Raw genomic sequence first — 279,224 nt, 5'->3', positions numbered from 1 at the left:
CTCACTCTATAGTCCCGGCAGGCCTTGTACTTTTCTATCCTCCTGCCTCAGCCTTCAGAGAAGCTAGAATTATAGGCCTGAGCCACTAGACCTAATCAACACTGTTAACGTCACTTACGCATCAGGCTCCTACCTTCAAGGTGGGTACATCTTTCTTTCTCCTGTCAAATCACTGTAATGATTGACAGGATCTGGACTGACCTAGGAAACACACCTCTAGGTGTGCCTGTGAGGGATTCACTAGAGCAGTTAACTGGTGTGCAAGGCCGGTCTTAACTGCTGGACTCAAAAAGAGAAAGAGAGCTGAGCACCACTGTGGGGTCCACCCGCTTCCTGTCTGAGGACACTGCGTGACCAGCTGCCTCCAGCTACTGCCTCCATGCCTTCTCAGTCCCTAGGATATAAACCTTCTTTCCTTACTTTGCTTTGGTTGGGCTGTTTATTATTATAACACAGACGCCATAACCAATAAATACAGTAACCTTTGTTAAAAAAAGTCAACCTACGTGAAACAAAACAAAAACAACAACAAAAAAACCCAACCTAAAACCAACCTGTGTAAACTTGAATAAATAGATAAACCTGTGTAAACTAGAATAAATAGATAAACCTGTGTAAACTTGAATAAATAGATAAACCTGTGTAAACTAGAATAAATTTTATGCCCACCAAGAAAACCCTGGAAAGGTAGGTGACTCTGAGAAACCAGATCTCTCTCTTGCATGTGGACTTCTGATTGAGGGATTCTGGTTAAAAGGTGAAATGTGGTGTCTGCAGATAATTTATTTTTCTTTGAATGTGAAGTCTAGTTTGATGGTTATTAACTCGTGCCTGGATAGTATATAGTTTATAAAGTTTAAGCCCCTGAGGGTAGTTTGTTTGCTGATTTTTGTTGTTGTTGTTGTTGTTGTTGTTGTTTGTTTGGTTGGTTGGTTTTGGTTTTTCAAGACAGGGTTTCTCAGTAGCTAGGGAGCCAGTCTTGGAACTTGCTCTGTAGACCAGACTGGCCTTGAACTCACAGAGAGAGATCCGCCTGCCTCTGCCTCCCCAGTGCTGGGATTAAAGGCACGGGCCACCACTGTCTGGCTGACTGATTCATTTTTAACATTCTTTATTGACTATTTCTAAGTCTCCTCTTTGGCCCTTTCCTACTTCCTGGTTAGTCCTGGTTTCAAAAGACCTTGGCAAACCCAAACCTTAATACTCAGCCCAGAGAGGCTTCTTTGAGAAAATAAGATCCATACTCCTCTTACTAACACAGGGCTCCTAGCTAAGAGCCAGGGGAGGTAGGTTAATTCAAACCAGCTTTCCCTAGAGTCCATTCTAGAAAGGGTTCCTACAGAAGAGTAATAAATCCAAGTGAAGAAGGCCCGGCGATGGTGGTGCATACCTTTAATCCCAGCACCTGGGAGGCAGAGGCAGGTGAATCCCTGTGAGTTCAAGGCCAGCCTGGTTTACAAGAGCTAGTTCCAGGACAGGTAGGGCTGTTACACAGGGAAACCCTGTCTCGAAAAAATTCTTTGACCTTGTCAGAAAGCAGGGGCCCTCTTCAACTCTATCCCCTGTGCCCTTTCCTATAGTCAACTCCTACCTACTTCCTGCAGGCCCATCCTGAAGTGTTTTCTCACAACAGCCTCATGCCTGACTGGCTTGTGTCTTTCTAGGCCTTTCTCCCAGCATTATTTGTGCTCATGAGTAAAAGCTTGTGTGTGTGTGTGTGTGTGTGTGTGTGTGTGTGTGTGTGTGAGAGAGAGAGAGAGAGAGATTGTATGTGTCATGTGTGTGTGGTATGTTTAGTGTGTGTGCATGTGTGTCTGTGCATGTGTGTCTGTGCATGTGTGTATGTGTGTGTATGTGTGGTATGTATGTGTACATGTGGAGGTCAGAAAATAACCTCAGGTGTCTTTCCTCAAGCGCTGTTGTCTTAGTTACTGTCTACTGCGATGATGAAACATCGTGACCAAAGCAACTTATAAAAGACAACATTAAATCGGGAGCTTGATTACAGTTTAGTCCATGATCATTATGGCAGGGAACAGGGAAGGTAGGCATGGCACTGGAACAGTAGCTGAGAGCTTATATTCTAAACCAAAGACGGGAGGCAGTGAGAAACATCAAAGACCATTCCAAGGGTCACACTTCCTCCAATAATACCTGCTAATCCTTCCTAGATCAGCCACCAACTAGGAATCAAACATTCAATACACATGAGCCCATAGATGCCCACCAACTAGGAATCAAACATTCAATACACATGAGCCCGTAGAGGCTGTTTACATTTAAATCACCACAGCTGCTACTTGTTTGTTGTTTTTGTTTTTTGTTTTTTTTGTTTGTTTGTTTTTTTGTTTTTTTGTTTTTTTTTTTTTTTTTTTGCTTAAGGTAAATTTCCCAACAAGCCTGGAACTCATCAAATAGGCTACAAATGTTGGTCAGCAAGTTCCAAGGAGATTTGTCTATTCCTGTGTCTTCAGTGGAGATTACAAACATTTACCATATTTTCTTTTCTTTTCTTTCTTTTAATGGAGTCTCAGGGAGTCTCAGTATGTAGACCAGGCTGACCTTGAACTCATAGAAATCCACCTGCCTCTGTTTCCCAAGAGCTGGGATTAGTTTTAAAAATGAATTTATTATTATGTGGGGTGGGGGTACACATGTGGAAGCCAGAGAACAGCTTTGTGAAATCCTTGCATAAAGAGATCAATCTCAGGGGACCAAATTTATCCTGGTTGTTGACCTATTTTTTCATTTTTATTCTTTTTCTATTTATTAATAATTTATTTACTCATTGGCCTTTTAAAAATTATTTTTATGTGTATGGGTGTTTTCCTTACACATATGTCTGTGTACCGTGTGCATGCCTGGTGCCCATGAAGACAAGAGAACGTGACTGGATTCCCCGGGATTGGAGTTACACAGATGTCAGCCTCCATGTCAGTGCTGAACCCAGGACCTCTGGAAGATCAGCTAGTGCTCTTAGCCACTGAGCCAGCTGTCCAGCCCTCTTTCTTTCTTTCCTTCTTTCCTTCCTTCCTGCCTCCTTCCCTCTCTTTTCCTGTCTCCCTCCCTTTCTCCCTCCCTCTCTCCCTCCCTCTCACTTCCTTGCTCCCTCCCTCCCTTGCTGCCTCTCTCCCTCTTCCTTTTTTGCTTCCTCCCTCCTCTCCTCCTTTCTTCCTTTTCCTCCCCTCTTTCCTCCCCGTTCCTTCCTAGCCTAGGTCTGGGCTGGAGCTCAGGTCTTGTGGTTAGAAGGCAAGCACTTTTCCTACTGGGCTACCTCTTCAGCGTTCTTCCTCCCTCGGCTGTCCTCTTTAAAGCTCTGACTGAAGCCCCAATGCCTTCAAAGGGTGGCTCTCCCATCATTTCTCCTGCCGTTGGTGTATTTTGCCAGCCTATTTCCCATCATCATTCACTCCAGCGTCAGTGACCGGAGGTACCAGCCAAGTAGGCGCACTGGCTGACCCCTAAATGTCTCTCATGTGCCACTCTCCATACTTAGGCTCCTACCATTCTGTCCCCTTTGCCCTTGTGCCTTTTCGTCCCATTCTCGATTACTGACTTCTGAGCCACTGTCAAAACTCAGCTCAGTCGCTGGTTTCATTGGGAAAGATCTGTACAGTGTCTCTTCTACTAAGAACACCAAATGTGTGACTCCCAGCCTGAGAAACTTTCCACTATATACCATCAAGTCCCAAGAGCATCTCTGTGTTCTGGAGCAGAAATTAGTGCACCAAAGTCCTTGTTGTCCAATGATGGCCCATAAGCTCTTATATGTGAATGCTTTTGTCACCAGGGAGTGGAACTCTTTGAGAAGGTTAGAAGGATTAGGGTATGTGACCTTGTGGAAGGAAATATGTTTCTGGGGTGAGATCTTAGGTTACTGCTCCAGGGTCATGCCTGCCGCGTGCTCCCCACCATGATGATAATGGATTAACCCTCTGAAATTGTAAGTAAGCTCCTGTAGGGCCCACAGATCTACCCGTCCTCCTGGGGGTCATATTGAGGAGAGCTTGCAGTTTCTGGCTAAAATCCAGTTTGTTCCTGTGCTTCCTCTGCCCCCACTGGTGGTTAGCTTAAGGGTTTTGTTTACTCTTGAGCCTGGTAATTTCCCACCTGCCTGGGGGATTTCCATTGTGCAGCAGCTAGGTATATAAGTTTTTTTTTCTAAGCTTGAATAAACGGCATTCGGCATTCTCTTCTCATGAATGACCTATGTCTCTTGTGTGTTCCTTTAATCTCCAGGCCCTTGCCCGGCTCGCCACCGGTACAGTAGTGCGAATTGTACCGTAGAAGAGTAACGCAGGCGTTACAAGCTCCAGTTAAATGCTTTCTTCTGTAGGGGTTGCCTTGGTCATGGTGTCTCCTCACAGAAACAGAACAGTGACTAAGACAGCGAGTGAGTCTGGCTCAAAAAATAATGTGATCAATGGCTGAGGAGAGAGCTTGACACTGACCTCTGCCCTTTATGTGGGTTTCAGGCATTGAACTGGAGTCTTTAAGCTTGCCTAGCAATTGCTTTACCCACTTCACCATTCACTGGCCCCCTTTTTAGAAGAAGCAAACAAACTCCCTTCAACAGCATTTTCCTAGTTTAAGCATCTTGACTACAGTGTGATGTGGTGATTCGTGCTTTGCAATCCCAGTATTCAGGAGGTTGAGGTAGAAGAATGTCCATGAGTTTGCCTACAGAACAAAACTCTTGCCTCAAAAATTAATTAATTAAATAAATAAAATGGACCTGAAAAGATAGCTCAGCAGTGAAAAGAATCTTTCGCTCTTCCAGAGGACCAAGGCTCAGTTCCCAGTACCCACATGATGGCCTACAACCTCCCATAGACCAGGGAATCTGACACCCTCTTCTGACCTCTGTGGGCAGTAGGACACGTGAGCAAAACACTGAGGCATAAAATGAAAATAATCTAAAACAATTTTTTTAAAGAGAAGCTGCAGAGACGGCTCAGTGGTTAAGAGTACAGGCTGCTCTTCCAAAGGACGGGGATTTGATTCCAGCACCCACACGGTCACACTCTGTAACTCCAGTTCCAGGGGAAACCAATGGGTTATTTCTGGCCTCTGAAAGCACCAGGCACAGACACATACATGCATGCACCCACACACATAACAAAATAAAAATATCATCAGTGAAGCTTGAATCTTCACCTTAGTTAGGGTTGGTTGGTTGGTTGGTTGGTTGGTTTTTCAAGACAGAGTTTCTCTATAGCATCACAGCCTGTCCTGAAACTAGCTCTTATAGACCAGGCTGGCCTCAGCCTCAAACTCACAGAGATCCACCTGCCTCTGTCTCCAGAGTGCTGGGATTAAAGGTGTGTGCCACCACTGCCTGCCTAACTCTTAGGGGTTTTATTGCTGTGATAAAAGCAAGTGACCAAAAGCAAGTTGGGAGGAAAGGGTTTATTTGACTTCTTCCATATCATTGTTCATCATTAAAAGAAGTCAGGACAAGAACTCAAACAGGGCAGGAACCTGGAGGCAGGAGCTGATGCAGAGGCTATGTAGGTGTGGTACTTATTGGCTTGCTCAGCCTGCTTTCTTATAGAACTCAGGACCACCAGCCCAGCGGTAGCTCCACCTACAGTGGTCTGTGCCCTCCCACATCAATCCCCAATTAAGAAAATGTCCTATAGACTTTCCAGCCTACAGCCCAATCTAATGGAAGTAATTTCTCAGCTGAGGTTGGTTCCCTCCTCTCAGAGAACGGTGTCAAGTTGACATAAAACTATCCACCACAATTCCCATCTCAATTTTAGGGGAAAATCCAACAAATGTCTTTGAAAAGAGACATTAAATACAGCAGTAAATAGTGGGCAAATGATCTGAACAGTCAGCTCACAGCCAAATACGCGCATAGCTTAAACCACATTTGACTGTAATTGTACTCAAGTACACGCGTATCATGAAGGTAATGGAAACTTTAAAACCGCTTTATTCCTAGGGGTGAAGCAAGACTCTAGGGTCACACACTATGCCCGCTGATGGTGAAACTGCGACACACAGTTGTGGCTGACCTTGAAGAATCACCACGGCTTTTTGGAGGTCGGTTTAGCAATATGTCTCAGGAGCCAATAAGCGTCTCACTCTCTCACCCAGTTAGATCTATTCCTGAGCAAGTTTCTCTTGCAAAACTTCAGAAAGAGAAACCATCAACATTACTCATTATAGGATTTTCTTTACTTACCTTTTAGTTCTTTTTTTTTTTGTAGACAGGGACTGTGTTAGTTACTTGTGACAAAAGCAACTTAAAAGGAAAGGTTTATTTTTGACTTGACAATTTCAGGGTATAGTCTGTCATTATAGGAAGTAAAGGCATCTGGAGGCAGCTGGTTACATTGTGTCCATGGGGATGGGGCGGCACTTGGCTGGACGGATGACCCAGCAGTCCAGAGCACTGGCTTCTCTTCCAGAGGAATCAGGTTCTAGTCACAGCACCCACAGGGTGGCTCACTATCATCTGTAACTCCAGTCCCAGGAGATCTGATGCCCTCTTCTAGCCTCCTTGGGCACTGTGCACATGTGATGACTATGCCCACATGTACATACGAAATAAAAATAAATTTGTGAAATAAATAGTTTTTAAAAAGAAGAAGCAGAGAGTGGTGAGCACTCCTGTTCAACCAGCAGTCTCCATTTTATATAGTCTAAGATCCCAGTCTGGCTTACATAGCAAGTTCCAGGCCAGATAGAGCCACACAGTGAAACTGTCCAAAAAGAAAGTCCAAAGCCTGAAGCCTCTCGAGGGACACAGTGTACTATGGCTGGGAAGGCACAGCAGTAGGTGGTACCGTGTTGTTGGGAACAGGCTGCAGCTGACTTCACCCACCAGTAGTCAAGAAACAGAAAGAGGTGGATGCTAATGATTGACCTGCGCTTTCCCTCCCTCTGATCTCATCTGAGCCCCATCCACGGGACGGTGTCACTCACATTCATGGGTGGGTCCCTCCTGGGTCTTAAGAGCAAAGATACAGAAGTGAATGATAGTCAGATGCTATTGGGGAAGTAAAGGGCAGAGCCCAAACCCTCACATGTGTATCATAGTAAGAGGCATGGACTCTGTCCTGGGGGGGGGGGTAATGGGACATCATCGGACAGATCATGTGTTTTACTTACAAATTCATTGTTTTGCCTAATGAATTCTGGCCAAACGATTTGCCCTGTGAGGTTATTGGGGGATAGTTTCTCTGGGATTGCCCTATAATAAGACCTGGGAATGCAGTCTGGGAACTGTTCAAATTGCATTGATCTCAACTGTCTCTTGTATTTGCTCACCCTGTGGAACCCAGGCTTCGCTCTGTCTGCCAAGTCCACAGGTCAAGGGCTTAGGATGCTATGCAAACAGCAATAAAACTTAACTAAGCAGATGAGTTCCAGGTCTTTTATTTAAATGATTTTATTTATTCATTATATATAGTGCTCTGCCTGCATGTATGCCTACATGCCAGAAGAGGGCACCACTTCCCCCTATAGCTGGTTACAAGCCACTATGTGGTGGCTGGGAATTGAACTCAGGATCTCTGGAAGAATAGTCATTGCTTTTAAACTTTAAGCCCTCTCTCCAGCCTGATTCTCAAGTCTTGATTCTCCCTAGAGTAGCTAAGTTTAAGACATCAAAGGTAGTGAACTGAGTTAGCTTGGTGACACTAGTCTGAGAAATAATTTAGGTCCGGGCTAGCCCTGGACCTCGACAGTACTTGTAACCCCCTACGGCTGCAATAATTTCTTCATTCTCCAGCCTCCCACCCCACCCCTATAAAGGTTTGCAGCCAGATATGTCCCCTGGAAGACCCCTTAATTTCACTCAGGAGCTGCTGATGTACACAATAATAAACACAGCCTGTTGACGTCAGACTCTTGTCTCTTTCTGCCTTCTGTCTCTCTACTCTACCTCAGAAATCCAACAGCTGGGATCCCATTATAAACACCCAAATCTTAAAAGAAAGCTTGAACACCTGTGTAATTCCATCACCCCCTTGGGAGGCCAAGGTAGAAGGATTGTAAGCTCAAGGTGTCATTGGGCTAGAGAGAGAGTTCAAAGACAGCTAACTTAGTAAGTGCTGTCTCAAAATAAAAAGTTTTTTTAAAAAAAAGGCAGGGGGTGACTGGGAATACAATTCAGTGATAGGATACTTGCTCACCCATTTGAGAAGCCCTAGGTTCAATTCTCAGTACCACAGAAAGAAAAAAAAACAACAACAACAACAAGGAACCAAGCAAAGCCATTGATTAAAGCAGAAGGACTGTGGGAAGACAGAAGGGACGTAGTAATTTATTGTATTGACCCAAATCCTTTTACCGTTGTCAAATTCACTTCATGGCAATGTGCTGACATTAGTTTTCCTTACAAATTTTGAATTCATTGTGAGACTCAGACATGAAACAAACAAAAGACTAGGTTTCAAAGGTACTTACAAATTGTCAGGTGCCTCTGCAGTAACCCCACCTACTCCCACCCCAGGGTCCACTCTCCTACCCTTCCACTTCTCTGTATTCCTGTGTTATAGTATTGACAAGACTGCAATTGACTAGGAGCGTGGATCCCTTAAACAGAGGTAACTATATGTTCTATTTCCTGCCCTGGACAGTACAGTCAAGGAAAGAGTCAGGGCTCAGATATACTTTTTTCTTTTGAGACTCGGGGTCTCACTATGTAGCCCAGGCTGGCATGGAAATTCCTATCCTCCTAGTGAAGCTTCCTAGATGCCAGGATACTAGATGTGTACCACCATGTCCAGCAGGACCCAGATTTAAATCCATACATTAGCCTAGCATGGTGGTGTGTGCCTGTAATTTCAACACGTAGGAGACAGATGCAGGCAAGCCTGGGCTACGTGGTGGGATCCTGTCTCAAAAGCAATTAGTCAATCCAGCCATCTATAGTTGTGGTCCTGTGTACCTTCTCTGAGACCATGTCTTCATCTACTACTAGGGAAGTATCACCAGACGCTACAGAATGATGGGGAGCTTATGTTCAGTTGATATAAAGTATCTGACATGGTCCTGGACACCAGGTTTGCACACAGTATTCCTTCTCCTTCTAAGTAGCATCCTGACTTCCTCAGGGCCTGTCCTGAACATCTGGAATGGCTAGGGCATACGGCATAAAGAATGAAATCAGAGCCTTGATTCCCCGCTTGCTAGCTGGGTGACATTGGGCCAGTTGTTTTGCCTCTAGCTTCCAGTCTGTCATCCAGGATTTGTATCCCTTGGCCTTCCTCACAGTGTCTTAGCTCAAAAGAGAAGGCTTCAATTAAGGCAATGGAAAGAGCAATTAACAGGGATCTTAAAAGGGAGCTGCCAACTCAGGTTGGCTTCCTGCACTTCCTGTGAGGGTTTGCTGAGGATCTGGCTTTTCTACCTAGAATGTGTGGTATTCAAATGAGCAGCATGTTAGCATTTACACAAGCATGTCCCAGAACAGGATCTGAACACACAGACGTCTGGTTTGTTCCTTGTTGTGATCTGGCTGCCCTCCCTCCCCCTGACCGACAGCAGAGCTTTCTTGTACTCTGTAATTGACAAGGATATTTGTGTTCTTTCTGTCTGGTGCCACAGAAGCGGTCCAGCTGCATAAAGGTGTAAAAGGCTTTAGCTCCGGGCAAAATAAAGGTTGCTGCTCTTCCTCTAGAAAGAAGCCTCCCTGTCTCAATCTCGGCACCCCACCCCCTCCAGTCTCGGCATCCAGGCTGCATTGGCGTGGCAGTTCCTGGGCACTCTAAGACAGGAATAGCATTTGTAATAATAAGTCTAGTTTGGTAAGGGCTTTTATTTCCCCAGCTCTAACATCTGAGAAAGGGACAGGCAGAAGGTCTTTAAAGCACCTGTCTGCTTCCCAGCTTCTGGTTCCCTGAACCTCGGAGGACAGACCCTACTTCTTTTCCACAGTCAAGGCTCTGGCTGCATGTGTCTACACTGAGTGGAAGAGATGGCAGCCTCTGAAGACTGCTCCATAGTTTCGTGGGCTGCTTACTAACTTCCTGCCCATCCCGAGGTTACTGATTGCAATGCTTCCAGGAACTTGGAATTCCTGCAGTGGGGTCTGTCTGTTCAGGTGACCTCTGCTGTGATCCCTGGGGGCTGATAGATTAAAGCCCCAGTTAGTTACGGAAAACCACAAAAAGTACGAGTGCCACCTGAGGAGTCTGGACTGCTCTCCTAACAAGCCGCAGCCTGAGCGAGCACAGGTCTAGGTGTGGTCAAGGGGCCACTAGGAACTTGGCACATGCCCACAACTTACACCACCCAGCCTGACTAAATCAGATACTCTGGAGTACCACTTCCTTTGTGATTTAGAACTGAGAACCTAAGAAGCAAGGCTCCTCTTGAAGCCCCTCCCTGTCTTGAGTTCCATCTTGATACTCAGGGAATGTGAAGGGTTTTTGTAAACTATCTGGAGTTGCAGTGCAACAGAAGGAAGTCCCCAAGTAGGGGAGGAAGGTCTTGAGTCTGTCGTCATCATCTTCTTCTTCTTCTTCTTCTTCTTCTTCTTCTTCTTCTTCTTCTTCTTCTTCTTCTTCTTCTGCTTCTGCTTCTGCTTCTGCTTCTGCTTCTGCTTCTGCTTCTGCTTCTGCTGCTTCTTCTTCTTCTTCTTCTTCTTCTTCTTCTTCTTCTTCTTCTTCTTCTTCTTCTTCTCCTCTTCCTCCTCCTCCTCCTCCTCCTCCTTCTTGTTTTTGTTTGTTTGTTTGTTTGTTTTGTTTTTTGAGACAGGATTTCCCTGTGTAACAGTTCTAGCTGTCTTGGAACTAGCTTTTGTAGACCAGGCTGGCCTCGAACTCACAGGGATTCACCTGCCTCTGCCTCCCAAGTGCTGGAATTAAAGGTGTGCGCCACCACCGCCTGGCCTAGAGTCTTCTTTTCCACTGCTTCAAAGCTGTCTTTTCTTTTCCTTTTTAACATTTTTTTTCCACATCACATTATTTCATGTATCTGAGCATTCACGAGCATAGGTGTAGGACGGGGCGCGTGGGCCGAGATGAGTATGTAGAGAGCAGAGAGTAACTTGGCAGAGCAGGTTCTCTCTTCTGTCATGAGGATCTCAGGGAAGCAACTCAGGTCCTCAGGCTTGTCAGCAAGCTGCATCTGCTCCACTGTCTCTCTGGCCCTGCTTTTGTTCTTTGATGCAGGGTTTTGTTATGTAAACCAGGCTCATTTTGGCCTTGCGGCAATCCTCCTGCCTCTGCTTTCTGAGTACTAGGATTATAAATATGTGCCACTATGCCTCACTTACTTGATTTCTGGGGTTATTTTTGTTTTGTTTTATTTTTGTTTTTTGAGATAAGAGCTCTTTATAATACTCAGATTGGCCCGGAAATTGCTAGGTAACCCAGGTTATCTTGAACTGAACTGTATCATCCCGCCTCAGCTTCTGAGAGCTGAACACAGATAGGAAATGTCAGGGTCCAAGCTCGACAGGTTCATATGTTCCAGGGTAGGAGCATGTGAGTTAGAAATGTTAAATTCATTCTAGTCACAAAAACAAGAAAATGTTACCGTGACGTGTGAGATGAGTCGTTTCCCTTTTCTGCAGTCTAATTGTATTGCTGTTTTTAACTTTCACGGTAAGTTCAAAGTGTCCCAGTCTCTGAACAGCAGCAAAAGCTTCTATGGTATTCCTCCTCATCTCTGAAGAGGGGCTTCAGTCACTCTTTGTCTCCATCATGGTGTTCCATTGCTTTAACAAATCTCTTTTCCCCAGAGGGGAATTTCTGAGGTCTCAGGTCCTTTATTTCAACAGCCGATTGAACACCATAATAGCAAAGATAAGTTCTGTGCCTCAAGATATAGTATGGATAAACTGGCAAATATTCAGTCAGTGTTCTTGGACTGGCTCCAAAGTAAATAGGACTCACTAAGGTCTGGAAGTTTAAGCAGTAGATCCCCCAAGGAGCTGGGAATCACCAACCACCACCATGATCTTCCTTCCTTTCTCAGTCTACAGCATGGTGACATTAGAGGGACAGGAACACAGACTCTTCTGTGCTGTCACCAGCGGCTACAATGTCATCAGGGCTGGCATCCTTCTGCTGCATACACTGGACCAGTCATTCGGGAAAACATCATGCCTCATTCTCCTCCTGTGAAAAAACGAACATGACCTTAACCCATATTAAAACAGGGCCAGGTCCTTTCCATAATCCAGTGCAAGGGTTTTTCCATTTTGCTTTAGCAAAGGTCACTCTGGTGCCATCATGCCAAACTCTGTCCACGACAGATTGCTCATGGGTTTCCACGTTCAAGAAGTTTAGAGTAAACTTGGTTTAAGGCATTCTGTGACAACTGAGGGTATAATCCCCTCATTTTTATCTTTTGAAGTTGTGTTTTTAAGGAGCCATGAGGCACGCTCCACAATTTCTTGTCCTTGAGGATTATAAGGAATGCCTGTTTTTATTTTATTATTATTATTTTTTAGATTTATTTATTTATTATGTGTACAGTATTCTCAGTATTCTGTCTGCATGTATACCTGCAGGAACATTGATCACATTAGGTTCCCTACAAAAATATTGCTTAGATTCCATCCAGCTATTTTGCAATTTCTGAAAATCAAAGTTTGTAAACTATCTTTCTAACCCGAGTTCCAAAGCTCACTAGCTGACAGGTAGTGATTTCTCATTTGCCTTTTTACAGATCTTCGTCGGGGAAGGGCAGAACTTTACAGAACTCTTTGCAGCTGTGCCCTACTGGGACCTGGGACCTGGAGGCTCTGGTCCCTCACTGCCTTCTGTGTCTGGGGGTGTTGGGTACCCATCTTTTCTAGAGACAAGCTCCTCCCACTCCCAATCTCCCCCCCTTCTGCTGATGCAAGCGGATCTCCCACCTCCTCTCCAGTTCCCTCTCTTCTGCTCTGTCTCTGTCTGCCCCTCACCCTTTTCCTCCCTCCCCTTCTCCCCAGCTCTCTCTGCATGGACTTTCTGTCTGTCTCTCACCCGCTGCGGTCTCCCAAGGGGAGCCGCGGAGGCCTGGCCCACCACTGCCCCACGTGGGACCACTGCCCCTCATGGCACCAGCCTTGGGTCCCACCTCTTTTTGAATGATAAGGAGGGGGGGTGTCTGCAGGTCACGCCCCACAGACCAGGACAGGTGGCATATTTTAGCTGTAGCTTAGGTTCCCAGGTACCCGCCATTTCAATGGCTCTGAGACCACTGTGTCCACAGCTAAGCTAGCTGGGAACGCAGGCGGGTAGAGCCATGCTGTTTTTATTACTCCTATTTTCCTATTTTAAATCTTGTAATCAAAAATTTAGGAGAATTCCTGCTAAAAGCTATTGAACTAGCTGTACAGGCTCCTTGGATTCAGGGCAATGTAGCCTCTGGCCATTCCCTGCTGGCTCTGGGAGATGGCTGCAGAGTGTGGGCAGCCACCTTCGCTGCAGCCACAGGCCTGGACTTCTGGGAGGGGCACTGCTTTCCCTTCCCCAAGTCCAGGAGCAGACCTAAGTTTAAACTATTTGCAAATTCTAAACATCATCTCTGCTTCTGTTTCTGCTCCATCTCAGCTCCTCCGGCTATCAAAATACGTCCAAGCAACATACGGAGAGTTGAATGCTATCTCCGTGCCCCCTATCTACAAGTGATTACACTTTCACTCCCCAGTTATTCACCGCACCTTAACTTTACTTTTTATCTTTTTACTTACACCTGCGGTGTCTTAGTCACCTGTGGCGTCCATCACTTTGTCCTCTGTACCACTGGCCACACATCTGGGCACCAGCTGCCACAGAAGTGGATCCGGTCTACCTTTAGTCAAGGTAGACCTTTAGCCGAGGTGGACCGGATCCACTTCCGTGGGCCATCTTAATACCCAAAACACCACATAACCACACCCTAGGACAAGATATCTTTGTTAGTAGTCACACCTTAAGTCAAGCCTTTTGTCTGTAACCTTCACGGGCTGCTCCTGGCTGGTCCTTCAAGGAGCAAGACTAGGCCTGAACTCTCTGACCTTTATTCAAGGTGGGAACAGATCTACTTCTATGGGCTCCCACAAAGAAAATCCTATACTTGACAACATTTTCTTTTTCATATTTATCTTTAAACATCATGAATTCTTATGTTCTTTTTTTATTATTAGCTTTTGGTATTTATTAAACTCCACCCCCTGACTTTTAACCTTAGTTAAACTTTATTGGCAGTCTCAGGAATGTCAGAGTAAGATCAAAGTATCCCATATTTCCCCACTTTTGTCTACATAAAAAGGGAAAGTTTTTTTTTAAAAAATTTATTTTTTATGTATATGGCATTCTGCCTGCATGTATCCCTGCAGGCCAGAAGAGGGCACCAAATCTCATTACACATGGTTGTGAGCCACCATGTGGTTGCTGGGAATTGAACTCAGGACCTTTGGAAAAACAAGCAAAGCTCTTAGCCATTGAGCCATCTCTCCAGCCCCCAAAAGGGAAAGTTTTAACTCTAACACAGTAATATACTATTACTATATACAATAAGAACAATTATCAGGTAAGAATTACATTCATGCTGGACGGTGGTGGTGCATGCCTTTAGTCACAGCATTCAGGAGGTGAGGCAAAGGCAAAGGCAGATGGATCTCTGTGAGTTCGAGACCAGCCTGGTCTACAGAGTGAGTTCCAGGACAGCCAAGGCTACACAGACAGACCCTGTCTCAAAAGTCAAACATACACACACACACACACACACACACAATTACATTTATAATATCCAGTCCATTTACATTTGGCAAATTCAGAGAAAATACTCCATTATTATATTTATCCTATCTTGGAAAGTTTAAAGTTTTGTACCTAATTTACTTTCTATCCTAACTTGTATTACCAACACAAAATTATCTTTTTAGATCTCAAAGCATTTTCTTAGATAAATAATTTAAACTTTTATGTCTGTCAACCTCGTATACTTTACACCTTTTTTCTGAGTTTCTTTTCTAAATTTGGTAACAAGGAAAACTGTAACTATAACTGTCTAATCTTCAACCCCATCAGAGATCCGAGAAGGATATACTATTACCTGAGTAAAAAGAAAATGCAGAGCAAACAACTTCCAAAACTATAGAAACGATAGAGACATTTGGCTGCCTGGACAGACAGTCATCAAAGTTTCCTCGGCAATGGTGGGGCATCCATTTTCAACCCACAAGCCTAGAATATCTGACAGTTTTTTCTGTAAAGCAGAAAATTTAAAGGACTTTTTTACCTTGTCTTTGCAAAGTTTGGCAGTTGCTTTTTTGTATGTGTCCTGCTTGTCCAATTTGGACAGTATATTGTCAGCAGTTGAGGCAAGGGTAGTTTTTTTGCCCAGTGACTAACTTTTACTACAAAGAAAGCAAACTCCATTTGGAGGTTCTTCAAAGACCACATCCTCTTTTGAAGTAAATTGGTGCTGTCAGAAGCAGATTTGTCTTGCTGTCATGAAAAGCCTTATGTTATTAAAACATTTTAAATGTTATATACTGTAGATCTCTGAAATGTTTGAAGGCCATTTATCTATCTAAAACCTATCTCTATTTGACCTTAAAAACATACCTAACATGGTCACAGTTTGATTGTTGGATGACTACCTGCTAACTTGTACTTCTTAATTATCCTAAATATTTTGTGATAATAATTTTCAAGGACTAGAAATTTGCATTACATTTATAAATGAGCTGCATAGGTACAATACCTTAAAGAAGAGTAGAAACACATATACAGTATAACAAAAATAACCTCAAATTTGTATCAATATACATAAATAACTTAAACAAGAGTAGAGAAACATATACAGAATAACAAAGACAACCTTAAATTTCTATCAATATAAAAAACACACCAATGTAAAATATTTAAGACTAGTCATTCCTTTTTAAGTTTAAAAGTAGATTCAATAATCTACCCTTTTATCCTATCATTTCTATACCCCCCTTTTCTTTTCAGAATGAGATCCCTGAATCTATTCTCCTTTGCTTAGTTTACTCCCTGACCAATAGCAACTTGCAACCAATCCTACTAAAAGATGATAAACATCTGTAATCCACAGAATGACCAAAAACCACCCACGCTACCTCTTGGGAATGTGGGTATTGTGTTCTTAAAATCACTTCTTGTTGTCTGGACGCAATGGCATCTCTAGGGGACCCTGAAAAAATTGATAATGATCATGTCCTGGGGGAGATAGCTGTTGTCCAGTTTCTGTGTGATGGAAAAGTGCAGGGCTTATCTGAAGTCCTGGGGAGTAGAATGTAAGTCTTGACCATCTTAGCTAACTATTTTGAAGTTTTCTTGAGCAGTTTTTAGTCCAAAGCTGATCCTTGGGTGGTGTTTGTCAGATTAGTGGCATTAGCACCATCTAGGTGGAATAATTGTTGTGGGACCACATTATCCCTTTGGAGACATCAAAGGTCTCTGTTAGGAATGGTCACAGTTCACTGCAGAAACCTTAAACTTTTTTTTTTTTTTTTTTGGTTTTTCGAGACAGGGTTTCTCTGCAGCTTTAGAGCCTGTCCTGGAACTAGCTCTTGTAGACCAGGCTGGCCTCGAACTCAGAGATCCGCCTGCCTCTGCCTCCCGAGTGCTGGGATTAAAGGCGTGCGCCACCACCGCCTGGCTAGAAACCTTAAACTTTTAAATGTCTTATGTAGCAGATCTCAGAGAGGTTAAAGGACCACAATTTGTTAAGTTCGTTCAGGGTCCACAAACTTAATTCCTACTTACCTGCTTCAGACTCAAGCCCAAAATCATGTGTGGGAATAGATGAAGCTATTTTTAAAGTCAGTTAGTACTCTATATGATCATTAGAATCACGACAGGAAGTTTAAGTATATATAACAATCTTACAAATTTTGAGATAGTTATACCTTAGGAAAGTTTTAAAGAGTCAAAATAAATCCAAAGGATTATGACATTAATGGCAATATAATAGTCCCTTTACTTTGTTTTTTCTCTGTCCCATGCCAGGTGACTCTTTTGACATGAGACAAAGATTTTGGATTTTTTTTAAAACAAGTTACTTGGATTTAGAGAAGGAAAAAAACATACTCTATCTCCAAAGCCAGCTTTAATTTTTAATTAAATTGGGGCTACAAAAAGACCATTTGCCTAATTTGTCTGTAGATAACAGTAGAAACAAACATTTGAGAAGATTTATGAAATTTTATCCTGTTGGAAGTGTGCTATACTATTGCACCAATTTACTCTTTTTCTTGGGACATTTCCTTTTGATGATTCATCCTTCTTTCGATGTCTCATTTGTCCAATAGTCTTCAGATTTCTTAGTTAGATACTTTTATTCTTCTAGAAAGACAAAGGCAAAACCCTGCCCCAACACTAACTTTGGGGAGTTTTTGCCAAGTAATATCTAATCAAATAAAAGGCATTTGTTAGTCTTAGAAGTTAGTTTAAATTTAATGACCATGTTGTTTGATGAACTATTGCCTCTCCTAGTCAAGAGGTCTCTCTTGTTTTAATCTAATCTTTATCAATCTTGTTGGTGTCCATACCTTTTTTTTCTCCCTTGGAAACAAAGGCAAAACCTCTTCTCCAATATAACATATATCCTGGTTTCCATTCTGAGGTCAATACAACTTTAAAGTATACTGGTTGATTTAATTCAGCAGTTTTTAAATACTATCCAATATCTTTCTGCAACTGTCATTCCTTTATCAATAGCATTAAAAATTTAAAGTTAATAAAGCATTGTGTAATCTATCTCTTGGGAGTCTTTATTACCCCTTTCTTTCTATTAAGCATATCTTTTAAAGTACAATTAGATCTTTCTATAACTGCTTGTCCTGTAGGATTGTGTGGTATCCTGTAATATGTTTTATGTTATGATATGCAAAATACTGTTTCACTACTAGAAATAAAAGCTGGAGCATTGTCTGTCTTAATTTGTACAGGTATTTTTCCCATAATGACCTTAACTGGTGGTCTTTCTTGTATGATAACTGGATAAATGAGGGCTGGTTTTCTAATAACCTTGGGCTCTTCCTCTTCAGTTTCAACATGCCATGGTGCAGTAGGTTCTGGTCTAAACTCCTTTGTCTCTGTGGTGAGTGCTTTTCTTAGTTTCATTAATAGGTTTTCTGAGGCTTATATCTTATCAGTCAATTTTTTATATTTGGCACAAATATCAACCCTTCCCCCCCCCCCTTTTTTTTTAGGTTTTTCAAGACAGTGTTTCTCTGTATAACAGCCCTGGTTGTCCTGGAACTGACTCTGATCTACAGCTCAGAGATCTGTCTGTTTTTGCCTCCTGAGTGCTGGGATTAAAGGCATATGCCACCTGTCTCTAGGCTTTGTTTCCTTACAAGGGGTTCCATGCCCAGTTGGTTGTACAGTCAATAAATCTGTATGTTTGCCTGACCTAAATCTCCTTTTTGCCAAATTAGTGTTCAGGATCAGATTGAGATGCTAAAAGGTTTTTTTTTTTCAATGCATTTTATTAAAATCCCAAGAAAGCATCACGGTCTTTTTCACAGTTCTCCAGATCTAGTAAGTTCTTTGAATATTCTCAAGTAGAAAAACAAAAAAAAAACAAGAAACAAACCAAAAACAACAAAAACAGAAAAAAAAACCCAAAAACAAAACAAAACAAAAAAACAAGGAAACTGTCTTCCTCCCTGAGGAACCTGGAGGGCCTCAGATGCCTTACACACTTTAGGTCAAAGGTCAGGTGCTTGCCAGGCTTCAAGCCTTTACACTACCCTGTCACCTTTTCCTGATGGGGATGGAACCCAAGGTCTCCTGACCACTTTGCAAGCACTTTGCCTCTTAGCTACAACTCCCGCCCTCCAAGAGGGTTTCAGTGGTCAGGGCCTCAGACCTGCTCTTCTGCAAAGGGGTTGGCAAAGGAGAAGGGCTTGTCCAAGGTCAACATAGGTGGCAGAAGCAGGCCCTATCTAGGTCCTCTTTTAACCAGACTGGCAGAAATGAAGATACTCTAAAGAGACACTTGTTTTTGTCATGTGTTTCTTTTTTTTGTTTGTTTGTTTGTTTTTTGAGACAGGGTTTCTCTGTAGTTTTTGGTGCCTGTCCTGGAACTAGCTCTTGTAGTCCAGGCTGACCTTGAATTTACAGAGACCGCCTGCCTCTGCCTTCCGAGTACTGGGATTAAAGGCATGCGCCACCACCATGAGGCTCTAAAGAGACACTTGTGACTGCCAATCAGACTGTTAAAAAAATGAACCCCAGGGCTGGAGAGATGGCTCAGAGGTTAAGAGCATTGCCTGCTCTTCCAAAGGTCCTGACTTCAATTCCCAGCAACCACATGGTGGTTCACAACTATCTGTAGTGGGTCTGGTGCTCTCTTCTGGCCTGCAGGCACAGACACAGACAGAATATTGTATACATAATAAATAAATAAATATTAAAAAAATGGACCCCAAAGAAATGGAGACTTCCACAGAAATCTCATCCTGGGAGAAGGAAAATGCACCAGCAAGAGAGGGCTTTGTTTTTTAGAAAGGGATTTCTTTTTTTCTTTTTTAGTTTTTTTTTTTTTTTTTTTTTTTTTTTGAGTTAATGTCTTATTGTATAGACCTGGTTAGCTTAGAACTCACTATGTAGACCAGGCTGGACTTGAACTCACAATGATCCATCTTAGAACTCACTATGTAGACCAGGCTGGACGTGAACTCACAATGATCCACCTACCTCTTTTTCCTGGAAAGAGTTTTAAAACAATGTTGGGTCAGTGGTGGGCACACCTTGGCCAGGACTGTTTAGATATGCACATCCTTAGCCCTCTAGTTTTTGATCTTAGTTTAGGATTCTGAAGGCAGACTTGGGTTCGCTGGACCTCTTTGTCCCTCTTCCCAATGCGACCACATTGAAGAAAATTTCCTTTTTCTGCTTTTAACCTTTAATTTGGTTCTTTCAGTTGGTTTGTTGAGGACAGACGTGACTTGGGAAGTAGGCTGTGACCTCGCCAAACTCAATAACACTCTCATTCTCAATCTAGGACCACACACTCCATCAGAGACCCCAGGATTGAGCCAATTCTATCACACTGCTCCATGGGATTTTCCTGCCCACGCTGTTCTCAGGCATGACCCTGCCGGTCAGAAGTGCTGGGTGGTCAGGAGTCAGGCAGCCCTCCGAGGCCACCGCTTGGTGATCCCAGTGCACTGCAGTAGCATAGACTGACTGTCCCCGGGGAGAAGTCACCTCCCTGCTCCGTCTAGACTAGCCTAAGGCCCCGCCTCCTCCCCCGCCAGGTTCTCCTCCGCCCCAGGCTCGCCTATGGTTCCGCCACGCCACGCCTCTGGCCCCGCCCTAACCCGAGGCCCGCCCCCACAAGGCCCCGCCTTGCCTCCCAGCCCCCGCGTCCCTCCCACTGAACTGCGGGACTGAGCCAAGCGGGCCAGCGACGCTGCCCGCCGCCAGGCTGGCAAGGGCCGCGGGCGCCGTGCTCGGGGCTCCAGAAGCCGCCGATGGGAAGCGGCGCTCAAAAGGGCGAGAGACGACGCCGCGGCCACCGATAACGCCGCGGCCACCATGGGGAACAAGCAGACCATCTTCACTGAAGAGCAGCTGGACAACTACCAGGTGAGCCAGGCGCGTCGCGGCCCCTGTAGTCCTTCCCCGAGGCCTCGCGAAAGCGGAGTCACTAAGGTTCAAACCGTGCCGCTGCCTTCGGCGCGCAGCGTCACCTTGGGTGGATGACTTCCTCGCGATGAGCCTCAGTTTCCCAGGCCGGGAAATGAGAGCATTCCAATTAGAGGAGTCTGTTAAATGCGCCTCACCCCACTTTTCTCCCTCATTAACCTTATCTCCTGCCCTCTCAGGCTGGACTCAAACGATTCTTCCCAGCAAACGGGGCATGACCCCCATTCTAGAAAGGTTTTGGAGTAGGGGAAGGACAAGAGGCCCCAAATGCAGTTACAGGTTGGGGTGTGTTGTTTATCTGTTGGGGTTTTCCTATGGCTCTAGCATGGAAATAACTGGAGGAAGGAATCTACATAGCCGCATCTCTCAACTTACTTTGTGCTCCCAGTAGCCACTCTTACCCCAGATTCTGCCAGGTTCAGAGCTAGTTATTCATATGGGTGATCCCAAAGCCCCAGCCGCATGAAGACTTTTCTTTGGTATAGAAAAAAAGCTTATCCCCTGACTGGTCCAGAATCTTGACGGCCTGCCTAGTTCACCTCTGCTGCGGTAGTCTTCCCCGTGTCCACATCCTGAACCCTGTTCTCCATCTACCTTAGTCAGTTTCCCCACTTGCCAGGTTCAGACAGTTTCTTCTGCATGGGATGCCTTTCTCACGTCTCTAAGTAGTGCCTCCCATCTTTCCAGGCCCCACTGTGAAGTCTCTGTCTACTCTAAACAGATTGGGTAGGACTGTTTCCTCATGGATATTCATTCCTACCTTAGATGTCTATAACTGTCATGAATATTCAATTAGTAAGAAGAGCTTACCTCCAGTGCCACCCAAGTGATAGACTATGTATTGAAGAAGAGCCCTACTGGACAGGAGAGGACAATAGGAAGGGAACTCTCTCTTTGACTGGAAGGTTCAGAAGCGTGCAGAGCCTGAACAGGGCCTTGGGAAATGAGGATTTTGCCCAGCAAGTTCTAGAGGCATCGTTCTAGGTAAATGCAGGCAAGCAGCTGAAACCAGAAAAGGGTAGCCTGGTGATGGTGGGGAGCCTGCATCTCCACTCAGACCAGCCTGGCATTGGGTTACTAGTCAGACCCTGTCCAGGGTTGAGTTCTGATCCTTCCCTAGACTCTGCCAGAGAAACGAGAGTCATGAAACACGAGAGCCCCACATCTCCTTGCCTCTGGCTCTCTAGGATAGCCAACCAGGGCTGGGTAGGGGCACCGGAGTTTCAGTCCACTTCCACGTAACTCTGGGTTTCCTGGAACTTCATAGCCGCACCATCCTCCCTTTCCCAAGCAAGATGCCGTATTTTCTGCTCTTCAGATGCCCTTGATTCCCAGAGTTTAGCTCCCTTATGTGTACGGCACCCCCTATCCCCCTGCCCCGGCACACACACATAAGGCCCACTGCCCTCCCCAGAACCCACTGCACGCCTGCGGCCACTCCAGCTCTTTGCTGTCCTTCAGCCTGTGTTTTCAATTAAGAACAAGCCCTGTGACTCCGCCTGCTTTGCCTCTCACCTTGAGATCCCCTGCTCCATCTCGAGAACTAGATCCTGGCCAGCCCTCGGACATCTCCTGGAGACTGAGGTCTAGCTGGAGCTTCCTCCCCCACCTTGGGTCCTTGACTCCAGCCACAGTCCCTGTCTTTTGTCCCTCTTTTCTTCTTTCTCTCCTCTGTCGTCCCCCACTTTCTTCTCCCTCCTCCCTTCATCTTTCTTTCAAGAGACAACATAGACCTCACTATGAAAATCATGGACAGAGAGTTGGATTGGCTCTTTCCTAGCTGGGCCCCTATAGGAAACCCTAAGAAGCCATTCAATGGACCTGGATGAATGTTTGAACATAAACATTATGTCCAGCTCTAGCAGGGAACTTTCTAAAACACAGGTATAGCCACCTCTCTCCAGGTAATTCTGGTGACTTGGGATGATGAACAGAGTCGGAATAGGGCTCAGCCTAGCCAGCTCTGGGTTCAGCTGGTCTCCAGCCTCATTTCTTACTTTAGCCTCAGGCAGTCTGCAGGGCTTCAAGTCAAGCTGCTGGTGTCGTCCTAGCTCCTCACCAGTAGCCTCACATCTTCAGGGAGGTTTCCTTGACCTCACCCTGGTCCATTCACCTGGGAGTGCTCAACAGGCCTATGACACATGTACCTCTCCAGTCCTTTCTCTGGCCCCTGAATAGTTCCTACTGGGTAATGTTGCTGTCTACACCTTGTCTAGGCACAGACGTGGCTTAGGGAGGAAGAAAGGAAGGAAGGAAGGAAGGAAGGAAGGAAGGAAGGAAGGAACAAATACAGATACAACAAACATTTCTAGGAGGGCAAAAAACTCCACATAGGGATTCTGAAGTCCTGGGTTCAAGTTGTAGTTGGACAGCTGAGGCTTTGGGAGCGAAGAAGTTGGTGTTCTCTTCTGGTGGGAATCCTTACTAATCCAACTATGCTTATGTCACAGGGTCGTTATGGGGATCAACTAAGGTCATTCTGGAGCCTGACCTCCAGCCGTGTGGTGATTGGTAGGACTCTTCCCAGGCTGAGCTGGCAGAGTCAGAGAAGAGCAACCTCTCCTTCGGATGGGACAGATAGCGTCTTTGCTCCTGACCACTACTGTAGGCAGGCCAGGTAGATAGGAAGCAGATGCAGGACAGCTCTTGAGTAGAGAAGGGAGGAGGAGGGGGTTGGAAGTGCTGGAGAGAAGGGGATAGGTGGCACATACGTTTGGAGGCAAAATTAAGTCTTGATGGAGTTGACTTCCAGGCTTCTACTAGTAACTACAGATGCCAGCCTGGCCTGCTAGGTGCTTCCAGAATCCTAAGACTTTAGTTATCCCAGTCCAGGCCCCCAAAACACAGTTTTCAGATCTGTAAAATAGGGAGATGATGGTTGTCCCAGGGTAGTGCTAGAGATGAGATGAAATTGGCCATTTAGAGTCCCTCATGCAAGGTACCTGGTAACTGTGTGCGGGCTGTGAGGTGGTTCTCAGCCTGGGCTATATTTTAGAATCACTGAGTGGCTAGGGATAAATGGGAGCCCTGGGGGGATTGGATCTAGGCTTTCTGTACACTGGCCTCTACCATCGATCTATACCCCCACCCCTGGTCCTCTTTTCACTTTTAGCACCTTTGGACACTAAGTTGCCCCAGGCTGGTCTTAAAACTTACTGTGTAGTCCAGGCAGGTCTTGAGCTTGTGGTCCTCCTTTCTTAGCCTTCTAAGTAGTATTACAGGCCTGTTTGGAAGGATCAAGTGGCTCGGAAGATTACTGAAGCCTGGGAGGACCCAGGGACTTCCCGTTTCCTTGGTCTGAGCGGTGGCGAGGTCCAGGTATTTTAAACTGCTCCCAGGTGGCACTATTCTGGTAAAGAATTCTCTTGCTAGTAAGATCATTACCACTGGGAGGGCTTTTTGAGTACACTTTACCACCCACGGTTTTTGACTCAGGAGTTTGGCCCAAGCATCTAGAGTTCTACCATATTCCCAGGAGGCTACTGCCAGGGCACCGTTCCTTAAAGATCAGTGCCAGGAAGGTGAATCTAATTGTGCTAAGGCGGCCAGGATGCATGGAAACTTTCACACTTTCTGCCAGCAGTGCTCTTGAAGGGTCTGTATATTTTCTTTCTGACTTGGGGTATATGTAGGAGGCACAGAGATGGGGGCCAGGACTCCTTCTCCCCTCTTCTAGTTCTGCGACAAGTTAGTTAGCTAGCAGAGCCCTGGCCCTTCAGAAGGCAGAGCTTGTCCTTTAGATAGGGCATCTGTTCCTGAAGGCTCAGCTTGGTTGTCTGTGCTGCCTGCTCCTGGTCTCTGAGAATAGCCAAGGGACCAGCCCATGAACCCTCAGCCTGCCTGAGTCTTGGTCCTGCTCGACAGGGAGTTTTCTGACTGCATGGGGCTGCTGCTTCCCAGCCTGAGCCTTTCCTGACCCCTACAGAGGTGCCATTGCCAAAAGCAAAGTTGAGCCCTCCAGGGGAAACCCCCGAGTTTCCAAGATGGGCACGGCAGCGTAGAATCCTCCGTCTGTCTCCTAGTAGACAGCAGGTGGCACAGAAAGAGATTCGCTGGGCTTCATGGGAACCTGGAAGTTCCACCCACCTTCCTCTTTGCCTGTACATAGGCAGCAAGGAAAATCGCAGCTGTCGTTCACAGAGTGTGGACATCCTCTTTGGCCCACCACAGTGTGCAGTCCAAGCAGCCTGTGTCTAGCCACTCCAGGCCTTCCAGAGCCAGCCTGGCTGTCAGTATGCCTGGGCTGTGTCCATTCGCCCCCTCATCAGCGCAGCTCTGCTTAGCATAAGGCCCCAGGAGGCCCTGTGGGCTCTGGGCTCTGCTGAGTCTGAGGCCTTCTTCCTTCATGCTACAGCAGTGGGCAGAGGCAGAGGAGGCAGCCAGCAGGAGATAATTGGAAAAGCCCGGCATTGGTGGGCATTTTAAGTCCTTTTGGGTCACTTTCACTTCCTGTCACCTAGGCCTGGCGTAGGAAAAATCATGTGAGACTCTCATCCAGACAGTCAGGTCCCTAAAGAGTCCAGATGCGACTTTCCCATCCCCTGCTTCTGGGGTCTACCCCTCACACTTCAAGGCCTCCATTTCTCTAAAGCCTCCTCAGTGTGATGTCCCTTGTTCCTTCAGCCTGAGGACACCGTATATCTGAAACTGTCAGCCTCCAAACCCAGGACTGCTGCCCATGGCGACCCAGGCTGTTCACTTTATACTGCCTGCCCATGTGAGGCCCTGTTTGCGGTGCCTATGGAGGTGTGCCAAGGCATCCCGTCGATCCACTCTTGAGTGGTCTCTAGAATTGTCTCTGGCTACCTCTCTGCTCTCCCACACTGTAACCACTGACCTTCAAATCTACTGTGGCCACCTGTGACTCCATGTTCCTTTTTGCTGAGCACCCACAAATGTGCCACCCAGCCCTACTCCCCACCTATATATTTCTATTCTGGGCCCAGTTGGTGTGGGCAGAGGGTGGATCAAAAGCTTCTGGAGGCATCGTCTGGATCTACTAGAATTAGCTGTCGCCTCTGAAGAGGGCCAAGAATGGAGTAGTAAACACTCTTCTTCCTTGCAGGGCTGTTGGGTGGGACCCTGTAGCTGTAAGGTTCTAAGGGCCCACCATGTGTGTTTTCCTCCACAGGACTGCACTTTCTTCAATAAGAAGGACATCCTCAAGTAAGTGTGGCTTCTTGTCTACATCCCTGGGGACTAGGACTGTGGTAAGGGTGGGGCTGGGGACTCCCCTCCCGGGGAGGGGGGGAGCTGAGCGGGAGTTGAGGAAGAGTGTGGGACCTGAGTTCAGGTAGGCCTCAGGCATACATCAGGGCTACCATTTAGATTGAGGAGGTCTCACTGCTCCCTGGGCACGTATCCTTCTCCTGGGAATGGGGCATCGGCCACATTCTGAACTCTGAGATAAAGTGTTTGAGACACAGTCTCATTCACTCCTCACTAGGACCTTGTAACAGAATCCTGCTCACCCCCTTTACATACGGGACTTTGAAACTTGACCCGAGTCACAAAGCCAGGGTCTGAAGAAGTGGCCTTCTAACTCCAGGTCCCTGGCTATTTTTTTTCCTTTTGGGGTCTGCTACCACAGGGGACCCCTTTGTCTTTTAAGATAGGTGCTCTAATACTCCTCTGTCTCAATGGCTGCCATTCTTGGGATGTCCTGCCATTCTTGGGATGTCCAAAAGCCAAAGACATGCCTACCAGTCCTGAGCTGCTTACCAGGGGTCTCCATGACAGCCCTTCTCCCTGTGGGTTAAGGAGGGGGTCCCGGACAGGAGAGACAGCAGCGTTGGCAGTCTCAAACCAGTGAGCAGGCATTACAGGATGCTAGGAAACCTGCCGCCCTCACCGGCCCCCTCTACCTAGGCTATCCAGTGTCACTAAAAGCCAGCAAAGTCTCAGGATCAGCTTCCCTGGAGATCGATGCTCAGGCTGGGGCTAGAGTCTGTTGTGGCCTCCCCAGAGAGCTGTGCTGTCATTTGTCGTTACCCTGACTGACCACTCTGTGTGGACAGTGTTCCTCCTCCAGCCTACCATCTTGTCTTGTTACTTGAGTGGGCAGAGGATACCCTATTTTCACTTCCTGGGGGAGTGCAGAGCCCCCCAGACTTGGTCGTAGGCCTGGCTGTCCTTTCACATTCACAACATTGGGGTCCTATGGCCTCGGTGAAGTTTGGTCCCCCAGAACCTCACTTTCTGGGCTGCTGGTACCACTATCAAGGGGCAGTAATCCAAGGTGTGTCAGCTGACCCCTGGAACTAGCCTGTCGTGAAGCTTTCTGGGGCTGACTCTGACTTCCAGAGTTGTTGGCACACGTCCTCTTTTCTGTCTTACTGTATTAACCCTCTGTTATGTGTACTCCAACCTCCTTAGCATCTCTTCCTGCTGGATGCGGAGTCTGTATTCTGAGGCTCACACTGTTTCTATTCTGGTCTAATTCCTTTCCACCCCAGCACTTACAATGTTCTTAAGTCAGCCCAAGCTCTGTAATGAGGCTTGGCAGCTGGCTTCCCCAGAGAATTCAGGTGTGGTGCCTGTTAGCAACCAGCGAGTGTGTAAGGGGTGTGGTAAGGGAAGGAGGACTGGCCACAGGAGGGCAGTCCGGGCTGGCAAAACACAGAGACAAAGGCACAGGCTTGCGTCCCCTTCTATCCTCTACCATGCACTAATCCTGTTGGGTTCAGCAGGGTCTTAGGGAAGAATGGCTTAAGACCAGGCCAAGAGTTAGAGCTGGTCTGACGGACCTTTGGGGGTGTCTCTGGCCCATTGGCAAATGAAGGGTTCTTGGGCAAAGGTTCCTGGTTCTCCACGACCTTAGCTTCTTAATCTCCACACAAGAGAAAAGAGCAAACATCAGGTCCCCTTATGGGCAAAGGAACCTGCCAGGAAGCTGGACACCCTGCCTTAGCCGTTGCCTGTCTTGTTTTGAGGTGACACCTCCAGCAGAGGCTCATGTCACTGATCCCCATAGCCTTACCAGGTCAGTCTCTCTTCACAGCTCACATCTCAGTGAAGCCCCAAGAGGGCAAGGATCAAGGACCACCCAGCTGTGTACAGCAGGCCAGTGGCAGAGCGCGGTTGGCCAGACCCTGCCTCCGCTGGCCTGCCCTCCCCTCCCAGGGCTTGGATGAAGCCTCCTCCTTTTCCGCCCCCAGCTGCCTGTTTATTCGGTAAGCTGCACCCTGAGTACTGACCAGATGGCAGGGAGGAAACCTGAGCAGGAGGTTCCTCTGTCAGTGGTTTGGATTACAGATAACCATGATCAGGCTCAACTGCTCCCTCTGCCAATAATCCCAGTGGATCCTGTTACTCTCTACACACAACTCTTCCCTGCCAGCACTGAGGTGATGGGCAGCCTACCCCACCCATCTTCCCACCCCCTTCAGCATCCATGCTTCCTGTGGGCCAGAGCTTAGATCTTCCATTGTCCTCAATCACACTTTGTTCCTGAACAAGTGGACAGGAGTCCTTGTCCCCTCAAAGACAAGCTTGTCCGGTTGACACCCCAAGGCACCTGCCAAGTGATTACTTTATTGTATTCCTTATTTCCTCAACCTTTTAAACATTTCTGTAATCTATTTTAATTACTTTTTATTTATTTTTCCTATTATACATGAGGAGTCTGAAACTTAACTGCCTGCAGGGTCCAACCTGCACCATGAGCAAAGGAAGAGGGCCAGTCTCTGGATCATTTCTAAGGAAATAGCTGCTCTAAGCCCCAGCAGGACCAGCAAACAGATGTACAGTGTACAAATCTTTCAATTTGTAAATGTTGGCAAATAAATTTGAAAATTTAATTTAATCCTTTCTTTTCTAAAAATTTAATGTATTTAAAACCCCATGTGGAAGCCAGGCATTCATGTGGGCTATCAATGTCTGACTTTTCAGAAGAATTGGTCTTTCTCCCAATGATTTCAAATGTTGTGTATCGTAGATTACATTTCATTAATATTTGGGTTCCACTCTTCTCTGAGTCTGAGGTGATGGGCAGCCTACCCCACCCATCTTCCCACCCCCTTCAGCGTCCATGCTTCCTGTGGGCCAGAGCTTAGATCTTCCATTGTCCTCAATCACACTTTGTTCCTGAACAAGTGGACAGGAGTCCTTGTCCCCTCAAAGACAAGCTTGTCCAGTTGACACCCCAAGGCACCTGCCAAGTGATTACTTTATTGTATTCCTTATTTCCTCAACCTTTTAAACATTTCTGTAATCTATTTTAATTACTTTTTATTTATTTTTCCTATTATACATGAGGAGTCTGAAACTTAACTGCCTGCAGGGTCCAACCTGCACCATGAGCAAAGGAATTTGCCCAAATATTAATGAAATGTAATCTACGATACACAACATTTGAAATCATTGGGAGAAAGACCAATTCTTCTGAAAATGGCACCAATGTCTGTTCTTTATGTTCTTTTAGGGGGGCAGGGCAGGAGGTAGGAAGTTAAGACAGATCTGGCTATGTAGGGCTGGCTGGCTTCCAACTTTCACTGTTTGTTCTGGTGTTTCCTTTTGGGTCGTGGGATGAAGGGTTGGCTTTTACCTCTCCCTCTTCTCCTCCCCTCCCCTCCCCTCCCCTCCCTCCCTCCCCCCTCTCTCTGTCTCTCTGTCTCTCTGTCTTTTTATTGTTATTATTTTGGTTTTGGGTGTTTGGTTGGAGTTTGTCCTTGTTGTTGTTGGTTGGTTAGCTGGATCTTGGTTTTTGAGACAGGGTCACCCTGTATAGCTCAGGCTGGCCTCGAACTCAGACTCCTCCTCCTGCTTCAGCCTCCTTAGTGGTGGGAGGCTCTATTAACTTCCTAAAGTCACCCCGGTGGCTTTTACATTTGGTTCCTTGCAGCTAGAGTGGCACAGTTGTCATTTCTGGTCCTGGCTATTACGAGAGCACATATACAAATCTTTTTTAATTCAGTGGGGGAAGGGGTGACCGAGATGTAGATCTTTCTCTTTCTTCCTCTCTCCTTCCCTCTTTCCCTTTCTTCCTTCCTTCGTTCCTCCCTTCCCTTCCCTTCCCTTCCCTTCCCTTCCCTTCCCTTCCCTTCCCCTCCTCTCCCCTCCCCTCCCCCTCACCTTCCTTCCTTCCTTCCTGTTTTCCTTTCTTTCTTTCTTTCTTTCTTTCTTTCTTTCTTTCTTTCTTTCTTTCTTTCTTTCGGTGATTTTCTTCACATAGTGATTTGGGAGTTCCTTAAAAATTTCCATCATCATTTTGGTTGTTTTACTTTTTACTTTTTAAGTTTTTAAAAGATTTATTTTATGTGAATTAAGTACTTTGTCTACATGTATGTATATGTAGCACATGGCTGCCTGGTGCCTGCAGGTATCAAAAGAGGGTGTTGGATCTCTGGAGCTGGAATCACAGGTGGTTGTGAGCCCCAGTGTGGGTGCTGAGAACTGAACCCCAGGTCCTCTGCAAAAGCAACAAGTGCTCTTAACTTCCAAATCATCTCTCCAGCCCTGATTTATTTTATTTTTAATTATGTATATTTGTGTGTGTGTGTGTGTGTGTGTGTGTAAGTACATGCCATGGGTGTATGCCCGAGGAGGCTAGAGGTGTCAGATCCCCCTGTAGCTGAAGTCACAGGCGGTCATGAGCTGCCTCTTGTGTGTGCTGCCACGCTAACTCAGATCCCATGGAAGCAACACATCCTCTTGGCCTCAGGGTCATCTCTCCAACCCCTAGTTGTTTTTTATAACAGATCTGTATACCAGGGCAGAACCTGGCTTTTCTTTTCGGAAAATGCTCCCCACCCTTTGGGAGTATCCATAGCCAGATCCCACACTCACCTCTTCTGAGGAGTGTCTGGCAGACAGACAAGAGTGTAGAAATAGCTACAGTTTGACTCTAGGTGGTTTGTGTACATATGTATACTTGAGTGTGCATGGGTACACGTTTTTTGTTTGTTTGCTTCTTTGTTTTGAGACAGGGTTTCTCTGTGTAGCCCTGACTGTCCTGGAACTCGCCTGTAGACCAGGCTGGCCTCAAATTCAGAGATTTACCCGCCTCTGCCTCCTGAGTGCTAGAATTAAAGGTGTGTGCCAACACTGCCCAGCTGCATGGGTGCACATGTATGTGTGGGTGCATCTGTGTGTGCATGCATGTGGAGCCCAGAAAACAACCTCAGGTGTTATTCTTCAAACACATCCACCTTTGTTTTGAGACAGAGTTTCTCATTGGCCTGGAGCTTCCCAAGTGGACTGGGCTGGCTGGCTAGTTCTCAGCGATCTGCTTGTCTTCTACTCTCTAGCATTGGGATTACAGGTGTATTTGCCAGGGATGGAGAGCTGCCTCAGAGGTTAAGAGCGCTTACTGTTTTGACAGAAGACCCAAGTGCAGTTTCCAGTGCCCCCATAGTGGCTCGCAGCCATCCTTAAGCATGCATGTGATATACATACATAAATGTAGGCAAAACATTCATACACAAAGATAGAATAAATGAATATTTAAAAACTTAAATTAGCAAAATGTTAAGATTTTTAAAAAAAATCCAATTTTTTTTTGGTCACCATGCCTGACCTTTTCTTTTTTAAGATTTATTTATTTGGGGGCTGGAGAGATGGCTCAGTGGTTAAGAGCATTGCCTGCTCTTCCAAAGGTCCTGAGTTCAATTCCCGGCAACCACATGGTGGCTCACAACCATCTGTAATGAGGTCTGGTACTCTCATTTGGCCTGTAGACAGACAAAATATTGTATGCATAATAAATACATATTTAAAAAAAGATATTCAAACTTATTTTTTTTTAAAAAAAAGATTTATTTATTTATTATATACACCGTGTTCTGCCTGCATGTATGCTTGCAGGCCAGAAGAGGGCACCAGATCTCATTATAGATGATTGTGAGCCACTGTATGGTTGCTGTGGCTTGTGTGTCAAGGATAGTCTCTTTGGCCTACCAGATAGTTTTATAAGTATTGACCTTGAAGTTCTAGTTTGTGGCTTCAGACAAATCTCTCAGTGTTCAGTTTGCTTAGCTACAGACTGAGGTCATGGGTCGTCTGCACAGTGATGGGCAGGAGATTAAAGTGATGTATGTCAAGCACAGTGCCTGGAGGATAAAAAACTTCTTTTAGAAAAGTACATTTATTTATGCACTCACGTGTGTATGTGTATGTGTGTGTGAGAGAGAGAGAGAGAGAGAGAGGGGGGGGAGAGAGAGAGAGAGAGAGAGAGAGAGAGAGAGAGAGAGAGAGAGAGAGAGGAGAGAGAGATTGTGCATGTAGAGGTCATAGGACATCTTGTGGGGGTTGGTTCTTCCCTTCCACCATGTGCATCAGGAATCAAACTCAAGCTGTATGGTGACAGAAAGCACCTTAACCTGATGAGGCATCTTGCAAGCACATCATAGAAGACTTAAGAGAGACCAAGTCAGGACAGGTAGGGGGGTGGGAGGGAGGGGAGAGGTGGAGAGAGACAAGAAAGAGGGAGGTGGGAGACAGTTGCCCAGCTGGGGAGTGAGGAGGAAGTACTACTATAGGGGAGATAGTGGTGGTTCACGTATGCATGTGTTGGAAACAAAACAAGTAGGGCACAAGCACAGCTGGGTCAGTAGCACAGGGATTTGGGCAGGACCTGCTTGCTCTCCAAGCTGTGCCCATTGTGAGCAGAGCAGACAGCTTCCTATTGGCCCCTCATTTTGTCCTGGATGAGGACAGTTATTTCAAGCCTAGACCGGATGGCACTGGGTCACTGGGGCTTTGGGCTGACAGCCTCTAGTGCTTTCCCTGTTTCTCTCAAAGGCTCCACGCGCGGTTCTATGAGCTGGCCCCCAACCTCGTCCCGATGGACTACAGGAAGAGTCCCATCGTCCATGTGCCCATGAGCCTCATCATCCAGATGCCGGAGCTCAGGGTATGTGAGAGGCCCCTGCTGGGGGGTTGGAGCATGGGAAATCCACGCCCAGGCAGGGAGTAGAGGCCTGGATCCAGACTGAAGCCTGGCTCTACCCACTGTGAATGTGTTGCCCCGAGTGGACTGCTGATGCTCTTTGTGCCTCAGTTTCCCAATATGTACTTTGCATAAATTATGTAAATTTTGCAGAAATTTGCACTTTGCATGAATTATGGAAGCAGGTGAGGGCTTGTAAGTGTACTGTAGATTTGTGGCTGCCCACTGCCCAGCCATTGGCCCACAGCCGTCTGCATGTCCTATGTGGAGTGGCCTGGGCTATACGTGGCAGCCCTTGGTCTGCTCTTTCAGGTCATTTTTCTCTCTTCTCCTTGCTTGGTCATGGATTCTTGGTCATCTCTAGTGGCACAACTCAGACTCATACTTCGTGGGAGTCTTTTTAGAATGCTTATTTGGATTGGGGCCATGTGGGGTAGGCTCGGCCAGCTCCCAGGGAGGCTATCACACAGGTCTTCAGGCCACCTACACATTGAAGGTTTCTGGCTTTCTTCACACGGGATATAGAAAGGACACTCCCACAGCACTGGGCCTAATTCCACAGGCTATAGGACTTGGCCGGCCTAGGATGGATGACTTAAGGTAGGGTAAGAGAACTGCATGGTGTCCCTTGGGCCTGCATCCCAACTCTGTCCTGAGAGGTGATGAGCACAGGCTTGGCCCTGGAAAGCCCTGCCTGTCCGTGAGGGAGTGGGAGACCAGGCTGAGTGTCATGGAGAATGTGAAGTGCTGTAGGAACTGTATTTCCAGGCCTCTGGGGCTGATCTGGGCTGAGCAGCTGTGGTGGAAGAAATGTGGGCCCTGGCTGATTGGGCATCACTGGAAGGAGTAGAGGCAGTGCTGAGAATGAGAACAAATGAGCTATGTGGCTGGCTGCATCAGCTCTACCCCTTGCTGCTTGTGTTGGTCCAATTATCTGACACGTTGGGGCCTTCCTTCCACCTCTCACCTGTCTGACCTGAATTAGCCTGATCCGAGGACTTCCTGGAGTGGTTGTCTTCTTTTGCTGGGGACACAACCCAGTTCATGGAGGAAGGAGCCTGTGTATGTGCCTCAGTTGGCATGTAGGCTCAGTTTGCGGTGTGTGTGTGTGGACCCTGTGTAGCATGAGAGCATGCTTGCTGAGTCAGGTCCTGGATCAGTGCCTTACACTAATTTGGCAACTCCTCCAACAACGTGTTAAATAGCTGAGATTATTGTCTTGCTCTGCGGCCACACATGCCTACTCTCACAGGCGGCTTTCAGACAGGTCCTCAGCCCCTGCCTTACCCTCAGTGATGGCTCTGCTTGTCTTCAGGAGAATCCCTTCAAGGAGAGGATCGTGGAGGCTTTCTCTGAGGATGGCGAGGGGAATCTCACCTTCAACGACTTTGTGGACATGTTCTCTGTGCTCTGTGAGTCGGCACCCCGAGAGCTCAAGGCAAATTATGCCTTCAAGATTTATGGTAAGGAGGGGCTGGCAGCAGGGTGGAGCTGAAGTGCTGAAGGGACCATCATGTGAGCCATTGGACCACCCAGTTATTGCTGGGTACACTGTGGCTGCCCTCTGAAGAACATCTGCCTCAAGGGCACAAATCATGCCTGAGGCACGTATTCAGAAAGAGGGAGAGACTCTTCCACCCCGGGTGGGCATAAGGGTGGGGAACAGGGACTAGAGGACCAGGGGAGATTGGTCCCTGAACACAAGAGGACAGACACCCCAACAGAGTAGACAGTAAGGCTTGACAAGATGATGAAGGTTTGGGATGTGGCGGGAGGGATCAGTGAGAGGACAGAGAAGTCAACTAAGCTGTAGGAGTCTGGGTCTAGTGCTCAGGACTAGGTCGTGCAGGTTCTGGCAGGGAAGGGCAGTGTGTTCTATAAAGATCAATGGGAAAATTTTAATTGTGAACTAAAAATGTCAGGCTGAATCTGGGGGCCAGACAGAAGGTCTTCTGGGATGAGCCATTTGGGGAGGGAAATCCACAAGAGTCCCCCTCCCAGACCAGAGGTAGGGTCTCCCCATTTCCCCACCCTGCGGACCCACTGGCCACTAGGGGGCACTAGACAGCAGACTTCTTCCATAGCTAATTGGTGGCTGCCACACTGCCTGAGTCAAATCCTTACTGAGTCAGATCACTGAGGCCCAAGGAAGAGTTTGAACTTTTACTGGACCAGATGAAAAGACTGCAAACCTCCCCGCACCTTTGAGAAGCTGGTGGATCTCAAAGCAGTGGGCCTGTCAAGGGCTGTCTATTAATTTTGTGATTACTTCTAAGGACTTTGGTTGAGACACATGGCACAACACATTGTGTTTGCATGTAAGAAAGCCGACCCTGCCTGTCCACCCTCCGTATATGTAGCTTCTCAAATCTTACCCATTATCCCTCAGTCTTGGACCCCACAGTGCTGCCCCTGGTAAAGGTTGTTGTCTTCCTACAAGAGGAAAGTGCGGAGCTCGTGGAGGTCTCAGGGTCTTACTGTTCAGTTACCCTAGGATTCTCTCTGGCCCACTATCCAGATAATGGGCTTTTCCATGGAACCTTCTGCAGGCCTTTCAGGAGCAGAGATAAATCCCACTTCATGCCCACTGTGGAGGCCTCCACAGGCAGGGACAGAGGTGGGCAGCTCAGGTTACACTGAAGGGCTTCTGTTCCAAGTCCGACTCTGGTCAGGGTTGTGACCTCAGGGAGGTCCTTGTCCCCTCCAACTCTGTTTCTTCATTGCAGAGTTCAGGCATGGTTTACGTAAATGAGGAAGAGTGACTCTCATCTTCATCACTGCCATTCACGCCAGTCTAGTGGGCAGCAGGCATTCAGTGGGAGGGACTCTCTGTCTAGATAGTGATGCTTGAAGAACTTTGAAGGCTGAGTGGGTATTTGTTGGGAAGGCATTAGAGGCCTGAAAAGTCAAGTGCACAGAGCTGGAATTTATGCTGAGAGGGTGGGAGGAGTGGTAATCACGATGAGCTTTCCCACGGCTCGGACCCACAGAACCACTGTGCTGTGCTCTGGGGACACTAGTAGCACCTTTGCCCAGGAGACCCAGCTCTACCCTTTACTCTGCATGCAAAGGCCTTCCCTGCTGTGGCCTCTCTCTAGGGCCGTGGTTCTCAACCTCCCTAATGCCGTGACCCTTTTATACAGTTCCTCATGTTGTGGTGACCCCCAACCATAAAATTATGTCATTGCTACTTCATAACTGTAATTTTGCCACCATTATGAATTGTAATGTGAATATCTGATATATGACCCCCAAAGGGGTCGTGGCCCTCAGGTTGAGAACTGCTGCTTTAGGGAGATCCTGACTTGACTTCTGTTTTTGTTTTTAATTGGCAGATTAAGTTATACATACTTACAAAATACAACATGACATATGTGTTAATTAGTCATGTGTGTCTGGAAGCCTACCAGAGGTGATGAGGTGTTATTTAGAAAGTGTGGGTCTAGCCGGGCGGCGGTGGTGCACGCCTTTAATCCCAGCACTCGGGAGGCAGAGGCAGGCGGATCTCTGTGAGTTCGAGACCAGCCTGGTCTACAAGAGCTAGTTCCAGGACAGGCTCCAAAGCCATAGAGAAACCCTGTCTCGAAAAACCAAAAAAAAAAAAAAAAAAAAAAAAAAAAAAAAAAAAAAAAAAAAAAAAAAAAAAAAAAAAAGAAAGTGTGGGTCTTAGAGTCAAATAGATCTAGTCAGAATCCTTGCTCCATCCTGATCAGAGCTCTGACTTAGACTCAGGCACTTGACCTCTCTGGGTCCTGGCTTTCTTAGCTCTGGGAGTCCACTGTGGTGTGAGCCAGGAATGCTTTTTGGCTTCAGTGGGAAGTTCTCAGGGTGCCTCGGATTTGGAACTGTTTGGGATGTGACTGTGTGCACCCTCATTGTGGGGGTTTGTGGGTTCCCCAAATGTTAACGTGTTCACTGTTTATGTTTAACGTGTGTCTTGCGTGCGAGCCTGTTGGTTTCAAGGGCCCACTACTGTCTGAGTTCATAGAGCTACTCCGGGCACTTGAGAAGGTGGTGGAGAAATCAGTGTGGTCAGCTGGGAGGGAGGGGTGATGGACAGGACCCCCTCCTCGAAGTCCCGCCTTGGCCCATCTCTGTTCACTCTACCTAACCGCACAGACTTCAACACGGACAACTTCATCTGTAAGGAAGACTTGGAGCGGACGCTGTCCCGGCTCACTAAGTCAGAGCTGGATGAGGATGAGGTGGTGCTTGTGTGTGACAAAGTCATCGAGGAAGCTGACCTGGATGGTGATGGCAAGCTGGGCTTTGCTGACTTTGAGGACATGATCGCCAAGGCCCCAGATTTTCTCAGGTGCTGTTATCTCGGGGCCTGGGCTGGGGTTGGATAGGCCAGAACTTTAGGGCATTAGGGTCACAGCTGGCTGCCTGGTCCCATGGGACCCCCGTGGGACCCCCGTGGGGAATGATATATGCAGGCCCGAAGTAGCATAACCAGACGCATAACCGCCTCTTACATAACTGTTCATACCATGAGAGGGGTCCAGACCTTCCGTGGTGCCTGGGAAGGGTCTATCTAGGCTCTGGAGGCTGGAAGCTGGACACCTGCCCCTTCTGAGCATCCTGTAATGACTTCTATGCAACGTCCCTTAAGGAGATGGCCAGGGTTAGGTGAGCCTTTCCCTGCGGAGCCTTCTGCCTGGCCCACAGCCTCTCACCCTCTCCCTTCCCTTTGCAGCACTTTCCACATCCGCATCTGAGGCCACTGCCGAGGCCGCAGGGGCCGACATCTGCCCTCTGACCTGCTGTCTCCACAGGTGTGGTTTCCAAGCACTTCAGCAAAGGAGCTGCAGCCTCTGGAGTTCTCAACCATGGACATTTCCTGTGGCCCTCTCAGCAAAAACAAAAACCAAAAACCAACCAACCAAACAAACAAAAAAACAAATAAAAAAACTTAACAGCAATGAGGTTGTGAAGAGCAGGACCCTTCGCAGGGCCCCAGTGGTTCACCCACAAGATCAACGGTCCCCCTGGGGGCCCCCTCAACTGCCCCCTCGCCCAGTCCTTTTCTCACCTAGCAGGAGGGGTGGGGCTGGATTGTCCACACGCTGGGCAGACACCCAGTCACCCAGGGCTAAGTGCAAAAACAAATGAAACAGAGCAAACAGAGACTGGGGGTTTAACAAGCTATGCAATCTTTTACTAAAGCCAAGGCTGGGCTGTCCCCCTGCCTCCCGCGCCCTGTCCTTTCTCAGTGTGAAGCTGTATAAGCAGTGGGTCCAAAGGGCTCTGCCCCTGTGTCCTGAACACTACCCTGCCCACCCTTCCCAAAGGCATGGTGTCACTGGTGTGTGCTGACCTCAGGTTTGTGAATGCCTAGGAATAAACACTTTTGTGTCCTGCACTTTCTGCGTCTGTCAGCATTAGGAATACTCAGTGCTCAATCCCAGGCAGTCCATGGAGTCAGCCTGGGGGAAGCATCGCCCTCCGTTTCAGGGGTTAACTTTGGTTTCAGGATATGGGTGAGGACTGTTTCCATTTTCCTAGTAGTAGTTACATCTGCTGACCACTGTTCCAGGCTAGCCCAATGCTCTTAAACCTTTCATACCCTCGCCCAACAGATAGGGACTGCTAGAGCCCAGAGAGAAAAGAGTATTAGCCAAGTGTCTCCCAGGAAATGGCTTTCCCCACAAATGTACACTGAGTCAGTCCTGCCCAGGGCCTGGGTGGAGGCAGGGGGAGAGGGGGTTGTGGTCTTGGTTCCTGCCTCCTGAGAGTGGAGGCAGAGTAGAGAGAAGAAAAGCAGGGCAGTTTCTCACCCTGTGGAAGTGGGGACACGTGGACAAGGGGGGTGGAACTAAAACAGGGAAAGATCCTTGGAAGAGCCCGCTTGGCCGAGGGAACAGTGGAGCAAGAGGCCTGAGTGGCCTATTCCAAGCTAGGGCCTGGGCAAAGCCCCAGGTGCTCTCTGGAGGTAAAACCACCAGGCTAATGGTGGGTTTCATGGAGGAATCTGGGTTGATCCAAAGGGCAGGCCTGGCTGGAGGCAGAAGGCAGGCAGGGGTGACCTGCTCCCATAGGCATGGCATCAGGTGTCCCCTGGCTGGCTCCAGATGTTGCCCAGCAGTGCATCCCGAGCTTAAGCCTGTCTTATTGAGGGGTCTCTGTCCAGGCCCTCACTGCCCACATCTTCAGATAAGTTGCTGGGTCTCGGTTTCTTCATCTGCAGCACAAACTAGGAGCATGCAGAGCAAAGCTGGGATAAAGATGGAAACGTGGGGCAGGAAGATGGGCAGTTCCCAGTCCGCTGCCACGTCAGCATCATGACTTTTGAGGCTGGACCCAGCTTCTTGTTCTAACCCTCCTGGGGCAGGTGCAGAGAATGTGGCTCCTGGCCTTCTCCCATCACCCGGCAAGAACACGAGGAAGGGAACTGGTTTTGTCCTCAGAAGTAATAGCATGATGTCATTTAGCCAGGTGGGAGAATGTCTGTGTCGGCAAGGGGCCCGCCACATGCTTGTGAAGAATCTGAGGTATGAGGCCGGCTCTGCCGTTCATCAGCCCAGGCCTCTGCATGTTCACCCAGTCCTTCCTTTAGTCAGTCCCCACTCTTGTGTCCTTCGTTGTGTGGATGGACAGCGCTGAGGACATATCCAGGAGTTACAGGCTGTGGCAAGGTCTCTCCCATGCCTTCCCAGGTATGCATCCCAGAGCCTGCTTCTGCCGTGGCTAGTTGTGTCACACCTTCAGGTGAGTTGAGGGTATCCAGGTGTAGCCAGGAAACCCCCTGGATGCCAGGCCTCTCTCAGAATTTGTGCTTCTTGTCTGTGAAGAAGAGCCTCCGGAACTTGTCAGGCTGGAAGGAAGGGAGAGACGTTGGAACCTGGGCTCCCCAGCAGAGATGGGAAGACCCAGGCTCAGAAGCTCTTAGTTGGGGTCTGGGGTGAGGGTTCAAGCTGGAAAAATGATGCCAGACTACAATGCTGGTATGGCTCCCACAAGCCTCTCCGGGGCCTCCAACCCCACTCTCAGCCTTCAGATTTAAGACCGATTTGCCTTTATTTGGTGGGAAGGGAGGAATGTAGAAAAGGGGTGGGGGGTACTGCAGAGTATCAGCTTCCCTCCTGGGTATGTCCTGGGCTCCCTGCCCACTACTTCCCATCTGGGGCCTTGCTGGGACAGGATGGAGGACGGGAGGGGTTATATATGGACTCCCAGGGTTAGAGGAGGACATGGGGGCATCCAGGGGAAGTGTAAACCTGGCTTTGGAGGTCCTTAAAGGATTTGTCCACTGCCTGGGTCTGAGAGGATCAACACCTCAGAAAATGGTGGGGACAGAGCTAGAGCTGGAAGATACAGCCCTGGCCTGAGGGAGGAACTGGTTCCCCAGAAGCTTTTTGCTTTGAAGCTCAGGATGTCCCTGTTCAGGCCAGGAGAGGGAAGTTCCAGCTTTCCCCAGACTTGAGGCTGTGCCCACAGGAGTGGAGCTTTCTACTTTTACTGTTCACGAGTAGAGGCAGCTGAGGGTTTGGAAGGGGGTTGGATGGGCTCATCTGCCTCCCTGGGGACCCAGGAGCAGCCAACTCCCTCTGGTGTCCTTACACCCCCATCCATGTTCTCTTCCTGTTTATCATGAATCCTCAGAAATAATCATCCTATTCACCAAGAGCCACCTCTGACAGTGTCTTGTCAAGAGAGAATGTAGGACACTGCTCCTTGGGCAGCTGCCGTGGGCATAACCAATTGGTCAGCCCCTTTTTACAGACAAGGAAGAGAAAGCCTGGGTAGGGTTGCCAAGTGAAAATACAGGCTGCCCAGTTAAATCTGAGTTCTAGATAAATAAGAAACCATTATGATTTTTTGAGATGCGTCAAAACTACTGATTTATGTGCAATTCAAATTTAATAGATGCCTTGTATTTTTTTCTTGGTGAATGTGGCATCCCTAGTCATCAGGGAAATTGTCATGGTAAAGCCACAGGCTAGAGAGCTGCTTATTAATGACTAGGGCCACGGACCTCCCGGTGGTTCCGACAGCCCCGCAGTGGGCTCTGAGAAACACAGGGAGTGTTCTGCCATAGAGGAAGCTCTTAGGTGGGCTAGAAGCCCCCATTCACCCTCATCCTTATATCACCAGGTGGAAAGTTCTGGTACTTCTGAGCATCGGCAGTAACCTGTTCCTGCTTGAGGAGCACACGCAGGTTCTCTCTATGTAGTTCTGGCTGTCCTCGAGTTCACTACGGAAGCCAGGCTGGCCTCAAACTCACAACACCCCTCCTGCTTCTGCTACTTCTGTGCTGAGATGAAAGACATGTGCTACCCTGTCTGGCTCACTGGGTATTTTGTAAGGACCAGGCCACCCAGGGAACTCACCTTGGTCACCCGTCCAGTGTCCTTGTTCTTGGAGGCTGGGATTTGCTCATAGTTGTTCCCTGGCTCTGGGACCCGAGACGTCCCTGAGATCTCATAGCCACAGTCTGTGGGCCCTGATAGCTGGCTGTATGTGGAGCTGAATTCAGGGTATGGGAGCTTGGCAGTTCCATGCCAGAAGGTTGGAATCGGCTCATAAGTACTGTTTCCTTGGCCTGGTCTGTCCTTACCCTCCTGTCGTAGGCCTGCAGTCCCAGCAAGCTGGTAGGTGTCTGTAGAACTGGCCTCAGAGGAGGACTGAGCCTCATGGCTCAGCTTTAGAAACCCCTGCCTCCAAGTAGAAGCCCGTGATCCTGGGACCTCAGAATTGGGGGGCAGGGGAAATCCTAAGGAAGCATAAGACATGGTAGCACTCTGGTCTGTCTTCACCCCACATGGGGCGGGCTCTGGGTTATTGGGATTGTTCTGGTCTTCATCTGAGAGTTTCCTTGAGGGCTTCCTGCCTGGGGAACAAGCCAGGCTGCCAGCTGGAGCTAGCCTGTGCCTGCTAGATACCTCTATGTCCAAGCCTTGCTGTGCCCGGTTTGTCTTCTTCAGGTCCGCGTATATGATGTCGCTGGGGCCTGCAGAAGGCTCATCCAGAAGAAAGGGACTCCTCTGAGGAATAGGGGGCCCTCTAGTGGGTGCCTGGGAGAGAGGGACAGAGAATGTCTTAAAAAGCACTCCATAGGTACCGTGACCTCACACCCCCTGAGCTGTCTTTATAAGTCTCCCCGCCCCTGTTTTGCTTCAGTTTGCCTATCATAGGCAAGGGTTGGCTCACGACCTTTATGTTTCCTGGTTTATGATTCTAAGTACAGTCTTTACCTTGGCACCCAAGGTAACTAGCTCAACAGCCAACCCAAACTCATCCTGCCTGGTCCTCCTGCCTCTAGCATGGTCCATTTGTGCAGGGCCCCATGAGCCTACCCACTCACTGCTGTGTGCCCTTTCAGAGCAGCTGTATCCCAAGCCCATCGCTTGTGGATCCATTCAACAAATATTTACTGAGAATCAGCTACGTGACAGGCAGTCTTAAGTCTCGAGGCCAGCATGAGTTTATATTCTAATCCGGAAACAAGCACCATGGGGCTGTGCTAGGAATGTACAAGGAATTGATGTAGTATATGACATATGAATGTGACATAGGTAATGCCATGTCAGCTCATGATCAGTGCTGTGGAGAGCAAGGCAGGTAACAGAGTAGAGAAAATAACAGGTGGGAAAAGTGACATGCCCTATAGGTCAGGTGGGAAAGGTGGCATGTCATATGGTCATGTGGGAATAGTAACATGTCCTATAGGTCAGGTGGGAAAGGTGGCATGCCATATGGTCATGTGGGGATAGTAACATGTCCTATAGGTCAGGTGGGAAAGGTGGCATGCCATATGGTCATGTGGGGATAGTAACATGTCCTATAGGTCAGGTGGGAAAGGTGGCATGCCATATGGTCATGTGGGAATAGTAACATGTCCTATAGGTCAGGTGGGAAAGGTGGCATGCCATATGGTCATGTGGGAATAGTAACATGTCCTATAGGTCAGGTGGGAAAGGTGACATGTCCTATAGGTCACATGGGAGAGGTGATGACATGCCCTATAGGTCAGGTGGGAAAGGTGGCGCGTTCTATAGGTCAGATGGCCTTTTTGAGGAGAGACACAATGCAGTATGAGTACGAGTGATGTCACTCTCTCATAAGAAGAGACCCAGGCAGAGTATACAGAAAGTTCAATGGCTTATGGGTTTAAGGAATATCTAGAAAGCCAATGGGGTCATGGTGAGTAAGGGAAGGAGGTTCCAGTTACTGGAGAAGCTCTTGTAGACTCTGAGGATTTTAGGTTTTATTCCGAGCATAAGAAGTCCTTGGCATGGGTGTGTTGGCACACACCTTTTATCCTGGCACTTGGAAAGCAGAGGCAGGCAAGTCTCTGGGAGTTTGAGGCCAGCCTGGTCTACAGAGTGAGTTCCAGGACAGCCAAGGCCACACAGAGAAACCCTGTCTCAAGAAAAAAAAAAAAAACAGCAACAGCAAAAACAAATCCTTGGCGTACTGTGGTCTATGCATCAAGAGCATTCTCTGAGCCTGTCCTAGCATGCAGACGTCTCACTTCAGTTTGCTAAGTGATTTTCAGGTATCTCGTGACCATTCTCATTGAGATCTCCCACGAACGTAAGGAATGGGAAATAGACTCAGAGTACATGACTCGCACAAAGCCTCATGGTGAGAAAATAGAAGTCTAGCCTAGGTTTGAAATCCATCAAGCTGACCAGGGCAGGCCATAGAATTGGTGGATCACTGGGGACTAAGACCGGTTTGTGGTTCTTACACTGGGGGCCTGATGCTCACCCTCTATAGCTGAAGCTACTGCTCTGGTGGTTTCTAAGGACCTGACTGGTATGACCCCCCTACACACACACCACATAGCAGCCATCAGCCTGTGTGGCACAGATCCTCCTCACCTCTGCACTTTCCTCTTTGGAGACTGTCCAGGGATTCACATCCAGGGCTTTCTTGGTGTGCAGGAAGGAGACCTGAGGCTTTGCAGGAAGGCGGGGGCTGGTGGCCTTGTCAGGAACCACGATAGGAAATCCCATGGCAGCTGGGTTTTTCAGGCCTAGACTAGTCTGCTGGAGGCCCGTGTTGACAGCATCATAGAGGTCATTTTCCTCTAACTGGAGGCAGTGAGGATATAACAGGCTTATGGTCATACACTGGCAGCTTCCAACTGCTTGCAGGTATGGCAGGGTAAGGATGGCAACATCCCACTAGGTTCCTGACCTTGGGAAAGGTACTTTTTTGAATGAGGGCCCATGACTCCTTTGAGTTCCCTTCATAGGGTGTACCTGTGTGATTGTCACCCCAAGCCTGGACACCCCAATCCTACCTCCCTCACCAGGTAAGAAAAGTGCCTACCCGTGGGCAAGCAGTAGCAAGGGTCTCTCCAAAGGGCTCAAGCTGCACCTCCTGGTAATGACGTAGGAGTTCTTCCAGGGTTCTGTGGCTGAGGGTGTCTCCGGAGACAAGGTAACGTCGATTTTGGAGCTGGTTGATGACGAAGTGGCGGCAGCGATCACTACCCCTGTGACACAGTTACATGTGGACTGGGTTGGGCTGCTGCCTTCCAGTGGGCCAGCTCTGCACCTGAGTGTTTCCATTCTGTTCAGACTCAGCTGACCAAGGGCTGCCCTTTTCATGCCATCTATGATGTTCCTCGGGGAACTGGGGATGGAGTGGGAGGCTTCAAATGTCTGGGGCCCTGGGAAGAACCTGAGCTTGTTCTTGGGGAGGGCAGGACTGGGATTAGAGTGATTGAGACACTCAGTGAGCCCCAAACAAGGGTACCCCAAATCTTGCTCATCAGATTTACTAATGCAATCTATTTGTTGTTGCTGTTGTTTGTTTGTGTGTGTGTGTGGTCCTGGGGATCAAACCTAGGGCCTCACCCATGCTGAGCAAGTGCTGAAATACCATGCCTCCAGCCCTCTCTACTTAGCTATCTTAACTTTAAATCTTTAAATTATTTACTCATTTATTTTTGAGAGAAGATGTCATTTTATAGCCCATGTTGGCCTCAAACTCAGGTGAATCTTCCTGTCCCAGCTTCTCCAGTGCTGGGACAGTAGGTATGGGCTACCACGTTTGGCTAATACAGTATTTTAGAAGCTCAAAATGAATGAAAAAGCAAAACAAAGTGACAACCTATCAACACAAAAACGAGAAAGAAAATATCAAAGTCTCCAGTAAAGACGAGATCCAACCATGCACCTTTCCATTCTGCTTCACCCTGTCCCATCTTCTGGAACAACTGAACCCCGCCTCCTATATAATCCCAATGTCTTCATTTTCTTTCTTTTTTTTTAATGGAAGAATGATTTCAACACAGAGCATACATCATGGGTGTGCAGCATGATGAATTTCTACACATAAAAATGCCCGTGTAACCACAGGTAGATTAGGATATAAAACCTTGCCTCACCCCTCCTTGCCAAGTGCCCCACAGGTGGCCTCTTCCTGACCCTATTGCTATAAGTTCCCTTTTTCCCTTATGGAATTTCAAATAAATGAAAATTATGCAAAAATCCTCATTTGTATCTCACTTCCTTAACACAAGGTATTTTTCGGATTCACTGAGGTCCAAGTAGATTTAGCTTCTTCCCTTCAAAAGTTATGTGTAGTGCCTCATCTGATAGAAAACCTATAATCTGTTGGGTATTTAGGCTGTTTCTTTATTGAGGTTTTTATAAATATAGCTATTATGTTTATCTTTTTATGAATGCATGTGCTGATTTCTACTGAGAATATGCCAAAGAGTAACAGGAGCAAGATGGAGCAAAAGACATGTATGTATGTATGTATGTATGTATGTATGTATGTGTGTGTGTATATATATATATATATAAACACACACACACACACACATATATATATATCAAGGAAATCAAATTTATCAGTCTTTTGGAGGGGGTTCCTCCTTTATTCTGGGAAGCCTGTCCTCTTCAAACCAAGCATGCTTCAGGAAGGGGGCACATGTTGTGGTGAGGGAGGAAAGAGATGCACCGTCTAGCCACCCAGGTCAGCTGAATCCATCCTGGCTACCAGTGGGGTGACAGAAGTCACAGCCAGATTGCCCTCATATCCAAATCTATCAGTCTTTTAGAGTGAGTACTTTTCGTGTCTAAGAAATTTTTGTTTATCCCATTTTCTTAGGCAGTTGGTTTACTCATTGAAATATTTTCTTATTTCTTTTAAGAAAGTTACTCTTTTTGTACATTTTGTCCATTCCCCTCTCCCCACAGCTTGGACATCCACGTGCCTTGTGCCAGTTAGAGGAAAGCAGGAATGGAAGTGACAACTCCTGATGTGAACCAGTGAGTCAGCGTGCTGGCTCATCTCTGGACTCTTCTGTCCCTCGTGACTATTCATATTTCTCTGAGCACCTCTTCTCGCTGTCTTTTACAAGGTGGCATTCTGCCTAAGGTCTCATGAGAGAGAGAGAGAAGCTCAAAGAAATACAGAATAAAGGAAAAACAAAAATGAAAAGAGATTTGAAAAATGCTTACTTATTATATTTCAAAGTGCCCAAAATAGTGTCTGGGGAAAAATGAGTATTGATCAATGATTAATATTTCCTTAGCCCAGCCAGGTGGTGGTGGCACACACCTTTAATCCCAACACTCAGGAGGCAGAGGCAGAGGCAGAGGCAGAGGCAGAGGCAGAGGCAGAGGCAGAGGCAGATGGATCTCTATGTGTTCGAGGCCAGCCTGGTCTGCAAAGCTAGTTCTAGGACAGGCTCCAAAGCTATGGAGAAATCCGGTCTTGAAAATCCAAAAAGAAAAAAGAAAAAAAATGTATTTGGCCCTTCCATGGTTTGTGTACTCGGTGCCAGGCATTTTCAAATGCACCGTCTTACTGAGCACATCCAACAGACCTGTAATAGGTAACTAGAATAGTCCTGTTTTACATATGAGATGGCAGAGGCACAGAGTGGCAAAGAAGCTTCCTCTGGGTTAGGATCTGAACAAGGAGAGTCTGTGCACATCATTTGAATCAGAATCTGAAGACTTGGAAGTTTGTCCTGCACTCCTGGCCTCCCTCCAGGTCTCCAGAGGGAGCCTTTTCCCCACTCAGCCTATGGTCAGGCCAGAGTTCACATCACCTCTGGCTTTACCAGGCCTATGTCCCCTCTTCTTTGGTCTTATAGCCTTACTCACAGCCAAGGTCTTCATAGTCAACGATGGCATGGGTCCCCCGTAGCCTTCACACCTCTAGACTATCTATCTCCAGCTCTCCCTCCTTATGCTGTTACGAGGATACTGGTGAAGTGGCAGTCTCCCTGGATCCCTTCTTTGTGTCAGAATTCTCATCCAAGGCTGTCCCCAGATATCCTGATTCCTGCTGCACCCAGGGACCTGGGGCTCCCCAAACCTTGCACTTCTATTTATGCCAATCCATCTGCTAGAAGGCTTTCTTATACTCAACCATGCCCTCTTCCACTAGCAAATAGCTATTTCTCCTTTACCGGGCTCAGAATTCATCTGTTCCCACCAGAAAGATATTTTATCTGGCTCTGCTCATGCCTTTGAAGGTTGCAGCAACATCCTTGGCATATAGTCAGTGCTACTGCCCTGAAAGCGTTGGCCAAGGCTGGGATGGATGAATCATGGAGTCGGGGCCCAGGGAAAACCAGACAGTGGGTTTCTGGGCCTCTGCATTTATCAGCAGCCTCTGGGTTATAGAGTCTTGAGGCTGCCTGGCTCTTCATAGAGGGTGTCCCACGTACTTACCTGTAAGACAAGATGTAGCCAACGGCCCGATCACTGAGGCGGACGAGGAAGGAACCGAGAGCTTTGTCCCTGAGTAGCTGCTCTGTCTGCCTGGACAGAGGACATGCCATTAACTGGGGTCTGTAGCCCCACAATAACCAAGTAGCCTGAATTAGACCCGCCTCAGGATCCTTGCAAGCCATGGTCTTGGGTCCAAGATTGAGGCAGATTTCAGCCCTTGGTAGAGAACCTTCTTAGACTTTTGGCTCTGAGACCTTTCAAGGTGCAATCCGTGCTTGGTCCTGGCTCACATGAGCAAACTAAAGACTCAGCCTGGAGTTGGATGTGAGTCCCAAGGCACCTTCCACTCCCCACTGCAGCCTTGCCAGCAGGTGCATTAGACACTGTCTGCAGCTATCTGTTCTCCACCTGGATAACTCTAGAGTAAGAATGATGCCACCCAGCTGGAGACATTTGCATTGGCAGCAATCCCTGTCTCGGGACTAGGTGTGTGGTTGTGCAAGATGCATACTACAGGAGAGTTTCTGCAGCAAAGAGCTGCTGCTGCTGCTGCGTCTCAAGCTTGGTCACGAGAGAAGTTTACAGGAGCCTATTTCCCACCCTCTTCATGCCCTACACAGTGCCAAGTGTTTTGGAGGCATGGCAGAAAATTCTAGCTTTTTTGTTTTTTGTCTTGGCTTGGCAGAATACAGATGATATATTTCCTTAGCCAGTTACTCACCAAGTTAGAACTACCTTCATAATTTGTAGGGATCAGCGCCAAGCGAATATGTAAGGTCCATTATTTCCAAATGAGTGTCACGACAGTGACAGCAGAGCATTAAAGCAGGTACAGGTCCCCCCTGAGCACACAGCCTCAAGTGATCCATAAAGCTGTCTCTGGTGCTGTGTTAGGCACCAGGCCAGTACCTGGTGGGCTTTGTTTCTCGTTCCTTCCTCCATCAAGTATTGGGAAGCTTAGCAATCTAGATCAACCATAATGCCAAATCCCACATTCTATCTCCTACGCCAGGATAACCATGTGTCTAGGTTTCCTGGCCAGTTTTCCAGCTTAGTTACAATAGGATCCCAATGCTGGTGCATGGCACAGTCTTTTAACTTTTGCCAAGATACTCAGAATTCATCCAAACATGCCCAGCCCCTACATAGTCCTTCTCATAGCTGCAAGGACCCCACTCGGGAAATGCTCTTCAGACCTGCCTTCAGAAGCTTCCTCAATCTGTCCCATCCACCCCCAGGGTTCTGCCTAGTGAGGGAAAAGTCAGGAGCCCAGAGTTCCAGAATCCTTAGGGGATATTCTCAGCCCTGAGGAACTGTGGGGCCATGCTGGCCGCGTTGTCAGGGGCAGCCTTACTTGCGGGTGATGAATCCATGAAACCAGGGTGGCAGAGCTCCATTCTGCAGGATAGAGGGGGCCTGAGTCTCCATGAACCACTTCAGAGCCAACTCCTGGATTTCAGCCAAGGCCTGCCCATCCCCTGCCTCCCCTAGTGCCTTGGGCAGCTGCAGCTGCTCTGGGCCACCCTCCATCCTGATGAGTACTGACTGGAAATGAGTCCTGGTGGCTGTCGTCCCTTATATCTGGGTGTGATGCAGCTCATTTGCCTGAACCCACACCCAGTGCCTGGAGCACACAGAAGTCCTGTTGCCTCTGGACAGGCAGCGGGTTCTCCTCTGTGAAGCTTTGGGATGAGGCATTTTGGCTGGCTAGAGTCATGAGCAGGAGGCCCCCATAGCAGCCTGGTGAGGATCAGGCAAGCTTTCCATGATCTCTGAGCCAGCAGATGAATGGCTGACTTTGGCCTATTTTCTCCCAACCTTCTGTCTTTGTCTCAGCTGAGGAGCAGACCCTGGCTGCAGTCACAGCTTTGGCCCTGTTAGCAAAGCCCTGGATTTAAATTCGTTGTATCCTGCCCTCAAAGAGGCTTTTTGTGTTTTGGTAGGGAAGTTCCATACTGATGAATTTTTCCATCCACTGCAGGTTGTATCAAGTACCTACTGTTCACCATATAAATCTGGAATCAGGTCACTGCAGCTGGAAAAACATTTTTTGTTATTGCTGGTGTGTGTGTGCACGTACAGGAATGTAGCCATGCATATGTTTGCGGAAGTTAGAGGGTGGTATTGGACACCTTCCTCTGTCACTCTGCATTCTCACTGGACCTGGAGTTGCTGCTTGAAGTAGACTGTCTGGCCAGCAAGTCCCTGGGATCCACCTTTTTCTGCCTCTGTGTTCAGGCTTTATGCAGGTGCCAGGGATCCAAAATCAGATCTTCATGTTTGTAAAGCAAGCGCTTTGCCTACTGAGTCATTCTCCTCAGTCGTGGAGAAGCACTTGTTACTAAAGGAGGTAGATGGGCAAAAAATGTTTGTGCATGCGTGTGGACGCTGTACTGGATGTATCTAGCCTGCAGGAGGCAGGGAGAGGAAGGCAGAACACATGGGCTGTATGCCATGGGTCGCAGTCAGTCTTACTCAAGAGTGACAGTGGGCATGTGAAGGAGGAAGGCAAGCACCTGGGGGAAGAGAGGCTGTTGCCAACCATGGGGAAAGTGAGGGCACAGACAGGGAGTTTGGGATCAGTTTAGGGCTGTAGAACACTTTGTTCACACGAATATTCCCAATCTCCAGGATCATTCCACAGCAGAAACTGAGGCTGGAGGATACTGAATCAGCAGAAGTGTTCAGCCTCCCCAGAACACAGGTTAGACTCTCCCATCACACAGTGACATGGGGGACCAGAGGGTGGCTGAGCCGTTGGAGACGTCTCAGTTTGCTCATACACTGGACATAAAGGGTTACTGTTTAGATTATGAGGTCATTATGATGAGTAGGAACAAATGGTAACGAATATGAGATCATTTACATAAATTCAAAGCAGACCAGAGCTAATCAATGATGCTCGAAATTAAGAGCAGAGGTTACAGTGGGGGAGGGGGGAGAGTTTAATGACTTCCAGGAAGGGACCAGGAGTGCTGGTATGTTTCCACTTTCTGATCTGGGTGATGTGCTCACTATGAAAATTCGTGGGGCACAGTTTATGCTCTTTGCTAAGCATGTGTTCTACTTCAATAGAAACCACTTACTGAAAAAGGAGAAGATGCCATAGCCACATTTCCATGGTTCAGATTGACTTGATGTCTGTGTGGCTCTTAATCAAATGTTATAACTTGTCTAACTTCAGGGTCTTCATATCTGAAATGAGGACAATAAGATGATATGTGTATTAGCTCATTTTCTATTGCTACAGAGAAGCACCCAAGGTTGGGTCCTTTTTAAAGAAAAGAGATTTATTTAACACATGGTTTTTGAGGTTAGAAGGCCAAGATTGGATAGTTCCACCTATTTTGGTTTCTGGCGGAGGCCTCCTTAGCTATATCACAGGGTGGTGGATGCCATCATGGGGACATAATTGAAAAAGAGCAATCGCATGGCCAGAGAGGACCAGTTAGAGCTTTTATAGTTACCCACTCTGTTTAGAACTCTCTGGAGTTCCATGAAGATGGAGTTAATTAATCCCTTCCCAGGATAATGCTCCCCAAGGACCTGTCTTTTCCTAAGCCTCCTTCAGGGTTCTACCACCTTCCAACATAGAAACTCTGAGGTTCAAGCTTCTAACACAGAATCCCTTAGGGGAGGGATTATGTCACATTCAAACCATAGCAGCTTGTTATTTGGAAATTCAACTGAGTTAAACTCCTTTGAATAGACTTTGAAGTAAATAAGCAATTAGGATTAGCCAGTTTTTGATGAGAATGCTGCCAATGATGGTGATGATGTAAAAACTCTTAAATATGGAATAGTCTGTCCCATTGGGTAGACTATTATTTTTTTTAATAATTTATTGTTTTTATTTTATGTGCATTGGTGTTTTGCCTTCATGTATGTCTGTGTGAGGTTGTCAAATCTTGGAGTTACAGACAGTTGTGAGCTACCATGTGGGTGCTGGGAATTGAATCTGGGTCTTCTGAAGAGCAGTCAATGCTCTTAACTACTGAGCCATTTCTCCAGCCCTAGACTACTATTATTACTACAACTTTGTTGTAAGTAATCTCAGTCTAAAATAAAATAAAATGTTTTAATCTCAGCACTAAGCAGACAGAGAAGCAGGAGAATTGCAAATCTGAGGCCAGTCTAGGCTCTATAGCAAGACACCAGTTTGAGACCAGCCTGAGTCATATAGTCAAATATTGTCTCAAAACAAAACAAGGAGCTGGAAAGATGGCTCAGAGGTTAAAGTCAAACTAGCCCTTGCTGAGGGACCTAGGTTTCATGTCCAGCACCTGTATCAAACAGCTTGCAACTGTCTGTACCTCCAACTTCAAGATACCCAGAGCATCCATCTCTGGCCTGTTTAGGTTCCTGTACTTACGCGCACATGCACGCACACACACGCACGCACACACACACAAATATGGAATAAAATCTTTTTTAAAAAAAATACTGATCTCTCTATGTAGCCCTGACTAGCCTAGAATTCACTATACAGAGCAGGCTGGCCTCACACTCAGAAAGATCTACCCACCTCTGCTTTTCCAGTATTGGCATCAATGGAGTACACCACTATGCCTGGTTTTGAAATCAAGTCTTCTGAAAACTGTGTTTGGGTATATGTGAGATGCATTTGGTTTAGTGGCAAGGCAGGAGCATGAAGCAACCTCCAGCCTGAACCTGGGAGCTCTTTCTTCACCTCTTAGCCTCTTCTTCCTCCTTTTCACAAAAATAACAGCACTTAACTTTCCTGGGCAGCTCTTAGCACAGGGCCATGCACACGGCTACACAGCAAGTGTTCCTGGAGAGTCAGCTACCCAGAACAGTGATTTTATACATGATTAATTTCCAGTCTTGGCTATGTGAGTGTTGAAAGGGGCCACCAGGAACGCGTCATCATTTCTAAATGTGATACTTGATCTTCCCATCACAAGTGAGTCAAGAGAGATGGTGGGGTTTGTAGTCCCAGGCCCAAGTGGGCAAGAACTAGAATTCTGTAGAATGTAAAGTCGAGGAGAAAGGAGATTCTGTCTTTATTTTCCTTAACTTTTTCATTGAGATCCAATAACTCCTTCCTGGTGGATACAGGCAGTAACCCAGTTAACATTAGCATCACCTGCTGTTTCGTCACCAACGGAAGCCACAGATATTTTCCTATCTCATGACAGCAGCTGCAGGCACGTGGACAGTCCATTCTTCTCATCCTATCAGAATTATAAAAATCCAACCCAATCCAGCCGATCTCGCTTTCTAGCGCAGGGAAAGCACAGCGCTAGCACTGCATCGGTAACTCTACTATGACCGCAGCGCCACATAACCTAGTACCTCTGTTCCTCTACAGGTCCACATTTGTTAATTAAAAAAAGATTTAGGAGGCACATTCGGCTCAGCTGATTTTCCAGAGACCCATAGCACCATTAAGAGTGAGAATTCTGGGGTCCGACCCAGAGCTGGTTTGCTGCCAAAGTAACGTCCTGGAAGTATTCAAATGCAAAGAAATACACTGCCCTCTTTTTCCATGAGGCATTTTCACTCCACCACCTCTTATGCTGGATACATTTAGGGCAGAACCTGATCATTTTCATAAGAAGACAAAGGCTTTTTTGTACGAAAGGGAACATATCCCAGATGGCTCTGGACTAGGGGTGACAGTTCTGAAAGTCAGGCAAATAAGGAGAGCTCTATATTTATCCTCAAAGGAAATATGGGACTTAGGGGGAGCAAATACTGGGTTTGGAGAGAATTCAGTTTGCTATGTGAAGGGTTGTGGGTAGGAAACAATTGCCCAGGATGAACCCCGCATCCCATTGTTCAGTTCCCTACGTGTGGTCACCTGGAGGATGCTGGGCCCTGGGTAGAGAGAAAGTTGTGGAGTAGTCCCCCCTCCTTCCCCACCCTCCTCCTTCCCCACCCTAGGGCTCAGAGGTGTAGGGGGCTGATTTAAGGGAGAACATGCTCTGGAATCAGACTAAATAATTCAGAATGTCAGCTTCCACTGACTGGCTCTGTGATAGCACCGTGTCTCACTTTCCCCATCTATAAAAAATGGAGCAAGTAGTCAAGTGCTTATAGCCATGAGGACCTGTTCTGGATCCCTCCTATCAAGTAAAAAACTGGACGTAGTGGCTTGACCTTGCAAGCCTTGCTTAGGGGAGGCAGAGTCAGAAGGAACCCTGGTAGTCACCACCAGCCAGTTGTCCGGAGTTGGTGAGCTCCCAGTTTAGTGAAAGACCCTGTCTCAAAAAATAAGGTGGAGGGTCTAGAGAGATGGCTCGGCAATTAAGAGCACTTTCTCCTCTAGCAGAGGACTCAGGTTCAGTTCCCAGCATCCACGCGATGCTTCACAACCACTGGAAGCTCTAGCTCCTGGGAGTCTCACCTCTTCTTTTGGCCTCTGTGCGTACTAGGCAAGGTATGTACATACTACACATACAAACATACAGGCAAACACTCATACACATATAATAAAAATAAATATTTAACAAAATAAGATAGAGAATAATAGAATGGAGACATGATATTTACCTATGGCTTCTACATGCATGTGCCTATTCATCTGCACATACATGTACAACACACACACACACACACATACACACACACTGAGTGGGAAAAATATCTGCATGGTAGTGTTGTGGAATGTTAGCTGAAGATGTGTTACATTCCTTTACGCTGTGGAATATTTGTTTGATGATGTAGAGTTGTGTTTCATTTGTTTAACTCTGTGTTACTTTACCTGCCTAAAATATTTGATTGATCTAATCTAAGACCCGAACAGTCAATAGCTAGGCAGGAGAAAGGATAGGCAGGGCTGGCAGGCAGAGAGAATAAATAGGAGGAGAAATCTAGGGAAGAGAGAAGCCAGTGATAATAGCACTGGGTTTTGATTCTACTCCATGTACTGGCTTTTTGGGAGCCTAGGCTGTTTGGATGCTCACCTTCCTAGACCTGGATGGAGCAGGGAGGGCCTTGGACTTCCCACAGGGCAGGGCACCCTGACTGCTCTTAGGACTGGAGAGGGAGGAGGAGAGGGACTGGGGGGAGTGAGAGGGAAATGGGAGGAGGTGGAAATTTTTAATAAATAAAAGAAAAAAAAAGAAATCTAGGGAAGAGAGACGAGCAAGGAGAGAGACAAGGAGGAGAAGAGGATACTAGGGGCCAGCCACACAGCCACACAGCCACGCAGCCACGCAGCCACATGACCAGCCACAGAGAAAGAAGGAAAGAAAGATAGATAGAATAAAGAAAAGTAGAAAGCCCAGAGGCAACTGTAGAAGAAGAGAAATGGGTTAATTTAAGTTAGGAAAACTTGGCTAGAAATAAGCCAAGGTAAGGTAGGGCATTTATAAGTAAGAATAAGTCTCTGTGTATTTATATGGAAACTGGTTGGCAGGTCCCCAAAGAGTAAACAACAACAACAACAACAAACAAAAACTACGTGGTAGTGTTTGGGTGAATGATCTAAGTGGCCAGGAGGCATGGCTACACATGTTGGCAACATGATTCAATTACAGATTGGGAGGTCCCCAGAATTTGGTGTCCTGTCCTTGTCAATACTTCCCTGTCCTGGGTCTTCATCTCTCAAGGCCCTGCTCTTCCAGACAGAGAGTCCCAGATGACCCAGGAAAGGGCTCTTCTAAAGGTGTTCAGCCTGGCTGACTCTGGGAAGCAGGCTGAGGTGTCTCTGCAAAGCTTTTCAGAGGGAGTCTTGCCAGCCACCTGACTGAGCCCAAAGGGTGGCTCCAAAGCAAGCACTGGCTCTGTCTTCTTTCCTGAGGCCCTGCAATAATGACGCTGTCCACTGCAGGGCGCTGCTGGCCACCACACTCCTGGGTAGAATGCCAAAGGGCACCTGTCATGTGCTGGCGTTTTCAAGCCCCTGGTGGTTCTGTGAGTAGTGCGAGGCTTTGTGTCATGGCCTTGAGGAACAGAGAAAGAGTGACCTGATTCCTCCTCTTTGGAAGGATCTGCCATTCTGCACTGTACTGTGCCCAGACCAGTCCTTGGCACAAGAGCAGTAGGCACACATATTAAATTATTATTCAAATAATTGACCACTTACATGTTTTTCTAAAGGTTCTACACATTTTATTACTGAACAAACCAATTGGCTCACGAGAGACAGACAGCTCTCTGGGCATGTCTGTGAGGGAGTTTCTGTTGAGTTACTCAACGTGGGAAGAACCACCATAACTATTAGTAACACCAGTCCATAGACTGGGGTCCAGGGCAGGATTAACAAGAGACAACGAGCAGAGGCCCAGCATTCCTGACTGTGGATGCTATGTGACCAGCTGCATCACACTCCTGTTGCCACACCTTCCCTGCCACCACGATGGACTGTAGCTCCAAGGGCTGAGCCCAAACGACCCTTTCCTTCCTGAAGGTGCTTTTGTCGAGTATCTCATCGACAGCAACAAGAAAATGACTAGGCAGAAAGGAAGAGGAGAGGAGGGAGCAGGGAAAGCAGGAGAAGGAAGGAAAAGTTGTTAGGAGCAAGGCATCAGGGCACACGCCTTCATCCGCAGCATTTGGGAAGCTGAAAGATTTGGGAGGATCATGAGCTTGGATCCAGCCTGGGCTACATAGTAAGGCATTGTCTTAGAAACATGCCAGCATTAAACCTCAGTGCCTGACCCTACCTCGCTCTCATATATAGACACTGTTACTCATTTCTTGAATATCCTTTCTGGGTTACTAACTGTATGCATATAACACACCTGCATGCATACACACACACACACACACACACACACACACACACACACCATTCCAAAACCCCTCCCTACTTTTTGAGACAGATCTGTGTAGCCCTGGTTATCCTGGTACTATGTAGACCAGGCTGGCCTTGAACTCACTTGCCTACCTCAGCTTCCTGAGTGCTGGGATTAAAGGCATGCATCAATACCTCTAGCTCACTCTCCCCTTTTTTTGAAGACAAGGTCTCATTAGTTGCCCAGGCTTTCCCACACTTCTGGAGTCAAGTGATCCTTCCTCTTCAGTGTACAGACATCTTGGACTACTGGTATGCATTACCTGTTTTTATTTTTTCCCTTGCTTACATAAAACGTAGACAACTGTGTAGTGGTCTACTTGCCTTATAAAACATGCAATGATGTAATTGCACTCCTTCCACAAGAGTCCACAGACATGTGATACTCTTATTTTTGAAGCCTTGTAGTATTCCATTAGTATCACACCCATACGCCTTGTGATTGAACTTAGAAATGGCATGTGGGCCATCATTCCAGTAAACATCCTCACCTGCACAAGTGACCAGACTCAAAAATAGCATGTTGACCAACATCACCATATACCCTTCCTATATGACCAGGATTAGAAATGTCATGTGGGCCAACAAGCTTATAAGTCCACCCCCTCCCCCTTGACAAGGCTCAGAAATGGTGTATGGGCCCCGGAACCCACCATGTGACCGTGTCTGGAAATGTCATGGGTTACCCACATGCATACTCTGCCTCTCTGTATGACTTTACATTGGAAATGGAATGTGGTCCAACATACCCATGCCCTCCCCCATATGACCTAAATTCAAAATGGCATGCGAGCCTACATGACCATATATGACCATATATGACCACCCCAATGTATCTGGTCTTGGGAAAGGCTTGTGGTCCAATATGCCCATATATACCTTCAAATGACCAGATTAAGAAATACATGTGATGAATGGTCCCACCTGCCCATTTGCCCTCCACTATGATCTGACTTAATATGGAAATGGCACATGAGCCAACATGCTCATATACCTTCCAATATGACTCCTTAGAAATGTTTTGTCAGCCAACAGTCACATACACAGTCCTCCAGGATGGCCAGACTTGGAAATGGAACGTGGGCCAGCATGCCTTTGTGTTTCCCATGTGCCCAGGTTCAAATACAGCACGAGGGCCAATGTGCACGTCCCCCATCCAATGCAAATGAGGTTTGAAATGGAATGTTGGTCAGCATCCCCATACAGACCTCCAAGGTAATCAAAATGTTCATGGGAGCCAGCGTGCTCACTACCTCTCCAAGTGACCTGCCTTGGATATGGCATGTGGGGGATGGATATGGCCAGACATCCCAAGCTATAGCTGGGCTCTTAAATGGCATCTGGGTCAACATTCTCATACACTTCATGAAGGGGCTCAGAAATGTCATGTAGGACTGCATGCCCATATACTCCACTTCCCAATGTTACCGGCCTCAGAAGAGGCCTGTGAGCCAACATGTGCTTACACCAGCCACTGTGACCTGGTTCAAGAAAGGTTTGTGGGCCACCAAGCCCGAATACCCCCTAGAAGGCCGGTCTAAGAGATGGTACATGAGCCAGAAGTCCATTTGCTCGTCTATAGGAACTGGTAGAAAATGGCGTGTGGGCTAACGTTCTCACACAGCGCTCCCATATCATCATGGTCAGAAATGACCTGTGGCCCAACAGTGCCCATTTACCCTAACATATGACTGGCTCAGAAATGGCATAAGGAAAATACATCCATATACCCTACCATATAACCCAATCTTAGGAATTACATGTAGGCCAAAATGCACATATAACACCCCATATGACCAGGCTTGGAAACGGCGTACCTGCTGACAAGCCTTTACACCTGCACTGTGACTGAGCTTGATACAGGCCCATACACCCCTACGGATAACTGGTATTTTGATGATTGTCACATGGAGGAGTATATGGGCATGTTGGCCCAAATACCAGTTTTAGTCTTGTGACATGGGCACTACGGGCACATTAGCAGGCAGAGTGCTTGTGAGTTCAAGGCCAGCCTGGTGTACATAAAGTAGTGATTTCCAAGCCCTCTGGGCTATTTAGTGAAACCTTGTCTAAAACAAAAAAATGGCCCAGAGCACATAAAAGGATCAGAACTGGGCATGGTGTCAACATACCTATAATTCTAGCACTTGAGGGTTTGAAGCAGGAGGATTATGATGAGTTCAAGGCTAGACATAGTTAAATCTTGTCTCACAAAGCAAAGATGAAAGATCAGAAAGGCATGTAGGCTGATCATATTTTAATGAGAAGACTAGTATAACCCTCAAAGGAAACAACTGGAATTACCCAATGGCTGTACTCTAGTATTCCCCGAACAAGCCTGCTTTTTCCATTCCATGTGACACTGGACATCACTTTAGAAGAGGATTGGATTTACATGGAAAGTTCTCTTGCGATTGCCCTGGATATTCAGGAAACACTAGGAAACACTGCCCCCAGGTGGATGCTAGCAATTTCACTTTGGTCCAGTTCTAGACTGTGAGTGCTCTGAGGTGCTATCATACTGATGAGGGAGGGTAAATAGCCTTCCTCAGTATGACAGCTACTGTACGAAGTAAGTATTCTCGTATTTGTGGGATAGAGAAATTAGTGACGTCATGGCTACAGTAACTTCCTTAGTATAATATGTCTTAAATTGTGGTGGCCAGAATTAAAAACTAATACCCAGGAATTTAAAGTAATACAGAATAAAACATATGGTTAAAGTATTTCTTCTCTATTTAAATATAAATAACTATTTTAGTCAATCAGATTATCCTAAAACCATATATTTTTAAGGCAGGGATTCATGGAGCCCAAACTGGTCTAGAATTTACTATGTAGTTGAAGATGGTTGAACTTCTGATCCTCCTGCCTTTACCTCTTGAGTTCTAGGATTACAGGCTGCACCATCATTCCCAGCTTCTTAGGTACTGTGGGACTTCATGAACTCAGGACTTCATGCATGCTAGACAAATACTCTAGCAACTGAGCCACATCCTCAGTCCCCAAATTGATTAATTTTTAAATTGTTTAACAATTTTGAAAGGCAGGCAGTAGTGGTGCATACTTTTAATCACAGTACTCAGGAGGCAGAGGCAGGTAGATCTCTGTGAGTTTGAGGCCAACCTGGTCTACAGAGTGAGTGCCAGGACAGGCTCCAAAGTTACAGAGAAACCATGTCTCACAAAACCCCAAAATTTTTTTGATTAATCTTTAAACTGTTGTACTTAATTTTTTTTTTGTTTTTCGAGACAGGGTTTCCCTGTAGTTTCTAGAGCCTGTCCTGGAACTAGCTCTTGTAGACCAGGCTGGCCTTGAACTCAAAGATCCGCCTGCCTCTGCCTCCCGAGTGCTGGGATTAAAGGCGTGCGCCACCACCGCCCGGCCTTGTACTTAATTTTTATATGTTGGTTTGCTTTTGTGCTTCGGTCTGTCCAAATTACTTTGGGTTAGCTATCTGCTGCATCAGTTTTCTTGACCATCTATAGATTTTAGAATTACAACTCTGGATCCTTGCCCAGACCTTTAGTATTGAAGCCAAAATGGGGGCTGACTCGTAGGGTTCTCTTTTGAGTAGCTAGCCCAGACTTGTGGATTAGATGTCACATGCAATCCTTTAGGCTAAAGGGATATCAAGTCCTTCAAGCAAGACCTGGGGGTTACTGGGCATAAAAGTGCACGACTGCAATGCCAACAGTTGAGAGGTAGAGGCAGGAGGATCAGGACTTCATGATCATACTCAGCTACATAGTGAGTCAGAGGCCAGCCTGGACTGCTGGTGACCCTGTCTTGAGCAGACAAACAAAATGACCTTGGAATAGAAGGAAAGGGGAAATCTCAAATAATTTAGCCAAACCAAAAGCTACAATATGCAGAGCATCTTAGAAGAGAGAAATGCCTATTGTTAATATTAACATGTGGTCAAAGATACCTCAGCGATGGGCTATTAAATGTAACTGTACTCAAACAAAGTTAAAACAATCTCCAAGGCAAATGCCAGCCTCACCTAGCTAATGTCAAGTTTCTTGACAGAACACCCTGGCTAAGAGTCGGATATTTACATCATCTAACAAACTCCTTCTGTTCAGATTCCAGACTCTTTCTGAAGAATTGGGCTTTCTGTGTAATGAATGGCTAGGAGAGAACAGATAAACCAGACTAAGCCCATGGTCTGAGCCACCAGCCTGTCATATTTCTTATGGAAAACTAATAACATGATGATTTGTTCCTGTGTCCAACAAATGTGTAGGGAACTATAGTCACATGATGGAGTATTGCTTAGCAGTTTTAAAAAGTCCTTCTAATAGATGCAAGGATATGAATGAATTATGTAGAGAAGATCATAAAGCAGTCTATTATGTCATGTCAGTGAAAGTCAAAATTAGATAAAGCTGATCCATGGTGATACAAATCAGAACAGGGGTTGAGTCTGGGAGGTGGAGGTGCTGATTAGAAATGTCTGAACATAGGGGAATGATTCAAACTGATATTACGTCATAGATACATGTGTTGAAAATTTTTAGGGTGAACACTGCATACGTGCTATTTTCTATGTGTAAATACATTTCAAGATTGAATTATTGACATACAAAACCATCTGCTCTAATCATTAGCTTCTTGTGAACCTCGTCAGCATGACATGGAGCTCCTGGTTGGCCAGACTACTGTGAGATGTTCACCAGTGCTAACTCTATTAAGTGGCCTGTGGTGTTTGGAGGGACTGTAGGCAGTGTGTTTGTGTTGGGGTGTTAATCTTGTAGGGATTTTTTTTATCAAATTTCTCACTAAAGGGAAGTAAATGTTGTCAATGTCTTCATTTTATGCTATCGAAAAAGATTTAAGCTTAAGATTTAAGAGTTTGATTTTTTCAGTGAATTCTTGTTAGCTCCTTTTTAATTAACACAAATTGTGTTCTATTCTCTACTAAACATTATTTCCCTAATTTTATTAGTTTGTAGGCTATGGTATCTTTACTAGTTTCTTGAGAAAATTGAGATAAGTTTCCAGAATCAAACTGGCACTTTTACTAAAAGGCAAGTTCAAATCATATAATGTATTCACTCTGTTAATAAATTAGAGAGATACTCTTTTTTTTTTTTTTTTTTTGGTTTTTCGAGACAGGGTTTCTCTGTAGCTTTGGAGCCTGTCCTGGAACTAGCTCTTGTAGACCAGGCTGGTCTCGAATTCACAGAGATCCGCCTGCCTCTGCCTCCCAAGTGCTGGGATTAAAGGCGTGCGCCACCACCGCCCGGCTAGAGAGATACTCTTTAATCAGAAAAAGTCTTTAAGGATCTTCAGAAGACAGACATGATGGTGCACACTTGTGATCTCAGCACTAGGGAGCTGGAGGCAGAAGAATTAGCAGTTCAAGGATCTCCTCAGTGATCTCTTTCAGCAATTGGTATCAAGTAACTTTACCTCTAGGTTAAGCAGGGCTGGTTTGTTATGGTGGCTGGTGCGTAGTAATAACACCATTATCATTGCCATAAGCTCGCCACTCCCATCATCCTCACCTCACCAGGAGTCTCAGCTAGTCACATGCGCTCACCACGTTGCTCTAGTTGGCCTGGAGCTTGCTAAATAGATTGGACTGGCCTTGAACTCACAAATATCCACAAATATCTGACCGTAAGTGCTGGGATTAAAGGTGTGTACCACCATAACTGGCTTTATTCATTCGTTTATAATGACAAAACTAGATGCATCAGTATGATTTTCCTTCCACATATTACTCAGAAGACAAATTACTTATGAAGGTGGTTTGTCAAGACCATGATGACCCTTCTGCCTTCCCATGGAACTGCCCTCTTTTTTTCCTAAGTGAATGACAGCTTTTACTTGCGAGGGTGGTTTGACAAGACGATGAATATTGTGCCTTCCCGTGGAACTGCCCTCTTCTGTTCCTAAGTGGCACAGCTTTTGATGAGTCAGTAGAGCCTTGCTTGCTAAGAACTACAAAAGAAGCCAGGCTCAGAAGAGTTGTTCACAGGGTTTCTCTAAATGTGAAAACAAGAGCAGAAGATGAAAGTAGCAGATGAGCTGTTAGGGTTAGGGAAGGGGACTCAGGGAAGGGGGGAGAGCAAGAAGTAGACATAATGTACGCATGTATGGAGATGTCATAGTGAAACCCATTAGCTTCTGTAATTAGTATGTGCTAATAATTGTAATAACAGGTTCCAAGTTATTACTAAATGTTATGTTGGTAAGTACGTAGACATGGCTATTTTGTTGAGTAACTATTGTGCTGTATATCTTAAATGGACATATATTATTGCTGTTAATCTTTATAAGCACATTTTTAGAATTGTAGTTTTATTCTTATTATTTGGGAAAAACACTGAAGATCAGGGAAAAACACTGCTTCAGGTCATGTGAGTGGCTGGCAGAGACACCACCTACACACTCGCAAACATGTCTCTACAGTCCATGTTCTTTCCTTTGGGCAATCACACTAAGAGAGTCTGTTTTCAAGGAAGATCTTTGCTTCTTCAACATCTAAGTCTTGAATCTAAGGAAAGCGAAGCATGTGAAAACATCAGTTGTCGGACAGATTATCTTACTTGGGGAGGTTTGTAAACAGTCAACACAGCAGCCTGGCCGTGGTCAACCCGGAGAGAGCTTTAGTAAAAGAGTCGACAAGGTCATTAAACACTCGGACTGCCTTGAACGTCACTGGGTAGCAGTCTCCAGAATTGTGGATTTCAGAAATATAATAAGTTGAAGACATAAGTTGATAAATTAATAGAAAGAGTAAAGAAAAAAGATGAGCTGCTAACGTTTAATTTGCCGAGAAAGAATGTCACAAAAATTATTATTACTCCTGATTATAACTGTTGTTACCATGGTTACATTTCCCTTCCTGCAAGCCGAAGAACACAATTCAAAACCAAAGGGTTGCTCTTCCAAAGAAAGAACAGTTGGCAACCTTACTCCCCATGTTTGTTCTACGTTACGGTCAGAGCTCTCTTGTTTGTCTCAGATGAGAGAACTCTGTCTGGTAGCTGCCCCACCTCCAGCCATGTGGTTTCTAGAAGTAATCTTTTACAACTGTGTCACGAATGTCTTTTAAGGACAATCTATTAATTGGATAGCTTGTGCCCAACACATAGGCCTTTAGCTTTGATTGTGTGTGTGTATGTTCGTGTGTATCAGTGCACATGTACCTGTGGAAGCTAGCGGATGATTCAGCATGCCCTTCCTCAGGAGTCATCTATCTTTTTGAGACAGGGTGTCTTATGGGCCTGGAGTTCACCAAGTAGAACAGACTGGTTTGCTAGTGAGAACCAGGTACCTTCTGTCTCTACCTTCCCTGGGCTGAAGTTACAAGTGGAGTCTGCCATGCCTGGGTTGTTTTTTTTTAATAACAAAACAAATACAACAACAACAACAAAACATGGGTTCAGGGGATCAAAACCAGGTCCTCATGCTTGCCCATGCCTTTTACCAACTGAGCTGTCTCCTCAGCCCCTTAAACTTGATTTTTAAAAGTTGCTAATTAGCATTTCTGTTTCTGGCATTTGTTAAAAGTCATAGTATGAAGCAGAGAGCTACAATCTGTCAATCATTTGTTTAAGGTGGTGACTGACCTTTGAGGTTTCTATGCCCCATTTGTTAGTATTTGAACATTGACCTGAGCCAGGAACTAATAGTCTAGAAACCTGAAGAAGAAAACAAGGAAGTCTCACTGTTTCAACCAACAATGTTTACTGAGTGTTTCTTTTGGTCTTAGACACAGACACGCATAAAACTCATAATGTCACTAGATTCTAAGTTAGGGGAGAGACTGTGTGGTCCTGGCTGCTCACAGAGTCCTGGCCCAAGCCAGGAGTCTGAATGAATGAAAGAAAAGATAGATAGGAGGCCCTTGCAAAAATTACCACAAAATCAGATGAATTTGTTTATCAAGCAGTAATAAACTATAATCAGTGAATAGTGCTTGACATTTATGGCAGTAATTCCAGGAGAAAAATATGGAAAATAAAAGATAAAATGAAAATAGAATAAAAACAGAAGTAGACAAAACCAAACAACACCAAGCCAAACCTAAACCAAATTACTTAGCTTCTACCAACTATTGTGGTCCAGTACCAGAAATTGACCTTGTTAAAGACAATCAAAATGAGAGCCATATTTTCAGCATTTGCTTTGAGGTAAGGGGGGGACTAATTTGGTTTTTTGAGTATTTTCCCTCATTCTCTTATTATGCATCCTAGTAGCACTGACTTTGTGTTAGTATTAAGCTGGACCTGAAACACACTTGGAGCTTCTATTCTGTACCAAGCAGTGTGTCTATTTAATTCTTACAAACACTGTGTGGTAAGGGCTCTTATCACTCTCATTTTATAGATTATGATACTAGGAAGTGGCACTGTTAATTTGTCAATATCACGCCATCAGCAAGTGACGGGTCAGATTTGAACTCAATACAGTTCCCTAGTTTTTCTGATAAATTCATTGCCTTCCACCAGCTTTGGTTCATTGGAAATATTTACACTGTCTACAGAGTTCCAATCCCTAGGACTAGGACCTAGAATCTGGGATTTCAAATGGACTCTGCAGGTGACCCTTCAACCTCACTGGAATCATAGAAAAAGTCACACATGCGGCCTGAAATAGAGGTGTGTGGGAGCGTGGAGGCTGGCTCATCCCAGAGAGCGTAGAGAGGCACGAAGAAACTGCTAGCGAGTTTCACCAAACAAGTACTGATTCTGCCTGCAGAGGTCACAGCATCCTCAGAGTCTCTAAGGGGACTGGCATTTTGAGTGTGCCATGTCCTTCATTGCCTTTACTTTTTTCACATGTTCCTCACGGTTCTTTGCCTAGAGAACACTTTAAAACCAGTTAGGGATTGATTGAATGAAATGGAAATGCCAAGAACACATAGGATATAGTTCAGAGGTAAAGCCTTTGACAGGTTAAAATATATATATTTATATCAGGCATTGTTAGCCATCCAGGAAAGAAAAGGCAGCTGTGCCGCCCTGAATCCGCTCCCTGGAAGTGAGGGATGGCTTCAATGTGCATCAGCAGGCCCCATCTCTGGTTCCTAGTGTTCTCGCCTTTGTTTCTGGCTCTTCTCTGCAGCCTTGCTTTCCCCTGCTCACCCAGGCTCCTCTGCTGTGTAACTTAGTTCTCGTGCTCATTTCTGTCTCATCTTTACAAGTCCTTTAGAGTCTTTTATACACCATTCTTCAATCTGAGATCTCAGCCTCCCGATTCACATTCCCTGCTCAGAGAGTCTCATTGGCTGAGCCCACTCTGTGTTCGTTCCCTTCTGAACAGGCTCTAGTTAGCTCATTCTAGACTTCTTGGGAACCAGAGAAAATAGGATCAGTTGGGGTCACCTTTTCAACAGAATGGAGGATGAGTGGAGGCAATCTCCAAGGTCACAATTTGTATTGGCATCTCCAAATATACCCCATATACTTGATTTAATTCATAATTACCCTGTAGTTCCCGGCGCTGTTACTGCCTTGTTTATTACTTGTAGCTTTTGTATTTTTCCTAGTTCAATAGACTTTTAGCATGACTTAACTTTATATGAATTCAGCATACCCATGCCTATAAAAAGGAATTAATACAAGTATACATATCTTAGTATATATTACCATCAGCATAGCCTTTTTTTGTAGTTTTTATCTCTCAAAAACAAATTTATGTGTGTGGTCAGACTGAATTCCTCAGTAGCAAAGTCATGAGATTTCTCATCAGGATGTGTAGAATGACTGTTTTACTAAGTGCTGATACCCAGGCCACAAACTTTGAGGTGTGTAACTGAGTGTATGTGTATGTGACTGTGTCTCTGTGTATTTGTGCATCTCTGCATGTGTATATGCATGTGTGTGAATTTGTATACATGTCTATGCATGTGTGTTCTCATGTATATATGTGTGTGCATTAGTGTGTGTACACGTATGTAAAAACCGAGTTAACCTCAAAGGGAGAGAAGAGATAGTTTATTCTGGAGCCAGATGAATGTGAATGACCATGACCTGGGAACACAGATTCAAGTTACTACAAATTCCATGTTCCAATGCAGAAGCAGTTTCATGAGCTTTTTATGGTAGCAGAACAAAGAAAGTCATAGATCAAGAAAGACCCTTTCAAAATGCACTGGTGTAAACATTGGAGAGATGGGTCTCAGCTATAGGCCTCAATGCTACCCGACAGCAGTCTTAGCTCTTTGATTGGTGGGAGCAAAGGTTCATTAATACATTCTAAAAGGGTTTTGTCTGTTAGTCACAGGATGTTAGGTCTGACGTGGGGTGGGCAGGAAGGGCTATTTTGGGGGCTAATTAGGGCCCTAGACAAACTGTAACTAGATAATCCGAGCCTCTCCACAGCACTGAAGTTCATCAGCCAGTCAGCATCTGCAGACACAGCTTCTTTCCAGGACTTTCTGTTCCCAGTGTGTGTGCAATATGTGGATGTCGGAAGAAAACGCTCACAGTCTGTCCTCTCCTGCAGTCTGTGGGATCCAGGTATCAAACTCAGGTCAAGCTCTGGTGCCCAAGAGCCCCTACCTGCTGAGCCACTTCACCTTTATCTTTTGAGACAGGGTCTCTCACTGGCACTTGCCTTTTGGCTAAATTGGCTAACCAAGCAAGTGCCAGGGATCCTTCTGTTTCTATGTCTCCAGTGTTGGGATTATAGGCATGTGCTACCATGTCTGACTCTTTCTATCAGTGCTGGGGGTCTGAACTCAGCTATTCAATCTTGTATGACAAATGCTTTACTTACCAAGCCCTATCTCTAGCCCTAGACTTACCTTATTTTTTTTTAATATTTATTTATTTATTTATTATGTATACAATATTCTGTCTGCGTGTATGTCTGCAGCCCAGAAGAGGGCACCAGATCTACAGATGGTTATGAGCCACCATGTGGTTGCTGGGAATTGAACTCAGGACCTTTGGAATAGCAGGCAATGCTCTTAACTGCTGAGCCATCTCTCCAGCCCCCTAGACTTACCTTATAAAAACACAGTTCAAACACATTGCTATAGGTTTTTTACTGAGTGTGTGTGCATTTAAATAGAGTCTTATTCTGAAGCCTAGGTTGGCTCAAGCTCATCGTGTAGCTCAGGTTTGAAGCCGGAGGGAGATATTTGCTTTCTGTTTTTCAAGTGAATTTATATCCTCAAGTGTTTGGTGCATGGACGGCATGCAGGAGTTCTGAGTGACCCGTATCTGAAGATCTAGCTCTGGGCTGATGTGCCAGAAGATTGGCAGGCAAAGATCTAAGCCATAAAGTGTCAGGCAAAATGGCCCAAGAGTTGGAAAGGAACTAAAAAGGTTAGCAGATGTGCCCTCAGTCGGGGTGTCACAGTGAACTTCAGATGTCTGTTTCTGTTTGATTGATTTGCTGTTGGTCAGGATGGTTTGAAACACTGCCGGACTGAAAAAAAAAAAAGCCCATAAATGTTTGAAAACAAATAGGGATACAAATAATTCATTTAAAAATTAATGTTTAATTAGCCTACAACGTAGCAGGTTTCCTGCGGTATTTCCATAGCTACTTAGCTTTGATTAACCCTTCCTTACTCTCATAATTCGTTTTCATAAGCAATGCAATGTTAGGTGGAGAATACAAATCACTGTAAGCTAAATTCTCTCTTAAACTAGTTTAGTATCCTTCTGGTCACTCACTAATGAGTAAATTGAATAAAACATTTGGTATAATTTCATTTTATATATGCATGGGAGCTGTGCTTTAAAGAAATAATGGGAACTCTACTGCAGAGGTGCAAAGATTTGTGGGATCACAAAGTGATATCGATGTATTTGATGTCCTAATGAGGGAAGATTTTAGATTGATTTATTTATTCACTTATCTATTTATTTGTTGTTTTTTTGTTGTTCATTTTTGTTTTGTTTTTCAAGACAAGGTTTCTCTGTTTAGCCCTGACTGTCCTGGAACTTGCTCTGTAGAACAGGCCAATCCCAAACTCACTCAGAGATCTGACCGCTTCTGCCTCTCGAGTGCTAGGATTAAAGGCAGGTGCCACCACTGCCCACTTGGAGGTGATTATTTTTTCAAAAAGGAAATTGGACTTGAAGAAGTTAAATTGGGTGAAACTGTGGTTGGCGGAAAGAAAAAGAAGAGAAAGACTTTCAGGCAGAAGCTATGGTGGAGGCTGTGACTTTGCTGAATCCCTTTTCTTATAAACTCTACCTATTAGAAGGACCATTGTCTCCTGACCAAGCCTTCCAAAGGGGTTGCATGCAGCTCAGGCTCATAGGCTGTAGGAGGCACCTCACCAACACCAAGATCAAAGGTTCATCAGGGACATTTTACCCCTTTAAGTATCTGGAGTGGTTTGAAAGAAAAATGGCCCCCAAAGGGAGTGGCACTATTAAGAGGTATTGGAGTAGGTGTGGTCTTGTTGGAGGAAGTGTGTCACTGTGGAGGTGGGCTTTGAGGTCTCATATATGCTCAAGCCCTGCCCAGTGAGACAGCTCATTTCCTGTTGCTAGCAAGTCAAGATGTAGGACACTCTGCTACTTCTCCAGCACCATGTCTGCTTGTACACCACCATGTCCCACCATGATGATAATGGGCTGGACTCTGAAAATGCAAGCCTCTCCAAATAAATATTTTTCTTTATAAGTGTTGCTGTAGTCATGGTGTCCTGTCACAGCAATAGAAACCCTAACTAAGACTGTATCTGAGGATCTGTTCCTTGTAAACTTAGGAGCCCAGGGCTGCTTAGCTATTAAATAAGTGTAGATGTGCATTTTACATTTGGACTTGAAATTTGACATATACATACATTATTACACTTTTAAGTAATATGAAACAATTCCACAAACAACCTCTTATTTGTTATTATTTAAAAGTTAATTCTACAACAGAAAAATTGACACAGAATATATAATGTTCATCTGACTGTATTTTCTAGACATGTTTTTTTCTTCTGAGATATGAAGTTAGAAAATGTAGCTCAGAACCAGGTGTGGTGGTACATGCCTTTAATCCCAGTACTCAGGAGGCAGAGGCAGGAGAATCTCTGTGAGTTTGAGGCCAGCCTGGTCTACAAAGCAAGTTCCAGGACAGCCAAAGCTACATGGAGAAATCCTGTCTCAAAAAAAGAAAGAAAAAATGTAACTCAGGCTAGCCTTAAACTTGTAATTCTTCTGCCTCAGCATGCCAAGTGCTGAGGTTCTAGTTTCTTTTAATTTTTTTTATTATATTTACTGTATGTGTGTGTGCACGTTCGATTATGTATGTGCATGCATGTGCAAGGGTGCCCGTGTATGTGTCATTGCATGCTTGAGAAGATCAAAGGACAGTTTGTTTCTGCTGAGAGGGTCCTGGGGAAATGAACTGAGGTCATCAGTCTATGAGGGAAGCTTCTTTGTGTGCTCAGCCTTACTGTCAGTCCTCTCCTTTCTTAACTAAATGTCTTCACAGAAAGGTTCTTTGTTTAAAATTGAATTTGTTTTTCTGTTTGTTTTGCTTTGTTTTCAAAAGAAGGTTTCTCTGTATAAACCTGGCTGTTGTGGAACTCACTGTGTAGACCAGGCTGGCCTCTAACTCAGAGATCTGCCTGTCTCTGTCTCCCAGTTCTGGAATTAAAGCCATGCACCACCACACCCAAGTACCTTGCTGTCCAGTCAATACCGCTACTGAGCTCCAAAGCACTTGGAGCTCCACATAAGGAGCCCTGCCCACTCTGAGCATCCACTTCCCACCGCTTCCTCTCCCAAGTGCCTGACCACCACAAATTGCCTTCACCCTCCCTCCCTCTCTCCCTCCCTCCCTCCCTCCCTTCTTTCCTGTCTCTTTTCGTTCCTTTTTTTTTCCTTCAAGACATCGTTTCTCTGTGTAACATCTCTGACTGTCCTGGAACTTGCTTTGTAGACAGGCTGGCCTCAAACTCACTGAGATCTGCCTACCTCTGCCTCCTGAGTGCTGGGATTAAAGGCGTGCGCCACTACCACCTGACACCAATTGACTTTCTATATCTGTGGATTTTCCCATCTTGGAAATTTCATATGAATGAATTTTGAGATGGAAGCTCATGTAGCCCAAGGTAGTCTTAAACTTACTATGTAGTTGTGCACGACATTGAACACTGAGTTTTCATGCCTCAGCCTCCCAAGTGCTGAGATTACAGACATGAGTCACTACTCTTTCTGTTGAAGCCAAGCACATCTCTGAGGTTCACCCATGTTTAGCACATGTGAGTAACCCTATACCTTATTTTTGTTGAGTAATATTCTCTTACATGTTTGTAGCGCATTTTGTTTAATCTGTTTATCCCTAGGTAGACAGTTTTTTTTTTAACAAATTGCTTTTAAGAAGTTCAGTAAGAACAAGGCCCTCTAAATCAACTGTGCAAAGCTCATATGAACTTACAGAGCCTGAAGCAGCAATCACAGGGCCTACATGAGTCTGTACCAGGTCCTCTGTGTATGTATTATGATGTTCAGTTAAGTATTTTTATGGGACCTCTGTGCGAATGAGTGGGTCTCTGATTCTAGAGCCTTCTCCTGAGGCTCTTTTCTTTCTTTTGGTTTGCCTTGTCTGACTATGATGTGATGTTTTTTGTTTTATCTTATATTTTGTTTTGTTATATTTTATTGTTATCTGTTAGAACTCTTTCTAATGAGAGACAGAAAGGGAATAAATTTGGATGGGAGAGGAGGTGGGGAGAGCTGGGAGGAGGACAAAGAGGGTAAACTTTAATCAGGATATAGTGTATGAGAAAAAAATCTGTTTTTAATAAAAGAGAAAAAACTAATAAAAAAATTCAATAAAAACCTTTCATGTGTTCTATTTGAAGGACCTTGTTTCAGAGGTGAAAGCATTAATGGTTGGAGTATATCTGTACAAACAAGTTGCAGTGTTCTCAGCAAGGATTAAATGAGTCAGTTGACAGAATCAGGTTTTTTTGATTTTCTGTTAACTGCTAATGCATTCAGGTACATTTACAGGCAGGTGCGAACACATTCTGCCTCTATCAGAAACCAAAGCCTAGACCCAGACCTTTCCAAACTGTTTGTTTCTGCTCTGTATTATTATTATTATTATTATTATTATTATTATTATTATTATTATTATTATTTTGTTTTTTTTTTTTGAGACAGGGTTTCTCTGTAGCTTTGGAGCCTGTCCTGGAACTAGCTCTTGTAGACCAGGCTGGCCTCGAACTCATAGAGATCTGCTTGCCTTTGCCTCCCAAGTGCTGAGATTAAAGGCGTGTGCCACCACCGCCCGGCAATAAATACTTGATTAAACATTTGTTTTTCCTTTGTGACAGGGTCTCACTAAAGTAGCTCGACCAGGCTGGTTTCAAATCCACAGAGATCTACTTGCTTCAGTCTCCCCAGTTCTGTGAATAATAATGGTGTGTACCACCATGCCCAGCAATAAACATTTTTTGAATTCCTGCCGTGTAACATGAATTATATTAGGCTTTAGGAGGTAAAACAATAATATTAACAACAACAGGAAGGGTATCAACCTTAACAGACATACAGAAACAGTGACTTGAACAAGTTAAGCTGGGTGTGTTGATGCTCATCTTGGGATTCAGAGCTAGGAGGACCAGAAGTTCACTGTAATTCTTGGATATACTGAGGATGAGACTGGCCGCGGCTATTTGAGACCTTGTGTCAAAACAATCAAAACCATTTTATAACAATAGTAATGATCATGGTGGTGATGGTGAGGATGGCTGAGGAGATGGCTCAGCAGATGAAGACTTGCTGCCCAGTTTGATAACCAGAGCTTGATCCCTGGGACCCATGTGGTGGAAGGAGAGAGCCAGCTCCCAAAGTTGTCCTCGCCACACCTGCTCCGTGACATATGCATGCACACACACACAAATAAAGAAAGAACTGTAGTAAAAAAAAAAAATCCAGTTTCAGCAGCCCAGGGCTGGTGAGAGTTTTCCATAGTCACCTGGGACTCAGCTGAGATCTTTCACTTTTCTACTCTGTCCCCGAGGGCTGGCTTCTCATCCGCATAGTCCCAGGTGGAGCACCAATCATCACGTCGATGCTTTAAAGAACAGGATAGAACAAGGAAGAAAGCAGTGATGGAAGGGGCCATATCTGCTGTCTTGGTTTGGGTTTCTATTACTGTTATAGAACATCATGACCAAAAGGAACTTGGGGAGGAAATGGTTTATTTCAGCTTAGAGTGTGTAGTCCAGGAGGTCAGGGCAGGAGTTTAAGGTAGGAACTCAAACAGATGCCATGGCAGAGTGCTGCTTACTGGCTTATTCTTCATGGCTTGTTTACCCTCCTTTCTATATACCCCAGGAACATGTGCTCTGGGGGTGGCACTGCCCACAGTGAGCACGTGGAGCACGAATAATATAATAAAAACCCAGAGATAGAAATCAACCTGAAAACTGGAAAAGCAAAGCAGCCAAGCCACTAGAGAAGCCTTACCTCTACCAAGGCTGTGTGACCCCAGACTAAGCTGACTAAGCAGACTAAGTAGAGAGAGCCGCTCTCTTTTCCCATCGTATATTCCCTCTAGTGCTAAGATTAAATGTGTATGACTCCCTAATACTGGGACTAAAGGTGTGAGCCACCTCCTTGCCCCGGATTTGTGTAGTAGGGAGGCCATTAGTTCGTTTCCCAGCTGCCCAGATTCCTGAAATAATCCACACAGAAACTGTATTATTTAAATCACTGCTTGGCCCATTAGCTCTAGCTTCTTATTTGCTAACTCTTACATCTTAATTTAACCAATCTCCATTAATCTGTGCATCACCACAAGGTTGTGGCCTACCAGCAAAGTTTCAGGGCATCTGTCTCTGGCTGTGCCTCCACAGCTTCTTCCCTGACTCTGCCTTCTTCCTCCCAGCATTTGGTTTAGTTTTCCCCGCCTAGATAAATTCTGCCCTGCTGTAGGTCCAAAGCAGTTTCTTTATTCATTAATGCTAATCACAGCACACTGAGGGGAATCCCACATCAGATTTGTGTCTGCATTATTCTGCAAAGTTATGTAGCCCAGGGTGGCCTTGAACTCTCAGAGATCCATCTGCCTCTGTCTCCCAAATCCTGGGATTAAAGGTGTGTGTCACCACTGCCTGACCTCTAATCTTAGCTTTGCCCTTCTGTTCTTTAGGCAAGCTTTATTGATTAGAAGATAGATAAAATATCACTATAGGCTGGACTCCAACATCCATCATTGATTTTAAAAAAATTGCCCACAAATTTGTCTATAGGCCTTTCTGGTAGGCGAATTTTTTCATTTGAGGTTCCCTCTTCCCAAATGATGCTAGTCTGTATTAAATTGACATAAAAACTAGCCAGCACAACTGCTTTATAAGAAAAGTTTCCAGAAAATGCTGTACTTTGGCTCATTTATCATAATTTAGGCACAGGCCTAAATAGCAATAAGGTAGGCTAGAGAACATAATTCTTCTCTCTCTCTCTCTCTCTCTCTCTCTCTCTCTCTCTCTCTCTCTCTCTCTTTCTCTCACTTTCACAGAAAAACTGGAGTCCTGGCCAGGCAGTGGTGGCACACACCTTTGTCTCAGCATTTGGGAGGCAGAGGCAGTCAGATCTTTCTGAGTTTGAGGCCAGCCTGGTCTACAGAGCAAGAGCAAGTTCCAGGACAGCCAGGGCTACACAGAGAAACCCCTGTCTCAAAAAAAAAAAAAAAAAAAAAAAACAAAAAACAACAACAAAAAAAACCCAAACCAAAAACCAAAATCCAAAACCAGCCAGTCAACCAAATAAACTGGATCCTGCTGAGGAGAAAGGAAACAATAGAGAAGGCTACTAGCCATTGTCATGATGAAGGGCATCTCTCTCTCTCTCTCTCTGTTGACAGAGAGGGAAGGGAACCAGAGCAGTGCAGGATGAAGGCGGCCAAGTCACCAGGGAGTGGTTTACAGAGATGATGGCCTATGACCTGAATTCAAATCCCTGTGTCAGGAGGAGCAGGAAGTAGACAAGTGCCATGGTGATGAGGGAGATGGGGACTGGCCAGGTCGGGGACTTGAGAGTTTAAGGCAAATACAGCCCCAGTGGGGCGGGACTACCTGTTTAGAGAATAAAGGTATTGAAAGATAAGGAGCATCTCTATATAATAACGATTAAATGTCAAAATATGTTAAAGATTAGTTCCAGCTTGTGTTACTTTAAGATGAATTCATGTGTTGATGCCTTTAAATTCATGCCGGAGTCCTGGAATTAAGGTGTGCACCATTATCTCCAGCTTACTTTTCATGGCATAATTGTAAAAAACTTGCAAAAACAAATAAATAAACAAACCCCAAACCATTTATTTCTACAGTCTTCTAAAGATGATTTATCTTCTTATAACCTAGTAACACATTAACCTACGAAAACTCATCCTGTTTACTTGCCTGTAAAATTCATAAACAATCATCACTGCCTCAAAGAGGGGTGTTTAAAAATTGCCATGTGTGAGAAAAGTCAAAGACTCAAAGTTTGAATTAAATGGCTAAGTCTAAGGTGCAGTCAGTCACCAAGTCAATAACACTACGATGACTGGAAGGAAGGCGGCATAACAAATGGAAGCTCTTCCACCTTGTGATAGATTTTCTCATTTTCTTTCTTTCTTTTTTTTGTTTAAATTTATTTTTGTGTGTATGGGTGTTTTGACTGCACTGTATGTCTGTGCACCAAGTGTATGCCCAGAGTTTTTGGAGACTAGAAAAGAATGCCAAACACCTTGGAGCTAGAGTTCGAGACATAACGAGCCATAACGTGGATCCTGGGAATTGAATCTGAGTCTTCTGGAAGAGCAGCAAGTACTCTTAACCACAGATCCATCTCTTTAGCCCTTCTCCCCGTTCCTCAGATACCTATTTTTTGTTCTCCCCGAAACCTCTTTTCTAGGACTCCCAGTTCTCCTGTCTGTCCTTCTCACATACCACGATCACAGGAATATGCCACCACCTTAGGTTTTGTGATACCCAGCAAGCAAAGGTTCCTGCTCACTAGGCTAATATTCTACTAAATGAGTTCTATCCTCAGTTCTGATTCTGTGATTTCTTAGGCTACACTATAAAAGCCATTACAGGGTCTACCTTGATCTTTTGACCTTGATATCAATTTATCTTCTGTAAAAATTTTATAGAAACATAATCAAGTCATATGCAGGCTTTTTGTATCGAGCTCTTTTATTTCATATTAAGCTGACATTTTGACTGCATCTGAACCTGAACTTCCCACTTAAGCTAGTACTGAATTCTTTACCCACAGATATTGAGATACTATTTACTGTTGTTCTTGGCCATTACATTTTGGGTGTTGGTTTTGTAATTACTGCTGGAAAGCTAAGTCCCTTTGATATTTAATGTGCTACCAAATTCAGCGATAAGGTATTTACTATTGAAACCTGTAGAGCTGGTAGTGGTGGTGGTAAATGCCTGTAATCCCAGTACTAGAGGGGAGCAAAACAAAAGAATCCGGAGTCAAGTTCAGTTCAAGGCACATACTGGGTTGGAGGCCAGCATGGGCTACCTGAAACTCTGCCTCAAAAGCAAATGAAACTTGTGGGCATGAGGCAATGTTGCAATGGTGTTTGATTGTTTTGTTCATTTATTTTTAATTATTTATTTTACTTGTATGAGTGTTTTGTTTGCATGTATGCCTGTGCACCAGAAGAGGCTGTCATTGGATTCCCTGGGTTGGAAGTTACAGACAGTTATGAACTGCCATGTGAATGCTGGGAATCAATCCAAGTCCTCTAGAGGAGCAGCCAGTGCTATTAACCACTGAGCCACCTTTTGAGCCATGTGTTACGTTAACTTAAAGATGCTTTAATCTCAGCATTCCCAGGGGGCTCTCTGTAAGGGTGAGTCCTGCCTAGTCTACCTAGCAAGACAGACAAATCAGAAGAAAGAACTTTGTTTTTAAGCCCACGCAGAAGAATAGATGGAGAAGGAAGAAATGAAATAGATCATTGAAGAAACTATTCATTGAGACTGAGTTTCAGGAAGTCAGATTGGACGAGACGAGGCTTGGCTACAATTTTAGGAGACTTAACTTGGCATCTGCAATCCGAGACACAATTACTGAAGGGTCATTTAAGGACTCTGAGGGGAGAAGGGAAAGGTGAAGACTGGCTTTAGATGTTTGAGTTGATACAGCGAGAACGAGGAAGAGCTCTGCTTCACAGTTGCGTGAAAGGATCAAAACGTCATGGAATGCTACAAAACAGGAACCAGCTGGGAAATGCTTACGTGACGTGGAGCCAGTAATACTTCAGTCAGTCTTCGGATGACTTATTTGATGGTGGTTTTGTCTCAGTTTCCTATCGCAGAGAAGGTTCATCCAGAATCTATTATTAACAGTGGGTTTCAGTGTGTGAGTGTGTGTGTGTGTGTGTGTGTGTGTGTGTGTGTAGGAGTCCACCTTGACTCTTTTTGTTCTGTTTTGTTTTTGTTTTGATTTTTGAGGCAGGGTTTCTCTGTTGCTTTGGATCCTGTCCTTGGAACTAGCTCTTATAGACCAGGCTGGCCTTGAACTCCCAGAGATCTGCCTGCGTCTGCCAGAAATGGATCCAGTCCCCTTGAATGCTTTCATCTTGGTCTTATGGGCTCAATGCTCCCCACCTTGACGGAGCCTGCTAGCTTGTTTTTTTTTTTTTTTTTTTTTTTCCTCACAAGGTCTCTCATTGACTGTACAGGGAGTTCAGGGATCTGCCCATCTCCCCCACTCCCCCACCCTGTGTTGGAATTACAAGCATGTATCGCCACACCTGCCTTTTTTTTTTTTTTTTCTTAAACTTGCATTCTGGGGATTGAACTCAAACCCGCAGGCTTTCAAGTCAAGCTCTTTACCGGCTGAGTTATCCCAGGAGCATGGTTTTCAGGCTTTAGAACACTGTTCCTTTCGTTGTGAGTGTTTGCTGTTTGGAGATAGTGATCCGTTTGCCCCAGCTTCCTGAGTGCTGGGATTACCAGAGTGATCTGCCACACCTAGCTAAAACACCGCCTGACACTTAGAGATATTGTTGCTAAGTAGCCGTTCTTCTGAAACACTGACTCCTGTAACACATCCTCCATTTTTCTTCTATTAGCTGATATTTGATAAAACATTAGTCTTTGTTATGAATATAGTGTTAGAATTGCTTCAAATTGTTACTTTGCTGTTTTTTTTTCAGTATTTACTGAAATTTGTTTTGTTTTTTGAAACAGTTTTTCTGCGTAGCCCTTGCTGTCCTGGAACTTGCTCTATAGATCAGGCTGGTTTGGAACTCAGAGATCTGACTGCCTCTGCCCCAAGAAGTGCTGGGGCTAAAGGCCCGTGCCACTACTGCCTGGGAGGAAATCTTTATCTACAAGAATTAAACTTTCTTGTACAGAAGTGTATTGTATTTAACTGCTTTATACAGTTTTTTAGCTATATCCTATGCCTGTATGTGCAATAGAGGAAGTTGCTATGACCAAGGTACTATGCTAGTATATATTTTATGATTATTCATGTATAACATGGGATTCATTGTAACAGCCTCAGCTGTTCTGGAACTAGCTCTTGTGGACCAGCCTGGCCTTGAACTCACAGAGATCTGCCTCCCTCTGCCTCCCAAGTGCTGGGATTAAAGGTGTATACCATCACTGCCCTGCAAGAAATAACAAATTTAGTATGAGAATTTATTTTTAAATTTTGAGACAGGATCTGAGTACATATTCTAGTTGGCCTTGAGTTCACTAAGTAGCTCAGGCTAGCCGTGGATTTCAAGCAGGACTACTGCCTCAGGCTCTGTAGTGCTGGGAATTATAGGCAAGTGCCACCATACCTGGCTGGGTGCTGTTGTTTATCTCCAACTCTTATAAGTCAGTAAATAAAGTATTACAATTCTAGTTCTAGGGAAAATTAAATACTGACCTTGAATTGAAATGTCTATGGAATCCAATAAATAAGCATATAGCATAATCAGACCCATTACTGTGGTGTGTGTGTGTATGTGTGTGTGTGTGTGTGTGTGTGTTATGAATGTCACAGAGGAGGAAGCCTCAAGGTATTTGGGAGGTAGTCAGGTGACTTTTGAGTAATAATATAGTTTGTCAGGTCAACAAGGGGAGGAAGGCATTCCAGAGAGCACAGAGAGCGTGAGCAAAGTCAGGGAAGCATGAAACAACAACCCCTAGACTGCTGTGTGAGAGCATTAATTCAGAGGGGCTGGAGATTGCTGGGTCATAGAACAACCTGAGGAAGATTAGGCAAAGCCAAATTGAGTGGGATTGTCGGACAAGCTGAGTAATGTGGATGTTCACTCATTGAGCATGGGAGCTACTCTGGAGTAACTTTCTCTGGGCTGGTGGTGTGGCTCAGTGGCAGAGTGCTTACCTAGCTGGTGCCAGGCCCTGGGTTTGATTCCCAGCACTCCCAAACAAAGCAAACAGAAAAAAAAGGTTTCTCCGGATGGACTGGAGAGCAAATACACTGAAGACTGCTCATGGGAGGCACCGCTGGGAGTTGAGAAGTGGCGAGGGTGGAGCAATGGGAAGAGGGATGGGCTGCTGATGAGGGGCACCTGTCCTGAGCCTCAACAACAAAAGCGAACAACAAAACAACAACAACAACAACAATACCGATGGGTGTAGTTGGGGGTGACTTTGAGATTTTAGTGTGGGTGCTTATGTCACTAAATGAAAAGGGATATGCCTCAGGTCGTTGGGAATTAGTTGATTACTTCTGCTGTTTATCACGGAAAAGTAACCAACCATGCCAAATCTGCCTCCATTCTCCCCCACCCTCGGCTAACGCTTGGATGTGCTGCACAGTCACCTTCCCAAAGCAGCTCCGATTATAAATTTTACGTCAGAAGGAGCAAATAGCCTTCAGAACATGCAGAACAAAATCTGTCCAAAGACCGCCCCCCCGCCCCGTGCCTTTATTTCTTGTCCTTTCCCTAATTGGTATACAGTACCACCTGTCTCAATCATTAAACAAGTTTAATGCCTCTAACTGCCCCAGCCTTTTCACTTTCTAGGTCCCACCAATTCCTCTATTGTAATGCCCCGTATCCAGCATCTAGATAAATCTTTCCCTCAAAGGGCTCCTTCCAGCCCCAGAGTCAACATATTGTTCTTCCTCTTTTGTGGCCTCATCGATTTTTTATCTGTCGTAACACTTCTGGTGTTTTGTCTGGGTTTAAAAATTTTCATTAACCCTTGTTCCTTGTTTCTTCTCTGTAGCCTGAAATGAAATGTTCTCAATGAATTGACCTGGAGCGGGGATCTGATTTCAGTTTAGCAGACAGTCTGGAAAAACAGGCAATTCTGAGACTTCATGACATCACTCACAGGAGGAAAATATCTAGGTAGAGGAATCATGCGTGAGAAAGAGTGTGAGCAAAACAATTTGCAAAATAACAAAGGCTGTAAGATGCCGGGTACTTTAAAACTGACAGAAGGACCCTAAGATCATGGGATTTCCCAGTGACGGTAGTGTCCTTCCCCTGAGGTCAGAAGCGCTGACCATCACGCACCGTCCTCAAGAGAGCTTAATCACGCCGCAAACCAGAGCTGCCCGCAGGCTCCGCCCCCGGAGGCCTGTGCCCCAGGTTCCCGCACGTCTGCGCGCGCAACCGGCATGAGGGTCCGCGCGACGCGGCGCGCGCAGTTGCCCTGGAGACGGTGGTGCGCGCACGCGCGGCGCCGAGAGCGCGGCCGCGAGTGAGCGTCCTTCTCCCTCCGCGTCGCGTCCCCGCGCCGGGCGTGCGCCGGCCTCTCCTTTGCGCGCGGCGTGACAGCCCGCACGCGCCCGGCTTGCGCGCTCCCCGGCGGCGTCCCCGCCTCGCACGCGCCGCGGCCCTGCGCCCGCACTGTGCGCCGGTGCGGCAGGCCGTGGGAGCATCCGGGCATTTCCGCAGCCGAGCGGCGGTCGAGCGGTGGCGGCGGCGGCCGGAGCCTCCCATGGCCGGGCGGCGTCCGTCAGGCGACAGGCGAGCGGGGCGCTGAGTCCAGTGGACGCACAGGAAGCGGCTGCGGCGGGGCACGGGGCTCGTCCTCCTCTGGCCCAGAGCTCGGTCCAGCCGGGATCCGGAGATGCATCTGCATCAGGTCCTCACCGGGGCTGTCAACCCTGGAGACAACTGCTATTCGGTGGGCAGCGTCGGGGACGTCCCCTTCACGGTGAGCAGGACCGGGGCCTTCCGTAGAGCTGCGAGCGGCGGGCCCACCCACGCCCCCTCGGCTCTGGGCTTGCCGGGGAGGGGTGAGGTATCACCGCCCTCGTCCACCCCGTGAGCGCGCTGCTGGCAGAGCTGGAAGGTTCAGGGCAGCCCCCGGGTCTGCGGTGCCGGGAGGTACTTGCAGCGGCTGAAGCCCCGGGCGGGTTCCACCTGCTCCCGGCTGGCAGCGAATGGTCTCGGTGTGGGACGTGGTGGGGTGTGGAGGCGACGCTGCGGCTTTAAACGCGCCCTGTGTCTCCTAAGGCAGCATCTTAGCACAAGGGAATAGAAAAATTAGCTCTATTCCTGAAAGAGAACGGAAATCACCTTTCCAGGAGTGGCCTATCTTATCTAGCGCAAGGTTCCGTTTTGGTAATCCTTTTAGGATTAATACCTTAATCTTTGCAAGGTAGTTTTTTTTTTGTTAACCTGATGTGTACATTTTATGACTTTTTCTTGGACGTGTGATAAAGATGTATGTAAACATAACGCTTTCGAAACTAGTACCTACTTGCACAACATAGACATGTTTCTCAACTCGAAGGGATTTAGCAATTCTTTTTTTGAGAATAGGTTGTTAAAAATCAAGCTCTTCTAGAGACTGTTTTATAAGACATGGATTAATATGAGTCTTTAAAATTAAATTTATATATGGTCCTTCTTAGAAGGAATATTAGTGAGACCTCTATTAAGTACATATTGATAATCATTGTGCTTAATAAAATTGGATATTGCTTAGTAATATGCTTTTTGGACAACAGAAACCATTCGATCTGATGTCTAGAGCAGCATGTTTTTAAAACTGCAGAAAAAATTACAGCAAAACTGCAGAATCATGTAGCAGTGCATTCTGGAACACTATCTGTTTTTGATGGTTTTGATTCATTAAAAATAGCCCGACAAGGTCGCTTTTGCTCCTTATTAATTTTTATATGTAGTCAGCTCAGCTTTGTTCTAGCTTTGACAGAATCCTTTTAAAAAACAGGGTTGTTTGACATATACTGTTCTGTCACTATGAGTGGAAGTGTGTTTGGTGCACATGTGACTTGAAACATCATTATAAGGCTCTGTGAGAGGGCTTGCTGGGTTAAGTGCCTGCTACCAAACCTAAAGATCCGAATTTAACCCCTCTGTGGCTCACATGGTGGAAGGAGAGAACAAACTCATTGCAGGGTGCCCTCTGACCTCTGCATGGTCACCGTGGTACTCATGTGTGCCCCTCCCCCACAATGAAAATTGTCAAAAAAACAAAACAAAAATATTAGCCTAGAATGGAGGTTGGTCTTTAAGTATGTGGAGACTGTTTGGGGAACAGAGAAAAAGAATACTTTTGTGTGTTTTAGTGTGTAGAGAAGGAGGAAGTCCCTTAGGATCAGAAGAATGAGTTTCCTTCCCAGGAAGTAAATCTGGACTTCTGATTATGGGTATTTTACCTCTGTCTGGGGTGATGGTAGTTTACTGTGTTCATCTAAAGTGAAGCATTAGCTGGGTGTGGTGGCACACACCCCTGAATCTAGTACTTAGGTGGTAGAGGTAGGAGTCCATGCTTTAAAACAAGCAAAACAGAACACAGGTAATGTTCCCTGCAGAGCTGGTTTGCAGAATTAAGCTAGATTCTGCCTGCAGAGGCCAGTGTAAGAACTGTCAGTGTTTTGCAGGTGTGGTTATGCCATAGGCCATATGTGGCCATAGCTCCCACTTTCATTTAGCCTATCACCAAGTCTTTTGAGATTTACCTCTTTTTTTTTTTTTTTTTTTTTTTTTTGGTTTTTCGAGACAGGGTTTCCCTGTAGTTACTAGAGCCTGTCCTGGAACTAGCTCTTGTAGACCAGGCTGGCCTCGAACTCAGAGATCCGCCTGCCTCTGCCTCCCGAGTGCTGGGATTAAAGGCGTGCGCCACCACCGCCCGGCGAGATTTACCTCTTTGCATGTCTGTAGTCACCACCTTGCTGGGGAACCTTATGTTCATTTGAAAGCTTCCAAATGGGATTCCTATATTCATCTCGGTGTTTCAGGTCTTCTCATGGTTGCTAGGGTAATTGTTTTGAGTGCTGTTTCATCATGCCACTCTTGGTTTGAGAATGTATGGTCCCTAGCAACCACATCAAGGAATCATCAGCGGATGTCTGGTCGTCTTTCACTTTGACTCTGTCTGCTTTTCGCATTGACCTCTCTGTGACAGTGATCTCACTGTAGCCTATGCTTAAAAACTATTTCTCTTGTTTTAAATTATGTGTCTGTGGGTCTGTATGGGTGCCCTTGGATGCTCGAGGAGTCAGATCCCCTGGAACTGAAGTTATAGGGAGTTGGGATTCACTTGGCATGGCTGCTGTGCCACAGCTCAAGTCCCGTGCTCTCGACCACTGAGCTGTCTCTCCAGCCCTGTAGACTACATGCTCATGAGGAGAACCTTGCTTATAAGCTTCCCACTAAAACTAAAAATTTATTTGGTTTAGGATGGCTGTCTGTGACAATGTTAGTTTGACCCTCTGGCAAATGCAAATACATATCTACTTTGTACACCTTTCATTTTAGTATCTTAATTATGCATGCCATGCTCCATTTATCTTGCTGTGAACTAGAAATGATCTTCTGGGCATTGTGAAAACATATTTGCTTAAAGACACAATAATAAAATGTTCTCAAGTACTCCAGAATCAGCTAACACATACCTCAAATAGCTGTATATATAGTAAAAATAAAATGACAGAAAATGAAGTCTCTTTATATGGAGCATTCTGTTGAGTTTTTAAGAGTCTGATAAAAAGCTTTCAGTTCTGGATCAGGTGACTAAAGGGGTGCTAGGCATGGCTGGAATGAGTCTTGTGACTATATTGATGGGCTTTGCTCAGAAATTTCCTTTTTAACAGAGAGCCTGCTCTGAATCGCGTGTGTGCATGTGTGTGTGTCTGTCTAGTCTGTCTGTCTGTCCCCCAGACATGGATGGATAGAAGGAAAGACTGCTTTGCAGCTAGCCAGTGGTTCTAAGTTGATGTGTTGCTTCATATCTTGGGGGACCTTTTCAAAATAGAGTAGATAATTTACTTGGAATCTATAAACTGAAAAAAATTAGAAGAATAGAATTGTTCTAGGAAGGTTTTCAGCACTTATGACATTGTAATAAACGGGAAAATAGTGTACTGTGTATTTCACTGTATATAGTGGGGGAGCTTGGTTGGCTGGGCTGTAAGTGGCTGCTTGGTGATGTCATGATGCCCCAGCTTGTGCTGTATGAGCATGGTGGTGCAGTTTGTAGTGGGTTGGAGTGACGTGTGCCATTTCATTGACGACTGTGTGCTGTGATGGTTTTCATTTGTGTTCTGTCAGTTGACAGCAGCTTTCTTTTTTCTTTCATCATTCAGTTGTGACTTTGTAATATCATTTTAAAATGACATTTTTGTATATTGTTTTTAAAGCATCATCTTTTTAATCAGTCTGTTCTTTTTTTTGTTGTTTTTTGTTTTTTGTTTTTCGAGACAGGGTTTCTCTGTAGCTTTGGAGCCTGTCCTGGAACTAGCTCTTGTAGACCAGGCTGGTCTCGAACTCACAGAGATCCGCCTGCCTCTGCCTCCCGAGTGCTGGGATTAAAGACATGTGCCACCACCGCCCGGCTTCAGTCTGTTCTTTTTAGTGTAACATCTAAGTAGTCCTAGTGCTTAACATGCTTATGCTTTTTAAATTTGTGTTGTCTTCAATTACATTGTGATAAGTGAAAGATTTGAGACTTTTAAAAATTATATATATACATATATATCTCATTTACTATTTATTACTTTCTTGAAAAAAGTCCTCTACATATTAAATTATTAAATAATTGTAATAATGATACTTACTAATATAATTTTAAAATTTTGCCATCTGTCCTTAATGTGTATTTTTAGATGTATAGAGCAATTGGTGTTATTTATTTATTTATTTATTGTTTTTCGAGACAGGTTTTCTCTGTAGCTTTGGAGGTTGATGTTATTTTAACCTCACATGAATATAGCACCGTAATACAAGTTTGCAAAATTAGTCATTTCCATTCTTAAGGTGTTTATAATGTATTGGCAGATTAACCATGATGAACATGAGTGCAAATATGCAGATAGATAAGACCATATATAGTTTGGGAATATTAGTATTAGGACTCTCCAAGGGCAAGAACATCAAAAACCAAGGGTGGAGTAATACAAAGTCTGAATATCAAGCAAGTTCTCTTCATGTAGGAATTTTTTCTTGTCACCCATAAGGCTTTATTAAGCAAATACCCTTAGAATGTCGAAAAATATAATCTACAAATGTCATTAATAGCCTTTTGTTGTTTTCTTAAGAGAGAGCTTTGCTGAATTTCAGTTTGTGATGCTTTTATCTCTGCCTCTGGAGTACTAGAATTACAATACAGACATGCACTACCATGTTTGGCCTGCAGTTAAAAAATTTAATTAAGCCTGGTGGTGGTGGTGCATGCCTTTAATCCCACCACTTGGGGGGCAGAGGCAGGCAGATCTGTGAGTTTGAGGCCATCTTCATCTACAGAGCAAGTGCCAGAACAGGCTCCAAAGCTACAGAAAAACCCTGCCTCAAAAAACCAATAATAATAATAATAATAATAATAATAAACCACTAAAAGGTTGGTCTGAATGAAAAACTGTTCCTTTAAGAATTAGGAGATAGGGGCTGGAGTGATTGTTCAGCAGTTAAGCCCATAGACTGACCTTTCAGAGACCCAGGTTCAAGTCTAGCACTTATATGGCAGCTCACAACTTTCTGTAACTACAGTCCCAGGACATCTCTTCTATGCTCTGCCATCACCAGGCATGCAGATGGTGCACAGGCACATATATGTACAGCCCAAACACCCTTACACATAAAAAAACCAAGAAAAGAATTAGAAGATAGTGTTAAATGCTTTTTTCTAGCGATTAGATATATTTTAACTCTACTGTAGAGTAACATTTTTGTTTTAGAATTATGGCAACACTGTAAAGATCAACCTGCTTATACATTTAGCATGTTTATTGAATGCATAGATGTACTGGACTCTGGGGAGATTAAAAAACCCCAAAGGGCATAGCCCTGACTCAAGGGAGAGAACCAGAGAAGTGGAAAACATAGGAATCTCATAGCCGAATTAAGTCCATTAATCACAGCTGACCAGGTGTATGGCATTTTTAGGCACTTGCTGCTGCTGCTGCTGCTGCTGCTGCTGCACTTCTTGTGGAGACTCAGGAGAAATGAGAGGTTACTTTTGCCTGGGATATCAGAGAGTTGGACAGAAAAATGTTCCTGGACTGGTTGGCTATCAACAGGTGTGGCACCTCAAGAATCTGACTACCTATGCATAGAATGAAGGGGAAGACAGAAGTCAGAGATTTAGAAGGGATTTCAAACTGGACTTTTTTTTTGAGACTGTTTTTCTGTAGCTTTGGAGCCTGTCCTAGTACTAGCTCTTGTAGACCAGGCTGGCCTCGAACTCACAGAGATCTGCCTGCCTCTGCCTCCTGAGTGCTGGGATTAAAGGTGTGTGCCACCACCACCCATTTGGTTTTGGACTGTAACTTTTAGTTTGAGTTGGTAGGCAATATCAAAAACTATGGATTTATATTTAGTGTCAATTGGTATGTGTGTGTGACTTCTAAGTCCCTGTGTAGATTGTGGATTCCCCCCACCACCTAAGATGGGGGTCTTTATAAGAAATCCAGCCTTTGATATGTAGATCAAGCTGGCCTCTAAGTCAAGAGATTCCCCTGCTTCTGCCTCCTGGGTGCTGGAATTTAACCTCAACACTGGGCCCTGTGTAGATTGTTAATTAGCTTTTCTGCTTAGGTGGGATGATGAGCAGCTTTCCAGAAACTCTGATATGGTTCTGAATGCCTTCCTCTACAATGAGTGTCCAAATACTTCTATGATCTTGATAAAAAAATCACCTGAACATTTTTCATTTTCCATCCATAAACAAATTCTTAAATAAGGTTCTCTCTACGCATTTAGTGAATTCCTTTAGAAATTCCTGGGGGCCAGAGTGAAAGTGACCAGCACTATAACATAGTAGTGAAGTTCTGGATCTTAGTTGACTGTTGCCTTGTGTCTTGAGACCCCATGGTCTGGTACTCTAAAATTTTGGGTTTCATAAAAAGACCATTCAGAATTTTTGAAGTAGTGGGCTCACAGCTGCCTCTTCTACATTGATTTTTTTATTAATGTTTGTCCACATGTATGTATATGGACATGCATGTACCATGGCATGCACGTAGAGGTGAGAGGACAGTTTATAGAAGTTGATTATCCCCTTCTAAATGTGGGTTCCGGGGACTGATGTGGTGGTAGGTGCCTTTACCTGCAGAACCATTTCACCACCATCTCCCCCATCTTTATCTTATTGCTGTGTTGCTCAGACTGTTCTTCAACTGGCAATTTTCCTCTTTCAGCCTCTCAAACGCTGGGACTACAGCTGTGTGCCACAAACCATTCTTGGAAAAATTGATAACAGTGGTTCTCAACCTGTGGGTTTCGACCCTTTGGAGGGTCGAACAACCCTTTCATAGGGCTCACCTATCAGATATCCTGCATATCAGATAATCACATTGTAATTCATAACTAGTAAAACTACAGTTGCAAAGTAGCCGCAAAATAATTTCATGACTTGGGACTCACTACAACATGAGGAGCTGTATTTTAATACAGTTAGGGTTAGGACTGCAGCATTAGGAAGGTTGAGAACCACTGGTGTACAACAAATCAGAATCTTGGTATTTAATCATCAAAAGGAGTACAGAATGTTGTTAACAACTCAGTGGGAAAACAAGTAGTGCTTGGGCAATTGAATTGATGATAGAAAGCAAAGCATTATCATCCACTTTTAATTAGAAGATTATTTTGTGTGTATGAATTTTTGCCTGTATGTATGCATATGTACCACATGCATGCTTAATATGCGAGGAGGTGGGACAAGGGTGTTGGATCCTTTGGATTGGATGTGAGCTGACATGCGGGTGCTGGGAATTGAATTGAATCTAGGTCCTCTGGAAGAGCAGTCAGAACTTTTAATGGCTGAGCCATCTCTATAGCCTCATGGCTAGTTATTTTTTAAAAGCAAGTTTCTAAGTTAGATATGTTAGTATAAATTTTAGGTTTTTAATTTTAGAGTTTGTGGCATCCATTTGCATTAGAGTTTTGATCTGGAACTCTTTAATTTATACTGTCAACTTATAAGCCTGTTACTAAGGAACAGGCACAGCTTGTACAGGTTGTGTTACTAAAGAACAGACACAGCTTTACATGGTGTGTGGCTAGTTTTTCTTTCTTTCTTTTAGCGATAGTCCATTGTAATCCTAGGAGTTGGTGTTTGTATACGTGTAAAACCAGTTGCCTAAACTTCTGATCTCTTATATGAGTGCTTAAGTTTCTTTTAATGTCCCTGATCTTACACATCTGACAGTTAACTGACTCCTGACTGAGAGGTCAGTAGTTATAAAGGGGCTTTCTGAATAGAATCTGACTCTCATTGAATATGATACTTTGATGGGGTGACTTAAAGGACAAATGATAATATTTTATATGGGGGTGGGGTGGAGTGGGGTGGTGGAAAGAGGAGGATCAGGAGGAGAAACAGCAAAATCAGACCTCTTCCAGCTCCTCTTCTTCCTCCTGTTTTTTCTCCTCTTCCTGTTTCTCCTTTTTTCTTCTATAAATAGATGCATTTTCATCACATCCTCTAAATATTGCGTTCTTCCCCAGACATAATAATAATTAATTATACTAAATCATAGTGATAGTTTTCTCCTATGACTTTAGGAAAAGCCCAGGAAATCGGAGTAATTTGGCAAGCGGGTGGCAACAGACATGTGCACTGGTTCCTTCCCCCCAACAAGATGAAAACAACAAAAGCAAAAGAAGAAAGCATATAAAAAGTTTGGTTTATACTCAGTTCACAGACTTATGTAGCTTATTTAGTAGCTATAGGTCAAGAATGAAATTCTGGTTGTCCAGAGCTGAAACTACTTGGGAGTTTGAGGCAGGAGGACCATAAGGGCAATCTGGGCTGCAGAGTGAGTTCAAGGCTAGCCTGGGGAACTTAGCAAGCCTCTCTCTGAGACTATAAAGTAATGAGGACTGACAGGTGGGCTCACTATCAAGGCTAATCAAGGGCATCACCGTGGTCAGCTGGTTCAGAATACATCTTTTATAAATGTGTAACAAAAGGGTGTGCAAATGCGTATAAGATGTGCACCTAAGTACAGTGATATAGATGAATGGACAAATGTTTTAATTAGCTCAGCTAAAATTGTTTGTTTCATAGAACACCATTTTTATTTGAAAGACCATCTGATAAACTAAAGCTGTTTAGATATTTGGCAGTCATTTTCTTAAAAATGAACGAAGCAAAGGTGCTCTTTCAAAGATTTGACATTATTTTCTGGCAGTGCTAAAAATCAAGTTAGAATTAGAAATATGGAATGATGGACTTGTAAAATGAGCTTTATAGCTTTCCAAATAAAGAATTTCCTTTCAAGGACAATGATATTATAGAAGTATATAGCTTTTTTGGCTGGCCTGAAACTCACTATGTAGAAAGGTGGGGAACTTTCAGTGATCTTCCCACCCCAGCTTCCCTAGTGATGGAGTTACAGGTGTGTGCCTCTATCCCTGGCCTATAAAGTGTAATATTTTGATATTGTGTAATATTATGGGTTAATATTTAGAAATTCTTCACAAGCTAGCATATCAGCATAAAAATATCTCAGGTATTCAAGGTTCAAAAAAGATACATGAGCCGGGCGGTGGTGGCGCACGCCTTTAATCCCAGCACTCGGGAGGCAGAGGCAGGCGGATCTCTGTGAGTTCGAGGCCAGCCTGGTCTACAAGAGCTAGTTCCAGGACAGGCTCTAGAAACTACAGGGAAACCCTGTCTTGAACCCCCCCCCCCAAAAAAAAAGATACATGGATTCCAGCATCACATTACACAGGAAAAGGCAAAGGTAGCCTTAGGCTTGATTAGCTCCTGGGAATCTGTGTACTGGGATATTTTTTCTATTGATAGATTTAGTCTGAATGCCTAGGGTCCTGAATCTTATCCACCACTCCACCTAGATTGTTTATTAGAACAGTATAATTTATAATTATATTGTGTTTCCCTTCTGGGATGCTGGGATTATTAGATTCTGGAGTTGTTTTTTTTTTTTGTTTTTTTTTTTTTCGAGACAGGGTTTCTCTGCAGCTTTAGAGCCTGTCCTGGAACTAGCTCTTGTAGACCAGGCTGGAGATTCTGGAGTTGTTTTGTAGCTGTATCCTTCAGGACTGGGATTCATAACTCTGCATTTTGATTGGGTCTGGATTTCTGTAATTGTCTTCACCTGTTGCAAAGAGAAGTTTCCTTGATGAGGGGTGAGGACTACTCTTGCCTGTGGGTGTAAGGACAAATGTTTAGAGTGCAGTTAGGGATGGTGATTTAGGAAAGCAATGGTTCTCCAAGATCCATGACGTCACTGGCCTTCATTAGCTCGGTTTCCAGTACCAGGTGTAGTTTTTCTCTTGTTGAGCAGGTCCTAAGTCCAATTGTAGAGCTGTTGATTACTTCCAAGATGTACATGCCACTATTGCACCTTACGGTTATGAATGTCATGGTGGTCATTGTTTTGAGTTATAGGTATTTATAGCTAGGCAGGACTGTTGGTTTCTTCTGGTACCATGAAAGCAAGTCCTTGGGAGGAGACATTCAGGTTAGTTTCAGCTCAGGACTCTCTGGGTGCTGTTTCTGAAGCTTGGGTGCTTTTAGCAATAGGGACTTACATTCCATCTCTTGGGGAGAACCAAGGGCAATAACAGTGGGCTGTATGTTTTGGTTATCTCTTGGACAGCCCTGACCAACAACTCAGAAGGTGTTTCATGCTTGATATTTAGGTTTTTGTTAGATGGTCATTAGCTCTAGGAGGGAGCATTGTTAGCCTCTTATTGGAAACTCTCATATAAATTATGTATATGTATTTATACACAGAATTATGTTCTTCGTAAGTTTGTTTTATGTAGTTACTTAATAGTATGATTTCTGATGACTTTTTCAGACATCCTTATTGTTATTTTTTTATTCTCTGTTTCTTCTGTATTTACTTTCCTAACTCCCTCCTCCCCCTTTTAGGTTGAGTCTCCCTATGTTGCCAGGCTGGTAGGTTTAAGGTCATTTCCTTCCTCAGCCCTGATTAGTTGGGACTGTAGGAGCGTGGCACTGCACTTGGCTCTTGGGAAGATTTTGTCATTCTGTGCTTTGTCTTTGTGGCTGTTAGACATATTTGTGAGTCAACATTGGCATCCCAAGACTGTTCTTTGGAGGTAACTTGTACAACCTCCAGACAGTGCAGATGGTCCTCTGATCTTTAGTTCTTGGCTTGTTTATAGAATATAAAACACCCTGATAGAGTCACCTAATGAGGTGTTTCCTAGACTGTGTCCCCAGCAGGGAGTGACACACTTCTATTTTTATTTTGTATTTTCTTAGGGAAAGTCAGATTCATGTAAAAAATTTTAAACATTTTTGTTTTTGTATTTAACTTTGTTATTAGTGATATTTGAGATAGGGTCTTACTCTTTGGCCCTGGCTGGCCTGGAAATTATAGTAATCCTCCTGCCTTAGCTGGTCAAGTACTGGAATGGCAAACATGAGCCACTCTATTTGGCATTTGCTTGACATTTGTGTTTAACTATTTGAAATATATAAGAAACGTGAGAGGTTGAAAAAATGAATTACAATACTATTTTTTTATGAAAATAACATTGCCAGTGCAATTATCTAAAAATAAAGTGAGAGAAGCTGGGATAATCAGACATGCTTCATCATTGTTCCAGGTGACCTTAAAAATCTCTAAAGAAGGAAATGGTATCCTTATGGCAATTTAGTATGTTATAGCACAGTACCTTTTGCCTTTAATAGGTGATATGGAATGTTTTCATCAAGTGTTGAAAAACACTCTATTAAAGTCAAAAGAGAGGGTTATTTTGTTTTGTAGCCCTAGCCAATTTGCAAGGCTGCACAGCTTGTCTCTCCTTTGCATGTAGGGCATCAGTGCATATCCAGGACACCAGAGCTGCTTCATTTACCTAGCATAGAGGGGCCCAGGGCCATACTCCCTGGAGTTACTGTAGCATTTGCTTAGTGAGTGCTCATTTTTCTCCTGTACCATAAAATCTTCTTCTGACAAAACTGGGTTCTGAAAATGAAGAACAGAGCCAAAAAAAATCATTTTTGATTCTGAAATTTAACATCTTTTTAGTAACTATAGACTTTGTAGAAGCCATTTCAATTATTGGTTTTAAAAATGTTTTAAATTTATTCTTTTCTCATATATTACATCCCAACCACAGTTTCCCCTACTGGATCCTCCTGTTCCTATCATCACACGCCCCCAGTCCACCCAGGATGCCTTTTCTCTTTTCCCTTCCCAGGGAGAGTCACATTGTCCCTCATCAAGCCTCCTTTTTACTTAGCCGCTCTGGGTTTGGGTTGTAGCATGATTATCCTTTACTTTACAAGTAATATATACTTATAAGTGAGAACATAACATGTTTTTTCCTTTTTCTTTGGTGTGTGTGTGCTTTTTTTTTTTTTTTTTTTTTTTTTGGTTTTTCGAGACAGGGTTTCTCTGCAGCTTTATTTTTAGAACCTGTCCTGGAACTAGCTCTTGTAGACCAGGCTGGCCTCGAACTCACAGAGATCCGCCTGCCTCTGCCTCCTGAGTGCTGGGATTAAAGGCGTGCGCCACCACCGCCCGGCATGTGTGCTTTTTTTATCAGGTGATGTGGTAAGTGTATTAGGACTTCTAGGACTGATAGCACATCACAGTGTAGTAAGACATGATTACACAGTGGAAAGACCAGGACTTTTGTTTCTTATGTTTTGGCTTTTGAGGTAGTATCTCAAATATAGTTCAAATCTTGAACTTTGTATGTGACTGTAGATGACTTTGAACTCCTCCTCCTGGCTGAGTGTAGGGATTACATGTATGTGCCACAACGCCCAGCTTAGAGCAAGACATTTTTTAAAATTTTAATTTTGTGTAGATAGGTGTTTCACCTGTATGCGTGTCTGTGCACCATATGTGTGCAGGGCCAGAAGAGGGCATCAGATCCCTCTGAAACTGGAGTTACAGATGATTGTAAGATGCCATATAGATACTGGGAACTAAGCCCAGGTCCTCTGTAAGAGCAGCCAGTGCTCTTAGCCAAGCTGTCTCACCATTCCTGGAACAGGAACTTCTTGTGAGGCAGATAAACCTTCACTCTGTATACTTGGGCTAATGACGTTCTCTGGGCCTCAGTTTCCTCACAAAAGCAGCCTGTGAGTGTAGTGAAGGTACTGTTCTCAGGTCACAGTAAATGGTAAGCTGTTGAGGAAGGCTTTGGGAGATTCGCTTCCAGTAGGTTTTCTGCATCCATTGTGTTGCTAGCTGGAAATTAGCAGCAGCAAGGCAATGTTACCTTTTTCAACTCCACATTTTTTGATCGATTTTTCCTGGTACTTAGATTTTTGGAACCAAAAATTGTTAGGTTACCTATCTCTACTAATGTTGAGATTACAAATTTCTTCTACCATGCCTAGTTGGTTGTTATCCAGGGAATACTTTGTTTTTGGATTTAGAAATAGTTTTTGATTCATAGTTCTAGAGGCTGGAAAATCCTAGAGCATGATGTAGTAGTACCTTGGCAGTGGGTGGCTCCAGGGAGTGAGTCTGTTCTCGTCAGGACTGTGCCCTGAGAGCTGCTCATACTCCAGCAGATGATTCTACATCCATGCAGACAGGCAGCATTAAGCAGACACACTGGTTTTGTTTTATTAAATGTGAGTGTGGGGATCAAATTCTTCATGCTTACGAGGTAATCCCTTATATCTACTGAGCTATCTCTTCAGCATCCCCACCCCATGCTTCTGATATAGAATCTTCCTATGTTCCTGTAGGCTTTGAACTGGTAGTGATCCTCCTGTATAATCCCATGTTCTTTCAGACATGAAATTCTGATTTAATAAGCTTGGGATATATTTTTAAGCAAATTTATTAACTAATTTCAATGCAGCCAGATTTGAGAACCATTGCGGAATTAGAAAAACAAGCTTCCTTCCAGCTAAGGAGTGTGTTGCTATCCCTTGGAAACAGTGAGGGATAAATGCCTTAATGACCGAGAAGTGAATGCACTGATAGCATCTGCCAGCAGTGACGCATGGTATAGAAGCAGCTGTACGCATAGTTATCCAGAAAATTCTCTCTCTCTTTGCTCCTTTTCTCTCCCTTTCTTTCTCACTGCAGAACGATCATACCTTTGTGTCCGTCCTTGCAGTCATCCCAGGTTCCTGTTGTTTCTATTATGGACAGGAGCCATGTTTGGAGGTCCCTCTTGAGCACATTCCTGTCCGGAATAGTTAGTATTTACTTGACATATAACTCAGGGAAAGAGTACAAAAATCATAAGGACCTGAGTTTGGCTATTTTCCATTTAAATCCTGGGCAAATGAATGAACTTGATTCTTTATATAACAATAACAACAACAAATACCATTCTAGATTTTTTTGCTAAGATTAAAGAGGGTGTGGCGTCTTTATTTAGTCTATCCTTTGTCTTTTGCCTCTGTCATGTAGGTCTCTCTGTCATGGCAGCTAGCCATTTTGTTTCGGTAGGTAATTTACCTAGTCATGTCTTAGTGTATGGCATACTGCCTGGATCTTCATATTGTTCTACCAGATCTGTAAGTTGGGTAGCTTGTGCTGCAGAGTACATGTCTGATGGCCATCTTGATTTTTCCCAAGTCTGTTTTGAACTCTGAGGATATGTTGCTGTTTTCAGCAACTGACTTAATATTTTTATTATTTCCTTTATGGCTTTCAGAGGTGAGCTCCAGAGGAAAAAGTCTAAATAGCAATTCTTCAGCTTTAGAGACTGATACTGTAGTGTGCAAAAACTGGAAGAACTTTTGCCTGAGGAAACCAATTTTTGAATGATAATGCATGGAATGCCCTTGATTTATGTATTTTGATATGATTTTTAGTCTTTTTACTTGTATATTAACTGTTTTGTAAGAAATGCTAAGGTATACCTTTGTATTAGTAACAGAATCCAAGATAAAACTATGTAATAATAATTCAAAATTATATCTCTTGTGTGTCACAAACTTTCCTTTTTAGGCATATGGATCAGGCTGTGATATTGTTATTCTGGCGAGCGACTTTGAATGTGTGCAGATCATCCCTGGTGCTAAACATGGCAACATCCAAGTCAGTTGCGTGGAGTGCTCTAACCAACATGGAAGAGTAAGAGATTTAATTACTTGTCATTTAAATGGACTTCATTCTCTCAGAGTATTTGCATGAGTTGTGGCTTTGCTCTACCAGCATCTGCACTGTGTTGGCAGATGCCGACCTCTCTGTCTTAGCTATTTTGGTGATCTGTAACTGAAAATTCCTAACCTTTAAGCCAGTAAGAGAGGAGGAATCAATTTCTTCCAGATTCCTGTACCAGCCTTGCTGTTTGTTTTTGAGATGAAGTCTCACTGTGATGTGCAGGCTGGTCTTCATTACCAGACACAGTGAGCCTGTCTGTTTCAGCGTCTGCCAAGAGCTGGAGCAGCAGGCCTGGCCTTGCATCTGCAGTCACAGTGAATGCTTATCAAGAAGTTTAGTGAGGCCAGGGCAGTGGTGGCACAAACCTTTAATCCCAGCACTCGGGAGGCAGAGGCAGGCTGATCTCTGTGAGTTTGAGGTCAGCCTGGTCAACAAGAGCTAGTTCCAGGACAGGCACGAAAGCTACAGAGAAACCTTGTCTTGAAAAAAAAAAAAAAACCAAAAAAAAGAAGTTGTTTAGTGAGTTGTGTCTACTATAATACGTTATGTAGATGGCTTGAGTTTGTTAATTTAGTGAAAGTTTGTTGAGTGAATATTTAAGAATTTATTCAAACTTTGGAACAGATGCTTTATTTTGATAAATAGTTAAACTGTATCTTGTCAACTTCTTTCTCAGATTCTCTTTTTTCTTTTCTCATCTTTCAAATAGCAAATACTAATGTAAATTTAGTGAATTTGGGTATATATATTCTATGAATTCAGTAAGAGTAATATATGACAGTTGTATGTCACTACATAGTTATAAATAGGAGGTTTTAAAACTATGATAAGTAATTACAGTGATTTAAACATTCTTAGTTTTCTAGAAGTTGTTCTTCACTGGATAACATTCTATTGAGGATATGTTAAATCAGGGTCTCCATGGTAATAGATAGTAATCATGCAAGTTTATGCCAAATAATAAATAATGATTATTATCCAGTTTCTCCTGCCTCAGTCAGTTGTTTGTATCATGTTTAATAGTTATGTAGTGCACATTACTTGGTAGTAATACTTTTGAAGCACTCTGTTTTCTGCTGTGTTTCTCTTGTGTTTGCTTCCTGCTGTTTTGACTTCCTTTGCAGTTTTTCCCAGAAAGTGTTACTTGCACTATCTTTAGAGGACGCCCGGGCCATCTTTCCTTTATTACTTTTTTGTCACTCTTCTCTCTAGGCCAATCAAGGTAACTTTTAAACTTGCCTAGGGTTGAATGATGATTGCCAGAGATCAATTTTAATAAACTACTTAAGTGTTCATGATAATCACAATTAAATTTTGTGGGAGTAAGAATTATTATTATTATTATTTTTTCGGGACAGGGTTTCTCTGTAGCTTTGGAGGCTGTCCTGGAACTGGAGCTAGCTCTTGTAGACCAGGCTGGCCTCAAACTCACAGAGATCCACCTGCCTCTGCTTACCGAGTGCTGGGATTAAAGGCGTGCGCCACCACCGCCCAGCTGGGAGTTAAGAATTTTAAAAATATATACAATAAAGCTGGCTGAGATGAGAGGATTGCTTAAACCTAGTAATTTAAAACCAGCTTGGTTAACACCATAAGACTTTATCTCAGAAGTAAAAATATCATTAAAATATGCAGATGATTGTATTCATAGCCATGGGGAGCAGACATGCTGTTTTTATGCGCTTTACCTGGGCAAAGATGGCAAAATTGTCATATTTTTCACCGCTGTGATGGTAAGTGTCACATTTCTGACTTCCTGTTAACAAGGCATTTGAAGTAGCTTCTCTGACCTACTGTGGATTGCAAACTTTTTCTTGGAAGGCATGTTAAATATTTAGGTAGCAGCTTTAAAAGAGGGAAAAGCCTGACCAGTCTTTCTGCTGTCTGTCTATCTGTCCATCCAGCTAGCTACCTACCTACCTACCTACCTACCTGCCTACCTACCTACTGTAGGTAGGCCTGTGACTGACCAGGGTAGACGTGTAAGGAGGGATGGCTTTGGTCTGTTTCCTGATGCTAATTATCCCCTTGTCAAGAGTATGATGAATTGGGAGCTACTTCCAGGAATTGTTACAAAATGGGCTCTGGCCAGGTAGGGGTGGGTGGCACATGCCTTTAATCCCAGCACTCAGGAGGCAAAGGCAGGTGGTCTCTTGTATTAGAGGCTAGCCTGGTCTACAAAGTGAGTTCCAGGACAGCCAGAAATATACAGAGAAATCCTGTCTTGAAACACCACAAAAGAAAAGGTAAAAGAAGATGGGCACTGGTGTCCTAGGAACTGAGGACTTAGTCCTTCTCACCAGGTGTGACCTAGAGCAGACCAGCCTTGCTTCCTACACCTCGAGTGCAAGCACTGGCAGCGGCTTATCTATCCAGGTGCTGTGGGTCATTCAGTGATTTCCGTCATTGTGTCCGTCCCTGTCTCAAGGTGATTTTTCAATTGGATTTTCTGTTTGGTGATACAATTAAAGCCATTTTTGTGACATATGCTTAAAGCCTGTTATCATTTGATGATTTTTAAAAAGTCTCATAATTTTTGTGTTTTTACTGGATTTTAAACAGTGCCCATAAAGAGTTGTACCGCTGAAATTATTTTTGTCACTGAAGTCATTTCTATATTAAAAACGTTAAAATTTTAAAATTACATTTTTTTAATTTAGTGTGCTCGTGTGTGTGTGTGTGTGTGTGTGTGTGTGTGTGTGTGGAGATCAGAAGACAGCTTGCAGGAGTCAGTGTTCTTCTGCTATGTGTGTTTTGGAGATTGGACTCAGGTTTTCAGGCTTGGTGGCAAGTACCATTATTCAATTATCTCTCTGGTCCAAAAACAAATTCTCACAGAAAATCTGATTTCTAAGATAGACTTTGTAATTCCAACAGGATTAGAGTCAGGAAGATCAGGAGTTCCTGGCCAGCCTTAGCTACATAGCAAGTTTGAAGCTAACCTGGACTACCTGAGACCCTGTCTCAAAAAAAAAGTTGGTTTTTGAATAGGACAACTTCATAATTCTTAGAGCTACAGATTTTTATTTTGATAACAGAGATTGTTAAATCTAGTATACTGCCAGGCTTATTTGTAAAAATAAATTATGGAGATAAATTGGACTTAGATTGTATGAAATTAGTTTGTACATTACTGTGCAAAGAATGTTATCTGTATTTCACCCTTTCCTAAATATTACCATTGTATTCATTCTCCTTTAGGTTGCAGCTTCATATGGGAATGCTGTTTGTATTTTTGAGCCCCTGGGCATAAATTCTCATAAGAGGAATAGTGTAAGTATTAATTGATAGAATATTTTAAGAATTTGGTTAACTTTTTTCTTGATGTCTTAGAATCCACTTACAATAGCAGTAGAGAGCTCCGTAGGAAGCAGTACAAGCAGTGGGTAGGGGTAGCTGTAGCTGTGACTTTAGGAAAGGCCTTTTAGAAACCGAAGTTTCTAGAGTGTTGCTAATTGCCTTTGTTGTGCTGAGGTCTGCCCTAGTCTGAACTGCTCTTCCTTTTGCTTGGATTACTAGTCTCTGTTGCTAGTTTGTGATTCTAATGGCCTGCCCTTCTTCCTTCTCAGAGAATTTTAAAATTCTGTAAGGGCGCCATATTTCTTGCAGATCGTAAACCTGCAAATAGATTATAACCCCCCTTCTTCCTCCCAGCACCACACTATTCTCTGTCAGAATTCATCCTTATTCCAGCCACACTTGTTCTTCTGCTGTTTCTCAGTCACCCTCCCTTTAGGGCTAGAGCACTGGCTGTTCTGTGGATGCCTTCTCTGTGCAGCTCTAGGGCTAGCGCCTACAGACTCTAGGTCTCTGTGTAATAATAATACCTTCTCAGCAAGGTCTGTCTGTACTGCAAATTGCAAATTCTGCTTTTATTATTCCTTCACTTCTTGGCTCAGCCTTCTTAGTGATGAGATTACAGGTATGAGCCACTGTACCCTGATCTGCTTATCTATTTTCAACTTTTCCCACAGTACTTGTTTATTATTTACAGCTTATGTTCTGTAAGCTCCCTTACTGGTTGGCAGCTTGATTCTTTTGATTGTTGTATCCCAATTACTTAGAATAGTATCTAGTGTATTCAGATATCCCCAAACATTTCTTTGGTGGAGTTATGCACTTAGGTAAGTTTACTAACCAGCTAAGTGGTCTAGCACATCACATTGAGAACCATTCACATATATACTAAATGCTGTATTTTATATTGTTGAATGCTAAAAAAAAATCCTATAGGGTTAGAATTACCAACCACTTAATTTTTACACATGTGCTGGTGAAGAAGGCTCACACGTGCAGGTGTGAGGACCTGAATTTGAATATCCTGAACCCATGCAGATCTGGGAGCAGTTGTGAGATGGGAGGTGGAGACAGGAGAATTGGGACCAGCTTGACTGGTATCTTTAGTGATAAATAACAAAGAAACCCTGTCTGAACAAGGTAGAAGAGAGAACTAGTTACCCAGGGTATCTTGTTTTCTTGAGAGTTTTATCTAGTTCTTTTTAAGACAGTCCATTTCTGTGCATTAATAAAAATTTCAAAAAGATTTATTTTTATTCTCTGTGTGTGAGTGCATGCATGCCATGTGTGTACAGGAACCCATGGAGGCCAGAAGAGAGTGTCAGATTTTTTTGTAGCTAAAGTTACAGGTGGTTGTGAGGCTCCTGAAGTAAGTGTTACTTGGGTCCTCTGGGAGAGGAGCAGGTGCTCATAACTGCTGAGTCATCTCTGGCCCTAATCAAAAGAATTTTAACATCTTTTTAATAGGCACTGCATGTGCTGACGGTAAAAGACTAGAGCTTGGATGCAGAAGCAGGAGGATCACCACAGACAGGGCAAAGTTATATGGCTAGATCCCTGTCTCAAAAAGAAAACTAAATAAAAAAAAAAAACAAAGACAAAGCAAAAAGATAAAAATACAAAACTAAAGACTCTTCACCCAGACCTTATCCAACCCCATTCTTAACAGCAACCATATATACAGGTTATGGTAGTAGCTGTCCCTAATCTCAGTACTTGGGAGGTAGAAGCAGGAGTGTCGGGAGTTCCAAGTCATCCTTTGCTACATAACAAGTTCCAGGCCAGCCAGGACTACTTGAGACCAGACCCTTTTCAAAACAAGCAAATTCTCTCTTCTGCCCCCAACAAAAAAAGCCAGAAACGAGACAAACACAAACATCAGCCAACAGTGACAAATCCCTGAAGATTATCATGACCTCCTTCCTTCACTTAAAGTGTTGCTGTCTGGTAGGAAAGTCAGACAAATAAGCAGTAATTCTGTAGAGTCAGTGTTGTGATGGCAGAACGGGCAAGTGTTCAGGATGCTGATAGGCTGTCATTTTGGGGGGTGACGGTTTAGGCAAATCATCACGAAGCATAGGTATTTTCAGATGGATAAGTGAAGGGAAGGATGTCTCATGTTGTGAAAATGTGTTAGAAGTTTGAGAGGACGTTTAATTGGGCATGACAAGCAGCTCTCTATGACAGCATGACCTGTAAGTGGGAATATTGAGAGTTATTTCTAAAATAGTTGTGAAATATTTGCATCTTTATAAGTTTCTTTTAGTTGAAGAAAATAATAAAATAGTGGAGCTTGGGGATATTTTTTTTTTATTTTTATTTTTTTGTTTTTCGAGACAGGGTTTCTCTTGGGGATATTTTAAAAACAATTTTTTTTCTCTTTCTCTCTTCGTGTTTCAGCAACTCAAGTGTCAGTGGCTTAAAACTGGGCAGTTTTTTTTGAGTTCTGTGACATACAACTTAGCATGGGACCCTCAAGGTATTTAACAACTATACTCATAAATTATTAAAATAAAGCATTTGATTTAAATGTATAAATAAAATGTGATAATCTTTGATGATAAAAAAGTTACCAATGTTATATTTTTGTTGATGAGTAAATACAGCTTTTTCTTCTTGGTATGTATTGCTTTATACTGAGCTTAATCCCCCCTTCTTTTTTTGCTTTTGCCTTTTACTGTTTTATTTCAAGAATCAGTGATTTTTTTTTTTTAGTTAACTTATTTTATGTACAAAACTCATAAATAAGACAGGAATGAAAGCATCCTTTACCTTATTTTGTTATTGTGTGTTTCAGGAAATTACTGTCTTTAATTTGTAAAGATTAGAAACCTGTAATGATAAGTAGCCATTGTCTCCTTTCATATTCACAATGAGGGCTGTTTCATAGTCCGTGTAGAAACATTTATTTTTAGTTGTGTCTCCTACCTTGAGAAGACTGCATTGTAGAAGGTGTCTGAGATGTGCTGTTCCACTCTGGCTACTCTAGCATTGTTAGCTAGGGGAAGTCTTTGCAGTGTTTGTTTTCTCTCATGTCTTCCCTAATAGTGACTCTTGTTCAGGTTTGTTTTTACCTTTCCTCCTAGGGGATTTCTTTTGAACTGACCCCATGTGTTTTTCATAGATGGTATTGTAGAATTTTGCTTAATAGTTTACAGACCTAACAGAACTGTGTTTGCCTTTCTTTCTGTAGATATTCCTTGGTTACTCATCAGAACATTTTTAAATTTTCAGATAACAGATTGTTGACAGCAACTGATTCTATTCAGTTGTGGGCTCCACCAGGAAGTGATATTCTAGAAGAGGAGGAAGAAATTGACAGTAAAATCCCTCCTGTTCTAAATGATTGGAAGTGTGTCTGGCAGTGCAAGTCAGTGTCTAAGTCTGCTGTAATATTACTTCGCAAAAAATACTTACTTAATTATGTTCCTTTTTACAGAGGTCTTTATTTTTGGATGGTATTGTATTTTAGAAATAGAAACTGTAGCCTTATTTTCTAACCAAAACACATTATAGTATCATTCTTTAATCTGTGCATTAGTTAATTATTCCCCCAAAGTAAAATATTTTCATATTTACAGTTCAGTACTTGAGTTGACAGAATTGACACATAGGATTGCTCATTAATGAGTTGGAATATGGCGGTGACGGGAAGATATGAAAGCATCCAGCTTCCTGTAGTGGAATGATGACTGTCCTGCTAGTGTTAGCATGGGCTTCATAGAGAGAGATACTTCTCTGGGAAAGTGATAAACTTTTTTTAACATGTGATAATGAGGATTTTGATTAACGTGGATGTAGGAATATCATCTATTACTTATTCTTTGTTTTTGAAAGTTACTTTGGATTAGTTTTATTTATATTTTTAGTAAGGTGAAATACTTTGTATTGTTATGGGGCAGAAACACTCCTATTAAGATGATTGTGACATTGATATTTGACTATGCGTAGAATGCATTGTGTTCTGAACATGCTGCTTTTGTTTGCTTTCAGAACCTCAGTGTCTATACATCTGATGGAATGGTCTCCTGATGGTGAATATTTTGCTACTGCTGGAAAGGTAAGGGAGCAAGCCAAAAAAATAAATATTCAAACAAAACAACTGAAAATACCCTTACGTGGCCAGGCGGTGGTGGCGCACGCCTTTAATCCCAGCACTCGGGAGGCAGAGGCAGACGGATCTCTGTGAGTTCGAGGCCAGCCTGGTCTACAAGAGCTAGTTCCAGGACAGGCTCCAAAGCCACAGAAAAAAACCAAAAAAAAAAAAGAAAATACCCTTACGTTCATTTTCAGTTCTGTGTTCCATAAATTGAGACAATTTTCCTGCACAGCTTCCTTGAGGCATAAAAATGTCTGTGAGTCTGGGAATATAGCGCAGTGATGGCAAGCAGTGGTTCCCATTGGTGAAGTCCTGAGCTCAATTCTCAGCTCTGTAAAATGGAAAAATAATGTTTGTAAAAGATCTGGTATGATCTCTACAGATAGTACGTATTTGGATAGTAATAGCCATTATTATTCCTCTTTTATTTTTGTGCAATTATATTAAAGTTTTTTACATTTATTATTTGTGTGTGTGTGTGTGTGTGTGTGTGTGTGTGTGTGTTTGTATATGGGGGCAAAGAGAAAATTAGTGTGGTGTATGGAAGTCAACTTACAAGAATCAGTTCTCCTTGTGCATGTGGATTTCATCAGGCCATGCCTACTGGGAGTCTTTCTCTCTGAGTTTACATTTAATTTTTTAAATTAATTTTTGAGAATTTCATGTATGGTGTTTTAATGATATTCAGCTCCTCTCAGGGTCACCTCCCATTCCATACTCACTCAATTTGATGTTCTTTTCTTTTTTTTTTTTTTAGACCCAGTGAGCCCAAAGTTGGACATAGTGGCATTTGCCTTTAATCCCAGTACTTGGGAGGCATAAGTAGGTAGATCTCTGTGAGTTCCAGGACAGCCAGGGCTACGTAGTGAGACTGTTTTGAGAAAACAACACCACCACAAGTCCTGTGAGTCCAGTTGTGCTGCTAATAAACTCTTGGATGTATAGCCATTTACTGGAGTATGGTCCACCTTAAAATTAGTTTTTCTACTTAAAACTACCATGTAATTCTGTTTAAAAAGTAGAATTGAGCTGCACTGCATGGCACACTCCTGTAATCCCAGCACTTGAGAGGTAGAATGGGAGGAGGACAGTAGTGTGCAAGGTGGTGGCACATGTCTTAGTTCTGAGACCGCTGCAGGCAAGAACCTGTTTACAAAAGGACAAGGAGAAAGCAGGCTTGCTGCTGCTGCATTCACAATGACATGCCACTGCCTGATTCTTCCCACTCCCCCCTCCTCCATTCTAATTTCCTTCCTTCCTTTCCTGACAATATGTTGCTATGTGTATTAGTTGGGCTTCTCTAGAGGAACAGAACTGATTGAAAAATAATATAATGGGGATTTATTAGAGTGGCTTACAGACTGTGGTTTGAATAATCCATTATTTTATCTTAAAACTTAAAAAAATTTAATCTCACAAGTCCTTAATTCATCTGCATATTGTTGTATACTAGTTACTGATGGATTCTTTTGCTCTTTTTCTGCTAATCTTCCATGTCATTTCTGACGTGAAGTTAGTAATGCTGCAATGAGAATCTTGCACATGTGTGTTAGGCATGAGTATGGGTTTTTCTTGCGTATACACAGGAGTAGAATTGGCTGGGTCGTAGGTTACTTAAATCTTTAGCCTCCATAGACAGTGCCAGTTAGTTCTCCAAAGCTGCTGTTCCTAATTATTGTTCTCACCAACTTTCCTTTGTTCTTGCCTAAACCAATATTATCAGACTTTTAGGTTTCCAAGTTTGGCTTTTGGATTTTGTTAAGAAAGATTTGTGCAGTTAGCTATTATAACTTAGGTTGTGTCAGAATTTGGAAATTCAGAGGCTCTTGATTCCCTGAGTGGTCTTAAGTGAACTCTAACCCCTAGAAGCCCATTGGGATGTCTAGGTCTACTGGAAGGGATTGTATCAACCTGCCTTAGGAAAAGTAGCAATCAGTCACTGTGGCTTCTTCCCAGGAGTATTGAGTTTTTCCAAATCTAAAAGTTCTGTTTAAACTTTCCAGGGTGTGCCCTCTAGTTGCTTGCTACCTAAACTCAGTTTTAAAATATAACACTAGAGTTTAGAATTAGATCATTATTTTCCTGATTTTAGAGTTTTTTTCTAATTTTTTAATGAAAAAAAATTACTTTTTTACATACCAACCCATTTCCCCTCCCTCCCCTTCTCTTGCCCCATCCCCTTTTCTATCCCCTATCCACTCCTCAGAATTTGGTAAGGTCTTCCTTGGGGAGTCCAACAAGTCTGGCATACCAACTTGAGAGCAGGATCAAGTCTCCCTTCCTTCCTCCTCGTATAGGCTGAGCAAGATATCCACCATAGGGAATTGGCTCCCAAAAGCCAGCTCACGCACCTGGATAGATTCTGGTGCCACTGCCAGGATCCCCCACAACATATCAAGCCATGTAACTGTCACTCCCATTCAGAGGGCTTAGTGTGGTTCCACACAGGTTCCCCAGCTGTCAGTCCCTAGTCTCTGAGCTTCCACTAGCTCAGATGAGCTGTCTCTGTGATTTTCCTCATCATGTCTTTGACCCTCCCTCCCCCCCCCCCCCCAATTCATATGATCCTTCCTTCTTCTCTTCAACTGAACTCCAGGAGCTCAGCCCAGTGCTTGACTGTGGGTCACTGTATCTGCTTCTATCAGTTACTGGATGTAGGTTCTGTGATGATAATTAGGGTATTCACTAATCTATTCACTAATCTGATTAAAGAGGAAGGCCCTTTCAGGCATCCTTTCTGCTATTGCTAGGAATATTAACTGGGTCATCCATGTGTATTCATGAGAATTTTTCTAACAACCAGGTTTCTCCCTACCGCATAATGGTTCCTTCTATCAAGATAATCTCCTTCGTTGCTCTCCTGCTTTGTTCCTCCCCCAACTCGGTCTTCTTGATCCCTCATGTTCCCATTTCCCCATCCTCTCCCTCCTACCCCCCCTCCCAGTTTACCCAGGAGATTTTAACTATTTTTCCTTCCTCGGACCTGATGTAGGATTCCCCTCTGTGTGCTTGCTGTGAATACCATTGGTTAATAAAGAAGCTGCTTTGGACCTATCGCAGCTCAGAATAGGGCAAGTTGGGAATTCCAAGCAGATAGAGAAGAGAGTAGGTGGAGTCAAAGAGAAGCCATGTAGCTGCTACAGGAGACAGACATCTTACACCAAGATGGAGCCTTACCATTAGGCCACAACTATGTGGTGGTACACAGATTAATAGAAATGGGTTAATTTAAGATATAAGAGCTAGCCAATAAGAAGCTGAGCTAATAGGCCAAGCACTGTTGTAATAATATAGTTTCTGTGTGATTATTTCGGATCTGGGCATCTGGGAAACAAACAAGCAGCCTCTGACTACAGGGACCCTCCATGTGTGTCCCTCTTAGGGTCTTCTTTTTTACCTAGCTTCTCTGAGGTTGTGAATTGTGGCTTGGTTATCCTTTGCTTTACATCCCATAACCACTTATGAGTGAGTACATACCATGTTTGTCTTTCTGGGCCTGGGTTACCTCACTCAGGATTTTTTTTTCTAGTTCCATCCATTTGCTTGCAAATTTCAAGAAGTCATTGCCCCCCTCCTCCCTCCCCCGCTAAGTAGTACTCCATTGTGTAAATGTACCACATTTTCTTTATCCATTCTTTGGTTGATGAGCATCTAGGTTGTTTCTAGGTTCTGGTTATTACAAATAATGCTTCTATGAACATAGTTGAGCAAAGGGCCTTGTGACATGATTGTATGTCTTTTGGGTATATGCCCAAGAGTGGTATTGTTGAGTCTTGAGGTAGATTGATTCTCAGTTTTCTGAGAGACCACCATAATGATTTCTAAAGTGGCTGTACAAGTTTGCACTCCTCCCAGCAATGGAGGAGTTTCTCCTTATTCCACATCTTATCCATCACAAGCTGTCTTCTTTGTTTTGACTTAGACATTCTGATAGGTATAAGATGGTATTTCAAAGTTGTTTTGATTTGTATTTCCCTGATGGCTGAGGATGTTGAGCAATTCCTTAAATGTCTTTTAGCCATTTGAGTTTCTTTTGTTGAGAATTCTGTTTAGATCTGTATCCCATTTTTAAATTGGATTATTAATTTGATATTTTGGTGTCTAGTTCCTGAGTTCTTTATATATTTTGGAGATCAACCCTCTGTCAGATGTGGGGTTGGTGAAGATCTTTTCCTATTCTGTAGGCTGCTGTTTTGTCTTATTGACCATATCCTTTGCTTTACAGAAGGTTCTCAGTTTCAGGAGGCCCCATTTATTGATTGATGCTCTCAGAGTGTGTGCTACTGGTGTTATATTTAGGAAGTGGTATCCTGTACCAATACATTCAAGGCTACTTCCCACTTTCTCTTCTATGAGATTCAGTGTAACTGGATTTATGTTGAGGTTTTCTTTTATCTACTTGGACTTGAGCTTTCTGCATGGGGATAGATATGGATCTATTTGCATTCTTTTACGTGTTGACATCCAGTTATGCCAGCACCATTGGTTGAAGATGCTTCCTTTTTTTTTTTCCATTGTACAATTTTGACTTCTTTGTCAAAAATCAGGTGTTCATAGGTATGTCAATTAGTATCAGGTCTTCAATTTGATTCTATTGATCCACGTGTCTGTTTTTATAAATACCCCAAATCAAGCTGGGCGTTGGTGGCACATGCCTTTAATCTCAGCACTCAGGAGGCAGAGGCAGCTGAATATCTATGAGTTTGAGGCCATCCTGGTCTACAGAGTGAGTTCTAGGACATTGAGGACTACACAGAGAAATCCTGTCTTGAAAAACCAAAAAAAAAAAAAAAATTGATATTTAATGAAGAGGGGAAAGTTGTACAATTATGGAGAGAAAAAGACTGTAAGCATTCCATAGACAGAAGTGCGCCCTTGGATCACTTTAAGTTCTGAGCCTTAGGAACTTCTTGGCATTTCTTTCCCTTTGGCAACTGGCCATACAGTAGATGCATTCATACCATGCCAGATAACAGCTTGCCTTTAGCATGAAAGGAGTTCTACTTCCATCCATTTCCTGAAAATCACACAATTTGATTTTTTTTTTTTTTTGATGGTGGACTATTAGAGGTGTTGGGGCATCTGCTCAGAGGTGAAAAGCACACATTGCTGTTGTAGAGGACCTGGGTTTGGTTCCCAGTACCCACATGGTGGCTTACAGCTGCTTGCAACTCCAGTATCAGGGCATCCATTGACTACTTCTGGCCTCTGTGGGCTCCTGCATACAGGTGGTGCACATAAACTTACGCAGGCACACATACACACTTAAAATAATCTTAAAACAAAACCAACTCCTTCATGGCAGGTTATGTTGGCACATTTTTATACTCCTAATTCTTGGGAAGCTAAGGTGGAGGCGGGAGGATCATGAGTTCAGGACAAACTGTGGCTATGTAGTGAGAACCCTGTCTCAAGCAGTGCACCCCCCAATAAAAATTTACAAATAACCAAAACAAACAAGCCCACCACTATGTATATGTTTGACATTTTCTTTACCCACTTGTCTGTTGACAGACATCTCAGCCGCCTCCAGACCTTGGTCAGTGTGAGCAGCGCTGCGCAGACATGATGTGCAGGCGCCTGTCTGTTCTATGCTGACTTAGATGCCTTTTGTGCCGGCTGCCAGCGGTCGGAGGGGTTAGGAAATAACCACGATAGTCCTTTTATAATTACCCAGTTTTAATACAAGGGGAGATAAGGGAACTTACAGAACCAAGGGTCCAGCGGAGCAGAAGGTACGCGGGGGAGAGCAAAGAACGGGGCTCCTTCCGGTGCCCCGATCCTATTTAAGGGGAATGCTACTCCGCTGGGGCAGCCACGCCCCTGAACGCAGGGATTGGGCCAGCTGCCCCAACAGCCTTTGGCTGTATGCTCAGGAGTTAGAGTTTAAGTTTTACTTTTTGCAATGAATTCCTTTGGAAATTTAGTGAAGTGCCCTTTTTAACCTTCACAGTGTGATGATTTTTAAAACTGTAACGTAGAATGCTTAACATTACAAAGGAAATAAGCCATTAAAACACAGCTTCAAAATATTTAAAGTATATTTGTGATAGTATACATGCTTCTAAATAAATGCATTTAATAACATTTAAAATATTGACTGTTTGCATTTAATTGTGTTACCTGGAATTCAAGTTTCTGTGTCTTTTCAAGGCAAAAGCTTGGGCTTCCTAAGATCACTGAATTCACTCATGACTAGCTGAGTTAATCTCAAGTGGCAAACTATCCAGCTTTACTGTTTTGTGGTTCAGTAACTGCTTGGCACAGAGGTAGTTGCTCAAGAGTTGCAAGAACATAATAAGAAAACTACCACTTTGTAGACAAGATTACAGTCATGTGCAGGTTAGCACTGGTTCCCATCACTGAGGATTTCTAAGTAAAATGTGTGGAAATGTTTTGAGATGTACAGCAACTCTCATGTGGTATGAGAATATTTGTGATCTCGAAGACAAAATTACATGGATTGCTAACACTGCTTTCCTTTGAAGCATTCCTTCAAATAACAGTTGTGGAAATGGAGGAGTGATTTTCTTCTTGGATTTTAGTTTATGTGTGTCTCTAGAAATGCATATTGAGATGAGGATTCACATAATATGTAGTTAATATGGGAGCTGTCTTAGTCTCTTTACTGCTGCTATGATAAACTACTCCGATCTAGCAACTTTAGGGGAGAAGGTTAGTTTGGGCTGCAGTTAGAGTTACAGGCCATCATAGTGATGCTGTCACAGTGGCAGAAGCTTTCAATGACAGGTCATATTGCACCCTTTGTCAAGAAGCAGAGAGGGACAAATGCACGCTGCTTCTCAGCTCCCTTTCTTCATTTAATGTACTCTAGGATCCTAGCCAGGGAATATTTCTGCCCACAGTGGGCAGGTGTTGCACCTCACTTAATGCAGTCCAGTTACTCTTCCAGAGGCATGCCCTGAGGCCCATCTCCCAGGTCATTCTAGAGATTGCCACCTTGACAGTTGACAAGTCCTCACATGGGAAAGATCAGATAAAATACACTTCATTGAAGTTGATACTCGCGGAGCATGGCATTGTGCCCTTAAGTGTATATTCACCGACTTAAGTCCCTGGGTACCCTGAGAGTCAGCTTTATTTTTGTATGTTGTATTCTATATACATATTCTTCAAAAATTTAAAATTTTTCATACAGTATATTTTGATCATATTTTTCTCCTCCCCCAACTCTTTCCAGATCCTTTCTACCTCCTTGCCCACCCAAATTCATGTCTTAATAGATATTTTTTAACACATCAGTAATTGACTGAGGACCAGCAAGGGTAGAGTACTGCTTCTTAGCACTCAGCCAACTCCAGGGAGACTTGAGAAATAGAGATATAGGTAGAAGTTTTCAGTTGAAACTGACATACCAGAGTGCTAAGGCCTGATGGGTACAGTTGCTAGGTCAATAGCCAAATTATATTGAGTTTTGTCTGTTTGATCTTTGGGAAGAGCGCCTCAGGCTATGCACCCCTGGTCTAGAAGCTGGGCATTTTACATTTGTGTTTGACATTTAGTAATTTTCATGATTTTTGTGAATGTCTAGACTGTAGTGGAATATTATTTTAAGATGTGTTACATTTGTTTATGCCGTGGAACATTTGTTTCAATGATGCAAAGATTTGTTGCATTCTTTTATGTTAAATTTGCTTATCTCTGTGAAGCTGTGATAATTTGCTTGTCTAAACTGATGGTCTAATAAAAAGCTGAACGACCAATAGTAAGGCAGGAGAAAGGATAAATGGGGCTGATAGACAAAGAGAATAAATAGGAGAAAAGGGCAAAGGGGAAGCAGAAATGAGAAGAGAAAGAGGAAGATGTCTTGGGCCATACAGCCAGTCATGGAGTAAGAATGAAGTACAGAAGAAAGAAAAGGAAAAAGCTTAAGGCAAAAGATAGACGGGATAATTTAAGAAAAGCTGGCTAGAAACAAGTCAAAGCTAAGGCTGGACATTTATAACAAAGAGTAGACTATGTGTGCGATTAATTTGGGAGCTGGGTGACACCCCCCCCCCCAAGCTAAAAGTAAAAAGAGCAAAAGAACCAATAACCAACTACTTTAGACAAAGGTAGTTTATTTTTTCCATTTATCTGTCTATATATCTAAGGGTCCTATATAATTTATTGAAAAGTTTCTCTTTCCCTTGCTCTGTGGAGCTACTTTTGTCATAAAATTAAATGTCTACATTTCTGTGTCTCTGTGTTTCTGGGTTCCTCTCTACAGTGAGTTCTTTCCTTGTACTTGTACTACTGTCTTTATTGCTATGTTTTTAAAACAACTCTTGATATTTAGTGAAGCAAGCCCTCTCCATCTCATTTGCTAGGCATGGTGTTGCATGCCATTATATCCCAGCATTCAAGAGGCAGAGACAGGCATGTATCTAAGAGGTAGAACTAGCCTGGACTACCCAGTGAGTTCTCCCTTAGTCCAATCAGGGCTACATAGTGAGACCCTGTAATGAAAAAAAATCAGCTCATTTAATTTAAGCCTGGCATGGAGGTATTACTCCTAATCCTGCTAGTGTTAATCCTAATGGTGGGAAGGCTGAGCCAGGAGGATGCTTATTCTCAATACAAACTTTCCTCATTTTATTGTAGCTGTCAGGAAAATGGCTTAGAGTTCATTTCAATAAGCAGGATAACAGAAACACTGCTTAGTCTCAGTGTTTCCCTGTCCTCGTGAAACTAAGAAAGTGTTTTTTTACTCATTGTCTACATGGGTTTTTTCTTCATTTTCAGTTGAGTGCACTCACCAGCACCTCCCTAATTGTCATCAGAGACTTCCTGTTGCTGAATCCTGTGGTTAATTTTTACTTAACCTATAAGCATGAATCAACATAATTAGTTACTTCTTTTTTTAAAGGCTTACTTTTAAAAGAGTGCGTTGAACTTACAAGAAAACTGAGGAAGGTACAGAGAAATCTCAGATTCGCCCCTCTCAGCACGCACATCTTTCCCCACTGTCCACATTCTACAGAGTGGGACGTTTATTTCAGTTGATGAACTTGCACCGCAGCTGTTGGCACCCACAGTTAGGGCTTTATCTTAGGACTCACTCTATGTCCATGCAGTGGGTCTGATAAGTTTATAGCACATGGATCTACATATTGTAGTGTTGTGCAGTGTCTTCACTGCCTTAGAAGTAGCTGTCCTCTGTCTGTAATTCTGATTGCCCTTTAGAGTTTTTATATGTTATTTCTGCAACTTTGAGGGGCATTTTTTTTTGAGACAAGGTCCCATGGATCTCAAGTTTATTTCCTGTGTAGCTGAGGACGGTTTTCTAGTCCTTTTGCCTCTCTCTCAAGAGTACCCAGGTTCATTTTGTGGACCTTTCCTCTAACTTTGCTCGTTCTCTTAGTTTACAGATGCTATCTTTTAGATGCTGATGACAAGTTTCTGTCTATCCTGCCAAACTCCCTTGATTCCTTCATCTGCACCCATGTTATTATCCTTGTGACTCTCCTTTAAGATATATTTATAGTCTAAAAGCTACTTACTAGCTTTTTAGAGCTACAATGAGCCCACCCAGATAAATCCTGTGTTCTTCTTGATTGCCTCCATGTTATAGTCAGATGAAAGCCACCATTATATATCACTTCTCATATTTAGAACTTTAATATAGTAATTCTTCAAGATTTTATTGTATTCCTCTATTTTCTTTTTAAAAACTTAAGCCAAAAAGATCAGGAGTGTGTACTTTTAATCCTAGTACTGAGAAGCCTAAAGTAGGGACTTTCTATGAGCATCAGGTCATCCTGAGCTACATAGTGAGACCCTGTCTCAACACTCCCTGGTATTAAGAAAAAGAAAGAAAGAAAAAATACATAATGATATCAGGTCATTTTTAAGCTTTCCTTTTCATTCTGAAAAGCCAGAGGCTTTCTTTATAATGGCCCACATACATACTGTACTATTTAGGTCCAGTGATCATTCCTACAGTTGTATTTCCTGTTATTTCATCCCTTGTAGACCAGACTCCAGCTAGCTTGGCTTCATTGTTCATGCACAGGTTAGACATATGCACACATAGCGTTGCTGCATTTGTGCTCTCAGCCTTCTATTCCCAGATGTTTACATGGCTTTTCCCTTTTACTTGTGATGTCACCTTTTCAGCAAGGCTTCTTTAAGCAACCCTTTATAAGTAGTACCCCACCTTCCAATATAGTCTTCATTCCCTTTGTCTGCCTTAATTTTGTCCATAATGTTTATTATTAAGAGTCTTTATTTGCTTTCTTTTACTGTGTAACAAATCACTACACATGCAGCAGCTACTGCCACACATTATTATCTCAACTCTTTGGATTAGGAATCTTGGCGTGGGATGGCTGGGTGCTCTGATGAGGGGTATGAATGGCTCTGATAAAGACATCTTATAGTCTGGGTTCTCACCTGGAGGCCTAACTAGGGAGAATCAGCTTCCAGGCTCACACCAGTAGCCAGTAGGCAGACTTGATTTCTTTGCAACTGCCTGACTGAAGGGATAGCTTTCTTCTGGCTTTTGGATGAGGTCTCCCCCAGATCCTCAGGCTGCCCAAAGCCCTTTGCCAGATGGGCTTCTTCTCTCTCCACTCCCAAATAGTCAAAATATCCAAACAATTCCCTAAGTGGCAAGCAGGTGGTCAGAGGAAACGAGCAGTCACGGCTGAACAAATGATACAGCTAGAGCAATACACTGGGAGGAAAAATGATACAGCCAGAGCAATACACTGGGAGGAAAAACGATACAGCCAGAGCAATACACTGGGAGGAAAAATGATACAGCCAGAGCAATACACGGGGAGGAAAAATGCCGAAGCTAGATTGAAGAAACAAAACCCTGGAGAGTTTGACAAGCTTGTTTAGTCACTTAAGAATAATAAAAAGGTATTATTTTCTGTATAGAACATAGAGATTTATAGAGAATTAAAAATAACAATTCAAAAGGATGAGTTAAGCTGGGCCGTGGTGGCGCACGCCTTTAATCCCAGCACTTGAGAGGCAGAAGCAAGCGGATCTCTGTGAGTTTGAGGCCAGCCTGGTCTACAAGAGCTAGTTCCAGGACAGCTAGGACTGTTACACAGGGAAACCCTGTCTCAAAACAACAACAACAACAACAACAACAACAAAAAGGATGAGTTAATAAAGGAAAATCATAGAAAAAATAATTTGAAAAATAGTATAATTCAGATTTTTTTTTCTTAAATTTACTTATTTTTGTATGTATATAATACAAAAATTATATTTTTTTGTTGGTTGGGGAGCTCATGTGTGTGCCAGTCAGTGTATGCAGAGGACAAGTTTTTGGAATTGATTCTCTACTTCTGTCATGTGAGTCCTAAGAATAGAACTCATTGAGATCCAGTTGCCTCAGCCTCCCAAGGGCTGAAATTGAAGGTGCATGACACCATACTTGGCAGAAAGTTGGCTTCTTGATAAGTCTTCTTGATAAATATGGAGATAATCAAATGTAATGATTACTGCTTTTGAAATATTAAAATTGTATAGCAGACGAATCAAGAATGGTACATTTGAGTTGGGGTTTCAGTGGCAGAGCACTTTGTTGAGTGTGTGTAGCCTCTGAGTCCTGTAGGGTGTTTTTTTTTAAGTTAATTAATTGTGTAGACCAATTGGCCTTTAACTCTCAAATATCTCTTTGCCTCTACTTCTTGAGTGCAGAGATTAAAGTTGTACATGACCATTCCTGGTGATATGTTTTTATTTATTTATTTATTTATTTTTTTTACCTTTTTTGGTTTTTCAAGACAGTTTCTTGGTAGCTTTGGAGCCTGTCCTGGAACTAGCTCTTTAGACCAGGCTGGCCTCATACTTATATATTTACCTGCCTCTGCTTCCCGAGTGCTGGGATTAAAGGTGTGCACCACCACCACCACCACCCAGCATTCGTTTTTATTTTTTGAGACAAGATCTGACATAACTCAGACAGGCTTCAAACTCACATGTAACTGAGGATGACCTTGATTCCTGGTTCCTCTACCTCCCCAAACCTGAGATTACAGGTCTATGCCACCATACCAGGTTGGGTATACAGTCTTTTGACAGAGTTATTGGCACTATTTTACTTATAGTATTGGGCACTAAACCTAGGACTTTGTACATGCAAGGTAATCCTACCACTGAACTATATCCTCAGCCCTTTCCCCATTTAAAGATATTTTTGAGATTCAGAGAGATGGCTCAGCAGGTAAGGGCATTTGCCATCAAGACTGACAACTTGAATTTGATTCCTCGGACCTATGTGGATGAAGGAGAAAACGAACTTCTATAAATTGTCCTTTGTTCTCTACTTGCTTGCTATGGTGTATGTGTGTGCCCACTCACAGGCACACTTGAACACATATACACACAAATAAATGATAAGATGTAATAAAAAATTTAAAAAATTGTCTTGAGACAAGGTCTTAGTTGCTAAAACTGGGGTTGAACTTGTGATCTTCCAGCCTTATCTTTCCCTGTAGCTGGGTTGACTTGGCCATGCCTCTAGGCTTTCCCACTTAGCACTGTACAGTTTGCTAAAAACCTGTGTATGATAATCAGATTCGTTATTGGAATGTCTTTTTGAATTCTCATCATTAATGAATCTGAAAGATGCTTTTGTCCTTTGTGTAGGAATAATTCACAAGACTAAAGCTCCTCAAGGTTCTCCACTTTGGTTATATATTCAAAAACAAAATATCTCTGTCTTTGAATTTTTATTGCACACAGCCTTAGCAGATTGCTGAGACTTTTTCTTGTTTAGTCATATTTCACTTCTCTAGAGAACTGTTAATTATTCTTATGGAATGATAAAATTATTTTATTGGTAAATAGCCTTTGAAGGTTAGTTAGCAAATGTGTCAGAATTTAAAAAGATTATTCCTCAGGTTTTTGAAAAGATGAAGTATTAATTAAGATTCTCTTGAGAAAAAGAACAGAAATTGACTTTGGAAGGCTGGGCAGCTTTTGTCCCTACTTCCCATCTGTTCTGTTGATAAATCTGGCTTTCTGTGCTTGATGAAAGGATGGGGGTTCATGGATGTCCCAGAGAAGAGAGCACTTCCTGCTACTCTGCAGCACATGCTGACAGGACTTCAGATCAGCCCTCATGGGGCTCCGATCCAATTACTTTCCAGATTTTGAATATTATTGGATACTTTTGCTGATAATCCATTTCTTATAAATGTGCAATTAAATTTTTCTTGGGCTTAAGGGTATTTGGAATTTTTATCTGAGCTTAAATAAAATCTTATTTATTCATGAGCCATTTCTACTTATAAGGTACTTGATTAGATCTTTTCTTTTTAAATAGTCTCTTAGTATGTAATCCAAGCTAGTCTCTAATTCATCCAGACTCAGTCTTCCCAGTGCTGGTCTCTCTCTCTCTCTCTCTCTCTCTCTCTCTCTCTCTCTCTCTCTCTCTCTCTCTCTCTCTCTCTCTCTCTCATTACCATGACTGACTTTAAGGTCTTTTTAAGAGTACTGTAATTTTTCATCTACTATAATTTAACTTAGCCACACAATTTTTTTTAAAAATTTATTTTGTTTTGTGCTTGGGATGGTACCCAAGGTGTTATGTTAGTTAGGCAGATGCTGTTATCACAGAGCTATATCCCTACCTCAGACAACTCTTAGTGAACATTAGTTCTCATTTTAATTCTGTTGATAAAAATGAATATATGAATCTTGTCATCTTTTTTCCTTTTAAAATTAACTTACTGAGATAATTTAAGTAAGTATGTATTTAACTGCATCTTTCAATGAAATTTAAAGCCCCATGCATTCTTCTTATTTAACCTGAGCTCACATGAAAAGGTGGGTGTGGCTGCATGAGCCTGTGATCCCAGCATTTTGTGGGAGGAGACAGGTGTGTCCCAAGAGCTTGCTGACCAGCCATACAAGCCAGAATGGTGGGCTTCCCATTTCATGAGAGACCTGCTTCAAGGTGATAAAGTACAGAATGATAGAGGAAGGTACCTGAGTCCTTTGGGGTCCTCTTCTGCCTCCATGTGTTTGTACATAGGTGCATGCACATGCATACTCAGTGTGGATTTAACACACACACACACACACACACACACGCGCACACACATCACATGACAAAATAGGTGCTGTTGTCACACCTGCAAGTACTATAAGAATGGAAATGATGTTTACAGTTTTCTTTATTTACTGCTTGTTTTATATTTTTTTGTTGGTGGTGGTAGTGGGTTTTTGTTTGTTTAGTTTGTTTTTGGTTTTTGTGTTTTTTTTTCCTTTTGAGACAGGGTTTCTCTGTGTTCTGTTGGTTGTCATGGAACTTGATTGCTCTGTAGGCCAAACTGGTGTCGAAATCACAGTTATTCACCTGACTTTGCCTCCTGAATGAGTGATGGGATTAAAAGTATACCACCATCACTTGGCTTCTTTTGTGATTTTTTACATTGTTATTTTTTAAAGTTTTTAAGATTTATTTTATTTATTTATTTATTTAACTAAACTCATTGGCCCATTAGTTCAGGCCTCTCTCTCTCTCTCTCTCTCTCTCTCTCTCTCTCTCTCTCTCTCTCTCTCTCTCTCTCTCTGTCTCTCTCTTTTGGTTTTTTGAGACAGGGTTTCTCTGTAGCTTTGGAGCCTGTCCTAGAACTAGCTCTTGTAGACCAGGCCGGCCTCGAACTCACAGAGATCCACCTGCCTCTGCCTCGCGAGTGCTGGGATTAAAGGCGTGCGCCACCACCACCTGCTCTTACTAACTCTTATAACTTATATTAGCCCATTATTCTTGTCTATGTTAGTGACATGGCTCAGTACCTTTTTCAGTGAGGCAGTTACATCTTGCTTCTTCTGTGGCTGGGCCAGGACTGCAGACCAACCTTTTCTCTTCAAGATTTATTTTATTTTATTTTATGAGTTTTTATCTGAATGCATATATTTGCACTACCTGCATGCCTGGTGCCCATAGAAGTCAGAAGAAGGTATTGGATCCCTTAAAAATGGAGTTACAGATGGTTGTGAACTGCCATATGGGTGCTGGGAATTGAACTTAGGCCCCCTGTAAGAACAACAAATGCTCTTAACTGCTAGGCCAACTCTCCAGCCCTTGTCTTTAATCTTTATTTTTTTTCTTTATTTTTTATTTTATGTGTGTGTGTTTTAAAGAGTTGTAAAAAGGAAAGTAAAGAAAAATATTAAGTAAAGAAAGCATATTATAAAGTAAAGAAAACACTTTGTGTTTACAAAGAATAATTGTAGCCATATACCTATGTGATTTATGAAGCGTGCTTGTTTACTGCCATCTATTTGTCCCTGTAGAAAAGATTTGCTGATTTTTAATTTAGAGTAGGAAATAATCTGTATTTAAGATGCGTTTTAGGCTGGAGAGATGGCTCAGTAATTAAGAGCTTTGCTTGTTCTTCCAAAGGTCCTGAGTTCAATTTCCAGCAACCACATGGTGGCTCACAACCATGTGTAATGAGATTTGGTGCCCTCTTCTGGCCTGCAGGGATACATGCAGGCAGAATACCATATACATAATAAATAAATTAAATAATAAAAAAGACGAGTTTCACCCTTGCAGATACCTTAAAACAGGAAAGAATAACACTGACTGATAGATAATTTGTCATCTTTTTTATCCTTCCTTATATCCAATGGACTAGTTTCTGCCTTCCAGGCATCTGCAGATCTTAATTTAGCATTAGTCTCTGCTTGAAAAATGCCAGTACACACAGAAGACTGATGAGGAATAAGTCCCCCTCCCCCTTTTTCCTTTTGTTTATTTGAAACAGGGTTTCTCTGTGGCTTTGGAGCCTGTCCTGGAACTAGCTCTTGTAGACGATGATGGCCTTGAACTCACAGAGATCCTCTGCCTCTGCCTCCCGGAGTGCTGGGATTAAAGGCATGTGTGACCATCTCTGGCCATTTATTTTTTAAAGTAATAAAATATTATTTTAGTTTTTGTTTTGTATGTTGTTTACATATTGTGTTTTAAAGATTTTCTTGTTTTAGAAATCACACTACCACATTTTGAATTGTATATGTACAAATTAGTTTTACATGGCTCTGTCTTTTGCAGGATGACTGTCTTCTGAAAGTATGGTACCCTATGACTGGTTGGAAGTCTTCAATCATACCTCAGGATCACCATGAAGTGAAAAGGAGACAGGCATCTACTCAGTTTTCCTTTGTTTACTTGGCACATCCTCGAGCAGTGACAGGTTTCTCATGGCGTAAAACTAGCAAGTATATGCCCAGGTTGGATACATGTTTCATAAAACACTAACTTGTAGTTTTTATGTTTATAGGATAGTGAAAATGGAATCTTCACTGTATTGGTATGTAGTGATTAACAGTATAGACTGAAATGAAGCTGTCTGGATTCAGGGTTTACTGCTGTGACCTTGTGAATAAATTTCTTAAGTTCTTTCTCAGTTTTTCACTGTTGAATGAGGGTAGTAATAATACTATCTCAGAGATCAGTAAGGCAGATGTGCTTGTTGACATGAAGTATTTAGTACAGGTCATAGCCCATATTATTTGCCCAGGCAACATGAACTGCTATTGTGAGTAGTAACATTAGTGGTAGAAGATTCTGAAAAGGATATTTTTGCTAGTAAATTGGAAAGTACACATTGAGGAAAAGGAACAAACTCATTAATAAAGTGCATGGTTGTGAGATTATGATTCATAGTGAATAAACTGGGTAGGTTGCACCTTTCTGATGCTAGGGTTACCCATAGGACCTTCTCAGAGCTTTTAACAAAGGGTTTTTGTTGACATAAATAGTTCACTTTCCTTAATGTTAATATTGCATGCATGTGTATTTGTGTGTGTGTTGAGATGGTGTCGTGCTAACTAGAGCTAGAACATATGTGGCTGAAGTATTTATTGTTTTGATTAGTCACTTTTTTATAACTGTGAAGCACTGGTTCTGAGACTTCCCAAATATATTAGAATCTGCAGATACTCAAGTCCTTTATATAAAATGGTGCATTATTTACATGTAACCTACACATATCTTCCCATGTACTTATCTGGGTTATTTACAATAACTCTTTTTTTATTGCTTTATAAATAATACCATTCAAAATTTTCACTTCCTCCTCTCCTCCAATTTCCCTCCCGCTTCCCCACTCACTCTTTCTCCCTTCCCTTCCAGTCCTAAGAGAGGGCAGGGTACCCTGCCCTGTGGGAAGTCCAAGGCCCTCCCCACTCCATCCAGGCTTAGGAAGGTATGCTTCTAAATAGACTAGGATCCCAAACAGCCAGTACATGCAGTAAAGACAAATCCCAGTGCCATTATCCTTGGCTTCTCAGTCGACCCCAATTGTCAGCCACATTCAGAGGGTCCAGTTTGATCACATGCTCATTCAGTCCCAGTTCAGCTGGCTTTGGTGAGCTCCCATTAGATCAGGCACACTGTCTCAGTGGGTGGACCAACCCTTTGCGGTCCTGACTTCCTTGCTCATATTCTCTCTCCTGCTCTTCAACTGGACCTTGGGAGCTCAGTCCAGTGCTCCAATGTGGGTCTCTTTCTCTATCTGCCAATGTTGCCGGACGAAGGTTCTATGGTAATATTGAAGATAGTCATCAGTCTGACTATGGGACAAGGCCAGTTCAGGCACCCTCTCCTCCACTGCTCAGGGTCCTAGCTGGGGACATCCCCATGGACACCTGGGAACCTCTCTAGAGCCAAGCCTCTTGCCAACCCCAAAATGGCTCCCTTAATTAATATGTCTTCTTCCCTGCTTCCATATCCGTCCTTCCTCCATCTCAACCATCCCACTCCCCCAAGCTCTCCCAAACCCTCCCCTTCTCCCTTCTTTCTCCCCTTCTCCCCTTCCCCCACTCCTACAATAACTCCTACATAACATCTCATAGATGCTATGTAATTTCTTTTTTTCTTTTACTTTTATTGGTAGAGGAAAATATCACGAGAAAGCTTGTAAATTTTCAGTGTAGATGCATTTTTTTTCCAAAAAATATTTTTGATATGCAGTTGGCTGAGTCCACAGTTTTGGAACCATCTGTTTGGAGGTTTAATTATGTAAAATTTCCCTCATTGTTATGATATCTCTTAAAGGTATTCAAAAGATTAAATAAACTGCAAACAGCACATACAGGCAATTTCCATATTGTATGTAGAAATTGAAGAGCACAGTTGGCTGCTAAGAAGCTTGCTTAGGAAGGCTTATTCATTTGCTAAAAGTATCTCAGAGCAGTTTATACATGACAGAAATGGCACATTCTATGGAGATAACATGGGGAACTCATCTGTCTTTGGAGTCCAAATGAAAGGTTTATTTGATTCATTCAAAAGATACTGAATCCTGAATTCCAAATGCCAAAGACTGAAGTCCACAGCCTTGCTAAAGGAGCATCTCCTTTTGAACCTTTGTTTTATTTAATGCCCTTTGTACAAATATGTGGTAGTCATACAGTAACTAATAAGACAGCTTACATTTGCGCTTAAAAGGTTCATTTTAAGTTATTTACATCTATTGTAAACATTTGAGAAATAATTTTTAAACTTTTGACTAAGTTGGATTCTGTGTAAGCAGTTTTTAAAGTACTTAGTTATTAATATTTTTTATTTTGTGTGTATTTCGCCTGTACACATATCTGTGCGTCACATGCTTGCAGTGCTTAGAGAGGCCAAAGAGAATGTCAGATCCCCTTGAATTGGAGTTACAAATAGTTTTGAGCCATTATTTGGGTGTTGGGACTGAACCTTGGTCTGTGGAAGTACTGCTGCAAGTACCCTTTGCCATTAAGACATTTTTTTTCAGTCCCAAAATCTATTTATTTTTAATGTGTATATATGTTTGCCTAAATGTGTGTATGTACACCACACCCTGCCAGAAAACATTGGAACCCCTGGAACCAGGGTTATGGGTGGTTGTGAACTGCCGTGTGGGTACTGGGATTGAATGCTGGTCTGCTTTAACCAGAAGCAAGGACTCTTTAACCGCTGAATAATCTTTCCAGCTCCATAAGCATTTGTTTTTGAGACGGGTTTTCCAGTAGTCCTGGAACTAGATCTGTAGACCAGGCTGGCCTTAAACTCACAGAGATCCCTGCCTTTGCCTCCCAAGTGCTGGGATTAAAGGCGTGTGCCACCACCGCCCCAGCTTCCATAAGCAATTTTTATAAAGAGACTATAATTTAGTTTGTAGAGCATTTGCCTGGTGTGCCCAGGGTCCTGGATCCAGCCCAAACAGAAACAGACATTCAGACAGACACACACATAACACATGCATGCATGTGCACAAGTCAGGGGAGGGCAGAACAAGGATGGGAAGATGATTTCTTTGTTCTTTTATAATAAGCATTTAATGTATTCCTGGTGTTTGATGTTACACCTTTAAGTTAATAACTTTGATTGACGGTTTGTAATGATAGCCTTCTTACAGCTGCATTAAGAAGAGGCTTATTTGTTTGCCTATTTATGACTTTGAATTGTTAGGATGTCAGAAATGGAACTACTGCCATTAACTAAATAGCTATATTTAGTGACTTTTATTATGATCCCTCTCTAACTTAGAGCAGTTAGGTTTCCTTCTATTTGTTTGGAAGAAGCTAATGTTCTCTAGAGCCTTTTTTCTATAGCATTTGTATAGTCAAGCAGAAATTGCTACAGCAATTGTCAAGGCCATTTCCCAGTTCTTACAGTGTCTTGGGAAACAACTTCAAGTCCTTCAAGTTACTTTTTTCATATAGCGTTTTATATTAATGCAATCGTAGACATGAAGAGCCAATATTATAGCTTTTAGTCCATGGATGACAATGATGCTCAACATTGTATGTTTCTCTTTGCTGTTAGGGGTTCTGTCTGTAATGTCTTACTGACATCATGCCATGATGGTGTGTGTCGGCTCTGGGCAGAAACGCTGTTACCGGAAGACTGTCTTTTGGGTGAGCAGATTTGTGAGACCACTACCTCCAGCATCGCCAGCAACCTTTCTCATGCTGGAAAACACAAAGACAGAATCCAACATGCTCTTGAGGTATTATAATATGTAAAGTGATAAAAGCATTTTGAAGATTTGTTTTGCTGAATATGGTGTACATGAACATGTGGTGAAGTTAATAGTGAATTTTTATTTTATGCTTGTGGGATTACTCAGTGTGTGCTGTTATGAAGCTGCATATAGTTAGTGATGATTTTAGGCATCGTCTAGATAAGTAACAAATTTGATGTTTCCATTTTGCAGGTCAAATGTCAAAATCTGTAGGAGTACTTAGCTTTAACTAGTAAAATATGTAAAAGTCATTGAAATTAATTCTAAATGTTTTGTTTTTATTTCATTTTTGTTCCTTAGGAATGATGATTATTTATTAAGATGTTAGGCAGAGAAGCTCTATGTGGTAGACCTGGATTTGGTGTTGCGTGCCTGTAATTCCACCATCCGAGAGGCAGAGGCAGGATTGAAAATTTAATGCCAGAGTAAGACTGTCTGAAAAATAAAAAACAAAACCTAACTGTATAACAAGAACAAAAAGCAGCTAACAGGAAATATGCTGGAGACTGGGCATGTGATGTGCATCTGTAATTGCAGCACTCAGTGCAAGGTCAAGGTCTTTGTTAGCTATATTGGGAGTTCAGGGTCAGTCTTCGCACATGAAACTGTCTCAAAAACAAACAACTTTTAGGCCCAGGTAAACTCACATCATTGCTATATCATGGTCATGGCTGAATATTTTGAAAGTCAAATATTTTTTCCCTTTTAAGATGCAGTGCATGCAAGCTGGACAGATGGTTTAGCCATTAAGAACATGTATTTTTGCAGAGGACCCAAGTACCTACATAGTGACTCACAACTTCCATAACTCCAGTTCCAGGGATCTCTTCTGACCTCTGTGTGCACAAGACACTCATATTGTGAACAGACATACATATGAACAAAGCACTCATACACATAAAATAACTAATACACATATATACACGTATTCATATGTAGTATAATATATATACCTGTAATTCTAGCACTTGGTAGGTGGAAGCAAGATCAAGAAGTTTAAAGTTAGCATTACCTACACGGGAAGCTTTGGAAACCTGGACTACATAAGATTCTGTCTCAGAATAGTGTGTGTGTGTGTGTGTGAGTGTGGTGTGTGTGTGTGAACAGAATAGAAGTCAAAAATAAGATAAAAAGCAAAATCTTTATGAGAAATTGCTTATTATATTAACTAATGTGCAAAAGGAATGAAAGAGGCATGCATAGCATTCAAAGACATTTTATATAGTAAATATGCTTACAACTGTTTTTATTGTACAAGAAAGCCACCCTTATTCTAAATATTTATTTACTTAATATTTTATGTGTATGAGTGTTTTGTCTGCATGTATGTATGTGAACGTCTGGTACCCTTGCGGAGATTCAGAAGAGTAAGTTCTCAGATCTGCTGAAACTGGAGTCAGATGATTGTGAGCCAACATGTGGGTGCTGGGAATTCAATCTGGATCCTCTGGAAGAGCAGCTAGTACTCTTTAACTGTTGAGCCATCTCTCCAGCCCAAGATGGCTTAATCTAAAACTGTGTTAAGAAAAGGGGGGGAGGATAATAGAATTTATTATCCAACTTTTACAGTCATGTATATATGTATAAATTTTCTTTGTATGATTAAGGTCATATTGCATGGTATGTTTCATAGCTTGTTTTCTTGCTACACAAATCACTTTTATTATGAGTTATGTTTGTGTGTTATATAGTTTAATGGCTGTGAACATGGTACTCTGAATTTATGTGAAACAGGCAGGCTTTAGTAACTAAGTTTATTGTTTATGATTGGGAACTAATCATACTTTTTTAAAAAAAATGGCCAAAACTTAAATGAATTTAAAGCAAGTCAGAATAGTTCAAATTACTGTTTTGTTTTTATATAGAAATTTAATGGGAGAAAGTACTGAAATATTAGCTAGATGCTTACTAGTATATATAGTTTATATAGCATGTTTTATCTTAAAATTATACATAAGCATCTGATGACCGTCTTTGTGCCCTCTATGACGCTTCATACATTTCTTTTTAGCAAAACACATATGGCAGTGATTTGACAAGCTTTTGCTATCTTTTAACAATCTTATTAATAATGTTTAAATATTTTTTAGAAGATGAGGCCTAATCTTAAGTGTACCATGTAGAATTTTGTTGTGTAGGTACATTTTAACTTAAATCCTGTTGGTCAGCGCTCAGGCGACACTTTAGTGGTTAAACTTGCCTAGCACACTGTTTTGTATTTCCAGTATCATGTATAACATAAACCTCCTCACCGCGAGGTTTATGTGGTTGTGTACATGTTTTGTTCCTAGGAGAAAAATAAATAGTAATATGTCTTTATTGAATGTCAAGTATCTATTTAAAAAAATTTGATAGGCAGTTTGGGCCAGAAGGTCTAAGCATTCAGCAACTCCGTGGCAGGGAGACACTAGAGAACATACCCTGAAATGGTACTGTTTTCTGCAAGGAAAGGATAATGGTTGGAAAACTGAGAAGGAGGATCAACTACATTATTTTAGTAGAAAAGAATTGGCAGCATGCTGTTGCTTTCTTACTATGAGAACAAAGGAAAAGAATGGGAAGTTTTATAAAGTGTGGTTTTGCAGGTAGGGTAAGTTACAGCCTAAGAAGTGGGGTTATGGGATGAAAAAGTTATGCTAAGAATGATTGTGGCCTCACGTCCAAAATCGAACGTGTGAGTAGGTATGTTGTGAAGAGTTTTGACTTTATAGCTGCATCTTAATTTAAATCCCACATGCTAGGGGCTTGGGAGATAGAGAGTTCAGTGCCAGATCACTGACCTTGAAGTGTATTGCACCGGACTCTGTCTCCAGCAAGTAGTGGGCATAGCCTACCACTGCAGTAAGGGTGTTCCTGTCTGCTCTAAGTGACTCCCATTCTGCTTTGTGTCCTGTTTTCTTCTTTATAGTGGGGATAATACATTTGTAGTTTAAGTCAATATCTAATTCTATGTGAGTTTTAGGAGGCATTGCCCCTCCTGGTAAAGGGATTCAGGGACTTTTTGTTCTTTTGAGTAGTAAGTCTCATTTCAGTACAGGGTACTCTTAAGCACCCCCACCTTTCCGTGCCACGGAAATAGTCTTTGTTAACCAGGAGCCGTTACTCATGGTTTATACGCACGAGTAAGTACTTTTGAGCAACTACTTTTTGCCTTAAACTCTACAAATTTTTAAGAATTGTGGAGCATATATCCAAAATTGTTTTCTTGTAATTAAGAAAGCATTTTTTAAAATCATCAGTTCCACAGGGGCCAGCTCTTAAAATTCTGAGTAGTGGAAAGTCTTTGGTTCACATTGGTTAGGACATTACTCTTCTGTTCTAGACAATACACCATTTGAAGAATTTAAGGAAAGGACAAAGGAGGTCTTCTGTTCTTGTAACTCATACCGAGCTGATGCCTGACAAGACTGCAACCCATGAAGTCCAGAGACACATTTCTCACCACGCCAATGCACTGTGTCATTTTCACATTGCAGCAAGCATCAATCCTGCCACAGGTAATGGAGAAGAAGAGTTATTTTTTTATAAATATATTGAAATAAGATAAATATATTGAAACATAGTTTATTTTGTAACCTGGTTTTATTTTATGTTGTCTTTTAAAATACTTCTTAGAATGGGAATATAACAAGAGGTAGTCTTTCTTTAGTTGGGTCTATGTGATTTTTTTTCCTTTTATTTTTTCGAGACTGGGTTTCTTTGTGTAACAGTCCTGGCTGTCTTGGGACTCACATTGTAGATCAGGCTAACCTCGAACTCACTAAGATTCACCTGCCTCTGTCTCCCAAATGCTGGAATTAAAAGTGTGAGCCACTACCGCCTGATTAGGTCTATGTGATTTTTATTGGGTAATTTCCATAAGTATTTTTGAACATCTTTGTCTACAAAGGGTTCCAAGGAAGTTAGAGCTTTACTTGAGCCTAGGAACCCAATGGTGATAGCTTGGATAATTAGCATATGCTCTATTTAATAGTTTAACTGTCTTTGTAGCTCTTCTTTATAACCTTATCTTAATAGTTCATACCTCAGTGTAGTTTATTTTCTATAAACTTTCTTGGCCTATGCTTAGGTAGAAAGATATTTTTCTTTAGCCCTGGTATGTTTTTCAGTCTGTCCTCTTATCTAGGCTAAGAATCAATAGAAGCAGGTTTTATGTTGGCAGAAGCATATTTGAGAGCTTCTATTTAAGGGCATCGTGTTTTATTTGGTCTAAAATATATATAGAAAGGCTGTAAATTTCTTACTTCATTGCCGATAGAACTGTATTTATATAAATGCAGCTCTACTTATCAGCTGGATGTCTGTTGCTTCAGGGTAATAGGGCTTATTATTATTATTATTATTATTATTATTATTATTATTATTAATCTGTTTAGTTTACAGTATGGCCCCAGGCCCCCATCCTCCCCTTTTAGTCCCTCTCTCCCATTCCTCCCCTCCCCCAATCCCCTCTTCTACCTTCTCCATCCAGGAAAGGGCAGATCTCTTATGAGTATCAATAAAACATGGCATATCAAGTTGCAGTAAGACTAGGCACCTCCCCATGTATTAAGGCTGAGCAAGGTGACCCAGTGTGAGGAGTAGGATCCAAAAAGCCAGTAAAAGAGTCAGAGACAGCTCCTGTTCCGCTGTTAGGAATCCCATAAGAGGACCAGGCTACACAACTGTAATATAAATGTACAGTTCCTAGGTCTGTCTCATGTAGACTCCCTGGCTGTCGATTCAGTCTCTGAGCCCCCATGAGCCTAGGTGAGTTGATTCTGTGAGCCTTCCCGCTGTGTCCATGACCCCCTTGCCTCCTACCATCCTTTCTCCTCCTCTTCCACAGAATTCCCGCACTTCACCTAATATTTGTCTGTGGGTCTCTGCTTCTGCCTCCATCAATTGCTGGATGATGCCTGTCTGACAATTGGCCCAGACACCAATCTGGTCACAGGAGATAGCCAATAAAGACTACTTCTCCACTATTACTAGGACTCTAAGCTGGAGTCCTCCCCATAGACTCCTGGGAGATTCCTCTGCTCCAGGCTTCCGCCTGACCCAGAAATGCTCCCCACCCCTAGCAATCCCCCTTAGCACTCTCCCCCTCCTGCTCCCCTTCCCACTCATGTTTCCATCCTCACCTGCCCTTGTCCACTCATGAAATCCTTTCCATTTCCCCTCCTAGGGAGATCTGGGTGTCTCTCCCTGCCCCCCTCCTCCCATGATCTTTTCTTGTTACTTAGTCTCTGGGTCTGTAAATTGTAGCTTAGTTATCAAAAGGGTTTCATCTTTAAATACTTATTGTTAAATTCTCTGAGTATAATGATTTACTTAGTGAATACAGTTCCTATAATCTGATCTTTAACAGTGACTGCAAATGTGTGCTGCCCAGTGACCTTGAATGTGACTGTTTTGAATTGAGGCTTGCTGTAATGTACACACTGGATTTCCTAAGACAGTATAAAAAATATGAAATTTCTTGTTAATAATAAAAATATATTACTAAAGTTAAATTTACCTGTTTCTTTTAAACTTACATATTACTAAGACTTTCTTAATTAAAAATAATTTTTTGATACAATACATTCTGATCATTGTTTCCCTGCTCTCATCTCTAGGGTCTTTCCCACCTCTCTGTTCATCTAACTTCATGCCTTTCCTCTCTCTCTCTTTAGAAAACAAACATGCAAATAATAAAAAAGAATAAAAAACAAAGAAAAAACCCACAAATGTGCCTATACACATATACACACATACAAAAGGCAAAAAGAACCCCCCCCCAAACAAAAACGAACAAAACTTCCAAACAATAAAAATTCAAAATCAGATCTCATAATATATAAGCAGAAGATCAGGTAAGGTAAAAAAATGCCCATATAAGCAATATGAGACAAAAACTTCCAAAAACTCCACTGAGCATTTTTTGTATTTATGCTTTCTACTGCTGAGGCTGCCCTTAAGTGTGGTTTATATACCCAGTGAAACTCCATTGGAGAAAACTAAATTTTCATTTTCAGTGCTTATCATAACTGGAGATAGCCTTTTGGTTAGGGATGGGAACTCCTGTCTGATTTGCCCTGGGTCAGTGCTGGAACCAAAGTGTGGAATTTTCATGGGGATTGCATTGAATCTGAAGATTGCTTTTGGTAGGATGGTCATTTTTACTGTATTAATCCTACTGATCCATGAGCATGGGGGATCTTTCCATATTCTGATATCTTCTTCAGTGTCTTAAAGTTCTTACTATACAGGTCTTTCACTTGCTTGGTTAGAGTTATCCTCACATATTTTTCTAGTTGGGGGAGCTATTGTGAAAGGTATTATTCCCCTGATTTAGACTGTCATTTGTATATAGGATACCAACTGATTTTGTCTGTTAATTTTATATCATGCTACTTTGTTGAAAGTGCATCAGGAGTTTGCTGGTGGAGTTTTTAGGGCCTTTCATGTATAAAATATCATATCATCTGCAAATAGTTATTCTTTTGACTTCTTCCTTTCCAACCTGTATGCCCTTGATCTCCTTCAGTTGTCCTATTGCTCTAGCTAAGACTTTAATAAGTGCTGTATTGACTAGGTATGGAAAGAGAGGACATTCCTGTCTTGTTTTAGATTTCATGGAAATGCCTTTCATTTCTCTCCACTTAAGCTGGGCTGTGGGCTTGTTGTATATTGCCTTTATTATGTTGAACAATATCTCTTGTATTGCTAATGTCTCCAGGACTTTTTATTATGAAGCGATATTAGATTTTGTCAGAGGCCTTTTCTGAATTTAAAGAGATGATCGTATGGTTTTTGTCCTTCAGTATGTTTATGTGGATTATATTTATTGATTTACATTTATTGAACCATCCCTGCATCTCTGGGATGAAGCCTACTTGATCATGATGGATAACCTTTTTTTTTTTTTTGATGTGTTCTTGTATTCAGGTTGCAAGTATTTTATTGAGAAATTTTACATTCATGTTCATAAGGGAACTTGGTCTGTAATTCTCTTTTTTTTGTTGGGTCTTTGTATGATTTAGGCATCAGGGTGACTGTGGCCTCTAAAAGAATTAAGCTCTGTTCCTTCCATTTCTGTTTTGTGGAATACTTTGAAGGAGTGTTGATGTTAATTCTTCTTTGATGGTCTGGTAGAATTCTGTGATGAATCCATCTGGCCCTGGGCTTTAAAAAAAAAGAGTTTTTGGGAGTGTGAGCTACTTTTAGTTATTACTTATATTCATTAGGAGTTTTGTTTAAGTTGCTTATCTGATCTTGATTTAACTTTGATAGGTCATATATATCGAGAAATTCATCCATTTATTTTGGGTTTTCTAGTATGGTGCAGTACAGATCTTTAATGTCCTTATGATTCTCTGAATTTCCTTAGTGTCTGTTGTCATGTGCTCCTTATTGTCTGTAATTTTATTATTTCAGATCTTCTCTCTCCATCTTTTAGTTAAATAGGCTAAGGGATAGGAATCTTAATTTTTTTTCAAAGAACCAACTTTCTTTTTTCCAAAGAAACACCTACTTGCATTTTTTGTTTTATTTCTATTTTATTGATTTCAGACCTGAATCTGATTATTTCTTACATTCTACTGTTTTGTGCTGTTCTGTCTTCTTTGTTCGACAGCTTTCAGGTATGCTGTTAAATTGCTAATATGAGATATCTCTTTCTCTCTCTTTAAAATAGGCACTTAGTGCTATGAGCTTGCTTTTAGAACTGCCTTCACTCTGTCACTTAAATTTGGGTATGTTGTGTTTTCATTTTTATTCAATTTTTAAAATAGTTTTTACTGAGCTATATGTATTTTGTTTTTGCTCCCCTTCTTTCCCCTCCTCTTCTCTCCTATCCTCTTCCATGGTCCTTATGCTCCCAATTTACTTAGGAGATCTTGTCTTTTTCTATTTCCCATGTACATTAGATCCATGTATGTCTCTCTTAGAGTTCTCTTTGTTGTCTAAGTTTTTCTGGGATTGTGTTTATTCAGTTTTTAAAATATTTAAATTTCCTTCTTAATTTCTCTCTTTTTATTATTCTTTCTTTATGCTGTAATTTTGTTCTGATTATTATGTATTATTGGGAATTTCTTTTCTGTTTCTATTTGGTGTTCTTTGCGCTTCATGCAGTTTCTGCGTTAGAAAAATATTCTTTTATGATTTTGTTGAAAATATTTTCTTTGCCTTTGAGCTGGGTTTCTTTCCCCTTCTCTTATTATTCATAGATTTGGTCTTTTCATAGTGTCTCAGATTCCCTGGATGCTTGTGGCCGGATTATTTTAGATTCAACATATCTTTTACTGGGGTATTCATTTTTTCTACCTTGTCTTCAATGCCCAGGACTCTCTTCATGTTTTCTGCTCTGCCAGTGAGGCTCACTTCTGAGGTTTTTGTTGGACTAAAGTTTTTATTTTTAAATTGAGTTTTCTTTACTGATTTTGTTTTTACTTTATGAACTGTTTTTATTACTTCATTTTACTGTTTGTGCTTTCACAGACTTCCTTGAACACAATCATGATTGCTATTGTGATGTCCGTGTCTTGATCTTCAGCTATATTGTGCTTCTGAGGACTACTCTTACTCAGGATTACTGGGTTCTGGTGGAGGCATATTTTCTTGACTGTTGATGTTTGTGTTTTTGCAATGGTGCCTTGCCATCTGGGGTTGGGATGACTGAGGTGATTCTAGGTATCTAGTCTTGTCTTTGTTGAGAGTGTTCCATTATTTGCTTTATGTTGCTCTCTCTGGATCTTAGGAAAGTGTGGTGGATGTGTGTTGCCCCGTAGAGAGTGCTCTGCAGGGTGGCAGAGAGGTGTAGAGGTGTGAGGTGAAAAGACCGAGAGCAACTTCAGTAAGTAAAGAGCTAAGGTGGATCCATACCGAGATGCCAGGTTCCCAGAGAGTTGAGAATGTGGGGTGAGGGAAAGAGGAGGTTCTGGTAGTAGGTTATAGTAAGGCAAAAAATAATCTGGAGAGACAGAAATGAAAGGGCCAGGGGACCCTGGTCTTAATCAAGAGTTGGAGTCCCCAGCAATGGAGTTGAGGTGGGAGGAATGATGCCTGCAAGCAGGTTGTTACCAGGCTGAAGGTGGAGACAGAGAGATTGTCCTGGAGGACAAGGGAGGACAGTGAAAATTGCGTACCTGAGTGAGGTTAGTTGTGGCTACTGTGTGTGTGTGCAGAGGGGTTCAAGTACAAAGTATTTCTAGGTATTGGTGCCTGACACAAAGGAATGGGAAGGGAGGGTTGAAAGAGTCCACAGGAAGGGGGGAAGCTGACTTTGAGCCAAGGTTTAGCATAGTCAGCTACTAAGATGTTTAAAATTATCCTTTATGCCTACATTTCTGGTTCTTGATGGTTTTTGTTTTTTTTTTGGGGGGGGACATGCTGTGATGGCTACACCTACTTGTAATTGTTTATTTTTTAAACTCTGTTCCTTTGACTCTTTAGGAGGCCTGCCACCCAGCTCCCAAATGAATATACATATTGTCTTATTCTTACTTATGAGTGCCCAGCCTTAGTTTGGCTTATTTCTTGCCAGCTTTTCTTAATTTAAATTATCCCATCTTTTGCCTCTGGGCTTTTGTATTTCTCTGTTTTTGTATACCTTTCTTTGATGTCCTCTCCTTCTCCTTCTCAGCTTTTAGGAATATTCCAGACATTCAGCAAAATTAAATAGTGCAGTGAACACTTTCATAGCTCCTTAAATTTTACCATGAATATTTGTACTTGATGTTTTTTCTATTTGTGTTTGCACCCATGATCACGTGTGCATGTGTGTAAGCGAATTTTTGTCTTAATCTTTTCAAAGTGCTGCACATATCATGAAATTTTATCTGCTGGAGCTTCAGATATCTTCTTAAGAGTAAGGGAAGTCATGACATAATCATAGCATCTTTGTCATGTCTAAGAAACTGTTAAGTCCTTCCATAGTGTTTAACGTCCAGTTTATATTTTAATATCTTCAGTTACCTCTTACAGGTCTTTTTCTTTTCTTTTATTGTTTTTATTGAATATATATTTTTCCTCTGCTCCCCTTCCTTCCTCTCGCTTTCTTTTATCCTCTCCTGTGACCCCCTCTTCCCCACTCCCAATTTACTCAAGAGATCTTATCTTTTTCTCCTTCTTATGTAGATCCATGTATGTCTGCCTTAGGGTCCTCTTTGTTGTCTAGGTTCTCTGGGATTATGGATTATGGACTGGTTTTTCTTTGCTTTATGTCTAAAAGTCAGCTATGAGTGAGTACATATTGCATTTGTCTTTCTGGGTCTGGGTTACCTCACTTAATATGTTTTTTTCTAGATCCATTTGCCTGCAAATTTCAATATGTCATTGTTTTTTACCACTGTGTAGCACTCCATTGTATAAATGTACCACATTTTCTTTATCCATTCTTTGGTTGAGGGGTATTTAGATTGCTTCCAGGTTCTGGCTATTACAAATACTGCTGCTATAAACATAGTTTAGCACATGTCCTTATGGTGTGATTGAGCATTTTGGGGGTATATACCCAAAAGTGGTATTCTGGGTCTTGAGGTACATTGTTTCCTAATTTTCTAAGAAATCGCCATACTGATTTCCAAAGTGGCTATAAAAGTTTGCACTCTTCAGCAGTGGAGGAGTGTTCCCTTTACCCTACATCCTCACCAGCATAAAGCTCAAAGCGATCCCACTGAAATCAGGAACAAGATAAGGTTGTCTACTCTCTCCATATCTGTTCAGTGTAGTACTTGAAGTTCTTACAAGTCTTATAGTTCACCACCTTTTCTCAAAACCAGGATTCAACTAAGGTTGTTGTGTTTCTATATTTGGTTTTGAAATTAGTACTATAATTTAATTTCATGTCAGAATGTCATTAGTTCTTAATATTTACAGTTACCATTAAATTCAGTTAAAGTTGTTAAAAGTCCTGGTGGAATCATGCTGACTTGGTGTTGGCCCCTTCTCTGGATAAGCAAATGATTAATTGTGATAAGCAGTTGCTGTGTTTTTAAAGAAATGGAGCATCATGTTGAACGTTTAAACTTTTTTGTTTCCACAGATATTCCAAATGTCTTGGTTGGCACTTCATTTAATATCGATGATGTCAATGGGGGATTTGTAGTTCATTGGTTAAATAACAAGGAATTTCATTTTACATCATCCACTGAAATATTTATGCACCAATTGCGGAAACTTTCTGAGAAACAGTTAGATCATGAAGGCGACGATGCCGCCAGAGAAGATGAAGAGCGCTCTCAGGAGGAACGGGAGAGGGGCTTGCACATGAGATTAGACCATGGTCGGTGTTGCTTGTTTATGGTTTTTTTTCCCACTAAAAATAATTTTTTGTGGTATCTCTCTAATTTTGAATTCTCCCTTCTTTCTTGTTTTTAGTACTGGTTGTCTCTCAGATTAGGCCCCGTGCTTTTCCTGACTCTAGCTGTTGTTTTGTTTATAATGTGGACTTAAACCCAGGGCCCCATGCAGGCTAGGCAAGTTCTCTAAGAGCTACTCACTCGCCCGTTTCAGGTGATTGTGGGACACAGCATGCCTACATTGCCAGACTGGCCCTGAGCTCGAGCTCCTTCTGCCTCAGCCTCCTGAGTAGGTTGGGTTATAAGCTTGTGCTTCCATGCCAGGCAAACTCTGTATATATATTTTGTTTTATTTCCTTGACTAATGTAGTACTTTAGAAGCCATATTGTTTTATGAGAAATACGGTTTGCTAATTTTAACAATGAAAATATGATGAAATTTTCATTTATCTAAAAATAATATAGTAATTTCAATTCAGACAAGAAAATACTTTTCCTGACCACAAATTGGAAAGGTACTTTATAATTTTGAGTTTCTAAATGAATTTTTATAGTATTATTTAGTTTATATTCTGACAGATATATTTTCTGATTTAGAATTATCTCTGGATAGAGAATCTGAGGCAGGTACAGGATCGTCAGAGCATGAAGATGGAGAAAGAGAGGGAAGTCCTAGAGCCCACCCAGGGCCTAGCATCCCAATACCACTGCCTACAGTGCTCCTCGACCGGAAGATTGAGACACTGCTGACGGAGTGGAATAAGAACCCTGACATGCTATTCACCATACACCCTGTAGATGGAACCTTTCTAGTATGGCACGTGAAGTACTTGGATGAATATAACCCTGGAATATTTAGACAAGTCCAGGTATATTTCCTTGATGAAAATACATTTTTAAAATAGCACGATGCTATATAGACTTCACAGATTTTTCAGAATTACTAAAAAATTTAATAATTTTTAAAACAGAAAATACATATTCTTGTTTTCAAAGAGGATCAGTACTATGAATTTTACACATTTAGTTAACTCAAAGAAAATGAATTTTTCTTTTTTTTTGAATCATTGAGTATTTGAATTACTATTCATACTTTCTGAGAAATACTTTTTAGTATTTCTAAGGAAACTGCTTTGAAAATGAGGTTTCGAGTTTCTTTCTGTCTCTCTGCCTCTGTCTCTGTCTCTCTGTCTCTCTCGAGACAGGGTTTCATGTAACCAGACTCGTCTTGAACTAGCTATATAGCTGAGTATGACCTTTAGTTCATGATCTTCCTTTCTTTACCTTCCAAGTGCTGGCATTAAAGGCATGTGCTCATCTTCAGTTTTATAAGCCAAATTAAGCTGTTTTTAATGCATTCTCTTTCTTAGCTTTATTATAACTTAAATACATGATATGGTTATTTTGATACATAAGCTATAAGCAATGTATTTGAAACTTTATTTTTCATCTTGTATTGGCCTGTGAATAGTGATCTATCTAGTATATAAGTAGAAGAAAGGAATTCAGCTATACAGAGGTTAAACTTGATTCTTTTGCTAGGAAATTGGGATTTGGCATTCTGAAAATAAAAGTGTATTTAGAAGATATTTTTGAGAGATGGCAAACTTCTTATAATGGATCATATGTTTGTGTTTTACAGGTTTCTTTTTCCTCTCGGATTCCTGTTGCATTTCCCTCTGGGGATGCAAACTCTCTTAGTAAAAACATCATGATGTATGCCTGTGTAAAAGCTACAAAAGATCCACACCATACTCCACCATACCAAGAGCCGATGTCTGTAGATAGTTCTCATGGGCCACAGCCACACTCTAGATTACACAGCACAGACCTGAACATTTTAGCGCCCACAGTGATGATGGTCTCTAAACACATAGATGGGTCTCTGAATCAGTGGGCAGTCACTTTTGCTGACAAGTCAGCCTTTACTACGGTTCTGACTGTATCCCATAAATTCAGATACTGTGGTCATCGGTTCCACCTCAATGACTTGGCGTGCCACTCGGTCTTACCACTGTTGCTGACATCCTCCCATCATAATGCTCTGCTGACTCCTGAATCAGACTGTCAGTGGGACTCAGACAGTAAAGTAAATAGATTAATAGATCCTGTAAAACATACAAAGGAGTCATCGAAACAGCCTCTTAGAAATGCAGCAACTCGTACCTTTCATGACCCGAATGCAATCTACAGTGAACTTATTCTGTGGCGTGTAGACCCCATAGGCCCTTTGTCATACACTGGAGGAGTGTCAGAATTGGCTCGAATTAACTCTTTACATACCTCAGCCTTCTCTAATGTGGCATGGCTTCCAACTCTTATTCCTAGTTATTGTCTTGGTAAGTGTTTATTAATTTGATTGTAAAATGAATAAAGTTTAAATTTGTTATGAGCAAAATCTTTCTTCTTCTTTATTATTTTGAAATATCATAGTTTGCAACGTGTTATAGACAATGTTGGTCTCAGACATTGAGATCCTTCTGCCTCCCATGTGCTGATATCACCATGTCTGATTCACAAAATGATTTGTATTTGTCATAGTTAAGTTTTTTTAAAAAAATTATATGTATTACTGTTTTGCCTCCATGTAAGTCTGTGTATCATGGTGCCCTGAAAAACCAGAAAAGGGTATTAGAGCCTTGGGACTGGAGTTACAGACAGTTGTGAGCCACTGTGTTGGTAGTGGGAATCAACCCTCCAGAATAGCTAGTGCTCCTAACTGCTGAACCATCTCTCCAGCCCCTAGATATTTTTCAATAGGTTGTCAGAATGTTGGTATAGGCTTATCTTTAGAATTTTAAAGTTTTCTTTTCATATTTTTAAATTTTGTTAATAAGCTTATATCCATAAATTGTATCCTTTTGATTATGATTCTAGATGATAGTTATACTTAGAAAGAAAAGTGTAATTACTTGTTTCTTATACTTTAATCAATAATAAAAATATACACTATAACTCAAACACTTTCTTTTTTTTCCTCAGGAACATACTGCAATTCTGCAAGTGCTTGCTTTGTTGCATCTGATGGCAAAAATCTGAGACTCTATCAAGCAGTGGTAGATGCACGAAAATTATTAGATGAACTGTCAGACCCAGAGGCTTCAGTAAGAATTTTCAAATCTTTTTCTAAGCTATTAAGTCTCATTTTAGTTTGTCTAAAACCATTGTTTGTGGTGCATGTCTTTAATCCCAGCACTCAGGAGGCAGAGGTAGGCAGATTTCTGTGAGTTTTGAGGCCAAGCCCAGTTTACAGAGTGAGTTCCAAGACAGCCAGGACTACACAGAGAAACCCTGTCTCAAAAACAAACTAAAACCAAAAACCATTGTTTACTAGTGTTTGGGGAATGGGGATGTTTTTGTCTGTGTATGACACACACACACACACACACACACATCTTTATCTGGTTTCTAAGGTATATAAATTAGAACTTATATGGATATGCTGTGCCCCAATACATTTAACATATAAAGAAACAAATATCTCATTAGTTTTCTGTTGCAGGGAAGGCCTGCTTATTCGTCCTGGCCGTCCTGCTAGCTTAGCCCCGAAATAACCTCACAGAAACTGTTTTAATTAAATCACTGTTTGGCCCATTAGCTCTAGTTTCTTATTGGCTAATTCTTACATCTTAATTTAACCCATTTTTATTAATCTGTGTATCACCATGTGGCAGTGGCTTACTGGGTAAAATTCCCAGTGTCTGTCTCCCATGGATCCATGGCATCTCTCTCTCCTCCTCCCAGCATTCCGTTTAATCCCCCCCCCCCACCTAAATTCTGCCCTATCCAGGGCCCAAAGCAGTTTTTTTATTAACCAATGAAAACACAAAGACAGAAGGACTTCCTACACCAGTTTTTTTTAAAATGATTGATTTTCTAGTTTTTTTTTTTTAACAAAGTTTTTTAAAATGTGTATTCATGGGTACTTTCATGATTCAATGTGTATGCCATGTGTGCGCAGATACCCACAGGGGGTGTCAATCCCCTGGAGCTGAAGTTATAGAGAGTTGTGATCCATCAAATATGGGTGCTGGGAACCAAATTTGGGTCCTCTGGAAGGGCAGCCATTGCTCTTAATTGTTGAGCCATCTCTCCAGCCCTAGTCTGGGTATTTTAAGTCTTGCTTTGCTCCAAAAAGGTTTTAAGCCACCTTTACCTAACTTCTTATATTAGAAAATTTGAGTATTTCCAAGCCTGACTTGCTCAAACATATTCTGTGGTTTAGAATATATTATCTCTCAATGGTAGAAGTGCCTCATTTTAGTAGCTATATAGGAGATTAGAAGTCATATGTCTTACTTAATATTTAGATTTGAACATTGAATTTTTTATTTACTGATAAGGACATATCTCTTTATGAAATCCTGTTCTGAAATGTTTCTGGTGTTGGATAACAAATCCTGGTCTGAGGAGTACCTCAGTGAGAAAAACGACTAGCCCTGTAAGCCCAGCAGCCTGAGCCAGAGCCCAGATTCCGTGTGGAGGCTCGTATCTGGAATCCTAGCATTTCTGTGGTGAGATAGGAAGCAGACAGGAGAATCAGCTAGAAGCTTGCATGTACAGCACAACAGCAAAAACAGAGACCTTGCCTCAAAAGCAAAGTGGAAGGAGAGAACCTACCTCCCCCAAATTGTCCTTTGATCTCCATTTATGTAGTGCAGTATGCTCTGGAACCTCCCCCAGTAAATAAATAAGTAAATAAGTGAGTCAAGTTTGGACAGGAAGTGCTGTTTTTGAGTGTCTGCGTACCTCTTGATGTGGAGAGGACACAGAGAGTTGCAATGCTTGCCTTTAAGACAATTTTAATTTAATTGAAGAAGAGAAATTACTAATAGCTAGGTTTGGTGGCACAAGCTTGTAATTCCAGCACTTGGGCAGTGGAGGCGGAGAATCAAGATGTTCAGGCGATCCTTGGTTATATAGAGAGTTCTGGGACAACCTGAGTCACAAGAGACACTGTCTCGAAAAAACAAAGGAGAAATTGCTAATAAAAGAGCTACAGTTTAAGATAGAAGAGTAGGTATTTAAGGGGCTATGCAACTGGCTGCTAGAAGTATGGCACTAGAAGTGTGTCACACCAGCACAGAGGCCAGTTAGGCTGAATATGGATATTTCTATTGAGGACTGTATTATATATGAATAGGAATAGAAATAGTTTCAGCCCTCAAGGTATATGTCTGGGAGCCACATAAATAGGTACATCTAGCATTTAATAACTGGCAAGAAAAGGCCATCACAGTATTTGAAACTAAGTTGGCTTTCATGTAGGCAGCTCCTTGGATTTATTGATTTGCCCATTCTTCTACAAACATATATGCCTGAACAGTGGTGTACAAGACTAAATTGAGCCTGCGAGTTATGTTGCTAGCTTCAAAAATAGTGATGGCAAGCTCTCATCTCCTGGTCATTGTGTATCTGCCCTGCTTCTGAGTGTTTCACATATAGTTACTATTTAATCTTTCCAACAACCCTAACAGGAAGGTAACACTATCACTCACACTTTAGAGCTGAGGAGACTCAAGTGTTGGATGGCCCCTTTCCTATGGAAACTCCAAATAGAGCCCCTTTCCTGGCCTCTATGAGCTTTTAGAGGTCATCTGTGTTTCCTGGCTCCCGACCTCTTATTTCCATCTTGCAAGTCTGTCAGTCTGAGTTGTCCCCTCTGTTACATCTCCTTCTCAAAATCTGCCTCTCCTGCCTCCCTCAGTGAAGACCTAGAGATTACAGTCATCTACATCCTGCATTTTGAAGCTGTTTGGGTCTGCCGAAGTCTTTCCATATAATAACTTGTTGGCAGAGAGGAATTATGTAGCTGTCTTGAAGGAAGGGGGCCTATTATCTTGACTATCATGGGAGACTAATTGCACTGTTAAAATGAGGGTGTGAAAAGTAACTGAAGTACTTTTATTTTAAAATTTTAAACTGACAAAAATTTTTTTGAGACAGTTGTCACATACCTATTGCTGCTCTTGTCTATACACCACCCAAGGTGCCAGAATTATATGCATGTGTCATCACACCTTGTTTATGCTAAACATTTAAGAAAGGTTTCATTATGTGAATATAGCTGGTTTATAACAAGCTGCCACTTTTTTTTTCTTTCTTTCTTTCTTTCTTTTTTTTTTTTTTGGTTTTTCAAGACAGGGTTTCTCTGCAGCTTTTTTAGAGCCTGTCCTGGACCTAGCACTTGTAGACCAGGCTGGCCTCGAACTCACAGAGATCCGCCTGCCTCTGCCTCCCGAGTGCTGGGATTAAAGGCGTGCGCCACCACCGCCCGGCTAAGCTGCCACTTTTTGACTCTATAAAATTTATTTATTTATTTTATTACTGAAATGGATTTTTTAAATAGAATGTATTCTGATTATGTTTTCCCCTCTCCTAACTCCTCCCAGACCTTCCCCACTTCCCCACTCACCCAAATCCACATGATTGTTTCACTTACCACAGCACAAACAGGCGTCTGACAAATAATATTAAAGTAAAATTAGATAAAATTAGAACAAACAAATCAGAATAGGACAAAACAAACCAACAGAAAAAAAAGAGTCAAAGACAAAGCACAAGAAACACATAGATGTAGGGATACACACATTCACACAGAAATTCCATTAAAACAAACTGGAAAACCATGATGTATGTGCAGAGGACCGCAAAGTTAAAAAAAAAATCCCTGAGATAAAGCCTTCTAGAAGGATTACTGATTTTGTTTTGTGTTGCCCCCTTTACTGCTGGGCATAGGGCCTTGCCTTGAAAGTGGTTTGTATATCCTGTAAAACTTCATTGGAGAAAACAAATTTTTCCTTTGTGAGCAATTATTGTTTGGATATAGTTTCTGAGTTAGGGATGGAGGCTTGTGTCCACTCCCTTCTCAGTGCTGGAACCTGTGCATATGTGTATCTTTCCTCTTTGTGTTGGTAGAGAATTTTGAGCAGGGAAGACAAACCATTGGCTGGAATTTATATTTGTTCATGTGAGAGTCTTGGCCACGTGTTGGAAATCCTCAAGGAGCTTATAGAATGACTCATGATCAGATTGTCCCCTAGGCCAGCAGATAAGTCTCTGTGAGTGGAACCTAACCATCAGTGATTGAGTGAGGAGTCAGTGTGCAGCCAAGACTGAGAACCATTAATTCTCTCTCTCTCTCTCTCTCTCTCTCTCTCTCTCTCTCTCTCTCTCTCTCTCTCTCTCTCTCTCTCTCTCTCTCTCTCTCTCTCTCTCTCTCCTCCTCTCCTCTCTCTCCTCTCTCCTCCTCTCTCCTCTCTCCTCTCTCCTCTCTCCTCTCTCCTCTCTCCTCTCTCCTCTCTCCTCTCGTGTTGCTGAGAATGAAACCCAGAGTCTTTTGCTTGCTTGGTAAGCACTCTACCATTGAGATATACCTCAGCTCTGAACTGGAACTCACTATGCAGCCTAGGTTGCATCTTGAGTGTTGGAATTAGAGTCTTACCCCACTATGCCCTGTGTCTTAGTTAGAGTTCCTATTGCTTGTGACCAAAAGTTACTTGAGAAAGCAAGCATTTATTTCATTTTACAGGTCTTAGGTCACATTTCATCACTGAGGGAAGTTAGGGCAGGAACTGAAGACAGGAACCTGGAGGCATTAAGTGAAGTACAGCCATGGAGTAATGAAGCTTACTGACTTATTCCTGATGGCTCACTTAGCCTGCCTTTCTTTTTTTTTTTTTTATCTTTTTTTTTCCTCATTTTTTATTCAAGATTTCCATCTCCTCCCCCTTCCCTCCCCTCCCTTCCACCCATACCCCCACTCCACCCCTCTCCAAAGACAAAGAGCCATCAGGGTTCCCTTCACTATGTTAAGTCCAAGGTCCTCCCAGCTCCCCCTAAGTCCAGGAAGGTGAGCAACCAAACTGACAAGGCTCACAGTGAGCCCGTCCATGCTGTAGAGTTCATCTTCATTGCCATTGTCCTTGGTTTCTCAGTCCTCCTCCACCGTCAGCCACATTCAGAGAGTCCGGTTTGGTCCCCTGTTCCATCAGTCCCATTCCGACTGGACTTGGTGGTCTCCCGTTAGATCTGTTCCACCGTCTCAATGGGTAAAAGCACTCCTCGCGGTCCTGGCTTCCTTGCTCATGATCTCCCTCCTTTTGCTCCTCATCAGGACCTTGAGAGCTCAGTCTGGTGCTCCTATGTGGGGCTCTGTCATTTTCTCCATCCAGTGCCAGGTGAAGGTTCTATGGTGATATGCAAGATATTCATGAGTATGACAATAGGATCTGGACATTTCTGGCACCCTCTCCTCAGCTGCCCTAGGAACTAGCTGGGGTCGTCTTCCTGGACACCTGGGAACCCCTCTAGAGTCAAGTCTCTGCCAACCCTAGAATGGCTCCCTTAACTAAGATATATAATTCCTTATTCCTCTATCCACCCTTCCTATACCCCAACCATCCTATTTCCCCAAGCTCTTCCCATCCTCCACTTCACCCTTTTCTCTCCCCATCCCCCCATCCCCCCATCCCACCCCACCCCCATGTTCCCATTTTTTGTCCGGCAATCTTGTCTACTTCCAATAACCAGGAGGATAACTATATGTTTTTCTTTGGGTTCACCTTCTTATATAGCTTCTCTAGGAATTTTTACGAATTATAGGCTCGATGTCCTTTATTTATGGCTAGAAACCAATTATGAGTGAGTACATCCCATGTTCCTCTTTTTGGGCCTGGGTTACCTCGCTCAGGATGGTGTTTTCTATTTCCATCCATTTGCATGCAAAATTCAAGATGTCATTGTTTTTTATCGCCGAGTAGTACTCTAATATGTATATATTCCACACTTTCTTCATCCATTCTTCCACTGAAGGGCATCTAGGTTGTTTCCAGGATCTGGCTATTACAAATAATGCTGCTATAAACATAGTTGAACAGATGCTTTTGTAATATGATTGGGCATCTCTTGGGTAAATTCCCAAGAGTGGGATTGCTGGGTCCTAGGGTAGGTTGATCCCAAATTTCCTGAGAAACCTCCACACTGCTTTCCAAAGCGGTTGCACAAGTTTGCATTCCCACCAGCAATGGATGAGTGTACCCCTTACTCCACATCCTCTCCAGCAAAGGCTATCATTGGTGTTTTTGATTTTAGCCATTCTGACAGGTGTAAGATGGTATCTCAGCGTTGTTTTGATTTGCATTTCCTTATATAACCCAGGACCATCTGCCTAGGGGTGGCACTGCCCCCATAGTGCTGGGCCCTTTCACATTAATCATTAATCAAGAAAATACCCTACAGACTTGTCTAAAGGCCAATCTGATGGAGCCATTATCTCAATTGTGGTTCTTCTTCCTAAATAACTCTAGCTTGTGTCAACTTGTCAAAAATCTAATCAGGACACCCAACTTATAGCAGCAGCACTTCTTAAACTTTTGTGTACACATGGATCTGGAGAGACTGTTGAAGTGTAGATGCACAGTGCACTTTAAAGTGCTTTCTTATTGCTGCTATTGGTCTGTTGATGCTCTCTGAGTAACAGTCTTTGCTGTGCAAGAGGAGTCCTGGAATTTTAGCCTTACAGATTGTAGGCCATAGCTGAGTTCAGATTTCAGTAAATAACCCAGAAGAATGTCAAAACCATTTGCATGGGTTTTTTAGCTAAGACTTTAAATCCTGACTTTGGGTGAATGTACTTATCAATAAGTTCAGCCATATTCAACCACTTATTTTGTCTTTTGTGATTTAACCCCAGAATCTATCCCAATACATGTTTTCTGGAATTCTGCTGATACAAACTGGAAAGATCCCACAAGTCTAGTGTGGATGCTGTTTCCTCTTGGAACTGACCTTAGGCTAAACTGGGATCTAAACTTCATTATGGCAGGGAGAGACATTGGAGATGGACATTAGACATTTAGTTAAGTTATTAAAAGGTTTTTATTTAAAAGAGATGGCTTCTTGGTGCAGGTTTTGCAGAGACTCCTTCCAGTATGAAGTTTGGGAAGTTTTAAGAAATTCAGAACTTAGCTTCATGTTTTAATTCAAACATTGTCCTCTAAAGAGACAATGTCAGTCATGATTCCTATATTTCATTTGAAGAGTTGTCTTTTCAGATGGCACCAAACATCTGTACACCACACACTCAGGCTTTGGGCTGGTCTTTTGTCTGATGACGACATTGAAATATCTAGCTGCTTTGAAGTTACTTACATAAATATCACCAGTTTTTCTAACTTCTTAATTTTAAAAACAGAAATGAAAATGGAAAGTTGTATTTCTCTGGCTATATTGTCATTGTCAATCAGTGACTAATGGGGGGGGGGGGGGCTTAGCGTCTGTGATGCTGTCTCCTAAGGACAGAGTGGCAATTTTGCTGATCATTGACATTTTCATTTGTTGTTTACAGAAACTTATTGGAGAAGTGTTTAACATTGTGAGCCAACAGTCTACTGCCCGACCTGGCTGCATTATTGAACTTGATGCAATAACTGACCAAGTAAAAACATGCTTTCAAATTGGTGATGTTATGTGCTCTTTGATTCTCTTTATTCCACAGTGTTTTCTATGTATATATTTTAGGATGATTCTCATTTGGTAAAATATCCATTGTCTAATGAATCTTAAAGTGTGGTTGTGTGTGTGTGTGTGTGACTAACAACTAATGATTTAGGAGTTTCTGCCCTCTAATTGACTTTATCTGTGTCTTTTTCTCTTATTTTAAGGAAGTTTGATTTAGTCAGGGAAACTATAACCCCGTGTGCATGTCCTAAGTGACAATATAGTGCAGCTGCGCAGAGTCTCCAGTTGTGGTCCCTCCTTCTAGCTTCCATTTTAGCTCAGTAGGGAATACACAGCATTTACTTGCTTGGGGCTCAGATTGGGCATTTTTATGAGATCCATTAAAATGCAGATGAAAGTAGCCTCAGCTTAGTGTTTCTATTCACAGCCCTGCCCTTTGTGTAGTCAGGTTTCCTCTCTAGCTCCTACCTGGGGGAAGAGGACCAATGGGAAAAGTCCATTTATCTTTATAATATTTTTTTTTTTCTTCTGGGCTATGCTTCTGGACTGAAAGAGTTACACAGCCATTAAAAAAATTGCTTTGAGGAAGTAACCACATCTTTAAAACAAAACAAAATGAAAAATAAGACAAGTATAGAGCTACTTATAATTTTTTCACAGTGCTTGCATTTTTATGGGAAATGAAGATACTTCTACTTATATGGAGAAATTATCATATCAGCTTTAGTAGCAGAAATGGGGCTGCCAGACTCAAGTTACTAATGAGGCCTCCAAGGAAATTGTAATTCTCTTTTCTCAAGCTGCATTATTATGCATTAAGTTCAACTGTTATTTCCTTTTTCTGCTCTAGAGAGATCTAGAAGAGTGCATTTCCCAACTTGGGCCCCTTTACTCTCTGCACCATGGGATATTGGTGTGGTCCACTCTCACCTAGTGTTCCCTTGACTTTACATATACACCAGATTTGTTTCCCATCTGCTTCTGATTTTCAGTAGCACAGGGTGGTAAAGTCCAGCCACTGACAAGTGAACGGTTTGTAAATCTCAGTGTCTAAAACTCCTTGTAGGTTTGTTCCAGTGTGTTCTCTGATGGCCTTGTCTTCCCCTCCCTCATTTTCTCTTATCTATCACTATTTGTCTCAGTTCCCTCCTCCCTGACTTAATCTTTTTTCCCCTCTTTCCGTCCCTGATTGTTTTGTTTGTTTTTGTGGCAGCTGACTGGAACTCACCACTGCCTCAACCTCCAAGTGCATTGCCACAACTTGTCTGTTCTTTAGTTTTGTACTCATGAAGGATTACCCTTCATTTGTTCCTTTTCTCTTAGGAAGATGACCTTATGTTATAAAGAGATTTTATACTTTTTACTTGGAGAGATGTTAAAAATGCTCTGATCTTTGATAGACTTTTTATGGCTTAACCTAATATTATAGTCCTATTTCATTCTGTGTAAGAAATGAAAATTGCCCAAAATTTTAAGATTATTCTGTGTTCATTCAGTGCCAAGCTAATCAGAACTACTTTCTGTGAGGTTGTCATCGATGGTCTCGGCACTCTTCCATTGTATTCCCTTGCTTGTACCTTTTCCTTGAATTTCAGTTTACTAGGTAGTTCTAGGTGGCTGTCTGTGATTGCTTTTGTTCTCTGTGTGGTCTGGAAACATGGCCATGCAACATATCTCCAGTGGTGCATTTCATAGGTCCTTCTCTTGACCCTCTACACTCTCATGTAAATGTATTCTGCAAAGGTTGTCATCTACTTTAAACAGGTTCTCTCACAATCCCCACACACAATCCCCTGGTCTACAGGCGTGCTCTGAGAGCTTTTCTCAGGCGTTAAGTGTTTGTTGGTGGAGCTCTCAGGTAGACTTGGAAAATCTGTTGGTTTTTTAGTCTAGTGAGATAGTTCTCAGGGCTAGGAGTGGTTTACGTCATTTAACTACATTTGTATTTTTTGAGTATTTTTTTAAAGATTTATTCTTACTATTTTTAATTATGTGTAGGCATGTGTATCAGATTCTGGGTATGATGTACACATGAGTGTTGGTGCCCAAGGAGACTGGGGGGTTTTGGTCTCCTGGAGCTGGGGTCACAGTTGAGAACCACATGACGTGAGCCTGGGTCTTAAGCTCTGAGTGAGCTTTCTAGGGCCAGTGTTTGTTTTTGTTTGAGACCCTTATCTGATACTGTGTTTTGCAACTGGCTGTGCTATCTTTGAAAGTACTTTTTTTCTTAATTCAAGAACGTCTTCACTTTCTCCCTACTGTTTTCTTTCTAGTTAAATTAAGAATAGACTTTATATAGAGATTTGTGTTTTGTATATTAGTTGGGGAAGGTGGGGAATAGGAAAGAAGGAATTTCAAAGATGAAAGCTTCACTTTTCTCCTTTGTAGTGTGGCACAAATACACAGCTACTGCATGTGTTTCAAGAAGACTTTATTATTGGATATAAACCACATAAAGAAGATATGGAGAAAAAGGAGAAGGAAACAGAAATATTTTTTCAGCCGTCACAAGGTATGATTTTGAGGGTAGGTGGGGCTTGTTTTTAGCTGATGAAGTGGATTGACTTACTGCCATTCCAGAACTGCCTGAAATAAACAGTGGTTTCTCCTCTGGAAGGAAAAGTGAGTTTGCTTATTTTGATCATTAAAAAACTCCCAGATTTCATCATGTGTGGGGTTCTAAAGTGATCACTCAAGCTTGGGCATGTCCAGCAGTCATCTGTCAAAGCTGCCTGGGTGTCAGGGCTGGAGAGATGGCTCAGTGGTTAAGAGCATTTGCTGCTCTTCCAGAAAGCCCACCTTTGGTTCCCAGTGCCCCCCTGTTTTGGAAAGAAAGTAGGTTTTCTATAAGATCTTTAGAAAACAGACAGTATAATGTTTAGTTTCAACTTCAGAATTTAACATGAAGTATTTCTTTTAGAAATTAGGATTTTGTATTTATAGCAGTCCTGCTATATTAAAATGAAAAGGCATGTGCTGCTCTAAGGATTCATTCTCTACAGTGAGTGCCATTTTAGTTTACCAAGGGTTTCCAAACACTTATCCCTCTTTGATTTATTTCTTATGCCTCTGTCAAATTAGGCAAAAATTTTTATTTTTTTCTTTAATTTAGCTTCTTGAAGTTTTTCTCTTTTGTGTATAAAGTTTCTCTTTGGTTTTTCTACAAGTTATATAACTGTTTTCCTAAAGACTTTCCACATGCATATTTTTCTCATCCCTTCCTCTTATTTTTGTTTTTCTAGCTTTTTCTCTTTTTTTGGTTTTTTTCGAGACAGGGTTTCCCTGTAGTTTCTAGAGTCTGTCCTGGAACTAGCTCTTGTAGACCAGGCTGGCCTCGAACTCAGAGATCCACCTGCCTCTGCCTCCCGAGTGCTGGGATTAAAGGCGTGCCCTTAAGAAATAAAAATACTTTATTTTATGTATATGGGTGTTTTGCCTGTATGTATGTCTGTGTACCCAGTGTGTGCCTAGTGCCTCTGTAGGTGAGAAGAGAGCATCGGCTCCCCAGGGACTGGATGGAGTTAAGGGTAGCTGTGAGCTGCCATGTGGGTGCTGATAACTGAACCTGGCTCTTCTGGAAAGGCAGCTGTTACAGCTAGGGTTTCTGTTACTTTGATGAAACATCATGACCAAAAGCAAGTTGGGGAGGAAAGAGTTTATTTGACTTACACTTCCACATGAAAGTTCATTACCAAAAGAAGTCAGGACAGGAACTCCAGCAGGGCAGGAACCTGGAGACAGGAGCTGGTGCAGAGGCCACCGAGGTTTCCTGCATATTGGCTTGTCCCTCATGGCTTGCTCAGCCTGCTTTTTTATAGGACCCAGGACGACCAGGCCAGGAATGGAACCAACCACCAGGCCAGGAGTGGAGCCATTAAGAAAATACCCACCAGCTGGATCTTTTAGTTTTCAAGACAGGGTTTCTCTGTGTAACAGCCCTAGCTATCCTGGAGACTAGGTTGGCCTCTAACTCACAGAGATCCGCCTGCCTCTGCCTCCCAAGTGCTGAGATGAAAGGTGAGTATCACCACTGTCTGACTCCAACAGCTGGATCTTATGGAGACATTATTTCAACTGAGGTTCCCTTCTCTGATGACTCCAGCCGGTGTCAAGTTGACATAAAACTATCAGGCATAGTAGTCAGAGCTCTTAACCATCTCTACAGCCCCCTACTGCATTTCTAAAGGTGATATTTTTGCTTACATTATCAAACTAGTGAAATAAAAATCTTCAGAATCATAATAAATGTTTTTTTGCTATTTGCCTAAAATACCGGTTGTTTTTGTTTGTTTTTTTGAAACAGGACTTCTCTGTATATCTTGGGCTGTCCTGGAACTCACTCTGTAAATCAGGCCGGCCTTGAACTCACAGAGATCTGCCTGCCTCTGCCTTCCGAGTGCTGGGACTAAAGGCATGCACCACCACCGCCTGGCTAAAATACTGTTATTTTTGTTTGTGTTTTGTTTGAATCTATATACAAAGTAGGTTCACATATTCTTGTGCACATGAATGGCTGGGGACTAAATTCAGGTACTCATACTTACCTGGCAAACATTTACCAACTGAGCCACCACCACCACCCCCACCGCCCCAAAATTTTCATTTTAAAAGAAAGTTTATATTGTTCAATGTAGGTCTCCTTTTCACTTCCAAGGAACACAGCTGTGAACAGGAAAAATGTACCCATATGTGAAATTCTGTTTGTTCTCTGTGCCTTCCTTTACCACTGCTGCCCTCTCAAATTACAAAATTTTTAAAATGTTATTTCATGTAAAAAAAGCAACACAACAGGATAAAAATTTTTCTATCATCTATCTTTCTATCTGTCTCTGTCTGTCTCTCTGTCTGTCTGTCTGTCTGTCTGTCTGTCTTTGTATGTGTGTGCATGTGAGGTCAGAGGACAACTTGGTTCTGATGATTAAACTCAGATATTCAGGCTTGGCAGCAAGCTCCTTTACCCCTGACCCATTTCACTGACCCTCACGTTTAATTTTCAATGCCTGATTAATGGCCCATCTTTGGATTCCTTTTGTGTTGGCCTTTATGTGTTTATTAAATTGAAGTTTTATTTATTATTGTGTATGTATGTGAGAGTTTTTACTGTGCATCTGGAAGGGTACGACTTTGTGGAGGCAGTTTCTCTCTGCCTTTTCGTGGGTTCTGGGAATTGAACTCAGGCTGTGTGACAAACTTGTTTACCCATTGAGCCACATCACTGACCTCTTTGTGTACACTTGATAGAGCCCAATTAGTTTTGATAGCTCTGTAGCTTTTGACACAAAAATTATATTAAAAATGAAAATCATCTTTAAAATGAATTCTTCCTGTATGAGTCCATTTTCTAATGTACTTCAGTAGTCTAGTGCTGTAACTGGTATAAACGATAGAAAGATTTTAGCTGTGATTTTGGTCTGAGGTTGAAAGACTGTATCTGATGGTAGCAGAGTCCTAGGGCCAGCTCAGAATATCACATAGGAAAAGACAGGGAACAAACCTCTTCTCTCTGTCTCTTAGAAAGCCACATTATACAACCATAGTGACTTCATCCTGACATCCTTATCCAATCCTACCACCTTCTAAGGGCTCCACTTCTGAAAACTACAGTCAGATGTTTCTACCTTCTTAGTACCTTAATACAGTGGGAATTAAGTCAGCAAGAGTTTTTGAAAGGACAAATAATATTCAAGTAAATTACATTTTGCATTCTTTTCAACTTCTGTGCATATCAAGAGGTTCTTTTTTATCTTTAAAAATGTTTTTCTGATCCTACAGAAAAACATTAATTATTCTCTTTCTCTTTGAACAATAGGATATCGCCCACCACCGTTTTCAGAAAAATTCTTTTTAGTAGTCATTGAGAAGGACAGTAATAATAACTCTGTTCTCCATATGTGGCACCTTCATCTTAAATCTGTGCAAGCATGTTTAGGTAAGTAATTATGTTACTGTTTTATACAAGGATGATGTAAAATAAAAACACTTATAGTAAATTCTTTAGATTAGCTGATTCTTGTCGATGAAACAATGAACTATAAATTGTTTTGATGATGAGAGTAAGAATCTCTGCCAAGCTTTATTTTATATTATTATTACTATTTTGATGTGTTTGTGGGGGGGTGGGATCTTTTGATATAGCCTGAGCTGTGATAAAGCACAGCCCAAAATCCTTAGTCTCCTGAGTGTTATGTTTAGAAGATCTATACAACCATGCTGAGCTTCAGAAACTGACTGACCCTGAAAATAATCCAGTTTGTGGGCACATTAGGCACACTGGAAATAAAAAAGAGAAAGGTTGACTGAGTTATTTTTAGTTAACATTTATCGAGTATTTACTGCCTGTTTGTGATGCCATGTCTTTAAGTGAGCGCTGCTGGCACATTTCGTAGACTCTCATTGTTCTGTGATAACTACGTATCAACTTAGCATTTGAGAAACAGTTGCTGTTTGGCAAAATATAATTAAACACCTGAAGTTAGCATTAAGAAACACAATAATTTGTACAATAAATTATTCCACATATGCCTTACTGTACACATTTAGATTAATTATAAAGCAAAAATGAATTTGGGGGATGTCATTTGGCACTCAGTAGCTTTTAGCTAGGCAAGGACTTTATCACTGAGCTATAGTTCCAGGCCAGTTTTCTTTTTGTTTGTTGGGTTTTTTTTTTTAAATATTTATTTATTTATTATGTATACAATAATCTGTCTGTGTGTATGCCTGCAGGCCAGAAGAGGGCACCAGACCTCTTTACAGATGGTTGTAAGCCACCATGTGGTTGCTGGGAATTGAACTCAGGGCCTTTGGAAGAGCAGGCAATGCTCTTAACCACTGAGCCATCTCTCCAGCCCCTGTTTGTTGGTTTTTTAAGGCACAATCTCATTATATAGCCTAGGCCAGCCACAAGCTCACTCTGTAGACTATATTGGGTAGTTTTTTGTTTGTTTTGTTTTTATACTACTTTATAAGAGCTAATTATTAAATAAAGAATTGCATGGATTGCCATATTAGGCTGACTCTGTGGGTAATAGGTATTTTACATAATTTTGTTTTTAACTTGTATATGATACTTAACTATTTTTGTGGATTGCCGTGTGACATCTCAATGCATAATGTTATGTGTAATCTTTGATTCAGTGTAGCTGTCTCATCATCTCAGACATTTGTCTTTTCCTTGTCAAGGTGAATCTAAACTAATTAGTACAAAGTACTAAGAAGTGTCAAAAAGATCCTATTATTTCTCATAATTACATTGCTAACCAGTTTTATAAACATGAAATAAGTGTCTTTACCTACTAAACAATCTCACTAGCTTACTAGGTTGCTTATTAAAAGTACAGATTACTGAGCTCTGTCCCAAGTTGATATAATTAGTGTCTCTGGGATTAGACATGAGAGTTTGTGTGTTAGTGCATTTCCTAGGCCTTTAGTGTATTTAAGGCTTAGGAATGCTGTGCTGTGTATGTAAGTTAAGGTTTTAGATCTCATATGTTGTGGTTCTCCCCTGACATGCCCATATGAAGGAGTTAGTCATGATGAGAAAGAACCAAGTAGTTTAAAAGTATATCTTCTCAAGGAACCCATAAGGAATCTTAGAATTGTCTCCTAAGAAGTGGAAGTATTTCCAAAAAGCTGCATTTCTTAGAGAATAAGAAAAATACCCTCCCTTGTATATAGTGTGATGAAACATCTCAAATGTATTTGACAGCCAAAGCTGCAGAAGGGATCTCATCTGACAGCCTGCTCTCAGTACCTGGACAGAAGAAGGTGGACTCTTCTCCAGAAACGCCCCCGAGTGTGAGCTCCATGCCTCACTCATCATCAATTGCCAATCTCCAAACTGCTAGTAAACTCATTCTGAGTTCCAGACTGGTATACAGTCAGCCTCTGGACCTGCCGGAAGCTGTCGAAGTAATAAGAGCAACACCTTCAGCAGGTAGTGTTCTTGGGACTGAGCAGTGGTAGCTCAGAGTCTTGTCTTCTGATGTGTGCTACAGTGACATTGACTTAGTTATCGCTTACAGTGGTTACTATAATGGTTAGTGATCTAACCATTTACAAGCATGTTTTGTTAATAATTTTTTTTAATGATAAATTCAGGTTTTTGGCTCTCTTGACCATGCTCATGTGGAGGAGTGGGTAATGGTTAGAAGAAACCAAACAAGGAGTCTAGAATTTATCTCCTAAGAAGTGGAAGTATTTATAAGAAGCTGCATTTCCCCTCCTCCCCCGCCTTTCTTTCTTCCTTCCTGCCTTTCTCTCTCTCTCTCTCTCTCTCTCTCTCTCTCTCTCTCTCTCTCTCTCTCTCTCTCTCTCTCTGGGTGTGTGTGTCTCTCTCGTCTCTCTGTCTCTCTATCATTATGTAGCTCATGCTGGCCCTGAACTTTTGGCCTCTTTCTGTCTTAGCCTCCTGGGTGTTGGGAATACCTTTTTCTTTAAAAGCATCAGATCTTTTTCACACATACATAATAAAGGTAAAACATGATTATCACAGAGTGAAGTCTTAAAATATTGTACATTTATAAATTTAGGGATGGGATGCCACAACATAATACATGTGTAGGTCAGAGTATATTGTGCAGGAGTCAGTTATGATAGGTTCAGAGATCGTACTTAAGCCATAAGACGTGGGGGCACGTATCTTCAGTACTGAGCCATCTAGCTATGAATATAATAGCAAAATGAGCTTCAGCGGTTCACAGACAAATGTATTTCTTCTCTGAAGTTTTGCTATCATAGTATTCCAAAATGTAGACAAGATACCTTACATTAAAATATGCATTTCAGAACATTGAAATGGCCCTGCAGTAGAGGCATTCTCTGCTTAATGACCTGAGTGTACTTTCAGGTCCTAGAAAGTGGCCGGGGCCTCCACGTGTACACCCTGACACATGTGCACCTGCACTCACATACTGGAAATAGTTTTTTTAAATTAAAGATATATCATCTACCTATCTATCTATTATTGGTCTTTCTACCTGCCCCCCCCCCCCATCGATATATCTTATTTTCTGAGCAGAATGTGACTGGCCTGTAATTCTACTGACTTTAGCAAGGCAGATGAGGTAGTTTGAAGGATTGGACTGGAGGCTGCATTTGAAATGACTTGCCACTTGTGGAATTCTAATTGGAGAGTTCCTAAGATAATGATACTGACAAACAAAAATGGAGGTTCAATCTTATTTTGATTTCTGGTGGATACTGAGTATGGGGTATTCTTATCCATCCCTCAGACATATCTGCATTCACAGTGGAAAGATTACCTTGAGAAAAATTTTATTATGGGCTTTTGTTTTTGATGCAGATCTAGACAAATATTTTTTGTTTTTGTTTTTTGATTTATTTTTGGTTGGTTTTTGATAGTCTTTGTAGCCGAAGCTGGTTTGAAACTCATTGATGTATTTTAGAAAATTTTTGAACTTGTAATCCTTTTGCTGTGCCGTATAAGGGCTGGGGTTGTAGGTATATTTCCTAAATACAAAGTTTGTAAAAATCTTTTAAAATATTTTTAAAATCTTTTAAATATGGCTGTCTGGTTAAGAGCACTTGCTGCTCTTCTAGAAAACTACAGTTAAGCCCCCACATCAGGCGGCTTATAACCTCTTGTAAATACAGCTCTAGGGATCTGTCAACTTCTTCTGGCCTCCAAGGTCACCTGTACTCAATGTGCATGTATACAAACTTGGACATATACACATACTCATACACATAACTAACCAGTAAATATTTAAAGATATTTGGAAAGTTTGGTATATGCTCATTTGTTTATTGAAGCTCACAAATAATTATATTTACAAAGACCTTATGAAATGTTTTCAAATGTTTCATAGACAGTAACATCCCAAGTCAAGTAATAACTGTTCCCTGTTATTTATATGGAACAGACTTATGTGACTAAATGGTTTTCCCATTCTTCCAAAGGTATTGATAGATTGGAACTTGTATCCAGGTTTTAAGACCCCAAATATTAGTCATTATCTTATGGTTGGAGATAGATGGGAAGTGTTAGTGATTATAGACAGGAATGACATGTAAGGATTCTGGTTCAGCTTTAACAGAGGATGAATTAAACTGAGTAAGAGATAAGATCTACTGATCTTACATTTTGTGGTTCTCTGATTATGACTGTTTTTCTTTCCCTTTTGTTAAGGTCATCTGAGTTCCTCTTCAATTTATCCAGTATGCCTTGCACCTTACTTAGTGGTTACAACTTGTTCAGACAACAAAGTACGCTTCTGGAAATGTTGTATGGAAACTAACTCGCTGTGCAATACAAGTGATGGGAAGGAAACCTATCACTGGAGGAGATGGCCCTTGATGAATGATGAAGGAGAAGATAATAGCAGTACTGTGAGCATAGTGGGAAGGCCTGTCGCTGTTAGCTGCTCATACACAGGCCGCCTGGCAGTGGCTTACAAGCAGCCTGTCCACCACAATGGTTTTATTTCTAAAGAGTTTTCTATGCATGTCTGTATATTTGAATGTGAATCTACAGGAGGGTCAGAATGGGTTTTAGAACAAACGATCCATCTTGATGATTTGGTTAAGGTTGGAAGTGTACTTGATTCAAGGGTCAGTGTTGACAGTAATCTGTTTGTGTATAGCAAATCAGATGCCTTTTTAAGTAAGGATAGATACCTTATTCCAAATATCAAGCATTTAGTACATTTGGACTGGGTATCAAAAGAAGATGGCTCTCACATTCTCACAGTGGGGGTTGGTGCTAATATCTTCATGTATGGGAGACTTTCAGGAATTGTAACTGATCAAGCTAACAGTAAGGATGGAGTAGCTGTCATTACTTTACCACTAGGTGGTAGTATCAAACAAGGAGTTAGGTCAAGATGGGTTCTTCTCAGATCTATAGACTTGGTATCCTCTGTGGATGGCACACCTTCACTGCCTGTATCTCTTTCTTGGGTGAGAGATGGGATATTGGTGGTGGGAATGGACTGTGAAATGCATGTGTATGCCCAGTGGAAGCATTCTGTCAAATTTGGAGACATTGAAGCTGACAGTCCTCTTGAAGAGACAGCGATACAAGATCATTCTGCCTTTAAATCCACTACGTTGGCAAGAAAAAGTATTGTTGAAGGAGCAGCTATCACTGATGATGTCTTCTGTTCACCAACTGTAGTTCAAGATGGTGGCTTATTTGAGGCTGCACATGCACTGTCTCCGACTCTCCCACAGTATCATCCCACTCAGCTGTTAGAACTGATGGACTTAGGGAAAGTTAGAAGAGCTAAAGCCATTCTCTCCCACTTAGTAAAGTGTATTGCTGGTGAAGTTGCAATAGTTAGGGATCCTGATGCTGGAGAAGGAACTAAGAGGCATCTGTCTCGGACCATTAGTGTGAGCGGCAGTACAGCAAAGGATACAGTTACTGTTGGAAAGGATGGCACTCGGGATTATACTGAGATAGATTCTATTCCTCCGCTACCACTACATGCATTGCTTGCTGCAGATCAGGACATGTCCTACAGAATTTCAGAAGAGAGTACCAAAAAGCCACAGAGCTATGAGGCTCATATTGAAAGCCAAGCAGAGGATCAGTATTCAGAGCTATTCCAAGTCCAGGAGATAACAACAGATGATATCGATTTAGAGCCAGAGAAGAGAGAGAACAAATCAAAAGTAATAAACCTGTCACAATATGGACCAGCTTACTTTGGCCAGGAACATGCTAGAGTACTTTCAAGTCATCTAATGCACTCAAGTCTACCAGGCCTTACCCGCTTGGAGCAGATGTTCCTTGTAGCACTGGCTGATACTGTGGCAACCACCAGTACTGAGCTTGATGAAAACAGGGATAAATACTCAGGTAAATTGTCTCACCATACATGTTAAATTTATTATTAGTAAAAATACTGTGTTGTCTGTGGAATGACTTATATGTTGAGTTGTTTTTTTTTTCTTTCAAGTCTTGTAGGGAAAAAACTCATGGATAATTACTATAAACTATACTTGATTGTAAAAAAAGAAAATTGAGGCAGGCTGTCACTTGCGTATGTGACGTACAGATTTGTGAAGTCTGTATGCATTCTATAAGTACTTATATTCAAACATTTGTCTTAGTATTTCAAAAAGATTGATTCCTAATGATGTTTTCTTTGAGTGGTAAAAATTATCCCCTTTTTTGCTTTTAGGGACCTCAGAAATCAACTTGCTGATAGGCATAGATAGTTTTTGAAAACGGTTTATTTGATGAATGTTTTTCTTACATCTATGTATGTGCCCTGTATGCATGCCTAGTGCCTGTATCAAATCCCCTGAAACTGGAGTTACAGTTGATTGTGTGTGCTAGAAACTGAATCCAGATCCTCTGCAAGAACATTAAGAGCTCTTAAATGTTGAACAATCTTCAGCCCCATGAATGACTTTTTATAGCTATATACATGCAAAAATTTCATACATTTAATGTAATGTGTATCTTGCCATTTGAAACTAGATATCATTCTCTCCTGTCCAGCTAGTTGAAGGCCATAGGTTTGATTATAAGCAATGACATTTGCAAAAGAAACAAAATTATTGATCATGCATTCATTTGTTCATGCACTAAATATTATAGAAGATTTAGGGATTACTATGTGCCAAGTACTTTATCCCATTTAATTATAATCCTCTAGTGGATAGGTGGCTAATTCTCTCTCTCTCTCTCTCTCTCTCTCTCTCTCTCTCTCTCTCTCTCTCTCTGTGTGTATGTGTGTATTTTTACACATGAAGGTAATAATCCTTAGAAAATTTAAGGGATTTATACATAATCAGTCATACAGGCATTAAATGGCATTTATAGGGTTCATATGTGGAAAATGTTGCTTTCAAGCCTGCATTAAATCACTTTTGGAGTGGGGATAAAAATGTTTGCCATAAGCATAAATATTTTTGACAGGTTTAAATTCTCACATTGTAGCTGTACAATTTTCCTTCTGTGGATTTAAATAACCAGAGATCTTAGAAGGTTTGCTTGTGACCTGTAGTGAGAGCTGCGGGCTGTGTTCCTGCCGCCCGGATCCCGGCCACCTGGCTAGTTTATGCCCTGAAATAATTACATGGAAACTGTATTTTTTTAAACACTGCCTGGCCCATTAGTTTCAGCCTCTTATTAGCTAATTCTCACACATCATGCTTTAACCTATATTTAGTAACATGTGTAGTAGCACCATGAGGTGGAGGCTTACCGGGAAGATTCTAACCCATGTCCATCTTGGGCCGGAGCTTCATCACGTCTGTCTATCTTCCCTACTTCCCAGCATTCTTTTCTGTCTACTCCACCCACCTAAGGGCTGGCCTATCAAATGGGCCAAGGCAGTTTCTTTATTAACCAATGAGAGTCCTCCATCAGTGACCCACTTTCTAGAAATGTTGAGAAGTAGAAAAACATCATTATTACACGGTTGTGGACAGTGGAGCAGTACCATCCCTAGAACGGCTGTAAGCCCTGCACAGTTGTTAGCTGTTTTTCTCTGGGGAGTTAAGGAAGTAGGGTTGGGGGCTGGAGAGACAGTACAGCCATTAAGAATGCTTGCACTTTTGTAGAGGACCAGTTTGGCTCCCAGTCCCCACACTGAACAGCTTAGAACTGCCTGTGATACAGCTCTGAGTACTCTGGCTCCTTAGAGCTCTTCGTGCATTTTCACTCGTGAGCCCATACCCATACGGACACACAGACACAGGCATGCACAGACATGCGCACAAACAATTTTTAAAGAATATAGACAAATCTTTAAAAAAGTATATACTTTTTGTAATGCATGAAATAGTTTAAACTTTCTGATACAAAGCTTTATCACTCACTGGCTAATAGTTTATAAATGATTCTGGTCACAGTGGACGTTCATGAACTAGACAAGGCAGGAATGGGTATTTCTATTTCATAGGTGGGGAATTGCACTTAAAGTTGAAATAATTTGTATATCTCTGTCAGAAGACTCTAAATAAGAGACCTTTTCTCTTTGTTCTGGTGAGACAGCTTCTGTCATATTGATGTCCAGTTCACTGGCACATGCTCTCATATCAGTTCTCATGGGTCAGTGTGCTCATTTTCACTTCCTGTTTGGGCCTCTTCTTAGCCCGTGAACACTGGCGCATGCTCCTTTCTCGGGGCCTTTACATTTGCCTTTCCTGTGCATAGAATGCTCTTCCATATCTATACATGACTCATTCCCTAACCTCAGATTTCTGCTCAGATTTCATCCCACTGTAAAGTTCTTTTTTGGCTCCATTATATGAAACAGAACACTCTTGACTCAGCACATCCATCTCTCAGTCCTGTTTTATGTCCTCCATAGCATTTATTTCCCCATATTATGCATTAAATTACTTTACCTCTGCCAGTCCTGCAGTGGTCTTAGGCACTATGTAGTAGATATAAAACTGCTTGATGAGTAAATGGATGAATGCATATAGGAAGCAGAGCTGAGACTACACCTCGGCAATGACATATTTTGATTCTTCTGGAAAATCCTTTGCCTCTGGGGACTCCGTCATTTGCTGGCTTAGGTTCTGTCAGTGCTTTTGCATTGCTGTTGGGGTCCGTTCACTCGCCATGCTTCCATGTCTTTGTCTAACCCTTCACTAAGTAGTTTCAGATTTGTAAAGTAGATTTGTGGAGTCAAGCTAAAGATTCAAGTTGTTCTTCTTAACCTAACACTACTAGCTCAGAGAATAAAATTTCAAATCTTTGGTAGTTTTTGGTCAAGTTAAACAGCCTAGGAAATGTTAGTTTCTTAAATTATTGTAACAAAGATTTCACTTTAGTTATATAATTCCTGTCAGTAAAAAATCTCAGTTCATAAAAAAAAAAAAGTCTGCCAAGAGTTGCAAACTTACTGTTTTAGTTACCGTTCTATTGTAGTGAAGAAACACCAAGCAGGTTTATAGAAAGAAAGGTTTTTTGGGGCTTCCAGTTTCAGAGCGTGAGCCCATGACCATCATGGTGAAGAGCATAGTAGCAGAGAGACAAGCAGCAGGAAGGCATGGCGCTGAGCAGAAGTTTACATCTGATCCACAAGCATAGTTACACATTTCACTAGATTTCAATGTTTCTTTCATTTAGTATGAGTAAGTATAGGTACTACTGTTATTTGTACTAATAGGTAACTTTATTTTTCCAAATCATTTTTCACTTAGCAGTTTTAATATTTGTGTCTTATAAAGATACAGATTTTGCAAGAACACTAAATTATTTGCAAAGGAGTACATTAAAATACATATATTTTGTACAGATTATTGCAAAGTTTAATGTTCAGTTCATACCTTTTGAATCTGTGGCTGTTCAATCCTGTTGAATCTCTTCTTTCTTAACATATTTTCTTGTTAAAATTGCAGGAAGAGACACCTTAGATGAGTGTGGTTTGAGATACTTGTTAGCAATGCGCTTGCACACATGCCTGTTAACATCACTGCCTCCTTTATACCGAGTCCAGCTCCTTCACCAAGGTACTCTACTTGCTGTTTGAATCTTTTCACCCCTTTGATTTAATGTGGTGGTGGTGGGTGCGTTTGTGTCTTAGCAGCAGGTGGATCATGTGACAATAGCCTGAGATCGTCATGTGACATGGTACCTACTTGCCATTTCTTGTTTCTGTTCCTCAGCTCTGCCCTGCTCTGTGGTAAGGTTGTAGTAGGAGATGGAGGCCGGAGGCTGTAATAACGCAGCGTGTCTATGGGACAGCTCTGAAATTGTCTGATGCCTTCTCTTTAAAAACATAAATTTTATTCTTTGTGTTATTGTGTCTCTGCCCCCCACCCCACTTCCTTCCTTTTCGTAGGATCTCTCTGTGTGTCATAGGCTGGCCTTGAGCTCTTGATGATCCTCCTCCTTGAGCTTCCAGGTGATGAGGCTATGTGCATGTTCCACCATGCCACACTTTACTAATTTTTTATTTAAGTATATATTCTTTGTTGCTATCAACGAAAGTTAGTGTTTCAGGAAGAGCTCCCATATTGACCTAGTACATTTGCTTAGGTCCAGCATACTACCACACCCCTGATTTGAGACAGATTTTTTATCATCCTCCTCCTGTAGAAACAATAGAATTTTAGTGTGACTTCCCTAAACAGGATTCTTTATAAGCATTTAGACTCCCAGTCTGGTTCTCATTTCTTTATACTGTATGCCCATTTAGGATTTGGAATATGGTCATTAGAATCCCAAGGTTGCTGGACTGTTATCCTTACTACTTTGCCTTCTAAAATAGTCTTTGAAAACAAGAGCTAGTTTTTTTCATTTATGTTTAATTTTTGGTGTCTTTTTATTTTGTGTGTGAGTGTTTTGTCTACCTGCCTGTATGTGCAAGCTTGTAAGAGCAGTCAGTGTTCTTAGCCGATGATCCATTGCTCTAGCCACACAAGATTTATTTTTATTTTTATTGTTTTGGAAGTAAAGTCTCACTGCATACCATGCTCATGTGGACCCAGAGCTTGTGGCAGTTCTTGTTCTACCTCCTAAGTGCTGGGATTACAGGCGTTCCACCATGCTTGGCAAAACCAAGATTTTGCTATGCATTAAAAATATACTTCATCTAATCAACCCTTATTTTCAAGACATTTAGATTTTTCTGGTTTTTAAAATTCAATGACCATTGCAATGAATTATCTTATAGTGTTACTTAAAATACTTACATTTTATTGTTATTTTTCTTTATATTTTAATGTGTGTGTTCTGATTATTTCCACATGTTATTTTATTAATTAAACATTTTTGGAACAGGTATATATTTCTTGTTAGTTTCCTAGCAATTGAGTTACTGAGTCAGAGGGTGACAACTCTTAGCTCCTTAACTCTTCCTTAGTATTAGCAAAATGTCCTTCAGAAAGAATATTCATTTACATTACCAGTAGTGTTTGATGTCAAAACTCAGCCTATAACCAATATCTGATACATTTTTCTGTTCGGTCCTTCTCCCCTCCCCTTCTCTCCCTCCCACCCCTTCCTCTCTCACCTGTCTCTTCTTCCCTCAACTCTGGTAGGTCTTTTAGTCCTTTATTCCTTCCCTTCTAATTAGCGAGATGAGCCTCATGCCTGTGTATATTCTTTACATTAAATGCAACTGGAAGTATGTTTAGAGCTTTCTTTAAGTGATCTTTAACTCTCTGGTTAGAGCAAAGGATAGAGCAAGTTTTAGAATTCAGTGCCAAAGGCTCCCGTCCTCAGGTAAATGACAGTGGAAATAATAATGTTTGTAGGCCAAAACTTTCTGCTTGACCAGTGTTTGCTCTTTGTAAATTTGGTACCTATACATGTGAATAGTTTGTTACTCAAATATCTTTTTTTCATTGATTCAATTTCAGTGTTAATCTTTTGTTTCAAGTTCTCAGGTAGCTAAGGATGGGCTCAAACTGAAGATGACCTTGAACTTCTGATTTTCCTGTCTCCACCTCCTGAGTACTGGGATTATATGCATGTGATACTATACCACATTATCTCTTAATATTTTTGTTTTATATTAAACATGAAATTTTATGTGGAATAAAAATTAAGTCATTTGGATGTTATATGTCTTGTCACTGATCTTGAATTCAGAAGCTGATAGTATAAAGTCCTGAATGATGGCAGAGTTCTTTTATTCTGCCTTTCTGCTTGAAAATGCTTTTTAGAAAACAAAAAATATGTAACTAAGCAAAATATTGTTTTGTTGTTATTGATATAGTTCATAAGGTTATTGTTTCATGTTTCCAATTTAGGTGTGTCTACCTGCCATTTTGCCTGGGCTTTTCATTCTGAAGCAGAGGAAGAACTGATCAATATGATTCCAGCAATTCAAAGAGGGGACCCTCAATGGTCTGAATTAAGAGCCATGGGAATAGGCTGGTGGGTGAGGAATGTTAACACACTTCGAAGATGCATTGAAAAGGTAACTTTGTTTCATTGGATTTTAAAAGACTGTCATTTCCCCTTCTTCTCCCCTCACTCTTAAATTCATGTACCCTATTTGTTTAATCATTGTTATGCATATGCACGCTCATTATTCCTTCTTTCTTCTGTATTTATCTCCTTCCCAATTAAAGCACCCATCCCTGTTTTTTTTCTTTCTCCCTTCAAAATACTTATACATTTCTATTCCCTCTCTGTTGCTTCTCTACCCTTCATGGTTTTTTTTTTTTTTGACACAGAGTGTTATGTAGTCTAGTCTCTCTTCTTGTCTCTAGTAGCAAACATTAATACCGTTTTTAAAATTCCAGAAAACCTACTATAGAGAACTAGTTTTTACAGTTTGAGAGTTTCTTAGAATAATTTTTAGAAATTGCATTTATTTGTTTGTTTGTTTTTAGAGACAAGGTTTCTCTGTTTATCTCTGGCTCTCCTGGAGCTCATTCTGTAGACTAGGTTGGCCTCAGACTCACAGAGATCCGCCTGCCTCTGCCTTCGTGAGTGCTGGGATTAAGGGCATGTGCCACCAACACCAGGCTAGAAGTCATATTTATTTATTGTGTGTGTTTGCACGTGTATGTGTGTGTGTGTGGGTACACACGTGCACATAGAGTTTCAAACTTGACCTTTATAAAATTCTATGCAGTAGTTTTTTTTTATTGTTGTTGTTATATGTAGTATTTATTTGGTTTTTTTTTTTTTTTTTTTTTTTTTTGAGACAGGGTTCCACTGTGTTTGCATTTCTGGCTGTTCTGGAACTCACTATATAGACCAGTTTGGCTTTGAACTTAGAACTCTGCCTGCCTCTGCCTCCTGAATGTTGGGATTAAAGTCTTGTGCCAGCCACTACATGCCCAGCTAATGGAATAGAATTTTTTAGACATTACGTTTGACATGTATCTTATTTGAAAACAAACACAACACTTGGGCATGCTCCAGCAGCCCCAGTACTTTAGAAGCTCAGAGAAGGATCTGGAGTTGAGAGGCAACTTGGGTTACAGAGCACATCCAGGCTAGTTTAGGCTTCACGGTAAGGTCCTCTTTCAAAAAACATAAGCTAGGTGTAGGGTGAATGCTTATAATGCTAACACTCAGGAGGCTAAGGCAGGAGGGTTGCCCTAATTTGAGTCCACCCTGGGCTACATAGTGAGCTCAAAGCTATCCTGGAATACATAGTAGAACCCTCAAACAACAACAACAATCATATTCAGATTATCAGTCTTGGCAGCATGCTTCTTTATCTACAGAGCTGCACATTAAGAAATACAATGTGTTGAATTTTCAAAAGATGATGATATCTATTGAATTTTCTGTTGTTAGTTTATTCCTATCTAGGTTTTCCTTTCCTCCCCTTAGTGTATGAATTTAAGCTATTTACTTAAAGCTCTTGGCTCAGTTACCTCCCCTATAAAATGAGGACACTAGTAGTACTTCATAGTGGGTAATATTCATTAAGATTAATGAAAAGTGCCAGCCAGGTGCCAAGTATATGGTAAACAGACTCATAAATACTACCTACTATGATGTTTTAATTAGGATTACTGGCATACAAATGCTTTTCTCTAGGAGGATGCATCATAAGCTGTTGGGTCCATATATTCTCATTTCTGTAGTTGTGAGCTAAGGGAGTAACAATGAAGCATTAATTGTTGGAGTAATTAACTGTGGTTATTTTTCAAGCAGTTATATGTTATTTTACTCTTAGGTTGCCAAAGCTTCTTTTCAAAGGAACAATGATGCCTTAGATGCTGCTTTATTCTACCTTTCAATGAAGAAGAAAGCGGTAGTGTGGGGTCTGTTCAGGTAATGTGCCTCAGCACTTCACATGGTCTCATGGAACTCTGTCAAGTCAGCTGACTTCTTTTTTAAAATATTTATTTATTTATTATGTATACAATATTCTGTGTGTATGCCTGCAGGCCAGAAGAGGGCACCAGACCCCATAACAGATAGTTGTGAGCCACCATGTGGTTGCTGGGAATTGAACTCAGGACCTTTGGAAGAGCAGGCAATGCTCTTAACCTCTGAGCCATCTCTCCAGCCCCTCAGCTAACTTCTTTATGTCCTGGTTCTTTTATTTACCTTGAATGGGGAAAATAGCTTTTATTTTAGTTTAAAAGATGAGATATTTTGTTGTTGTTTTTTGTTTGTTTGTTTGTTTTTTTGAGAGAGGGTTTCTCTGTAGCTTTGGAGCCTGTCCTGGAACTAGCTCTTGTAGACCAGGCTGGCCGCGAACTCACAGAGATCCACCTGCCTCTGTCTCCCAAGTGCTGGGATTAAAGGCGTGTGCCACCACTGCCTGGCCCTGTTGTTGTTTTTTTTCAAGACAGAGTTTCTTTTTGTAGCCCTGGATGTTCTAGAGCTCACTTTGTAGACCAGGCCTCAAACTCAGAGCTCCATCTGCCTCTGCCTCCAGAATGCTGGGATTAAAGGCATATGCCACCACTACCAAGCTAAGAAAAAGATAGAATCTTATAAAAATGTTGATAAAAACACATTGGAAAATAAAAGATAGTCTTGGTTCCTGTGTGAGAGCGCATGAAACCTATCAGCTTTCCTTATTTAGTTTTGCTTCCTGTGTGAGTACATGGGGTGCACCACATTCCTTATTGGAATGCAAGTAAGCAACATCTGTGATTGGAGCTGTTGGTCTTTTAAGATTCTTTTATTTTATATCATGTATGTAGATGGGTATTTTGTCTGCATTGCCTACATGTATGCATGTGTACTGCATGCATGCCATGTCCCCAGAGATCAATGAGGACATTGCATCCCCTGAAATTAGAGTTACTGACAATTGTAAGCCATCACCTGGGTACAGGAAATCAAACCTGGGTCTGCTGGAAGAGCAGCCAGTGCCCTTCACCACTGAGCTTCCTTTCCAGCCCCTATGCTGGGCTTCTTTAGGTTGAATGTTAGAGCTTGTTTTTTTTTTTTTTTGTTTTTTTTTTTCCTTTTTTCTCTATCTTCATTCAATCTATAAATAATTAAAATATTTTAAGTGTGAGAGAGTCACTAATGTTTTGTGTCCTCATTCCCAGGTCACAACATGATGAGAAAATGACAACATTTTTCAGCCACAACTTTAATGAAGATAGATGGCGGAAAGCTGCTTTGAAAAATGCTTTTTCTTTACTTGGAAAACAACGCTTTGAACAGTCTGCTGCCTTTTTCTTGTTGGCTGGTTCATTGAAAGATGCCATAGAGGTATAAACGTGTAAATAGCAATCATGCAGTAAGGCCTTCGAGCAGTTTGTAATTTTTGTTAGACGTTTGTAAGAGTGAAGTAACCAGCGCTTGCTGAAGTCAGACAGTGGCGCTGATCAGTTTAAGGGGAATTACAGCTTCAGGTGTGGCGTGTCATACATTAAGATAAAACGTAAAGCTTGCAGAAAATGTCAAGAGTAGTTTATGAGTGTCTTTTTACCATCCACTTCGTGATTCTGAGCCATTTAAGTATGTGCATAGGTTATGACCGCCTTATTTTGTGCAGAAAAGCTGCTGTTTAAGTACTTGGTGCTAATGTGGCAGTTTGTACTATTCTGCAATGTTCCTGCCGTAAGTGTTGTCAGTGCGTGTGAGGAGGTGAAACATTGCAGCTTTTGTTGCATAATCCTGGCAGGTGATTCTGTTTCCTGATGACTCTTCCTTTTAGGTTAGTTATTGCCTTTATGAATTATATTCAGATAGAAGTAAAAATAGAATTGAAAATTATCCTAGTATTTGGAAATGCAAGTTTGAAGCCAGCCTGGGCTATGGAGAGACTCTGTCTCTAAAAAAACAAAGTATACGATATATTATATATATATTATTCTATAATATATTCTCTACATATTATATAAAATTTCCCCCTATATATTATATTCTACATATTACATCCGATATAATATGTAATATAATATAATATAGAAGTTACATAGTCCTTGAGTCTAATTAATTTTTTATGGGATTTCTTTTAATTTATAACATTATTATTATTACTACAAATTTTCACCTCCTCCCCATTTCCTTCCCCCTCCCCCATTCCCCCTCCCTGTCCCTCTCCAGTCCAAAGAGCAGTCAGGGTTCCCTGCCCTGTGGGAAGTCCAAGGTCCTCCCCCCTCCATCCAGGTCTAGGAAGGTGAGGATCCAAACAGACTAGGTTCCCACAAAGCCAGTACATGCAGTAGAATCAAAACCCAGTGCCATTGCCCTTGGCTTCTCAGTCAGCCCTCCTTGTCAGCTGTGTTCAGAGAGTCCAGTTTGATCACATGCTCCATCAATAACTTTTAAAAAATAATAAAAATTTAAAACAGCAACATTTTAAAAAAGCCCAATATCATGATAGAAGAAATAGAAAACTTCTAGCAAAGTGAATATATCATAAATTTTAAAAACCATTTTTTTTACACTTCAGCATATTTGTAACATTTTTATAGTTATAAATGCCTGTAATTCTGAAGTGGATATGTTAGCTTAGAAGATAATCAGAGTAGGTGTTGAAGAGTGTCAGGCTCAGCCGTTAAAGTTGGCTTGGGGTCCCTTATAGGACAAGGATCAATTTTTCCTTAGTAAACTTTCTAAAGTAGTTCGAAGTTTTATAAAAATATGATTGGAAATTAAGAGGAACTGATGTATCAATCAAACCTTTTAAGTAATGTTTAATTTAAAAATGAATGCTATTTAAATTGGCCTAAGACTGAGATAACAATGACATACTTTGTTTTGTGCTCATTTCATGTACAATCATTCTAGGTTACTGTGTTGTGGTTGCTCATCTGTCTGCCTGCTTTGAAATTCTACCAAGCAAACATCTAGCTACATCTCATGATTTCAGCCTCAGGGCCCCTCCTACCCTGGAGACATAAATAGGCAATTTCATGGTTCCAGTGGGATAATGTATGTCTAGATTAGTTGTCACTAAGTGTTTCTTAATATTTAAATTTGCAGGTGTGTCTTGAAAAAATGGAAGATATTCAGCTAGCCATGGTTATTGCCCGTTTATTTGAATCTGAATTTGAGACGTCATCCACTTATATATCCATCTTGAATCAGAAAATTTTGGGTTGTCAAAAGGATGGCTCAGGATTCGATTGCAAAAGACTACATGCTGACCCTTTTCTGCGTAGTCTTGCCTATTGGGTAATGAAAGATTACACCCGAGCCTTGGATACATTACTGGAACAGACGCCAAAGGAAGATGATGAGCAACAAGGTAGATTTTTGTGGTTTTTTTTTTTTTTCAGTATCTATTTAAGAGTAAGACAAGTTTTAGAGGGAAGAGGCTCTGCCCCTAGCTGAAGACCTACTAGTGACTTCTAGGGGAAGGGAAGTTCTTTTTCTTTGAGGGTGTGACCCCTGGCAGGTCAGCTGTGCTCTAGTGTAGAGTCCTGTGCCATTGTGTATTTGTGCAGCACAAATTAGACTCGGTGGCTTATTTAAGAAAAATAAACAGCACATGGAGTTAGGAGAGAGTAAAAGGAGGTCTTGAGTGGGAGGTGAGAATGGTCAGAATACACTGTGTATATCTGTGGAAACTGCAGCATGTTTACTTACTTATATTTTAAAAGATGGTTACCTTACTTATTTTTCTTTTTTTCTGAACATGTTTTATGGAGGTATAGTCTTTTTCCTCATAACCTTGTGTTTTAGGGTAGCCTGGACTCACTATGCTGCTCAGGTGATCCTTGAACTTCACGACCCTCCTATCATAGCCCCTGTTGTTGGGCTTGCAGGTGTATACCACCATGCCTCAGATTTGAGAAGTTATGTGATTAAAAACTGTAACTCAATATTTGTAATAAAGTCTGCATTTAACCATAATTTGAATAGTACTAAAATGATCTCACATATTTTACACATATTTTAGTTCTCACAGTTGTATTTTCTTTGCTCTTATTTCAAATTAGATATTTTTCAAAAATCACCTTAAAGTTACTAGATTTTTTTCAAAAAGGGACAAGGAGAAGACAGTGGTAGATTTTTTGGTTTTTGTTTTGTTCTGGGTTTCCCCCACCTGCATGTATATATGTGCATCACATGCTTGAATGGTCTCCTAAAATGTGAGAAAAAGGTATTGAATCCTCTGGAACTGGAATTGCAGATAGTTGTGAACTGCCATGTGGCTGTTGGGAATTGAACCTGTGTCCTTGGAAGAGCATCTTAGCTTCCGGGGTATCGCCTATCTCCCCACCTCCCCACTCTTTAACATTATACATAGGTGATCAGTCTTTTTATTTTCTTAAAGATATTTTAAAACACAAGTTTTACATGCTTATGTTCAGTCATTAGCAATTTTTTATGGGTGTTCAGACTGTCCCATGTTTAGACATTGGTGGTCTTGACTAGCTTTTTACTTCTTTTTGTATTTTTTTTTGATAATTTCCTTGCTTTCTGGTATGGCAGAATGATTCAGGCTCACCGTGTATATTTTCTAGCTTAGACCTGAAAAATGCCCATTCCACCAAAGAATTCTGCTTCTGTGAGTGGGGAATAATGTCTAGTCCTCTTGCTTCTAGGCTGTTAGAATGAATGCAGGTAGGACTTCTTTCTCCCCTAAGAATGCAAGAGATCATGTTTTTTTTCTAACCTATAAATGAGGTTCCTCTTAGGTTTCATATGTGTGTCTTATAGTAAAAGGCTTGGATTTTCATGGTATCAGCATAGTTATTTACTATTCTTTATGCATGGAATAGTTTCATAATAAGAATACAAATATGTGTTCTATAACAGAATGGTGAGAAAACCTATACCTTCTTATATTATTGTTATGGTATATCTTACTAAAGATGTATAGCCAAATCCTTATTTGAAAGTCACTTTGTAGTTTATCTCTATGTGACTATACTACCAGCTTGAGATACATTTTATTTCTTTAGTTTTGTATTGTATTTTGTGTGTGTGTGAACCACATCTTAAAATCTAATTACCTTTTTAAATTATATAAGATGTTGACAGTTTTAGCTGTGCGGTGGTGACACACGCCTTTTATCCCAGCACTCTGAAGGAAGAGAGAGATGGATCTCTGTGAGTTCGAAGTCAGCCTGGTTTACAAGAGCTAGTTCCAGGACAGGCTGATCTACATAGCATATTCCAAGCCAGCTACATAATGAGCCTGTCTCAGATACCAGTGTGTATGTATGTATGTGTATTTTTTTTCTCAAGGTATTTTTAGAGAACTCAGGCTTCTTTCCCCATTCCTCCCACTTTTTTTTTTTTTAAAAGGGAACCAGTTGTTTGTATTTCCCTTCCATTGACCTTTTTCAGGTAAAAGTTACTGTGTGTGCCTCCTGACCTTTTTGACATCATGTGATTATCCATCACTCTATCATATGTCTCAGTTACATAGAGTTAATGATCACATGAGGGAGTGCTGGGTTATTATTTATTTATTTATAGTAATATTTATTGTCCTTTACATTTTTTAAAAATTTTTTTTCTTTCTGGTGTTTTTGAGATGGGATTTCTCTGTAGCTTTGGAACCTGTCCTGGAACTCACTCTGTAGACCAGGTTGGCCTCTAACTCCCAGAGATCCTCCTGCCTCTGCCTCCTGAGTGCTGGGATTAAAGGTGTATGCTACCACTGTCCGGCTGTTGTCCTTTATTTGGGGGAAAATACTAATTTATATTATTATTTTTCAGTAGATGTTCAGATTAACATAGTAATTTGTGATTTTATCTGTTTTCTACAGTCATCATCAAGTCTTGTAACCCCATGGTGTTCAGTTTTTACAACTACCTTCGAACACATCCTTTACTTATCCGAAGAAATCTTGCTTCCCCTGAAGGAACTTTGACAACTTTAGGTCTCAAAACTGAGAAAAACATTACTGATAAAATTAACCTCATAGAAAGAAAATTATTTTTTACTACCGCTAATGCTCATTTTAAAGTTGGATGTCCTGTTTTAGCCCTTGAAGTACTTTCTAAGATTCCTAAAGTAACTAAAATATCTTCCTTAACTGCAAAAAAAGATCAGCTTGACTTTGATTCTGAAAGGGTGGAGAATGGGCCATCAGGATCAGAAGCACTGAGTAATGGCAATGGCAGTGCTGGTGTTGCCTGGTCAGCAGCGACTTCCTCCCAGTTTGACTGGAGTCAGCCAATTGTCACAGTTGATGAGGAGCCTCTTAAGCTCGACTGGGGTGAAGACCATGATAGTGCCTTAGAAGAGGATGACGCGGGTGGCCTAGTGATGAGGAGTACAAATGCCGAGAAGGATGGGCAGGACTCCAAGGCCTCAGACCCTAGGGCATTATTGACCCCTCAGGAAGATCGTGCTGAGGGTGATACTGAGGTTGACGTGATTGCCGAACAACTGAAGTTCCGAGCATGTTTGAAGATCCTTATGACTGAATTAAGAACTTTGGCTACAGGTTATGAAGTAGATGGAGGGAAGCTCAGGTTTCAGCTCTACAACTGGCTTGAAAAGGAAATTGCGGCCTTGCATGAGATATGCAATCATGAATCAGTTATTAAAGAATATTCCAGTAAAACATACTCTAAAGTACAGAGTGAACTTTTGGATCAGGAAGAAATGGTGGACAAACCAGACATTGGTTCTTATGAGCGCCACCAAATAGAAAGACGAAGATTGCAGGCTAAACGGGAGCATGCAGAAAGACGGAAGCTGTGGTTGCAGAAAAACCAGGATCTCTTAAGAGTGTTTCTTAGTTACTGTAGCCTTCATGGGGCCCAGGGTGGTGGTCTGGCCTCAGTAAGAATGGAACTCAAATTTTTGCTGCAAGAGTCACAACAGGTATGGGCATCACGTGATGTTAGTCTCAGCTAGTTAAGTGATTTCAGCAGCTCTTCCAGTTAAAGCTGTAAACTTGGGTTGTTGGCTCCTGTAGTCCTAGGAGGCCCGTGCTTGTTTCCAGTGTAGCTCCTTAGGTGAAGGTGTCAGTAACTAGAGGCTGATCTAGTTTACTTCTCTGTTACTGTGATAAACACTGGTGAAAGCAACCTGGGGAGGATGGGGTTTATTTGCTTTGCAGGTTTTAGTTCATTATCAAGAGAAACCAGGGCAGGCACTCAAGGCAGGAACAGAAGTGGAAACCATGAAGGAGTGCTGCTTTCTGGTTTGCTCAGCCTACTTTCCCATACCATGTAGGACTACTTGCCCAGGGGTGGCACTGCCCATTGTGGGCTTAGTAACCAAGAAAATGCCCCACAGACTTACCTGCAGGCCAGTGTGATGGGTGAGATTCCTTGAGGTTCCCTCTTCCCAGCTAGCTCTAGCTTGTGTCCAGTTGACAAACGTGATGAGCACAGAAGTACACTGGATGCTGACGTCTGCGTTCCTTCTGTATCTGGGAGAGACAGGTGTTCTGAGTACTGGTAGAGGGAGTGAACAGACACAGCATCAGGCTGCCCTAGTCACACTCTTACCACCTTGTCACCTCCAGGAAACTACAGTCAAGCAGCTCCAGTCTCCGCTGCCGCTGCCCACCACCTTGCCTCTGCTTTCAGCAAGTATTGCATCGACAAAAACAGTCATAGCTAACCCTGTGTTGTATTTAAATAATCACATCCACGACATACTTTATACCATTGTGCAGATGAAAACACCACCTCATCCCAATGTCGAAGATGTGAAGGTAATGTGGACTTTGTGACTATTTGTGCACACTGGGGAGGTGAATGTCTTTTATTTGCTCTGTTTTGAGTGTAGAGAGAGTAGTTGAAATGTTTCTGTGTGCTGCCTCTTCACTTCCAATGACTTCCAGATTCCAGTGAATGCAATGAAAAGAATACATTCTTTTTTGTTTTCTTTTTCTTTTCTTTTCTTTTTTTTTGTTGTTTTTTGGTTTTCTTTTTTGAGATGGGGCTCTCACTCTGTTCCCTGGCTATCCCAGAGTTCACTGGGTAGACCAGACTGGCCTTGAACTCACAGAGATCCACCAGCCTCTGCTTCCCAAGAGCTAGGATTAAAGGTGTGTGCCACCACACCCAGCCTTGAAAGTATACATTCTTATTTCTAGAAAGGCTATAGTCTTCCTTTCAAACAGGTAAATTCTTTTTATAATAAAACTAATTTTCTAGACAGTATTCTTGCTATTTAATATTTATTTAGTTTTTCTCTTCTAATGAGTTCAAATGAACTAATAATCTAGAAATAGAACTTTTTGTTTATATGTCAGGAAAATGTGAAAGTGTGGGTTGGGAGTGGGTACCTGAGATAACCTTGTGAATTAAATGGCTACTGAGAAAATAGCCTTGTCACTTGTTCCCTGATGATTGTGTTTATTGGAGGCTGTACAATAGGTTAGAGGCGATCAGAATCCTAAATTAGCCCTCTACCCTATTCTGAGTGTGGACTAATGAACTCCAGTAAATCTCTTAGAGCCTGGCAGGGTGTGGGGAGGGAGCTGCCTCCACTCTCCTGCATGGCTGTGTTCATGCTGCTCTACCCTCCTTCTGGCTCCTCATGCACGGTCAGTTCCTGCTGTTTTTATCCTTCCCCCTCCTTTGACAGGCATGTTTGATCTCTGTTGAGATACTTTTCTGAGGGATCCAGATTGTCTAATCATATCAATTTATTGGAGATTTTTAATATATAGTATGAAGTAATCCATATTAGTAGTCTTGTAGAGTTTGCTTAAATTATTTGTTAGACTAAGAAATAAAAAAAGATAGCAAGTTAGAAAATGCTCCTTTCCTTAGAATTTGTATAGGGTTCCCCAACCCCATCCCAGTTTTTCTGCTAAGTGTGGGTATTAAAGGCCAGCGCCACCACCACCAGGCTTGGATAAGGCTTTTAAAGGCATGGAACTACCTCTGAAGTCCCTTTGAATTTTAAGAAATTTATGAGTCTTAAAGTGTTGATTCAAGGGAAGTTTAAACTGTGTTTTTAAAAAATATTATATGTAGAATTTTAAAACTTTCTAAAAACACATTTTTATGACTTTCCCTTTCCTATCAATATTAACTAAATTATTTGCTTTCTGGAAAATGAGCTATTACACAGAGTGCTTGATTTAATTACTGAACAGCCATTGTTACTGATAAGATTGAATCTTGCATAGTTTCATAATACAAAGCCTAAACGAAAAGTCTGAAAGCTCGGTGCATAGTTGGTTTCAGATTTCCTTTTTATGTCACTATGTAAGTTAATTGTTGTAGCTTAGACAAGACCTAGTCTCATGAGACCTGGTCTGCTCAGTGCCTGGTAAGTGTTAGGCTCACAGCAAGTATATATTTGATAAAGATACGTCCGAATGAGTCAGCTTTGTTATTGGGCATGCCTATAAAGATAAATGAGTTAGTTTAAAAGTAGGGTTATCTTCTGTAGGATCCAGTTTTATTTATGATTTTCTAATTTCCTCAGTATTTCCTGACTTTTAAGATGTTGCTGTTGTATAGAAATGTTAGTGCAAATTGTAACTGTGGCTGTTTTGGTTTTAGGTGCACACACTTCATTCACTAGCAGCTTCACTTTCTGCATCAATTTACCAAGCATTATGTGACAGTCATAGCTACAGGTAAAAATAACAAATCAATAAAGAAACCACCCCAAATAGTTTTAATAGAGCAAAACATTCACTTGCTCCAGACTTTTATAGGATTCTTTTTCTTAGGGCTGAAAATAATTCCCTAGTATAAATGACATGTGTACTTTAATGGATAAAATAGACCCAGAGAGAAAATAATAATTAGCTGGTTAGTTTAGATGTCACCTAGTAACAAAAGAGAAATATAGATTATGACAAGAAATAATGTGAGTGATCCTAATAACTGTCTTTGATTTCCTTGAAGGAAGATTGTGATCACAGTGTTTTATACTAGAGATCCCTAGTCCCTCAGAGGTCACGCTCTGAAGCCAGTCAGCTTTTACGTGGTTAACTGGTTTTCAGTTGAAATTTTAAAAAAAAAAAAAAACTTGGAAAAGATACATGCTTAAAAGTTACTAGTTTAACTTATACTTTTATGTGTGATGTAGAAGTCAATTGATGGTATCAGTTTTGTTTGTTTATGCCATACTGGGGATCAACTGTAGGCCATTGTACCTGGTGTGCAGACATGTTCCACCCCTAAGTTATACATTCCCAGACCTCTGCTTTTAGTAACAGGGGTCAGCAAGCTTCCCAAGCTGGAACTCACTCTGTAGCTCGGGCAGACCCTGAACTTGTGGTCCTCATGTCTCATCTTCCTAAGTAACTGAGATCACAGGTCTGCACTACTATGCTAGCCAGTTGATATCAATTAAAAATACCAGCCTGGTCTACAAGAGCTAGTTCCAGGACAGGCTCTAAAGCCACAGAGAAACCCTGTCTCGAAAAAAAACCAAAAAAAAAAAAAATAATAATTTTAGTTTTTCTAAATATCAAATTGCCTGTATCTGTTTATACATTGCATTTTAATGATTAGAATGGCATAAGTTGTAAGAAATGGAACAACTTGGAAGGATGACCTAGATTGAAATGAAGTACACTAATAAATGAAAAAATTTAATAGAAATATATTTACATGAGCCTTGACTTTTTCTTAGAAAGGTAGCTGCCCTTTATGGGAACATTTGATTTTAAAATAAGGAGTTACTCCCTCAGAAATGGTCTGCACTCTGTTTTTATCCTAATTAGCCCATACTTAAATGACTCCAAGGATTAAAAATTATAAGCAAGGAAGAAAAATTTGGTTTAGCTGACACTGTCATCAAATATCTGTAGATAAATTGTTTCCTATTAGTCCCTTGCTAAGCTGGCACCGAATGAGGTTTCAGATACATTGCTTTGAAGTGTACGTTTTTAGGCTCAACTATGACTTACTCTTTGCAGCCAGCTCTGCCTTTTGCTTTTGTATTTCCTCCATTTCCATGAAGCTCTTTAGAGAAGGGAATCAGTTTTGAGAGGCATTGGTCTTAGATTTAGATAATTCGCTGGCTTTTAGCTTACCTTCTGAATATACAGTTATGCTTAAAAGTTTTGCAGAGCTAAGAATTAGTAAACTCAGACCCTGAATTATTGTCTTCTGTGTCTCCAGGTAACATTGACCTCCAACTTTAGAAATTGAGCACAAGTAGAAAGTGTCTTAAAATATTAAGAAGCTTCTGAAAAGCACTAAAATTGTCTGCCCAGGGTAGTAGTGAAAATGAGTGTTTTGTTTTAGAAGACTATCAATAAACATTTTAATTAGTTTAAAGAACATTCTAAAATAAGTTCTCATTGCAAAAGTGAATTCAGTGTTAAAAGCTTTTGATTTTTCATAATCATCTAAGATAGATTTATGTAAAGTACATGTTCACTACCTCTCCCAATGCAGTAACTGTACCTGTTTGTTTTAGCAGTCAGACGGAAGGAAATCAGTTCACAGGAATAGCTTATCAAGGGCTTCTTTTAAGTGATCGGCGACGACTAAGGACAGAAAGTATCGAAGAGCATGCGACACCAAACTCAGCTCCAGCTCAGTGGCCTGGTGAGAATTTCATGGGTGGTGTGTTGTGGAGGGAGTGGGTTTTTCCTTTCAAATCCTTTTGTAGTTAAAAGAACTTACATTTACTTATTTATTGTGTGTGTGTGTGTATGTGTGTGTAGGGGGTCACTTACGGCACACATGAAAGTTAGAGCCCAGTCAGCTCTCTGTTTTCACCTTGTCAGTCTTGGGGATCAAGATCAAGATCAGGTTGGTCATGCTGCAGTAAGCACCTTTTGCCACTGAGGCATCTTACTGTCCTTAGAATTAAAAAATACTTTGTATATGTGCATGTATTTCTGTTAAAGGGTTAGAAGACAACCTTGGCAGTTGGCCTTGATCATCTGCCTTCTTTGAGAAAGGATCTCTTTGTTGTTCAATGCTGTGTCCCAGGCTAGCTAACTATAGCACAAATAAGAAAAACCTAGAGACAGATACTAAGGTTCAAGCTGAAGATCAGAAAAGCAAAGCAGCCAGTCCACTGGAGAACTCTTACCTCTATGAAATATTCAGATATATTTCTCTCTAATGTTGGTACCACCACTGCCAGGCCTCTATGGCTAACTGTGTGGCTGCTGGGATTAAATGTGTGTGCCACTACTGCCTGGCCTGTATGCCTGACTAGAGTACCTATCTTTGCATTCTGATCTTTGGGCAAGCTTTATTTATTAAAACACAAATATCACTTTATTTCTTCTTTTTCTATCTAAAATAAAAGAAAGCTATAAAATGAGAAAAACTATATACAATAAGTACAATAATAATCTATAATATATACAGGCAATAAATATATCAACAATGTCTAGCTCATTTTCATTTCACAAATTCAGAGAAAATACCTTATTATCTATCCTATCTTTGTGAGTCCAAAGTCTTGTACCAAATTTGTTTTCTGCCATATCTTATATTACCATTCCAAACTATCTTTTGATATCTCTTAATCTTATACACTTTATACTTCTTTAATGAATTTCTTTTCTGAGTCCCATAAACAAGGAATACTATAACGGTCTAGTCTTCAATTACCTCAGAGACTCAAGAAGGAAAGCAGGAAGTGTAAGCAAGCGATTTCCAAAAAATGTGAGAAATAACAGAAACATGGCTGCCTAGCCAGTCATTCAAAGGTCCTCTGCAGCACTGGGACGTCTGTCATCAGCCTGAAGGCCTAAAATATTTGAATATATGAATATATGAAGCGAGATTTTTGAAGGACTGTCCCGTCTTGTCTTGACAAGGTTTGGGAGCTATACTCTCTTTTGTCCAGTTAGGGCAGCACACTCTCATCAGTCAAGACAAGGGCATTTCCTTGCCCAGGGGCTTACTTTTGCCTCAAAGAAAGTAAAAATCTGTGTGGAGTTTCTTCAATGCCCATTATCTTCTCTGAAGTAGATTGGTGCTGCCGAGAGCAGACATGTCTCATTGTCATTAAAAAGAAGAACAACAACAACCTAGGTTATTAAAACACCTTAAATGCCATATTCTGTAGATCTCTGAAGTGTTTGAAAATGACCTATGTATTTAAAATATATCTTTTTGACCTTGGTGGGAGCCCACTGACTCTGGCCTGACAGTGGGGAACTACAATAGGACTAAACTAGGCTCTCTGAATGTGGGTAACAGTTGTATGGCTGGGGCAGATTGTGAGTGAGACCAGGATATCCCTTCTGCTTGTACCGACTTTTTGGAATCCACTTTCTTTGGAGGGTACCTTGCTCAGCCTAGATATAATGGGGAGGGCCTTGGTCCTGCCTCAAAGCAATGTACTAGACTTTGGTGACTTCCCATGGGAAGTCTTACCCTCTTAGGAATAAATGGGGTGTAGGGTGAGGGGGAAGGTGGAGGAAGCAGGAGGGGAGAGAATGGGAACTGGGATTGGTATGTAAAATGAGAAAAGATAGTTTTTTAAAAAAAATAAATAAATACATATATAAAGAAAGCATACCTAATATGACTATAAGTTTAATTATAATAGGTAACTAATTACTAACCTGCATTTCCTTATTATCCTGAACAGTTGGTAATAATAACTTTCAAGAACTAGAACTTTGCATTACGTTGTTAAATGAGCTGTATAGGTGCAATACCTTGAACAAGATTAGAAACAAATGTACATTATGTTTTAACAAAGTTAATCTCAATTTTGTATTAAGATACAAAATTTGCTTACAATATACAAAAGTCCAATCCAATATAAAATATTTAAACATAGTATTTGCTTTTTAAAAATAGATTTAATAATTACCTTTTTATCTTATCTTTATCCTCCCTTTTTTCTCTTTAGAGTAGATTCAATAATCTACCCTTTTATCCTATCATATCCCCTTTCTCTCTCTTTTTAAAACAAGAACTCTGTTCACTTTCCTCCTGACTGTAACCAATAACAGATTGTAACCGCCCCCCCTAAACAATGACAAATATCCATAACCCAGAGAAAGACCAAAAACCACCCATCACACCTCTTGGGAATATGAACATCATATTCTTACATTCACTTCTTGCTGTCTGGGGGCAATGGCATCTTTAGGGCACACTAAAAAGAAAAAGTTGGGCTAATTGTCAAGTCTGGGGAGAGGTAGGTGTATCATTGTTGTCCAGTTTCTACCTAATGGGAAAGTGCAGGGCTTGTCTCAAGTCCTGGCTAGAGCAGTCTGTGAGGCTGGATCATCTCAGCCAGGGACCTCAAACTTGTTCAGAGCAGTTTGTAGTCCAAAGCCAATCTTTAGGTGGTGTTTTTCATCTTAGTGATGTTATCATGGGCCTGGAGGAATCATCATTGTGGGGTAATTTATTTATGGGGGTCTTTATTATCCCTTTCTATTTATTTAACATATCCTTTAGAACTCAGTTTTATCTTTCTATAACTGCCTGACCTGTAGGAGTCTGTGGTATATCTATAATATGCTTTATATTATTTTTTTTAAAAAAAACTTTCATTTTCTTAGTGACATATGCTGAGTATTGTCTGTCTGTATTTGTACAAGTATACCCATGATGGCCATAACTTCTAGCTAATGTGATTACCAAATCTGCCTTTTCTGAACTCAAAGCAGTTGCCCTTTGAAAATATGAATAGGTATCAATGGTGTGGTTTACATATTTTAATTTTCCAAATTCTACAAAATTCCACTTGCCAAATTTCATTCCTTTTAGTATGCTTTGGGTTACTTTTTGCAGGTAGTGGATTTTGGTTGTATAAGAATCAAGTAGGACATTTCCTTATAATTTGCTTGACCTTTTTTTAAACCTTTGCTATTGACAGGATTTTTTTTATGAAATTCTGAGGGCATCAGCACATTTCCAATTGATCGATTTCTGGATTACTTTGTGCTATAGGAACTGGCAGAACCATATGGGATTGGATTGTGTTATGTATATGATATGTGATGATTTCTATTCCTGGTTGTATCTTGTAACTGAATAAATAATAAAGTCGATTCTGTATCATCTGGTATAAATTCAGCAGTTTCAATATGCAAAACAGCTCTTTCTGCATACTGCATGTTGATAACTGTTGAGAAGTTCTTTAAAATCCATTAGTACCATGAGAATAGCATATAATTTTTTTTTTTTTTTTTTTTTTTTTTTTTTTTTGGTTTTTCGAGACAGGGTTTCTCTGTGGCTTTTGGTGCCTATCCTGGAACTAGCTCTTGTAGACCAGGCTGGCCTCGAACTCACAGAGATCCGCCTGCCTCTGCCTCCCGAGTGCTGGGATTAAAGCATATAATTCTTTTTGACAGAATCATAAGGACTTTGATCCACTTTACTTAAGTTTTCTGATTTGTAATCTGCCTTTCATGATTTATTTGTTCCAGTATAGAATGTAGGGGCTCCAATTATTCGTGTTTCCTGTATAATGTGAGGAAGAATCCAGCTATTTCTTTTCCTAAATTGAATTCTCTTGCTTTTGGGATATTTGCTGTTAATCTCTCCCAAAAAATTACTATAATTTCTTTGTCAGAATTCACTTTCTTCCCATAATTTGCCAATTTTACAATTATTAAAAGGTACTATAGTCCCTGCTGGGTCTATTCCTGCTAATTGATGAAGTCTCAATTTTCTTTTCAGAATCAACTCAGGGACCTTTTCCACATAAGTTTGTAATTTTTTACTCAGTTTATGTAATAAAAAGATCCATTCTGAGATAGTATCTTCCCTCTGCATTAAAATTCCTGTAAGGGAATGCGTGGAGGGAAATATGACCAGAATACAATTAAGCTTCAGATCCATACAATCCACATGTGCCTTCTGTAATTTCTTATCTATCAAAGCCAATTCTCTCTCAGCTTCAGCTGATGATTTCCTGGGACTATTTACCATCTTATCACCATGTAAGGTTTTGTTTAAATTAATCAGTTCATCAGGCTTTATCCCAGTTGTGGGCTGTAGATTGAAAAAGTCTCCTAGCAATCTTTGGAAGTTATTAAAAGTCTGCAATTGATCTCTCCTAATATGTACCTTTTGGGGTCTTAATTTTTTGTAAACCTGTTTTATAACCTAAATAATTAATAGAATCTACTTGTTGTATTTTTTCAGGAGCAATTTGTAATCCCCAACAAGGCAAAATTTTCTTTACTTCAAGCATTTCATTGGGGCTGGCTTACAGGTCAGAGGTTTAGTCCATTATTATGATGACAGGAAGTATGGCAGCATGCAGGCAGACATGGTGCTGGAGAGGTAGCTGAGAGTTCTACACCCAGAATAGCAAGCGAAAGGAAGAGAATGTAACACTGGGCCTGGCATGGACTTCTGAAACCTCAGAGTCCACCCCCAGTGATACACTTCCTCCAAAAGGCCATACCTTCTAATAGTGCCATTTCTTATGAGCCTGCAAGGCCATTTTCATTCAAACTACCATGGCTATGAAGTTGAAATTCTGCTGTAAGGAAGAGTTTTCCTTTCTCCTCTGTAGTCTATAACTGACCTGTTTTATGGCTAAATGGCTTTTACTTCATGCAATAGATTATAATTCATTTTTCCTAATTATTTTGATACTTATAAAATGCTGTTTTATAGAGAATAGGTACTTAATTTAAACTGCAAATATGTGTGCCTTTTTTCTTTTTGTACTTTGTACTGATTTTTTTATGATATTCTATGCTGTTACAGGTGTGAGCTCACTTATTAATCTCTTGAGTTCTGCCCAAGATGAAGACCAGCCAAAATTGAATGTTTTGTTGTGTGAAGCTGTTGTTGCTGTTTACTTAAGTTTACTGATACATGCACTTGCCACAAATTCCTCCAATGAATTGTTTCGGCTTGCAGCCCACCCATTAAATAATCGAATGTGGGCTGCTGTTTTTGGAGGGGGCGTGAAACTTGTTGTGAAGCCTCGGAGACAATCAGAAAGTATTGCAGGTAAGATAAATATGATACAAATTTGTATATAAATAACTTCCAAAGTTACAATAAGATTTTGAATGTCTTAGCTATTTACCTTAAGAATGTAGTAGGTTTTTTTTTTTTTTTAGGAAAATAAATAGCTAAAATTAGAATAAAGTTAGAATTTTTTCCTTTCTTTTTATAGAAGTAATATTTTTGTTGTTGGAAAACCAGAACATGTTTGAAGAGAATAAGAAACAGCAATAAAGGTAACAGTAAGGGAGGGCCAGTGTAGAGAAAATGAGGTCATTGAAGATGTGAGGAAGGGCTGGGCGGTGGAGGCGCACACCTTTAATCGCAGCATTCAGGAGGCAGAGGTGTGCCGATCTCTGTGAGCTCAAGACCAGCCTGGTCTACAAGAGCTAGTTCCAGGACAGGCTCCAAAGCTGCAGAGAAACCCTTAAAAAAACAAAAGAAAAAGAAAAGAAAAGAAAAGAAAAGAAAAGAAAAGAAAAAAGAGAGGAAGGAAAGAAGGAAGGAAGGAAGGAAGGACGGACGGACGGACGGACGGAAGGAAGGAAGGAAGGAAGGAAGGAAGGAAGGAAAAAGAAAGCAAAGGCTGTATGGAAGTCCCCAGTGTTGTCATTGCAGTTGGCTTCAGATTAAATTTATAGTCATGTAAATACAGTTTTAAAAATTCCAGGTGTGTAGCCAGGCAGGTGGTGGTGGTGCAGGCCTTTAATTCCAAGAGAGGTGGAGGCAGGCAGATTTTTGTGAGTTTGAGGCCAACCTGGTCTACAAAGTGAGTTTTAGGACAATCAGGGCTACACAGAGAAACCCTGTCTTGAATAAAACCAAAAAAAAAAAAAAAAAAACCGTGTGTGTGTGTGTGTGTGTGTGTGTGTATTTTCTTCATTATGGTCAAGAATATATTTTTTTTAATCCCACTTTTTAAGCTTGTGGGATAAGGGGAGGGAAGTTTTTTTCCTTAAAACGTAGAAAGCACCTTAATTCATCTACAGAACAGGAATGGTTATATTACAGACAAGGAATAAGTGGCATGAAGAATTTAAATGATGCATTTTTACCTCTGTCCTAATGCCTATGTTTAGTTCAGGTGTGGTGAGGGATGTGATCTCACCAGCTCCTGTTGCTTCCACCCTTCTTTAGTCCTGCGTAATTGTAGCACATTTTAAATTTAAAAATTTTTCTCCTAAATCACATTGTTTGTTTGTTTATGGTAGATATGAGATACTTCCTGTCAGTGCTGAGGAGCAAACCCTGTGCTTTGTGCCCATTAAGTAAGCGTTCGCCCACTGAGCTTCCCTTTCCTTCTTGTGTTAATGCGTTCCATTAAGTTGTCTAGGTTTCAAACTTCTGAGAGTGCCTTCATCTTTGTATCCACTCATTCCCTAAATGTGCTATCTTTCGGGGACTGTTCTAGTCTGGGGTGTGAGAAGATCAAGACAAGCAGGGGCAGTACGAAGAGAACGGTGAGGAGGGGATAGGACCACTTTAGTGAGGGTGGTGAGATGTGTTTCTGATCAGGTTACGTTTGCAGCGGATCCCTAGGGAGGTCTATGATTTCACCATCTAGATGACCAGGATCAGAGCACTCTGGGCAGATGGAAGGAACAGTGAGCAAAGGAAAGACCGAATTTCCTTTCTAAGAAGCCATCAGAGTTGTGATCAATGGGAGAGTGGTGTTCATGGTGAGGTTGGAGGAGCAACTGGGAATATCAGGGTTTTGTGAATCATGATATAGACTTGAGTTTCTGCTCTATGGAAAGAGAGAGAGTGATGGAGGATTTTAAGTAGTGACAGGCTTTGGTTTTCTGAAGAGGCACTCTTGCTACTTTGTGGAGAATCAGCTATGCAGCAGAATAAAAGTAGGGGTCCTGGGAAGGATGCTTTGATAATTGTGGGCTACCACCAAGTATAAGTGGATAAGTAACCCATGCCTATGCAAGCCAGCTTAATTAAACTCATTGGATTGTACACACATAAGCAAAAAGGAATGACACCAGGTGTGGTCATGCATACCTTTAATCCCATCACTTGGGAGTCAGAGGCAGGTCCATCTATGTTCCTGAGACCATTTTAGATATTAATAGCGAGCTCCATACCAGCCAGGGCTACATAGTGAGATCTTGTCAAAAAAAAAAAGGCATGAAGCAGAAGAGGAGAATTAGCAGAGTGGGAGGTGGTCAAGAACAGTCATGGAGGGTGAAACTGGCTGTTCTTCTAGAGGACCTGGGTTCAATTCCCAGCACCCACATGGCAGCTCACAGCTGTCTGTAATTCCTGTTCTAGGGAATCTGACACCTTCCTACAGACATACATGCAAGCAAAACACCAGTGCATGTGAAATAAAATAAAAATTAAAAAAAATCTTTAAAAACCCATTAGAATATGTAATACATGTTTATGGATAAAAATAAGTAGGTGAATAGTGTGATATTTACATCCAGTAGAGGGTTTCTCAGCCTAAAACAGAATGAACTACTAATATATACTGTAATGCACATGAGCCTTGAAACTTAGGTCAAAAGAAACCAGGCATACAGAGCACATGTTACTAACTCTGTGCGACATGTCTAGAGTGGACACAGAAGGGCCTGTGGGTCCACCTGTGATGTCACTGCTTTTGAACTGCATTAAGTGGGCACTGTACAGCATTATAAATGGAGGAGACACCACTGAGTTGTATACTTTTTCTTTTCTTTGGTCTTTTAAGACAGGGTTTCTCTGTGTAGCTCTGACTGTCCTGGAACTCACTTTGTAAACCAGGATGGCCTTGAACTCACAGATATCCCCCTGTCTCTGCTTCCCAAGTGCTGGGATTGAAAGTATATGACACCACTGGATAGCTCTGTTTTATCTTAGGTTTATAGATTTATAAACTAATACAAGCAGGTTAAAGTTGGTAATATTCTGGATGTGCTTTGAAAAATATGGCTGTTGGATTTGTTCTGTTTGTAGCTCTTCCATATCCAATTATTTCTTAAAGTACTATGATATTTCTTTATGTACAATTCTTCCTCTGGTGTTTACCATTTACCATACTAGTTCATATCTTTCTCACACCATTTTCTACTTCCCTCTTAATGAACCAAGCAAAGTGTTCCTCACATGGGACTAGCTTAAGAAGCTTTAGTGAAAACTGCCCATAAGGTAAGCACCTAGTATCAGGTCCACAGACTGGCTCTGGTCTGATCTACAAGTTGGCCTTGTTATGACTCCGGTGATAGCTCTTGTCTACTACACAAGTGCTTTACCCATCATTTACATAGTCTCCTTTGACCATTTATTCTGGTTGCTTTTTCTCCTTTCCTTTGTGCTTCTGCTATTTTAAAAAGATACTCTGTATACCCTTATTTATACTCTACATGTTCTTGAAACAGTTTTGGTTTTTCATTGTTTTGTTTGTTGTTGTTGTTTGTTTTTGAGTCAGGGTGTCTCACTGTGTCACTCTGACTGTCCTGGATTTTATTAGATGAGGCTGGCCTTGAACTTAGAGATCTTCCTGCCTCTGGCTCCCAAGTGCTGGGACTAAAAGTGTGCTCCACTACACCCAGATCTTGAATCAGTTCTTGAACTCACAGTCATTCACTCAGTCACTCTTGGAAATACTTACAGAGTATGCCATTTCTTTAATGCATCTTTAAAAATAATTGTGTGTGTGTGCACGCACACATGTACCTGACTGCAAGTGCCCATAGAGCCCAGAAGTGTGGTCAGATCCCCAGGAGCTGAACGAATGTATAGTTGTGAGCTGCCTGAAATTGGTTCTGGGAGCCAGATTTGGGGGCCTCTGTGAGAGTAGTGTTCTTATCTGCTAAGCCATCTCTCTGGTTCCTCTTAATGTATCTTAAGGGATTTACTTAAGCCAATAAATAGTCTGTATAGCAAGTAACTTCATTGGATGATGTCCACCTGCTTTTTTGCCATAACTCTTTGCCATGGAATATTGATACACTGTAACCAGGAAAGTTTAAAATTATTCTAGAATATTGCATGGCAAGAGGAGGAGCAGAAGAAAGGTTAAGTCTATAAACTAATGCTGACCTTTAATTCTCATTCAGCACCTCCTGTTCCTGCTGAAGACATAGATAAACACCGAAGGAGATTTAACATGAGAATGCTGGTCCCTGGAAGGCCTGTAAAAGATGCTACCCCACCACCAGTGCCTGCAGAAAGACCGTCTTACAGAGAAAAATTTATTCCTCCAGAACTTAGTATGTGGGATTACTTTGTTGCAAAGGTAAGGAGTATGAAGTGTGCAGACTTTAAATGTTTCTGTTTTATTGACTCTCGAATATGTGTCACATCCAAATGATTGATGGAAGAGCTTTTGGTTCAGTCACCGCAGTTTAGAAATTTAATCTCTCAAGTCCAGAAACCAAATAAATAGTCCTAGAAAATTTAGCAATATTGTAGGAGGAGCTGCGGGCTGTGTCCTGCCGCCGGGCTCCTGACCACTGGCTAGCTTTACACCCGAAATAATTACACGGAAACTGTATTCTTTTAAACACTGCTTGGCCCATTCGTTTCAGCCTCTTATTGGCTAATTCTCATATCTTGCTTTAACCTATATTTAGTAATCTGTGTAGCACCACGAGGTGGTGTCTTACCAGGAAGGATCTTAGCCTGCATCCATCTCAGTGAGGAGAGCTATGGCGTCTGCCTCACTGCCTTCTTCCCAACATTCTGTTCTGTCTACTCCACCCACCTATGTTCTGACCTATCAGGCCAAGCAGTTTCTTTATTAATTAACCAGTGAAAGCAACAGATAGACAGATGACCCTCCTCCATCACAATATCAAATGACAATAGATGAGAATAGTGCTAGAAAATTTAGTGATTATCAAATGATAATAGATAAAAGAATTAAAGTCATATGGAACTTAGGAAAAACTAGAAGTCAGTTTATTAACATATTACAGACTCATCTTTTTAAGTTGATGGGGATTCTTGTTTATTCTGAGTCTTCTCCTGTTATCACTAGTTATCTTGCTCAGCATCAATTAGAGGATTAATCAGGCTGTGGTGAGGTGCCATGACATCTTTGTTTCTCCAAGCAGAGAAGACTTGTATAAAGATCAGCGTACTCATGGTGATGCCTACGCTGTTAGCCTGTCTTCTACAGTATTGGTGCATGCAAATATGACACTTGCTGGATTTCCTCTTTTGTGTGAACTAACACTGTAGTCACCTTATTGTTCATGCCAATAAGACCTCATAGTGTTTTGTTTGCTTGTCTGGTTTTTTTTTTTTTTTTTTTTTTTTTGAGACAGGGTCTCACAATGTAGCCCTGACTGTCCTTAAATTCAGTAAGTATACCAGGCTGACCTTGAACTCAGAAATCCTTCTGCCTCTGCCTTCTGAGTGGTAGGATTAAAGGCATGCACCGCCACCGCCTGGGTTACTGAAGCATTGAACATCCTGTTTCTTTGTATGCTATGTTGCTCTTAGAAATAGCTTTTGAAACATTGTTATCTTAGAAATTTGGATTATTTAGTTGTCTGCAAAGTATGCCCCAGAGTAGCAGCGTCTGAGTAATGCAGGCTCTAGGGCCCCACCTTTTCAATTAAAGATTTCTCCTTGCCATCTCTAAAGCCTTTTGCATCATCACTGTAAACAGTGACAAGATTGAGATTTGTAAATGGTAATATGCCAACCTATTTTCATTTTAGGATGTTTTCTCATGACTAATAGAAGGTTATGAAAATTTAGAAAATGCAAAGACATACTAAGAAAAAAATATGCCAGGAAATGGCACATCTATATTTCCACTCAGAAAGTAGGAGCAGGAAATAGCGAATTTGAGACTGGCTTTGTGTTTCACTTTTTAAATTAACATTATAAGGCAAACAATTTTTATAACATTAAAAACATGTAGCTAGCTAGGTGTGGTGGTGCATACCTTTAATCCTAGCACTCCCAAGGCAAGCGGATCTCTGAGTTTGAGACTAGCCTGGCCCACATAGCTGTTTTTAACCAGTCAGGGATATATAATGAGACCCTTTCTCAAGAAAGAAAGAAAGAAAGAAAGAGAGAGAGAGAGAGAGAGAGAGAGAGAGAGAGAGAGAGAGAGAGAGAGAGAAAGGAAAAGAAAAGAAAGCCATATAATTATCATTAAAATTTTTCTGTTATGGAAGCTTCAAATATATACAAAAGAAAAAATAATTTCTAAATCCTTATCTATCATCTAGTTTCAAAAATTGTTAATTTGCTGGACAATTATTTTTCATTTTACCTTTGTTTACCATTGATGGGTTAGAAGCAAATGTAGAACTCATGAAATTTCATTCATAAATGTTTTCATAAGTGTTTTCGAACACATGGTCTTGCTGTGTAGCCTTGTGTAGACTACTTTGAACTTGCCTCAGTCCTCCTGTCCCCACCTCATAAATCCTCAAATTATAGGTATTTCCCCTCATACCTGGACAGTATTTAATTTTTACAGTGAATTTTGGAGCTTTCTTTGCTAGCCAGGATACCTGAGTTAACTTCCTAGAGTTTGCATGGAGAGGAAGGAAAGATCCATCTTCACACACTGTCCTCTGACTATGACATGCATGCATACACATGATAATTTTTTAAAAGCTGCTTGATAAATGGCTCTGGAGGATGGCGGCAGGATGGCTCATTGTGACAAGGCATTTGCTGCTAAATGGTGGCCAAATTCAAGCCTCAGGACCCACACGGTGGGAGGAGAGAACTTGTCCTTTGACTTGTCTTATGTGCCATAGTCCACATGTTCCCACACACATGCATACACCCACATAAAATAAATACATGAATTTTTTATTTTATTTTATTGGCTTTTTGAGACAGGGTTTCTCTGTAGCTTTGGCATCTGTCGTGGAACTAGCTCCTGTAAACCAGGCTGGCCTCAAACTCAAAGAGATCTGCCTGCTTTTGCCTCCTGAGTGCTGGTTTAAAGGCATGTGCCACCACAGCCCGGGTTTTTTGGGTTTTTTTTTTTTTTTTTTTTTTTTTTTTTTTTTGGTAAAGAGTGTTTTAAAGCTAGATTTGGTGGCACATAGCTGTAATCCCTGCACTGGTACTAGGAATGTGGGCACAAGGGGGTGCCAGTTTGAAACCACCTGTGCTGTCCTTACAAAACAGACAGGCAGCAACAGTCAAAGAGCAGATTTTTTTTTTTAAAGACGTATGTCACCACACACAGCTTTTAAAGACAATTATGTGTATAGATGTTTTGTCTACATGTGTGGCTGTTAGCACATGCATGTAGTGTCTAAGGAGGCCAGAAGAGGGTGTCAAATCTACTGGAAGTGGCATTGCAGGTAGTTGTGAGCCACCATGTGGGTGCTGGGAATCAAACCCAGATTCTCTAGGAGAGCAGCTTGTAGTTTTAACCACTGAGCCACCTCTCCAGACCAAAAAGAGCATATTTTGAAAAGAATCACACTAGCATTATTTTAAATAGCATCAAGTATCCATCATGTATACTTTTCCTTTGTATCTTAAATGTTTTTATATAGTTGACTTTGAAAGTTAGGATCCAAAATAAGATTCATACATTGCATTTTGCTGCTATGTCTTAGTCTTTGTCTTTGTTGTGGTGGGGATCTTATGTAATCTATCTAGTTTTTTTTTTGAGATAAATGGGTCATAGGATGTGGCAATGGGGTCCTCCAGTGATACTATCTAGAGGGATGCCAAAAATGTATTAGTAGTTCCGTCTTTATAACTACCAGGTGTAGGAAGGAAAGGAAGTCCTTGACTGACACCTTCATAGAGGTGTGATGGAGAAGTAAGATAAGAGAGGAATCCTTTAAGCAGGAAATGATTCTATCCTTCCAGAAGCAGGCATAAGTTAAAAGGGTAGCTTAACATTATAAGACCTGTGTAGAAAGCCAGGGAAATGCAGAGCAGAGGACATTTGCAATGCCTGGATTAAAACTCATTGGAAATGTCTTTGTTAAGCTCACTGCAGAATCTATTCTTTGTACTGTTTCTTCGGGCTTTTTTGTTTTGTATTTTGTTGTTGTTCTTCGTGGCTGAACTAGAGAGTATTGAGCCCAAGACTTAACTTGCAGGCCTGTCATAGCCATCGGAGTAACTGTAATCACAGTATGAGGTCTCAATTAGATGGCTTCTAAAGCCCTGGAGTTTGGTCAACTGTTCTGTCCTCAGAGAAACTGCTTTGGTCCTGTCATGGTTACCACATTCTATTGGGAATTTTATTCTTTTTTTTTTTTAATTTTATTTTTAATTTTTTTAAATTATATTTAAAAATTGCCATCTCCTTCCCTCCTCCTCCCCCTTCCCTCCCCTCCCCTCCACCCACACCCCCACTCCCTCCCTCTTGAGGCCAAACAGCCATCAGGGTTCTCTACACTATGTTGAGTCCAAGGTCCTCCCAACTTCCCCCAGGTCCAGGAAGGTGAGCAACCGAACTGACAAGGCTCACACAGAGCCCGTCCATGTCGTAGAGACCAAGCCCATCGCCATTGTCTTTGGCTCCTCGGTCAGCCTCCACCATCAGCTACCCTCAGAGAGTCCGATTTGGTTGCATGTTCCATCAGTCCCATTCCAAGTGGACTTGGTGGTCTCCCATTAGTTCTGTCCTGCCGTCTCAGTGGGTGAACGCGTCCCTTATGGTTCTGACTTTCTTTCTCATGATCTCTCTCCATCCGCTCCTCATCAGAACTTTGGGAGCTCAGTCCGGTGCTCCAATGTGGGGCTCTGTCTCTATCTCCATCCATTGCCAGGTGAAGGTTAAGGCTCACAGTGAGCCCGTCCATGCTGTAGGGTTCACATTCATTGCCGTTGTCCTTGGTTTCTCAGTCCTCCTCCACCGTCAGCCACATTCAGAGAGCGCGGTTTGGTCCCCTGTTCCATCAGTTCCATTCCAACTGGACTTGGTGGTCTCCCGTTAGATCTGTCCCACTGTCTCAATGGGTAAACGCACTCCTCACGGTCCTGACTTCCTTGCTCATGATCTCCCTCCTTTTGCTCCTCATCGGGACCTTGGGAGCTCAGTCCGGTGCTCCTATGTGGGGCTCTGTCATTTTCTCCATCCAATGCCAGGTGAAGGTTCTATGGTGATATGCAAGATATTCATGAGTATGGCAATAGGATCTGGACATTTCTGGCACCCTCTCCTCAGCTGCCCAAGGACCTAGCTGGGGGCGTCTTCCTGGACACCTGGGAACCCCTCTAGAGTCAAGCCTCTGCCAACCCTAGAGTGTCCCGCCTGAGCCGTTGCATCTCACTAGGGAAACTGGGGTGTCCTCTTGGGCTTCTTAGTCTCTCTAATAGAAGAATTTAAGAATGGACTCGAAATCAAGGTGGAGGACAGTTTTGTTAAGAGGTTAGCAGAAAATCTTCAGGAAAGATGAGCTCTTGGCAGCTGCTTGCAGGAGGGAGACAGAGAAGAGGAAGAGAGAAAGCCATACTGTCTTGAGTTTGGCCAGCATGGAGGGCAGCCATGTGGCTACTTGTCTGCCACAGGACAAGTCTCCTTATTCAGAGAAAGAATAAGGAAGCCCAAAGCTTCCTTTGGCCCAAAGCCCAGAGGAAAACCAAAGTCCTAAAAACATACCTGGGCTCTGACCTGTATGTGGAGGAAAGAGATACAAGAGAAGAAAAAGAAAGAAGAATTCTTTCTTAGGTTTTAATTCTCTTGTCTGTGTAGAATTGAGTGAGGCTCAGACTCATCTTCCTTTACACAGTTCTGTTGAATCTCAGATATTTTCCCCCTGGTAATTGTGACTTTTGTAAATCTTGAACCTGTTAAAGTTTTGCTTAGATTGGCACAATTTAATGTGTTTTAGATCAAAGTTAAACCATATGTTGAAATACTGTAGAATAAGTGTTTTAAACATTTACTGTATATTTAATATGTTGTGAAATTGCATATTTACCAATGGCTTTGCCTTTCGTTGCAGCCATTTCTTCCTCTATCTGATAGTGGTGTCATCTATGACTCTGATGAAAGTGTTCACAGTGATGATGAAGAAGACGATGCCTTTTTTTCAGACACACAAATACAGGAACACCAAGATCCTAATTCCTATAGGTAAACAAGCCTCCTATCCCCTTTTGACCTTCTTTTGCAGAAAAATTTGATATTATTTATAACTATATGTAGCTGGATGAGGTAACTCACACCTTTAATCTAAGCAGAGGTAGGCAGAGAACTCTCTGTGAATTCTAGACCAGCCTCGTCTACAAAACAACCAGCCAAACAATAATCCAAAAATTAAAAATAAAAAATTGAGGCAGAGTTTATCTGTTTTTCTGGCTGACCTAGAACTTGCTGTATAGACCAGGCTGGCCTTAAACTCCATCTGCCTTGGCCTCCTGAGTGCTATATTAAAGTCACTTGACACAATGCTGGCTTTCAAATTTGTTTTTGAATAAATTAATAATATTACCATTAATTTATATTGAAAGTGATATATAAAAGTGATATTTTAGGAGTTCTTTATCTTTCAGTTGTTTCTAGATAGTTTCCATGAAAATTATAAAACTAACATTTAATTGAGAAAAAAGTAACATGGTTTTAGAACTTCATCAATAAATGATATGCTACTAAATTATTTGTGACTGTACGAGAAATATTTTTCTACTAGGTAATTTTCTTTAATTCTAAGTGTGATACATTGTTAAAGTTTCCTCCCTTCCTTTCACTGTGTAGATCAAGGTGGACTTGAACTCACAGAGATCCACTTGTCTCTGCCTTCCAAGTGTTGGAATCAAAGGTGTGCGCTACAACACCTTGCCTAAAGTTTTATTTTTCAAAGACTATATATAAGCCATTTTTGTGTAATAAAAGTCAGAGGCTGCTTTTCTGGGTTGAAATTGTGTCAAACAGTTGAAAGGAGCACCACTGCTCCTTCCCTGTGACTCTGTTTTTAGGATGATAAGTAGTTTGTTTATTTTGTTTTGTTTTTCTCTTCCCAAGCTGGGCTCTTCTACATCTGACAATGGTTAAACTGGCACTTCACAATATAAAGAATTTCTTTCCTATTGCTGGACTGGAATTTTCTGGTGAGTTTGGAATTTGAAAGGTGTCTTAGTTAGAGTTTCTATTGCTGTGAAGAGGCACCATGACCACAGCAGCTCTGACAAAGGAAAGCATTTCATTGGAACTGGCCCACAGTTTCAGAGGTTCAGTCTATTATCATTGTGATGAGAAGCATGGCAACATGCAGGCAGACATGGTGCTAGAGAAGGAACTGAGACTTCTACAACTAGATCCCAGGCAGCAAAAGTGAACTGAGTTTCTGAGACCTCAAAACCCACCACCCCCTACCAAGAAAGCCATACCTACTCCCAATGCCACACCTCCTAACAGTGCCTCTCCCTGTGGACCAAATATCCAAACACATGTGTCTGTGGGGGCCATTCCTATTCAAACCACCACAGAAGTCAATGCTGTTAAATATAATAAATTGCTATTAAGTTAACATTCAAAATCTGTATAGGAGAACGTTTAATGTTTTAAAAATATTGCAGTCCCTATTTTGCAGTCTTCTATTGCAGGCTCCAGTCTGTGTTTTGTATTTGATATAAGAACTGCAGTCTGCCTAGAAGACTGAAAGAATAAGAATCCAGACCAGGGAAGCTGGGCATTTTTATTTTTCTTTGCTTGTTTTAGTGCTTTCCATTTTGTTGAAAGCATGAAGATTAAAACTAATAATAGTCTTACAAGATTGATGTGTTCAGATGTGTTTATTTTCAGAAGATTGGCTCTAAGAGTTCAGATTTTGCAGATGTTTAGTGACATGATTTTCTTATCTTCTAGAGCTCCCTGTGACATCACCATTAGGAATTGCTGTCATTAAAAACTTAGAGAACTGGGAACAGATTCTGCAGGAGAAAATGGATCACTTTGAAGGTCCACCCCCTAACTATGTCAACACATACCCAGCTGACCTCTCAGTGGGAGCTGGGCCAGCTATTCTTCGAAATAAAGCAATGCTAGAGCCTGAGAATACTCCATTCAAGTAAGAAATTTCTTAGAATCCTGATGATAGTATAGTTTGGTTTAACTCTTCTAAGAAACAATTTGACAGAGTATGTCAGTAGCCTTCAGAATAGTTTTTACAATGAAACTGCAGCCAGGTTCAGCAGTGTTCTATAGCAGCATTACTTTTGTTTTTGCTTTGCTTTTTTGTTTGTTTTAGACAGAATTTCTCTGTGTAACAGCATAGACTCTTCTGGAACTCACTTTGTAGACCAGACTAGCCTCAAACTCATAGAGATCTGCTTGCCTCTGTCTCCCAAGTGCTTGAATTTAAGGCTTGTGCCACTATTCCCGGCAATATATTACTTTTGTAGTTGGGAAAAAAGTCATTTACTATCTGTTGTGTTTCTTACTCTTGAAGGAGATTTGATAATAATCTACATTGCAATCAATGTTACTGACTTTTTTGTGAATGATTAATTAAAGGCAAAACAAAGGTTTTAATGTTATTTTGATGCTCTACCTACTCAACCCTTTTGGTGAGCGGCATGACTTTGAAAAATTATTTTTGACTAATACATAAAAATATAAAAATTATATTTTTATAGGTTTATATGTGATATATTAACATATATATACATAATATATAATATTTAAATTGGATTAAATTTGTGGGTCTGTATGCTTTGTTTTGAAGGAACCAGCCACGTTTAGGAGTAGTATTCATAAGGTGATATACTTGAACAACTGGAAATACTATCTGTTTCTTTATATTCATCTGTGTTCTTTTACTATCTGGAAAACCTAGAATATAATTAAAAAACAAAAACCAATGAGCAATGAGTCACTAGATACTTATCTCCCCTACTTCATTCAGTGCCACTGGAAAATTGATTACTGGGTCAAGCGATTATATTCAGGAAAATCTAAAATTAAGAGGGAAATAAATCTTTGAACACACTTGGAGGATTTGAAGCAAATGTCTGCAAAAGCTGTGTTTTCTGTGAGCTGATTGGTTGTCAACCATTTGTCCATTTGATAGATCTCGGGATGCGTCTGCACTGCCAGTCAAGCGACTCTGGCATTTCCTTGTCAAACAGGAAGTTCTTCAGGAGACATTTATTAGATACATTTTCACAAAGAAGAGAAAGCAAAGTGAGGTATTCCGAGATTAATTTTTTTTTCTGTTGTAGTTTTTCTTTAGTCTCTCTCCTTTTAATGTATCTGATTTTTTAGTATTTGACTTATTTTGAAAATGTGTTTTCGGATGGGTTGTTCTCTGTTATTTTTAGACATTCTGAGGAGTAGCCAAAGCTTATCAAGCTTCAGTGAGCTTTTATAAAACTTAGCATTTCCATCTCATAGCCATGAAATGGTGCAAGTTCCATGATAGAGCACGGATTCAAGTGCAATTGGTAATTCCTTTAAATAAATGCTATTGGACTGTCACATAGAATAGCTTTGCAGTAAATGGTTTCCAGAACCTAACATATAAATGGCTGTACTTTGTGATATGATCTTTTAAATATGTAATTTAAAACATAACATAGCCTTTTAAGCATGTTATTTACTTTTAATTTACAAATAAACAAGTTTTCAAGGTCAGCCTGGTCTACAAAGTGAGTTCCAGAACAGGCTCCAAAGCTACAGAGAAGCCCTGTGTTGAAAAAGCAACAACAACAAAACAAACAAACAAAAAACCAAAATAAACAAATTTTTTTTCCTTCTTTTTCTTTTTTTAATTGAAGAGGGCTTCTGATCCCTGGAGCTGGAGTTAAGGTGATGAGCTTTTTTGATAACTAAGACTAATGGAATTGGAATTGCTGATGCAATATTTGTTATGCAGCACACAGAGGTACACTATTTGCCTCTGGCTATAGCATTCCTAATGGTGATTGATGCTCTCTACTTATTCCAGTGTGGGAACCTAAGAAATGACTGTAAAATGAAAGATGATTGCTCAGTTATGAGGTTGTTATTCACAAAAGCCAAATATTTGAAGAATGTATTTTCTGAATGTTTAGTTCTTTAAACCATTAAACATAGCAGTTTGTAAAAACTGTGCTTTCTTGGTAAGGTTTGTAGCACACAGATCCTTGGGTGCTGTGGGGAGCAGTTATGTTCAGGTTTCTTGCATCCTTACAACTTACAGCCTACAACTTACACCTTCCTCTCTGTGCCCTTAGTCTCCCTTCCATCACATCCTGCAGGCTCTGGTTTTAGAGTCAGCAGGCCAAGCTACGAGGTCCAGCAGAGGGTCCCTATGAACACTCCAGGGAGGCAGCAATAAACTTGCTGTAGGAGTATATTGTAGGTTTTAGGGAAGAGCTGGAATGAGAGGGTTTTCAGCAGTCTCCCTTTTGACTTCTGCACACTGAATGACTCTCGTGTCTAGTGCTGTGTAATCGCTGTGTCTCTGTCACCAGTCACCTGTGGCTGAGCACTGAAGTGTGGCCCTTGTGACTGAATGTCCAGTATTGTTTGAGTAGCCATGTGGTCAGTGGCTGCTGTATCAAAAGGTATAGATCTGTTGAAAATGTGTTTTCTTTAAGAAAAGATTTTTGGAAAATATTTAAGTCTTTTGAGATTAAAACTGATCACTAGGCCCTGAAATAAAATCTCCAACAGATGTGCTTCATCTTTGTAGGTTTGGGGGTAGGATTTTGGTGATTATGAAATTTGGTAAATTGATTAGTAAAATCCTTAAAAAAAAACCTTTGTGGGGTGGGCAAGAGGGAGGGGAGAGGGAGAGTAAACATGTTCAGCAGTTAAGAACACTCACTACTTTTTCAGAGGACCTGAGTTCTGTTCCTAGCTCCAAGTCTGGCAGCTCACAACTGCCTCTACCTCCAGTTCAAGGGGGCATGACACTGTCTCTGGCCTCTGTGGTCATCCACACGTGTGTGGTATATACACACTATAAAACACATACACACACACATACATACATACATACATACATACATACATACATACATACATAGAAACAAATAAAAAATTTAAAAACAAAAACTGATATGTTGACTAATTCTAAAACTTTTGAAATTTTTGGCATAAGAAGGTAGCTTTATTCATCAAATTGGTTAAAGAAAAAATATTTCACAATTCAAGCTTTTGTCAAATTAATAAATATGTCAGACCAGGTAGTTGACTTAGCAAGCTGATTTTTCAGTTGTTGATGTTCACTGAGTTAGCCCGTCTCAGGAGGGCCAGAGAATCTGGATGGACTGTTAGGCTGAAACTGTCTCATCAGGACCACCGAGGAGAAGATTCGGGCTCTGATGATGTCTTCTGGGGTTCCCGCAGTAGAGGAATGTTTTCAGTTGTGCCTCCCTTACGACTTGTCAGTCAGGGCTCAAGCAAGTATACTTTTTCCCTGTACCCTGTTCTCTCAAACATTTATTTACAGGGAGAATAATCTTCTGTTATGTGATTACTCAGATTTGTTAAAAAGTAACAATGAAACAGTGAAAACAAAAGGTGCTTTTCTAGCAGTGTGAAGCGTGGGTTCTGTCTTTAGAACCTTAAAATACAAAAGTAAACGGGGGCAGAAAGTAGTGACATAACCCGGACGATGGCTCAGGCAATAAATTGCTTTCCGTGCTGGTGTAAGGACACAGGTTAGGCTCCCAGGCACCCGTGTAGAAGTTCAAGTGTGGTAGTGCATCTGTACCCCAGAACTGGAGAGGCAGAAACAGGTGGATCCTGGAAGTTTGCTGGATGGTAATTAATGAGCTCCAGGTTCAGTGAGAGGCCCTGCTTCAAAAAATAATGTGGAGAAGGCCTGAGGAAGACACTGCGTATTGAATTCTGGCCCACCTGTGACTTCCTGCACACATATCAGTATATACATGTATATAACACAAAATTAAAAGAAGAAGGTCTTATTTTTAGAGATTATAGTTTGAAGAATTTTAAGTTATATAAATTGTATACAATTAATAAATTTTTATTTTGAAATAGTTTTTAGGTTTTCATGTGTATATGATAGAATAACTTTAGTTAATTTGTTTTACTTTGTTTATCTGATACTTTGTTTTATCCAATTTAATCTTTGAAGTCAGTTTTGTCATCTTTTATGATAACTATTCTAGCTTGAAATTTTTCATTCTCTTTATGGTTTGTTTTATGCATGTGTTTTGTGTTTGTGACGGTGTGGTGTTCTGTAGTCTGTAGAAGAACATGTGGAGCAGGTCAAACACAACTCCGTAGCAGAAGATTGCCATATCAAGGTAGTCTCCCATGCGCTCACTGTCTGCCACTCACTTCTTCAGGTTCTCGGAGCTAACCCTAATCTCTATGCTAACCACGACTGCCCAGCTGTGGAAGATAACTTGCTGCTCATCCCTCCTTAAGTAGAGGACAGGAAACACCCTGTGCCTAGCTCTGCTCTGTTCAGCTGTAGATTCTTCTTTCTTGTTCTCATCTCCACTTCTGTCACATGTTTGAGTCTGGTTTTAAACCCAGCTGGTCTTTCTTCTTGACTCTCCTGCTCTACTTCCCCCTTGTCTCTGATTCTCCTGATGCCTCCCCCTCTCTTCTGACAAGTCTTCCTTCTTTTTCCTTCATCTTCGTAGGTTCTCTCTGTTCCACTTCCCAGCCCTTCGTGTGTCTTGTGTCTCTCCTTTGACTTTCTATGACTCTTCACCCATGCCCCTCTACTCACTTTTTCTCTCTCTGTCTCGTCTGTCTGTCTCTCTTCATCTCTCTCTCTCTCTCTCTCTCTCTCTCTCTCTCTCTCACACACACACACACACACACACACACACACACTTTACAGAATATTTGTGCATTTTTGGAAGAACTAAAATACATAAATTGTGCAAAATTTTGGCCATCTTTTGTAATCATTACTGTGCATTCACAGTGGGACTCTACATAATTGAGGTGTTTGATTACAGAGCATCAGAGCATGAGAGCAGATTTCCCAAACTAATTCCCAGCGCACTAATGCTCCCCCACTCTCTCTTCCTGCTGCTGCTACATTTTCTTCTTATCAGCTGTAATCCTGTGGGATTTCATGTCTGTGTAGAGTCACACAGCAACAACTAACCCTCAGCAATGTTTTGTAGGTCGAAGCTGATCTGGGCTATCCAGGAGGGAAGGCAAAAGTCATTCATAAGGAATCTGACATGATCATGGCGTTTTCTATTAATAAGGTAAACATTGTAGTCATTATAAACAATGTGGTGGCTTTTGGTGAAATTGCCCAAATCATTGTTCTCTCTTTGCTTTTTAGGCAAATTGTAATGAAATTGTTTTGGCTTCAACACATGATGTTCAGGAACTTGATGTCACTTCTCTGCTGGCCTGTCAATCATATATATGGATTGGAGAAGAATATGATAGAGAATCTAAAAGGTGTGTCTCATGGTTGATTATAAATTGTCTTCAGCCAGTGTCTGCTAAATTGTTGGGAAGAGAAAGATATTACCTCTCTTCAGTTGTGCAAGAAACAAACATAATAGTTTTAGTTGACAATAGAAGTTCTTTAGTTATATTAAAATTTATAAACTACTCATAGCTTTCCCATTAAACATTTTATAGTATTTAAACCAGAATAGGTTTAAAACTGCCACTTTGATATTTAACTCCAAGGCAATGTCAGGAGTTACATAGTAGTTGGTAAATTTAAACCATCTGGGTAATGAAAGGAGAAAATAGAATGTATAAATTTATAGACTAATTGATGAGTTGGTCTCATTAATTCTATAGCGTTATAGATAAAAATGTCATCAACTTTAGCTGTCATCCAAAGAGCTTTGCAGCACTATTTTAATTTCGGCTTTCCTAGGTGTGTGTTTGTGTTGCTTTTCTCCAGTCAGGAGTCTGTGTCCCAGAATGGTGCCCTAGGGGCTGCTCTTCATGTACATCCTTTCGTTAGTTTATAACCAGGCTTTAGTCACGGCTTAGAGTGATCGAACCATTTAATATAGTATATTGTACCATCAACAACTTCCATTCATGTTTTTATATGATGAAATTAATATTTTTAATATTTTTTCTTTTTTTGTTTTTGGATTTTTTGAGACAGGGTCTCAGTTGCCCTGGCTACCCTACAGCTTACCACGTAGCTGAGCGTGACCTTGAACTCCTGGTCTCTACCTTTTACTTTCCAAGTAGTGGAACCACAGGCCTTAAGAAAAAACTTAAAGAATCTTTAAAATTATATTTCTTATTTCCTTAAAAGTATAATTTGGGGTTAGGGCTTAGAGCCCCTGTTTCAGCATTCAAGAGTCTTGAGCTCAGTTGCTCCTGGTGTATTAGGGCAGGACTGTTGGTTGTGGTGTTTTTTTTTTTTTTTTTTTTTTTTTTGGTTTTTTTTTTTTTTTGTTTTTTTTTGGTTTTTCGAGACAGGGTTTCTCTGCAGCTTTTTTAGAGCCTGTCCTGGAACTAGCTCTTGTAGACCAGGCTGGCCTCGAACTCACAGAGATCCGCCTGCCTCTGCCTCCCGAGTGCTGGGATTAAAGGCGTGCGCCACCAGATGTGGTGGTTTGTATCTGACACTGGGAGTCAGGTACGAAAGAATCTAAAGTTCAAGGCCAGTCTAGGCTACAAAGCAAGACCTTGTCTAAAAACAAGCAAATAAAGGATGGAGAGAGCTTTGTTGGTAAAGGGTTTTCTGCATAATCATGAGGACCTGAATCTGGATCTCCAGGACCCATCTACAATCTGAGTAGCAAGTTTCTGAAATACCAGCACTGGCATAACATTGAGAAGTAGGTTCCAGCGGCTCATTGGCTATCCAGCCTATCAGAAACGGGAGCTCCAGTTTAGTGAGAGACCCTCTCTCAAAAGAATATGGTGGAGAGCAGTCGAGGAAGGAACCTGACTTCAACCTTTCACTTCCAAAGGTCCGTGCAGCTGAAAACACATACCACACATACAAAAAAACAAAACCCAAGCAAATAAATGGAAAATAAAATAATTTGATATATGGGTTACCTGTGTGCAAGAGATCACTTAATATTTATGTTTTCTCAAAATAAAATCGATGCTAAATACTTTTTAAAGTTTTTATTATATATAATAGGTTTTATTATGGTATTCTCATATATTGATCATATTACTACTGGCCTCTTTGTCTTTCTCTATTCCCAGCTGATACTCTTTCATTTTCTCAGCTAACTTCCCTTCTCTTTTTGTGTCTTTAGTGGGTGTGTTTATGATCCCATGAATTTCATTATGGTTGTTTATAGGACTGTAGGCACTTCACCAGTGCTGTACCCCTGAAGGAAATGTCTCTCCCTACCCTGTCAACCATTGGCTGTGCATATAAATCCTCACAGAGGATTAAAATACTTGTTCTAATTTTGTAGCAGTAAAGCTGCTCAGACACATAATATATTAGACTGAATTTAAATTTTGTTTGAAGGGGAAAAATTCTAGTGTTAATATTGACTAGATTAAGATTTGTGCCTAAGTTGTTTATTTGTTTTGCTTTTTTTTGAGACAGAGTTTCTCTGTATTGCCTTGACTGTCCTGAAGCTTGCTTTGTAGACCAGGCTGGCCTCAAACTCACAGAAATTCACCTGCCTCTGTATCCTGAGTGCTGGAATTAAAGTTGTATGCCACCATTGCCCAACTCTGTGTTTAAGTTTTTAATCAATGGATATTTATTCTATTTTTTAAATAATAATTTAACTGCAAAAGAAAATTATTTGAAAAAAAAGAAATGCTGGGCAGTGGTGGCACAATTTTAAGTTTGAGGCCAGTCTGGTTGGTCTACAAACCAAGTTCCGGGATAGATAGCCAGAGCTGTCACACAGAGAAACCTGTCTTTAAAAAAAAAAGAAGAAGAAGAAGAAGGAGAAGGAGGAGAAAAGAAAGAAGAAAAAGAATAAAAAGAAAAACCCTTACTAATTCTGTATCCTCAAGAAAAAAAAAACCATTGAAAAAGAATCTTATATGATTGTATAAAATCTCTGTAGTTTGATTTGTGTTGAGAGAGCAAAACTTTTATGCAACTGTTTTCCACAGTTCAGATGATATTGATTACCGTGGTTCCACCACAACCCTGTATCAGCCTGCTGCAGCCGCCCATGCTACAAGCCAGGTGCACCCACCCCCGTCTCTGCCGTGGCTAGGCAGTGGGCAGACCAGCACTGGAGCTACCGTGGTATGTCTTATTTCTAGGCACATGTGGTGTCTGGGTATGGGTTCCTTAAGAAGTACATTGAAGTTACTTGACATAGAAATGGTCCTAAAGATGAGAATAACTTATTTGAGTTTCCCCAGTGTTTGAATTTTTTTTCATACATCAACCACAGGTCAGAATGGATGTTATTATCCCCCCGTATCATTTTATAGATGAGCAAACTGAGACACAGAATAGTAAAGCAAAGTCAAAGAGGAGTTCATGTCTATTTATGTTTGAAAATTGCCTCAGATTACTGAAGGTTAATTCTTCTTGGTCAGTAGTGAAGAAGCCGTATTCTTTCATGTTCTGTTCTGAAGAATATGGATACCAGCTGTGGTCAGTGGTTCGTGCTTGTAGTCCTCACATTCAGGTGGCTGAGGTGGAAAGATTGCAAATTTGAGGCTAGCCTGGGTTACATAGCCAGATCCTACAGGAAGGAAGGAAGGAAGGAAAGAAGGAAGGAGGGAGGGAGGGAGAGAGGGAGGGAGGGAGGGAGGGAAGGAGGGAGGAAGGGAGGGGTTCTCTGGGAGGGGCAGTTGGATTAGAGTCTCTTTGTCACTAGAGGAAGCAGTCTGTAATGTCTACACAGCGCAGGGCTGTACAGTGAGTGACAGCTTCTGTTTACACAGATGTGTGTTAGGTGTTCAGAGTCCTCTGCAGGGATTCTCTCATGGGAATTCCTCTGATGCTTGTCCTTCCTCGGTCCTTCTGGTTTTGGGGTTTTTTTTTTTTTTTTTTTTTTTTTTTTTTTTTTTTTTTTTTCGAGACAGGGTTTCCCTGGAGTTTCTAGAGCCTGTCCTGGAACTAGCTCTTGTAGACCAGGCTGGCCTCGAACTCAGAGATCCGCCTGCCTCTGCCTCCCTATTGCTGGGATTAAAGGCGTGTGCCACCACTGCCCGGCTCTTCCTCATCCCTTCTGGACATGCAGCTTAAACCCATCTTTCCTCCTCTTAAAGCTCATGAAAAGGAACCTCCATAATGTGAAGAGAATGACTTCACACCCTGTCCACCAGTACTGTAAGTATCTTGTCATTGGAGGGTTTTAAGTGTCTTTTTCTCGTTTTGAAGAAAGGAATTATTGAAAAGCTTCAGTTTCTTATCCCCCTTCTTTGTTTAGATCTCACAGGTGCCCAGGATGGCAGTGTACGTATGTTTGAGTGGACACGACCTCAGCAACTTGTCTGTTTCCGTCAAGCTGGCAATGCAAGAGTTACTAGATTGTATTTTAACTCACAAGGCAACAAGGTTTGTTCCTGGGAGTTAGTGCTGAATACATCTAAAAATAACTGTGAATACTGAGGATATAATATTGATTAAAGCTGTATCAAAAAATGTTAAGGATCTGGGGTTAAACTGAGTAGTCAGTTTATTAGATTCTGTTTATATAACCCTTTTTCCTACAGTAGAAACACAAATCCACAAATCAGTCATTCATTTCAGCATGGTGGGAAAGAAAACTTCTGTCCCCAGTGCCGTTGACATGGCCCAGCTTGCTGGAGTCTTAGGGACACCCAGTTTCTCCCTCTCTCTGTTGTGGAGGCTTAAGGAAAGGCAGTGGAATAGAGTGTGGGGCTCACTTAGAAGGTGACAAGGAAGGCAGAGTACTCAGACTTTGTGGGAAGCACAGTGGGCATGGCTGTAGGAGGAGGTTTGTAAAGTGAGATCTGAGCAAGTCTCCTGTCTAGAGGTGATCTTACCTTTGGCAGGAATTCTGAGGGTCTGTGTTTGATGTTCATGCTATTCTTACAGTGTGGTGTTGCAGACGGAGAGGGTTTTCTGAGTATCTGGCAAGTTAACCAAACTGCATCGAATCCTAAGCCTTACATGGTAAGTGCCCTCACATTTCCAGAGTACGTGTAGAGAAAGAACATGGTGTTGGTGACGTGTCTGCCTTAACACTGTGTCTCAGTAGTGGTTCTGTGGGAAATGACAGTTCTGCCCAGCATGAGCCATCGGTCTTGCCTCAATTTGGATAGAAATTTCCAAACAACAACAAACTATTTTTGCTTTTTACCTTAATGGACAACCTTAAAGGATTTTCCCTGTATGTGGTTCAGGTCAGAATACCTTTATAATGGCACTTTTGTCCTTATTGGAAACAATTTTTTTAAAAAAATAATGTTTTTATTCATGACAACTAAATTTTAGTTGTAGAATTTTATTAAGTACATAATTAAGATTCAGACAGGTTCTGAGCATGAACTTTCTTTAGAATTTTTCCTTCTAACCAGATTGAACTCTAGCCCTAAAAGGTTACTTCACACATTTATCCATACTGTGTTCAACACCTGATGACAGAGTGGTGTGGCCTAGGAGGGGAAGAGGACACTGTCCTGAGTGGGGTTTAAACGTCTTTTTATTAGATAAACTCATTTTGTTCTTAAGTGTTTTGCCTGCGTGTGTTTCTGTGCTCCTCCAGAGGGCCCTGGAGCTGCAGATAGAGATGGCTGTGAGGCCCTCATGAGTGTTTGGAAGAGCTGTGCAGGCTTCTGTCCCTCTGCAGCCCTGGGTGGGACCTTTGGCATTAGATAAATAAATGGAGACTTAGACAGCTTGGAACCTTCTGGGTCCTTTCTAGAGTATCTAGATTTTTTAAAAAAACATTTCTATTGGGCTGGAGAGATGGCTCAGCAGTTAAGAGCATTGCCTGTTCTTCCAAAGGTCCTGAGTTCAACTCCCAGCAACCACATGGTGGCTCACAACCATCTGTAATGGGGTCTGGTGCCCTCTTCTGGCTTGCAGGCATACACACAGACAGAATATTGTATACATAATAAATAATAAATAAATAAATAAATGAATATTAAAAAACATTTCTATTAAAACACGCAATGTATTTTGATCATGTTTTTCTCCTTGCCAACTCCTTCATTATATGTAAGAGATAAGAATATCCCTTTTGGATTAGTGCACTGCAGACTGCCATGTCTTCTAAGAAATACTCAAGTATCTTGAGTGTATGTTTTGCCTTCAGTCTGATGAGAATAATGTCCTGTTTATTTTTAAATACCTGGCATCCTCCATCTGGGCTCGCTTTTTGAAATTTCTCTACTCATCATCTGATATAGCAAGAAAGGAATACTTACTTGACTTAGTAGACAGTGTCCCACATTGCAGGGACTTCTTAGTAATCTTTTAGGGCAGGTTTAGACGTGTAAACTTTGTGAAGGGCTACTTTTAAATGTGCGTTTGTGATTGGCAAAGCTGGGGTGGACACAGCGAGCACAAAGGTGGATGTTTGCATTTAGACTGCACCACTGCCTAGGGTTAGATGGACAAGTTAGAGTTTGCCTCCTCAGGTTACTGTTCACTGCGATTTATACTAGTATTTTTAAGTTTATCAAGTTATTCAAGGTTGTTACTACTAAAATTGTTTGAGCTCTTAATCTAATCAGCTGTCTTTGGTAAGTTCATATATTTAGTTTCGGGTGGGGTGGCTGGCTTTCAAACCTTAGGCTCAAATGATTCTCCTGCCTCAACCTTCCAGCCTGTAGCATTTTGGCTGATGCTACAGACATCCATCATTGTGTCTGTTAGTTCACATACTGTAGTGCCCAGTTCTTTTCTTAGAATTCAAAAAATATAATTTGTTTTTTGAGACAGGGTCTTTCTATGTAGCCGTTGACGGGCTTGGAACTTGCTCTGTTGACAGCCTGGCCTCAAAAAGATCTGTCTGATTCTGCCTCCTGAGTGCTAGGATTAAAAGTGTACAGAAGCTACCATGCCTGATTAGAGATTTTAACTTTTAAATCAGCATACCTATCAACTCTTTCTAATTTTTAAATTATTGAATATTACCAAAGTAATTTGCAAATAGACTGAGTCTTTATGCTAAACTATTTTATTAAGAGTTTAGAAGTTGCCAGATGTGGTAGCTCACACCTTTAATCCCAGCACTCAGAAGACAGAGGCAGGTGAACTCAGAGTTTCTCCATGTAGCTGCGGTCTACAAAGCAAGTTCCAGGACAGCCAGAGCTACACAGAGAAACTCTGTCTTGAAAAACCAAAAAAAGAAAAGAGTTTAGAAGTTTTAGAGACTTACATAGGTTTGTTTTTAATTTTTCTGAATTCTCAAGTAGTTTAACACTTTCTAATATGAAATATTATATATATGTATATACTTATATATATACATATACATACGCATACGCACACACACACACATAGGTTTTTTTTTTTTTCCACATAGGTTTTTTGAGACAGGGTTTCCCTGTGTAACAGTCCTAGCTGTCCTGGAACTAGTTCTTGTAGACCAGGCTGGCATCAAACTTACAGGGATTCACCTGCTTCTGCCTCCCGAGTGCTGGGGTTAAAGGCATGCGCTACTACCACCCAGCCGAAAGATAATTTTAAACTATCTTTTTTACTATATTTTACTGTCTTGTAATTTGACCTGCGAATTAGGAGCATGATCACAAACATAATGCTTCCTCCAATAGAAAAAAATTTATTAGTCAGGTCAAATTGTTACAACTTCTAATACTTCATAGGCTCAAAACATAAATACTACCCTTTAAAAACGGGAGAATTAGAAATGGGAGAGGCAGTCACCCCTAATTCATACTGACTTACTCAGTGTGCACACTAAACGTTCTTCAAAGTGCTGTGCCTTGTCTTAAAAAGAAGGGAAAGTTGGCAATGTGGTCTCTAGGTGCAGTGTGGCCTGCAGGTTCTGGGGACTATGCACATAGTGCGTGTCTCCATTCTGAGGAAGAGAGTTAGGCTGTTTAGTCTGGAGGAGGCTGGTACTCTGGCCACCCTGCAGTGTGGACCTGCCCCACTCTTCCCTATCCAGACTGAGTTTGGGTTGAGTGTGGTCGTACAGCACTTGGGAAGCTGAGGATCATGAGTTTGAAGCAGCCTGAGATAGGTATCAAGGTCCTGTATTAAAATCAACAAAAATGAAAAATAAAATTTAAAAATACATATTCTCACTCATGAGTCTATTATGCTATAGGTGGGACGGTATTTGTATTATTTCAGTTGCTACTGGATTTTTAGATAACATTGGTTATATTTTGTTCTCTGTAGAGTTGGCAGTGCCACAGTAAGGCCACAAGTGACTTTGCCTTTATCACCTCTTCAAGTCTAGTTGCAACATCTGGACAGTCCAATGACAATAGGTAGGTTGGCAGAAACAAAGGAATAAGAAAACTTTAGACACAAAATTATCTTTCCTAGAAAGTAATGATTTCTTTTAGTAGGAAATTTTTTTAATCCAAGGATCTTTTTAAATGTTTAAATTCTTACAATGGTTTTACTTACCAGAAGGAAACAAAACAAAAATTTCTTGTAATACAGTCTATAGTAACGTGTGTCACTTTATACCGCAGTGACTTAGTCTTTACAGAGCTGTCATTATAGGGCACTAACAGGTGTTTGGCATCCCCTCTCACTGTTTTCATTGGCTGCATGCTGTGAATAGCGCCTGCTCCCTCGAAGTGATCGTTTCCCCAGGATATAGAAGTACCCTTTCCCGAGGAAGTCATTTCCAGTTTCCACAGAAGGGTAATAGAGAGAGAGGGTTTAGGGGTGCAGTGACAGGGACCTTGTGAAACAGATTGACACTAGTTTGGGAAGGGATAAGCTCTTAGAGAAGAGATAAACCACCTCCACTATAGTTGGAAATCTCAAATAAGTACAAATATTTTTCTTGACAAAATTTGTCCTTATTGATGGTTTTAGAATAATTTTTTTCTGATGTACTTTGTTATTTCTTTAAAAGAAATGTATGCCTCTGGGACACACTAATATCACCTGGGAACAGCCTCATTCACGGTGAGTTAAGGTGTGATTTTTGACACTTTCTGAAGAAATGCTCTCCAGGTCTGATCTGACTTCATGAACCCAGTGTGTGCTCATAGGCTGATATAGAGGACTGTGTGTAGAGAGAAGGGGTTATTTTGGCTAATGGGCTCAGCTTCTGCTTGTTTGTCCTGTGAGTCTGTGGCAGAGAAGGACTTCGTGGAGGGAACATGAGGTGGAGGAAGTTGCTCTCCTCGTGACTGCCCAGAAGCAGAGGGGAAGAATTGGGATCCCCTTTAAGGAAATAACTCCAAACCTCCCTTCCTTCCATGAGGCTTCTCATCTCCTGCTACTATCTAGTGGTGCCATAAGCCCGAAACACGTGGAGACACTTATCAGACTTTAGGACAAGGATAGCTCCTTAGTTGTGACCTGGTCAGGTGCATGAGGTTGAGTGTTCTTAGCCACAGGGATCTTTGGATGAGGACAGCATCATGTGGGGTGAATGCTGCTGGCTAGTGATGAGGTGAGGGGGTGTGCCGCCGAGGAGGAGCCGGGCTCCACCCCTGCTTCTACAGCTGTGAGAAATGAGATTCACACGCATGCAGCACACATTAATGAGGGCTAGTGTGCTGTTCCCATATTTGATGCTTCTCCGTGCTTTGTATAAGGCACAGGATTTAGGACTTTTTTTTCTGTTAGTGTTTCATGTTGACATGATGGTTAGAAATTGTTTTCTAGCCTTGCTTAGCATTTTAATTACAGGGTTTCAGGAATTTCTGGACTTAAAAGATTGATATACGTTAGTGTTTCTGTTTGTCCTTTCATGGCTGTGCAGAATATCTGACAAACAACTAAAGGAAGAAGAGTTTGTTTTGATTAAGGGCTCCAGAGGCTTCTTCATGGTCTGCTGCCATGTGTCCTGTGCTGTGAGACAAGATCACAGCAGAGACCATGTGATGACGCCGACCTCATGGAACCTTGGGGTAGACAGGAAGCAGAGCAAAAGGAAAGGCCATAGCAGACAGTGGTCCAAAGGAACATGTCTCCTGTATCTGCCACCTCTCACAGTTTCCCAGCAATGCCATCAAATTATGTATCTTTCCATGTATAATCAAGAGCTGAAGCCAGAGCCCTCATGGTTGTCATCTCTTAGTGATTAGATTCCTTCCCAAGTATTTGGGGACAAATGCTCAACACATGAACCTTTTGGGAGACACTTTCTAAATACATCAGAACACTTGAAATGAAAAAAGTGCAGTTAGCTTCTGTGTTTTTAAATGTGAGTTTAAACATCAGAACCAAAAGCTAGAAGTTGTTTTGGGAAAGTCTCTTGATATTTTCTCTCTTCAGGTTTCACATGCCATGACCATGGTGCCACAGTACTTCAGTATGCCCCCAAACAACAGCTCCTGATCTCTGGGGGCAGGAAAGGGTACATCTGCATTTTTGACATCAGACAGAGACAGCTGATGCACACCTTCCAGGCACATGACTCGGCTATTAAGGCTTTGGCTTTGGACCCTTGTGAGGAATACTTTACTACAGGTTCTGCTGAAGGCAATATAAAAGTAAGTAAACACAGGATGTGGGACTGTGTTAGGTGTTAGTCTGTTCTGTTGTCGAGACTGCTAGGAAAGAGGAACCCAGCCTTGTACTCTTTATGAAATGGAGGCCTTGTAAAGCCTTGTGGAATACCTGATGCCCTTGACATCCCACCCCCACCCAGCCCTTATTTACTTCTCTTTTATTTTTTTCCTTATTTACTTCTGTATGACTCTAAACTATCCTGCTTTGGAAATCCAGCTAATAATCAAATTTACTGGACTCTCGGGTTATTATTCCTCTGAATCTGGAAGGGGCTGGAGTACGACCCAGTGGTAGAATATTGCTTACATCACAAAATATTAACAAAAAAGACTTTGTTTTGAGTGAAATGCTTGAGGTTTTGTTTTGTAATGATGAAGATTTGAGCTCAGAACCCCATGATGCTAGGCAAGCACCAGGCAAGCACTCACTAACAAGGATGCCACTAGCCCCAAATGGGTGGGTTTAATTAACTCATGGATACATTTAGCAAAATTAGTTTGGTACCTCAGAATTTTCTTCCTTTTCCCTACCTCTGTCCTCGGTATTCATAGGTGAAAGAATGTTTTGAGGTTTGTGACGTAGTACCATATTTCTTTTATGTTGCATTAGATCAAGCTTCACATGGAAACATTTTATTGGATTAAGTATTTGGTTTATATACCAAATGAAGGGATATGTGTATATATGTGTGTGAGAACTGTAAAACTGAAACAGAATGTGAGGAGAGGAATTTGGAAGAAGAAGCAGTAAATCTAAGGATAGGCTGTGGCTTCTGGGAGTAGACTGTTAGGAAAGGAGCAGTCAGCAGGCAAGTGGACTTTGGTGGAATTAGTTAGGCCAAGGAACAGAAGTGAGGGCCATACATTTAGCTTTGGGTCTCTCATTTTAATGACTGACCATACTTACTTTCTTTTTAAACTAGGTGTGGAGATTGACAGGTCATGGCCTGATTCATTCATTTAAGAATGAACATGCTAAGCAGTCCATATTCCGGAACATTGGAGCTGGAGTCACGCAGATTGACATCAGCCAGGACAACAGACTGTTCTCCTGTGGTGCAGATGGCACACTGAAAACTAGGGTTCTTCCCAGTGCTTTTAACATCCCTAATAGAATTCTTGACATTCTGTAGTTTGAAAGAGTGGGAGTTTACTTTTACATACCTCTCCGTTAAAAGGTGTAATGCAAGAATTAGGCAATTCTGCTTTCCAGGACACTGTTAACACTTCGAAAACAAAACAGAGAATCTGTGGAATTTGAATCTAATGCAAGCTGGGCTTTACTCTACTTGAGCATTGCCTCCCCATGTTGGTAGAGTGCATGAACCTTGTCATAACACTGACATATTTAATAAAAAAATCAACCTTGTATTGTATGAAGGAAAGCTGTTCTTTATATCATGTAACAAACCTGATTCAGAAACACTTGAGGTTAGCTAACAGTAAGTTAAAATAATGACCAGGGCCTTTATACCAAATTGAGGAAGAAAACATTGCTGATTCAGGTTGTTCTTCCTGTTCTCATCATGGATGAAGCATGCCCGCTCTCGCCTTTGTTGAATGAAGGATAGTCACGAGGTGTTAGACGCTCTCGACCACCAGAAGCACTTCTTAACTGTGGAGCAATGCCTAGTCATTCTTGTTCTTCCCTGCTGAGTATTTTTTCCTGTTAGTGTTTATACTGAGCTAGTACTGTAACTTGCAAATGAGTGCAAATTTAAATGCAATGTTTTCCTCATGATTTGCACATTGACATTTTTTGGACTGCTAGTTTTTCTATTAAAATATTTGCCTTTATGTCAGGAATGTAATATGTTATACTGCGTATTTGTAGTTAAGCAAAACATACCTTCTTGTTCCAGTTTAGTACTTTTTCTTTTCATGTATTTAAAGTTAATAAGGCACATTTAAGACTATGTTGAAACTACACCAATAGACCATTTCATATCAATTAAATGAATGTTAGGCTTTTTGTGGCCAGTTGATGAGATTGGTGATATTATTTATTGCCACAGCCTATTGTATAAACTATGCAGAGTTAAATATTATTTGCTTGTAAAATATTAGCCAATGTCATATTTTGATGTATTTCCTTCATTTTGACCAAAAGTATGTTGCAATATTGAAACCAGTGTCTGTGTGTGTTTAAGTGTTTACCAGCAAATTGTCTCATCTTGTAATGAGAATGTTTAATGCCCGTGTGGTAATAGAACATAATGGTATAAGCCCTTTCTCTGATGGCAATGTGGCACTCATGCTGTGGAATACATGTGTGTAAAAGAAATGTTATCTGTTACAGTTTTATTTTGGTTTGGCCTATTTAAGTAGACTGGTCTGGCATTCTTTGACATTGTTTTTAAGAATTAATTTTAATAAAATGATTAACTATTAGAGAAATTTTAAGCCCTTAAGCTATCTTTTCATCACACATTATCTGTGGAATGCCATGCATACAAGAAGCAGTCCTAGTGAGATGGAGATGGGAGTCAAGTCGCTGCTTTCAGCACAGATCTTGTCTGCACAGATTGTTTATTGAAGGAAGTGTAGTTGGTGGTAATGCTGGTCAGGGGCTGTGCAGGGAATTGGGCTTCTGTATTTGGAAGGAAGAGAATGTTAAACACACAGAAACATAGACTTGACAAAAAACATGGGGGTAAATATTCACCTACCATCAAGTACCACATTTTAGACTACTACAGCCCGTATATGCTGCATTGTCTTTGTGTATAACATAATAAGATAATAGAAGTGTTCTGCAAGACTCTCAAAGGTAATAGATTTGCCTTTTAAAAATTGATGTCAGAGGTTTGATTTGAACTTGTCCTTTATAGTAACCTGCCATTTGTTACACTTTAAAATTATCAAAATAGACTTAAAAACAGTTTGATGTTTATGGATTTTGTTTTTTCTGTCTTTTGGTTAGGTTGGTTGATGAAATGAATGCCAGGGTAACCCACTGGATCTTTTTTCTAGTTTTTTTTTTTTTTCCCTGTAACAGTGATAAACTCCATAACCAAAGGAAAGGGTTTACTTTAGCGTTCAGGTTACTGTCTGTCATTGAGCGAAGCCAGAGCAGGAACTTCAGGCAGGAGCTTTAACCAAAAGTCACAGAAGAATGCTGCTTTGGCTTATGTCCAGCTGCCTGCCTGGGGACGGCACTGCCCCTGCCCAAAGGACTTGATATTAGCAATCAGGAAATACCCTATAGACATGCCCACATACCAGTCTGATGGAGTCAGTTCTTCAATTGAGGTTCTTCCCAGGCATGTTACAGTGACAGCCAAGATCAGCCATCATAAGCTTTCTGAATACATGGAAGGTCTGTGAACCACCTTTGCTAGGGAAGTTGCTTTTTCCCTTATTTTTCTCCTAACCTGCCACCATCTGCAAACCCTCAAGCCTAGCTCCAGACCCATGACCTGGGAGCCTCCTCTTTGTTCGTGAGCTGTTTTTGTTGGGTAAGTCGCTTTTCCTTTTCCGATCCCCCTTTCCTATCTCCATTCCCTCCTTGCCCGTGGACATCTCCATACCCCCAGCATTAGCTCGAGATTAGTGGTGTTTAAACCTGCTCTGTTAGAGAGCCGTTCTTGACTGGTGAGTTCTCCTTCCCTCAGCACACTGTCATCTCTATACCATACCCTCAAGTCTAGGTCTAGACCCATGGTTTGAGAGCCATATTTGTCAGCCAGGTTTAATTAAACCGCTCATCTACCATCTTTACCTGGCCAGCTCAGGTCACACACCTCTTTCACTGGCCCAACCTAAGGAAGTCCAGATTACCACAGCAGACACGTGCCCAGGTCCAATCACAGAAACAACAATATGAATGATCACAATAGTGTGTCTTCCATCAAGCACACTAGTCCTATAGAAATATTCTCTACAGCCTATATGAATGTCAGGCACAATCATAAGTTATCAAAGAATTAAAAAATTGAAAGGCAGAAATACTTTACTGAACCTCCAAAAGAATAATAAATACCTGAATGCTGTACAAGAAAATACAAATACATGGCTGAATGAAATGATAAATATAATTCAGTGTTTGAAAACTGGATTTAATAGAATCACTGATGTGAACACAAGCTGGAATGAAGATGGAATTGAAAAACTCAATATCCCAATGAGAAAACTTAAGGGAAGGCCTTATAAGTAGAATGAATCTGGCAGAAAATAGGATATCAAGACTCAGAGTAAATGTTTCTTTCACTTTTTTGTTGCTGGTTAAGGCACCATGACTAAGGGAACTTTAAAAAGCGTTTAGTTGGGAATTTAGTTCCAGAGGGATAGAAACCGATTATCATCATGGCATGAGGCATACAGGCATGCCACTGGAGCAGAAGCAGAGAACGCACATTCCAGTCCAAGGACTAGATGCAGAGAGCACACTGAGATGGTGGGAGGCTTTTGTAGTCTTAAAACCTGGCCTACGTGATACTTCCACCAAAGCCACACCTCCTAACCCTTTCCAAGCAGTTCCACCAGCTGGTACAGGTGTTTAAACATACGAGCCCACAGGGGTCATTCTCATTCAAACCACCATAGGACCTATATCAAATAAGCAAAAAAACATTAAAAAATGTAAGCACAGGAAAATAATATGAAAGAAATATAGGACACCCCCAAAATGTATTTGAATTACAAATATAGATGAAGGAAAAGAGTCCCAGGTAAATGGCATTGACTAGATCTTTACCAAAGTCCCAAAAGAAAAAGTCCCCAAACTAATGAAAGACAAACCCATACAGATAAAAGAACCCCAACTAGACAAGACCAGAAAAGAAAGACCCTATAGTACATCATAGTTAAAACACTTAAATATATAGAATAAGGAAAATACATTAAAAGCTTCAAAAGAAAATAAGTCACATATAGAAGAAAACCCACCAGAGAATAACTTCTCAGTGGAAACTGGAAGCCAGGAGAGTTTGGAACACTGAAGTCCAAGTTCTAAAAGTCCACAACTGCCAGACCAGACTACTATGCCTAGCAAAACTGTATGCCATAGTTGAAGGGGAAAATATGATACAAACAGCCTTAAAGGTTTCTACCCAGCAACAAAAATGCTAAACAGAGTAATGGAAGCAATATTTTGCATTGAAAAGAGGGATAAGCTTAGCCAAAGCAACTTAAAGAAAAAACAATTAAATGAAATACAAATTGCAAGAACACAAACCAGCAAAATAGTAACAGAATGACTGCAATATGCACAAAACTTTCAATAATAACTCCAAATATTGATGGCCTCAACTCTTCAATCAAAAGACACAGGCTAACTGGGCATGGTAGCCCACTTTCTTCCCTAACACTCAGACACAGAGGCAAATGTATTATGCGTTCAAGACAGTAGAAGCTACATAGTGAGACCCTACCTTGCCTCCCCCCCAAAAAAGATGGATTAAGAAAAATCAGAAAAACAAAATTCTATTTGTCGTCTACGAGAAACTCACTTTAGCTTTAAAGATAGGTGCATGCCACCTTAAAGGGAACAGAAGGAAAAGTTAATTTTTGAAACAAACATGATCAAGAAGCAAGCTGGAATTGCCATCCTATTATCTGACAAAATATACTTCAAAGTAAACTAGTCAGGAGAGACAAGGGCATTTCATTCTAGTCAGGGATCAGTTAATCAAAAAGTATTTCAACACTAAGCATATGTGCACCAAATTGATTAACACAGATTAGCATAAACCCAGTAATAGTACATTATTTCAACACCCCACATTTTTCAATAGGTCATCTGGACAAAAATAAATAAACCTCCAAGTGACATCTTGCATCAAATACAACTAACGTATCTATAGAATATTCTACCCAGATAGTAACACATGCACACACACACGGGTGGGGAGGGGGAGGAGTCAGCATAGAAACTTATCTAAAATAAACCACATGCCAGGACACAAAACAAACTTCATTAAATACAGTAAAATTAAAATTCTATGTATCCTAGCCAACTGTTTGGTAATGAAGTTTAAAATCAACAGCAAACAAAACTAATCAGGATATTCAACTTTTACTAAAAGATGAATGGATCCAAAAGGCAAGAAAGAAAACTATTCTGTAGCCAAATGAAAATAAAAGCACAATACAACAAAACTTGTGGGACACACTTCTAAGAGGGGAGTTTTATAGCTCTAAGGACCTAACATTTTAAAAAATTACAAAGTTCTAATAAATAATTTAGTGATGCAACTCAAGAATTTGGAAAAAAACAAGAATAAACCAAGCCAAAACCCAATAGATGGCAACAAATAATAACAAAATCCAAATTAATAAAATTGAAACAAAAAGTTTCAAAGAATAAGTCTCAGAGCTGGCTCTTTGAGAAGAAAAGCAATAGGCCTTTGGTTCGACTAACCAAAAGAGAATAAAAAAAAAACAGGATCAGAAATGAGCAGGAAATATTGCGCCAGACTCCAAAGAAACACAGAATATTATAAGGAAGAGCTTTAAAAACTTGTACTTCATTCAACTGAAAACCTGAAATAATGGATGAGCTTCTTGGTTTATCCAAACTACCAAAGTTAAATTGAGATTGAGAACCTAAACAGACCCATAAGAGAAGGACAGACCCATAAGGAGATTGAAACAGTAATAAAAAGTCTTTTGTCTAAAAAAAAAACCACTCAGACCCAAATGGATTCACAGCAGAATTCTACCAGACTTTTAAAGTACTTCTTAAATTATTCAAAACATAAATAGAAGGATCACTCCTGAGTTTGTTTTTAGTTTTATTCTAATACCCAAGCCAGGTAAAGACAAAGGAGGGGGAAATTAGCAAACAGAATATAGGCACATCAAGATCACTACAATCAAGTTGGCTTTATCCCTGAAGTGCAATGTTGCTTCAACATACATAAATCAATAAATATACTTTTTGAAGATGATATATAAAGTGATCCCAAAAGGTCCCACAGAAAACTAGAAACAAAACAGTTTAAGCAAAATGGCAGGGTGTGCAAGGTTAATTTTTTAAAAAAAAAAAAAAAGTAGTAGTTGCCGGGCAGTGGTGGTGCATGTCTTTAATCCCAGCACCGGGGAGGTAGAGGCAGGAGGATCTCTGTGAGTTGGAGGCTAGGTTGGTCTAGAAGAGCTTGTTCCAGGACAAGCTTCAAAGCTACAGAGAGAAACCCTGTCTCAAAAACAAAACAAAACAACAAAAATTGGTAATCTTTCTCTACACCAACAACAAGCACACTCCCATTTACAATAGCATCAAAGACTGAAATATCTTGAAGTAAGCCTAACCAAGGAGGCAAAAGAACTCTGCAATGAAAACTTTAGGTCTTTTAATGAAAAAGATTGAGAAAATAGATATCTAGAGTAGAAATGACCTTTTTGTGGGGGAGAGGGTGGTTTGAGAGACAGGATTCCTCTCTGTAGCTTTGGGGCCTGTCCTGGAACTTACTCTATAGGCCAGGCTGGCCTCAAACTCACAAAGATCCGCCTTTCTCTGCCTCCCCAGTGCTGGCATTAAAAGTATACACCACCACCGCTCGGCAAGTAGAAATGATCTTGTGAAAATGATCATCCAAGCAATTTACAGATTCAATGCAATCTCAATCAAAATGTCTACAACATTTTTCATAGAAATAAAAAAAAACTAGAATTTATATGGAATCAGAAAAGGGCCTACACAGTCAAAGCAATCTTGAACAAAATGAATAATACTGAAGAGATTGCCACTCTAGACTTCAAGATACATCACCAGAGCTATAGGAATGAAACAATATAGTGTCAGCACAAAACAAACGTGTAGACCAATGGGATGAAAGAGAAGGGCCAAACATGAGCACAGCTTTCTCATATTTGAAAGAGAGGCAAAAAAAACATGCACAGGAAAACAATACCACCTTCAATAAATGGTGCTGGGAAAATTGAATGTCCAGATGCAGAAATATTAAATTAAACTTGCATATCCTGTACAGAACTTATTTCCATGTTGATCAGAGACCTTACTTTGAAGCCCAAAACACCAAAACTGCTAAAAGAAAATACCTACATAATCTAGGTGTAGGAAAGGGCTTAATAAATTGGACTTCATTGGCCCAGGAATTAAGGATAACAATTGACAGGTAGAACCTCATAAAACTGAAAAGCTTCTGGACAGCTAAGGAAACAACCAAGTGAAGAAATGTGCAGAATGAGAGATGTTTTCTATACATCCAAGAGGATTAATATCCAGAATATACAAGTAACTAAAAAAAATGGAATCTAGGAAACAAATGGACTAGAGATCTAAACAGGGTTCCCAATAGAAAAAATTAAAATGTCTAAGAAATGCCTCCAACATGCTTATCAGTTTTAGCCTTGAAAACAACTTTGAGATTTCTCCTCATCTCAACCAAACTGGCCAAAATCAACCAAACAACTGACAATTTCTGGCAAGGCTAAAGGGAAAGAAGAGCCCTCATCACTGTTAGTGGCGACAAAAATTGTAGCAGCCACTGTGAAGATCAGTGTGGAGAATCCTCGAAGAATTAAAAATAAATCTGTCCTTTGACCCAGCAGTACCATTTGTTGGCATATGCCCAAAGTACTTGACATCTTAATCCACGGATAACTTGCCCAGCAACTTTCAATGGCACTGTATTCACAAAAGCTAGGAAATAGAACCAGCCTAATGTCCTTCAGCAAATAAATGGACAATGAAAACATCACACACACACACACACACACACACACACACACACACACACACATATATACACACACACACACAACAGAATGCCACTCATCTCTAAAGAAAAAATTTAACTGAATGGACCTAGAAAATAGTATATTTAGTGAGATAACAGACTCAGAGAAATACTATGCTTTCCCTCATCTCCAGGTCCTAGCTCCAAATCTTTTTCTCTGATATTTTCTTTATTGATTTTATTGACCTCTACATTTTTCTCTGCTCCCCTCCCTGCCTCGTCCCTCCCCTTCAGCCCTCTCCTGTGGTCCCTATGCTTCCAATTTACTCAGGAGATCTTGTCTTTTTCTACTTCCCATGTAGATTACATCCATGTATGTCTCTAAGGGTTCTCATTGTTGTCTAAGTTCTCTGGGATTGTGATTTGTAGGTTGGTTTTCTTTGTTTTATGTTTAAAAAACCACTTATGAGTGAGTACATAAGATATTTGTCTTTCTGGGTCTGGGTTACCTCACTCAATATGATGTTTTCTAGCTCCATTCATTTGCCTGCAAATTTCAAAGTGTTATTATTTTTTCTGCTGTGTAGTACTCCGTTGTGTAAATGTACCACATTTTCCTTATCCATTCTTCAGTCGAAGAGCATATAGGTTTTTTTTTTTTTACAGGTTCTGGCTATGACAATGCTGCTATGAACATAGTTGAGCACATGTCCTTGTGCCACGATTGAGCATCCTTTGGATATATACCCAAAAGTGGTATTACTGGGTCTTGAGGAAGGTTGTTTCCTAATTTTCGGAGAAATCGCTATACTGATATCCAAAGGGGCTATAGCAGCTTGCACTCCCACCAGCGATGCAGAAGTATTCTCTTTACCCCACAACCTCTTCAGCATAAGTTGTCATTAGTGTTTTTGATCTTGGCCATTCTTACAGGTGTCAGATGGAATCTCAGAGTTGCTTTGATTTGCATTTCTCTGTTGACTAAGGATATGGAGCATCTTCTTAAGTGTCTTTCAGCCATTTTAGATTCCTCTGTTGAGAGTTCTCTTTTTATGTCTGTACTCCACTTTTATTGGATTATTTGTTCTTTTGATTGCCAATTTTTTTGAGTTCTTTGTATATTTTGGAGATCAGCCCTCTGTCCAATGTGGGGTTGGTGAAGGTCTTTTCCCTTCTGTAGGCTTCTATTTTGTCTTGTTGACCGTGTCCTTTGAAGCTTTTCAGTTTCAGTAGGTCCCATTATTAATTGTTTCTCTCAGTGTCTGTGCTACTGGGGTTATATTTAGAAAGTGGTCTCCTGTGCCAATGCGTCCAAGTGTACTTCTCACTTTCTCTTCTATGAGGTTCAGTGTGGCTGGCTTTATATATTAAGGTTTTTGATCTATTTGGGCTTGAGTTTTATGCATGGTGATAGATGTGGATCTATTTGCATTCTTCTACATGTTGATATCTAGTTATGCCATCACCATTTGTTAAATAAGCTTTCTTCTTTCCATTTGGAATTTTTTTCTTCTTTGTCAAAAATCAGGTGTTTGCAGATGTGTGGATTAATATTTGGGTCTTTGATTTGGTTCCATTGGTACTCCTGAGCTCCAAATCTTAAGATGTGAATATTCAGCATGGAATAACCACAGAAACCAGAAAAGTATAAATGAACCATAGATGCTGCAGCTGCTGCTTTAACAGCAGCCAGTGTATCCTGTCCCATTGGCATGCCATTTCAGCTTAGCAACTGGAGCTGTAACAATGGGGCCAAGTCATTGTTGCAATGGCAGCCCAGAGTGTTCACCAAGAAGGATGGCTTCTTTCTGGGACTACACCCAGTTTGTTGGCTTTAACAGATGTAAATACAGCGTTCACAGTTAAAAAGTTTTTTTCAAGACCAGGCTTCTAAATTTTACTTTTAAATCAACATTTTTAAAAACTTTATTTATTTATTTATTTAGAGACAGGGTTTCTCTGTGTATCTTAGCTCTAAAGGGTCACCCAATGCCAAAGTTCCATGTGTGGGCCATATCATGGAATCTGCATCACTGACATGTCCTTATCCCTTCTGCTCCCTGATTTCTGGAGGGCTATCCTCGACTTCAGATGCCTTCTCTGCCATCTCAAGTTTGATTTGAGAGTTGCCACATAAAATGCAGAAGAGCAAAGTAAAATTTTACTTTCAGATCAAGAGAAACAAATTAGTTAAAGCATGCTCAGAAATTTCACTCACTATAACTGTACTAAAACTCTGTTGATTTAAACCAGGTGTGGTGACTCTTTAATCCCAGCACTGAGGAGGCAGAGGAAGGTTGGTATCTGTGAGTTCCAGGACAGCCTGCTCTACAAAGTGAGCTCTAGGCCAGCTAAGATGCCTGGGCCTTTACACTCAGTTAGTGGAGGGGAGAGCCATGTCTTTGGTGTAAGGTCTGTGCACTCAGTTAGTGGAGGGGAGAGCCATGTCTTTGGTGTAAGGTCTGTGCACTCAGTTAGTGGAGGGGAGAGCCATGTCTTTGGTGTAAAGTCTGTGCACTCAGTGGAGGGGGAGGCTTGTCTTTGGTGTAAGGTCTGTGCACTCAGTTAGTGGAGAGGGAGGCTTGTCTTTGGTGTAAGGTCTGTGCACTCAGTTAGTGGAGGGGAGAGCCATGTCTTTGGTGTAAGATCTGTGCACTCAGTGGATGGTGGAGGCTTGTCTTTGGTGTAAGGTCTGTGCACTCAGTTAGTGGAGGGGAGAGCTATGTCTTTGGTGTAAGATCTGTGCACTCAGTTAGTGGAGGGGAAGGCTTGTCTTTGGTGTAAGGTTTGTGCACTCAGTTAGTGGAGAGGGAGGCTTGTCTTTGGTGTAAGGTCTGTGCACTCAGTGGAGGGGGAGGCTTGTCTTTGGTATAATGTCTGTGCACTCAGTGGAGGGGAAGGCTTGTCTTTGGTGTAAGGTTTGTGCTGCTTCCTGCAGTGGCTAATGTCTGAAGGCTGTGTTGACAGCAACTCTAATACTTGCTGCAGAAGGTGTTCGCAGAAGCATAATCCAAGCAGTGATTCTGTCTGCTGCGGTGTTGAAGATCTGAATGTTTCACAGAAGAGAAATATAAGCAACTTCCACATGAGGCTCTGATTGCTTAGAAGAAACTTTGGCTTATAGGTGATGATTGCCATGCGGCGGTTACTCTGAAGGGGAGAAGGGTGTCCCCTGGTGATGGAGGCCTCTCAGTGGTTAATAAAGAAACTGCCTTGGCTTTTTGATAGGGCAGGATTTAGATAGGTGGAGTAGACAGAACAGAATGCTGGGAAGAAGGGAAGTTAGGCAGACGCCATGCCTCTCCTCTCTGAGACAGGTTGCCATGAAGCCAGCCACCAGGTCAGACATGCTGAATCTTTCCCGGTAAGCCACCATCTTGTGGTGCTACACACATTACTAAATATGGGTTAAAAGCAAGATGTGAGAATTAGCCAATAAGAGGCTGAAACTAATGGGCCAGGCAGTGTTTAAATGAATACAGTTTGTGTGTTGTTATTTCCGGGGCTATTCAGGATGAAAAGCAGGCCTGCCCACAGCTCCTTCTACACCCTGAGAGCTGGTAACTTTTAGAGTCATAGGTATTAAATATATGCCTAAATATTGGTTATTGGCATTACTGCGTCCTGGTGAAATGTCTTTGGTGAGGAGTGCTCTTTGCCTGGGGAGAAAGGAGCTCTCTACATATGGTCTAAAAAGGAATGGGCATGATCCTAGCTGGGTATGATGTAATCTTGGCACTCAAAATCTAGGTGGGAGGACTGTTAGGAATTTGAAGCCATCCTGGGCTATATGGTAAAATCTTTCTAACGACAAGAGCCAGATGTCCTTTGTCTGTGATAGAGTGAGGTGGAAGCCGTGATAAAGTCAGGCAAGCATCTACTTTAGCATCTGAGTTGCTTTTGGGGTGTTAGCCGTCTTCTGGTGTGTTACTTTGCAGGACATTAAAATGATGGTGTTGGGTATGTGCCTTGTAATGGCCCTATCCTGTGACTGGGAACACGGCTCCTTGGCAAACAAGCTTAGCATCCTGACATAACCAGAGTGCTAGTCACAGGATTCAGACTTCTAGGGCAGCTTATACTTAGGAGCTGAAATTTGGTTGAGGGCTGGAGAGACCACTTATTAGTGAAGAGCCTGCTCTGCTCTGCTCTGCAGAGGACCTTAGGCTCATACCTGGCTGGAAAGCCAGCTCCAAGGGGATGTGGGACTTTCTTCTGGACTTGGCAGGGAGCACGCGCGCGCGCGCGCGCGTGCACACACACTTTAAAAAAAAAAAAACCTAATTTGAAACAACCTCACTCGTCAAGGTTGACCGTAAGAGCTTATTAGGAAGGAAAGAAGTGACACTGAGAGATAAACTCATCAGTATTTTAATTTTTTAAAATTTATTATTGTTTTGTGTGCATTGGTGTTTCATTTGCATATACATCTGTGCGCGGGTGTCGGATCATCTGGATCTGGAGTCGCTTATGTGCTGCTCTGTGGGTGCTGGGAGTTGAACCTGGGCCGCGGTCATTGCTCCTAATCACTGGGCCATCTCTCCATCCCCTCGTCATTATTTCAAAATCCCACCTCCAGCAGCTACAAGATATTTGAATTGCACACAAAGTCTGAATAGCCCACTTACAGGAAACAAGAACCTTATTTATTTTTTTCCGGCTTCTCTGTTTTGTACTATTTCTGTTACGAAGGTCACAAGCAGTGAACACCGAGCTGCTGGGGGCAGAAGTGCCACCAAGAAACTCCATAGGCATCAGCTTCTGGAACTGCTGACAAAAATATTAGTGTAAATTCACAGCATTAATAAGAGATGATTTTTTTGGTGGACTGACAATGTTACCTGCTTAACCAAACCAACCAACACATAGAAATTAGTGACAGTGTGCCTCTGCCTTAGGAACAGAGCAATTATAATTTCTCAAGAATTGTACAGTTTTTAAGAGTATTCCACATAGAATAATCAAGGAATGTAAGACTCCTAATTAGGGTTTCTTATTGCTGCAGTGAAATACCATGACCAGAAAGCAAGTCAGGGAGAAAGGGTTTATTTGGCTTAAACTTCCACATCACTGTTCATGATTAGAAGAAGTCAGGGCAGGAACTCAAACAGGGCAGGAAACTGAGGCAGGAACTGATGCAGAGGCTGTGGAGGATGTTGGTTACTGGCTTGCTCCCATGGCTTTTCTCAGTCTTATTTCTTATAAAACCCAGATCCACCAGCCCAGGGGTGACCTCACCCATCATGGGCCAGGCCCTACCCCATCAATCACTAAAGGAATGCCTTACATGGTTACCTACAGCCAGATTTATGGCAGCATTTTCTTGATTGAAGCTCTCTCCTCTCAAAAGACTCTAGCTTGTATCAAGTTGACATAAAACTAGCCAACAAAGTAGGCTATACTCTTAGTCTTTTTCCAACGAATTGAAACTTGTCCAAATTCATACCAATCTAGTTACTTTGCCCCGCTGATGTCATCAGATCTCCACTGTGTTTCCATCTCTATGCACTGATGGAGGCCTCTCATTGGCTAATAAAGAAACTGCCTGGCCCGTTTGATTGGCCAGCCCTTAGGTGGGTGGAGTAGACAGAACAGGAAGAACGAAGTGAGGTAGATGGCTCAGTCAGATGCCATGCCTCTCCTAAGTGAGATAGACCACCATGCCTCTCCTCAGGGAGAGAGATGCAACGAAGTTCCAGCCCAAGATGGACGTATGCTGAATCTTTCCCGGTAAGACACCGCTCGTGGTGTTACACAGATTATTAGATATGGGTTAGTCAAGATGTGAGTAAGAGGCTGAAAATAATGGGCCAGGCAGTATTTAAAAGAATACAGTTTCCGTGTAATTATTTCAGGGTACAAGCTAGCCCGGCGATCAGGAGCAGGGCTGCAGGAAAGCAGCCCACAGCCCCTCACTACAATGCACCCAGTTCTGTGGGTCTCATCTGGGTTGTCAACTTGACACATCTAGGAGGAGGGAACCCCAAATAAAGAAGTGCCCCCATCCCATTAGCATACAGTCACACCTGTGAGGAACTGTTTGGATTGACGGTTGAGAAGGTCAGCCCACTGTGGTCTGTGCCACACTTGTGCCTGCGGCCCTGAGTTGTAGGGGAAAGCTGGCTGAACACAAGGATTAAACAGGATTTCTCCACAATCCTCTTTCTTAGCTCTTGCCTTGGCTTCCTTATATGATGGGCTACAGTGTACACTGAAATAAGCCCTTACCTCCCCAAGTTGCTCTTGGTCAAGGCAACAGAGAGCGTATGAGAACAGGTTTGGTTCCTAATTGTCCATTTTTCATGTTTTCCTATAGCAGGGACAGTCCACGGTAATGATTGCCCAGTGTTCAGGCAGAACCAGCAAGCAAAGTCTCTACAGAGAAACCACCAAACATAATTCTACCTCAGTGTTGAGCTGAGCTGTGTTTCATATATATATACCAAGAGGTAAAAACAGCAATGCACTTGTTTCTACATGTGATTATTTTATTTTACTAATTACAATTGTTATTTGCTGGTCATTTGGAATCTGTAGTTACAGATGGGAATGATGCAAGAAACAAGGCCACAGCACTGATGAAAGCTGAAGAATTCCGTCCCTCACTTCTCCTTCGGGTAGCTCCACACCAGACAGACAAAGGTCAAGCACTCTGTGGATGACTGGGAGGCGACAGCTGACATTTCAAGAATTATGCGTTTGCATTTGACATTTTACCTTTTCCTTCTGAGAGTAAAAGGACTTTGGAGGAACCCAAGGCCAGAACTGATCCAAGATATTCAGCCTAGAACGCTCCCCCATCCCATCACCTCTGCCTCATGATTTATCGAGGCCAGAGGCACCTGTGCAGCCTTAGCTGAACCCGATAGCAGCTGAAAGAAAACGATGGGGTATATGGGGTCTGGCCTACCTTTAGAGCTGAAAGGTATGGTTTCTAGTGGAATGGTATCTACTTTAGATTTGAGAAGAATTCAAGAATTATTTGATTTCATACAGAGATATGCAAAGTGCTTTTAGAACAACTCTGGCTATAAATGGCAGTAGGGATGGTTAAAACCATATCTTGACTTATAAACACAAAGCTGTGCTTCCTATTTTAGCAGTGAGCCTGAAACACCTGTGTGCGTGCGTGCACGTGAGTGTGCATGTGTGCATGCGTGCGGGTGTGTGCGCGGGTGTGCTTGTGTGTGTTGATATATAGAATGAAGTACTGTTTGCAAGAAAAAATTAAAATTGTAATTCTTATTCTGTAAAGACACTGTCACTAAACATCAGTCAGCCTTACTTGCTCTATTCCTACTGTACCATAGCAAAAATCAATACTGAAAAGAAACAAACAAAACAAACAAAAGTCTCAGCATGAGCTGCTCTAGTAGTGAGTGTATGATTCCTTACCCACAATTGAGAGAGACAAAGAGCCATGTGTTTGTGTCCCCAGCACTCAGGAGGCCGACACAGGAAGATCACTTGACCTCAGGGAGTTTGAGATCAGCCTGGGCATACACAGACCCCGTTAAAAACAAACAAACAAACAAACAAACAAACAAACAAACAAAAAGACTAAGATAGTTCAGATACCAAAACTATGTGAGCTAATTCAATAACTAAACTATTTTGCTTGTGATATGTGTACAATTAGTATTGTACCTATTCTCACAACACTACTAAGTAATAGTAAGGGAATTTTGCTTATATCCAGGTCTACTGTACTCAGAAACAGTAACACATATTTGGATACTTTAAAGGAACAATAGCATTCATTAGACACTGAAAAAACAGGAGCACTCCTTACTGAATTAGAGAGAATATCTTTGAAAGCTGTCAACTGGCAGAAGCAAGCAAGTGGAGACGTGGAGAAGCTTCGGGACCCATTACCTTGAGAACTCAACAAGGGCACCACTCACAGCTGCCTGGGTGTTTTCAGAGGTCGGGAAAATTTAAACAGTTAAATGTGCACACCCTGAGTCTGAAAGTGCCTCTATTAAAAAGATTAAACCAGGTCACAGGGCCACTGAGAATATTTCAGAACACACACTGGAACAAATTGCGGGCCAGGCATTTCTGGCCGGTTTCTGCAGTTTCTCTTCCTGTCTTCAAGGGACGATGAAAGTCCCAGCTCCCTCTTGACCTCCACGGCCCTGCCTGGGGAACTCAGTGTCAGGCTGATGGGCTTGGCAGAAAACATGCTTGGTTAAGGGTTCGTAGAAGCCAATTAAACTAGATCATTTTCAAACCCTGAGAACCGAACCATTAGGGAGTGAATGTCTCCCTGGCTGCAGGTTCACTTCATCTGAAGCTGTTCTTAGCTTTCCTCTCTGCCAAAACTCAAGCCACATAAAATGCCACCAAATAAAAGGCCACTTCTCCATCTGACTGGGACTTGGGGAGTAAGCCCTTCCAGGACTCTGGCTCACTTCATGTCTAGATTAAAGTCGGCATTTTCCCTTCTTTCTGTAAAGGGCTGCTCAGTGTTTGGGGTTTTCATAACTGCTGTCCTTTCCTGCTCTCAGGGTCTGCAGTGTGATTCTTAGGTGCAGGAATGTGATACCACTTAAAGGAATGGGAGATGTGCTGGCTTTGGCCTCTGAGCCCGTTGTCTGCCCTCAATCTAGGGAGTAACTGCAGACAGTGCCTCTCTGCTTCCGAGGTTCTAACTAGATTATTGCCCTCTTAGTGTTTAATACTCTGGTAGCAATCCCATAGCCTTTCAGAAGCAGCTGTGAGCTGAGGATGCCGTGTTTGCGCTCCCCAGCAACGAACAGACAGTTCAGAAGTTGACTGGCACCTGGAAGGGCTGGGCACAGTTTCATGTAGAGACCTGAGCCTGCAGCTATTCACAGTTCTTACTAACCTTGGATTTATACTTAGCCGGAAACAATGACCATTCTGTGGTGGCAGGTGCACATTCAGAGAAAAATAACAAATTATGGAAAACAGTTACCTTAGAAGCCTTAGGAGCCAGTGTGCCTTCTCTAGATGCCAAATGAGTCCATCCCTCAAGCTGCAGATAAACTTGTTTACATGTAAAGGAGGAGGGGGGATCCAACCAGAAAGCAATCTAACCTCTAATCAGCCAAGGATCCCAGAATTTTGGGCAGGTAGAGGACATTGTTATCAACATACTCAGATGTTTCATATTACCAATGAGGAAACGAAGGCCCAAGGAGAGTCAGCTTGCTGAATCACAAGATCTTAGCCATTTCCACTTCCTGTCTGTAGCTCTCTAAGCAACCCCATTTAAAGGGAACTCGCTGATTGCACAAGTGCCTGTAGCATGGGGCTAAGCTCCAGGTACCTGGATATCCTTCACAGACAAGCTTTTTTGGACTGGAGGAAGCCCTAGCAAACACGTGGCGTGTAAGGAAGAAACAGGCAGCAGCCTATCGTTGACTTGATGCTGCCGACGAAAACCGCACAGGATAAAGCATCAAATGACCGTCTTCCCATGAGTATAAGTGCTGATCCCTCATGTTGTATGATAACATGGCAAGAACAGATGGATTCATTCTGAAATCAAAGTTCACATCGATCTGTTTTCCTCCAAGCAGATCGAAGGCGAATGTGACCCTCATATCTTTGGTGTCTGTGACGTAGAGAATCCCTCGGGCTATGAAGGCGTTGCCGGCCTTGGATTTGGGGTACGTGGTGTTGATGTGCTGTAACACAGAGAACGTCTGCTCATCCAGCTGGGCCACAAGGATGCTTGAGCCATCCACACTCGAAGCATAGATAATCCAGACGCCTTTCTCATCCACAGCTATGTTGAAGTAAGTCTTGGAATTTGTAAAGAGGTATTTTCGATCGAAATACAAAGCATTTTCAAGCTTCAGCGTTTGGGGTGTCTCTTTGCCAAATTCAAATCTGAAACATGATTTTAAAGAATGAATCAGAGTGGGGTAACCATGTCTGTGGATGCGGGCAGCTTATTAGGCTCCTTATAAAATTGGACCAAGTTAGCAGGGCTGGGCCGAGGCCTGGTGTTCTGTTGCCAAAATGTTCCAGGCAACTTCTACTTGTCCTTCAGTGTTCTGGGCAGCAAGGATGTGAAGGCCAGTGTCTAGCCTGTGCTACCAGGAGCAAAGTGAGACAGCAGTGTGGTGTTAAAACCCATCCTCAAATTAGCTGAGGATGACATTGAACACCTAACCTGCCCATCCCCACCTGCCAAGTGTTAGGATTGCAAGTAGCACCTGCAGTGCTGGAGATCAAAGCCAGAGCCTCAGACACTCTCTCAACTGAGATACATCTCTAGCCCCTAAATTTGAGTTTTAAAAGTCCCATGCTTTCTGTATATTCCATGCTCTCTCTCTCTCTCTCTGTGTGTGTGTGTGTGTGTGTGTGTGTGTGTGTGTGTGTGTGTTTAAGAATTTAGGAGAATTTAATAGAAAAGTAACCAGCAGAGAAGAGAATGTAGCATAGGCTATGAAGGCAATTTTCTTGTCTGGTAGGGGCTGAGAAATACAACCACAGCATGGAATTCCATGTTCCTTAGCTTCTGGGGTCTGATTTCTCAGACTTCAAACCGGAACATTATCAAAAAGGCCATTATGATTCAAGCAGTACCTAAATCGGTAAGGCTATGTAAGATGTTAGGTAAAAAGAAAACACCAGAGGGCGCTATTGAGCAGCAGACCGCAGAAGGCAAAGGCGTGTGTTACTGTGATTTAGGGGGAAATAAAACGACAAACAGAAACAGACTAGAAAATCTGAATTAAGTTGGCAAGTGGCCTGAAAAGAGCAAGCATTTGGGCAGGGCTCAGCAGGACCAGCTCCCTAGTGCTGGAATTCTGTACAACTCTCCAGCCTGCGTGGGTGGGGGAGGTGTCTGCCCCACAGAAACTGACTTTGGTTCAGTTCTGCCCCTCCCTCAGCTCTAGGCTTGTGGCTTGATATAGGTCTAGGCTCGTGCTAGGTTCTCTGCCCAGTCAGCTCATCCAAGCCTGGTGGTAGTACAAGACCACCAATCTCAAATACTCGGAAGGATGTTAAATGAAATGCCCAGAGTGTCCTTTCCTCTTAGTTTTAGCTAACTCCATCCTGCCTTTTATCTCACTTCTCCCCAGCCCCTGCTGGGTGTAGGAGCCAGCCATAAGCTAAATATGAACAGATCACCCAAAGGAAGTTCTTTACTTCCAACCATTATCAACTGCCAGAGAAGGACTCTGTTGGAGGCCTGAGTCTCAGTAATTTACCCTGAAGCAATACCTGGTTGCTGGAAGGACCATAAACTAAGATTACCTGAGCACCACCCAAAACAGACCATCCAAAGGAAATGCCTAATGTTCAACCACTGTAGACAGGATCACCTGCTAGCACACATTCACCAGGACACCCCTAGACAAATGTCAGCTACTCAGGGGTCCTGAACCTTAGAAATCCTTCACCCCCACCTTTACTACTATAAAAACCCAACTCTAACTGAGCTCGGGGCTCTCTGTTTATTCCAATACGTTGGACATGCAGAAAGACCGAGTTTAAAGCTTGATTAAAATAAAGGCTCTTTGCTTTTACATACGGGACTCTGTCTCCTTGTTGGCTTTTGGGTGACTGCAGATTTGGGCACAACACTGGGTACATTCTGCTGAGCAGACATTCTCATGTGTCTTCAGGAGGTCCCTTGTTTTACGACCTAAATCATTTTATCAACTGAACTGAACCTTCTGAAACTGACCCTCTATCCACCCCTAGTATGATCAAATTGCGGGGCTTCTTTTTTTTTTTCTCTTTCTTTCTTTCCTGTTTTTTGTTTTGGTTTGGTTGGTTGGTTTTTGGTTTTTCGAGACAGGGTTTCTCCGTAGCTTTAGAGCCTGTCCTGGAACTTGCTCTGTAGACCAGGCTGGCCTAGAGCTCAAAGAGATCTGCCTGCCTCTACATCCCAAGTGCTGGGATTAAAGGCGTGCGCCACCATCGCTCAGCTGCGGGAGTGTCTTTATAAACCCTATCCTGCCTTGCTTAGGGAGGAGAAGTCTTTACAGCTGGAGTCAGTTCTTGGTCACAGGCCTAAATAAAGGATTCTACTTGTAGTGATGTGTAACTTTCTCTAGGGTGTATAACAGTAAATTCAAGGCCTTCCTGGCCACACAAAGAATTTAAGAGCAGTCTGGGCAACTTGGCAAGACTGCTGTAGACTGGTGTGCTCTGAGCATAGCAACTGTTGTCTGCATAACCGCAGGCCCTGCGACTAGCTTTGGTGACTGCTTGCTAGGTCACTGGGGACTGGAAGGGTTGCTGAATCCTTGCCCGAGATTCAGGCCATTTGTCTGTAATTCCACCTCAGTTGCATGTGGCCTTGTGGGGAGTGCTCCTCACTGCAGTGGGGCTGGGACTCAATCTGTGAAGCTGGGGGAAGGACATCATCAGTGCTGGGGTGAGACATCCTGGTGGTGGAACTGTTTGGGGGTCACCCGAGCTTTAAACGCATGCCCAATAAATTCACTAGTTCCCCAAGGTAGACTTTAGTGGAACCACACTTCTGCCTGCTAGTGCTCTGGAAGGAGGGGGGGAGTATTCTTTACATTCCCCCAAGGAAAAGGCTTTCTCACAATAAAAATAAAAGAGGAAAAAAGGGTCGCTGGCAAAGACTGTTTCTAGTATGTGTGAGGCCCTGGGTTTGACCCCATACCTCAAAGATAAAACTCCCAAACCCCATTTTTAAAAGAGTTCATTTCTCATTCCGGGACTACTTCACCCCAGAAGCCCCCCAAGCCAACTGTGGCCTGGTAGCCCTGGTAACGTGGCAGCAGGGGGCTGCCAGCTAACCAGACATCAGACACGAGAGTGATGGAGAAGCAGAGCAGGGGGTGAATTCCCTTCTACCAGTACTGGAGAGTTTGTCCCAGAAGGGTGACAGAGATGAGTGGAAATGGAGATGATGGGAGAGAGGGAGAGGAGTGTGAGGAAAGGAGGGGCATTTGCTGTCTGCTTTCCTTCACTCCAAACTGGCTAAGCCTGCTTATAGCTGGGCTCAATGGCTGCTGACCTTCCCTCACCTGAGTATCCTCATGGGGGTGAGGGTGGGGATCACGGGTTCCTCACTTAACTATCTGGCCACTCCTCCCAACCAGTTGTGAGCAGTTCTGCCCTAATTGCTTATGGCCTTGGGGTCTTGGGAAGGGACTGGAGTATTTCAGTGGGGAAGGACTGGGGGAAAGAGGCAGCCATCACCCATACTGTGTGTAGACTTTCCAGCGTGGCTGCTTTAAGGTCACCCGTGTTCCTGCTGGTAGCCCCTCATTCATTGCTCTGTAAGTAAGCCTCAGAACTCATTGGTTCCCCAGACTGAACTATGGTGGGATCATACTTCTGTTTGTCACTGTGACTTCAGGCGGAGGGATGGATGTTGTTTATGTCTTTCCCAGGGAAAGAATTTTAACAGCATAGCTTGTCTCAAGAGAAAGGAGAAAAAAGTGAGCCTCTCTCCCACGTCAGAGAATGGCGCTTTGTGCCAGGAGGCCTCTACTCTGCTTGCCTCCTGTCTCAAAGGATATGAGATGCCACACTCTATGTCTCCCCCTTCCTGCTTCTCATCTTCTCATGGGTCCACATCAGCAAGAAAGGCAGACCCCAGGCAGGGACCAGGATGTGGGGCTTCTTCGCCATATTCCACCATTCCCTTGGGGAACAACCCCTGACTGACCTATCTAGGCACATCTCAACAACCGCAGAAGACAACACACAACATCTAAACAACCACAGAAGACAACACACAATGGGCACAGCATGACCCATGCGGAGACACAGCCAGGGCACCACAGTCCAGCTGGCTCACCTCACTATGGTGTTGGAGCCCCCTTTGTGGTAGTAGAGAGAGTTGTTGAAAACCGCATGCCCGCAGCCGTGGAAGTAATGCGGGAGGTGGATGAGCGTGTAACTGCTGTTGAGAAGAGCTTGCAGGTCTTTGAACTCCTTCACCATGATTCCTGCAGGAGGGAAGCGGGGAGGCTGTTATCCATCAGCGACCATGGGTCTGCCCATGAAAAGACAGGCTGCTAAGAGAACCTGTGTCCTCTCCCACCTACCCTACTCTATACTGTGTATAAAACTGGGCAGCACAAACCTATCCCAGGAACACACACTCGGGACAGTGATGGCTTGCTGCCGCCCACCCCTGGCTACCCACCAAGACCATGGCTACCCCTCTACAGCATTTTTCTTTTCCTTTGAGCCCCAAACCCTCAGCTTGGTAGATGAGGGTTATTGTTGCTCTCATCAGTTAGTGATGATAAAATATGTGTACCCTCAGACCCTTCTGGGATGAGGCCACAGTTACTACCACTGGTCACATCAATCATATCCTCTGGGACAGTATGGCTGGGCCTAACCTCAGACACGGGGAGGCTGTGAGATGACTCTTTTCCCTCTTCCCTGGGCTCTGTCCGACAAACATGTGAGAAACATGGCCGAAAGTACTCTCACAGGATGGTATCTACTCAGAACAATGGGAGAGGCACACAGAATTTGTGTTTTCTGTCTAAGGCTACATTACTCTGAACATACTAGATCTTAGAGCCAGATGGTTTGTGGTGATGTTTTGCTTGTGATCTAACAAATAAAGCTTGCCTGAAGATCAGAGTGCAGAGCCAAACCATCACTAAACACACACATACACACATATATGTATGTATGTATGTATGTATGTATGTATGTATATACACACACATATATATGTATATACACACACAAACACACACACACACACACACACATATAGTGTGTATGTCATTTGGTGTGTGTGTATGTCCAGAATGGTTAGTACTTGTGTGGCATAATTGTCTCTCATATTACTTCCACATTATGGTTTGGTTGATAAAACCTGTCATGTTGTTTATTTCCTTTGGGCTAGCGTGTTAAAACTGGATAGTCAGGTCCCTAGGACTGAATACAAAGCTTGCAACCAACCCATCTCAAATCGGAAAGTGTTCTTCCCACTTAGTTGCACTTTCTAAGATAAAGGGCCTTAGACCCGCACTAGTGGGGACCTCAGACCTGCGCATATGGAACAAGCCTGAAGGAAGACGGGCAGTAGATGGGATCACAGCACCGCATGGGCCATCTCTGGAGGGAGGTACCTGAAAAATGCTCTGTCACCCAGATACGCTCGTCACTCTTGTTAGCAGACTCTCTTATCCAAGTCCCAAAGGTCTCTCTCACTTTTAGTACTTGGGCTGGGTTTCCAATGGAGATGATCATGGATTCTGTTAGCGGAAAACCAACTTATAACTTGCCTAACAGTTATGGCAAGTAAGGCATGCAGTTTTGAATTTCCAAACAATTTTTGCATGTGGTGCAGGGAACTGAATCTCGGGCCTGTGCAGGCTGGTAAAGCACACTGGCACTGAGGCCCAGGGAGCCCTGGGAGCCCAGGATGCCCAGGGTGCCCAGGATGCCCAGGGAGCCCAGGATGCCCAGGGTGCCCAGGGAGCCCAGGATGCCCATGGAGCCCAGGATGCCCAGGGATCCCAGGATGCCCAGGATGCCCACGGAGCCCAGGATGCCCACGGAGCCCAGGATGCCACGGAGCCCAGGATGCCCACGGAGCCAAGGATGCCCATGGAGCCCAGGATGCCCAGGATGCCCAGGGAGCCCAGGATGCCCAGGGAGCCCAGGGTGTGTACCTGTTTGCGGAGAATGGCGCTCATTTACTTTCTCATCAACTTTCCCTACCAAGGTGTCATCATTTGGTATGGCACACGTCTCACCTAAAATGGCAACGGTCAAAGCAGATGCTATTGCCACATTGAGGTTATACAGGCTTATATCTATAACCTCACTTCCTCGCGAAGACCTGAATATATCCATTTTAACCTTTCTGCCGTGTTTCTTGCTTGCTTGCTTTCTTAGCAATTCCCAGCCATATGCTCCCTGACAGTGTTTCACTCCGATAGCTGGGTTCATTCCCTGGAAACATCGAGAAAGAACACTATTGCAAACAATGCAGTTGTTTGGAGAAAGTCAGAGAGAATCCCAGGTGAGGGTCCTCCTTCACATCTGCTGCAGAAATGGAAGGTCACGTTGTCCCTTGTGGTTTAAGACAGGCAAGGCATTCTGGGTAACCACTCAAGTTCTAAATCCACGGTTGAAATATTTTCCATTATTATGACCCTTCGTTTCTAAGGAACTTTTAAACTGAGCAGGGCCAGATAGTTCCTTGGGTGTCTGTCTTCTGTCTGTAAGCCAGAGGATAGTCAGGGGAATCAGAAAGAACTAAGTACGTAACACCGTGGCTGACCACATCATCTGCTGCTAAGTGGCGGCGGAGGACTGCAGATGTAGCTTAGACATGGTAGCCGTGGAGCTCCGGGCTGACCTCCCCCAGCACACACAGTACTGATCCTGATGGAAATGCAATAATCATTCTCTGCCAGGTTTAGCCGAACTGACCGCTCCGCTATCTCCCAGGGTTTCACTCTCGGGAATTTGTTGCTACAGTTAACAGCTGAGCCCTCAAGATGTTGCCCTCAGGTGACCTAGTGACAATGTGTTCTTCAGTTGTCACAGGAATTAAAAATCAAACCAGATAAAATTCTGCTGCAGTTGGGGGGAGGGGAGAAGAGAAATGGAAAAGTGCAAGGAGAGCCGTGAGGGGAGGGCTGAGAGGTTCAGTGCTGGCCTGTCACCGTCCTTGTGCCTGGGACACGGACGCTGGCCTGTCATGGTCCTTGTGCCCGGGGCACGGATTCAGACTTCCCTGTGAGCGTATTGTGGGAGGGATCTCATTTAGGACAAAATCTCCCTCTTTCCAAATTTGATCACAAAGTCTGGAGAGGTATCATCAGCATAAGGAGTGGGCTCCTTGGGGGCAGAGCACGGTACCTGAACACTGGCTATTGAACATGTTTGGCTGCCGAGGGCCTTTGGATTTTCTGCTTCCAGGTGGGCCTGGAGGCCCTGGGGGTCCAGGTGGGCCAGGAGGGCCTTGGTCACCTTTGGCACCTAGAGAGAAGAAGGGGGAGAAACTGATAAAGTGTTTTCCACAGAGACAGTTTCCCGTTAGGGAAAGAGAAGAGAGCAGCTCTGGAGTTCCCCTGTGTGCACCCCTTCCTAGAGATGACCAGAGTAGGTCTTGGGGGTCCATTCTGTGCAGGATCTCTGCCAAGTCCCTCTGTGAGATGGTGTGGGGATCCTCTCAGGAGAGTTTTGCTGGGAAGTGGTGGTTAATTTAAGGTCACAAGTAACTAGGGCAGGGTCCCAGCTGCAGTGTCTCTCAGGAGACCTGGCCTCTGTTAGAGCAGGGCTAGCGGACCCCAGTTCTGACTGCTTAGAATCCTGAAGGAACTCTTTTCTTCTTCCTCTCCTCTCCCTCTTCTTCCTCTATTTATCCCTCACCTTTCTCTTTTCCGTTGCTCCCCTACCTTCTGTCCTTCCCATTCTTCTTGTGCTGGGGAATTTGACCCAGGGCCTCTTGCAAGCTGGGCAAGCACTTTATTACGGAGCTATACCCTCATCTCCTAAGGAAATTGATCACCATCTAATCCTAGAGCCTATGAGAATATCTGTGAGGAGACTGGTCGCCTGTCACCTGAAACCCTTGCACTCAACAGTCGTCAGGTAGGAGAAGCACCACACAGTACAGTGGAATAGCCATGAGTTAGTCAGACTGCCTCTGTTCACGTTGTGGTCTTGGTCTTACCACGCAGTCAGACTTGAAGTGATCCCACTACCTCTGCCTCCCCGTGCTGGGATTTCAGGCAGGACCCTCCACACCCTATTGACCATGGCAATGAGATAAATTACTCATGCTAGGCACCAGACTCAGAGTGAACGGACAAAGGCTCACAGCTTTGAAAACACAGAATGTCATGCTGAGCATCATGGCTGTAGTCCCAACACCCAGAAGGCGGAGCAGGAGCACAGGGCAAGGTCAATCTCTGCTATACCATGAGCTCCATTCCAGCCTGGGTGACGCAAGGCCTTACCTCAAACAAGTCAGGAAAGAAAGAATTTTGGAACGTGCTACAGAGCAGAGGGCCAGAGAAGATCAAAGCTACCAGAGTGGTCCATGGGTTAGACAGGGCAGGTTTCTGCGCCCTGGTGTCTGGGTTGGACAGGGCGGGTCTCTGTGCCCTGGCGTCAGAGAACCTACCTGTCAGAAGCACATCGTTGGACACATCTCCCTTGTCTCCCTTTTCACCTTTCTGCCCCGGGGGGCCCTCATTTCCAGGAGAGCCCAGTTCACCAGCATCTCCCTTCTCTCCCTTTTCCCCTGGGTTTCCCGTGGCTCCAGGTAACCCTGTTGGGGGAAAATGATGTATTAACTCATGCACACAGTTCTGGTTCCCTCTTTGTAATGATTGTGCTTTTGTGGAGCAGTTTTGTAAACCAACCATGAAATCCTTCACCACCCTTCCAGCGATGCTGCTCCACACTCATTATGGGATGGTATTTCCCAGTGGCTCTGGGGGACGGCTTTCAGAGCATTTTAGAAAGGAGGCAATGATGGTTTGAGTAAGGCACCGTCCCGCAGAAGGTGAACATGTCATTAGGAGGACCATGGGTCGGCACAGCCACTGCTATCTACGCTCTTTATTTCTTACAGCAGAATGAGAGGTGGGCTGGGCCTGCGGCTTAGCAAAGTTGAAGTGGTGGTGGTAAGGGATGCTAAGCTCACATGGGAGGGCGGATGACCAGCTGCCTCCACTTGCTGTTACTTCCCTGCCATGATGGCTGTAACCTCCAACTACCAGCCAGAATAAACTTTTGGCTCCTTAGGTTGCTTCTGTCAGCTGTTTGGTTGCAATGGCAAGATGAGACAATCAGAAAACATGGAGAGAGCCTTTAACCCCAGCACTCGGGAGGCAGAGGCAGGCGGATCTCTGAGTTCGAGACCAGCCTGGTCTACAAGAGCTAGCTCCAGGACAGGCTCTAAAGCTGCAGAGAAACCCTGTCTCGAAAAACAAAACAAAAAAACAAACAAAAAAAAAAAAGAAAGAAAAAGAAAACATGGAGAGTAAGGTCAAGGCAGGATGAGAGCAAGGTCAAGGCAGGATGGGAGCAAGGTCAAGGCAGGATGGGAGCAAGGTCAAGGCAGGATGGGAGCAAGGTCAAGGCGGGATGGGAGCAAGGTTAACGCGGGATGGGAGTAAGGTCCAATGTGGGACGATTAATATTGACTGCGAATCAACCTGGTCCATCCAGGCTTGTTTTGTTCTGTTATTGTTTTCCCTGTGTGTCCACAGCCGCCTTTCCTGGGAATAGTCTAGTGCCACTGCTAGGCTAAGACGTTTTCAAGGCTCCACCCAATGCCTGGTCAACACACTAGAATTCAGCTTTCAAGGAACTTTTCTAAATGTTAATTTGTAGCCCAAACTAAATGAGCACACTCCAAGTTACCCTAAATGTGTTCTGTAGTTAACTGCCCGACGCTACAGACTCCAGAACTCAAGTCGTTCAGTAAATGTAGTTCAGCATATTAACAAGGAAAGGCATAGCTCAAAGGGCGCAAAAGGCATGCGATGGCATTCAGCATAGTCTCAAAGATATCCTCATCAAACTAGGAATAAAAAGGAACTTCCTCATCTGCAAGAGAGAGTCTGTGAGAAATGTTGAGATCATCCTTTCCGGTGAGAGGCTACATACATTAATATCCAGAACAAGGCAAAGTTAGTCACGTGCCTCCTCTTTGTCTAACGTTCCTCTGGAGGCAGAAAGCTTGATCTTCCAGAGAAAAAGAGACACAAGGCTCACTGATTGGGGGTGGACATTAAACCTATCTTAATTTGAAAATGGCCTGATTGTTTATGTAGAACATTTCAAGGAATCTTTTAAAAAGAGTGGCTTGAAGTTACAAGTACACAAGCATCTTGGGGTTCTGAGAAAGGAAGGTAAGTCCATCAAGAATTAACCAGATAGAAGACTCCTTATCTCAAGAAACAATTGTTCACTTGGTAAGCGTCCCCTGAAGATACGGCTTGAGAGTGATGTCACTCAAAGGGAGGTTGCAGGCATCAGGGAAGAGCCAGGCACATCTGTTAGTGTGAGCGTATCCTTCCTCTCAGTGTCTGTAACCAAGATGACGTGGACTCTTCTCTCTGCTAGAATTACCTGCCAGTTTCTTGCCCCCTCTGTAGGTCCCATCAAAGTAACCTCTCTCCCACCCCTTTCCCTATGTCCCATTCATTTGACTAACTTCCTAACTAGTTACTCGCTGGGATGGCGAAGTCTTGCCTCCAGCTTGTTTGTTTTGTTTTTAGATCTCACTAGATAGCCCAGGCTGGCCTCAAACACACAGCAATCCTCTGCCTCCCTTTGGGATCCCCAGTGTGCACATCATAGCTGGTTTACGTGAGGCTTCAGGCTAACCCAGGGCTCTGTCCTGGCTAGATGACTGCTTGGCCAACTGAGTCACATCTCCAATCCATATCTGGAACATTCTACCTATGCCAACCATGTTGCAATCCATCATAGTGGTTCTAAAGCAGCATTTCTTAATCTGTGAGTCATGACCCCTTGGGGAGGGAATGTCAAATGACCCTTTCACAGAGATCGCCTAAGACCATTGGAAAATACAGATATTTGCATTATGATTCATGACAGTAGAAAAACCATAGTTATGAAGTAACAATGAAAATAATTTTATGGTGGGGTCACAACATGAGGAACTGTATTAAAGGGTCTCAGCATTAGGAAAATTGTTCTAAATGAATACAAAAAAATCTTAGGTTGGAAGGCACTGTAGAATTCATTTATATCAGTTCCCATTCAAGCCTCAACCTTGTCTGTGCTACCAGCTATTCATTTGGCTCTGTTTGCTTGTTTGAAACCGGGCCTACATAGCCCTGGCTGTCTTGGAACTCACTCTGTAAACCAGGCTAGCCTTGAACCCACAGAGATCTTCCTGCCTCTGCCTTCTGAGAACCACTATGCCTGGCCACAGCTGACTCATCTCAGGGCTTTTCAGTGACAGAGATTTTTCACCTCGGATTGTAACCCAGGGTTTGGGTTAGGCCAGTGGTAGATTACTCGCCTAGCACAGGGTCCTGGAATCAGTCTCCAGCATTAGAAGCATGAAATCAAAACGTAGGGAAGAAAATATTACTGGCTAGGTTCCAGCTAATTGTAAGAATAATCTAGAGCTGGACCTGGTGCCATGCGGAGATTAGGAGTTGAATTCAGATCATCATTGGTTACCTAGAGAATCTAAAGCAAACCTGGCTCCCTGTGATCCTGTCTCAGAAAACAACAGCAGTCGAAATGAAACATGTGAATCCCAGCTATCATGGAGAGGAGACAGTGCAGGAGGAGGTAAAGAGGGACAGGTGTCCCTCGCCAGTACCTCTGCATTTTGCCTACTCTGCACCTACAGTTGTTGAGCAGGGAGCCATGAATCAGAAGTCAATCTTCACAGCAGTACTAGGAGCTCATGGCTCTGGGTCATTCCTGCTCAGGAGACACTGGGACTTCTGGCTGAAAAGTGACAAAAGTCCTTATCTGGGCCCTCTGCGTGAGAAGGGATCCCTTTGTCAGTATTTTAAATGAGCAGTTTGGCATATTATGTAAAGGAGACAAAAGATGGTGTGGTTGCTATAGAGTTCCGCCTGCACGATGCACCAAGTGCTCCTGACACCTTCTAAAGACCGTGCAGCCCACATTCAGCAGCACTGGGGGAAATGGTGTGAGATGCTCACACCTTGGCTTTCCAGCGCTTTATTCTAACTTGAGAGTGTGCCTGCACTGCCCTCTGATTCCCCTTCCTTTATCCTAGCCCTCCCTTATACGCCTTTCATTTCCTTTCTCAAAAAGGCCATATGATACTAGGAAAGTGTTCATTTTGTAATGTAGCCTTGACAGAGGCAGTATTCAGAGCTAGCAGAGCCTTTGCTTGAGGGTGCATTTTGCCTCCTAGCTGAGGTGTGCATGGCCATTTTTCAGCTTTTGGTAAAAGACAGTGGTGAATGTTGTGTCTACAAGCAATCTGTCTTTGCCATGTGTGTGTGTGTGTGTGTATGTGTGTGTGCGCACACACACATTATTTAAAGGCTAGATGCTGATATCATTTCTCTTCCATTACTCTTCACCATATTGTTTGTAATAATAATAATAATAATAATAATAATAATAATAATAATAAAGCTGGGTATGATGGCCCATGCCTTTAATCCTAGCATTTAGAAAGCAGAAGCTAGCAGCTCTCTTGTGCATTTGAAGCCAGCCTGGCCTACGTAGTGAACTCCAGGCCAGTCAAGACTCTGCAGAGAGACCCTGTCTCAAAAAAACAGAAAGAAAACAAAAGATTGGTTGTGTGTGGGGTGGGGTGTGCACATGTGGAGGTCAGAAGACAACTTGTAGCAATCAGTTCTTTCTTCCCCCTCGAGGGTCCTGGGACTTGACCTCTGGTCATCAGACGTGTACAGAAAGCACTTTACTGCTAAGCCATATCATTGGCCCCATCATACTTTTTGAGACACGGTCTCTTTACTGAACTTGGAGCTTGATGTTTAGTCTGGGTTAGCTGGCCAGCAAACTCCAGGGAAGGAACCATCTGCCTGCTCCTGTCACTCTCCAGCCGGGGTGACAGGGATATACCATCACACCCGTTTTTTGTTTTCTTTTTAACTATCACATGTGACAAAGCATCCTCTGTTGGTAATCCACCTTGGCCGCCCATTGGCACCACCCAACCATCATTCACTGTGTGCACAGCATCTTCTACCCTGATGCAGGTTAGGTCAGAGCTGCCCACCCTGCACAGTGACACTGTAACATGGAATGACCCACAGTCTGGCATCATCACTTGTCCCGTGACTCCTCACTGGTTCTGAGTTACAATCTGATAGAGAAGAAGGGTCAGATTATCCCTGCCTAACGCCAAAGGGAGAAATGGCTCTTCTGTTTTCTTCTGGGGTTGCCCACTCGAAACAGTGCCACAAAGCTTGTGATGACTCCAGGCTGGGGTCAATTTCACTGTCTTCACATCAGGGGGTGAGGGAGGACAATTTATTTTGGGCAGTACCATCTGTCACTAACTAAGGCAAAGCAGAGGGACAAATCCCAATCTCAAGCCGTGCATTAAAAGGAGAGCAATATTTTTGGTTTTCTTAAAATGAAGATATGATTTTTAGCAAAGACACCATAACTAAGTCTTAAAGAGAGAAAATGTGAGGCAGACGGAAAGAAAGCAAACACTCGGTTCTGAGGCCCTGGGATGCCAGACTTCGTGGAAGATGCAGGTACATAACCGACAGTCAAGTCTCTCATTCCCAACTCCAAAGCTAAGACAGGGTTTCCAACCTCATGCAGGAAACATCCACCCCACTTCCCTTTGGTCAGGACAACACAGAAGGGAGAATGAATTAGGCAGAGAGACAATACGACAGGTTCTCACTTATATATGGAGGTAAGGTTGATCCCAAAGGAGCAGACATATAGAAGTGTTTGCCAAACCTGGACAGGGTGGGGGCCCTGGAAAGGGAGTTTCATCTGTGTGGAGGGAAATGGACTGAGGAATAGCTACCCTACAGAAACAAAATAGGGTACCAATAGTTGATGGGGCGCATTGAGTTCTTAAAAACAGCTAACAGAGATGGCTTGGGATATTCCCAATATAAAGAAATTGTGTAGTCTGTTTGAGACAGGGTCGCATGTAGTCCAGGCTGTTCTTGAACTCACTGTGTGGCTGAGACAACTGCCTTTGAAACCCCAATTCTGCTTTCACGAAGGTGTGTTATAATTAGTATGACAGTTACTCTGATCTGCCTATTATATCTTGTTTCAATGTATTGAAATGTCACACTACATCTCTGTAATATAATTGCAATTATATATGTCAATTAAAAGCATATTAATAATATATAGTTTAAATATAGATATTTTTAAATGTTATAAAATATATACTATAAATAAATTATAAATTACTTGGTTTTGAATGAGTTATAAATTACATGGTTATGACAGAATGAAGGGAGGATTTTTTTTTTAGCTAAAATACTAGCATGTTGGGAATGTAGATGAGTTGGTAGGGTGTTTGCCAGGCATGTACAAAGCCCTGGGTTCAACCTCCAGCAATACATTAAGCATGCTTGGTGGCTCTTCTCTGCAATTCCATTTCCTGGGATGGAGGCAAGGATCAGGAATTCAAGGTCACCCTCAACTACTTAAGGAGGTTGAGACCAGTCTGAGCTAGAGACCTTGTCTTTTAAGGTTTTTAAAAAGATTTATTTATGTTATGTATATGTGTTCTGCCTCCATGTATGCCTGAAGGCCAGAAGAGGGCGCCAGATCTCATTATAGGTGATTGTGAGCCACCATGCTGTTTCTGGGAATTGAACTCAGGACCTCTGGAAGAGCATCTCCCCAGCCCAGTGACCTTGTCTTAAAGAAAAGGGAAAAAAAGAAATGACTACTACTACAGAATTTGCCATGTGTCCGGCCGGCCCTAACACTTCGTATATACTAACTCGCCTTCCCCAAAGCACTGTGAGGTTAACAGGATCACTAGGGGAACTGGAATGCAGTGATCGTGCAGCCTGCACAAGGGCTCACAACTGGTCAGTGTGCAGCCAGGGCCCACACCAAGCCTCCGGGCTCCAAGCCCAGTTTTGTTCTTGTTTCTGAAGTTGGAAGCTATGAGGGTGTTGACTTTTCTGGACACACTCTGATTAAAGTCTCAAGCTCTGCTTCATCATGTTGGTTTTCCTCTGCAGCTACTATGGCTTAGACACGAAGCATCCACAAGAGGCTTGTGTGTTGAACGCTTGCTCCACTCCACCCTCCTCACACAGAGCGATGATTGGACCACAAGGGTTTTGCTGTCACAGTGGTTTGGCACACTGATGTATTCAGCACGGGATGGCATTATGGGAGTGTGGAGGGCAGGGCTCGGTTGGAGGAATGGTCATTGAGATCTTATCTTTGAAGGGCATTTTCTCCTCACCTTTTCCTGCATTGTTCTCTACTTCCTGGCTGCCACAGGGAAGGAGATTCGCTTGCCATGCCCTTCTACCATGAGGCTCTGCCTTCCATAGGTCCAGAAATATAGCCAGCTGTCATGCCTGGACAACTCTAAGCTTCAAGCAGAAATGAGCCTTTTCTCCTTTATACTGTTTGCATTAGGTGTTCTATCGTAGTGGTCAAAACCAGATGAACACAGGAGCTTGTCCCGGCTCCTATTCTCCCTAGTCCTGCTTTTGAAGGCCGTTAGCTCCTAGGCTCATGCCTAGCTAGTTTGGGTCCCTGCCAATACTCAAGGGTGGGCTCAACCTGCAAACCCAGGGCTTCTATTCTTCTCTACAGTTCCTTCACTGGGACCTGCCCTTTTCTTAATTCCGACATGCTAACCACCTCTCTCTTAGCCTTTCTGTTTAGTTCTCCAGCAGAAACTATCTTCAACACAGGGTCCTGTTTGTGCAAAGCTCCTCCCCTGCTTAACACCTTCCCAGTGTTCCTTTGGATCCCTCTGATGACCCCTTTCTAGGGGTCATGGATGCTGCTGTCTCTAGGGGTTCCAATCTAGATCCCCCCACCTCAGTGATCATCCCCATACTTTCCCACAAGCTCTTGGGATGACTCTCTAGGTATGCTTCAAGTCCTGGGGTTCCCTCTGACTGGTCACCTGCATTTCCAAGTCCCCTGAATATTTTAAGGTACTTCAGCTTAGAACATCCCATGGTGTGCCCATGACTTCTTCCCTAAGGCTGAATTAGGCCAGGCTGCATACCTCAAAACCAGCAGTCCATCAAGGTCCAGCTAGGCAGGACAGTCTTTCTATACTTTATCAGTAGCACTAAAGTCACCCCAAACATCAGTCCATTTCATCAGTTTTTCTTCATCCTCCTCTGTCCCTGCCTCGGCCCCCTCTCACTCCTGAGTTGGTGCCACAGTGTTCTCCAGGGAGTGGCCACCATGGTATTTGGAAAGGTAGCTCCGATCCCTGAGACCCCTCAGGGGTTTCTCACTGCTCTCCAGACACAGCTGGACCCCCTGTGGCCCCGCCATTCTCTTCTCCTGAAACCGCCTCTGGCTTGGGAAAGGTTGAAGAGGGAAGGTCTCAGGATCTGCTTCCAGGTGACCTAGCCAATGTCTTCCTTGCTCTTGAACCCCAGCTGGCTCAGAACTGATCTCTATCCACAGGGCCTCCATCTTTCTCTAGCTAGAACAGTCTATGCTTGAACACACTGGTTCCCACGTCTCCCAGTCACCACGTCAGCTTCAGGAAGGTGCTGCAGCTTGGAGAACGTGCTTCTCCAGCATGCTATATTTTTGCAGGATGAGCAACTTGGTAGAAGTGAATTAACACTGAATTCCAACTCAGGCTTAGAATCAAGGTCCTCCACCCACTCACACTCAAGGAGAGGGTTTCTGAAGTCCCCAGCATCTGCATGAAGACCAGATAGCATCAGAAAAGACGGTTGTTGCCCTCCCACACCTGACTGGGGTCTGGTGGTAGGTTATCTATCTCAGAAAAGATTAAGGACCAGTCTCTCCTTATAAGATCATGGCTGTCCATTGGGCTCATTCAAACTCCAGATAGGATCATTATCAATGCAAACTAATTTCCATCTCAAAGCCAATCATTCTCTGTAGTCATTACTGACAATACTTCCCTATAGGTGCAGGTTTCTGGAGGGGACTGAGCCACGACTCCCTGCATGTGGGTATATCAATGCCTTTCTTCTGCAGGTGTCTTGGTCAGTGTGTTTCAGTGAACATTCAGAGGGAGGAAGGAACTGCCTTTGTCTCTCCAAAGGCTAAGCAGCTCCATCCCTTCTGGACCAATGTCTAGACTAGTACCTGCCACATAAGCATGCTTTCCATAGGTGAATAAAATCTTCTGTCCTTCTCGTGGTTTCATGAGGACATGACTACTTAGTCACGTGTCCTCACGCTCAGCGCTCTGTCCCAGACCTTTCAGAAAGCTCTTCTTCTCTATCTGCCCCACATCCACTTCCAAGATGGTATCCCCCCCCCCAAGCCTGCCCCTGGAATATTAATTTTCTAGCCTTCGCCGTAAGTTCAGTGTCTTCCCAGGGTTCACCAAATGGTTGCACATCGCTATTCTGTGCTGACGAGCACTGGGAGTTGTAATTACTCTCCTGCTCTGTAATTCCCATGGTAATTGCTGGCCGGGTGAAGTCTGAGTAGACTCGGGTGCTGTCTGCCCATTGTCATCTGCATGGCTGCCCCTGGAAAGGCAAGCAGGTGGGCTTGCCAAGGGGCAGAGGAGCTCAACAGTTCTCGCCCTCTCCACGGCTCTCACTTAGACAGCTGATGGGGTAGTCAGAGGGTCTGGGGGGAGCTGCCAGAGGTGCTGGGGGAGGGGAGCTGCCAGAGGTGCTGGAGTGGGGGGAGCTGCCAGAGATGCTGGAGTGGGGGGAGCTGCCAGAGATGCTGGGGGAGCTGTCAGAGGGTCTGGGGGGAGCTGCCAGAGGTGCTGGGGGAGCTGCCAGAGGTGCTGGGAGGGGGGAGCTGTCTGTCACAGGTGCTGGGAGGGGGGAGCTGTCTGACAGAGGTGCTGGGAGGGGGAGCTGTCTGTCACAGGTGCTGGGAGGGGGAGCTGTCTATCACAGGTGCTGGGAGGGGGAGCTGTCTGTCACAGGTGCTGGTGAGGAGCTGATTCAAAAGAAGTTCCTACTATCTCTCCTAGCCCAGGACCAGTCCAGGGTTGTGGAGCTAAGAGGCTGCACATAGGGGACCAGGTACAGTCTCTGGCTAAGATCCTTCTCTCTCTGCCTTTTTTACTAGTTGCCTTATCTGATGTAAAAAAAAAAAAAAAAAAAAAAAAAAAAAAGCCAAAGCCCTGTAGTGTTCTGTGAGTCCCACAGTGCCACATGTAGGTCTTTTCCGTTTCCACAGCCCCCATGATGGGCCTGAGAGGTCTTCAGAGCCTATCTCACCCTGACCAGGCCTCCTTAAGGCTTCCCCGTGAGCATGACAGACCTGGTGTCAATAGGCCTTTACTGTGCTTGCGCACAGCAGCCCAGAGGAAGTGCGGCCGGACAATAGAATCCCTTTGCAAGCTTCCTTAAGAGAGGATCCTAACTTAGGAGCCAGCCTTGGGAGACCTGAGTGTTGTCTCTCTCCTCAAGCTTTGGGAACTGTTTTTCTAAGCAGGAAAATCCTCCACAAAGGCCGACATTAGTCCCTTGGTGGTTAACCAAACAGCGGGTAGCTGGGAAGGAAGTGGCAATAGAAACAGAGCAAAGGGGGAGCCCTCGCAGGAACGTTGGGTTGTGTGCACGGGTGGGGGGGGCTGTGGAGACCCAACCTGCTCCCACACATCTCCAGCTGCAGAAAGAGAAGTCAGTCCCTAGGGAGTTGTTCTCTCTGTTCTGACATAAACCGTGTTGGTCCACAAAGAAGATTCCTGACATCTCAACATGACAGCTTCCGGGTGGAAGTGCATCAGTGTCCCATGCAGAGCACGACGCGCCCTGTCACTCTGTGCGTGGTACTTCCAGTGCTGCCCACCTGAACACAGTCACAGAGACAAGACACAAAGGAATCAATTGGCAGAACTGCCCAGTTACCCATTTTTCCTCTCTTCCCGTTTGCTCCTTTTTCGCCTTTGGTCCTGGAGACCAGGCTGTCCATCTGATCCATTGTGTCCTGGTAACCCGCCAGCTCCCGGAGGTCCTGTCATAGAACAGGACCAGTCAAGAACAGCTTCCCAGCAGGTGATGTGATTCCCGCCAGCCACTGAGACAGCCCGCATCTCTGACATCTCCCGCATCTTACTGCTTTCTCCCTGACCTTCTAGAACAGGGACAGGTGGAGGGTCTGGTTGGGGGGGGTGTCTCAGGTCTCAGGTTAGGCCCGCAGGAAAGAATGGGAACATGGGTAGGATGCTGCCCCACTCCTCCCATGCACCACCTGTGGTCTTTGGATTCTGGGGCTCCAACCACCTGTAGCTGCCCTTGAACTAGGAAAATACAAAGTGGGTACTTACCTGGTGGGCCAGGTGGTCCTATAGCAGAAAAAAAAAAGGAAATTAGATGACAAGTCACATGAGTTAGGAAGAAACCAGAACCACAAAGTCCTGCCCTCCTTAAAATATCGTAAGTACCTGCTAAGAAACAATCCCACATCATTTATTTATGGCTTATTGTGTTTCTCCCAAAAGGCCTTACAAACAACTCAGTGAAGACTCATTTGCTAATCAAGCCACTTTGCTTCCATTTCAATAGTCCTAGAATAATTTTTGAGCTGGTTTCATTATAGATTCATACATCAATTATCTTAGAAGAGGTCAAATTAATTATTTCAGGATCAATAGAAACATGATGGCCCTGTGCAGCCCTGGCACAGAGCAGGTGGCCTGCACAATGGAAGTTCTGTCACTTCAGAGCAGAACTTTGGCTGCCATGAAAACACTTCCAAGAGCTTCCCCCAGGCATCTTGTCTCCTCTAGGCCACCGAGGAGTAACCCAAGCACATGCTGGCTTTGTGGAGTTGTATTTTGTTGCAATGAAATAGCCTGAGAAAGTCTGAGGGCTCAGGTCAGGTGACAAATACCTTCTTTAGTGTGAAATGATCCAAGGCCCTAAGTGGTTTGGATGAATCATTTACCACTGAGCAATTGATTCTGCTTCCAGAAATAGGCATGTCTTATTGCCAGCTTGTAGACTGAGCACTTGGGTAAGGCTGGAACATGAGAGGACTGAGTTCCTTGTGTTTTTTCTAGACCATCAAAATGATTGCTGGATGTGAGCTTTTTCAGAAGGCAAGCATTCTAAACATTTATCATGCACACAAAACTCCACTAAGAAATATCAATTCTGTTTATCTGCTATATTCATAGTCTATATGAGGGATGATAGATCCTTTGAAATTACAGGGCAATATAAAGGCTCAGTAAAGAAATAATCCCCGGGATACTGGAGAAGTTTCTGGCACACTGAATTCTGGGAAGAGTTCCCAAGAAGGTAATCTTTGGGCTATGGTCCTGAGGGAACAATGGGACTAAGGAGTTAGCATACATTAGCCGACATTCATGCAGGGGACAGACAGAAGCCAAGGTCCAGAAATGGGAGATACTAAGTTCAGGATGGAAGAAAGATAAAAGAATTGGCCGTGCTTGTGTGGGTAGAGACGCGGTTGAACAAGGCAGTGGGTAGGCTGGGCAGGGTAGAAGCACTTGAATGTCAAAACAAGATGCAGAGATTCCAGGGTGTTGGGTCCTTAAGCATAGTGTGTTACTCTGGGACATCAGTGTAGGTCTGAGGGTGCTCGTTGCGGCTGGAGGATGAACACAACTGAGCTAACTGAGCTAGAGACAGAGACTGAAAGGGGACATGGGGAGGAGGAAAATACGGAGGGACCTTTGAGGTGAAAGCCGGGCAAAGTTGTGGTAAATGTAATGCTCTGAGTTGCAGGAAAAACTAAAAATTCAAAAAGCATTTCCATGGAATAAGGAAGTTTCCATGTCCAATTGGAAGGAGGTGGGAATATCTTAGATAAACAGATTCTGGAACATTGATTGAATAGAGTCTAGGGACAGAGAATTCTTGGAAGAATAGGTGTCTGAGAGCAGCTTTCAATTGCAGAGATTTGCAGGAAAACAATACCTTTCACAACAAGCCTCAAAAGTTTTTTTAAGAAGTAAAAGACTTGTAAATAAAAACTTGAAGGAACTGAAGAAGATATCAGAAGATGGGAATGTCTCCCATGCTCGTGGATAGGTTAATATAGGATTAATATAGTGAAAAACGGGCATCCTACCCAAGGCAACCTACAGACTTAATGCAACCCCCTTCAAAATTCCAACACAATTCTTCACAGAATTTGATAGGAAAATTTCCAGCTTCATATGGAAACACACACAAAAACCCAAACAGGACAGCTAAACAATCCTGAATTATAAAAGAAGTGGGTAGAGGGATCCATATTCGGATTTTCAAGTTGTAACTGCAGAGCTATACTAATATAAACATCACGATATTAGCATGAGAACAGACACATTCAATCAGTAGAATTGAATTGAAGGCCAGACATAAATCCACATGCCTATGGCAACCTGATATTTTACAAAGAAGCCAGAAACACACACTGGAAAAAAAAAAAAAAAAGGCAGTCTCTTCAATGAATAGCACAGGTCAGACTGGGTGACTATGTGTTAGAAGAATGCACAGAGATCCGTATGTATCACCCTGCACAAAACTCATCTCCGAATGAATCAAGGACCTCAGCATAAGGCCAGATGTACTGAATCTGATAGGAGAGAAAGCGGGGGATAGTTTTGAACTCATTGGCACAGGAAAAGACTTTCTGATAAGGACACCCACCGATAACGCAGGCTCTAAGAACAAGTAACAAGTGAGACCTTATGAAGCCAAAAAGCTCCTGTATTGGCAAAGGACACTGTCGTTTGGAGAAAGCCACAGTGACAATGAGAACTCAGAAGATGAGACGCAAATGGCTGAGAAATATTTAATGTTCAGCATCCTTAGTCACCAGGGACATACAAATCAAAACCACTTTGAGATTTCATCTGACACCTGTCGAGTGGTCAAGATCATTGAAACAAATGACAGCTCATGCTGATGAGGAGTGGCAAACTTGTACAGCTACTGTGGAAGTCAGTGTGGAGACTTCAGGAAGCTGGGAATAGATCTACCTCAAGATCCAGCTCTTTCAACATCTACCCAAAGGACTCTGCATCCTACTATAAAGACATTCGGCTCCACTAGGAGAAAACCAAACACGTTCTGCTAAAGAAACTTAGCCATAAAATGACTCCTAGCACAAATTCTGCTATTTCCATCATAGATCAGTGTCTTGCTCGGTCCTCATCAGAGAAGCTTCCTCTGCAGTAGATGGGAACAAATACAGAGACCCACAGTCTGGACAGTGTGCAGAGAGTGAGAACCTTGGAAAACTTGGTTATTAGTGGGATGTCAGGAACTATGTGGAAGAGGAGGCAGAAAGAGAAGAGCCAGAGGGGCTGCATGAGTCCAAGAAAGCAGCGTCTTCCAGACACACAGGACTGTACACCATGACCTCACAGAGACTGCAGCAGCATGCCAGGGCCCACATAGGTACCAGGCCAGATAGGGTACCAGTGCTGAGGGTGTAAAGTGGACCCAAGCTCCTACCTCATAACCAGAAGCTAGCTCCAATTGACAACACATTACAAAAAAAATTCATTTTCTCCAATGGACTTCCATTGGTAATACAAGCCACATTAATGGTAGGTCCCATACCCAAGATTAGAAGGTGTCAAAATAAATTCAGTGGCATTTTTTTTGGAGGGGGGTGGATTTTTGTTGTTGTTGCTGATGTTTATGTCTCATAAAGCTTTGTTTATGGCATTTAAAAAATCTATTATTGGCTTTTTGCTTTATACCATGGTTTTTTGGTTTTAAAATTCTTTTATGTGTTTTGGTGTGTGTGTGCATATGTGTGCTTGTGGTGTGCGTGTGTATTTTTTGTACTTTTGTTTTCTTTTTAAAATTCTTTTTTTTCCTGTTTGTTTCTAAATAAAGAGGAGAGAGGAAGAAAAAGAAGACATGGAGTTACAGTTGGGTGGATAGGGAGGTGGGGAAGATCTGAGAGGATATGAGGGATTGGAAACCATCATCAGAACATATTGTAGAAAAAAAGGATTTATTTTGTAGCTCACATCTTTAATCCCAGCACTCAGAGGCAGAGACAGGGGGATCTCTGTGAGTTCGAGTTCAGCCTGGTCTACATAACAAGTTTCAAAAAAGCCAGGGTTACAAAGAGGTGCTCTCTCAAAAAAAAAATGATTAAAAGATTGATTTTCAGGTATATAAGTATTCAGTGATTTGCTGAAAAGGCTTGAGTCGGTCAGTATTGCAACTTTACCAGCAGATGGCGCTCGCACACCCACACTGGAAAGGGCTGACGGCAAACATTGGGGAGATGTCCACAATTAGTTTCTCTACAGGATGGAGCCAAGGAGGCACAGGATAACAGGAGAACACTCTGTAAGCTGCATGCATGTCAAATGGGAGTCAGCAACTTCCAGGAGAACCTGACAATCACGTCAGGGATGAGCTTTCAGCGAGGGGTCCTGGTGCTAGGTGTTTAGGATCGTTAGCTCTTCATAGGCTTCTCACGGAGGGTTTCTACTGGAGTTCTCCAAGTCCACGGACACCCTGGCTACTGCTCTGTTTGACTTCAGAGAATCGCCAGCCATGCTTCTTAAAATCAAATATGTGGGTGCCACTTGGAGAGTCTGATCATTATGGGATTGAGAGCAAGGCCTTGGTGCATGTTCACCGAGCACTCCTGGTGAGTGGTCATAGGTTCCCTACTAAATGGTGACAGCTTTCTAGAAAAAGATTTAAGTCACCATCAGCACATTGTTAAAAGGGTTCCTGTGAATGTGGGGTTCCTGAAGAGTGGTGCTTCCGTCGGGAAGTACGGCACATCTAACTTGGCCCCCAAGACCTCAGAGTCTCCAGAATGTCCTGAGATGACGAGGGTCAAGGTAGCAGCAGCATAGTGATCTGGGGTACTAGGCCGTCATCCAAGCATTGCTGGGCCTTGTGACATGAAAACTTGGGGTGTGTTTTAAGTCATTGAGGTTTTACTGTCTGCTAATCAAAGCATGACCTAACCTGTACTGGAAAACAGATACCTCTGGCTGTATAATGATTCAGCAGTATAATGCTGTACTGGTGTTATTTCTCTAGTGGTAGGTTTCTACCAATAGACACAGAAGAATCTTAATGGAGGCAAGACATATGGGTTTTACGGTTAGGGGGAGGCAATAAGGAGGAAGTGTAGACTCAGGATCGGGTACTGGTCAAGGCTAACACTGCAGGCTTCTGTACTACCTGGCCCCAACCACCAAGGCCATTTCAAATGGAGGGGAGAGAACTGGTCTTGAGGGTCTGAACTCCCCTCCAGCAATCTCCCTGTTCTGACCTGAGGCACCCACCCAGGAGCGTAGCATGACCACAGAGGAAGTTCCCACTTTCCCCAGAGCCTGATTTAGAAGAAATTAGGCCTCCCACTCACTAGAAACACCTCAGATGGTAAGGCCCAGGTCTGCTGTTTTAGAGGGAACTGAGGGGAGACAGCTTCACAGACCTGAAGAAATCTGTGGTGGTGGTGGTGGTGGGGAGGTGGTGTCTGTAGCCCCGACTCTCTCCTCCCCAGCAAGGGCTCCCTGGGGCTCAGCTTTTCCACTTGTGGAACGGCTCCTCAACTTTCATATACTTTTTTAAAAGTTTTTTAAAAGACGAATCTACTGTAAGATTAGGCCTTTCTCTGGGACCCACGGCCAGTTCTGCCTAGATCACTCTCCTGCCCAGAATCCATGCTAGTCTGTGGACCAAGGCTCTCTGCCTGCTACCAAAGCTGCCCAGTTCAGTCCTGGATCCTGTTATTCCCCATCTGTCCCACCCGCCCCCAATGGAGACAGGATGGTCCATCCCAAAGCACCCACTTGCCTTGGCAACTCACACTTCTCTACTTCAGTTTCTAACTGAAGAGCTTCTGTGTGGAAGGAGATCCAGTTTCAAGCCGACTGAAAGAAGAAAGTGCTGGCTTTGGAAAGTGTGTGCTGAGGTGAGAAAGAATTAGCTACTCGAGCCATTTCCACCATTCCCACCCCCTGTCGCTCCCCTCTAAGTGGTCTCAATAGCTCCATCCTGCGCATTCACTGGGAGCCTGGCTCTCAGGTCCCTATAAAAATCAGAAAGAGGCTTTTTCTGCACCTCTCAACAGGCTTTTATGCCCGTCACTCCATCCATCTGAGCATTTCTGTAGCATTCATTATGTGACACGCAGGAGCGCTGAAGAGGGGTGCCCACCGAGGGAAGGGAGGCGCTTGCACCACTCAGAGTGTCTGGACAGAGTGCTGGGCTTTCTGAAGATATTTCATTGTCTGAGGGTCAAATGCCACTTATGCAACCCAATTAGCATTTCTCAAGAAGCCACAAGATTATAGCTTGTCTCTCTGAGGCCAGAACAAGGGAGCAAGAGTTAGCCTTGGAATGGAGGCCCACCCCCCCTTTATTTACTCACTCACAGAAGCCACAAGTTCATCCTTTTGACAAACTAGCTCCCAAGTGAGGAGAGAAACTGAGGCAAATGCTGTAGAAACTGGCTGGGCTCCTGACATCCAGGTATTGATCTTACAGGGCCTCCTTTCCTGCGAGGTGCTGAAGCAGGGACGCAACCTCAGCGTCCTAGCAATAAACCTCAGCTGGTGTCATGCAGAGTCCACGGGCACGCTTGCTCACTCCATTTGTGCTGATTTCATGGAAACATAATTTCCTTCCTCCTTAGAATGCCACCCTTCCCTGGAGAGGCAGGGAATAGATTATCAAGATCCAAGCCCTATAGGACAGGTTAGGGTGTCACCTGGCTTAGGGAACAGTGAGGACGGTTGTTATGAACCCAGTTCTCCTTTGCCCTCGCTGTCACGGACCTGACCTGCCAGTAAGGTCAGAGGCTGACTTCTGTCAGGCTCACATACAGAAAACCACACCATTTCTCAGAAAATTGGGAAACAACCTTCCTCAAGACCCAGCAATACAAAAGGATGCTCAATTGTACCACAAGGACATGTGCTCAGCTATGTTCACAGCAGCTTTGTTTGTCATAGCCAGAACCTGAAAACAACCTAAATGCCCTTCAACCAAGAATGGATAAGGAAAATGTGGTACATTTACACAATGGAGTACTACACAGCAGAAAAAAATGACGGCTTGAAATTTGCAGGCAAATGAATGGAGCTAGAAAACATCATATTGAGTGAGGTAACCAAGACACAGAAAGGCAATTATCATATGTACTCACTCATAAGTGGTTTTTAAACATAAATTAAAGAAAACCAGCCTAAAAATCACAATCCCAGAGAACCTAGACAACAATAAGGACCCTAAGAGAGACTTACATGGATCTAATCTACATGGGAAGTAGAAAAAGACAAGATCTCCTGAGTAAATTGGGAACCTTGGGAGAGGGTTAAGGAGGTAGAGGAGAGTCAGGGAGGGGAGTAAAGAAAAATGTAGAGCTCAATTAAAAACAAACAAACAAACCACACCATTAGCCGGCATTTAAGCATCTGTAATCCCAGTACCCAGGAGGCTGGGAAAGAAACTTTGTCTAGTGTTTGAGGGCAGACTGGTCTACAAAAAACATGATCCTATCTTAAAGACCCTATCTTAACTCAACCAACATCCTTCTTACACCCCCAAAACCCAAAAAGCAAAATATACATCCATCCTTCCATCAGCCATTCCTTGACCCAAGATTTGATACACCTCCTGGCTAGTCCTTTTCCAGGTGTCCCAAGCTATTGAGGAGCGGGATAAAGCAGATGGCCAGCCTCTCAGCCCGCCTAGCACAGGGAACGTAGCACAAGAACTGCATCAAAGTGGCTCAGCAGACAGAGCATACTGCTCGGCAAGTCCGAGCCCCTTTGTCTGAGCCTTAGGACCCACATAAAGACGGCAGGAGAGAATCGACTCGGTTCAGTTGTCCTCTGACCAACATGTGTCATGGCACACACCTGCCCCTCCTCCATGTCATACACAGACACAAGGACAATGAATTCAAAACAGAAAACTTCTTGACTACGCAGCAAATTCCCCCAGAGCTGTCTGTCCATGCTGCACCTCTAGTATAGGGAGACTTACATCTGACGCACATGGTCCTTCTCGCAGAAGGGAACTCTGTCATGGAAGACGTCTCCCCTCCCCCCTTTATTTTCCACTTTAAGACTAGTGGGAATGAAGAAAACATCCTCGGCCCTAGTTTAGGGTCACACACATTTCTGATTACTCAAGCCCTAGTTATTTTCCATGGCCACATTTCTGTGACAATACCAGAAAATAATACTGTCATAATCATATTACAATTGGTTTTAGTCCCATTAAAAACATCTGTTGACAGAAAGAAGATGCATTTTTGTAGTAAAGTACCCCTAGGTGTGCTTTCTGCCCCTGGCCCTTGGCTAGCAGCCCCCAGCGTTGCTACACGCAGCTCTCTGGTGAGCAGCACGGACCTACCTGTAAGGCAGATGCCCTTGGTGCTGTTACACAGGTCCACCATCACTCGGATCTGAGAAGAGAGAAGGTGATTAATGGCAAGCTGTAGGCAGTGGGCTTGGGTGTTGTCTTCTATTCAGACAAGCAGACAGCAGCTAGAAGAGCCCACCAAGCAACTCCAGACCAATATGCGAACGTGTGAGGAAAACAAATTCACTAAGGAATGCCAAGAGCAGAGGAAATAATCTTCCCCAGGGAAGAGCACACCAATTCCAAATCGTCAGCCCTAAAAAACATATATACAAGTCACATTATACAGACTGAGAAGGATATATTTATGCATTTAAGAATATATGTGCAGGGGCTGGAGAGACAGCTCAGGGATTAAGAGCTGCTCTTCCAGAGGACCTGGGTCAATTCACAGCACCCACATGGCAGCTCACAACTGTCTGTATCTCCTGTTCCAGGAAATCTGACACCCTCACACAAACATACATGCAGGCAAAACACCAATGTATAAAAGAAAACCAAATAAATTATTTTTTAAAAAAGACCTGTGTATCTTGATACGAGTGCTTATCTAGAGAACCCCCTTGATTCCCTTCAACCTTTCCTCACCATGGCAATGAGCAGACTCCAGTATCCAAAAGGCTTGCTGTGTGGATATAGTGGTCAGGAGCAAGTACTCGGTGACCAGGTCAGTAAGCACAGAAGTGTTTAGCCTTTCAACAAGCTAGTAACCCACAAAAGGACCCATCGTGAGGGCTGAGCCAATTTAGTCCCTGGCACATGGAAAATACTCCCAGCTGGCTGTGTTCCTCAGACCACTGGACACTGTGGACTAACAGGACAACTGCCTACCATGTCACAGTCACTGTCCCAAAGGATGAGCTGTGTGTCTGCCTGTCTCATCTCTACTTTTCTGCCCGCTCCCCAGAACCAAGGCTGATAATCTCAGACCCACAGGCCGATCTACTGGGAGGGAAATGATAAGATGCCGAGGATCGGATGCCGTTAGAGCATCCTTTTGTTCGCGGAAGAGCGGTGCACAGACAAAGGCTTTAGTGGCAGTCTCCAAAGGCGAGGGTAAGAACAGCTCCTTTTGTCTTCTGTGTCCTGGGACACCAGAACAGCCAAACAAACCCAACAAAATGCAAAAGAGATGGAGTTGGAAGACCAGGGTAGAAGAAACTGCATTAAGTTTCATATGTCATTTAATTTTTTTTTTCCTGGTTACTCTTTCATTTAAATGACATTTTAAAAAAAGATAATGTTTTTGGTTGGAGAGAAGACTCAGTGGTTAAGAGCATTTGCTGCTCTTCCAAGGGCTGGAGTTGAGTTAGTTCCTCACACCCATGTCCAGTGGCTAACAACTGCCTGCAGTCCAGCTCCAAGGCAACCAGAATCCTCATTTGGCTCTTCAGGCCTCTGGACTCAGGTGCACATATGCACACAGACACACACAGATACACATAAACGAAAGTTTAAAAAAACTTGAAAAGAAAAAGATCATGTTAACTGGGCGGTGGTAGCACACTCCTTTAATCCCAGCACTGGGGAGGCAGAAGTAGACAGATCTCTTTGAGTTTAAGGCCAGCCTGGTTTACAGAGTAAGTTCTAGAGCAGGCAAGGCTACACAAAGAAACACTGTCTCGAAAGCAAAATAACCAAAAGGACCATGTTCTGACTTGAAGAAAAGGTGATTTAGTTTCTAGGGTTGGATGGGTTTGTTAGTTAGGGGAGCCAGAGGAAAACTCACCCTGAATTGTTTTGTGCCAACAACGGCTGTTGACTGCTGAGGATAGAGGTTTGTGAGCTATCAAATGCACATCACACATTTACATACATGTAGAAAAAGTGAACAATGCAAGACATATAAGTAGTGGGTGTTCTTTATCTGAGACTCTGCACCCATAGAATTAACCAATTGCAAACAGAAAAGAATCACATTTGTACTGAGCGTGTGCCAACTTCCTTTGTCATTCTCTGAGCCTCTCACCACGACCGTGCACAGCACTTGGTCTATGCTGGGCATTATAAGCAACAAAAGGGTGATTTAAAGCAGACAAGGAGATGTGCATAACTTAAATTAAAACACTACACAATTTCATATAAGGAATTTGAGTACCTTAGGAATTTGATATCTAAGAAGGGTCCTAGAATGAATCCCCTGTGGATGGTGGTGTTGTTGTTGTTGTTGGTGGTGGTGGTGGTGGTGGTGGTGTGTGTGTGTGTGTGTGTGTGTATGCATGTACGTGTATGCATCTGTGTGGATGACATGTTTCACCATAGGTTAAGGTCCTGGAAATAACCAATACCTTGTAAATATCTCAGGTACCTTTTCCACCCAACAGCTCTCTGAACAGAAGCATCTTGGGCCATGTTTGTTTCCAATGGTGCCACTGTCTACTCAAGGGCACACAGCCTGCTGGGGGAGGGGGAGAATGAGGCTCTACTCCAGGCCCACTGTACTCTATGATGGCTTTGATAATTATCTTAACATGACCAGACCAAAGAAAAAAAGGTGAATTCACTTTACTTTAGTTATTTTCATAAATGAATGTAATCAGCTGCACCGGGACAAAATTATTGTCTTTAAAAAAAATATGTAATTGCCCATTGAGAGGGCCAAAAAAGATTTCACAATGATTCATTTGTTGCCTGGGGGATCACAGCCGCAGGAGTGGTTTGCAAGGACAGGAGCATCAATGGGGAAAATGAGCCTTTCTTCCTGATGCTCATTACTGGCTTGGGACAAGCACAGCTAGAGACAGTGGGAGGGCGTTTTCATTTCCTGACCTGTGAGTTTCATTTATAGGCTGAGTGTCAATTTGCAAGTTTTATAGGAAATTATCCCAATCTTCTCAGAAATAGTCTTTTAATAAACTTAGGCACCATAAAAGATTGTTTTTAAGTGGCACATTCTTCGTGAAAATGTGTGGTTATAAATTTAGAAATGATTATTCCCCCCATCACAATGATTAAGAATTTGGATGAAGATTTAAGAATTAAGAATCAAAAGTCACAAAACCTAAACAGTCAAATGAAAGAGTCACATTGGCAAGGAGGGCTTCTTGGATTTTGATTTGGGACTTGAGGGTTTTGAAATGGAAGCGGTCTTTGAAGCCACTGTCCTGGGGGTGTTAGGCAGGCTCTGTCCACAGTCCGGTCCCCATCGCCCTGCCTGTCACTGCCACACTCATTGCTCTGAGCCATACTGTCTTACCACAACTTTTGGTTGGCCCCACCGAAGGCTCTGTCAGCCTTTCCCTAGCTCCTAGAAGGGGCCCACCCAGCCGCTCCTGTGGTCTCACCAGGCTTTTGTTTTATCTTGGCAGCGCTCCTGGCAGGAAAGCATACAAGGATTTCTGAATTGGAATGCTCATTGCAACATGGTTTTGAAGTAAAACGAGGCAAGCGACCTTAATAAAATAGGTCATCAATACGAGACCCGCTATATTAAAAAAACAATGCGTTGGAGCGGAATGTATTTTCTGGAAAAGGGGCTTTGGGATACTATTAAGTAAGAAAAGCAAAGAATAGCCCAAGTCATGCTCCATAACAATAGGCCCTATCAGGGTATCTCTGAAGTCCTCCCATGCATGCCTTCTGTTCGCTCAGTGGAATATTGTTTAAATGCCAGTGGAGGGGCTGGAGATTAGCTCAGCTGGTGGAGTGCTGCCCACCGTGCAGGAGCCCTGGCTTCCATCCCCAGAACTGTACAGAACCAGACTGGGGCAGGCTCCTAATCCCAACAGCCTGCATGATGCTGCATTCTGTTTCAATCCCCAAAATAAAAAGCCAATAAACATGACTTAGTCCTATGCTTCTTAGACAAGGAACACTCTTTATGACTGTCCTTAATTGTGTAAATTGCTATTATAAGCATGTAAATGACCCTACTAGAAAAGCTCCCAGAGCTGAATACTTAGCCTGCAGTTAACTCAGATTCCGGGGCAGGAGACAAAAGGCTGTGTGCACTCAGTTTCTTACTGGAGGCTCAGACCACAGATGTTGAAAGACTACCTAGAACTCTGGACGCAGCCAAGAAAGGCAGGCTCCTCCACGTGGCCACAGTGTGAAGAAAGTTTGCAATTCTAATGGGAACATGCAGCTTGCCTTTGTTAAAAACAAAACAAAATTAAAAAACAAAACAAATTTAAAGATACGCAAGGCCAACCACCTGCAACCGCCTAACTGAAACTTAAGTCTCCCCGCCCCCCCCCCAACTTAACTTTAAACATAAATACCAAGTACTCTGTCCTTGGCAGCAACAGACGATGAAATTAAACAAAGCAGTTGAAAGCAATTATAGATAAACCAGCTTAAAGGGCTTCTGGCTTTCAAAGAGAGTTCGTGGCTGTGTGTGGTGGTACACACCTGTAATCCCAGTATGTGGGGGTGGAAGTTAAAAGATAAGCAAGGTGAGTTCCAGGACAGCATAGGGGGAAAACACACACACACAGATAGAGAGAGAGAGAGAGAGAGAGAGAGAGAGAGAGAGAGAGAGAGAGAGAGAGACATATAGAGAGATGGATGGACACTAAAAAAGTCAGAATACTTTTTTATGTTTCAAAACTACGATTGAGACTCGGTGCAGTTTTGGGGGGTATAAAGTCTCTTAGCTTGTCAACTGTTTTTCATATTCATAATAAGATCATTTCATATTTATATTAATTTTAATTTGATCTGATGGAGCTGGCCTGAGCCTTAACAGAGCAACTCCCGGGGTCTGGGTCCCTGCTGGTGCCAAATCCCAGCCCTGTAAGGAAATCATGAGACCCAGGCATTAGATGTTTGTCAGCTCAAGGAAGCCTCTCCTTGCCATCTTCTGCAAGCCCAGGTGGGGGGAGGTGGGGGATGGGTAGGATGGGGATCAGCGGCTCTTGTCATTCTTTCTGCTCGGGATCCTCAAGGGCCCAGATGAATCCTTCTCCTTCTGAACTAATGACGTCACTGCAGAGGGCTGTTAGCTTACTCAGCTCCTCACTGGTAGGGACTGCTTGTCCAATCCAAGGTGTCCCATGACCAGGATTGGAATAGCAGTGTGTTATCCTAGGAACTCAGGAAAGACATGCTCATCCCCTTACATCATGCCTTCTTTCCTGGCAGGGACATTGGTGGTACTGGGGCTCAGGAAGTCACACCCAAAGCATGGTTTTCTTTACCAAAATTGAGTACATTATTTCTCTATGAATGGCAGGGTCTTGGTCTAATGCCCAGGCTGGTCTTAAATTCACAATCGTCCTGTCTCAGCCTCCAGGTGCTGTGCCACCATGCCGGCTTGAGTGCTCAGAAGCAGGAGAATTTAGACGCTGCCTCCGAACTAAGACTTCTCTAACCGGAAGTAACACTGAAAGGGAACTAGTATAGGAAGAAGATAAAGCAGTTATTTTAATTGCATTCCATGTGTTTAAAATCTCAGTGGCAGAACATTTGCTGGTGTGTGCAAGGCCCGGTTCAAGCCCAAGTTCTAGGACAACACAATTTCTCCCCACACTTAAAAAACCTACAGGGTCCTTGACTTTGAGACACCAAGAAGCTCAATAATCGGGGGCCTTCTCTGGCATGGAAAGAAGAAAAAAGTAATTTGAGTAGAAATGGCAAAAAGTTCCAAAATGAACGTAAACTATAAATTTATATATCCAACATGATTAATAAACACCAAATATAAAAATCATGGAGAACACCAAGGTGAGTCATAATAAATAAATAAATTCCTTAAAACAGGCAATGAACTCTTAAAGCAAGATGGAGGGAAAGGACATAAGGAGGAGCAAGCTGAAGATAATTTCTCATGGGAACACACAAGTGCGAGTCCACTGGGGGTCACCTCACTAGAGACCGAAAGAAAACCGTTTTCCTGTGCTCCGTTTTGTTTTTTATTTTGTTGTTATTGTTGTTGTTGCTGCTGTGCTGGGGACTGAATCCAAGTCCTGTACACGTGTGTGTGCGTGCACACATACACATGAGCCCCACACAGATTTCACCCTAGAATTCTTACTTAGAGCAGTTTTGTAAAATGAAGAAGGAACTGTTAAGAAAAACAATATAAGACAGAAACATATCTACTTAAAGAACATCGCCCTCCTTGATTGCCCAGGTCCATAAAATGGTTCTGTCATTGCAGCTGTGATGCCTTCAGTACCAGGGACTAAATTGAGGGCTCTGCACACGCTAGTGATTATTCTGCCACCAGCTCCATGCCTCTGAGCACCTCTCTTCCTGGTGGTCCCCATCCCCATCACATGACTAAAAGATATCCTTTCAAAGATTTTCTCATTCAGAGATTTTGATACCGATGTCTTCAAAAGGGAGAAGGTATTTTTTTTTCCTTCTAATGAGTAAGATTCTAGACTGTACCCATCGCCTGCTGAGTTACTGAAAACAGGCAAACAAGCAAGCAAGCTCCACAAGTGTTTTGTAGCTCGGCTCAACATTGTAAGCGCGGGGCACAGTTCTCCATAGCTTGCTCCTAGTCCTCTACAGTTCTTTGCTAGAGCCAAGGAAGAGCTCCCAAACTTCTCAACAGTTTGACAAACACATGAAACTTTCTGAGTGGCAAATGAAGAGGTTACTGTATTACATTCAGAACAAACTTCACAAATTGCATCTTGAATGTTCTTCAGCTGGTCTTTTTGTTTTATCTCTGCCTTTCAGGAAAGAAAATTGTGTCCTGAACTTTAGTTAAACTAGAAGCAAATTATATCTATTTAAGACAGAGCTGTTAAAACTCAAAGATCTACATAAAAGCAACTAATGAGCTTGAAAGAAATTGCTCTTTTTGTGGAAGAATTACAACCTAAAAGCTTCAGCTTGTTTCACACAACGTGACCTTTAGTCCGCCGATAAAATGCATGTAAATTAAGCTTGAATGTCAACTAGATTTAGCCAGGGATTCTTTTTTGATTGTGGTGGTGGGAGGGGAAAGGGGGAATGGGGCATGAGGAATGTAGAAGGAAAATATGTCTTAGACTTAATTTTTTTTTAAACCATTTAAGTGTATTCTTTCGATGAGTTGTTTTAGCGACTCCCACCTTGGCAACCAACCATATCCTGGGGTGCACAAGACCCCCAAAAAAGAAGTTGTTCTCACCGGGCGGTGGTGGTGTATGCCTTTAATCCCAGCAGAGGCAGATGGGTCTCTTGAGTTTGAGGCCAGCCTGGTCTACAAGAGGTAGTTCCAGGACAGGCTCCACAGCTACAGAGAAACCCTGTCTCAAAGAACCAAAAACAAACAAACAAACAAAGGAGCTGTTCTCGTTTTTCAGAAGTACCTTTTGCTCTGTCCTCTCCTCGGGAAGGCAAGAATTTTTTTGTTGTTGTTGTTGTTTTGCTTTTTGAATGACACTAATAGGAATCAGTGGAAGTTAACAAGACTTTCAGAAGTTCCTGCCTATGCTGTGCCATACAGAAGTGTGGGGAGCCAGGAAGCTCTGTACTTTGATAAAGTCTGTCTTGCTGCCACATGAAAGTTAACTATGACTTGCTATTTGTTTATTTGCTTATTTTCGGTGGTGCTGAGTATGGACCCAGGGCCCTGTGCCTGCTAGGCACACACTCTGCCACCTAGTTACACCACCTAGTTACATTACCTAGTTACACCACCTAGTTACACCACCTAGTTACACCACCTAGTTACATCACCTAGTTACACCACCTAGTTACACCACCTAGTTACATCACCTAGTTACACCACCTAGTTACACCACCTAGTTACATCACCTAGTTACACCACCTAGTTACACCACCTAGTTACATCACCGTCTCTTGTTTTGTTGTCACTGGCACCGAGAGTTAGGATATCTTGATGGCAGTCTAAGCTTCTGAAGGCCACACAGTTTCCCAAAGTAGCAGCTGATTAAAACACAGCAGCGAACAAACTCCTGGAATTGCTGAAGGAATTTGAGAGCAAACAGTGAGCTTGAAGCAAGAGGGCTCACAATTGCATAACACTATGGCTGGTTTTCAATCTCCCGCCTCCCAGCTGTTGTGTTGAAGCAATGTGATAGCGTTTGGAAGTAGCAGGAGCAGAGCAGTGGACACGAAGGTAATGAGGACCCAAAAGCAAAGCCATCAAGAGTGCGGTTAATGTCCTGTAAAGTTAAAATGGGTGTTTTGTTCCAGAAAGAATCCCACTATGTAGCCCTAGCTGTCTTAGAATTCTCTACGTAGATCAGGCTGGTCTCGAACTCACAGTGTTCTGCCTCCTGAGTGATGGGGTTAAAGGTATGTGCATCATCACATCTAGCAGGAATAGAAAATGAGGCCTCGGAAAGCTTCTTCTTCTTCTTTGGAGGATGTCACCTAGGCACTGGATTATTCTACTAGACCCTAAGTATGCTTTCACGTACAACCTCGGCCTCCCCACTGCTTGGGGCTGTGAGAAGTAAATTTCTGTTGCTTAAAAGCAACCCAGTGTCTGGTGTTTTGTCACAGGAGTCTCAACAGACTAAGACAGTGCCTCTTTTTTACTTGCTGTGGTCCTGGGAATTGAATTGAACATAGGGCTTTGCACATGTGTGGCATGAGCTCTAAGATTTAGAAATAGCAGCAATGACTACTTACTGAAGGCCTGACTGTGACAGCAGGTTCTGTTCTTATCTTAGCTTCAAAATTCCCAGAAACCCCATGAGATGGGCATTAGAGATGAAGGAGCTGGGTCTTGGAGAAGTCAAAGATGCCCAAGTCCACCTGGCTGCCCAGCCAAGAGTCCATTTGACTTCCACATTTGCTGTGGTCAATCCTATATACTTCAGGGACCATTCAGGTATATAATTTGGATGGGGCCCTAGTAGTGAAAGAAACATGCTGTATTGCTCAAATTAAGGGCAGGTACATGGGGGCTGAAGTCATAGCCAGGAGTCTAAGTCCATCACAGAGAGATCCTGGAACAATGTCACTGGGAGGATCTATGGGTTGAGAACCTGCCCACAAAGACTCCTCTGTCCAGCACTCTCTGCCTGTGACGTAGTGCACTGTGTGGTTCCAGATGGGCTCATCTGTGAGCATTTTAAAAAGTTTATGTGGGTTTGAATCCAAGACAAAAAAAATCCATTCATTCTCAGCATGATCACAGTGACGGTTAAGGAAAGGCAGGGGTATAGCGGGGTAAAGGTGAGAACAGGTGATCCTGAAGACACGGTTCTGATCTGGGGCAGGGCTCAGCAGGCTTTCTCTTATTGCCTCTGCCACTCTGGCTGGGAAGAGACTAGACCAACCCTGAGGTAGGCTTCGTTAACTTCATTTTAGTAGCTCTGTGGGAACAGGTCCACATGGTTTCCTGCCACTCATTTGGTCGGCCCCAGATGTCCAGTCCTGACCCACTATTTCTTCCATGTGTAAAGGATCAGGGCCACTTTGTACAGCTGTCCCACAGGTGCTGACAGCAGACCTCCTGCCACCAAACCCACAGATGCTCGAGTTTCTTTGGCACAGCATTTGCATATAAGATGTGTATAACCTTCTACATACTTGAGACCATGTCTAGGTGACTAGGGACAAGAAAAAAAATCTACACACATTTAAATCAGAAATAATGGTTTTTAGCCAGGTATGGTGACACATGCTTATAATACTAGCTCTTCAGAGGCAGAAGCAGGTCGATCATGAAGTTCAAGGTTAAGTTGGAAACCAGCTTTGTTACAGAAGACCTGTCCCAAAGAAGAAATAACCAGAGCTGGGGAGATGGTTCAGCACCTATAAAAAGCTGAACATAGTGGTGTGCCTGTAATCCCGGCATGGTGTGGATACAGCATGTATACACACATAGACTGGATGTAGCAGTGTGCCTGTAATCCCAGCATAGTGTGGAGCAGTGGAGGTAAAAAGATCCCTGAGGCTTGCTGGTCAGCCCATTTAGTCAAAACAACAAACTTCTGGCTCAGGGAGAGACCCTGTCTTAAAAGGGACGGGGAGTGGGGAGTGGCAGAGAAATGTACCTGACAGCCTCCTCTGGCTTCCACAGATGTGTTTACGCATTTACACACCTATGTGCATGCAATACATACACAAGTACACACATTCATGCAGACACACAATGCACTGGAGAACAACTGAGGTGGGGGGGAGCACATCCTTGATTATTTTTAATGTGTGGTGGATTGAATCTGAAGATGTGGAGTTAGTGGATATCTAAGAGTCAAGTGTACCGACATGAAGTGTTTTCTTAGTGTGTACGCAAAGTCGGGTGCTCGTGAAGAAGAGTCTGAACTGGTGTGAAGGGATCAGCTCTCTCCTGTCTTCCTCAACATGCCAGCATTGCCTGAGACACAGCCAGATTTCTGGGGGTATTCAAAGTGCCAAGCCCACCAGACAAGATCCTAGCAGAGATGAAATTTCAAGTTCCCACTCCACCATTACCACCTAGGACGACTTCTGACATCTGAATACCCACGTAGTGCCAGGTGTGCCCTGGAACTCCAAGCACAAGTGAGCTCATGATGCCACAAGAATACAGAAATCTACCTCCCAAGTCTGCAAATGGCTTTCCATTTGTCTACTCTCTCTTTTGTGCCCGTCTGTAAGAGACTAATCTCCTATCAGGGTTCATTTCATAGGACAGGTGCTCCTGAGGTACCTGCCACCCCCTCTAACTGAACAGGACAGAATTTGAAGAGGGTTTACATTTGGGGTTAGTGAGTGGTTAGGTTCTGGTTCAATCTTAGCTGCTCTTGATCTGGGAAGCCAGTAGCTTGGCTTAGCCCACAGGCTCCCACTCCAGAGTGTGGCCACACCCTCACAGTGGTTCTTGCATTCAGGGAACAATGCTGATTTAGCAGCTTGGGTTTACCAACCCCAGCACTTCTCCAGGGATGGCAGTATGCACGGGGTCAGCAGACTTCAGGAAAGCTATACAGGAGAAGCGTTAGGCTCCAGGGAGTCTGACACTTTCTGATGCCCTCTGTGGGAACCTGCAGATACCCCCCCCCACTCTCTCTCTCTCTCTCTCTCTCTCTCTCTCTCTCTCTCTCTCTCACACACACACACACACACACACACACACAAATAAAAATATGCCTTGGTATGTGCATCAGGAAAGTCCTCTGGGTCTAGTACCATGTTCTTGGACTGCTCAGCTTTCAGAACTATGAGTCTAATTAACTTCTGATATCTACAAACTGTCTGATACCAGGGTGTTTTGTTTTGTTTTGTTTTGTTTTTTTTGTTATAGTAGCAGATCAAGTAGAAATACAACTCAAACCAAACAAGATGCCAAAAATCACTTCTACCTCAACCATAACAGCAATCATATTAGTGGTTACTCCGAAGTGTTCAGAGTCAGGCTCGCAAATAACAAGTTTGCAACCGAGCTAAATAAAACGAGTTTGTTCAAATCCACGAGTGTTACACATTCCCGGCTGGATGTCCTAAGATGGCCTCAAAGCAATGTGAATGCTGTTTAGTCAAAACTGTGCCAAGCAACTAATTTCTTTCTTTCTTCTTTTTTCCTCTCTGATGCCAATATTTAAAAGCTGAGATATTTCTTATGAAAAGTCAGATGCTTTTACTTCCTCTGGGAAAAAAAAAACTAAGAGTAGACTCTGGTTCCTGTGTGGCTATCATCAGTGAGGACATATGCTGTATGCGTGTGAATGTGCTCCCCAGCGTCACGTATTGGAAACCTAACCTTCAAATCCATATGTTACGTGTGTTTCAGTGTAGGGTCTTCAGGAGGGGATTGGGCTTAAATGAAATAATGAGGGGAGATGTCCAGTGACTGCATTAGAGAGAGGGGGGAAGAAGAGAGAGAGAGAGAGAGAGCTGATAAACTTGTGTGGGCCTTGAGGTGTTCTGCCGTGGTATGTGCATCAGGAAAGTCCTCTGGGTCGAGTACCATGTTCTTGGACTGCTCAGCTTTCAGAACTATGAGTCTAATTAACTTCTGATATCTACAAACTGTCTGATACCAGGGTTTTTTTTTTGTTGTTGTTGTTATAGTAGCAGAAAATGAACTAAGAACCCCAGGTTGTCAGGGCTCCTGCTAGGCTCAGGGTTAGCAGCCCTGTCACCTGTGGTAGAAGGGCCATTCTAAGTCACATTAGGAAGAGAATAATTTTGCTGGGTGGTGGTGGCCTACTCCTTTAATCCCAGTACTTTGGAGGCAAAGACAGGCGGATCTCTGTGAGTTTGAGGCCAGCCTAGTCTACAAAGAAAAGTCTAGGTTAGTCACGGCTACACAGAGAAACCATTTCAAAAAAATGAAAAACCAAAACAAACAAAAACCCCAGAGTAATTCAGTTAAGACCTCAAAAACAATGAGCTAAATAATAATAATAATAATAATAATAATAATAATAATAATAATCAGTGAAAAGATTATGCCTCCCCTCTACAGCTGTTTTTGATTTTGTTTTGTTTTGTTTCTATTTATTTTACTTTCTTAGGCACAATACATACTCTCCCCCACCTTATTTTCTTCACTGTGAATGTATCCTGGGGATTAGTGCAAGCACACAGAAGAAGATCCACATTCTTTTTCTCACTGCTTCCCCGTGGTGTAGGATCAGTTACTTGACTTACATAAGTGGGACTAATTGATCACAACCTTCACAGCCTTTTGATCTGCCTTTTGATCTGGCAGCTTCCTATCTGTTGGCTAGTGCTCCCAGTGCTGGACGGTACTGGACTCTGGAGGGAGAAGTCGTGAGTCACTTGTCTTACCCAGCACTAGACCTGTGTGCTTCAGTATTGACCTGCCAGGCCGGATGAGCCCACTGGTGCAACAGCGCCCTGAGTGCCATGGGATGACCAACTTCCTTTTCATTGAATTTGAGACCTGCTCCAGAAAAGGGGATTCTTGCCTAATATTTTAAACTTGGCCAGAAGCCCGTGACTAACCTGCTACTGCTTGTTTTGTTAACTGCACATGTCAAACTGCCTTCTATTTTGTTTCATATCCATAGTTTAGTATTGCTTTCAGTCCTGGTCAGATAAGTTTCTTTTTTTAAATAAAAAAATTTATATGTATAGGTATTTTTCTGTGTATATGTCTGTGTATCATGTACATATAGTGCCTACTCATAGAGTCCAGAAAAGGTCATTGGATCCCCTGGACCCAGAGTTACAGACAGTTGTGAGCTACCCTGTGGGTGTTGGGAATAAAATCTTTTTTTTTTTTTTTTTTTTTTTTTTGTTTTTCAAGACAGAGTTTCTCTGCAGCTTTAAAGCCTGTCCTGGAACTAGCTCTTGTAGACCAGGCTGGTCTCGAACTCACAGAGATCCGCCTGCCTCTGCCTCCTGAGTGCTGGGATTAAAGGCGTGTGCCACCACCGCCCGGCTGGGAATAGAATCTTGATCCTCTGGAAGTAGAGTCTGTGCATTTATCCACTGAGCCATTTCTCTAGCCCCAGAGAAGTTTCTTTCTGCAGTGGATGGCAGGTGATCAAAAAACTCCTAATTGTTCAAAGTCTTGAGAATAAGTGATATTTGAGTGTTCAGGCCTAAAAGGGACATAGATATCGATCTCATCAAGGCTCAGAGAACATGGAAGAAGAGGGAAGGGGAAGAAAGCAAGAGACAGAGGATGGGAAGTGTTAGGTCTCACACCAGATAAATGAAAAAAAGAAAAACAGAAAGAAAAGGAAGGCATGACCAGTGTGTGGAGGAAAAGGTTTATTATAGACATGAGGGAGAGCACAGCCAGAGGAGTCTGGAAGAGTCCAGAGTGGGGAGGGGGGCCTGTGAGGAAAAAGGGGAAGGGGCAATGAGCGAGCCAGGAGACAAAGAGATCAAAAGGTAAATGGGCATAAAAGGACTGGTATAGCCAAAATGACTGGATTATATAGGGAAGAGCAGCTGGGCTAAAGGCACCCAGCACTTGTGCTAAAGAGTTCAAGGTAGGGGGTGGGGTATGCCATCAAAGAGGATGCTGTATCAAGAAGGGACTGAGGGATGCTGCTGGGAGAACCTGGCGCTGGAGTCCTCTTTGATACGTTAAATGGTTCTGTGACTGCTGCCTTCTGGTTCTGACCAGTCCTTTGACTCAGGAGCTCTCTGCAGCTAGGGTTTACCTGCACAAGATCAGGACCAGTGGACACCGGACTCAGTGGGCTCAGAAAGAAAAACAGAAGAGGACATGAAGGGGAGGGTGAGAGGTGATGGCTGTGTCCAGGGGAGAGGTGGAATGGAGGCTTAGGTAGAAGGAATGCCCACGGAAAGTTGTTGTATATAGTATAGTAGGGTGTCAACAAATTTTCTTGGGTTTTTCGGGTATATTAATACAATCTGAGGAGAGCCCGACTTTTACGTCCCAACACATATTCAACTACTTTCGTTTATCTACTTTCCCTGGTTAATCCTAGGACAAACCAAGTTGCCTATGGTAAAAGCAGACAAAAACTGTTAGTGAGGGAAAAGCTGGTTTAGAACGTAAGAGATTCTCATTATATTTTACCTCATTAAGAAAGAATCTATGGGTTGGGCGGCAGTGGTGCACGCCTTCAATCCCAGCACTCAGGGGGCAGAGGAAGGTGGATCTCTGTGAGTTCAAGGCCAATCTGGTCTACAAATTGAGTTTCAGCACAATCAGGACTATTACACAGAGAAACCCTGTCTCAAAATACCAAATAAATAAATAAACAAATAAACAAATAAAAATTAAAAAAGATGAAAAGCAACAGAAGACAAAAGGGAATCTAATGATTTGCCTTCTAATTGCAGATTTTAAATGTATTGACGAGACGAGATGACTCAGTGTTTAAGAACACTGGTAGGTACCCTGGTTGGGTTTCCAGTACCTGGATGGTGGCTCCCGAGCTTCTGTAACTGTATTTCCAGGGGACCTGAAGCCCTCTTCTGACCTCCCAGGCATATTAAATCTTTAAAATTATAGAAAATTGAGCATAGAGCTAGGTATGATAATCCCAGTGTTCAGGGAACTGAGGCAGGTAGAGGGAGAGCTCAGGGTTGACTTACAACATGGTAAAATCCTGTCTAAAATAATCTATCAAATGCCCTTTGCAGTATCTGGAAGTTGTTTAATTATAACTGTCTTCCTTGAAAAATTACTTGGATTTACTTTTAAATGGAAAAAGTGAATTTCTCGTTAGAGAGATGCCCAGACTCTTGAATGCTTTCTGGGGTGCAGGAGTGTGCTTGATCCCAGGGCTAACAATTGCTATGGAGATATATTCTCCAGCCTTAGTGCATCGCAGGTTTTCTACCCTACTTTGAATTTTTTTTATGAACGTTCCTCTGGATGCTCTAGATTTGGGGTCAGAAAAGATAGCAGAGCAAAGCTACCAGAGCATCAGGAAAGGTAAGAAATGGAAAGTGGAGGCAGGGAAGAGCAGGTGGAGAGAGATGTGGAGAGAGGGGGTGAGGGGAGGGAGTCAGATTGATTCTACTAGGAGAGAAGACGATTACAAAAGGTTGTGAGGCAGAGAAACAACAGCCATGTACCCTACAGGAAGGGAGACAGTAGGTCAAAGCTTCCCTTCTTCCCATGGCTTCCAGACTCCTAGTCCCCTTTCTGGCCAGGTCCGAGCTCCCAGGCTTTGCCTCCTTTTCCACTCAACACTTTTCCTCTAAAACATTCACTCACTTTTAAATTTTTTAAATATGCTTGTCTGTGCCAAATTACTGGCACTTCAGTAATAATTGCTGGTTTCTTTTTTTTTTCCCCAACAAAGTCATTTAGAACTACCATCCAGAATGTGCTGGTCAGAATGCCCATGCCAAATGATGTACTTTTTGTTTTAGCCGAAAGCACAGAAACAAGCCACAAGGAGGTTCATCTTGGATAAAGAGACCATTCTGGAAGGTGTTTTGAAATGCTGACAATAACCTGCATAGAGTTTGCTTCTTTGTTCTTAGATCTCCGATGTAGAGTCTCAGAGTGAGGCCCTGGGATGGTCCATGGCTCTCACGCTCATTCCAGATCTAATGCTATAGGAAAAGGCCCAGGGGTAGGTGGGTAGATGAGTCTCCCTCCACGATTTACTTTATATTTTTTCCTTAATGCTTCTACTTGAGGTTCCAATGATGGCTTTCTAAAAAATAAATTGGTTTCTGTTCTAAGAAAAAGCAAAGAGTAAAGAAAAAAATTGTGAGGATGAGAAGTTTATTGTTCTACTAAAGAAAAGACAAGAAGGGATTCAGCAGTGAAATCGGCTCCTTTGCTTAAAGCAAGGCCTGATGGGGACTGGATGAGCTTAACCCCACTAGCTGAGCTTCTTCTGTCTGCTGGTAAGCAAGCCCTCCATCCCAGGCCACACCTCAGACTGATCTGCTTGGAATAATACCTAGGGTGGACTCTGGCATCTCTAAGTTTTCCGGTTTCTCTGCTGACTCCAGTGTTCTAGGGTCACCTTACTCCAAGTGCGGCCTTCAGACCTGCAGCACTGGCATTGGCGGGCACTTGTTAGCCATGCAGAATCTCATCCCCAGACCATCTGAACCAGAATCTGCACTGTACGGCATCCCCAAGACACTTATAGGTACCATAGAGTTGCGGTGCTCTTAGAGGGTGGCACCTGGATACTTATGTGCATGGTGAAGGGGAAAAAGAAGTTTAAAAAAAGGAAGGCCATGGCTACTGCTAGGGCATGGTGGAGGAGGTTTATTGTGGATAAAAGGGAGAGCATTATTTATTGTGGATAAAAGCCAGAGGCAGGCACAGTCTGGAGAGTCCAGAGTGGCATGACCAGACTGAGCTGGGTCATGTGAGGAGTTGGCCCCCAGAAAGAGGGGAGAGAAGCAGCTGATCAAGAAGGGTGGCCTGGGCCGAGAAACTGGCCAGGAGAGTAGAGGGGAGACCAAAATAGCCAGGTAACTGAAATGGCTGAATTATACAATGAAGAACAGCTGGGGGCAGGGCTGGAGAGTTCAGGGTAGGGGGTTGCTTATGTCAGCTGGAAGGATCCTGCCAACAGGTAGGGACTGAGGGATGCAGGGAGAACCTGGCAGCCAGCCTTGGCTTTGATATGGCTAATGTGCACCACAGTTAGCCAGATCTGAGACCTGACACAGGACAGAGTGGCAGTTTCTTAGGGGATGGCACCTGGACGCTTGCGTGAGGAGAACACTCATCAGTGAGACTGTTGCCTTCTGGTCTTGCTGCACCTCCTTCAAAATGCTCCTAGCTGCAGTTTCTGTGCTAGTCTGTAACTTCAGCAGGTGGCTGCACAGCCAGGGCCCCTGTGCTGGAAGCTGGCTCTCTGACCGACATGGCAACGAGCTCATTCTCTAGAGAATGAGCAGGCTGCAATTTGGATCCTATCCGTCTACCTTAAAAGCAGGATTAAAGAGATAAAGTGTTGGTGCTCGGGTGGATTTCTCTTTGAATTTTTTTAAAGCTCTTAAAATGCAGAGTGGAGAGCCAAGAGAATGCCCTAGAATTCCCTCGTTAGTCCTCTCAACCTCACAGAGGTTGTATTTTTTAAAGTTTTTGCTTAGGCACAGATTTTTAAATGTTTATGTGAGTAAAAAAGTGGAGCCAGAAATGGAAAGCTTGACCTTCCTCAGACTCTATATTTGAAGAGTGCAGTATCTGAAGTTTTAAAAGCATCTAGGCTCACGCATGATATTAGAAAGCTTCTCTGTCCAAGAGCAGAAGTTTTAAGGAGACTTTGCATCAAATATGTAGGATTCCAAAGTGTGGCTCATGGACGTGGAGGAATAACTGAAAAGTCTCTAATTATAAAGTGCAACGAGACCACAGCTGCTGTAGGAGAAAGGAAAGGGAACCGGGAAGGGGGATGGGATCTTGATGCACCTGCTAGAGAGCCATTGGATTCGGATCAACCAGAGTAAAACACTTGGAAACTGGAACAAACACTGGTTTTCCTTTCCTTTAAGTAATTCCCTTAGAAGGGTGTCTCCTAAATCTCAGGAAGCGAGTATGCAATAGGATAGCTAAGAAAATGCAAAGAGGCCCAGGGCTGTCCCGTGGCACATGCCTGCAGTCCTGGCAGCTAGGTGGTGGAAAGATCTGGAGTCCGAGGGCTTCTGTGGCTACACGGCCAGTTGAAGGCCATCCTGGGTTACCTGAAACTGTTTTAGAAGGAAGGAAGGAAGGAAGGGAGAGAGGGAGGGAGGGAGGGAGGGAGAAAGGAGTGAGGGTGGGAGGAAGGGAAGAAAGGTGATTTTTTAAAAAAGATTAATGCTGGAACCTTCACTGGATGTACAGAGCTGTGGCAGCAGCTCTGGCTTTCCTGTTTTCTTAGCTTGTGTGGAAAGCTGCCCACAGGCTCCACATTAAGAACCCTGGCTTTGCCCGTGCATACCCGCAGGCTAATGAATGTTCCACTACATCAATTTCTCCCATTTGACAGCTTGAGAGCCAGGAACGACTGTCAGCATCTAGGTGGGCAGTTTGGTCGCGATTTCACGGGGACGAGCCCAGGCCAGACTAAAAGCCTACCCACTAGGTTGTGCCAGGCAAAGGAATCCTCGTTGAAGAAAAGTCACTTCTTTGTTTCCCGAGACTCTGCTACAGGGAGCTGCTTCTGTGGGTCAGTTCACACCCAGAACAGTTCTGTCAAAAGTTGGGAAAGGCTCTTAATACTGCCCACGCCCTTCATTTACCTGCAGACTCAAAAGATGTCAAAAGTGAAGACTCGCCCTGCCCAGTCCTAGAAGATGAAGCGACTGATCTCAAGAGTTAAGCAGCTTGCCAGGATGACCTCCCTAGCCACATCTACACAGGGGTTCTCTCCAGGACCCTGTCCCTGGCCACGGAATCCTAGTTCCCATCACCTCCTGCTGCCCAGACCGACGGGGGCGCCACGGAGACGAACCCCTGCCTACCGGCACCATGGAGTAGGTCATCATCATCATCATATCCTGGCTCTCGGCGCGGATGTGTGGCGTAGGCTCTCCGCTGTGGCTGCGCTTGTTGCGCGCTGCGCTCGCGGAGTCCTGGGGTGATTCGGGGACCCGGCCCGTTGCTCGACTCAATTCCGCCAGAAAGGCGCGTAGGGCACTGTCTTCGCGCTGCTCCCGGCCGCGTTGAGCCTCCAGCGCCCGCAGCGCCGCGCTAAGCTCGCGCCACTGGCACAGCACAAACACGGTGCCCGCGGCATTCAGCGCCGACAGCAGCGCTATGGCCACTAGGGCTCCCCGCAAACCCCAGCCTGTAGCCCCTTGGCCCCGCTCTGCGGCACGGGTCATGCCTGCACGCTTGGCTGGCCAATGCAGGGCAGCACTGGGCCTCCTCTGTCAGTGGCAGGTTTTATAGCCTCGCGCAAGCCGTGGGCTGTTGGCAGAGCCCTGAGTCAAGCTGCCTTTAGACCCGTCTGACAAAGCGGGTTGGGGACAGTAGTAGTGGCGCCCTAGCAGCCCAGAGGGACAGGCAGGCAGCAAGGGGGTGAGCAGCCGCCAGAGGAGACAAGTGCGGAGGAGGGGCGACCAAGCAAATAACAAACAGGCCTCCCCTCTTTCTTTTGCTGTCCTGCCCGTGGGCATTGCCAGGACCTAGACAGGCATAGTCAGGGTCAGACTGAGGAGGAGGGCAGGAATTCTTAAAGCCTGAGAAGTTTCTAGATTCCGCCCCCTTCTCCTTCCAGTCAGTCCTTTTCAGAGAAAATCATAAGCATGCCCAAACGCATGTGTCACTGTTCTTGGGAGGTCTGCTGCTTGGGCCCTGGTCCAGGCTGCCCATTACCAATTCTCAAGGCCACTACGTGGCCACGGAAGACCCTAAGAGATTTCTTCCAAAAGAGTGAGAGACAGGGTAAATGGTTGGTGTTAGAAGGGTAAAAGGCCACCCGCCAGAAGCAGAAAAGCCCAGGTCCGCTTAGGAAGCAAGGATCATACCAAAGATGCCTTTCAGGACTAAGCTAAGAACTCTCCCAGGAGACCCAAACCTGGAAGGCAGCAGTGATGAGGGGAAAAAAAAAAAACATTTTGGAGACCTGGTTCTAAAGCCAGCAGCCAATGCCAGACATCTGGGAGTGATGTGGTTTCCTCACCCCCATTCTCCCCCCACCCCCACTGCTGGAGATCAAAGCCAGGGTTTTGCAATTGCAAGAGCCCTACTTCTGAGCCACTCAGGATTCCACTGTGTAAGTCAGGATGGTTGTGAACTCCCGAGAGAAGAACAGGAGCATAGATAGAGGAGGTGAGGCAGGGGGACAAGGGAACAATGGGGTAGTTTGAATGTAATTGGCCCTCACAATCTTATAGGAGTGGTATTATTGAGAGGTGTGGCTTCTTTGGAGTGGGTATGGCCTTGTTAGCAGAAGTGTGTGACTGTGGGGGTGGACTTTGAGGTCTTCCATGCTTGGAATACCAGCCAGTGTCTCAGACCATTTCCTGTTGCCTGCAAAATGTAGACCTTTTAGCTACTGCTTTAGCACCGTATCTGCCTGCATGCCATCATATTCCCTGCCATGGTGATAGTGGTGGTTAGTGAGCCATCTCAATGAAATGTTTTCCCTTTCTTTAATATTTATTTATTTATTTATTATGTATATAATATTCTGTCTGTGTGTATGTCTGCAGGCCAGAAGAGGGCACCAGACCTCATTACATATGGTTGTGAGCCACCATGTGGTTGCCGGGAATTGAACTCAGGACCTTTGGAAGAGCAGGCAGTGCTCTTAACCACTGAGCCATATCTCGAACCCCTGAAATGTTTTCCTTTATGAGAGTCTCTGTGGTCATGGTGTCTCTCCACACAATAGAAACCTAACTAAGACACTTTCTCAGCTTCCATTTTAAGTCTTTCCATGCAGGTACTTGCCAAAAGGAAGAGTAGAGATGTTAATGTCCCCTGTCAGGGGACGAGGCCCAATCATATGTCATCTCATGGTGTCTGTCACCAGCTGCCTTTCCCTGTTCTCATTCCTGTTTGCCCTGTCTCCTGTCTGTGACCCTCCTACCACCAGAATGCCATACAAAGACCTTTCTCCTTCACCGACCTAGTCCATGTTGCCCTTTCCCTATGGAGTCCAGAGTTCTGTGCTAGCCCCAAGTGTCCCCTCTCCCTGGTCTCAGCAAGCCTTACTGGTTCAGTGATCATGAACATGGGCTTTGGAAACTGACTGAAATCACCCCAGAACTACCTTTGGATGGTGACTGTAGGAATCTTAACCAAACCTCTATAAAGAGCCCGTAACTGTTGAGATTTAATGAGAAAATGCTTGGAAAACCCCTGACCTATGGCAAATTCTGCTTAGTGCTGCTGTAGGCTCTGTGAACTGGGGACCACAGTGTGGTAGTCTTCTAGCTGCATTACAGTGTGCCAGGGGCAGGGAGCCACCATCACGCCTCTCACCTTAGATTTGTGCTAAATAGGAATGTGCTGATGCTTTCTGAGAATTGCACTTTTAAATTTCTTATCATTATTATTGTAGTGTGTGTGTGTGTGTGTGTGTGTGCGCGCGCGTGCGCGCGTGCATGTGTTAAAGCATATATATAGAAGTCAGAGGACAGCTTGCCAGACTTGGTTTTTTCCTTCCAGTATGTGGTCCCATCAGGCCTGGTGGCCAGTGCCTTTGCCCTGAGCTGCCCCATGGTCCTAAAACTGAACCGCCTTGTGCTTCGAAACCTGGAGGCTCTGCCTGAGTTCTTCTGACTTTGAGGTCGGTTCTGTGGGGCCCTTCATCTGTTGATCCCTAAGCCTCCTGAGGTTTCTTGAGAGCAGATGCATTTACAGAATGTCATCTGCCTGCTGCTCTTCTTGATGGCCTGGTACATTCTACTTATTAACTTTTAAAGAAGTTAGCTATCAGTCTGGCTTTCTTTGTTGACATAGGAGAGGCAAGACACAGTGGAGGTACAGGGAGATACATGAATTCCCTCTACTCGAGACCAAAGAAGCCAAGAAGACGATGTGCTGCCTTCACAATGAAGAACAAGTTTTTCCATTAAAAAGCAGATTCTTCCCCACCCCCGGCAGTTAAATAGTAGTCCCTAAAATGAGTTCTACCTAGCTAACCTTAGGGCTCTGGAGAAGAAAATCAAACTGAGGACTCCAGCTCATACCATAGCTGCTTTCCCTGAGTGTGAAGTCAGCAATTTTATTGAGTATAAAGCCTGACACTTGGGTGTTTTGATCTTCTTTGGTAAGGACCAGTGCTATGCCGGGCCATCGGTGCTTTGCTGTCTCTCCATCTCTGTACATATGCCTGCATCAGTGACTGGGGAGTCTCTTTGGAAGCCGTCATTACACGTAACCTTTGCTCAATCTCAGTTTAACACTCATATTTTAGAGACAGGATCTCATGAAATCCAGGCTGGACTCAAACTCACTTTGTTGCTGAGGATGATCTTAAACTCCTGATTCTCTTGCCTCTTCCAGATGCTAGGATTATAGACATGCATCTCTACCCTTGACTTTTTTTTTTTAATATTCCAAATGGAGATGTATGTTTCATTATGTAACCAAAGTTGTTCTTGAACTCTTGTTTTCCTGCCTCGGCATCTTGACTGTTGGGATTCCATGCTTGTGCCAGGAACTGGCTCCAAGGACGTATAAACAAGAGAATGCCATGATGGAAGGGGTGGAGTTCTGTAGAATCATATGGCTGAGGACCCTGTTCCAGACCTAAGCAGTTGCCAGTCAAACAAGGGCAGGACTGGAGCTTGAGGCTGTCATGCTCTGGGCTCCATCGTAGTAGAAATTATGGTCTATTTGAGGAAAGAGATGAAGGACAGCAGCAGCCTGGATAGTATTCAGAGCAGAGAGCACAGAGGGAAGAGGCAGGAGCTGAATGGAGACCAGACTATATGGGTGGAGCCTTTTGGGCTGGGGTCCTTATTATAAAAGCAATGGGAAGCCTCCAGGAGTTTCAAGGGTAAGGAGCAGAGGGGGAGGGGTTGGTAGATGGCAGGTCGGCATGCTGAAAGATAACCTTTTACTACCAGCACTGTAGTCAGTCACTAGAGGAATTATGGGTGATCCCTCTCTTCCCCAGGGTTAACATTGGCTTCTCTATCCATCCTTCCAAACGAGCCAGGAGTGCTGAATTCTGGAATGTAACAATGCCATCTGCGTGTATAAAGATAACTGAGAAGCAGACCTGTGACTGACATTTAGGTATTTGTTAGCTGGTGTAAGCCTAGCTTACTATTAATAGTTTGAGGCAGGATCGCATATATCCCAGATCTCCACATAGCTGGGCATGGTCTTGAGGTCTTGATCCTCCTGCCTTCATATTCCTAGTGTTGGGATTACAGGCATGTACCACCACTTCTGGCCTTTTTCTGTTTATTTTTTTTCTGTTATATACCTCTGGCTGGTCTGGTATTTGTTACATAACCCAGGTTTAGCCTCAAACTCATTGCAATTCTCCTGCCCCAGTCTCCCAAGTGCTGGCATTTGGGCATGAAATATCATATCCTGTTTTCTAGTGGAGTTTTTCCACAATATGTAGCATGCCTTTCCACTTTCTTAGAAATCAACTTTGGAACTTCAAGGGGACAACATTAAATCAGGTGCTTCTCTGAGATCAGCACCTGTGAAGGAAAGAGTGGGGAACTAGCAAGCTCTTAAGTCTGACTTGATTAACCCCTGCAAAACCTGGCCAACCCGCCAGGGAGCTGGAAACTGTGGGACTGCCCATCAAAATATCTTGTGCTATACCTGGCATGGTAGCTCACACCTATAATGCCAAAACCGAGGAGGCTGAGGCAGGATGACTGTCATCAAATTTGTCAGGGCTATGTAATGAGCTTCAGGCCAGCCTGGGCTATGGTATAAGACCCTGCACGTCAGGCTCGAATGACTGGCTGGGTTCTCAACCCTGTCCCACTTGATCACAGGGCAGATGCAGGCTGTCCCCAGGTGAGTGAGACCTTGGGTTAGGAAGCTTCCTGCTGCCCAGGCAGGTCTTAACCTCAACACCAAAACCAGGAAGCGTGACTTTTCCGGAACGGGAATCTGGGGCATCCCTGTATCTATTGTATCAACCACCCAATCTGTGTTGGACACAGGGCTGCCAGTTCTATTGGGGACTTTGAACTCTGCTCAGGTCAGGGTTAGAGAGCAGCCTTTCCCTTTCTCACGTGCAGATGCAGCTTTTCGGCGAGTAACAAAAGTTGTGCTCAGAAGCAACCAGAATAAGAAGCTTCAGGTTTGTGCTCTGTGGGGCTTGAGGATTACGCATGAATTTGAAACTGCTAAATCCGTGGGCGTGAGTTAATACTGCAAAGCTTTCCACTTCCAAAACCTGGGCTATTGTTTTTGAAAGGACAAAACAAAGCCCTGCCGGGCTGGAAAGGCGCTCAGAGTTGCAGGCTCACTGATATCTAGCACTCGAGTTCCAGGGGAGCTGACACCCCCCTCTGACCTCTACGGGCTCATGCACACAAGTGATGCACAGACATACACTCAGGCATATACATATATAGAAAATGAAATAAAATTTAAAACAATGATGACAACAACAAAATCCAAACAAAGCCTCACATGGATAGGGCGCTTCCATTTTCAAAGGTCTCTTATGTCATTTGAGTCCCATAATGGGCTTGTGAAGTGGCAGGCCTTTAAAAGTTTTTTTTTTTTTTTTTTTTTGGGTTTTCGAGACAGGGTTTCCCTGTAGTTTCTAGAGCCTGTCCTGGAACTAGCTCTTGTAGCCCAGGCTGGCCTCGAACTCAGAGATCCGCCTCCCTCTGCCTCCCGAGTGCTGGGATTAAAGGCGTGCGCCACCACCGCCCGGGCTCCTTTAAAAGTTTTTAAATGTGGTATTGGAGAGGAACTTAGGGCCTTGTGCAGTCCAATCATGTGCTATCACTGAGCAATGCACCCAGCCTCGAGGGCACAACTTATACATTTGCACAGATGAAGAATCCAGCGTTCAAGGAAGCCCAAGTGTCCACAGTAAAGCTGTTAAAAACATTAACACACCCCTGCTCCTTGGAGGTAAGAACCGTGTAGATCAAAGCTGGAGTTCAAGGCAACAAAGAGAAAGTAAGAGAACAGGGACCTGGGAGGGTCAGATTGGTGAGTTGGAAAAGGGCTCAGAGTGGTGCTTGGCTCCAAAACTTGAAGACCAAAGCCAGTCAAGCACTGGATGCTGTGTCTAAAAGCCAGATAAGAGAAGCATTCAGGTACTGGCCTGGCATTTTGCGAACGGTGTGGAGATGTTGATGACATATGGGCATGATTTACTCTGAGACCAAGTGAGGAAGCTGCTGTCACTGTAGCTCAAAGATGAATACGGGTCCTGGGGGAAAGATGCGCTGGAGACCTGTAAAGGGGAGGCCTTTCCTCCTTGACTTCAGAAGCCAGAGAGTCAGCTAGATAGACTGCAGCCCTCCAGAGTCTGGATGGAAGCACCCAGGAGTTCCCAGCAAGGTTAAGTCTTTAGAGGAGGGAACCTGCAGAGCCTGGAGACTACAGCTTGGAAGGAAAGCCCCACCGAGAAAAGGCTCAGCTCCAATCGTGCCCTGACCTGAGATGGACTGAGATGCCCTGACGCTGTTGAAAGCTGTGAGGGTGAACACCTGTCCCCAAGTCCCCTCAGTTCTGAAATTATGAAGCTACATAAAAGCTGCTATTGCTGGAAAGCATCAGCTCCTGACTTGTGCCTTGAGGTTAGAAGCCCTGCCTTCACTTTGTGTCTGCCTCATTTAATTGTGTTTAATTTGCATTTATTGGAGGAGTGCAAGGCACGGCAATTGCAGGAGTTGGTTCTCTCAGCATGTAGGTTCCTGGAACCAAACTCAACCTGTCAGGAGTGGTGCCAAGTTCCTCTTCGAGGCATCTTGCCTACCAGGCTGATAGTGTAGCATGCAGGGTCTGGTACTGAGTTAGACCATTGATGTCCTTTCTCCCCAGAGATCTGCACAACGTCTTCCAGCATCATGAGAGCCAATCAGCAGGGAGAGAATTTCCAGGTCAGTTTGAAATTGATTGCTCTGTGTCTTGCAACCAAAACATGTACATCTTCATCAGTAAGATCTTACCATCTGGCTGTGGTGTGCAACCCAGAGCAATGGCAGTAACCTGTATTGTTTTGGGAGCCTCTGGGGCCTCCCTGGTCAATAGCTTGTGGAGAAGTCTCCTCTGACTGGCACTGAAATTTTCATTTCAGAATCATGTCTTCTGGGAAAGCGGTGTCTACCCATGTAGGATACCCCTGTTCAACTTCCTTTGCTTAAATTATGTATTTAATAATTTAATTTGCTTAAATTTGATTTTTTGACCCAAGCTAGTGGGGTTTCATAAAGTGTTTGCTTTTCTTTCATTCATCCTTAGTTTTGATTAGCTCATCCCTACCCCCACTTTCCAGTATTTTTGCCCTGTTCTTTAGTAGCACAGGTGTTCACTCCTCCTCCTCCATATACATATATATATATATATATATATATATATATATATTTAGGTTGCAAAATC

The 279,224-nt window shown here is 42.7% G+C and overlaps 4 protein-coding genes across 7 annotated transcripts; 2 read left to right on the top strand and 2 right to left on the bottom strand.

Annotated features, from left to right (window-relative positions):
• The first annotated feature begins 20,326 nt into the window (after positions 1-20,326).
• On the top strand, positions 20,327-37,819 carry Cib2 (calcium and integrin binding family member 2). Its single transcript, XM_038324173.1, has 6 exons — positions 20,327-20,507; positions 25,699-25,733; positions 32,307-32,418; positions 33,770-33,917; positions 36,574-36,769; positions 37,154-37,819. Exons 1-6 carry the CDS (start codon positions 20,457-20,459, stop codon positions 37,173-37,175), a joined length of 564 nt encoding a protein of 187 aa, XP_038180101.1. The 5' UTR covers positions 20,327-20,456; the 3' UTR covers positions 37,176-37,819.
• A 1,401-nt stretch (positions 37,820-39,220) lies between these two features.
• Positions 39,221-48,638, bottom strand: Sh2d7 (SH2 domain containing 7). Its single transcript, XM_038321247.1, has 6 exons — positions 48,463-48,638; positions 47,109-47,198; positions 43,738-43,903; positions 43,284-43,496; positions 40,788-41,471; positions 39,221-39,271 (listed from the first exon to the last, which is right to left on the bottom strand). Exons 1-6 carry the CDS (start codon positions 48,636-48,638, stop codon positions 39,221-39,223), a joined length of 1,380 nt encoding a protein of 459 aa, XP_038177175.1.
• Positions 48,639-79,660: 31,022 nt separating this feature from the next.
• On the top strand, positions 79,661-210,290 carry Dmxl2 (Dmx like 2). 4 transcript variants are annotated; one of them, XM_038324523.2, is made up of 44 exons: positions 79,661-79,954; positions 94,140-94,265; positions 97,497-97,568; positions 99,993-100,071; positions 100,827-100,962; positions 101,586-101,652; positions 117,725-117,903; positions 121,472-121,655; positions 124,993-125,167; positions 132,679-132,918; positions 133,532-133,803; positions 134,577-135,273; positions 135,917-136,038; positions 143,283-143,372; positions 145,784-145,907; positions 149,205-149,324; positions 151,104-151,331; positions 153,546-155,219; positions 158,726-158,836; positions 161,084-161,253; positions 162,976-163,073; positions 164,312-164,477; positions 166,200-166,464; positions 168,941-170,007; positions 170,657-170,848; positions 172,656-172,732; positions 174,535-174,662; positions 179,766-180,014; positions 184,064-184,242; positions 189,902-190,032; positions 190,921-191,006; positions 191,764-191,965; positions 192,968-193,085; positions 196,095-196,157; positions 196,998-197,084; positions 197,165-197,286; positions 199,906-200,044; positions 201,022-201,082; positions 201,183-201,310; positions 201,815-201,892; positions 205,097-205,188; positions 205,791-205,843; positions 207,164-207,381; positions 208,323-210,290. In XM_038324523.2, the coding sequence occupies exons 1-44, from the start codon at positions 79,868-79,870 to the stop codon at positions 208,530-208,532; spliced, it is 9,162 nt and encodes a 3,053-aa protein (XP_038180451.1). In that variant the 5' UTR covers positions 79,661-79,867; the 3' UTR covers positions 208,533-210,290. The 4 variants fall into 4 exon arrangements, with proteins under 4 accessions (XP_038180451.1, XP_038180450.1, XP_038180452.1 ...); XM_038324522.2 differs by having other exon boundaries at positions 174,532-174,662; XM_038324524.2 differs by lacking the exon at positions 158,726-158,836 and having other exon boundaries at positions 174,532-174,662.
• Positions 210,291-225,421: 15,131 nt separating this feature from the next.
• Gldn (gliomedin) lies at positions 225,422-272,053 on the bottom strand. Its single transcript, XM_038324345.1, is given in 11 exon segments — positions 225,422-225,902; positions 229,810-229,960; positions 231,110-231,235; positions 231,656-231,739; positions 232,854-232,973; positions 234,124-234,270; positions 244,502-244,545; positions 244,547-244,607; positions 244,921-244,938; positions 252,962-253,013; positions 271,691-272,053. Coding segments are annotated over 11 exon segments (1,647 nt in total).
• Between the last annotated feature and the right edge of the window lie 7,171 nt (positions 272,054-279,224).

This window comes from Arvicola amphibius, chromosome 3 (assembly GCF_903992535.2).
Source record: "Arvicola amphibius chromosome 3, mArvAmp1.2, whole genome shotgun sequence".
NCBI classification, from domain to species: Eukaryota; Metazoa; Chordata; class Mammalia; order Rodentia; family Cricetidae; genus Arvicola; species Arvicola amphibius.
This window is presented reverse-complemented; position numbering and strand designations above follow the sequence as displayed.

What these genes read in the sequence shown, in the direction of transcription:
- Cib2 (XM_038324173.1), top strand. Translation starts at nt 20,457, where the DNA reads ATGGGGAACAAGCAGACCATCTTCACTGAAGAGCAGCTGGACAACTAC. An exon ending in TCCAGATGCCGGAGCTCAGG is followed by an intron (nt 32,419 to 33,769) that starts GTATGTGAGAGG and finishes GCTTGTCTTCAG; the next exon opens with GAGAATCCCTTCAAGGAGAG. An exon ending in AAGGCCCCAGATTTTCTCAG is followed by an intron (nt 36,770 to 37,153) that starts GTGCTGTTATCT and finishes TTCCCTTTGCAG; the next exon opens with CACTTTCCACATCCGCATCT.
- Sh2d7 (XM_038321247.1), bottom strand. Translation starts at nt 48,638, where the DNA reads ATGGAGGGTGGCCCAGAGCAGCTGCAGCTGCCCAAGGCACTAGGGGAG. An exon ending in GGCTACATCTTGTCTTACAG is followed by an intron (nt 43,904 to 47,108) that starts GTAAGTACGTGG and finishes ACTGTGTCACAG; the next exon opens with GGGTAGTGATCGCTGCCGCC. An exon ending in CCAAAGAGGAAAGTGCAGAG is followed by an intron (nt 41,472 to 43,283) that starts GTGAGGAGGATC and finishes CCTCTCTCCCAG; the next exon opens with GCACCCACTAGAGGGCCCCC.
- Dmxl2 (XM_038324522.2), top strand. Translation starts at nt 79,868, where the DNA reads ATGCATCTGCATCAGGTCCTCACCGGGGCTGTCAACCCTGGAGACAAC. An exon ending in AAGCATCAATCCTGCCACAG is followed by an intron (nt 125,168 to 132,678) that starts GTAATGGAGAAG and finishes TTGTTTCCACAG; the next exon opens with ATATTCCAAATGTCTTGGTT. An exon ending in CAGAAGATTGCCATATCAAG is followed by an intron (nt 196,158 to 196,997) that starts GTAGTCTCCCAT and finishes AATGTTTTGTAG; the next exon opens with GTCGAAGCTGATCTGGGCTA.